This window comes from Balearica regulorum, chromosome 6 (assembly GCF_011004875.1).
Source record: "Balearica regulorum gibbericeps isolate bBalReg1 chromosome 6, bBalReg1.pri, whole genome shotgun sequence".
NCBI classification, from domain to species: domain Eukaryota; kingdom Metazoa; phylum Chordata; class Aves; order Gruiformes; family Gruidae; genus Balearica; species Balearica regulorum.
In genome coordinates, this window is record NC_046189.1 from 41,534,862 (window position 1) to 41,820,322 (window position 285,461).

Here is a 285,461-nt window from a genome sequence, read left to right on the forward strand (position 1 = left end):
GAAAACGAGCCCACGGATGCATTTTTTGGTCAAATCCTTCGTCTCTGTCCTTAAGAGAGGGGGCTTCAGCTTCGGTGGAGCAGGGGTCCAGGTCTGCCGCTCACGTTGGCTGCAGAGACCCGCGGGAGCGATGCGACAGGGGCTGGCTGGGGGAAGGAGGGAGCGTTGTCTCCCCCACCCTCCGAAAAAGCCTTCAAGTGCTTTACCAATTCTGCAGCTGGCTGATCTAGACACACTCTTTTTAATTCTGAGTTTCATTGAATTACAAATAATAGTAATAGAGCTTGTCTGCTGGTGAATGGTGATTTGAGGTCTTTCCCGCTCCAGCCCCTCGGAAAGGGCCGGCAGGGTCCCGCCCGGCAGCCGCGCCACGGAAGGGCACGCGCGGTGACGGAGCTCGGCGCTGTCTGACCTCGCGGCGTGGGCTGCGTTCTCTGGCCACGCTTACGGTCTGGGGTTTCAGCTGGAAAAGAGATTAAGATTTAAAAGACAGGAGGGCCAAAGGGCCAGCTGGCTTTCTGTCTCTGGGAATGGCCAGGAGAAGATACCTTGAGAAATGTACAGAAAAGACAGCGATTCTTCCCCTGGTGATTTGCCACCTCCAGCATCCTGCAGTCCAGGGATGGGACCTTCTCCCTCTGAGGTCGCACCTGCACTGCTCCATTGAATAAACCTTCTCCTCCACGAATTAAGCCAGTTTTGAGTCTTAACAACTTAATCATTTTTGAGAATTAGTGAGCAAACTCCCATGATTGTACAGACTTCTATCAGACGCCCTCTTCGTTGCCTACCCAGGCGGAGACGTCCCACCTTTTACAATCTGCCCGCCCGAGGCTTTCGCCATCCCTCCCGTCTCTCTGCCTCCATCTCTCGCGTGCTGGTCTCCCTGACACGCGGCCAAGGGGTCCCCTGCAGCCCACGGAGAGACGAAGGCGGCCGACACGGATCCAGGAAAGCCACCTGCCCAGCCAACAGCAGCCCGGGTTGGGCAAGAGAAAACAAGGAGGGCAAGATCTGACTTTAACCCTTCTCCAGGGTTTACACGCCTAAAGCCGGAGTGCCGAGCGCTGGTGGGATTCACAGCCCTGAACGTTCTGCTGGAATTGAGCGCACCGAGGAGAGAGCCGAGTTTCGCGCGCTGCAGTAAGGGATCTGCTACTGAGACCCTGGATAAAATACCCTGTACGTGTCTCCCCCGGCTGTTTCTGGAGGGGACCAGACCCAATGACTGCGAAGATCGTGCAGATTGTAATTTTGTACAGGGTTAAAAAAATTCTCGGCCCTACCCACGTATGAAGTCGCAACCGGAGATAAACCCACCTGATTCTGGGTGGATTTGTACCAAACTGTGACTACTCTGCACACCGAGGACAAGTTGCTTTCAGCGAGCGGCATTGCACCACCCTGCCATCCCGCTTCATCTGCCACTTGCCGGGGCAAAATAACACTTTATATGACACCGCTATTTTTAAAAGATTTAAATTAATGATGGGGCAGGGACTGCAGAGTTTCAATCTGGGCGCAGCATCGAAGGGGTTATGCCGATAATCCAGCAGCTCCACGTGGAACAAAGCTGGCATTTCAGGGAGAAGACAATGGATTGTATTTTCTGTGTTCATTTTAGTCATCCATTTGGCATTGAGACTGAGGTCACCCACCCAATCGTGCACTGCAGCATCTCTGTTCTAGCTAGCAAGGAGAAGCAAAACAAAGAGGAGCTGAGTCGGCAGGAATCGGATAGCAATCATGTATGGAAAAGCGCTCCGTTAAATGGCTTTTAGATAACGTTATTACAGTCCATTTCAGGACACTGTGTAAAATCCTTCTGAATAAGCATTTTCTGTGACACACATCTTGGCACTTTGCATGGCCACTGGTCACACTCAATTCCCGTTTCACATCCCAAACAATAATTACTAGCTTGGCCTGGTTTTGTGGCTGAATGGTATGATTTGCAATGCAAGCATTCAAACACCAGCCGAAAGGATGTAGCGACTGCTATCCATCTGTAAATATTTTCTCTAGCAACAGCTTCATTTCCTTTGAAACATGGAAAAGGTTGTCGTTCTAACATGCATGCGTATGCAGGCACGTGTCTTAGAAAATAAACAGGCCCGCACATGGTTTAGCCTGAGTTTTGTGCCATGCAAAGAAGAGGCACAAGTTGTGACCCCGTCCCGTTTTCTGGGAAACGTGCTTTCATTATGTTACCGACAATGCGGAAACCTGCGCTGTCTTATGGCTTTGTCCCCGGGGAAGCGGCGCTGCAAGCTCCTCCGCCTCACAGCCGAAAGTGCAGACGGTCAAGGACGAGGTGCAATCCTTCTGGTTGTGCAACTGCTGCTGGTAAGCAGAGGGGAGCGTGCGATGGGCTCCAAAGCAGCGCTTTAGCATTTGTTCCTTGCTTTATTCTGCAACAAATTGGGTGGGAGCCGGTATGGGACTACTCCAACGCCATCCCTTTCGAAGCCCACCGCAGCGGGTATCTCGGTGCGGGCTGGATGCGGCTGCACGCATGGAGAAGTGCCCTGAGGTAGGGGATGCCTCGAGACTTTCCATGAACCCCGGCCAACCAACACCACAGGCATCCCTCCGGGGGCAGGAGGGGTTGGGATGCGCCTTTCCGAGGCTGCGCTGGTACCCACGGCGGGGCTGCCGCACACGCGCGGCCGTAACCATCAGACGTAGCTGTCCATCGGCTGGTATCTCCAAACCCTCGCAGCAGGTTTCTTAAAAAAGCTATTAAAGATGCAGCGAATCTTCTTCACGCTCCCTGCATCTAACATCATTTCCCTCTTGTCTGGGTTCAGCCAAAGCGAGCCGGTCTGCCTTCAGTCCCCTGTTTCACTGAGGCAGTAAATAATTCAGCGTGAACTTCTGTTATCCTTGTCTTGTAACAGAAGCGGAGATGTTTAGAGTTGGTTGGAAAGGGGACGTTTCTCTTTTACGGGCAAACCTGACCTTTTGTTTAGTTTAGCATCGGAACAAAACCTTGTGCTGTGGGACCTGGAGGGAAACGGACCCGTCCAGGTTCCAGCTTGCCGTGCCCTGGCCACGGGTCAGGAGCGAGGCAGCTACTAGTCCAAGCGTCCAGCTCGCAGCAAGCTCACCGGGCAGCTGAGGAACTCCAGCTTCGTGTACCCGAGCAGAGCTTTTTGCTCCCCTGAAGAGCTATCAGCTGAGGCTGAGTCATCTCAGAGCAGTATCCCCTACAAATAGGCCCGTAGAGCTGAGGACAGTCACCCCAGTTTGGTGAAAACCAGACCTGGGAAGCCTGTGACACCGCTCATCCCCCTAAGGACCCTACACGCACCACGGGACCAGGTGGGACCTCGCGGGCTACAGCCACCCGCAGACATCCCGTCTTCACAGGAGGTAGCGCGCAATGCGAAGCATTACCAGCACGGCCCGCGGCCCACGCTTCGCCAGCGCTCGGGGACACGCGCGGGGATGCAGGCAGCTCTTTCACCGGGGAAATGAAGAAGAGTCCCCGAATTTAAAGGAAAAGCAAGGAGATGGCCGCGGCGCGGCCCGCCCTGCCGTGCCGTGCCCTCGCGCCTGCGGAGTGCCCTGGGTGCAGCGGCTAGGTGGGAAGGGAAGGAGGGGGCTGAGGCGGGGGCCATGCCCAGCGCGGCCCCGGCAAGGGCAGCTCAGCGCTGCTGGGAGCTTCGATAAAGAGAGAGCTGGTGAGATGAGAAAACGTGCTTTAGAACGCAAGGTCTGGAAAAGGTGGGTTTTCCAGTGACTGCACAACTCCCCCTCCCCCTGCCTTGCTGGGAGACAAATGTTATTAATCAGTCCTGTAAATTGAAATCCATATTTTTCTCATGAGTTCTGAAACCCATTTAAGGCCTCTAAACAGCTTCTATCAGCTGAAAAAATTAAATTAATTTTATTCCTCTTGCCTAACCATCCTCGGGAGTTCATTGTCAAGAGCTTTTGGTGGAAAAACAATGGAAACTTGTGCGGCGTTTCTGTCCGAAGCCTGCGTGGAAGCACACCGCGCTTTTCTCCTGCCGTGGGTACAAAGGCCGGCATTGTCCCACGGCTGTCATTCGGAGCGACGAGCCAGCTGAGGGCCGAGGAGCCGACTGAACTACAGCCCCTCCATTCCACGCACTGATAACTGCTCCAGGGGAAAAAAAAAAAAAAAAAGAGAGAAATGTCTTTTTGCAATTAAGATCAACAGTCCACAAAGATTAGAAAATGTCCCCCTCGTAAGAATTCTGATGCTTCTGTCCTAGCTGTGGTTTTTACAGCCAGCTTGAAGCTGGCAGCCAGGCACACAGATCCACACCTAGTCTGGCCTCTGTCTCCATCGGAGTTGAGAAAGTCCTGCTTTACACTCTGCTATAAGCTTTATTAAATATTGACTCATTCCCTACCATTATTTTCTGCTCCATTATCTCAGTTTCATTAGCATTTACAATCCTTTGCCTTTCTGGGAATTCAGAAGTTGTGTTTTGTCTGCTTGCCTTCCTGCCAATAAATCATGGACGAGCTCCCGGCCAGGGTGCATCGCACCAGAAAATAACACTCGTGTTACATTTGCTCGCGAGTGAGATGGTACGGGACTGATCACAGACATCCCACGTCTCGCTCGGGAGTGTCACCGTCGCGGGCTCTTCTCACCACCCCGGTCTGAAGGAACGTGCCGGGGGCTGCTCCGGTGAGCGCTGCCTGCGGGCTGGAGGCTCCCGGCGCTGGCAAGGGCCCCGGGGCGAGCGGGGTGCGCTGCGCTCTCCAGCCCCGGGTGTTACGTCTTGGCCGTCCAGCGCTCTTCTGGGGGATTTCTGTTTTAAAGTAGGATGCCCAAAGGATTTACAACGCTTTGGGAGGAGGTGGGAGGCAGGGGTATGGAGGAGACGGGGTGTGTGCCGCCCGGGGTCCTTTCCTGGGGGGATCCCCCACGTCCCGTTAGCTCAGTTTGTTGGCTTGCCATTTGCTTCTCTGGTGCGCACGGATGCAGGCTGAGTGAGGATCACAAAGCTGTGTCCTCTCGTTTTCAGCGCACGCAAAATTTGAACCACAAATTGCATTAATTTCTCGAAGAAGTGCGACAGATGAGCGAGCACCCTGCCTCTCTCGGGGACGTGTTTTAAAAGCAGACACTCTCTGTACTCCATCCCACAGAACAAATGCTCGTGCTGTTCTCTGTAACTGATTTTTTTTCTCCAAACTGTAGCAAATCATTCAGACTAGCTGTCCGGAGAAGAAGAATAATCTGAGCTTTGCTAAAAATAAATTGGACTGGGTCCTCAGCAGCCCGTGGTGCCAGGCAGGTTTGCACTCAACTGAGGAGAACAATGGTGGTTTTGCTGAACCAGCGCGGCTTCACCTTTAAAAATGAGCAGGGTCCCGCAGTGCCGAGATCCGGGGGTCGTGGTCCCGCAGGGTGGAGCGGGGTGGCCTGCAGCACCCCTCCTCTGCTGCTCGCTCGGAGGCAGAGGGAGCCCGGCTTGCCGGAGGTGTTTTCCCAGGAGCCATCCCAGCGCCGACCTGGGGCCGGAGTGCTGCTGCTCTGTGCCGGAATATAGGCGGGGAAGGTGGGGGTCCCGTGCGCATCCTTCCCCGAGGCCCACCCCAACCGTACGGTGCCACCGAGGGCCACCCGCGTCTGCAGGCAAGAGGCATGCTCCCTCAAATGCAGCTCTCAACCTCTGCAGCCACAGGGTGTTTGCAAAGGAGGAAGGTGCGGTGAGACCCAGAGTCCAGGCAGGGCTGCTGAAAAAGCTGCTGCAAAAATCAGATCTCCATCGTGTGATCCTGCACCCGCTCTTCCTACCAGGCTTCCCTTTGCAGGAGAGGGAAAGGGGGGAGGCTGCACCGCAGACCACTCACCCCTTCCCTTGCACAGGGGAAAAAGAAGGGAAAAGGAGAAGGAAAAAAAAAAGACACCACTCTGCCATGGGCTGCCCACCAGCCTCCGTGCTGGTTTTAACAGGTGGCAGCAGCACGGACCAGGACCGAGTGTTTCAGGACAGGATCGGGCTCTGGGTCCCCACCTTCGGCCACCAGGTAACGCCCGGGGTCCCGGCCCTGCCTGGAGGCAGCCAGGGTGAGGGGCTGACTCCCCGGCTCTGCCCTCAGCCTAGTTCGGGGGCAGAAAACCAGGCGTGGGCCCCACGGAGAATGAGTCTGGGGGCCCCGCTTCGCCTCTCAGAAATCCAGGTCAGTAAACCAACGGTGGCAGAAACAGGGCTGTTTGCATCGCTGCAGCTTTTCTGCTAAATGCATCTGCTCAGGCTTCCTCTGAAGATCACGCTCTCTGCCCTAGCAAGAGCTCTTACTGCTGAGCCCTGACCCGCTCTCCAGGGGCCATGCTGCCCTCGCTTATCGATTAAGCCTACATATTTTTAAGGAACACATCAAAACTCAGAAGAAAGATGCAAAAATCATTGTGCTAAATATTTCCACATGGTACTTCCCAAAGCAGAGAAAAAGCAATATCACGTAGGTACCATCGGGGCTGCGCTTAACGCTCTTGCTCATTGCTGTGTGTCATCCCACGCTCGGTGCCGGGCTCGCACGCAGCCTGGCTTCAGGCTCGTCAGTCCAGCGCCGCGGGCTGGGAGGCGTCCCCAGGCGTCGGAAAGAAGCAGCGAGTCTAAAAGGATCGATTGGTCTTGGATTAAGCGGGTGTAACTCCGTGCACCCTCCTGTAAGAGAACTGGGTGTGATACTTAGTGCTTGCTGCTGGTAGAGGAGTGGTCCTGAGCAGAAACTGGGGGCTGATCTCATCGCTACTGACATCACAGTTTGCTTTGATGAAGCTGCATCTGATCTACATAAACAAGTGTTGGAAGTAAAGGCAAGGACGTCAGCACAGTTAAACCAGAGCATAGCTGTTGCAAGTAAATCAAATTCAAAGTTAATAATTTAATTTCTAGCAGACAGAGAAAAATCAGAGGGCTAATAAGATATGAACCTAATAACTCGGTGTACTGGGACTGTGAGCGTTTCCATCTGTTATGACAAGCTCAGATCTCACCACAAGATGCAGAAACAGCAATCGCGCAATGAGGATGTGGACACGGGCGTGAACAGAGGTAGCAGCCATGCCTACCTGCGTGGCAGAAGGTGGGATCAAAGCCGAGGAGGCTTAACGTGCTGCCGTGGAAAAGGTGTCGGCACGGCAATCGGTCAGGTCCTTCGGAACGACTGTGAACTTTTCAGGTTCCAGGTGGTTTTTAGATTTGTATTTAATTCATTCTCAAACAAAATCCGTACTGTTCTAAGATAACCTACAATAACGCTAAGGCTAACAGGCCTGACCATTATTTTGCAACTTATTTCTACAATCTGTTGAGGCTAGATAAGGCAGGTTTCTGGTACTTGTAGGAAATCGCTATGAATAAAAGACTAACAGGCACCGAAGGAGATATAGCAGATACATTGCACTAGGTAAAACATGATAAACCAAAATGAAACCGCCTCTTCTTTAACTGTGGATGTGCATGAGGATAAAGACTATCAAGTTTTTATTTCCCACCATCAGGAAATCCCTGCAGAAACTGATTTTCCTTGAGAAGACTGTTCTCAGAAAGCAGCCTGGTCTTTTTTATTTTTGTATTTATTAAAGTCCTCTGTAGTCTTCTAGGCAAGGTCAGCTGTTCATGTGCTGCAATCAATAATCTCTTCTTAAGTGTACGCCGCTCAGCTCTCGCAATGGAGTTTATGGTTGCACTACATCTTTATTATGAATATTACCTTCGCCACTGCTGAGCTAGGATTTAGCTATTTATTAAAGCCTAACGCTGACCCTCCAGCTTCAAGACTGTTAAATCAGATCACCTGGAACTTCACTGAAATGTCAGCTCAGGATCCGGCTGGAAATGCTGAGCATTGGGAGAAAATGAGGGTTCATCAAACAATCTTCTTTCTCCCCTTCAGAGTTTCTTCCGTAGATAAATAGACAGTGGTTCAGGGGAATTTAAGAAAGGCTTGGCCCTGAACTTCCAGCTTTGTTTTAATGTGGAGATTTTGGTGGCAAACAGAGCTACCAGTTAGCTTCAGCAGAGGCTGACAAGTATTTGTCTCATTCTCCAGTGAAATTCCACACGAACTCACGGCACGGAGCCCTTGCAGAGCTGGTACGGCCATTAACCCCGGTGCAGACAATGACTTCCCTGGTGGCATCACCCAGTGTGAATTGCCTGGGTGCCTGGGATGAGCTCTGTAAATTACACATCGTGTAGCTGATTATTTATTTTAAATAAATAAATGTAAAAGCAGAGGTCTTGTTTATTAATTTTTATCCCAGAATAATTTCTTTAGCTTAAGCGTGAGCCAGTTACGTAGCTTTTTTATTTAGCAGTGCTGCCGCGCTAATTTTGACATTTACAAATGTCGACATCCCGGTTACAGACTACAACAAATTGCTCAAAAATCATCTTGTTCTCTTAAAAGAATTTGTTTCCTTTGCACTACTGCATTGATGTTAAACAGTCGCCGTACGTACAGATGGTTAGTTTCATTAAAAGTTTTGCAAGTCTGGTTTTGAACTGACTATGCCTTATAGCATGATTTAGAGCTGCCTTTGGCTTCTTGCCTAAATGTAAGCCAAAGAATCCAGTTTGCCCTGCAATTATCCTAACCTCTCCCAGGTATGTGTGGCTAGCAGCGGCTCCCGGTCCCTGAACGTCTCCCTTTGTCCAGGGGGACTTAAAGACGCTGAGATGATTTCCCCTTGATTCAGAAAACTAAGGCTCCTGAGTGCTACCATGGTGGGAAGCTATTGACTGGGCAAATCCTGGGACCTCTCATATTGGAGCAAGTCTGTCGCAGGCAATCGACAGCGACACGCGCGTTTATTTGTAAAGCTGTGCCATGCCTCTCACTTTCCCATGTGCAACGTATGGCAAGTAACACTTTCCTTTACACGGTTTTCTGCTGGGTTTGAAAGGGAGCTGAGGGTACAGATGGGTGATTTCTGACCTGCGGTGCTCAGCTTCGGGCACCTGGGACCCCTTTGGGGTGTCACTAAGGTCCTGCCCCGCAGCACGAGCCTGGGGAGCGGCAAGCGCTCAGCACAGCTGGCAATCGCTGCGGGGAGGGTGAAGGCTCCATGGCTAGAGACCGTCTGCAGCGCCTTGTACCCTGAGCCTCATCTGTTATCAGTGATAGTCTAATGCTCCCTTATCTCACAGCAGTGCTGTGAAGCTTAATTAACTAATTAATCTTTCAAAGAACTGTGATAGATAAAAGACATCAGGCAAAGTATCTACTACTATTTCCTTCACTATCGACAATAACATTGTTATTAACTCCCAAGAACTGTCTAGGGGTTTAAAACTTTGTTTATTAAGGATATTGCAAGAATTTTAGGCTTTTCACAAAGCAGTTGTATGTAATTCTGACCTGTCCCTGGGGTAACACCCTCTGCGGTGCCCGTGGAGCGGGATCCCACACCTTCAGCATTGCTCAGGGTCCCGGGCCAAGCCCTGCACTGGCTGACGCTCCGTGGGCAAGGTGCAAGCCAGGACAGAGTGTGTCGCTCACCGTCCCAGTTGTGAATGTATTATGTCTTTTTTTTTTTTTTTTTTAATTAGAATGAGCCCATTTAATTAGTAGCGGGTTTAGAGCATGTAGAGAAAAGCTCACTGTCGCTTCCTTGGGTTTCGACTGCAGGATTGCGTGTGTTGCAGCGCGTCTCCCAACGCATTGCTTTTGTGGCAGCTTCATAAGCTGTGCCTCTAGCACAACTGTCATCCTAGATAACGTAAACTAAGAAATGGTCATTTTCTAAACAATAATGCTTATCTTCTTGCTTTTTTCCCCCCAAATTAATCTCCATGTGGATAGTTACCATCTCCTACCAAGCAAAGCCAAAAACACTCCTGTATCACAGTAGACATTTATGGATCCAGCCAAATCCCATTGCAGAGCGCGCCGGTGTGTTTACTGCCGGCCGCCAGCTAACAGCGCTAGGAAATCACCATGCAGCTGTATTCTGGAGAGTTACTGAATTTCCTGAACTAGCTGGCAGCAAAAGGCAGAACTTCACTGATACTCACCGAAAGCCTTTAATGACGTTTGTAATTTTATCCATAATTGTGAGCTGGCACAATGCTGAGCACCACAGCGGTGCACGTGCGCAGCAGTCCTGCGCTGGGATGCCGAAGCGGGGACAGACTGAAGGTGGCGATGACCAGGAGAAGCAGCAGTAGGTGAGCCATCGTGAAGGTGAAAGCTGAGTGAAAATCGTCCTTCCCTGGAAGGATAATCGAATGTTAATATAAAGCAGTGGGATATGGGTTGGTGGGGGGTGACAGGAAGGGAATTAGGTGTCAGACTGGAGAATAAACCAGATGTAAGTGCAATACAGCACAGTCACCAAATGGGTCAATACCAGCTCAAGGTGAGCTGCAGAGCTTTCTTCGACCCGGAGGGAGGTACCGTGCCTGGTGTTTCTAACACTGCCCCTGCACAACGGCCTAGATTAAAACATTAATGGGGTCTGGGTTTGACCACCACAACGCTTAAACTTGTGGGGAACGATAAAGAAATGGAAAATAACATCTGAAGAGCAGGCCAGCTTTGACATGCTTGGGAGAAGGATGATCCTCTCGATTATGCTGAGGTGGCGTTGTCTCAATTACGGATTTGTTTGGGTGGTGTCACCCTGAACCTACGGAGATTTATCACCCCCTTGTTCTGATTTCAGTACACCAAGCTGCGGGGGCGGTGAGCGGGACCACGGCTCCTTGGAAGCCCCTCAGTGTGGTTGCAAGCTTCCTTGCTATTCGAAGCCAACAGGCCCCCGAGCTGCAGAGGCAGCGTGACCGCCGGCCCGCCTGCTGCCGCCACTTCAGGTGATGTCCGGAGGTACAACCCCGGGCCCTACCGCCCCGGCACCACAGACCCCAGGCGGGGCAGGGCCGGGGGCGCAGGCAGCAACCTGGGCGGGGAAGGCCGCAGGGGCCGCCGTAGCCCGGTGAGGTAAAATGGACGCCGAGGAGTCGCCCCGAGGCCCCCGCCGGTCCGCAGCCGGCCCCTTCCCCCGCCGGCCCTCCCCCGGACGGCGGCGGGACTACGAGTCCCAGCGCACCCCTGGGCCGGGGGCGGAGCGGGGCTTTGTGCGGGCCGTGCCGGCCGCGGGGCGGCATGCGGGGGAGCCGCTGCCGAGCCGCAGCCGGAGCTGGAGCCGGAGCCGTAGCGAGCCCGCCCCGGGGGGAGGGCGAGGGCGGCGAGCCATGACGGGCGGCGGCGCGGCGTTCCGCCGTCGGTGCTAGAGGGCGACCGCGGGGCGCGGAGCCCGCCTGGCTCGCCGGCGCGGAGCGCGGAGGCAGCGCGGAGGGGCCGCCGCCGCCGCCGCCGCCATGGGCAACGCGGGGAGCGTGGACTCGCAGCAGACGGAGTTCAGGGCGCACAGCGTGCCCCTCAAGCTGCCCATGCCCGAGCCCGGCGAGCTGGAGGAGCGCTTCGCCGTCGTCCTGGTGAGTGCCGGCCCCATTGTCTGTGGGGAGCGGGTCGGGCCGCCGGGGAGGGGGCGCCGCGCTCCACCGCCCGCCCGCCGGCCTCCGTGGAGGGGCCGACGAGGAGTTGCGGGGCCCCGCGCCTGGCCCGGGGGCGTGGGTGGGGGGCGGCCGGTGCGCGGCTGGGAATCGGGGAAAAGTTGGAGACCGGGGCGGGAGCTGCCCCGCCGCGCTCTCCCCTCAGCGGCGGCGGGCCGCCCCAGCCCCGCCGGGGGCCGGCGGCACAGGTGGGCTCGGCGGGGCGGTGCCGCCCGCACCTCGCAGCCCGGCCGGAGGCGGCGGGACGGGGCCGCGGCGCGGGGGGGGGGAAACGGGAGGGGAGCGGAGCGGGGGCAAGGCGTGTGCCGGCTGCGGCTCTTTGTCTCGGGATCCCCCAAAGAGCCGCCTTCCCCCGAGCCGAGGCGGTTCCCCCACGCCGGGGTCTGCCCTTCCTCGCGGGCGAGCCTGTGAGGAACCGCCGGGAGAGAGAAGCCCGCGGCGGCTTGCTGGCGGTGCCGGCCCCGGCCGTCGGCGGGGAGGAGCGGGCGGACCGGTGCGGGAGCCGGCGGCCACCGGGAGCCTCGGTGCGGCCTCGCCTCGGCCTGGCGGCTTCCCGGAGCCCGGGCTGGAAGGGGGCCCGGCCCTTCGGCCGGCTGCGAGGCCGTGGGTCCCCCCCCGGGACACGCCGGTCCTGCCGTCCCCACGTCCCTGGCACGTGTGTGCGGTTCACCCGGGGCTGGTTCCAGGCTGCCGGCGTTTCTGTCGGGCTCTGGTTTTTGTTTTGCTCTTTTCCCCGCACCTGAGTAGCAGGATGGACTTGGTGTTTGAGATCACCTTCTCGGGAGAACTTCCCCAGGAAGGGCAGTGCTTCCCTTGGTGCTGCATGGGAACGTTTTGGGCAAATGTCGTGTTTTCTTTCAGGTATCTAAGTTGTGCAGGTAGATTATTACGACCCATCTCTTCTTCCATGTCCTCCTTACTTTTGAGCAACGTTTACGTGAAAAACAGAAGCTGGGAGAACGAATAAAACCCACGTGCATGCTATGCCCTGCGTTCCTTGTAATGCCATGTGAAACCCAGCAAGGCGAGCTGTTGCAAGAGTAATTCCCATAGCAGATACTAGAGCAACCCCCCGGTATTTGAAATGCTCCTGGTGCTGAGCAAGGTTTCACAAACTGGTGTGTGTTAGGGATTATTTCTGGTTAGACCCAATTAGATTATCATGTCTAAGAAAAGAATAAGCCTATTCAGTCAGGAACCCCCACTGATGAGCCAAATGGCGAGTGAGATGTTACGATTATTAGGCACAGTGGAAAAAGCCTGATCTCGCATTGCTCTTGTCGGGGAAAGCCGTGGTCGTTTTACAGATGGGAGATGCCCCCACAAGCCATGTATGGCTCAGAATCAAGTCGTGATTCATCTTAACCTACCAAAGGAGTGCCTGGCTTAATTTGTGTGCGTGGTCTGTGGGAGAAAATTAGTGATTTAGAGTTGGGACCAATTGATTAGATCAGTAAAAGGAAGAGACATCCTTTGGGAAAGCAGAGTGCGTTAGATACGTATAACGTAAATACGGGAGATAAGAGGACCACGCCTCTAGTAATTTCTTGAGGTACTTGAAAGAGGTAGATGGCATCTGTTTTTAGAAGATGGCCTTAAATTACGGGTCAGAGGACGAGTGCTGTTGTAGCTTTGCTGGAGGGAGCGTCAGGCTGTGCAGATGTCTGTACACATGGGGTGTTGCATGGTCTGCTCCCATCGGGAGGAGCTGCAAGATGGGGCCCAAACACCACTGCTAGAACGGCCAGAAATCACCTTCAGCCTGTTCTTGAAGCCAGCTGGGGATGGCTGGTGTTTGCTGCAGCTTCCAGGAAATATCTGGCCAGTTTATGAAAGATTAAACTCCTAGGCTGTTATTATTTTCTTTTCTCTGTGGCTCTGAGGAGAAGATGACTGTGCCACTGGTCAAACCCCAGAACAGGGTAGGCAGTACAACAGCAGGGATTAATGAGAAAGGAATGGCAGTCGGAGGAAAAAAAAGATGAGGAATATTTTCTGTAGGGAGAGAGGGTTAGTCAGGAGATGAGAGTATGAAGTAGGAGATGCTGAAGGTTATAGGACTAAATCTCACCTTCTTTGCACGCTGTCTTAAGAAATTAGCCTGGCACAAGCATTGCTCGCACACTCGGAGAGCCTTGGTGAGTTCCCAAAGGGCTTTGCTGACAATAGCAATTTTCGTACTGCTAATGAAGTTTCCAAGGCTGTTTTTGACGTTGATGAACATGCAGCTTGGTTGAGTTGCAGCTGCGTGCAGGTGTACAGTCATCGCGCTGACCGTTTCCCTTTCTCTATGTAAAGAGTGGGGCCGTGTGGGAAAGATTCCGCCTGTGCAGCCTCACGAAAGTATTTTGAAGTTTTTTTCAGCTCTCCTTCTGCAGAAGTAGCACAGTGAGCCACAGCCCTCTAAAACATGTTTGTGTCCATGACAATAGCGCAGGCTGGCCACATTTTTACCGCCAAGTGCCGTGACATTGACTGTTGTTTTATTTTTTCCACTTTGAACATACTCTGCTGATCTTCAGGAGCTCTGTGGCCTCTTCAGCAAGGGGATGGATGAGCAGCGGTGCGCCTGGAGGTGATGCACATGTGCGCTAGCTTGCGTTTGCTGGGCTGTTAGCAGACTTAGTCTTGAGGAAGGTCTCTGACGAAGTAGTTTGTTCACTTCAAACATACGGAATCACCTTCCTGCCTCGTGGTTAGCCTTGCTCTTTGAGGTTTGAGGTGCATAAATTGCAGGAGATGATGGGAAGTGCTCCAGGTCACGCTTTTTTGGTGAAGCTCTCAAATCTAGCTGTGCTAATACGTTCCTCCAGTCTCTGACGGTGCCATCGACGTTACTGAGGGCGTGCTCAGCACGCATGTGGCAGTGCTTGACCCAGGTGGAGGGCAGCGATGCTGGGTCTGGTTGTGTCACGCCTCTTGGTCTGCTGGGCAAGTAACGTGAGAGGATTTTCCCTGTAGGGCTGTGTCTACCGGTGCTGTTATTGGGACTGGTGTAGTAAATGTGCTTCTCTGGCTTGTTTGTTGCATTGAGATTTGTAGTCAGTGAGGACCAGGGTCTGTCTGTGTGTTTCAGGAAGATATCATATTTGATGGGATGTACTTTGAGGAGAACAATGTGCAGGATAAGCCAAAAGAGATGCAGGTTTCTGTAAGCGAAGCGTTGTTTTTTCGATCCCCTCAAACTGATGTGAATTCTCCCCTTTTGGTAGGACACGTGAAATAATTCCCTTAGCTTCAAGTTTACACAAGGGTGTAAAGTCCAGGGAAGTGGTGGCATGTTATTGCCACCAAGTTCCCGATTTCCCCGTGAGGAATCCTGGATAAACTGAGAGCCAGCTCCCAGCTCTGGCGCTGGCTTTGAGCTTGAACGGCACTGGCTTTGAGCTTGCCGGCGCCGGCACAGCCCCTTGGGCACACATCTGCGGGAACCTCCCACCGTTGTCCCTTTCCCAACATGCTCACTTTTCCTCCTCAGCTGTGTTGGGTTTTTTTTCTTGGCTTTATCATGTGGACACATGGGGCAAGTGTGTGTGAAATCATGAATTCTGGTAAGCAACCCCAGTTTATTGCATAGGAAGCCGTTCAGCGTGCGCGAGCGCCATTGCACACAAAGTGTGCTGAACGCGTCTGTAGACATTATGGCACTGCCATCCGATGCAGTGGGTTGTGAGTTTGGAGATGCGGGGATAAAAGCCAGGTTTCCAGCTCCTGCAGCGGGGTGGTCTTTCTCTGAACCGGTAACGGGGTTGCACGTTTGCAAATGACACGTGGTTTGGAGGAAGCAGCCAGGACAGAGTTGGCAGGGTAAATTGTTGCCTAATGAGCTGTGATTGACATAATTTGACTGCTGGATTACAAATCTGCGGTGAGGTTAACAGGAAATATCCTCTTACCCCCACCAAGTGGTGTTTCATTTTACAAAGGAGTCTTCTGTGCCTGGTCCTGTAGGATGGAGGAAAGTGTCTGAAGGGTGAGGGGAGCGTGGAGGGAGGAGATGTTTCTGCCGTCCTGTTCCCGGCCCTGCTGTGCTCTGTCCTCAGTTTAACGTGATAGTACCTACCTGGAGGCAGGGCATCCGTTCTGCTTCCGCTGAACGTGTGCGAGGCTTTGCCGATACGAACTTCTTTGTTCTGGTAGAATTGCCTTCTTCACAGTGGATTTTGTCTGAGCATCGTTTTTCATACCAATCAAGGGAGTTTTAGTGTCTATTGCTAAAGAATTTGAAAGCTCAGTGTGAAAACTGTAACATTTCCCAGCTGTTTTCCATTCTTCTTTCTAATACTCTAATATATTACGCATTGTTTTATAATATATGCGATTTAGAGTCTGCAGATCATTAAGGAGCATGACAGGGTTGCAGGAGATATCTGCAAGGTAGTAGTGGTAATTCCCTTGCTTTGGTGGGGCACTGAATTCCTTGTTGTAATTCCTAAATTTCACAGAACTCTCTTGGGATGAATTTCAGTTGAGATCCTGTGCTCTCATATCGGGTGTCACTTGTATTGTTTTTGTGGAATTTGAAAGCAATACTACAGAAGTTGAGAGACGGTAAACTAGATTTAGGAACAACTTTCAGGAAAAGATTTCTAAAATTCAGATATTGAAAAGACCTGTTGTGTTTTCTTGTTTAGGCTTTGTCTCTGACGGGCTTCTGCCACGTGGGCTCTTTCCTCAAGGTCTCGTTTAAATGATTTCAGCAATGACACCTTTTGCTTGAAGAAACAATCTAATAAATCATATTGTTAAATATATGTATTTCTGAAGGGTTAAATTCACAAGGTGAAGTAGTACTTGGTGGTGACACATCTGTCAAGCTGCCTTGTAAATCAGAAGACGGCATTTGTAAGTTTTTCCACCTAGACATGAGAGGAGAATGTTTTTGTAAAACTATTTTTTTTTTTAAAGTGTCTGGAATACAAGGATACTGTGGTGGGTATTTAGCTACTAGCAAATTAGTCACATTCCTAAAATTAATTTCAGGTCCTGCAAACTGGAAGACTTAAAAAATAGCTAAGCTGATGTAGATGTGTATATTTTTCTGTATACCATTTTTCCATACAAAATAATCTCCTTAATTTATTGGGCTATAATGATAGAGGTATGAACCCATTCTGTCAAACTGCGTGTGTCACTTGTTCATGAGCTCCAAATAGCCTGAGAGAAAGTAGTAGGGTTTTTGTCGAAAGACCCAGGTGAAAGGGATGGCTGTTTGAAGCCAAAAGGGCCCGGGCTGTCCCGGGGGGGCACTGCTTCTGGGGGTGCTCGCAGGGGTATCTCGGGTGGGTGTGACAGCCTGCATCTGCAAACCCAGTTATGAGGATGATAGCAGAGAGGTTTTCTAATCCTTTTTGTGCTGTGTGCTGTATAAACCCATCATCATGTCATATTTCCTTGCAAATTGTTCTGTGCTTTTGTCTAAGGTGAGTAACAACAGGTCAATCAACTTCTTAAGGCAGAAAACAAAATGGGGTGTGAAACATGCGCATCTATGAACTTGGCAGGATTGTTCCTTTTTTTCCTTTAGGTGTGCATAGGCTTTATTTGCAGTGCAGACCCTGCTCTCCATCTGCGGCCCCCATGCTGTGCAGGGCTCTGGGGGAGGACCCCGCAGCCGCTGCGTGTGGTGGCCGAAGTCCCATGTTTCATCTGGGGAGGGGACAGGCCTCTGCGCAGCGCTGGTGACGGCAGGGTAAGGTCCTTACCCTGGCTGCGTCCGTGTCTGGGACTGCTTGTGTGCAGTGACCCCAGGGCTCACGGGATGATTGCTGCTGCGGGCGCTGAATTCCTCCTGCGGAGCACAGAGCCCCTGCCTTCACCCTTAACCTGCACCATCATCTTTCCTCCAGTGTGTTGAAGCTTTATCAAGCATCTCTCTAAACTTCTTTAACCCTGCGTGCAAGATAAAGGTTTTTTTATTTTGTCTTCACAAGCAAGGCCGTGCAAAACTTGGCCCCGAGGTGTTAAATGGTCTCTTCTGCAGTGCTGTATGTAGTGGGTGATGCTTGGGAAAGAATTTGAGAGACACAAAATGAAATTTAGAGTTTACGAGATGATCTTAACTAAAACAGTAGCTGTCGAATTGTTTTCAATTGACGATTGAATGACTTAGAGCCGCTGGAGTCTGCCTTTAGTCTTTAATTTAAAAAAAAAAAATCACTTTAGCTTTTCATGCTGTGTGAAAAGGATTAAAGTCTTCAGAAAGTTTTTCCTCCTCCGAATAGCAAAACCCAGCAGAAGCACAAAACCAAACAAAAATGTTAGCTTCCCCCCATGTGTTTGTACAAAAGAACCCCAGATAATTCAGATTTGGTGGTACTTGCTATTTTTATTGTATTTTTGCAGCATTCAGCAAAGATTGTAAATTATTCAAGCAACTTTTTTTTAAAGAGTCCGAAAACTTTTAAAAATAAACCAGCTGCCTGAAGGTATGCATGCTAATTATCAACCCATGTCCTGTGCTTGTACGGCTGTTTAAGAGAAGGGGAGTGTTTTTTCCTGCTGAGGTTTGGGTCCTGGGTGCTGCTCACAGTTGCAAAAGGGACCGGTCGGTCCGGTGCTTCATCTTGGGTCAACACTGCCTCTGTTTTTAACAGGGTCTGGGCAATCTTTTGCTCTCGTTTCGAAGCTTGCACCTGCTGAATTAAATATTTTTTTTTTCCAGTCGGTTTAAAAAGGTGTTTTAAATCCATCATCTTGGTCTGTCAGTTCTTAGCTAAGGGAGGGAAACACCCTACAGGAGTAGCTGGGTTTTTCCTCGTTATTTGTAGCTTGAATACATCCTAAAGTGAAATGAAGCTTTGACGTTCACTTTATGATCTTTTGTTTGGTCATTGGGGTGTTAATAAAAGGCAAACCTAGTGCCAGTTCCTGCCTTTTCCCCCAAATACATTTCTTTAGTCTTGAGCTTTCAGCATTTCTGCTCATTTCTCAGTGTTGTTGCTGTTCTTCTTCCAACTCGGTAACAGAGAAGTGAGAATGAATACAGCCTACTGTTCGTTTTAGGAGTGGAAAATCCCTGTGATTGATTTCAGTTTTGCTTTTGCTTTTCTTTGCTGACCCAACTAGTGGTCTTTCTGCAACGTGTGACACTCGCTTTTGATCAGCGGCTTCCTGGGTGGGTGTGAGCAGGAGGTGGCCGGGAAGGGTCTCACGGGGCAGGTTTGTGCTCCAGTGGCACCATCACTACTTGCATCCAGATGAAATGGTCCCACGTCAACACTGATGTTCAATGCTGACTTGTAGCATGGGAAATTAAATCGACCTCTTCATTTTTGCTGCAGATTCTGCTGTACAAGTTGTCGTCAGCAGTCAGTGATGTCCCTGGGTAGAGTTTAGTGCTGTTTACGCCACGGCTCGCTGATGCGCTTTGGCGTGCGAGGGGACGTGTCTGGCAGATGTCTGTGAGCTGACTTGTGCCTCACCAAATGTGAAGCTTCTTGTGAAAGGGTGTCATCAACTTAACTCTTTTTGAGCTCCTTTTAACTCAAGGTGCTGACAGGGTACTCCTAAACAGACTGTTCTTAGGTAACAGAAACTGAAAATTTAAAATTGTTTAAAAAATGGCCAAGGTCTTTGTCCTGCTTATAGTTTTCAAGAGTGGTCTTCCAGGAGAGATGGCGAAACAGGCCTGGAGTCACACCAGCATCCCTGCAGCCGGCCCTGCCTCGCTTGCAGACCTCCTTCTCGGCGTGGTTCCGCCAGGCAGGAAAGGCTGACGCCCGGCTCTGCCCGCAGGGTGCCGTGGAGGAGCACGTGCGCGTGCTGCCATCGTGACCTCGCACGGAGTGGGAACTGAAGAGCTCTCCACAGCACGATGAAATGAATTATGCAAAACATGCTAATGCAGCAACGCTCTTCGGCTGCAGTTTATTTTTAAGCATCTGGGCTGCCTCTTGAGTTTGAATTAAGTACATTATGATCAGGATCAAAATACTTTGCAGTGCAGGAAGCCATAAAGAAAACTGCAAGAGAAGCAGTTGTTTTTCCTGGTGCCTTTTGGGTGCTGTGCCCTCGGGAGGTGTGTGTGACAGCAGAAAGCACGGCTATTTCGGCAGAGTGGTGGTTGGTTTCCCCGGAGCATTTGCAGATGGAGGGTGCCTCGCTCCGGAGGGTTTTCTCACTGCTGAGGAAAATTCAGTAATAGAGGTAAATGTGATTTTCTTTGGAAACCAGAAGATGAGACCTTAAAACTAGCTGAGGAGGAAAACCATGGGTTGCCTGTTCAGAGAGGAGCAGTTTGAAATGCGCTCCCAGGCAGCGGCAGCGAAGCAGCCGTTCCAGCCGCCGGAAGACTTCCGCAGCGAGCAGTGTGCAGCCACTTTTCAGACAAACTGAGCTGAATTGTTGTTTATTTTCTTCTTTGTTTGTAAGAGTCCATTTGGGAATTTGGTATGGGAAATAAGTGACACCAACTCATTCAATTTGATTTATAATTGCATTAAAAACATCTAGCCTGAGCCTCCAGCTCTTACAAGCTGCAGCATCACTGTAGCCAAAGGCCTCAGCCTGCGAGTCAGGTAAAAGCACTTTCAGCCGCTGTTGCTTAAAAAGCACTAATTTCCCATTTATCCCATCCTGCCAATTTCAATTCTGCAGGGTCAGTGTAGTAAAACGAGCCGGTTTTTAGCACTTGGACTGCATACGATGGAAACTGAAGGGCTGTGCTCTTACCCGCATAGCAGTGTCGCTGGGAAATGCCGCGTTCCCAAATGCTTCTGCAAAGGGCTCCCAGATCCGTAGGTGGCGGAAGGTATGCGATGTGCACCCCTGTTTTAACTGGGTATTGTCTCACTTGCACTGATTGTTTTGACCTTGATCATCTGCTTTGTAGTTTTAATAACTCAAGATGCACATTATTATATATGGATATATTGGAAAATAGAAGCATTAATTTGTCCCAGGCTTTGTCTCTTCCTAAAATAGTGTCTTACTGCCTTTCACAAGTGTTTCACTGCATAAAGACTTGGATAATGTATAACTTGCCCATACTCTGTTATAACTAACATACTGGAGAAATTCAGCATGCATTGGTTTTCAATTTACCATGGGATCTCTAACAAAACAAGCGTTTGTCTTCTGTAACTGTGCATCGTTAAACATATATTTGGGGAGGATATTCGTAAAGCAACATAATAGTCGTATTGTATTGGAAATGAATGGTCTTCAGATGAGCGCTGCGTGATGCATGGACCTCCAGGACTCTGCATTGCAACTCTTGAGAGCAACTGTGTGTACTTGATCATGAGCTGGAAACGTGCCCAACCGCTTCCCGGCTGAAGGTCTGGAGAGGCAAGTGGGGACACGTCCCTCTGCACGGGCACCCTGCGGCCGTTTGCACTGGGAATTGTCCTGAGATGTGCTGGGACTGCTGGGGTGACGGCAGTCAGTGCAGCCTGGTCTGTGCCCCGGAGGAAACTCCCATGTCAGAAGGATCCTCAGGAAAACCCCTGGCAGATGTGACTTTTCATGTTGCGTTGCCTGGAGAGTGCAGAGGGAGCAGTATTTATTAACCGTGGCCTCCTGCCCTTTCAGAGGTCCTGTCCTGGTCCAGAAGTGCTTGGTGATGGCAGCAGGAGCACCCAGAGGTGCCCTTGCCTTCTCTGATGTTCGTGTCCTGTTCTGGCCGCTCTCCATGCGGATGTTGGCCAAGGGCAGAAGTTGCTCCTGTACAGGAGATCCTTGAGGCCTCCAGGAGCAGATGAAGTCTCAGGTTTTTTTAGTATGTGTTTGGGTGCTGTGGGAGATACCTTAAAATATAAGAATTAGTGGGGTGGGTTTTGTGTTTGGATTTGTGTTTGGGTTTTTTTTTTTTGTTGGGGGTTTTTTTGTTTGTTTTGTTTTGGGGTGGTTTTTTTAATATACGTTATTTGGCCAGAAGTCATTTTACTATAAAAGGACTTGGGGTGAATATAGATTCTACAGCTGTTATTTGTTTGTCTGCAAAATGACTGTATAGTTGAGGCCAAAAGTGAAGAATAGAGAGTTGCACAAATTGGCAAAGTTTCTGAAGTCTTTCAGAAGCTGGTAATTAAAATGAAGGAGCAAATTGTTCAATCCAGAAATTCTGGTTGTTTATCCATCTAATACTCTGGCATGTCCTTTTACTGACTCCTTTCATTCTGCTTTCCATCTCCTACGAGAGGCAAAGGAATAACGCACGTCTACCTCCAGCCGTTTCAAAGCCAGCTGTTCTGGCAGAGGTAGGTGCCACCGTTTATCGAAAGGGTCTGTGAAGCGGCAGAGGTAGCTTGGTGGAGTTTATACAGCAGTTTTCTGACAAAGGTTTCCAATAATTTAGTGTGTTTGGGAGTCCTTCAAAGGGCTTTTTGCCCAGCTCTGAGCCTTGCAAATGCAGAAGATCAAATAAATTAACTGTCACAAATATTTAACTTAAAGTTTGCTCACATAGGAGCTTTGATGTTGCATGCGTATATGAGAGCCTCTGTGTATCTGTATGCTCTCACAGATATGTTAGGTCAGTGTTGTATTTGTCTCTTCTCTCAGACACAGTAAGCCTAAAACTGCAAATCTAAATAATTGCGCTCCACCTTTGTAGGCAGGTGTGTTACCTGGCGTCACAATGAAGTGAGGTGTACGGCGTTTTACTGGGGAGCTGATGGTAAGCAACTGATTGCACAGTGTCGTCATGCTTTTGAGGGTTGTGGAGTTTGTTGGCATGCCGCCCCTACACAAGGCATCGGCTTGTGGGTTATCTTTCATTGCGTTTCCATAAGATGTTGCTTGATGGTCAACAGTGCTCTTCAGGTAAACTGAATAAGTCAATTTGACGTAGTGATTGTTATTAAAGCGCACCATCGATTGAGCCAGGAAGCGTTTGGTGGTAATTTCGATCCTTTTGTGATAGCATCTAGCTTACAGGTAACTTTGAATTGTTGTGAATCTTGTTCTCTAAAAATTGGAGCTCCTTAAAATAGCCAAGGAGTTGTCACGTCTTCTCGGCGATCCTCTCCCAGCACACAGGGAAGTGGCAGCACGTCTGCGAAAACACAGTTCTACTCCGTGTCAGAGCTTCAAGTACAAGTGCCTGTTCTCTTGATCACGTAAATGAATATCTAAGTGTGGCAAATGTACAATATTCGTTTTGGTAAATAAAACAAAAACTTTTGTGCTTTACAGCATTTTTTTATCCATGAATCTTTCACAAGCCTCACAGTGCTGCGGGGGAAGATGAAGAGTGATTACTCATTACCTTTTGGAAAAGAGAATTGCTGAATTGCTGTGGGCCCCCCAAAACTGAGCAACAGGGCAGGGATTAGAAATAATGTCTCCCAGCTTCCCAGCACTTGCCGTAACCCCTGGGAAAAGAAAATGGGCCTGCTGACTGCCTCCCCCATGCAGATGTTTGACACGTTGGGAAGCCCGCTGTGCCTCTCCAGCTACCCTGGGGATCTGGGACCTGGCAGCTGGCCTTTGGCTCTTTGAAGTCACCTTTGCAGATCCATGTCAGCTTGCCTTCAAAGTCTTTCATTTGTCTAGCTTCAGAAGCTGAAGAGCAGCATTTTAGTTTGTTTATTTTCTGGTGTTTCAGGGCATCTTTTCTCTTTGATGTATTTGAAAAAAAAAAAGCTCATTTTGTACTGGTTTTGGCTGGGACAGAGTTAATGGTTTTGTTTGCTTCACACCTTCTCTTCCAGTTTTTAGTTTTCTGTTGTATTCTGGAAGTGAGATGAGATTTTTGTCCTTCTTTCCGTATGCACATGTGTATGAAATGAAACTACTTTTTTGATGACCGCAAGGCTTATTTCCAAAGATGATTGGCCTGTGAGTCCAAATGAAGGTAGGAGAGATTATATTCATCCGGCTTCAGTCTGAATAAGCTGGTTGGTGCTGCAGTCTGTTCAGCACACCCTGCGAAGTGCTGTGGCACCAGTGCCATGCAGAAGACCTCTCTCTTGGAGAAGTAAAGGCAGTATCAGAGCTGTGGTGCAGCTTGTTTCAGGAGAGAAAACATGATGAAAGGGAGGCGTGAGGGTCTGAAGAATCATCTGGACTTGGAAATTAATTCTGTGTTTTCTATCAGGAGAAGACAGACAAATGTCTTCTTTAATGTAGAGATGTGTGAGCAGATGAATGATGTACACAAAACACTTAAAACACTTTTTTTAAAATAAAAAAAATCCTTGTATACGAGAACCTGTAATGCCTGGGATAGTCAACAGTGATTTCCTTGTGCTTGTTTACCGTGCTGAGTGCATTCATGAAAAGAGATTCAGCTGACTCGGATCAAATGGCAAAAGAACAGGAGAAGAGGAATTTCAGAAGCTAAGCCTCAGTCTTTGTACAGGTTAAAATGCAATGACCTTTCAGATCGGCACACATGAAGGTTTACATGTTCAGGTATGTGACTGATGACCTTTTCTTCTAAGTGAGGCATCTCTCTCGCACAGAGTGAGTCTGCAAAAGCTTTGTACGGCACATCGTTGGTACTGTACCCCATCGCTACCGCAGTGGTCCAGCGCTCTGTTTGTAGGCCATCGCTTGGTACGTGAGCAACAGAGATGCTTTCCAGAAATAAAGCTGTGCATACACCTGCAAATCCAGACTGTTGCTCAGACCAGAAGGCAGGTGGGCTTTCTCTGTACTAGAGAAGGATTTTGGCAGAAGATTAAGTGCTTCAATTAGAATGGAAAAGAAATTGTGCGAGAGTTTACATGAGCTGAGTCCTTCCCTGCTCAGCAGCAGCAGCAGCAGGATCCTTCATCAGCAAGTATGATGCAAATGAATTCGTCGTTTCACAGAGCAGGGCAGGAAAAACAGCTCGCAGTTTTCACATGCTGATACTGCTCCTGCATCCTCAGATACGGCGGTAATTACAGAGGGCACTCAGTGCATCGTGAGCACGCTGGTTTTTCAGTTAAGATGAGGAACTCAGATACTACAAATGTGAGTGAGGCAAAAATTGATTAAGCATGAAATTCTTCCCTGGCAGTGAATTCTTGGTTGGCTCAGAGACAAAAGGTGGCAAAACTGAAAGGGAAAAGGACTTTTACTTAGCGCAAAGCTATTTGTTTGGTTTTGCTAATGTTTATTTTATGACTGATGGCAAATCTTTGTTAAAGGTGACTTATCCCTGCTGTTTAGCAAGTGGAGTGAAAACTACCCAGATCCACTTGTAAGGCATTCAGTGAATTCTTAAAACTTTTTTAAGTTCTTTGAGGAAGGGGTGATCCTTGAGGTCTGTGTAAACCAGGGTATTACTTGTGTTTCTAGTACAGAGCACAGTTCTTGGACTGGAACAACCCAGGCAGTATACATAAATAAGCATAAAGATGCATTGAAACCAAAAGCGTTGAAACAGGAAAAAGAATCCCTCTTGTAATATTTTTAAGGCTAATCTGCAAGCTTATTTGGGTACGTTCTCCCAATTGCTACTGCTATACCAAAACATATTCCATAGAAAAGACATAAGGAGAAAACCACCTCTTCTCTAACACTGACAAAATTCCCGTTTGGATTTATTTCGTCTTCAGAAATGGTGGGTTTGGGAATCACTTGTTAAGAAGATATGCCTCGTGTGACAGCTCTGCATCGGTGGTGCGTGCGTAGCATCTGCCCAAGTGCCGCCCTTCCCAGCAGGGCTGGTGGCTGGCTGGAGAGCCGTGTGTTAACGCTTTGGTGAACCGTGAGCACCGCGGTGTACTGCAGCGAGAACTGTTCTCACAAAGATACTAGTGAAAAACAGGGAGTCTTTACTGAACTGTAAAGCAGTGTAGGCAAAACACTGATTAAGGCCTTGAATGTGGCTGCTCTTATCCTGCTGAGCTTTTAGAGTGGCTGACCTTGTGTGGTGTGATACCACGGCCATGGACGTGTCTGCCGTTCCTCTGTGGAAGCTGTATGTGCTGACTCTCCGAGCCTCGGTAATGACCTAATTTTGGTTTCCAAGTTGCTGCTACTTACTCAAGGTGCCGGGGGCCTGGCTGTGGGCTGCTTCCTCCTCTTTCAATTAGCAGAGAAGTTTTAGTTTTCTGCTTATTCCCTTGATTAGCAATTTTTGGGTTGAAACTTTCACTTTCTTCACAGGAATCAGCAGCTATTGCAGCATCTCAGTGCACGATGATAATAACAATAAAGCCTTTAGAGAGTGGATAAAAGAGAGCAGATCAGTAGTTCTATGGATTTTTCTGCCCAGACTCCATCCTTGGAGATGTCCGTGCCTGTCCCTCCCACAGGGACGCCTTCTCAGAAGTTGCGCACAGCTGGGAGTGGAGTTTGGTCCTCAGCAAAGGTGGTGTTTGTATCGCTGTTACTGCCTCTCGTTAACTGCCAGTGCAGGACAGAGACTTTTTAAAATGATGGAGATTTTAAAGTCTTTGCGTTTGCATCTTGCACTCCAGGAGTTTTACCAGGTGGCATCTTCTAGCTACCAAGCAGTGCTTTCTGGTGGGTGGCCTTTGCTCCTGTTGAACTGCCAGGCTTGTGGAGCAGGAGAGACCCAACAGGGCTCTTGGAGGCGTTGCAAGCGTTATTTATTACCCGTGTGGGAACCTTGAAGGCATTTGAGTACTTTTGTGAGCACTGGCCTAAATACAGACTTGGTTTTGGGTTGCTATGCTTTGTTTGTGGAACCATGCAGTGATGTGGGAAGTGTTGTGGTCTTGCATGGAAAAGTTAGGAGGAGCCGGGTGGCAAGTTGGCACATCCAGTATGTTTATTAGAAAAGCAAAAGGCACCCTGGCTTTGTTGCAGGCATAGATTTTACATTAACAGGACACTTTGAACGCAGCTGAGGGACTAACTTAGAGAGCAGCCTGCTCTGTCTCCCCTCAGTTATCTTGAAGGCATTTCTAACTTTGTGGGAGGGAATGTGGCTGGAGAAATATCAACATGCCATGAGCAAGTACCGTTTGTTAGGGTCACAGTTTAAATTTTTTTGCATTAGTAGGAGGCTGAACTGTGTTGTTTCTGTCTTGTTTGTGTACGTGGTGGTGGATGGAGGGAGGGATCTCGCATACCGTGCGTTTGAGCAATTTGACAATATATAATAAAAATGCAACATAATGAGAGCGTCCCACAGCCACGCCAGCTCCTGACTTGCCGGAGCAGCTCTCCCGCACAGGGCACCGGGAGTTGCACAGGAGGCTGGTGTGGCTGAGGGAAGCACTGCTCCTCTTCAGGGGATGCTGCAATTTAAAGCAGTGGCATTTAACCACATCCTCACTGATGCAGTTATCTTGTCTGTCAACTGAGGATGCCTGCCCTAAGTGATGCAGTCTGTGATGCCACATTCTTACCATGTTAGGATTACTTTTACACTCTTCGTTCTCTTTATTTTTGATTGAAGCAGCCTGTAGTTTACAACACCACTAGGCTTTTTGAGCACCGTCCCTGTGTTTTTGTCGTGAGAACCTGGTGGTGTTTGCACATTGTCTTCATAGCGTGTGTTAGTGCAGCATGTTTTTGCAAATCTCGTGTAACTGTGATGCCATTTTTTGTACTTTTATGTCACATTATGATTTCTGGAAAGTGTCACCAAGTGTTTCAGCTGAATAAGAAATCAGAAGACAAGCCCTTTCTTTTTAGGATAATTGCCTGCCGTTGCTGCTCCCTCCCCAGAGAGTAGAAGCATTTGTACTGCTGTGGGCTCTGCCTGGTGCAGATCTGTATCCCACAGGCTTATCCAGGTGTTCAAATCATAGAATTGTTTAGATTGGAAAAGACCTTTAAGATCATTGAGTCCAACCATAAACCTAACACTGCCAAGCCCACCACTAAACCACGTCCCTAAGTGCCACATCAACCACTTCCCTGGGCAGCCTGATCCAGTACTTGACAACCCTTTTGGTGAAGAAATCTTTCCTAATATCCAACCTAAGGCTCCTCTGGCACAACTTGAGGCCATTTCTTCTTGTCCTGTTGCTTCTTACTTGGGAGAAGAGACCGACCCCCACCTGGCTACCACCTCCTTTCAGGTAGTTGTAGACTGCGGTAAGGTGCAGGTCTGAGCGGAGGTTGAGCAGGACTGGGTGGCTGGTTATCAGGCTGCACTGTGGTGGAACAGTGAGCAGATGCAGCCTGGAGTGCAGGAGACAGCGGCAGGGAGAGGGGGCAACCTTGACCCCCGGCGGTGAGGACACCCTTACTTTCCTGGGCTGGCATGGCCATGGATGGGGTCAACTCGATCAAAGATGATGTACATCAAAAAATTAGCCTTGTACAGGTGCCCTGATGCACTAATGAGTTGGGTTTTTTTCATGACAGGGAGGCTGTATGTATCTGAGCACTCCACACCTAAGCAAAAAGGTCAGCCGAAGCAAATGTCGTTCCCCTGACACGATGGTATTCGCCATCTGAAACCTGTGGCTTGTTTGTAACATCTGGTGGGTATTGCCTTTAATGTGAATGCCGTTGCTGTTTCTGAAAGACACTTCAGTACATTCACGGGGCCTGATTTCGCTGGCATTAAAGGCTCTTCCACTTCTAGAGGGATGCATGGGTGTGTTGGGGGGATAAGAGTTGGGCTCTTAGTTTATTTAAAATTATGCCGTCTGGTTGTGCTGGGGGTGAGGAGCAGCAGCAGCAAAAGGTACCAACTTGCAAGAAATGTTTGTATGTAGGTTGACGAAGACTCTTGGCAGTTGTGTGTTTGTAGGTGGACATATAATCTTTTTGTCCTAATCTGACAAATCTAGGAGGAGTTCATGGGCTCCGGAGATGGTCTCTGCTCCTCCTTCTCGGTCAAAAGTACTATCTTCCTCACAAGTGTGGTAATTCTCTGCATTACCAGATGGGACAAATGGGTTTTGTTCTTTTGTCTGGATGCGTAAGGTGAAATTAATACCCACAGTTCTCTCTGAGAGCTTTATTGACGCAGCTGAGGGCTGAATTTGGCCTGTATTTTCTTAGTTTTAATCTACAACAGTCCTAAATTAGAGAAGATTTGCTCTAGAAATATACACACATTTTGAAATACCCTGAGCTGAGCAGGGAGCAGGGGATGTCACGGGCTGGCTGGTGGCTGGCAAAAGTCCCTCCATCCCACGTGGAAAGTTCTGGTGGCCAGTGTTAACGCCCTCCTTGTCCAGTAGCGTCATGTAATGTGTCAGGTAAAGTTCCCTGATTTTTCTCTTTCCTCCTACCATCGAGTTTCGTCTCAAGGGATTTGGGTCAGGGCTGTCCTGTTTGCCATCCCCAAAGCACTTCTAACATGGGTAAAACTCATTTTTCCTCACCTGGCTCTTAAACGGAAAGGTCTTGGGTTGAATATTCAGCCTGAGACAGACCCGACGTAGAGACTTCAATGAACTAGTCAGCGCTTGGCACAGTCAAAAGCATCTGGAGATAGACTGGCAAGAAAGACAGAGATAAATCCTGTTGTTAGCCTAGCAAGATGGACTTTCGTCTAACTGTAAATGCAAATTTAATTGGAAATTTAGGAGTGAAACTAACTCCTGGCTGTTTACAGTGTTACCTCCTTCCATAACAGGAATAGCATATATTTATTTCTGAATATAACCTATTATATATGAACTCCTGTAACATGAAAAGGTTTTATTTTATTTTAGATAAAACAATAACTGTACTTACAAACATCTATGAGTAGACTTTGGATAGTGTTTTACACTGGGTTCTTTACTTCCTTCTTTCTGTTAAGTGCTCAAACCCCCAGATTACATGAAAATATAAAACTTTCATTTTAATATACAACATCTTTTCCAAAGATTTCCCATGCTTGTGGTAGCACCATGTTGTGCAGAGGTTATGTTACATGAATAACCATTTCACTTGTAATCTTAGTCATATACGATTTAGGATCTATAGAGTTTTTTTGCTATTCTTTTTCTTAATAGTAAAATCATCTGGAAAACATATTTAAGTTGTTGCATCGTATATTTTTTCTGATGTTAAACCAGTCTAAAAGTCGGCATAAGTTTTTCTCAGCGTGCAGCCCTGAGCACTCAGGAACGATGTCCCACCTCAGCAGAGCGTCTGTGGTCAGCGTGGGATACGTCAGAAACAGCTTAATAGTTTTTAAAATCTGGTGCGCAAGTTCCAGATGAGAAATTCTCTTTACCCGGTAAGCTCTCAGACTGCCTCGCCTGAGTGTAGTTGCTTTAAGCTTCCTTTCTGAAGACTATAATGTTATAATAATCCAAAGAGTAAGCCCGCAGCACAGTGGTTTTGTTTTTTTTTTTCTTTCTTTCTAAAGAAATATTGTAACTGAGAACCAGGTACAAGTTATTGCAGGGGCATGGAAATAAAAAAATCCCAGCCTCTTATTTTAAAGCTCATGCACCAGGGAGCAGTGATTTTACACGAGGATACAGAAGCGCTGTTTCAGTGTGACATGTCCCCTGGCACTCGGCTCTGCCTCCGCAGCCAACCTGCCCTGCTCATGGATAATGGCACGTGGGGTTTCGCCCCTGCCTGTCCTTTGCTGTCCTGGAAGATGGGCAGGGAGTTAGCTGGGTGGTGTGAACAGAAGATGCTAAAAGGCTGCCGGGATGCAGTGACCTTGGTACCAGAGAGTGTTCAGGGTCTGTTTCAGTACTGGTCTGGTAACTGTGAACGCAGTTTTTCAGGCTGGGTGTCCTGCCTGTGCAAGCAGTGACAAAGCAGAAACCATGTGCTGAGGTCGTGCAAGCGCTCTTACTGCTGCAGCCTGAGCGGTCGTCCTCCTGCATGCCATAGTCTGTGCTGCATCACGAGTCATTGAGGCTTCACCGTGACTCGGTGCCTGTGACTCTTGGGTCAAGAACGTTTGTTGATTCACACAAGGGCTTGCGGTTTTGGTAAATTGCAGCGTGGGGTTTTTTTTTCCCCCCTCTGTTAGTTCAAATTGTTAGTGAAATCAGTATTGTATTGCTGGGGAGGGTTATGAGACTGGGCAGGCGTACGCATAGGAGAGGCACTGATGGGCCTGGGAATGGCTGACCTGGCCTCTGTTGCTGGAGCAGTTTCTGTTGGAAATAAGGATTTGTAGTGTCCGTGCTCTCTGTGCATCCCTAACAGCCTCCTCTCTGCTCATGCTTCTGTTTTGATGACATACGGTATAAATGTCACTGCTTGCGTGTTGTTAGCAAGGGCCAGCAGTGACTTGGGATGGAGATACTTGGGATGGAGATGACAGACTTACCGTTTTAGCTTCTCTTTAAATTATACTGCTGTGATTCTGACACTGAAAGCAAAACCGAAGGTCTTTGGTACAAGGGTTTTAACTCCAGAAGCAAATTGACAGGTACTATAGCAAGTCCATTGCTGCTCCATCGTAGGTATTACTGAAATATTGTGTATGGTGGTCACACTCCTGGTACCATTTTATAGTTGCAAAAAAGCAAGAGAGAATTCCGCAGAAGAGCGGTCTGGATGCATGGTCCAAGGGCATTTAATACTCAGAAGCAGTTACCAGTAGAATATTCTAAATAATAGTGTAACCATTTACTTCTATAGGAATTTTAGTTTGAATTGCTTAGAATCAGAGTTTCTGGCCATCTTGTTAGAAAAGTTGATGTACTGGCCTATCCAGAGTTCAATGTAATCGGGGCAGTAACTTGGTTTTGCTGTCAATGGATTGATTACACACGTTGCAGATTGGTGCCGTATCCCTTTGTGAACTGCACCTTTCCTTAGAACTGCGCTACAGCCAAAGATATGTTGTTATCGAGTTTTGTACGCCGAATCCTCAAAAGCTGTTGTTTTAAACATCAAGTAATTTTTGTTAATTTATGAATCAGGAAGCCAGAAAACCTCAAATGAGATTTAATAAACTATTACCAGTATTTATGCATAAAATGAATTGAATAATAGAAAAAAAACAGAGCTTTGTTCATGTATTCCCTTTCTTCTTAGTATCCTGAAAATGAGTTTGTCGGGTCAAGTGCAATGGAGAAAGTGCTTCCAACAGAAGAATTTATGTTAATTGGCAGCTAATGGTTCAGCTACTTTCCAAATAAAGCCTGAGAGCAGGCAGTCTTACTTCTGCTAGGTCAAGTTTAATAATCCTTTGAAGTAGAAATCCAGAGAGAGGCAAAACACTGTCCCATTCAAATGTAGCATTAGCGTGCTAAAAAATGCAAGAAGCTTGTAGGTCTTGGTAATTTAACAGTAATGTGTGAGCCATTTGGGATGGTCAGAAAAAGGTACAGCCCCAAGTCAGTCACGTTTCTCACCAGACCAAATGAAATTTTTGTCTCTGAAAATGTATAATTTAAAGAGTGACTTCCAGCTCTAAGTAGAGTGTTATTTTCATCTTAACATATGAATATTAGAGCTGGAAATCCACCAAAGGTGCAGCCATTTGTTTAGATTAATGAGGGACAGATGCCTGGAAAAAATGCTGGGTATTAAATGAAAAGGCTTTATATTAAATGTTGGTATTTAGGGGAGGGTTCTGCAGTCAATTTTCTAGGAGGTAATCCAGGAAAAGGGAAGGAGCTGGGTGTGAAACCAGGCTGTCTTGATAAGGGAATCTAATGGGAGCTAGGGGAGAGCAAGTCTCTTCATCACGTGCTTTTTGCCAGGTTTTGTGCACTGGAGAGCTGCAAAATGCAGGTGAGAGTAACTGCAGACTGGGTGTAAGCGTTACCTGTTGCTCTAGGAAGGACTGAAAAGGTGGCTGCTAAATACAGATATAGCCAGATGGCTCTGCATTTTTCATGTGCTTTTTTAATTTAATGGGGTTATTAATTTTTGTTAGGATTTTAACATTTATCCCAGAGAACAAATCAGCTGTCTCAGCCTACGCTCTGCACAGGAGCTGCACTGCAGGTAACCCCACCTTAACGGGACAAAACCTACATGTGGGATTTGATTTCGGGCTTTCCAGATGGAGAGCAAGCGTGCCACCAGCTGAACCACTGGCACAGTACGCTACCCCCGCCAGTGTGCAAGAACTCACCAGTCTGCTTCTGGAGCAGGAGTACGTCATATTCCGTGGCTGCAAGGAGAGGAGCTGCCAGCAGCCTGCCCCACGAAAGCAGGATGCTGAAAACTTCAAGACACTGCTGGGTAGATCCCAGCCCGGTTCTGGTCTCTGGCCTGAAGCACTAGCTCTCTTGGTAAGCATCAGTGCAACGACAGAGAAAATCATAGAATTGTTTTGGTTGGAGAAGACCTTGAAGATCATCAGGTCCAACCATTAACGTAGCACTGCTCATGGGAACAAGCCCGGAGCATCGTTTGCCCTTTGCTATGGGAGCTGGTCGATGGGGGCTGAGGGACAGCCCTGTGGTGGCCCTTTCCTGGTACAACCTCCATGGAGGAGCCTTGCTCCAGTCCCCAGCTGTGGGCTTATCCCCAGCTCTTGCACTGGAGAAATGAATCTGTTCCCCAGCCTGGGGGCAGGGGAGCATTGAGGAACACTGTGGTATGTGTGATGGAGAAACTGTTTAATTACATAGCACATTTCTCCATGAAATGATCCAGTAGTGATTATCGTTACCAGTATGAGTGTGCATCAGCAGGGCTATTTTTTTTTTCTCCTTAACTGCTTCTCAGGATATTCTAAAGCTCTTAAAAACAAGAAAGAAAAAGCAATCCAATTGTTTCCAAACAGTAAATAACCTGTGAGTAAGTGAATCTATTGTGTGTTATTGAATACTCATGTTGTTTATCACTTGCAGCAACAACTCTAGCAGTTTATTTTAAGGTTTGAGAAGTCTAGGAAAACATTTGCTTTTGTCTGTTCCTTTTGTTTGAATTTCTCAGGTATAGTGGTCTTGGATACCTCCTTTTCTTGCTGTTTCTTTGGAGACTGTGAAAGGGGATCTGGTCTCCCTTCATCCCCATTTGGAGCTGAGTGTGTCGAAGTCCGTCCCTCCTCGCCTCTCCCCTGCCAGGAGAATGCAATTTTTTGTAACCTTTTAAAATGAGTAGGACTCCTGAACCATGATTATTTTGATGCCACCTGCCATCTCTAGCTTTGTAAAATCCTTCCTGATGATGAACTAGCTTGGTTTTACTATTGCGCGTGGCATCTCTCGTCTCTTCATTTTCTACATCCCAACAGTTCAGACTTTTGTTCTTCCTTTATGCTTTGCTCAAACCTTCATCTGAAGATTGGGGAGTTTAATACATCAAATCTCAGTCTCATTTGATCTAAGGTCGTTGGTAAGCCCAACATGGTTTCTGAAAATGGTCCTTTATTTTGTATGTTCTCTTGCCTTGCCCGACTGGCCTTCCAGTGGTCCTCTCCCCCTCCACCCCAGGCTAGTTCTCCTGCAGTTGCCGATGCTCGTGCCCAGCTGTGAGGCTCACAGCTTGTTATTCCTTCTGCAGGTTTTTATGTTGTATCTGACTCCTTTCGTCTGGGCTGAGCTACAAGAGCTACTTTTCCATATCTTAATCCTCATCTTTCTAAATCAATCCATTTTTTTTTTCTCACAGATAATACTATCTGCTGGTTGTCCCTGTTGGATAGTCCGCAGGTTTACTTGCATGTCCCTTGAGCAGAAAAATGAGGATAATTTCCTGGGTTACCCAATTAAAATTTAGTTGTTCCAGTAATTCAGTGCAAGGGTTATTTATAGCATAATCAATCCTGGAGTCTCGGGGTAGCCTGGGGCGCTCACACTGACTTTGCTCCATGACAGCCTGGCCGGGGAAGGAGTGACCACATGCACCCAGGAGGAACATGCTGCCCATGAAGGGACAGTCGTGACTTGGCTTCTTGCAAGTGCGTCTGGGCGAACGGGCAGGAAATGCAATGTCTTTTCTCCGTGTATAGAAATGCCTTAGCCTGTATTTTCATAGCGGGGCGCGCTGCAGAAAGGCATTAGTGGGCTGCAGCGCGGCGGGCAATGTGTTGGGAGGGAGCAAGGAACAATGCAGCGAGGCAAACTGTTCTCAGCTGTGCCGTTCCCGCTGGATGAAGCGACGGGGCTGGCTGTCGTTCCCCTTTTGCCAAGAGACCTGGTTGGAAACCAACTTAAAACACAGCTTAATGTAAAGAAGTGTGGCTCTGGCCCACAGATGTTTAAAATGAATCATGCTGCTTGTCTTTGTTTCTCAGCTGGGGTTAACTCCTGGACTATGGAAAATAAAAATGGTCTTTTTATTGCTTTGGAGGCTGCATTGTTGAGCTAATGCCATGGATGCTTGGTGATGAATACTGTAGCACCAAACAGCTGTCTGTGAGAGCAATACAATTGGGAGGCAATATGCAGTTTACCCGTCCAGCGAGATGATGTGAATCGCAAATAGATAAACAGAGCTTTGTGTTTTCTCCATGTATTTTCTGAATAGGGGCTTCTCTTGGTCATGATTTCCAAAAGATTAGAACTCATAGAAATGAGTAATATTTTAGCTCAGCAGTACAACGCTCCCAGCAATACTCTTCCCTGCTAGATTTCTTATGATAAATCTCCATAAATTTCTTCGAAGGCAGTAGCATTAATGACATATGAAAGCTCCAAAGCAGCAATAATAATCTTTCTGATCATTAATTTAGGGCACGGATTGGAAAAGCTTAGGAGTGCTAAAAGCTGGAAAGTTTCTAGGCTCTGTCAGCCCTCCTGTTTGCCTGATGCTTTTGGCTCTCACCCAGGTGTCTAACAATGCCCAGCCTTTAAGGTAGTGTGCTTTGACAGACCTTGCCTGATGTAGGAATAGCTGCATAAATATAAGCACACATAAGTCAGAGTTGATTGACTGATACTTCTATTATGGCATTAGTTGGGAATACTAGTAGAGGCAGATGGTTGATACAATTGAAGGGATGTTCTTATAAAAATTGTTATAGCAAATGTTTCTAACGTAGGCTAAAAAATATTAAAATACCTGAAATTAATTTTAACTTTTCAATTTCCTAACTTTCTCGACAGCAACCTCAAACCTAGGCTTATCAGTGCAAAATGGTCCTTACTGAGGGCTGTTTGCACCATAAGAAATCTTTCTTTGTAGTTTTTGGCAATCACTGCCTGGACTCAGCTGTACAGCATGGAGTTAGCACCGCAGTCTTGTTTCAGAAACCAGTTGTTGGGGAAGATGGGACCCAAGTGGTTAAGGGCAACTTAAGAAAAATGAAGGATTGCAGGTGGATGAGATGCACTGAAAAAAGATGACACTATTTTAAATACTGCCCATGCTTTCACCAGTACGAAGCTTTATCTGGTTTGGCCTGTTTGTAAAATTGCCCAGTGCAGCAGTCTGAGAGAGACTACGGAAAGATGCTTTGTGTTGAACGTGGAAGGTGTTAATCAGGAAAATGGGACATTCTCGTAAAGTAAATTAATTTAATTGCAGTTCAGATTTTCTGTGCGATGAGGGAGTAATCAAAGTAATTTCACTCAGCTGGAGTATGACATGGATAGACCTCTCTTTTTGGTAGGCAATGTATTACTGATAGTACCATGAGAGCACCCGAGTTCAAAGAGTTTTTGTAGTCTGGTGCATATTTTGCTGTGCTTCAGCCTTTAACACTTTGGGACAAAATTTCACCCTAATTAGGCCTTATTTCTCAACTGGCCATCTGGTCGCTGCACCCTCTCTAAATCTTCCTCTGCTGCAAACCCTGCTCTGGCAGCATTGGGATCCTGGCTGTCTCTCAGCCGCTTCTGTAAAGCGAAACAAACTGGGCTGAAACAAGGAGATGTTGAGTCTCCGTACCCGAACCTGTGAGCAGCTTGCACTGCAGAACTGGTTTTGGATGGACTTAATAAATGAGTCTATCTGGACAAGAAAAGACCCAAAAGACACACATGACAGCAAGTTAACAAACAGCTATTGAAGACAATGGCCTTTTTCCCAGCCTCAGACTGCATGTCTCTCTGGTTCCCTTTTTTCTTTCTGTGAAATGCCAGGGTTCTTTTCTCTCCCTCTGCTCCCCTTTTACACTGTTTTTTCTCTCCAAAACCTTCATTTAACTCTCATAAGACTCGTGCTTTTAGGGTGTCTGCTGCAATATTTTTGCAGGCGGTGCGTGCACTAGAGATTAGTCCAGCTGATCAGCTTTCCCTAAGCGCGGTGGGAAATCTCTTTGCTGTTATTGCTTAACAAAGAGAAACTAGAAATCTGGGAAGGTTTCACCTTCCTAATCTGTGTTTTATGTGACAGCCCCCTAAGCCGTGCTCTGTTTAGGTGGATAGCCTGCGGTTATACACCGAGTTACGAGTACACCTTCTGCAAATTCCCTGCCTGACCAGGTCTCAGCAACCTTCCTGCCTAGCTAGCATATTAGATCTAAATATGCCTGCAATCTTCTGGCCTCAGGGGGCTTGAGATGCATTTAATAACAACATATATATATGTGTGTTTTAATCTGTATAGTTCCCTTTGCCATTGAATGTTTTACAGTGCTAGTGTTACAACATCTTAAGGAGTGAATCTTCCCTGCAAAGGCAGCCCGGGCAGATGGGTATGGTGCTGAGTCCAGCTCTACTACTTTAGGGATGAATTTTGCTGTGAGTACTCCTCCCCCTGTCTTTAAGGGAATTCTCACAACTTGGAGGCTAATACCAAATTTGCAGTGTTTCCCCCCCCCCCCCTTCTTTTTCCTAGCATCTCTTCAGTTTCTTTCATAATCACTGCAGATACAAAAGGAAATGAAAGAACGAAATGAAATAGCTGAGTACCAGAAGGTTTGCAGGTCATTAAGACATAGTGATAGTAACAGCTGGTGTTAGCTTCTCTCATAAAATAGAAAAGAGAGAGGAAATATGGATCTGACAAAGACACAAAACCCTGAATAAAGCTTTTTTGACACTAGATTAGAAGGCACATTTCTATCTAGTAATGTTTGTTTTACATAATACTTGTTCAGTTGAGACAACCCTAGTGCACGTAGTGAGCGGCATCATTCCCATGCCCAGAACAGAGCACCGTCCTCTCTCCTCACGCTCTCACCATGCCCTGTGCGATGCTGCTGTGTAGTGTTCCAGGCTGAGCACGGCGGCCCCTCTCTTTTTCTCGTTTTCACAGAAGCAGACACTAATGTTTCAGGGAGTCCACGCCACCCCCGTGCTGTCCGTCCACCTCCGTGCACCAGTGTGGCACATCTTTTCTTGTCGTAGCATCCTTGGGGGCAACCCGTGGATCGTGACCCGGAAGGGCCCACCTGGGCTGTGCACCCCCTCTTTGGGAACAGCTCGGGCTGGCGGCTGTGCCAGCCCTCCGACTTTCAAAATTCACATGAGGCGGAAAGACTCTCGGGGTCAGTGGCCGAGCCGTCGTCCTGCTCGGTTGGTAGTGGCACCAGCTGGAGCAGCCACCTGCGCCTACCTCGCGGCCAGTTCTGTAGCCATCGGCCGCCTCCGCAGGCGCGTTCCTGGGGGTCCCTGCTCGGTGCGCTGGGTCCTGCCGGCGCTGCCAAGGGACGGGCTCAGAAGCAACCCCAGAGCATAAGCAAGCAGCGAAAGAATGAGTTATTTCCAGTTTTCGGTAGTAGTGGGGTTTGGTGTCAGTAGGTAATAAAAGCACTTACCCTAAATGAGTTATCTCTGAAAATGTTAGTAATATCAGTTTGGGCTATTGGGGAGTTTTCTCCTTGCTCAGCAAGAGCGAGCAAAAGGCGTTTGCCACTTCTGTGAAGTGAATGGGAGCCTGGGCTTGGCGATCCTTGGTTTGGAGAAGTTTTGCAGTGGCCTGAGCCGCGCTTTGGTCAGGTTTGTCACCTTTTGTTTGTGACCATCAGGGCGTAAGTTAACACTGCTCAGGGGATCCAGGCACACTTTATTATTATTATTATTATTATTTTCTTTTTTCTTTTTAGTCTCTCTCAGCAATGATTTGAGGTTAGCCTCAGGCTGCTGCAACATGCTATCCCATTCTTTAGATGTGAAAGATGATGGCATAGCATAATACTTTTTTCATAATATCATTGTGTGTCTTATAACTATAGATGTATATAATAAGAAGTTTAAGGGTACATATGAAAACTTTCTATTTTCTAGCCATTGCATAAGAGTTAGGTTTCTGTATATGCAATTTATGATTTATTTTCAGGAAGGATGGAAATTTTGTCCCTGTGGTGGCTTCTCTTGAGTAATCAGTTTCAGCCTTCATATTTCCTGTGTTTTCTTTTTTAGCAGAATACAGTCTCTTTAGAAGAGTTCAATTTACATTTAATTCGTGTTCAGTTCTGTATATATTCATGGTCAAATTCTGGTTTTAGTTAACTTATAGACAACTTCACTGACGTCAAGAGAAGCTGGATGCATGTAACAGTATGGCTCTCCATGATTTTGTGCATTTATTGCTTTCGTTTTGGCTCACAGATCCAGATCTCTGGTGTCTGCCATTACAAAGAACAGATGCCCCTCATTTCAGACCCAAATTTATTCCTATCCCACACAGATCTGGTTAGTGTTCTTGCCCTGTTATTGTTGTATGCTGCACAAATGCATGTGAAGTGGGAGGTCAAAGAATCAAGAGTACAAACAGTGCTATATGTTTAAATTTTGCAATCTCATGATTTTAACAGTTTTTTACTTTGCCCTTTCCACATTCTTCGTTTAGGGTGGTTCTGCTTGGGAGAAAGCTGGAAACTTGATTCACATTTGTGTGTTTGTATGCGTTTGTATTTGTTGTCCTGTCCTTAGTGACATATTTTTGGGTGCTGGGATACATGTTTGGCACTTTCAAATGAAGTGGCTTTAAAAGCACGGCCTAAATCCTGTTCCCTGGCTAGGTATGGATTTGTGGACTTGAACAGATGAAAGTGAATCTGGAATTGCACCTTTTAGCTTTGAAGCTGTCCTGCTTCTTTTATCCCTTATTTCTGAGGTGCAGTGAGCTGTGAGCGCTGCCCGTATGCCCCGTAGGTATTGCACGTGCCCTGGACAGGGCCAGGAGCAGCGGGACCCTTCTTGTCTTGCAGACGTGCAGTCTCCGAACCTGCTGGCACCTGGCGTGGGTGCAAACTGAAAACGGGCTGTTGGCCCTTCTGGTGGGATGCTCTGAACCGTGAAGGGGAAACCCAAAAGGAATAGCTCTTTAGTTGCATGAGTTTCACATCTTCTGAACCAAGTTTGACTGGACTAAGCATCAGCTCTCCAAAAAAAAAAAAACCAACCCCCAAACCCCCCACCTTTTAAACACTCAGATGCAAAGTATTATCTCTTTTTTGGGCTCCTGGAGAAGAGCAGGAGCGGGCTTCCAGCAGTTGTGACCTTGTTCCTGTTTGACCAGTGAAAAGCTGTCCAAGCTGCTGGGCTTTGTCCCGACTCGACCCTCACCTGCATGGGCCGTGCCTGACGGACGCGGTGGGCCTTTCGATTCTTGGCAGCTGCCGAGGCTGCTGGCACAGATGGCACTAGTGCCGTCTGTTGTGCCGATTTCAACACAAACGCGTGCGGGCTGTGGCGCTGGAGCACGCTACGTGAGCCCTCCCAGCAGTGTGTTGCTGGCACGGGGCTCTTCGCCAGTCTCGCCGCTTCGTGCCCTTGAAGCATCTCTGCTTTTGCCTTGAGAAAAGTAAAAGGGGGGTCTCGGAGAAAGCAGCAGCAATCTCTCCTTGGGAAATGAAAGATAAAATGAGACGTTAGGGTGGATGCAGTGGCTTCAGGCAGTCTTGCATCCCCTTAGCATGATGGAGGTGAACATTTGACAAGAGATGGGCTGGGGGCTGGGGAAATGGTCAGAGCTGCAGGGCCATGGTGCCGTGGAGTGGCCGCAGGACAGCCCGGGCTGCCTGCAGCCGCCTTGTGCCTGCAAAGCCTGTTCCGGTCCAGGCATGCGTGCTTGTGAAGGGACCCCGGGAATGGGGGGGATGGCTGGAGCAAGGCAGAAATCGGCTGTCTCCTTCCCTTCTTCTCTTTATTGCTTGGGGTAATTTATAGATGCTGATACAAAAGCTCCCTGTTGAAGCCTCATTGACTTTAATGAAGTGAGTTTGCCGTGCTTGGAAATGAAATAAAATCCCTAACAAGTCAGTAACCTTCGAGTGAACGAGCGATTAAAATGCTTTATTTTGAACTGCCTGGGATTCTGAGCCATTTACCAGATCAAATAGAGTCCTAACTAAAAGTTAAGGATGAACAAAAGAAGATGGTATTAAAAAAATGATAAAAAAAGATACTGATACCAGGTGAGTAACATCTTTCCTGAACCACTTTTCCAGAATCACACCATAAACACGTTGGTGCTTCCACGTCAGGCCACATGTCTGAACATATACTTTTTGCATTTTTTGTGCTGGGATAACTGTAAATACCTGCCTGCATTCACAGAAAGGTGTTTCACAGGAGCTTCTTCCTTCTGTGAAATTACAGCTTCAGCACTGGACTTGCCCAAACATATTCTTGTCCCCAGAGCCGCTCGCATCTCGCTGTGCCGCTGGCAGGGCAGCCTTGGGAGGGGGGATGCTGTGTGGCTGGGGGCGGCCGTGGGGCGGCCGAAGGGCTTGGCCAAAACGCAGAGGGGTGGGTTGGAAATCCGGGCTCTGCATCTGAACCTTTAAAAAGTCTGGAGCATTAATGTATTAATAAATCTCAGCTGTAAAGATTAAACAAATCTAGTTTTCCTCAAATTCAGAAAATACTGCAATGCACATATCCATCTTAATAGAGATCTGAGGATGAAAATTAAAATATGAGTGCAAAATCATGACTATAAAGCAAAATCTGAGTGCACACCCTTCCTACTGTAAGGTAGGTGTAGTCCTTTAAAAAAATAATGTATTTTGTGGCGCCATTAACAGTGATCTCAGGAATGTTAATTTCTGTATGATTGTCATAGACGAGGGATATTATCTGTAATAATTATGTGGATTGCACATCCAAACATGCTAGCAAAGAGCAGAAATTAATATTAGCCCAAATTCAGCCAAGCACACTCTAATTTAACTTGATGAGAATGACATAGTTTTAAAGTCTGAAATCAGGCCTTTGCGAAATGGGCAGCTGGGCTCTTGTTCAAGTCTCCGCCTGCATCAGAGCTTCCGTAGAGATGGCTAATTCTGGTTTTATTTAAGCAGTGTCAAAATGCATCAGAGCTGGGGGTGTTTTTGAAAAGAGGCAGCGAATTCTGACTCGGGTGTTTGGCTGAAGCATGAGCCACTTTTAAAGATGCATTGTAAGAGAATGAAGGACCTCTAAGTGACTTGAAGAAATGTAAGCCACTTTGAATTTGAGTGACTTGAAAACAGTTTTGTGAATTCTTCTGTTTCTCCAAAGGATTTTGCGTTGCTGGATTTTTGGATGTTTTTAGATGCAAACTGCTCTGCTCCACTGCCGAGAGGCTGAGGCTCTGACGGGCTTTGATGTGGTTGCATGAACACGTGTTCTCGTGTTCGGTTGCATAGGTGTTTGCTTTTCTAGCAGATGAAGTGAAAGGAGGAAAGTGAGCCTGGACTTCTTCAACCTCTAACATTTAGAGGAGACATGTAGTCAGTTCAGTTGTATTTCCTACTGGACATCTGGAAAAACCCTTTTAAATGCTTTTCTGATGTGTCACTAAATGTCCCCTTTGTGGAGGGGAGCCTGTAGATTACCTGGCGTGGGGCTGGCCCGGTGGTGGAGGCTCCAGGAGATGTATCTTTGGCTCCTGGCCCAAGGCAGGTGATGCATAAGCTCTTGATCCAAAACCAGTAGGGAGATTGCAGTGCCAGGCTGGGAAACTAAGAGTGAAAGAAAACCACCAGCCCTTCTGGTCTATAGACAAAATTCCCCTCTGTGGGGATCAGGGCAGAGAGGAGTTGGCTGGTGAGGGGGCCGCAGGGGCTGCAGGTGAGGAGGATCTCCTGGGCTTTTGGGGTGCTTGTGAGCACTTGGAAAGACCTTGGCCACAGGGCAGCGTGTTGCTGAATGCTTGCCTCGGAAAGACGGTGTATACCAGCCTCATGTTTTCCCTCCTTTCCTCTGCATGGTTATCTGAGGGAGCTGGAGTTCGAGGGAGGACTTTTTCCTGTGCTCAGCCCCTGTCCCCTGTGAGATCGGGTGGGAGCAGGCTCTGCCTGCCGGGGAGCACCGGAGCTGCCTCCTGTGCCGCCCTCCCACCAGTACACCCATGGTCCTCTCCCCGGGGCTCAGCCGGTGACAGGCACAGGGTGGCCAAAAGAAACTAAGGAAGAGGGGGAGAGCTCATGAATCTTCAACATCACCATTTCCCCCCTACGCTTTTGAGATCTCTGTCTTCCAGGTATCTCTGGACAGGAGTAATTTTCACACCAGCACAGTCGTGTTGGGAGCCTGCTGATGTCTGATGTTCCCAGGTGGGAAGATGTGCTTACACTATCGGGGAGGGATTTGAGCTGGGCGAGAAGGTTACTTCCTTGGTGGAAATCTGTTGGTGTCTAGAGGGTGCTGCAGTGACAAGGTCCCCCGTGCTGCCTGGAATGACCAGTAGTGAGTGACTAAATTACCTTGCTTCCAGGTGTCAGGAAACTCTTCAATGCAGTCGTTACCTGTGTCTTTGCAGCTCCTGGTAAACTGGGCTCCCAAGGGAGGGTGGGTGCTCCAGTGAATGTGGAGTGGATTTGCCACATTATACAATAATTGCGGGTCAGAATCACTAATTATTCCTTAATTAGCTATACAGCCAGGGAAACTTTGTTACCTTTAAATTTACCATTTACGCTGCTGTTGGTGGCAGCGACATGACTCCTTCCCAGTTGTTCCCTCTTGTACCTTCCAGTCCCAGGTGATGCGGCTCTGGGTTTTGATTTCCCCTTGTCTGGAGGCAGGGCAGAGAGACCGCGAAGTGGAAGGTGGTCTCGCAGCGCGTGCTGAACCGTGAATTGCCGCACCAGCTGCGTGTTACATTTCAAACAACACGATGGGCCAAACCCTGAGTACCTGCACCCTCTCTAGAGCCGGCAGGAGATGGTGGGTGGATATCTGGCATCCTGAGCTGACCCGAGGAAGAGGCCAGGGTGGGAGCCCTGTTGGGTTGCCGTGTTGGTGCTCACCAGAAGCGCTGCAGGTGTGCAGCGAGCACTCGTCTTTGGAGCTGCTGAGACTGTTTCCCTGCATGTCTCTGGATAAGATGGAGACAAGGGAAGAGACACAGCATGAACTTTCTCCCCCAGATTTTTTGTAAGGCTTCAGTAATCCTTTAAAGTCAACCCAGAGCTGCAGTCGGTAGGTGTGACTCTGGTGGCTTCAGGAGAGCTTCCCAGGGATAGCAGAAAGGAGGTTTTAAGGGGTGACTGAGGGGTGCGGGCTTTGTGCACATTTCAGACACCCCTACTCAATCACACTGTGAAACGTTGGACCAGCCAAGTACGAAACGGCAGAAGCACGCCTGGATTTTCTTGTTGTTTTAGAGATTATGCTAAGTGTTGCTTAAATGAAAAGGCTTTATTTTCTTACACCCACGTGTGTGTTTACTTCCTTGTCATACCTTCGGGAGTTGAAAGGGCTCTTTCATTAAAAAAAATTCCCCTGCAAACCAGCACTTTTGTTGTGGTTTTGTATGATGCTGGACCAGTGAGTGTGCGTCTGTGTTTCCAGTAAGAGCTTGGTGGATCCCGGGGTCTGTGAGCTCCTTTCTGTCCTTGTGCCATTGAGTCAACGTGTGCCGTTCCCATGGGAACGAGTTATGGATCCTCCTAACGAGGGGAGGAGGAGTGGGCAGAGGGACGAGGGCTTTTGCTGAAACGTGGCCAGGATTTCAAGGAAAACATGATGGCATGAGTACTTGAGGACTTGTTTGTGCTCTGTTGAGCATCGCTGCTCCTGGTTTTGTATGGGTTAGCGCTAATATTGCTGGTTTTAAGATGAGAGGGAGGACAGGCTGACGGGGCAGTGATGCCAGCTCCTTGCTCGGTCTGATGCAGGCTATAAAATGAGGTCAAATTCACCTTACAGCTTGGTTTCCAGAAGCAGTGCGTAACGTGGGAACAGCATTTTGCATTGTCTGTCAAACCTGTCCTCCCGGGAACCCGTGCCGGGTTGGGGCTGTGTACAAATGCCTCATTACAACCTGACAATAAATGCTGCTGTCACCCCCAGGGGACTTTGCGAGCAGGCACTACATCTGTCGGGCTGCTCCTGGCAAGGTGTCCTGATTAAATTTTTATCCCTTCCTTCCTTCCTAAGTGCCCGAGGAAACACAGGGACGGCGTCCACTGCAGACACAGAGCTCGGGTGTGCTTGGCACCTCGTGCACCTCGGCATTGCTACGGGATCTGTTAGGGTTTTGTTGGACCACCTCGGGTCTGCCTTGTCGGGGGACACCTCTCGGTGTCTTCATCGGTCAGCCAGCATCTTGGCAAGTGCTTTGGTCTGTTTCAGAAATACAAGACCCTTCCTGATAGTGCTTGAATGTTTGTTTCTATATCATTGCAGAGAAATTAAAAATAAACTCTGGCCAGCTTGGAGGGTTTGCAGTGAAAGGCCGGTGTCTGTAAGATTTGCTCCTGGAATTTGTCATCATAAAATGCAAGAAGAAATGAAAGGCCTAAAGCATGCATGTGTGCTTGTGATGTAAATAAATTACTGTAAGAAACTAAGAGAGAAAGCAGGTTAGTGTTGATACTATTTTTGAGACAGTTTTGTCATTGTATATGTGAGTGTATTTGGTTTTATTATGAACAAGTCTCCCATTTTAAGGATTATGTCAGCAAGTGAAGGGAAATGTCATTGCCTCAGGTGGATGAAGACCAAGTACCCAAACCTCGCTAACACCCTGCACCTCACTCAGTAGTCAGTGAGGACTGCAACGCAATAATCAAATTTAGGATGGGAGCTGCACAGTTAGGACCCGTACCCGACATCTCTCTTGGATCGGACAGGTAAGTTAAGCTCCAGTGATGCCGTGAACCCCTTGTGTCCTTGTGCCGCTGGTTCTGGTGATGTGTAGAAGGATGGGAATCCCAGCCTGCGACATTTGCTGTGTGTTAGGAGACAGTGGAGCCTTGGGGACTCGCAGTGGCACTGGGGCTGGAAGGGACCAGAGGATGTCCCTCGTCCTCCTGCTCAAAGGGAGGTGAGGACTAAAATCAAACCACGAGATACTATCGAGCACGAGAAGAACACTGCCTTTCTGCTGCTGCTGTGTTTGATGATATTGAGGAAAGAATGCAAACAGGGGCAGCTTTTCTTTATTTTCCCCTTTGGCCCAGCTGCACATACAGCTTTTGGGGCTTGGTGGTGCTCGTTCTCCTGGAGTTGTGACTGGGTGGTTTATGCTGCTGCAGAGTGTCACTTGTATGAAAACCTTTATTGAAAATGAGCCAGCAAGCACATTTCCTTTTAAACATTAAAAATGTGTGAGGCTAAACAACTTTGGAATATGGCTGCAGCGGACAGAAACATTTTCCCCCCCCGTCTTCTGGTTTTGTTGCAGGAGTGCCTTTCCCAGAACACAGGAGCGTTAGCCAGCACAGCCTCTCCATTCATCTTTTGGTTTTACCTGCGGGAGCACCTTACGTGTTCCTTTAAAAGGTCTGGTGTCACTGGAGGTGCTTCTCTCGTGTCAGCACTGGGGCTGCACGTGCGGCTGCCCGCAGTTAGTGTGTTACTGGGTTAGTGGCACACCTGTACCCTCGGCTGGCACCACACAGACTTTTAAGATTGTTTTGGACGAGCTGCATTGCATCATGCTGTGCTTTTTCCAGCCTCACCATTGCTCAGTGTCAGGAACCCTTTCTGGGCACTAGTGACTTCCTGCAGTATGTGCAGAAGGACCGGGGAGGCGTTGGTGGTGTGGGTGGGATGGGGACGCTTCCCTGGGTTCACCTGTGCTCATCCCTTGATACGCCTGCGGACATCGCAGCTGCAAATGCAGTACGTGGGCATGACGGAGTCCTGCAGCAGGCAGGTGTGCTGGAGGTGGCAGGGAGGGCAGAGCAAAAGGCTCCGCCAGCACAAACATCCGAAGAGGGCAAGCTATCAGCCGTCTTGCAGAAAGCTGGAAGAATGGACCATTAATGGTCCTGCCATTAAGCGTTGCTCAGCGTACCTGGGGAGAAAATTTCAGCCTAGCACTTCCACAAAGTGAGCGACGTCTTTGTTCGGCTACCTCCGTGCCCCGACAGCCTTCTGGGGTTTCTTTGTAGAGGGTTTCTAGATGTCTGCCTGGGAAATGCTCGGCCCTCGAGGGTATAACAGAAAAATTAAGGGTTTTCATTTGAGCTGTACACCTCTCATCCTTGCTTGTAAATTGCTGGCGATGCGCTTTCTTAGGGCTTTTAAGCCTTTGGGATAAAACAGGAAACAATCAGAGGTCAAGTGAAAAAAACAAATAGTTTTGCTGAAGAAGTAAAGAATGAGGCCGGGATGTAGGTCAGATGCACACAGCACAGGACTTTCAGAGCTATTTTCTACAGCTAAATTGTACTTAGAGGCTTTTTGAAGTTCACATCTGGTGAGCAGATTTAAGGTACAAGCCTCCAGTGTTTGCATAGTACTTTCTTTGCTTGCTTTCTAAAAATATGACCTGGAGACCTCCCTTTTGGTGAAAACATTGAGAATCTTGCTGGGCTTCTCTCCTTTGCACATTGCAGAAGTGACTGTGGAGGCTCCAGAAATGCAGCAGGCAGATTAAGGCTTCCTATTTTTTGGATTACCGACCACCTGCTGCTCGCGTTTTGCAAGTCCAGCCCCGGACAGGGGACCGAAGAGCCTCCGGGAGCATCCTCAGAGACCTTTAGCATGTGGGATGGTGCAGCGTTATCTCCCCATGACCCAGCCACCCGGGAGGGCTGTGGGGCTGCCCACAGGCAGCCTGGTGAGACAGGCAGAGTGATTTGGGTGAAGTCTTTGGGAGGAGAGGAGTGGTAGGCGATCGTACGCATGGGTTATGCCCGATTCCTCCCTCGCTCCGGTGTTGCTCCCGTGTTTGATCTCGCTGGAGTCACTCCAGGCTTGTGTCAGAGTCAGCCCCAAGCTCTCCTTCCCTCCGACAGAAATCTGGAAGAGCTCTGTTTAAGGCAGCAGAGCAGCAGAAAAATATTTATAGACAGGAAGGGAATCTGGTCTCCCCCCACCCTTTGGCAGAATAACTATCAGTTTCCTTAAGATATATGCTTGGCAGCAGTGAAACGTAATTCATCCCAGTGAGTATACTTCTCAGCATTCATCAGATGTAAAATGTCATGGGTTTGTCATGTAATTTAATTTCTTCCATTTGGATATATGTTAGGAATGAAGTCAGCTGAGGGGATGACAAAAGGAGTATTGATGCTGTGGTCCCCGCACATATTTCGATGGGAGGAATGAAATGCCAGTCCGCTGGCAGTGCACGCTGCGCCGCAGCCCAGGGACCGCCTGCTGTCTCTGCCTGTCCCCACCGCCTGGGACTAGCGAGTTGGGCCATTGATGCGATGTGGGCACCCCAAGAAATTGGGAGGTGGGTGTGTTTGTTCAGCGCCTGTGCAGGGCTGCGTGCGGGCTTTCTCCAGGGAGAGTTGCACGGAAGCCCCTCACCGTCCCAGACAAGCACCCCTGCTTGTAGCCTGCGAATGCTGGTTTAAAAATGTTTGAAAGAATCAATAAAAGCATTTTCTGGGTTTATTGGGCAGTTTGGAAACTGTCACATTCCTCCTATAAACCGTAGCTGTGGGTTCATGTTTTATTCTGCCTTTGCATTTAAGACAAGACAGGCTACGACTTGATGGTGGTTCTGTCACCACTTGTAACATTTGAGGAAAAACCCTGCATTGTTTCTTCACCTTTAATAGGAATATTATTCACCTTGAAGCAATGGCAATAATCACTCCTTTCGAAATAGATGAGAACTGAAGTGACTTTACGGGAAGAATTAGAGCAGTGAAAATACTGTTTTATATGTAACAAGGATCTGGTTTGCGAAGGGGGATGCTGTTGCCTTCATGCATAGAAATTCTTGGCCAGATCTGCGGTGCCATCAAGCCTGCGAGGAGCTGGGTGCGGTGCCTTCCATCAGCTGAGATCTGTACGGCGCCAGAGGCAAGTTTATCTTTTGGCTGCTAGGGTTGGGAAGGAGGCTTAGTCCCTGCTCCTCCTCCGGCTTGTCTCAGCCTCAGCAAGTGCGTGGAGTACCAGCTCTGCTGCACGGGAGAGCAGCGAGGTTTCTGAGCTGCCTGGTGCGAGCCCTTGGGGCTGGGTACTGCTTCAGAGAATGAGATTTGAGGCATAAGCATCCTGGGGAGGAAGGCACAGAGGAGCAAAGCAGAACACAGAGCAATGATTTGGGCATATGGCTTGTGGGGAGACCCGTCCTGCACCACCACTGTGGGTGCCAGTACCTGCCATGGGTGCTGGGTTGGCCCTGAGCTGGCGGTGGCAAACCAGACCTCAGCGGGCACTGCGGGCTTCCATGTTGCGTGGGGCTAATGCCAAGCAGATGTGGAGGCCGCAGAAGCAGCAGCAGCGGGCTGCTCCCCTGCGTTGGTTGCACTTGGTGGGGGCGGCTTTGTGGGACCCTGCCCGGGGCAGTGCCGCACATTCCCGGCGTTCCTGCGGAGAATGGCTGCCCTGCGCCGGGGCTGGCTGATGCCCTGGAAGTGCCTGTGCCAAACAGGAGTTACTCCCCGTGAAATGCTCCACTGATGCTTGTCCGAACCCGCTGCGGCTGGCCGAGCAGCGTGTTATTGCTCTATTCGGGAGCCTGGCAGCAGGGGCGGGTTGAGCAGAGCGGGGTCGGTCCTGGAGGTGTGCGCCCGCCCCAGAGCACCCTGCCTGGCTGCGGGTCAGAAAATCCACCGTTAAGAGGATGAGTATGGGTTAATGTGGACATGCGAGGATGCACTAAGTACTTAGTCATAGCAGGAACAAGCAGTATCTCAGGGAGGGATCAACAAGTGTGCAGCGTTCTGTGGAAGATTCAGAGGAAGTTATTTGCTTTCCTGACTCACAGGGAACAAAAAGATGGGGACCCACGCTGGCTGAGGCATGGGGCAGCCTTGACAGGCTGGTGGCTGCCAGCCACAAGGCAGAGGATGAGCCAAGGATTTATATCTTTTTATTTATGTTTGTAATGCAATTCAACGTTTGGCTTAAAGTTTTTGTGTTTTTATATAAATAGCTTTAGTGGGCTTTGTGTGAAGGTAGAATCCACTTAATCGCTGCAGTCTCCTCCGTGCCTGCTTGCCGCTCAGCTTTCTTATTTTCTGGAGTTGCTGCTCTGTTGAGTGGGGCTTGGGCACCCCCCAGGGCAGGTGTCTGAAGATGGGAGTGGGCTGCAAAGCTGCACAGTAGATCCCTGACGGTGCTTTGTATTTGCTTAGGCAAAACAGGGGTTACCCTTCTGGGACAGATCGGCGTTTGGTGGGAATCGGGGTAGCTCCGTTCATTCCATTGCTGCCAGGGCAGCAGCGGGGATGTGTGATCGGGGTCAGCTTCTGCAGCCGGAGAAGCTCCCGTGCCCGAGGAGCTGCTCAGCGCCCGGAGGAGGGTACGGTACTTACGGTAAGAAAAGGGTGACAGGAGATACCTACGGTTTACGAGAACACCCAGCTGTGGGAGTCTTGCAACAGGAACCTCTGCAGAGGGCTGCCGGCGCAGCCCATCTCGGGGGAAAGTGATTTCAGTGCTGCGGCTCCTGCCAAGTGGATGTGGTCACTGCTGACAACAACGGCCACACTCTTCCCCCAGACAAGTGCACAGCCTTCAGTCACAGGCACTTTTCCACATGCTGGTAGGCTAGGGGGGGGTGTGTGTGTGTGTGTGTATGTGTTTGTTTATCGTTTCTTCTTTTTCTAGTTCAAATATGTAGCGATTTTTATGCCTGAGAAAGCGAAAGACTGCGAGCGTTGGTGCAGGCAACCTTGCACGACTGCGGTGCGGGATCCAGGGCTAACCGGTCTCCCCAGCCCCTCCTCCCTCCTCCATCCCTGCCTTTTCCTGCGTGGCTCTTCTTGGGAAGAGATTTTCATCTGTGCCAGAACGTGCAGGGATTTTGTGTTTGGGATGCATATTCCCCCTGGGATTAATTTAAAGCTTGTTTTATTAGTGACCTAATCCATATCTGCTTCCATTTCCCTGGCTGGCGGAGGCACTACCCAGGCCTCCTAACTCGGCTGTGGTTTGTCCTCCCTGCGGCTCTGCTGTGGGAGCTGCCTGTGACCACCACCGGCGGGTACACGCATACCTTCTCCTGCTCCCCGTCTGTCGGGTGCGATGAGGAGTTGAGGGAATGTCACAGGGATGAGGAGCATCGTACTCTGCCGCCTACGGTCTTACTGTGCAATGGCCACGAAACAAGAAGAGTCCCGTAGACAGAGCGATGTGGGGTATGCCCCTTGGCTTTCTTCTCGGGGAGCGTGCATTTGTGAGCAATGCCACTGTGCGTATCACTGAAGGTAATACTTGCACAATCCTTCCCAGGAAGGGAAACTGAGTGGAGTTTGCCTGCTGGAGCCCCGGTGGAGGAGTTTTATATATTAAATACCTTTTAATTAAAGGTGAGGAAACCAAGATGTGGAGAGATTAAGGACCAGTTTTCTAAAGAAGCTCAGTGGCTAGTCAGGACTAGATTTTCAAAAGAGCTCAGCTCCTATTGAAGTAGTAAATGAACAACCGGATTTTCAAAGCATCCGATCATGGTAGCTGCTGAGCCCTTCCAGCTGGGCTGTAATTGCTGGTGGGAACTGCCCACCCCGGGCAACGGGAGGGCGTTCCTCTCCCGCTGTAGTCATAATGGGGTTGTTTACATCTGAACCAGCCCCTTGTAGCGTGAGGAGAAACAGGCGCTCGGGGCTGCGAGAGGTTTGACTGTATTAGTTTTGCATGGGGGAGGTGGATGCTGGACATGCTCGTTTCTCCGTGTTGGCCAAAAAGGACCGTGACCTCAGAGGCGTACGTCTGTTATGGGGAGGGCAAGTCTATAGGGGAGGTGAACCCCCATCCTCTCTGTTGCACTCTGTCAGCTTCAGCATCATCTGCGTTGAAGTTCAACATCATCTGCGTTGAAGCTCCCGAGTGCTTTGTGAGAAGGCTGTCTGGGTAGTCATAAGCAGATGTTTAAACCAAGCATCTGCGAAAGAAGACGTTAAAATTATTGAAGACGCTGTAATCTAGTTTGATGCCTTTATTGAATTAGTACTGGAAATGTTTTCTGTTTTCCCTGAAAGCTATTGAATTCTATGAAAAATAAAAGGACATAAAATAGTCTGTAAGTGGTATGGTGGATTGTTGCTGTTAAAATTACTGAATCTGAAGAACAGAAAGCAACCGAGACTTCATGGAAGCTTTTCTTCTCCAGTAATTACCTAGTTTTCAGTGGAGACCCCAGTGTGGCAGAACTGCTCAAGGAAGGAAGGAGGAACGTGGTGTGTATTGTCCCTTTATATTCTAGAAAAAAAAAAAAGTGTAGGAAATTAAAGAAAAAGTATTTTCCTGCAGAGGTGCTTAAACCCATGCTGTTTATGCATGAAAGGCTGCTGCAGGAAGCTCCGTGTCAAAGGGGAATGACAAAAATAAGGAAAATTTTGCCATTATGCTCAGAACCTGCATCCATATCCTGCGTTCACTGCAGGGGCGGGGGGCACGTGGGTGTCCCTGCCTCTCCTCATGTCCATCGTCTGGAGCAGCCGCGTGGCACGTGGCCGCTCTGCGTGAGGTTGGGCTGCTGGTCACGGCGTGGCTCAGGTAACTCCATCATGGGATGAGAAGTTCCCTGTCTCAATTCTTCTGGCCCTTGTCCGTGGCTCTGCTGTGGACTCTGCCAGCTGCAGCCGTCCTCGCTTGATGTGGTTGCCTTCAGATGGCTTCCATCAGCTCTGCTAACGAGCGGTGCAGCTTTTTTATTAAAAAACACATGAAAGATGCCCGCGGAAGTTGCTGATTTCCCTCCCTGGCCTTTGCTAAAATCATAAAATGAAATCTTGGGTTGTCTGTCGTGGCACAGATGTCAGCAGCGGTTCTGCTGTGCAGCTCCAGTGCAGGCACGCACCCAGGGCTTTTGAGAGAGTGCTTTTTTTTTTCTTTTTTCCTTTTTCTTTTTTTCTCTTTTCCTTTTTTCTTCTTTTTTCCCTTTTTCCTTCCCCTTTTTTTATTTTTCTGCTTTTCCTCTTTGTTTTTTCTTTTTCTGGATTTTTTTCTCCCCCCCCCCCCCTGTTTATACTTCCTAAATAATAACAAATTATGGAAAATGTAGTAGGGAGGAAACCTGTGTTATTTTCCTAGTTTCCATCCCGAGGGACATCTTGCGCCATATTTTACACCCATGGAGCAGAGTCCGTGGCCCCTAGCCCCGTGGCATGCAAGTCATCACCAGCCCGAGCGCAGCAAAGCTTCTCCTGCTCCGAAAATTGGACGCGGGCGGGACTGTCTCCGCTGGCTGCTCGTCCTTTGACCGGGCCATGGTGCAGCGCTCTGTGCTGACGTCATTAATGAGGCAAACTAAAAAACAGAGCTGCCTTGTTTCATCCAGGCCCCTCTCGCTGTCACTTTGCGTGGTGGGGCGTCGTACCTGTGAGCAAACGGCATCGTTGCCCCTTGATTTTTTTAACCAAGAGGGAAAAGTACATGGTACTTGTGGAGTGGTAGTTTTTGGGGTCGGACAGGACCACGGTGGGGGGGTTTGGGTGAAGCGGTGTCTGGGTGAGCTGAGCTCCTCCGGTGGAGAGCGTGGCCATCATGTGCTGCTGAAGGAGAGCTGCCGTGCTCGGCCATCCGTAGCCCGCTTAAGGCCAGGGGAGCCGCGTTAAGCTGCCGTATGTTTCCAATCACTATTTTTTTGGCCGCCTCTGAGAATTAGCTGGTCTGACCTCACTGCGACGCGAGGGCTGCGAGGAACAGCGCTGCCTTCGCCCCGCAGTGGGGGGACCTGTGCCCTGTATTGCAAGATGCACAAAAAACTTCACTGAAGAAATTATGATTCTTTTTTAAATTTCTGTTTTACTACCTGGAGATGTCTTTCCTAAGGCCATACGTTAACCGCAGTGAGCGTTGCTGTATGGCATGGTATGTGGTATGGCTGCTGCTGAATGGGCTGGATTGCTCCCAACCCGGCATAACCCACTTCTCTGGGGAAGTGACAGAGCGAGCTAGATGGTGGTCTCAGGAAATCCTCCAAAAAGGGGAGAGCGTAAGGGAAAGAGGGAAAACTCAAACAAATTAGGAGTTAATAACAAGTTACTGTAAATTTGTCAGAAGGAAGATCAGGACCTTTTTCATGCATTTTTTTTTCCCCTCTCCTAAACTCATGGATGCCAATCTTTTATTTTACGCAGGTGCACAACCAGCAGGAGCCCAGCACAAAGGGGCAGGAGGGATCCGAACCCCCAAAATGGAGCTGGGTTAAAGAAAACACCAATATGACAATAGTTCCCAGCAGAGACCAGCTTTTTCTGCAGGGTAGCTCTTACACTGACTTGCACGGTGACTCGAGCAGGTTCAGCAGTGCAGTACCGTTTCCATCAGTTGGGTTAGAGCTGGGGAAGCAGAGGACCCCAGTTAGCCCGTTCAGGGTGAGATGCCAGCCCGCCTTGGCACTCGGCCACCCGAACGGCTGTGGCCAAGCGGCCGGTGGAGCACGGTGCGTGCCGGCGGGACGAGGCTTGCCGTGGGAGAACGGAGGATGCTGGAGACCACAGGGAGTCTGCCTCCTTCGGGGAAAGAAACCGGGTCAGACCTGCGATGGGCTTGTGCCACCCCCAGATCCATTCCAGCCAGGTTTTTAGCTGGGAGAATATTTGAACGTGCACGTAGGGACTCTTAGATGAAAGTGAAAGCAATGTTATAATGAAACTATGAACTCCTCTTCCTTGTACCTCGTCCCGGATAGGCTTGTTGTTAGATACGTTGGGTTCACAGGTGCAGGCAACAATCCTGTTTCCCACTGAGGACGGCATTGCATTTTTATATTATAGCTTCTAAATGTCACAGCAATGAGAGTTTAAACAATTAATATGTAAGAGAAATCAATAGGAACTGTTTTCATCAGTCTGGATTAGGAGATGAGGGAAACGGGGAACCCGAGGGAGGGCAGGACAGCTGCTGTTTGGTTGTTGGCAGCAGTGCTGGGGAAGGGTGGCCTGATGCACAGCTGCAAGGTGCTTTACAAGTAGATCCAGCACGCAGGATCTGGCCTTTCTGAGGGTGGGTGCAAGCCCCGCCGCAGCCAGCAGCTGCCCAGCGCCACGGCCGGGCTGCAGCACGTAATTCATTTCTGCTTACAGTACCTGCAGCCAGAGTGGTACGTCTGGAAAACGCTCAGAGCGTCAGCGGGAAGCGGTGAAAACCTCTTCACTACTGCTTGCTCTTACCTTTACGTGGGGAGGGGGACGGTGACTTGCTGCTCGTCGGGAGCGTCAGCTTCGGTGTCACTGCCGAAAGCTCGTCTCCCGCCAGGTCACCCCCCTGCGCAGGCTGCGGCCGCGGGTGCTGCTGCTGGAGCAGAGCTGCTCGGGGACGGTTTCACGCCAGACACATTAGCGTGGGCCCAAACCAGTCCGACTGGCTGCGGTGCGTAAAGACAGGTCCTGCTCCTGCTCTGTCCCCTTTGCTCTGATTTAGACTGGTCCCTCCAGTCCGTGGCGCGGGGACTGGCACCCTCGAAACGAAGTAGGTGGCCACCGCAGCCTTGTTAACCTCTGCTCTGGCTGCCACAGCTTGCGCTGTCTCTGCAGCATCCCCAGGTCTCCAGCAGCGCGCCGGCTTCTGCGTGCCTCATCTTGCCTTCCTCCGCTGCGCCGGGAGCCGAAGGGGAGCCGCGTACAGCTCTCTTGCGTTTTTAAAAGTGCTTTTTAGCGTGAAACATTTACTGTTCTCTTGTTCTCCTACAGCACACGGTCCTCGCCTGCGTGATCGCTGCAGTTACGGAAAGGGTTCTCGGGCTGAACTCATGACCCAAAGCTCTTGTGGGTGTAGGACGGGCTTGTGTGAATTGGAGCGCGCGGCAGTGGCAGCGGCCAGCTCCCTGCTCTCCAGAGGTTATTTGTCTTTGCTTTATACGCAATCGCTGGCTGAACGCTCTATTTTAGGTTTTACATCGGAGGAGGATTTCTGAAGGTAGCGTGTGTTTTGAAGGCAGAGCTGACACATCCAAGAGTTAAATGATGACCGGAGTATTGGAGTACTGAGAATTTTCCATAGATAATAAAGGAGAATTTATTGCAAGAATAGCTGTTATTAAAAACAGTCCCAAAACAAACTGCGGGGAGAACTTTTTTGTATCTGATAAGGAAAGTAAGAAGATAAAAAGGCTATGAAATCTTAGCTTAACTAAGATTCAGAGGGCTTTTTGCTGTTTTCTTCTCAACGGCCAGGATTTTAGTTCTCTACTCAGACTTTTTACAAATTTCCAGGCTTGGTTATAATTTAAGGGCCGCTTCCCATCTTGCATAAGACCAGTCATAACTTCACGGAGCAGTTCCTGCATCTGTGTGAGCTGGACGGCGTCTTGCAGGAAAAGGTCCCTTAGCGACGAGCCGGACTTGCAATCCCACGCAGGGAAAATTCCCAGTGACATCAAAAGGAAGTATACGGAGAGCAGAGAGCACAGCATCAAACCCAAGAAATTGTAATTTTTTATGTAAATCTATTCTGATGAGCCACTGAAACACCTAAAAGCAATAAGCTGGCTAAATAATCTTTTTGCATATTGCATTTGTTTATGTTGTAAGTGGCTCGCCAGTTTGGAAGGAGGTCTGTGTTTCAAATTAATTTGTGTAAGAGCCTAAGGTTGCTCCAGTTGCTCCCTACCCTCTCCTCACCTTTTGTCATCTTAGATGACAGTTTAATTGGGTCAGGAGCAATATTTTTCTCTTAGCTGGGGAAACAATGAGCTCAAGCAGCAACAGCAGCCATAATAAAAAGCCAAATTAATTCCTGATGAATTTGCATCATTTTGCATCGGTTGTGGTTCTGGCAGTTTGGTTCTCGCAGAGCACAAATGACACGTATGGATGAGTAAAGCTGCTCAGCTGCAAGTTGCTTTGGAGGTTTTCCAGCCTTGAGCTCCTGGGAGCACGAGCATCGCCTGCCCTGCTCCCGGGGTGCTGGCCCCTCTGCACTGAAAGCGCACAGAGAGATTGGAGTTCCCTAGATGAAAAATCCTCACGTGAGCGCCGTGCGTTGTGATAGACGCTGACAGAGCAGCACAGCACCTGGAGCAAGATTCGGTGGAGCCAAGGCAGCACGGAAAAGTAAACAGTGTCTCGCCGAGAGCTCGGTCTTGTGTCGTGCGTTGAGGAGTTTTGCTGGGAAAGGCGTGACCGAACGCTCGGCATCGGCGTGACCGAACGCCCGGCATCAGGCCTGCTGTCTGCTGCAGCCGGCAGAAAGTCACCGCAGGGTGACCACCGCAGGGTACTCGCTTTCTTTAAATAACAGTACCAGGGCAGGATTTTAGGGTTACGTTCATAAAGGCTATGACCACCGCAGCCTAGCTGGGCGTCTTCGGGTGGTACTGGAGACGTACAGTACCTTGCCACTGAAGGCACAAGCGTGTGGTGGGCAGAGCTCGGTATCCTTATGCAATATTCTTAATATTGCAAGAATGGGTTTACTTGAAAAAGCTTTTATTACCTTTTCTGCACTCGGTTTTCACTTCCACAGTAATTTTTTAGCCACGGATTTCTATTGTTGCTGCATGAATAGCTAAATAAAAGGATGCCAAAAGCCTAACTTAAACTTGTTATTCTGATTTCTGTCCAAAAAGTAATTGTTTACTTTACCATTGCAAATATGTACACATGGCACCAGCAGCTAGCTGAAATCATTTGGGGCCAGATTCTGCTTCCGTTGAAAGTGGTGTAAGTTCAAAATAGTCCCTTTGTCTGGATTCTCACTGAGCAAAGGCTCTGAACCCGGCAGGGATGTGGGTATGCGTGGTGTGCGCGTACAGACAGACTGTTTGGGTTAGTATATGGTAAACCAGCAAAATATTTTGTTCCCACTTTAAAATGGGTTTGTCATCATTTTTCTGATATTTTATTGAAAAACAGAACCAAATAAAAGCCCTGTAGTCAGACACAAAAAACCCCCCTCTGTCTTCTCTTTGACCCAAATGCCTGGATCAAACGGGTTTGCTTTTCGGGCTGCCGAGGAAGGTCAGAAAGTTTGCAGGATTTATCTGCTGGAGCACCTGGGACACAGCACACCTACTGTGTGTACTCCGCGCACACAGCATACGGGGAGTAACTGCGTGAAAATGGGAATGCTTTTCTTGCACTTCTCTTTAACAGGGTAGAAACCAAATGATTGGGATTTGTTGTGATGGGAATGAGGAAATGCATTCTGTGAGGGAAAGGTGATGTTGGATCTGGAGTACTTCTGAATAGCAGTTTTGCTTTTTTACGGCTTATTGGGAATGCTTTTCTGCTGAGCCTGTTTGGGAGCCTGCCGGGCGTTACTCTTACGATTCAGGTGGATTCCTGTTACTTGGATAAACGGTGCCGTCGTAGCACACGAGGCAAACTCTGTGTGCTGGTCCCATTGCTCTATCCTCTGTTTTCATAGCGTTCGGTGTAAACTGAGGACTTTTTGAAACATCCTGTAGAACTTTCGGTGATCCTGAATAACTAAATAATCTTCAAAGGAATATTAGTGTGTCTCCTCTCAAACTCAGTTTGGCAGAAGGCTCTGCTTGAAGAAATATTAATAAAATGGTGTGTGATTCACATAGGCTTTGTGAAGCTTAATTGATTCAGGTTTATAAAGAACTTTGATCCAAGAATGAAAGGCATTCAACAGATGTGAACAATTTCAAGTGACAATTATCCTTTATTTGGAGGTACTCCCTTGTTTTGCTGTAATTAATCTGTATTCTTCATACACAGGCGGCGATGGGGATTTTTCCTAGTTCCCGAATGGCTCCTGTTGAGCGCAGGCTCTCGGGGTGAGTCTGGAACGAGCGTCTGCCCTGGCTGCACCTCTCCCCTACACCCACACTGTCTGCTCGCCTGGGCTCACCGAGCACGTTAAAGCTTGACATCACCGTTCAGTCCCATCCTGATTTTGCAATAACAAAAAGCAGAATTTGAAGAGCGAGCTGCCAGTTTTAATAAGCACTAAACCACACCCAGCCAAGTTTACTTTATTATTCTTGGGATACACAAAAAAAAAAAAAATTGTTTGTACGATAGCATATTTTGGAGGGTTTGGCTGACTCCAGCCTTTCCTGCCTCTTCCTTTGTTTTCCGGATGCATCAGCAGATGTCCATGAAAGTGCTAAATCTGCACCCTGCCTGACCTTTACCACTGAGGAAGGTAAATCACTTCTGGCAGGAGGCTTCCCAGAATATCTCCAGAACGATACTATTGCTATTGTAAACAAATCTAATTAAAGAGGAGGAATCTTAAGAAGGGTGTTTGGTTTTTATTTTTTTTCTCTGCTAATGTTTTAATTAGTAACCTACATCATTGCAGTACCTACGTGGAGTTTTACACTTTGGTGCTTTCTCAAGAGGTGAAAAATTTGCTAATGATTTGAATTTTAGGGGTTTTGGCTGTTGTTTCTTTTAAAGATGTTTTTTGGAGGCAGAGAATAATGTAGGGATTAGGCCACCAAGCTGAGAAATAGTGTTAGAATTAGGACTAGGAGCAAGATGCGTAAGGTCTGTGTTTGGAACGTGCGGTAGTTCTGGACTTCCCTGGGCTCTCCTAACCTGGGCCCCAGAGCTTTGGGGCTAAGAGGAACTTTGGCTGGAAGGAGTAGAGGGCAGGAGGAGTTACCCGAGCACTCAGCCTCGAAGCAGTGGATGGCGAGTCTCTGGATACATCTCGTCAGATGGATCTTCCGCTCTTGCTCTATGTCCACGGGTCGTTCTTCTTACTAACAACTTGGCCACTACTTTATCAGTAATTAAGAAAACTTTCTGGGATCTAAAGATAGGTTCCTAAATCTATATGTGATCACCTAAATAAGCATATTCCTTTCCCAAGGGAGAGTCTTTCGGTTCTTAAGTGCAGATCTGGTCAGCGGCCGGCTTTGAAAGCCGGGCTCAGCCCTCCTTTGACAATGTCCTCGTCCTGGAGCACGTTCAAGTGAGTTTGCAAAGTTCCCCTCAGCAGGAAGAGAGGGGGAGCCCCATGACCCCAGGTCCCATCTTCTGCAGGTGGGACCCTGGGACCAGCTGTGTGGATCTCCAAAAGGGTTCATCTGGAAGATCTTACAAGTCAAATTTTCCAACGTATGTGTGAATGTGGGTTTATGAAGTGAATTACGGGGAAGTGAGTTGTTATGTGTGAGGGAAGGGAATGGTATTCATCTGAAGTGCTGGTGGGGAAAATGACCGGTTCTGCTGACTTCCGTGGGAGTATTTGGAACATACTGATTGCCAGGTAGCTCTTGACCCTAAGAATGTAATGAAATTACTGATTTTTTTTTTTAAATAAAATAACCTCACTATTTGTAAATTGTGGCACGTACATATTAGCAACATGAACCTCAGCATAACTATGAGACTTTGACTTAAAACAACTCAGGCAGGAAGCTAATACCAACGCCCATTTCAACAGATGTCGTGTGCCAGGAAATCGATATAATACATTTCCAAATAAAAGCCACGTTCTGCATGAGAATTGAGTAATGAAGTCATGACTTAACACACAGATAGAGTCCGAGCCCTTCAAAAGCATGAATTATTTGCCATGGGAAGAGCAGCCCATGCAGGTACATGTGCTGAGGTGTTGAGGGATCTAGTGTCTGGAGAGGAGCGTGGAAGGTGACGGGCTCCGCGTTTGGTCCCCACCTCCCCTCACCGCGGTGTCACATCGCTCCCACGGCTGGCGTTTCCTCTGAACAGGCAATTCCCTGCCCCGGCCTGGGGAGAAGAGTCCTGGGAGCTGTGCCTGGAGGAGCGTTGGTTGTGCCTTCTCCTGTGGATCATCTGGGGCAGAGATCCGTCTTACCGTTGGTCAGAGAAATCCCATTTCAGTGTCCCCAGGGTATTTTCTTGATCCAGGACCGTTTGCCGACTGCCAGGATTTCCCGGGCTGTGCCACTGCAGTAACACATTTTTCTGGATGTGAACTCCTGCTTTGAGTTCCCATTAAAGAGCAAAAATGGTCCCACTGGATTTTGGGGCTGCAGTGGGGGTTTTGGTGCGAGGAATGTCCGCTCCCCCTCTGTGTTTGTAGATGTTCTAACTCCATAGGTACGGGACCGAGAAGGAAGGGTCTATAGGCACACGGGTGCTTTGCATCTCCCTCCTCCTGGGTGAGCTTGGCAGTGGCTCTGGGAAGCGGGGATTCTTGGAGCAATGTCATAATCGCTTCTGAGGGCTTTGGGGGAAAGCAAGCGAAAGCTTTGAAATGCAAACTGAAGGTGATAAAGTTGTCAGGGAGCGAGCGGTATGGTGGTTGGAAATTCAGGGTGCGATAGGTGCCTGGTCGGGTTGGAGGGCAGTAAGGGGAGCGCTTCCCGGGCACGTCGAGGCGTCTGTGCGGTTTTGGCTCCGGATCCACTCTCCTGGAGCGGCCCAGATGAGGGAGATACGATCGAAGTGCTGCACTTTTTTTTAGTTGGTAAGCCTGGCCAAGTTTATTAAGATAAATATACATGAAATTTGCATAACTGGCAGAGGAAGAATGTTTACTGAATCCTGAGAAAACTGCCTGTCGTTTTATTAGTAATGCCTGAGAACAACTGAATGCACAGCCGGAGCTCCCTCGGGTTATTTTGGTGTACAGGATGGGTCCCTGGGATGTGGTCCCTCCCCATGCTGAGTCCTGCCTCGGGAACCCTCTGGGCACCCTCCTTGTGTTGCCCTTCTTCCGGATGCTGAGCATCACCGAGCCTAGCTGCAAAACTCGGGGCAGCAGATTAAAATGTTACAGATGAGAATTACGGAGTTTGTTTGACTGCTGTGTTTCGAGGAGGCGTTTGCACCCTATTGCTGCTGCTGTGCCTCCGCGTTGGAGCTGCGCTGATGTCTGTCTGTGTAGCTTGGATCGAGAAATTAGGAGGAACATGCCAAAACGGATTCCTGTCTTTAAAATACTTTGGATTTGAGGTGGCATGAGCGGCTGTCCCATCTGTATGTACCAATAATGAGGCTAAAAGTTCAGTAAGACTGTCAGACTTCAGTAAGAACAAAAGTAAGCTCAATACTGATAAATATCTTTCTCTCAAGACTGTGTTGAAATCAGGTGACAATAAAGACAATATAAATTAGTTTTAGAATCTGCTTGGTAATGCCATTAGGAATGTCTTCTGACTTTGGAAGAAATCAGAGTCCCGTTGTGTCCTGACCTCATTTATATGCTGCATGCCCAAGGACTTTTGCCATTTTAGTAATTTTTACTGAGGTACTATCAGAAATGGTCCCCAGCATGCCTGAGATGTGGAAGCAAGGAGCATCCTGTGCTCTGACACATTTACACGTGGAATAACTGCAGTCGTTCCTTGTACGGGGCAGAAACAGCCGTGGCTGCCAGCGTGGAGTCAAGCTCCGTGAACTTGTGTTTGATTGAATAGCACTGGGTGGGAAGGAGTTTTGTTTTAATAATGGGCAGCATGGTTCCCATTTTCTGCTAAACGAAATCATAACAGGCTTTGATCAGGGCTAATATCTCTGCATCATTCATAATTCCCTGATATTCCTCCTTCAGCAGCCTTTGCCCAGCACCCACAGAGGCGTTTGGTGCAGAAGCCAGCCACCTCCCTCCCTGGGCAGCGCGGGGGACCCAGAGGCTCTTAGACCTCTCGGAGCAGGAAATGGCCATGGCAGAGCCTGTGTGTGGAAAGCTGCAAGGCAACAAAATCTCAGGGTGAAATAGAGTAAGGAAGTTTTAAACACAGCTAAATGGGGAAACGGCATGACTCGGATAACAAGGGGCTATAATTAATTAAACCCACTTGGGCTGACTTCAAGGGGTTCTGATGACAGTGTTGCAGGACTCACGGCTTGAGATGGTATCTGTAAAACCCCGGTACGTGTGTGCTGTCTTGTGTTGGATGTTTTGATGGATATCACGAGGTCCTAATTGGTAAAACATGTTTTATTAAAATAGTCCTCTGCCCTCATGCTTGGCTTTCTGCAGAGACAGTGTTTGTCAGGGAAGATGGGAAGCGCAGGAACGCCGAAATCCCTGCAGGGCTACGCCCGGATTTCACTGGCGTGAGGTTTGCATGGGTGTATCTGCGAGGAGCTCAGGTCCAGCTGGACTCTGGGCTGCAGTCCCAGCCGGCCGCTGCGCAGCTCGCTCCGCTTCGTTTGCAAGCCACAGGCTGTCTTAGCTAATAGGCTGTGAAAGCTCCACCGGGTTTTTCTCACAATTGCAAAGTCACGTCCTTCGTGGCAGGGCTGGCAGTGCCGGGAGGTGCAGCAGGTACCTTGGCAGAGGCCGGAGCCTTGGCGTTCGGCTACGCTGGGAGCTGCCAGGGAGCTGCCGTAGCCCTCGAACGCAGTAATGACCTCGTGTCTGCCTGGTCCTGCTGGACTGGCAGCATAAACGTCTTCCCGGGTACCTGGTGTAGCGGCGCAGGCTGGGGCTTTCTTTGCTCTTTGTGTTTTTGTAGCATGTTCTGGAGGTCCTCAGCCTCTTGCCCTTCAGAGGTCCCATCATCACGGCTTACGTGTGTCAGCAGTCGTGCTGGCTCCTGGTGGGCTGTGGTGGGGAAGAGAAGACAGTGTCAGATTTAGAGATTCAGGTGCAATTCCATCATTTATGTTATTTCTCGTAAAAGTATGTTTTCTAGTGCAGCAGTTGTCTTTATCCTTATAGACGTAAGTACTCATGATCCTATTTTTGGAGTGGTTTGTAGCAGTAAGTGTCACGGTTGGGTTGTAGTGGGTGCTTTTTAGCATAAAGGTGGTTTATCTGTTTTATCTTTCCATGGAAGGTATCGGGGGTAGCTTAACTCCTACTGTCAGCTCAGCCCCTGCTTGTTGTGGAACTATGTCTTGCTGGAATAAATATTGTCAAACTGCGGAAAACATGGCATAAATCCCTCTCGTGGCTTTTTCATTCATTAGTTTTCAGGCATCTCAGACTGCTGCTGATGAAGATGTCCATCCCTGTCTTCCGCTGCTTGCTTACCCTTTCTCTTTTTAAAGTAGTTGAGTGATGTTCAATTTTGGGTGGTTCTGTTTTTCTTCTGACAAATGCTTTTGGACAAAGGCGTGTGTTTCTCAGGGTGGTGGAGAACTCGATTGCACAAGCTGATTAATCACCACCAGCAGCAGGGGCCCAAAGAGCCAGATCAGGGTGCGGGGCTGCGGTTTCTCGGGGCTGATGTCTGCTGGCTCAGGCACTGCCCGATTCCTGCTTCCAGTTACACTGAGTAGTGGTCTGGAGGGTGTCCCTTGCTCCGTGTTCCCAGAAATGATCCCATCGCTTGTTTTCTGGGATCAGTAATAAGGATTGCCTTTCATCTGGAAACTTGGAGCACTTGCTAAAAATGTATTAATGAAACACTATGAGAGGTGTTTTCACAGCCCAGGCACAAAGGGAGATGCAAGAAATACATTACAGAACAGCATTGTATTGTTCTCCTCTTTCTCAGATGGGTATTTTTTTGTCCAGGGTGACCTTTTGTGTCTGATCCTGCATGTGGTCTGATATTTCTTTGTCATTTTGGGGAACGCAGGCTCTTCTTTTGCATGTAATGTCCTTCCTCAGCTGCAAGCACAGCATTTAGACTGCGGGGTGAAAGACTGGAAACTGTTGTTTCTCACTGTACCTTCTCTGATTTGCTATGCTACAGCTCTAGCAGAAGGAATTTGCAAGTGCAAATGAGTATAGCCACATCTCTGACAATATTAAGAATGCCCTCAGGAAACTGGAGGTTCCCCTGCTCAGGGGAGCGCTGCTCGGGGGTCCCTGCCACTGCTCTGGAAGTTGTTTGCTGCAGACTGTTGACCATTAGCTCCCCGATGTCTTGGGAGTGAATGTGTCTGCCTGGAAGAAGCATTAATTATGATGGTTTGAGTTATGTGATTTGGGACTTGATCATCTTTTCTAATCCTGTAGCGCCATAACGTCTCTGGTTGCTTTGTGTTTGGCTTGGCAAAGCGTTAGGATGGGCATTACCCAGCCAGATCCTGCATTTGCTCCTGCGGAGAGGAATTAAGATGGATGTGGTGCGCGGAGGGTTTCACACTGGCTTTATAATGCTCTCTTTCTGTCTCATTTTAAACCAACAGCCCATAATTTAAGCTGGTATTAATTGTCTGACTGAGCAGTAAACCTACCCATTTTAATAGTATGAATTGCAGCTAATGGGAGATACTGGCTGTGAAATCACGGCGTTTACCTCCAAACGTGTACATTCGTTTTTCCTAACGACCTGGCTAGCGGGCATTTTGGGGAAAACGATAGCCGGCAATTCCTTCTTGCCTGGCCCAAGGACATTCAGGGTTAGCTGCAATCAGGAAACGGCTTGAAATCGATGCTCCTTCAGGCGAAGCAGTCGTAAGGTATCATTTGCTTGCAGGGGACGCGTTATATTCTTGTTTAGCTGCTTGGTACTCGGTGTCTCCGCAGCCTGGTAGCAAGGACCTGGTTTTGCAAGGGAGCCGCTGCAGCCAGCGCAGAGGTGAGCGTACCCTGTAGCTCCAGCTCCACCGGGAAATCAAGCCAAGAAATTGAGAAAAGCGATAGTTTTCATGGCACTGCCAGGTCTGGTGTCACGAGGGCACTGAAGCAGCAACAGTGTTGGTTGTTTTGGAGGAACTACCGAGGCAGGAGGGTGTCCTGTGCCCCACTGGTGTTTTTAAGGACTGGTGGAGGATTGCCACTTCACCTCGGGGGTCCGAGCTTTGCCCCTGGTCATAGCTTTGCTGATGATACCAGTTCATTTAAGAAACTCTGAACCAGGAGAAGCTGACCCTGGTGCCTGTGAAGAAGTGTGTGTTTGTCCATGGCCAGTAGTGGTGGGTGCTGAACGAGTGTTGGGTACTTAGTAGAGCGCACGAATTGGCCTGAAAGTGGGGTAAACCTCATTGGTGCTGGTGTCTCGCTCTTCCCATCCTCTTTTCCTGCAGGGCGGCTTGAAGGACAACCCAACTCATGCGCCTATTTTATGTGTCGGCGAGTGGACAGCATGGCAGCCGGTGGCACCGGTCTCTTGGTTTGCCGGCATCCTCTGACTGCCCTGGATGCGGTGCCCGAGCACTGCTGTCACATCCATGCGGCCTCCTGCTCCGTGATGGTCCGTCGGAGCCGTGTGTCCATCTGGGGTGAGGGTGTTCCCATCTGCCTCGCAAAGGGTGTGCTACAGCCAAGCACAACAGCGCTCCAGCCACCCACCTGCCTCTGAGCGGCACAGCGGTTTCGCCGCTCCTTTTTCTCGGTCCTAATTTTTTCTTTTATCTGTGCTTGTTTTCCTGTCTGTGTTTGGACAGAGGAGCTGGTTCAGCGTCCGCTTCTTGCTTTTAACTTGTTTATGGAGGGTTTGCATTTCAGCGCAGGGTGCGGGCGATGCTCTGGTTGTTTGGGTTTCAAGTGCTGCAAGGAAACCATTAGCAACGGTTTCGATTGCCACTTGCTACAAGGAAACAAAATGTTTTGAATATTTCCGTTGTTAATTAGGCTTTGCAAATATTTATAAAAATAACATTTTGGCCTCCATCTTCCCTGCAGTTCAACCTCCAAATCTGTTAGCCTGAAGCAGGGAGCGTTCCCCGGGACCTGTCCCAGGAGGGATGCAGTTTTCCTTCCCGAAGCGTGAGCTGGGGAGGAGGATGGGGAAGCCGAGAGGCAGGTGAGGAGGCAGAGCGGAGCCTTGGTATGCCTGGACTGCCGGAGGAGGGCTGGGGCACCAAAGGGTGGCCACCTAGGAGCAAAAGAGAAACATTTTTCTCTAAATACCAGATTTGTTTTAGTTATTTTGCTGGCTTAAATAAAGAAGTGGCCAGTCATTTAGGCCCCAGACACTCTGTCTTGATTACATTCTAGTCTTATAGGCAAAACGGAAAGATTAGAGAGACCTGCAAAATGAAGGCTGCATTAGCTGACGGGAGCGCAGGTACTCTACATCGAACGCACAGGTGCTGCAGTACGGATCAGCCTGGATGTGTGCTAAGCCCCTAGAACACGCAGTATTTTATCTTTTATCCATGCAAAATTTTGTCCCTTCCCATTAAAAACAGCCTCCTTCCTAAGTTGGCATGGCATAGAAGTGAATGCATGTGCCAGCTGCAGGGAGAAATTCCTGTGCTGGGGAATGCTGGGGTCGGTGCTCAGGCTCCTGCTGCTCCTGCGAGCTGGTATTTCTTTCAGGGGATGTAAATCTTGTTTCAAGGCTTGTGCCAAACTCCTGACTAATGACTGCGAGTCGTAAACATTGCCAGTGGGCAAAGGCTCCTGCCTGCCTTCTGCAAAGGGCCACACACCCTCCTTTGTGGCCCTGGTGCTGGTGGGTGTCGGAGGCAGGACCTCCAGCACCCAGAGCTCCTGGGGCCGTGAAGGTGTTTGCTGATCTTCGAGGTGGCTGGGTCCCATCAGCAACACCCCTGCCAAATTATTTTCTGATTGCAGACGTGAGTTTTGCTCCTCTTTTGCCTTGCTGGCAGGAAAGGTGGCTGCTCTGCAGCTTGATGCTGCTGCTGGTGGTTTCTGCCCTTCTGAGGAGACTAATTAGTCTCCTATGCAGTGTTTTAATCGTGAACGAAGTCCTGTTTCGGTGACCCATTTCCCGGCTGGAGCAGTCCCAGCCACTCTTCTCGTTCCTCTGTGGATCCTTTGTAGACTGACAGCGCTTGTGTGAAGTGAGCATGGGTTTGTACGCGTCACCGTTTCACTTCTGGGCTTGGATAAAAACTTGCTTTTTAAGCATTTGTGTCCTTTGCGTTGCTGGTTCACTGGCATTCCCTGCGCTCAGCCTGGGAGCGTGAGCAGAGTCGGTGTCAGAAAATCGCATATTCTGGTGAGGGTGACATTTGGGAAGATGGGCCTGTGGTGTAAATTTTAGGACTTTAGCTCAACCACTTCCTTGATGTTGATCATGTTTAAATCACAGCATTTTAGTTGGTTAGAGAAACAGAAGATGACTACTTTGCTTGGAGATGCAGCTCAACTTCCCCAGCATTTAGGTGACTTTGGGTCTGAGGGTTTGGGTTGAATTCTTTGAATTCTGTGTAGATTTGAAAGGCAGGGAATTCTGACCATCCCTTGTTGGAATGTGCTGTGAAGGTGGTTAGAGCTGCTGCCTGGTGTCCCCCCTTCTTGATACACCTGCATCCTCAGCAGCAGCATCCATCCATCCCACCAAACTCAGCTGTCAATACATATTTTTACTGGAGTCTGATGTGCTCATCGGCTTCCACTGTTTTGCTCAAATTTAAGGATTTGTTCTCACTTCGAACTGTGAGGAGTTCATGTCATAAATCCTTGTCCATCAAATCAGCCTTGTTCCTTAGCAATATAAAATAAACTGCTGTTTAAGTCCAGTGTATCAGCTCAGATCCCCCAAGTAGTTGCTGAAAGTACAGGAAAAGTCCGTGTCCTGGTCCTGTCCGAATTTGACAATCATTATTCGGGCAAAGTTGGTGTTGATGCCACATAATTTTCAAAGGAGGTTCAAAGAAAGCCTGTGGAAACCAGGCGTTGTCCTTGCTGCCTTTCCTTTCACCGGTCCATCCTGGGTTCTTACTTCTCTAATGTCTTTTGTGGGTGACATTTGAAATCGCAGTGTCCCAGGGCTGCCGTGCGCTCCCCTGGTTGGTCTGGCGAAGGGTGTCCACCTGCAAAGCAGCTGTGTGCTCGTACAGACCGGCATGAGCTCCTTTGAAATGCAGACATTTCAGAGGGATTAAAGGTGTCCCTTTATCTTATATTATTTAGAAGGCTCAAATACAATCGGAGAAACATGGAAATAAAATGGATTATGCAAAAGCATATTAGGATGGAGCCATTGGCCTTTTGAAGCTAGCAGAGACTTCACCGACCAAGGCAAACACGAAGATGCGTGTTCTAAAATTGACTGCCGTTTTTGTGTCAGGTTTGGTTGGCGAGCTTTGGTTTGGCTGGGGTAGAGTTAATTTTCTCCACAGCAGCCGGTACGGGGCTGTGTTTTGGCTTTGTGCTGAAACCAGGCTGACAGCACAGGGCTGTGTTCGTTCCTGCTGAGCAGAGCTTGCCCAGAGCCAGGGGCTGTTCTGCTCCTCACACCCCACCAGCGAGTGGGCTGGGGGTGCACAAGGAGCTGGGGGGACACAGCCGGGACAGCTGACCCCAGTGACCCCATTCCATACCATAGGACGTCATGCTCAGCGTGTAAAGCTGGGGGAAGAGGGAGGAAGGGGAGGACGTTTGGAGTGATGGCGTTTGTCTCCCCAAGTCACCGTCAGGCGTGATGGAGCCCGGCTTTCCTGGGGATGGCTGAGCACCTGCCTGCCATGGGAAGTGGGGATGAATTCCTTGGTTTGCTTTGCTTGTGCGCGGCTTTTGCTTTACCTGTTAAACTGTCTTTATCTCAGCCCGTGAGTTCTCCCACTTTTACTCTTCCGATTCTCTCCTCCATCCCAAGTGGGGAGGAGCGAGCAAGCGGCTGCGTGGGGCTCAGCTGCCGGCCAGGATCAAACCACAACGCTGTGTTTAATAGATTTCCTCACTGGTAGCCCCAAATGCTCTCACTGTGCACCAGCTCAGTCGGGGCAAAAATCATCTCGATTGGGCATCCATCCATGCATGATTAAGAAAGGATGTCTCTGATTCAGGACTTTTCATCGCTGCTGGGGTTAAGCGATCCTCTCTATATATAAGGGCAGCATGTTGAATTGCTTTTCACTACTGTCATCCTTTGAAACATGGAGAGAGAAGTTTGATTGTCTCCCACGCCAGCCCATGGAGGTGCGAGAAACTGTCTCCTCTTGCTGTGAAGAAGATTATCCTGGTCCTTTACTCAGCTGAGGAAAACTTTCACATCAGCCCTCCTGAAATACAGACATCACAGTGACAGTGCAGTGCTCATTTCCCACCCTCATTAGCTTAGCAGAAAAGGAAGACTAATTAGCCCGTGCAGCGCTCAGTGTGGGTCTGCTGTGTGCTGTTCCTAGGAGCGGAGCCAGCCTCCGTCGTCGGCATTGCCCTCTGCTGCAGGGCTGTCTGGGGATGCTCAGGCAGGCTGCCCGGTGCTGCCTGCGCACCCATCCTGCACGGGTGTGGTGCTGCAGCGCCTGCTGAGTGTGCTCCCTCTGCTCTGTGGCAGTTCCACGTGTGTCCCCCCCGATTTCACGCTGCAGGCAGTCCCTGTGCACTTGCGGAGGGGCTGGCATAGGTGCTTTCCTGAGCAGGGAATCACCAGCCCAGCGCAGCGCAGCAGTCCTGGGGCTGCAGGCACTCGAAGGCTCTCTCTGCACTTGGGAATTTCAAGCAGTGTCTGTCGAGCACGAAGGAAGGGCTGCACTGGGGGTAAGAAGGAGTTTTCCTTTACACCTGCCTGTATGACCTACTCCCATCCCCTCCTTGCAATGTTAATGAAAATAGTCAAAATACTGAGCGATCTGGTAGGTCACGCTGCTCCTCGTGAGGACCAGGAGTTGTTATCTTTTATAAAAATACACGGTTATTATTTGAAACATACTTTATGATGCTTGCTGGAGTTTCCAGTGCCATGCATGACATGGAAAGTAACTTGACTGTGGGAAGACTGCAATTCACGTTAGCAACGTACAGCCCAATCTCATTCTTGTAATGTATGAATTCCAGCTGATGCCTAAAGACATACCCAGGGGGTGGGCTGGAGTCTGCACGATCAGAAAAGCTGAAGTTCCTTTTGTAGCCATTTCCCCCAACGTGTCAGCCTCAGCTTCATTCTCCACTGATGTTATTTTTGAATACGTGGTCAATTAAATCTAAAGAGAGGTGAGACAAATCCCATCTGAATGTTCAAAGTCAGGCATTTGGTCACAGCTCTCCATACGTCCGTCTGTGGTCAGTGTAGCAGGACAGTCGTGAATTACCCATGCTGTTGCACCTCTGACAGTGCAGGCCACTCAAATCTGAATTGAGGTGCTTTATTTTAAGTAGGTAAGTTTTTGAAAACCTTCACCCCAGTCTTTCTGTGCTTACTTTGTACTTTCTGTACAGAGGTGTGAGGATGTGGATGTCCCGAGGATGCTGTGGTGTACAGCTGTGCGGCACCCTCGGCGCCTCTGATCAAACGGCGTGTTTCCCTTTGGGAGTGTGAAATCCTGTTTGTGGGACTGCTGCTGGTCCTGTTCTGCTTCATCTGCTTTCAAGGCCTACGTGGTGTTCAATGACAGAAGGCTGAGCATCTGTTCAGAAGCAGCGTTATTAGGAGCAATTGGTTGCAACCTTGGTAATACTGGGATTTACAGTCTTCCAGTAATCTCTGGTGCCCATTGGCGTTGAGATGATGCTCCTGAAGGTGGCTGAGGAGTTGAAGGCTTCTGAAAGGTTGTGTCTGGCTGATGCCCGGCCGTCTCTGATTGGGGATGGGCTGCTGGTGACACCCCCTGCGCGTTCAGTATCGTCCTGAAATGCCATCCAAGAGAGCCATCGCTGTCCGTGATTGCGTTTGCATTCATTAGGAAGGCAGCCGCTACGCAGGCTGCGCCGTCACTCCCCCGGCCCCGCGGGATGCCGGTGCTGCTGCCCCAAAGCAGTGTCAGTGCGGGCTGGTGGGTGCTGGCCAGACCCACGGCTCTGTGTTTGTTTCTGGTGCTTTTTTTTTCCCCTGTGACTTTGTGCTGCAAAAATTAACCCAGAAATCACGCTGGCCATCCCGCAGAGGTTCCCAAAGAGCTGGAAGGGCAGGTGGGGGAGGCTGGCGAGGAGGGAAGCACCAGGGAGAGATTTCCCAAAGCTCTCCGGGTGCATGCCACGCTGCATCGCGTGGGGCCCAAAATTCAGGTCCTTTAGGAATGCTTCAAACAAGGCTTCCGGACACCGTCACTTGGTTTTAAGAGCTGCAGAAGTCATGGGCTGGTCTTGCGTTTAAGCACCGGAGCTGCCACATCGCCCCGATGGAAGCGCAGCCGGTTCCAGGGAGTGCACGGCTCCCAGGCAGGAACCGTCGCTTTTGTTGGCAGTGGGACCTGTGCCGAGGCCTGGAAAGAGAGCTGTCTCGGCTGCTTTCAAATATGCCGTATAAAGCGAGTATATCTGAAATCGTACATGGGAATTTGACTTTTTTTTTCGACATTTCTTCCTTGAGGCATCGTCAGCCACAGAAGTGCGTAGTAGGGACCTGGCCGATAGCATCTTTGAGTTTTTGCAGATAAGGATAATGAAGTGTGAGTATGATAAGGATGTACAATTGCTGGGAAGAACATGTTTTTCCTTGCCAACTCCAGCTAAGGGTAAAGGCTGTTTGTGATCTGGAGCATGAAACTTCCTCTGGGTCTGTCTGTCAGAGAAAACGTGCTTTGCTCTGGGGTCGGTGCTGCTTCTCCCGTCGCCGGCAGATCCTGTGAGTTTTCCTGTGGTGACCGAGTCGAGCGGATGATGGGCTGAGGTGGTCTCAGCCCCGACACAGGGCAGGTTGCTCAGGGCTGGGTCCAGTTTGGCCTCTGAGGACGGAGGCTGCACTACGGCTCTGGGTATGCCATATATTACCGTATAAAAGAGTTTTTTTATTGTTGTTTTGGTTTTTTGTGTTTAAGTGGAATTTGAGGTGTTTCAACCTGTGCCCATTGCTTCTTGTCCTGACGCCAGGTTGGGGGCAGATTGCTGGCGATGCCAGTGTGGGATTAATTCTGCTGGTCATCTCGGTCGTACGCCGGCTGAGAGCTTTTGCTCGCACGCAGGCTCGTTTTCATTCAGTGCCATGCTCTGCTTCCGTGTGAGCCCATGAGCTGTTTAACCTAATTACCATCCCAGGGACGGGCTGAGCTCCCGGCGTGGGAAGCTGAAGAAAGCCAGAGCTTGATTTAACAAAGATATCTTCATTTCAGCACTTCTGAAGAGCTCTGACTGCGGTGCGTGCCCAAGTGACGTAGACATTAAAAAGCCAGACTTTTCCCTCGTGCGTGGTGATGCCCTTGCGCGTAGGTGCCACTGGGGTGTGTAGCAGGCTGTACAGGTAGGAAATAAATGTGCCTCCAGGTGAAGGATTTCTGCAGCGTGCAACAGAGGCTAAAATACGCTTGTTTCCAGAAAGAGTCTCCTTATAAATAGCTGTTTTCAGCTGTGTCTCTCTTGGGGTGTTTTTAAGCTCAAATCTATTCAGTTTACTGATTTTGCTGACAGCTCCTTCTGCCTGGGATCTGCAAGTCAAGGTCCTTGGTTATTTAGTCAAAGACTGTGAAGCATAATTGAATCCAGCTTCCTCCTCCATAACTGTCCTGACTAACTAATTAAGAGGCAGTTTATCATCAGCAATTAAGGACAGCAGCTCTGGCCTGAAGAAGCCGAGGAAGAGCAGGTATGCGGAGTAGGTTTCCCGTTTTGGTGCCATGGGCTGGAGCTTCCTGCTCAGGCTTCTGTGTGACAATGCCGTCCCTGCTCCCTCCGGTCTTTCAGTGGAAGTTAGGAACTGTGCTCGAGCTGTTTTAAAACTGGGGTTCTCCATTCAGTAGCTGGATTCACAGGCCGATGGACACAAACCCATGCAACCCATGCGCAGCTTTTTAATTGCTTGTGGAGCGCCTGGAGGCTTGTTTGCTGCTCCCTAAGAACTGGGCTGTTGAATGGTGACAGCTAGCTTGGCTTGAGGTCTCTCCGCTGGTAGACCTCACCCCTGCAGTGCTGTACCGGATAACTGATTTTAGGGATGATTTAGATAGGAAATGCTGGTTACGTGTTGGAGATAAAGACAGGAGAGGCATTAGCCTGGGTTTGCCTGCCTTGTTTGAAGTGGGCTACTGCTGCGTAATGATGGCAGCTGTGTGAATGCTGCACAGAAGCGGCAGGTGAGGAGATCTGCTAAAAAGATGGAAGTTGTTTTTCTAGGAGTAAAGGTTTTGTTGAGTCTGTGTGCGGGGCCGTGTATTGCATAGGGGATGGGGGAGAACCTGCAGCTCCCCAGATCCCTTTTGCAAAAAGCAGTAATGCAGATACCTTGGCAGTAAAATCGAAGCCCGTTTGCACAGCGTGCAGGTCTGTGACCCCTCTCTGATGAGGGGCACTGCTGAACTAAGGCCCAGTCCTAAAGGAGAAGTCTGAATTAGGCAAGGTAACGGGGTGTTACTTGCTGTCAAGCAGCATCTGAAGATGTTGCCCATGAAGATCTGTGCCCGTACACATCAGTAAAACCCCACAGGCGTTCTGCTTTGCCCTGCTCTGGCAGCTCCTGCTGCACCCCGTTGAAGTTGCGAGGGTTCACCTATTGGTATGGTCACTGCTTGAATAAATCCAAACCCTCGTATAAAGGAAACGGGCAGTGCTTTTGGTTTTCCGGCAGTTTCCTGAGCCAGCCTAGCAGGGCGGCACTTCAGCAAGTGGTCAGGAGGCAGCTGCCCTCCCTGGGCTGGGGAGCAGCGAGGGTGGGCAGGCATGGAGCAGCCCGTCGCCCTCCTCCTTCCTTCCTTCCCGTCCTCAGGTTTAGAGACACCTAAAAACCTCTGCCAACGGCCTTCTCTTGTTAATGGGGCTAATCAGAAGAGCATTATCGCTTAATTTGGGGCTCTTAAAGAGCAGCAGAGCCTTCTGGAAAGGCATTAGATAACTTAGCCTCCTTTTTTTTCCTTCTCCCCTCTTCCTTTGTTGATATTTACAGTGTCAAGGTCATCAAAAGAGAATTATAGGAGGGGCCTGGGAGAGCTGTGTGCTTTGAGCTTTCTTACATAGAGGTGAGATATTCGCTGTTTGCATGAGAGTATTTCCCAGGAAACCCAGTCTGGTTCTCCCAGGATGTCCTGTCTGGATGGTTGTGCAACCGCCTCCTGCTCGCTGTTAACCTGATTTAGTTTTTCACCGCAATGACAAAGCATGAAGGGCTTACAATGCAGTGGGTCGGATTTTGAGCCGGTGTGAACTGATGCTCTCCTGTTGCCGGAGCCGGTGCCTGGAGGAGCAGAGCTGTGGTGCTTGCTGGAGCTTGCAGGGAAAGAGCTTTTCCAGGTGACGTCGGGAGCTGGTAACGTTGCCACGTGCTGTAGGGAGCCCAGACAAGGCTCACCTATGGCTCCCATCCTCGCGAAGGGAAGGTGGTTAGTTTGTACCACGGCTCGGGTGGTAGGTGCTGGCCTTCGCCGAGCGCTGAGCTCTGCACCGAGGGCTTGCACCAGCTGGGCTGCCGCCCTGTGCTCCTGCGCTGCAGCAGCGGGAAGGATTGCTGAGTCCGTGTGCTTTGGATCGGAGCGTAGGCTTTACAGCTTCTTCCCTGGTTAAATGGGAAGTATTGTGATTAACTCAGGGAGAGATGTTCATGGTCAAGTAGGAGGCAGCTTGCAGAGCATAAGCTAGACAATGCTAAAATGGGTATGTATTCTAATGTCAGTATGACCTGAATTTTGTGAACACCTGTGGATTTTCTCCATCTCTTTGGCAGTGAGGGAGGGGTTTTAGGACAATTCAGAGGTTTGGTCATCTAAATGTCTTTTTAAGCACTGTGGGTAACCTGCTTGGCTTCCGGCTCCTGCTCCACGGGTGCACAGGGAGTCTGTTTCCCGCCTGCCGACCCTGTGCTGGGGAACTCCAGGATGTCCCTAACAGGCATTGCCAGAGACACACCGGTAGTTAGGCAATTGAATCCTGCCCTTGGCAGCATCCTTGGTGTGCTCCGGGCAGGACATGTAAGCGTGCAGCGTTGCAGTTCTGTCCCGTTTCTGGTTGCTCTATAGTTTATAAACATTAATCAAAGGGATTTTTGATGAAATAAAAGTTTCCTCTGTTTACAGTCTTCATGCACAGGGAAAATCACGAGGTGGATATCTTGGAGGGTGAGCAGGTGAAGTATCTCTGAGATGAAAAGATTAAATTAGAAACATATTTGTGGATAAACAGAGGCCATTGTGTGTGATGATAACACGTGTTGTCATCAGGTGAGGAATCCTGTGGGAATCGGTAATAAAGACGACCCTGGGAGCATGACTGGAGCTAGAGAGGAATCCGCCAGCCGGCGCGGTGGAGCAGCCCGTGGGGCAGTGACTTTTCTCCTTGTGTCCTGGCACACCGTATCGATGAGGAATCGGATGATAACATTTGTCCTGCAGTAAGGAGCGCAGCTAAGAACAGAAAAACAAAAAAAGAAAACTATCCATTGCAGTGGGTGTGCCGTGGATTTAATATGTGTACAGCACCTGCACAGAGTTAAGCCCTGGCTGAATACACAAAGCACTTTTAGCTATTTGTACCTAGCTCTGTATTTCTGCGTATAGGTATCCATGTTGTGGTGCAGACGAGAAGTTTCCAGAAATTTGGTATTAATCTTCTTACAGAGATTAAAAATAGCATCCAGAATTGCCTCATCATTTTCCAACATACGCGTTTTAAACGAGTTAACTGTAGCGCACAAGTCTCTGCATTAACAACACGTTATTCGGGTCATGTCTGAGCATGGCATTAGGTAATGTGTATCATAGACGACTTGATGACTTACTGTGAAAGTTTATTAGAAGTGAATTAGAAACCATGCAAGGAAAGCTGAGGTTCATGAAGTGTCAGTGACTCTGGTGCGCGCTGGAAACTTCAGCGTGCTGATCATAAGCAGGAGCCCAGAAAATGTGGTTAGGGCTTTATTTGGAAAAAGTAACCTAGTAGAAGCTTTTATGGGACTGTTCAAACATTTATTGGTCTAGCATCTACCTTTAGGATCAGTTTTGGGATGGCTGCAGTTAAAACGCTTTAAAGAATAACCAAAGGATGTTTCCCAAAGCGGAGCTTTTCTGAGGGGGGGTTTGTCCCGCACCTGGGAGCTCAGCAGGGTTTCCGTAAGGCTGCGACCCTCTCGGTACAGTACGGCCAGCTCAGCGTGCCACACTGCCCGTCTTTGGTCCCAGATTTCAGGAAGGAGAACAAATGAGCACTGCTGGGGTGGGGTGGGGGGGCAGCTGTGTCCACACTGGTCCTTAACGCTGCTGACACTGAGAAGAGCAGAGCTGAGCATCCTGAGGCTTCGGGTTAAAACCCACGCGGGATGAGCGAGGCAAGTTTACGCTTGTGAAAATTCACTTACGTAACCAAAGAGCCGGTGGCTTCGTGGCATCTTGGGTCACTATGTGAACTCTGCTTGCCTGCTACGGGAGCTGTTAGTGTGGCAAAAAATACTTGTAGAAAAAATGATGTAATGCACGTGTCTGAGTTCCCAGTGCACCTTCGGTCGGTTTAGTACAAAACAACGTGCTGTGACTGGGTCACGACAGTGAATTCTGGTTCTGCGAGAGGCAGGGGAATATTTTTGCAGGACACGTGCAGTGTTATGGTTGCATTAGGACAGCGTTGCCTGTGCCCTCGTGCAAGGAGCCGCACGCAGCAGGTCGGTGTTTCGGCAAACCTGTGCGCAGCGCTTGAGGCCATTTCCCCGCTTGCAGCAACTCTTCATTTATATTTCATGCCAAGTTGTCTGGCAGGGCCTGCGCTACGTAAACACTAATGTGTTGTTCAGTTTGGCATCTGTAGTGCTGTAAAATGTCCGTCTCGAGCAGGGAGGATGAGGAGGAGGCAGCGGGAGCTCGCCGGCTAGGGCTGCCCAGGCGAGACACGTGGGCACGTTCGGGATTAGGACACGGCAAGGGCAGGCGGTGCCCACCACGGATGGGTTTTCTAGGAGGGGAACAAAGGGAGGGAGCAAAGACAGAGGTGTTTGCTCAGCGGCCAGGTGTGATTGTTCTGTCAAATCCCCACGCCTCATACTTGGCAAATACTCGGAGCCTGACACTTGAACACCGAATGGCAATGGAAAAAAAAAAACTTCACGAAGGTTACATGAAGATGTGACTGGTGGAACAGCAAATATCAGGGCTGGTAGTTTGAAGACGCCTAACTTTTAGGCACTTCAAATTAGTCATGTAACGTGCATGCGTATATGTGCGTGCTTGCGTGCCGTGCATCGCTACTGACTCTGTTACTGTCAGCCCAAGCAGACATAGTGTAAGGGAGCCTTGGGGTCAGGTATAACGGAGGAAAAGACAAAGCAGTCTTGCTGTAAGAAGTAGTTCTCATTATGGCTAGAAAGTCACACGTTTGTGGTTTATTTTGGCTTCCCGTGCACCTCTCCTCTTGGGTTGCGGCGGTGCCTGCAGCAGTTAGACCTGTACGTAGTTCCAATATAAACCAAAGTTTGTAACTTGCCTTTAAAAATTCCCTTGGGATTGAAGCTTGGCGTATGAGAGCCCTTTTTTGTGTTTACATTTCTGCCTGTAACAAACTTTCAGGTAAATTCCTTTCATTGTTCATCAGGTACCTGAGCGCAGAAGAGAGGGATGTAAATAATTTGCAGTTTTTAAGAAGTGCTTGTCACTTCTCTACTCCCTTCTGGGCAGTGTGAAGCCGCAGAGCCCCACACTCGCTGGCAGTACGGGAGGACTCCGGGGCAGGAGGAGAGCTCAGCTCTTACAGGGAAGATGAAAAATAGGCACTGAAGGCTTCTTTTGCCGAAGTGACCTCGGAGCACCTGGTCAGTGAGTTCACGTCTGCTTCAGAAGCAGAGAAGTTTTGTCTGAGATGTGGTTTTGCAAGGAGGGCTCGTGCTGACATCCGTCGGAGACGTAAAACTTGGGACCGGGACGGAGGCCAGGCTTTTTATCCCTGAGTTCATTTATTTTTCTTGGTTTATTCGGGCCCTTAATATTATTCAAATGAAGATTTTGTTTCTAGACCAACATCAATCAGGGCAGCTGCCAGCCTACACACTTTCCTCTGTGTCCTAGGACTGTGTCCACACGCGGTGGCCGTGTGGGTTTTATTTGCTTTTATTATTCATTGTCTGTTTTAAGTGTTTATCAACTTAAGCAGGAGCAGAAGGATGCGCTGGGACAGGCAAACAGCCTCTCTGTTGCACTCTGAATAAAATTACACGTATTTTTATGCATGTGTGTATGCGGGGAAAAGCAGTTATATATATGACACTGTTTGAGCTTTCACTGAATTCAGGCTCTGTTAGTTGTGCTACCGTGCGAATCTGGCCGTGCAATTACGATCTTCAGTGTGATACGTATTCTTAAAATGGTAGGGTGAGAAAGAGTGCTTTCTTTTTCACTTAATGTACACTAATGTGAAAAATAAAAGCTCTTTTGTGTTTTAGAAACATTCTTGTGGATTCCTGGCAGAAATATCTATGTTTTTCCTTCCTGTATGGGCGTTCAGTAGAGTGATATTACAAGAGCAATAGAGGGAAAAGAAAGTTCACGTGATAACACAAACCCCACTTTTTCTTAGTTTTGTCATCTAACTCCAAAGTGCAACTTCCACTGTATTTTTTCCGGGAAGAATCTTCAGTGATGCTGGAGTGTATTTTTGCCAGATGTCTTTAGTGCAGGCCCAGTACTAAGTTGAGGAGTTTCTGGGCAGCAGCTTGCCTTGGAACGTGTGGGGACAGTGTTCCCCCCCGCCGGGCAGCGTGGGGTTTGCCGTTGAACCCATCTCCGCTGAAAAAAGCAGGACTGCTGCTTTCCCGGGCTTTCACGGGGGAGATTTTCCACTTTTCCCCAAGAAGGTTGGCTTTGGAGCCTGTGAGAGAGCAGGTCATTGCCGTAGGTGGTGGGGAAGGCAGGAGGCCTGCGTGCAGGAGGGGAGGTCGGTATTGCCTTACACCCACCCTCTGCAAACCACTTCTCTCGTCCTCAGGGATGTAATATAAACCGGTGCTCCAGAGTGTGCAGGATGCGTGCGGGTAGCATCCTGCATCCTTCTCGCTTTGTTGCCTTGCTGGCCGGTCATGGGGGTTGGCTCCTGCCCCAAGGCATCCCCTCGCCCCCGCAGCTTTTCCTGCGGGGTGCTCGGGGCTGACTCCACCTCTGGAAGCCAAGGGGCCGTTACGTAGCAGCACTTTATTTCGCAGATGAGATTTACACCTTTGGAAAGAACGTGGTCTTTGAACAGACTGTTCTTTGCAGCTGCTTTTATGCCGAGATTCCGCAGTCGCCTTGCGTGCACAGATGGCAGATGGGTTTTGGCAGCCGCTGATAGGTGCCGCTGCCCTTTATTCTAATTTTTCTGTTCAACGGTGATTGATGAACAGCAGTTCAGTTACACAGGTAGCTCTGCAACATTTGCTCTTATTTCCATAGGGCTTGTAGTGAACCATGTCACAAGGGGATGGGATCCTCTGATTTACAGTAAAGCTTTTTTCCCAACAAGATCTGGATAAAAGTTTAAGAGAATAACTGAAACCCATCGGCATATTTGGGATAATCGTTGGGATGCTCAGCCTCCGCCCTTCTGTCTGTACTGCTGCATGCCAGCGCAGGATTGGACAAGATGTAAAAATCGCTGAAAACCCTTGTCTGTATGTCTTCCCTCGTTTCCCTGTCCTGCAGTGTCCTGCAGCCGGGTGAGTGCCTGGTGCCATGGTCGGCTGCCCTGCGGCGAGGGCACCTCTCTCCCTGAGCGGCTGGATCGTGCAGAGTGACCACGATCTGTGCCAGTCCAAGCACAGCCTTTGGCATATGTATTTTGGTTCTTTGGAAGACACTTTCTCAGGCATTTCACTAAAATGGCTTAAATTTTGGATTTTGTGGTTTGCCTTATCAGTAGCAAGTGCCTTTGAATTATTTAGTAAAGCCGCGGGGCTTGCTTGGAGCAATCTTCCAGGCCGGGTGAGTCAGTGGTGAGTTGGGCTTTGAAGCTTTTGTAGCATGAAACTATTTTTCAGTGGTGAATTAATGAGGTTTCAGCTTTTCCAAAATGTGAGACGTATTAGGCTGAGTCTGAATTTTTGAAAGGAACAAACAGCTCTGTGGTAGCAGCAGCCGTCCTTGGCCACCAAAACCTTGGAGAGATTTCCCAGATGAAATTTCAGCAGCGGTGTCAGGCACGTTGTGACAGCCCAGCGACACCCCGCTCGTGGGGTGCTCCCACGCGGAGGCGGAGGGGGTTTGACCCAGGACATGGCTGTGGCTGTGTCTGCGTGGGGACGAGCCCGGAGTGGCGGGGGGAAATGCCAGGATTCCCGCTGGCACCTGCAGCGTCACGCACAGCAGTTTTAAACGTCTCTGAGTTGGTGCTTTCATCGGTACAATGCCCGTGCCAGTATTTATATGTGTGGGGATTAACCTCTGTGAAGAGCTTTGAAGTTAAATGCTAATTTATTATAAACCTGTGAACGATAATGCTGATAAAGCAGAGAAGCGAAGCGAAGAGCGGGAGCATGTGGAAGCTCAGAGGAGGGGTGATGAGTGCGGCCAGACATGGAGGGGCTCAGGGAAGTCGTGGAGAACCGCGATCTTGGTAAAACAGCGGCATTGAAATAAGCTTCGTGGCGTCTGAGTGTCAGCCTGGCACGCAGATGTTGTCCACCACTGCGTGGGGCAGGGACCCCTCAGCTCTGTCGCTGGGACCATCTCCGGGCCGTGCTCCGTCAGCATTCAGGGCTGATGTGCTGCCAGCAGAACTGCTGCTAGCGGGGCCGCTGGTCTGTAAACACCCAGGAGGTGACGGACCTCCCAAGAAGTATTTACCCTTCCCAGCCGCTGGATTTCTGGATGGTTTAGTCCTTTCTTGTCTGCTGGGGAACTGCAGGTTCTCATAGCACTTTTCCAGATCCCAGCTTTCCCCTTCAATGTGTAAAGTAGACGTTACTGGACGACCTCGTCAGGCCCACTGAGACGTACCTGGGGAATCACGGACCCAGAGCTAAAGAATTTGCCTTGGTTTTTTCCAGTCCTGTTTCTGAGGATGAGCTCCAGGCAAGTGTCCCCACCACAGCCCCGGGCCGTGATGCCCACCGTGTCCTCTGAGCAGGGACGCTGCAGCCCTCGGCAAGTCACCTCGTGCTGGCAAGTCTGATCCTGCTCCCTGCAGAGCCAGGGTGTGTTTAGAAGGAGAAAGGACTCGTGCAGTGAGAGCATCGGTATTTTTAGATCAAAGACCAGCTTAATAAAAAAAAAAAAAAAGAAGAAAAAAGAAAAAAAGGATTAGAACAATAAGTACATTTAATTTTAGCTTAGCTTGGATTCCTCATAAAGTCAACGAACTTTGAGATTGCTTCACTTGCCTCTAGCTTTCCTAAATAAACACACCATAGCAGGACTGAGAAGTTAAGTAGCACAGAAAATTGCAAAGAAGAATATTAAGGGCTCTTTTATGGGCCAGGTCCTGGAATTAAATTTTAATACTGTACCAAAATATTGAGGGTTGTTTTAGTAGGCAGCTATAGAAGTTAGCAGTAGACTTTCTTCTTTCTTTCTTATGCAGAAAAGGTCAGGGTTAGGGGCAAAGTGAGGGGTGGGGTGAGGGGGTTGTTTTCCTCCTGGGCAACGTGGTGCGGCAGTGCTGCGAGTTGCCCTTCTCCAGCGACAGCAAGCGAGGTGAGTTTGGGGCTGGGGTCTAGTTCTTAACGGAGATTTACCCCAGGCTAAACAGACCCGATTGCCACCAGCCTCCTGCATTGCAGTGTTGGGTGGTCTGTGTTTGTTTGAGAAGTGTTTTGAGATGAAAAATGCCACACTGAGGCTTTAGATGTTGTAGACCTTTAGTAGACCTCAGATTAGAAGTAACTTAAGTGAGTGGGATGAGTAAGGAGGTCTCGCTTGTGACGACCTCATGTCCCCGAGTCAACATGGAGCAGCTGGTGTCTCCTCTGGAGTTGGTTATCCCAGCAGAGGATGAGAGCTGCATGGGCACAAGCCATCCTTCATCGCTCAAGCCTTGAAGGATGTGTACAAAACCCTGGCTTGCTGCTGCTGCCTGTGCATCCTCTGTTCAGTAAAGAGTTTGTCTCTTTGTACCATTATAAACTGGTTTCTTCTCACACTGACTAAATTTAGAAAATGTGAAGGAACATTTTCAAACTCAGGAATCATATGTATCTGACAACGGAGGGTGACAATGTCAATATCTTCATGAATATACATGAACAGATCTGAACTGTGTGTATGTTGCTTCCCGTTCTTTTTATTATTTTTGGAATTTGGTTACTTTTGGATCCTGGTTTCTGGGAAGATGTAGGCACCTCAGAGTGCCAAGAAGTAAACCTGGATCCACTCAGGACCCGGCGTTTCCTTCTCAGGCCTGCTCTAGCCAGGGAAGGGGGCTGCTCTTTCTCAGTTTTACAAAGGTGGGAGGTATGGACTTGACTTATGAACCAATTTTGGATTTACTTTGTAAGAACTCACTAGATATTAATAAAAACTTAAAATAGTTCAGGCTGTGCCTTAAACCAGCCCTGACTGTAATGCAGAAAAAATGAAGATTGCAGCTCATCACGGTGGAGACAGTGGAGATAAACCCAGGAGAGCTGGAGGCCAAATGCAATAGATGTGGCTGTTACGAAACTCTGCGAGGAATTGAGAAGTTTAACTGATGAGCCAGAGAATAAGCTCAGATTGGGAAATTCCAGGTGAGCATAGGGGGTCCTTGGAGTTTGCAATTTCTGGAGTAATGAGCAGAGCTTTGATGTCGGTATGTAAATCTGAATCTAATTTACAAGGGCCAAGAATATTATATTATTGTTAAAGCCCTATTCTTTTTCATCAATGCTGTTTTGAAGCCAAAATCTACCCAGGTTTGTTTTTCTGTCTCTCTGGAGGTAGTGCACATCAGGAATAATCCCAATCAGAGGAAGCACAGGAGGAGAAAGCGAGCTGGGAATTAAGATTTGGGTATACAAGCTACTCTGCCACATCTTAGATTTTACATTTTGCCTTCCTCCAGCTCTGAAGTTTGAAGCATTGGCTGACTCGCCTCATCTTGCCTTGCCGGCTGAGCTGTGCTGCCGTACTGACGCCTGGAGTGATGCAGGGCTGGCTTTTCCCATCCCCATCCAGCTGATAGCAGTAGGCTGGGGGAAACATCTCATGGTTTAGGCGTACACGTGCTCCACTTGTGGTACTAACGCATGCAGGGCCGTGCACAGGAACAAATGGATCAGGAGGACTCTGCTGTATTTGTTGCTAGCACATTAATGTCGTGATTCATAAATAAAAGGGGTTTAGACTTAAAGATGATAAGATTAATAAGAAAGAGCAATAGCTTAATGCTATTAATTAGCAATGCTTATGCTTTTGAGTCAGTCAAGTGGCTGCTACACTTGTTTTCCAAAACATTGAGGCTATTAATTCTCAGTAAAATGAGGAATAAGTTAGGAAAAATACAGCTCAGTCATCCCACCACCAGCTTCTCGCATGCTGTGCTGATGCAGTTGGTGACCTGGTCTGCAGTTCAGACCTGTAGTGATGTGCCTGTCCTTTCCTTAGCGAAACCACAAATGCTGCTGAACGTTTTGATATTTCTGTAACATGAATAAACTCAGCCAGCTAGGGGCTTTATCCCTGTGCAGCACGTGGGCTACTATTATATTCTCTGGATAATGCTGATAACACGTGGTGCTGCGGGAGCGCTCTGCCCCGTGGCCACCCGCGACGCTGTGGGTTGAGCTGGTGCCCCCCTTTTCCTTGGAAGAGGATGGCGTGTGGATCCCCAAGGGCCAGGGTCAAGGCCAAGGGCAAAGCTGAGCACCGTCATGGTGGTGCCCAACTTTTGCAAATCAGTCTACAAAAAGAGACTTTAATGCCGAAAAAATGGAAATGGAAGCTACACAGTTTCTGTAGTGAAGTCAGATGCTCTGTTGCCTCAAAACCTAATTTGAATCTGCTTTTCTGTGGAGACTTCTGGAGGACAGAGGTAGGAAGGTTACAATAAGCCAGCCGGTCGTAGCAGACTGCACAAAATTTGGTTGGTTTTGAACAGTACAGCTAAGCGCAACCCACAGCTTTTACCTTGAGTTACGGAGGAGTTCGGCTCTCAGCGACAAAGCTGTGTTTACCATCACTCTTCTCTTTTTGGGGGGTAGTATGTGAAGTGCAAAGCTGAGATACCTGCACTAGCGTCCTGCTTTCCAATGGCTGCTTGCAGCCAGAAGATAACACTGCTGCGTGGGAAACGATGTTTTCCTGCCCTGTGCTGGACCGCTGCTCTCGCTGTCACACTGAGACGGGTGAAGTCATCTCCTCGGGATGAGGCTAAATCTCGATGCGTCCTGGTACACGGTGCTGTTACCGAGTCATCTGGCCCCGTGCTTCGGAGACGCTGTCGGGGCTGCCAGTTTGGACAGAGCTGGACTTTGTTTCATAGGTTAAAAATACATATATTTCCTTGATGTGCTGTTGGTTTTATTTTTAACTCTTAGGCAATTTAATATTTTGTAGGTCTGCTAGTATTTCCCCCAGTTTTCCATCTGCTACTGTGATTAATTTAAGTTCTAGCTTTATAATGCCAACCCAGAGCAAACGGAATGGAAACCTTACCTATATTGTTTGGCACGTAGCAGTAGACATGAATAACTTTGGAATTTGTGGGGAAAAAGAGAAGTTATGTGTTTCTGGAGCCAAAATATGATTGGAAACGGGCCCTTGCAGACAGCACGATGCCGTGTAGGGTCTAGCTGCAGTTACTTTTGAGTGCAGTGCTCCAGATTTGTGTTTTTAGGTGTTTCTGAGGAGTCGGAAACCTCACTGGGAGGCTGTAAAGCAGCAGTGTGCACTGATTTCCTGTTGCCTCGCAGACATTCAGGCAGGATGACGTGCTACAGGCTTGCTTTTTTTTCCTCTCTTCAGTCCTAGAAGTGGTGTGACGTAGTGGAAACGTGCGGTATGGTGAGGCAGGTGGGACTAATTTCCTAAGGCAGTGAATCTGCGGAAGGAGGGAGTGGAGCAGCGCTGCAGAGCTCACCTGGGCGCAGGTGCTCGGCCAGGACCGATGTGACCCAGGGTGGTGACAGCGTGCGAGAGGCAAAGTCCCAAGCACAGGGAGGTTGTACCATGGCTACTACACGGACCGGCACGGGAGATGTGGCATGGCCCCGTCAGCCTCCCAGCTTGTGCCACCATGCAGCTTGTCAGACTCAGGGCACTGACTTGAATTAAAACCAGCTTGACCAGAAATGATTATTTTTAATCCGAATTGCGTTCAGTATGAGCCGTGCAGGCCTGTGCGCGGGGCCAGCCAGGGATGGGGATGAGGATGAGGATGCAGAGCAGTGGGGTACAAGACAGGGGGCTGCTTCAACTGCTGTTGCCACTAAAAGAAATGGTCTTTTATGACCCAAGGTGGGATCCTAACGGAAGATGGGTATCCGGTATAAAGGTGCAGTTCTTCCTGAGCTGATGGAAGTCTGCTCTGCTGGCAAAGGGCTTCCAGCTGCGTAAGTGCTGGTGGATGGTAAGGGACAACCTGGGTGGGGACACAGGCAGGAGAGGAGAGAGAGAGTGGGACCATCCCTTCTGGGATTTAGATTGTCTCAGGAGTGGAATAGCTGTGCTATCAAAAGCCTTCAGAGCATGAGCTCTAATTAGGGTGAAGATGGAAAGAAAAAACCACAGGTCATAGACCTGTAGTTAACTAAAAAATACTGGTATGTGTGAAGCCCATAGTCATAAGGGCTGGAAGTGGCCAGGAGACATTTGTGAGTCATTTCACAGATCCACAGAGAACGAGAAATCCAGACTACTGCATCTGGTTAGTTATGACTAGAGTCAAAACTATTGCAACCAGGAAGATCAAGCCAGCCAATTCAGTAGCTGCCTTTGCCACAGTTACTGATGCAACAGCTAAAGGTTATGCAATTAGATATAGCACACTTGGATTTCAGAAAGCCAATTGGTATAGTGCCATGCATAAACATAAAGAAAATATATTGCTTCCCATTTAAATAAAAATATAACGGTTTAGAAACTAGTTTTCCAGCAGGGATCAGTTGTTAACAGTAGGACCAGCTGAAGAACACCGTTAGCCGAGGCATTAGGGAAGGTATGATCTACACTTGCATTATTTTGTACAAAGAAGCAAGGGTTGGTTGGTACAGCCACTGACAGCCTTGGTGAAGGTGTACGTTGAGGGTCAGGCCTGCTGCGGCACCGGCCTGGAGGCGGCAGGAGAGCCAAGCCGAAGGATGGGGAGCTCCAGGGCACCAGGACACCTGATTCAGCAGATGTCTCATGGATTGGGAGAGGGGACTAAACCTGCACGACAAGCAGAGAGCTCAGGTTGTGAGTGAGAGCGTCTTGCGGTAGTTTTCAGTAAATGAGTGCAATTTGATCCAGTTGCTAAGAAAGCCATTCTGATTTATGTATACAACATAAAGTTAACGTCAAATTGACCCTGCCAGCGTGACAAGCCCTGGTCCAAGAGCATTCCCTCCTGGTCCAAGTGCATTCTCTCCTGGTCCAAGTGCATTCTCTCCTTACCGCGTGGGTGATGAGGCCAGAGGGGCAGCAGACGGCAGTAGTAGTTTTCTTCCCAGTTTGCTCCAGCAGAGACAAAGGAATGGGCTAGAGGGGCTGCTGGGGTGACCCGCCAGGGTTTGCCTTGGCAGAGGGTCCCGTCCATAACATGGCAATGGACTTGCACACAAGCAGATTTCAAAACTGCTTTAGATCTCTTCTTGAGAAGTGAGTAGGTGCAAATCGTCCACTGCTTACATGGAGGGATTTGAATCTGGTTGCACACAAAGTATTCATAAATAATTGTACCTGTTGGACCAGGACAGGGGGTATCAAGTAAATTGCAGTAATTGTTGAAATACATGAAATGGTTGTGTGCAGCAAAACGATGTGGAGTGGAGTTCATGTTGCAGAATGAGATCAGATTTAATTCATTGCAAAATGAGATCACCAGAACCTGCTGCCTGGGTCTTGTTTTCCCTGTTTCAGGCTTTCATCCGTGCTGAACTCTTGCCATGACTGAACTCTGCAAAGGGTTCCAGGCAGGTTTCTTGTCCAAGCACCAGCCTGGTTGGGTAAGCTGATTAGCTATAAGAAGATCAGAGTTTGACAGGGAGTGTATTGCAGGTAAACAGTGAAGCTTTTCCTACACCTGAGATTTAGCGTAGCGATGAAATATGTTTGCATCCTCAGAGGTGAGGAATGGTGCTTGAAGAAGCCCCAGGAAAAATACCAAGAAGTGCATTAAAATGATAAGTAGAACTGATAAGGTACACGGTGAGAGACTGAGAGGAGAATCAAGTGCAGATATGATCACAGCCTATAAATACTGTCAACATGACAGCACAGATGAGCAAAAGGAAGAGTATTTGTTATCTGATGGAAAACAAGCTTTAGGAAGAGCAGTCATCACAGCAGCAGGGTGGTGGAGGGGATCCCCAGGTGAGGGTGACACTCTTCAGCCAGGATGGGGAGAGAGAAGGTCTTGTGGGGGGATTGCAAATACATCTGCAGTGTGCAGATGGGGAGATTGACCGAAGACCCACGCTGTCCTGGCCTCCCTCGGTGGTTCTGCGTGGACCAGGAGGTACAAGTGCACCAGAGGGGTCCCTTGGGGTCCGTGGTATTCCTGGTAAGGAGAGCATTTGCTGTCACACTGAAGACGTGGAAGGACGGTGTTTGGGGCATGCATCACTGTTCCTGCCTGTGCCCCCATGTTTCAGGCAGGGAGGTGGCAGGGCACGGCGGCAGAGGGGAGGTGGTGGGTGAATCGCACCAGCACGGCAGGGATGCCCTCAGGCGAGGGGGACCCCTGCACCGAGCCTCATGCGGGGCTGCTCCCTCCAGGCGCGGGGAAGGCAGATGGCTGCAGCAGCCTCTGCTCTTCTGCCCTGGCTCCCCGCAGCTATCGCTGCCTACGGGCAGGAATGCCACATCTGCTCCTGGATCACACCCGAGCCCTCCTGGTTTCCAGCCCGGGCTGCACGAGTAAACCCAGGGAGACGGAAATCTGAAACTGTGGCCATGAGGGAGCTGGGACAGGAGCAGCCCCGGCCCTGCGCCTGCCTCCCCCAGGCCTGGGCTGAGCGGGGCTGGGCTGGGAGCAGGCCGACAGTCAGCCTGGCCTGTGCCTTAGCAAGGCAACCAAGGCACGAAAACCCTGGGGAGCTGTAGGGGAAGGTAATCCTGCGTCATATCCAAGCGCTGGAATACAAGAAAGGAAAGCCTTGTCTTTGTTACAGGGATGTAGCGCTCAGCCAGCCAGGAATGGTGCTGGAGAGCTTTGCCATGGGTGCCCAGCCGCTGCCAGTTAACTTCTCGGCTCTCCTTCAAAGCCCCTCATCCCCCAAAGCTCGCCCGGTTGTTGCGGTGCCCGTCAGCATGGTCAGTGCTGTACGTGCCATCCCCGTGGCACGGGGATTGCCCTTGGCACCCACGGTCCCTGTCCGGGAACTTACTTAAATCTTGATTTTATAGTGTGCTGTTCAGGACGAGCAGACTGGGGAATCAGCAGGCCGGGCTGATTCTAACAGCTGCTCCTCTGGTGTCTGTGGCAGCTTGGGCTATGGGCATCCCTCCTCCTCCCTTCCCTGGGACAGGGTTTGTGTGAGGAAATGGAGGAGGTCTGGGCCCCAGGCTGTGCGGGCCCGGTGTGGCAGAGTACAGGCCCAGGGGTGTTCCTGAGGACACCCTGCTTTAATAAATCTGTAAAACTGCCTGTTGCACGGGTGGGGAAGATGCGTGCTTCTAGAGCGGAGTGCTTCGGTACCTGAATGCCAGTTCATTGATTTCTGCTTGCTGCGGGATTATTTAACAGCCTTTGGTTCTGGCCTCTCTTTGTGCCTCCCGCAGCCTTTGTAAAATCAGACGCGGAAGGGCAGTGCCTGCGGCATGGGAGGTGTGCAGTGCTGTAGGGCCCGGCCGTGCTTCGCTCCCATCCCAGTCGTGCTGCGGGATGGGCTGCCAGAGGCTCGTGCTCCTGACGGGGTAACTGGGGATAATTCTGCCGGTCCGGGAACTGGAGCTGAGACCAAGAGGTGCTTGGTGGGATTTTCATTCCGCCACTTCACCTTGCTGCATGCTGCTGGGCTGATAGGGAGGCTCTCCAGACGCGGTGTTTGCCAGACTCTCGAGGCGTTCCTGGGTTCTCCGGGAGCGCGAGCACGACAGTTATGTTGCACGCGTAGAGACACAACTCTTGGGAAGACTGCCTGGGGAGTGAGTAGCCAGCCTGTGCTGCCCTACCCCAGCCAACTGCCCGTGGAAAGATACCTGAACTGACATCAAAGGAGGCAGCAACGAGAGGCATCACCTACTTGCTGCCTCACCCCTGCCTTCTGGCTCGGGACTGCAGGTTGTCCTTCACTCTCGGGATCGTTATCTTTACGTGTGAGAGTAGCACGACGTCACTGGGCAGCAGCAATCCTCCCTCAGGATCTGTATTATCCAGATAAGGTTGCATGCAGTGACGTTTAAAAGCCTGAATAGTGTCCTGCTGTCAAAATAAAATGAAATGGCATTTCAAGGTCTTGTTTGGAGAGAACTGTACTTCTGCAGCCCCCAGCCCACAACCGGAGTACGTGTGTCCCTTCTGAGTGTGCCCGGGGGGGCAGGCGACGGGAGGAGGGGATGGGGTGTCCCACAGGGACCCATCTGGGGCGGGAGGTGGCTGCATGCCGTGGTGGCACTGGGAAGCCCCAGCCGCTCCTACGGACGGAGGTGGCTGGTCCTGAGCGTCAGTCACTCACCTCCTCCTGCATCCCAGCGTGGCCCAGCACCGAGCCCAGCCCTTTGGCGCTTTTGGGGCCAAAGACGGCATTTGGAGGGAATGTTTCTGAATAACCCTGTCAACGGGAATTCACACGAAACAATTAAAGCAACTGCAGCCACGTTGCCTTGGTTTGCTTATGTCTGACTCCGCCTGAGCCCGAGCCCTCTGTGGTCCCTCACGTTTGCTTTCTCTTTCTCCGCAGAATGCGATGAACTTGCCGCCTGACAAAGCCCGGCTGCTGCGGCAGTATGACAACGAGAAGAAGTGGGAGCTCATCTGTGACCAGGTAAGGGAGGTCTGAAGGGCTTTTGGCAGACATCGCATTGAGAGCACCAACTGCCTTGCATCAGCAGCATCCCTGGGCTTAGACAGGGACCTTGCAGGGGACAAGTATTGAATAGTTTCAAACACTCATCTCTTTGGCCTTATGCTCCATTATCGGCAACGACTCATAGAAGCCTTGCAGTAATAATTCCCTTTTTTGCCACAGAGCGGTATTTCTTTCCTGAAAATGTTACCATCACCCCTGTGCCCTGGGCGGTGAAGATGCTGCCCATTTTGCGTGGCACAGACTTGAAGGACCGACCTGCAGTCACCTCTCAGCAAGTGCTTTGAGTTTGGTCTGTCTTGACCTCTGTACTAGGAACAAATGGTCTTAATCCAGTGACTATTTGGCTTTCCACATCACGAGCACTTAGCGCAGTTGGCGGTAGCTGTCGCCTTCAGGGAGAGGCGAATGGTGATGCAGCCTCAACTCCGCTTCGTCTCCAGAGGCTGAACAACAACCCCAGATTAAGCAGCACCATATGCTGAGGCATCTTTTGTGTTCGAGCTCTGCTACGGCGTGCAGACTTGGCAGCAATATAGAACAATTAACAGGTTGGCTCTACTGTGACAAACGGACAGAAACTGCATTATTTAGAGAAAGTGAAGCATGCAAGAGGTAGGATGTGCATTTTGCCAACAGCAAAATCAGATTTTACCGTAAACTTCAAAAGTAATTGCTAATGAAAGTAATTGATCCAGGGCTGAGAAAGCAGAATGTTTACTTGAAATGTAAACACAGTGGTACAAGGATGAGAGTTTGGCAGAAGGTACAGTCGGGCTGTGAGGTCAGGAACGTCTTAATAAATAGATTTGTGGGACTTTTCCTATTTAGCTATTTACAGTGGTGGACCCTCTGATAAAATCCAATACCTTAAAGTAAAGCTGAATAAATGATTACTTGCTTTTTACCATGAGTTTTCTATATGGAAAACCTAAAGCACTGAGCTATTTAAAGTTTCAGTTTAGTGAGACACTGAACAAATTGCTTAATCTACTGTAAGTGATTTGTTTCATGGATGTTTGCTTAGAGCATGCACGCTCAGAGCGTGCACATGGAAGGGTGAGCTTTGTGCTGGGGTCTGCGTGCTCTCTTTGCACCGCGTTGGCAGCGGGGCAGGCAGAAGCAGTTAGATCACAGCCTCCATGTGCAAACTCCCACCTCGGAGCGGATCCACCCTTTGCAATGTGCAGCTGCTGCTGATTCACTCCCAAACTCTACAGCAAGACAGGAGGGATGAGCAGATGGAAACGCAGTAAAGGAAATTTGCAATCTGGAGTAATCAAGTATCTTAATAGCTCCTTGCACAACTCCGAGTCCACCCCCGGGTTGGGATGAGTCTGCTCCCCATCGCTTGGAGAGGGCAGGCAGAGCAGCAGCGCAGGACTGTTGTAACCAGCACTGTGGAGCCCGACACTGTGAGGATCCCGAAGGGGACGGGAGGTGACGGTGTGCCACCCTTCCAGAGTCTGGCCCTCCGAGGGGACGTGCAGGACAGTGAGGGACTGCGGATCTGTGATCTGTGGCAGGTCCCCGGCTGCCCTGGCAGCCCAGGCGGGTGCTTGCCAGCCGCTCCGAATCACAGCGGCGTGAAGCAGGTGTCTGAAAAAGCACCACAGCACAGCAGATGGGGTGCGAAATATTTATGTCTGTCCACGTAATTATGGTGCGTGGCTAAAAGTACTTCCAGGAATAGATTTTGTGCAGAATGTATGTTTTTTAGTGTGGATGCAAATTTTGACTGCTGTTTTCTATTGGTATCACTCGTTACGCCCTTTTCGCCTGTTTTTGCTTAGTGAAGGACTGAGGATGTAAACTAATGTAACGGCGTGAGGATATTAATTCTTCTGACCTTCCTGTGCTGGTTTTCAACTTATGTCTGAAAGGAAAAAGGGCCCAGAGGTTGCTCTGAAAGGATATTTTCTAAATAGTCTGTAAAGCAGACCCTGGTCTGTGAAATATGTCGAGAATATTAGGGGAGAGAGTTCAACCCCAGAAAGGATTTTCACTTTTGCAGAAGTGAGATTAACGAAAGTGGGAAGCTACCAGTCTAATAACAACAACATAAATACAGAAATAAGAGATCTCCTGTGAGTAGGACTGTGCCCATTCTAGCGAGTCGTTGTGAGGGTTGCTGGGCTGGCTGTGGGGGACTTATCCCACGTGCCATTTTCTGTTCCTTTGTCTGTGACTCTCGCAAGTCACCCAGGCGTTACAGCTGTCCTGAGAGATTGCTCCCTACCTCTAGCTTAGCGTGCAAGGAGGAGAAAAAGAGCAAAACCAATTTTCCTGTTGCTCGTCCTGGAGAGGGCCAAGCGGGGTTGAGGCAGGAGCCAGGCAGGGAAGAGGATGCCATTCCCTGGCAGGGCTAGCCACCCTCTTGGCGTGTACTCCAGGCCTCTTTGTCCAGCTGCGTGCCATGAGGGGTTGTGGAGGGGACAGGCATGTTGAGGGAAGAGGTTGGGGACATCTTGCAAAGTTCTTCGTTGCCCTCTAATGGCTAATTGTGGCAGGGGCATTGCCGTGTCCTCACCTTTGGAGACACTGGAGGTGTGATGGAGACCTAAGATGAAAGTCATGAGATTTACATCCAAAATATCCTCACTGAGATATTTGTAGAATCCTCCAGCTCTGCGGGTGAAACCCCGGCTCTGCTGAAGAGCAGGGTGGGCTTCCCCTGGGAGGAGAGGGCTACCTGGGCTCGCTGCCTGGCCGAGCACCATGGTGGAGGAGGAGCCCGAGCACAGAAACCTGGTGATGTGAGATGAAGCTATCAAAAATAGACAGCCTTCAAGATAGCCTGGAGAAGGGTAATGTCTGAGAGTCAGGGCTTGGCGAGGATGCCATGCTGTTTGTTGTTTGACACAAGTATCTCAGGTGAGCCCCAAACCTCTCCTCAGAAATGTGATGAAGGGGCGGTACTGGAAAGCGGCACCTCACTCTGTGTGTCACCATCTGGTGCCATTAACCCTTTCGCAGCAGAGATCTGGATTTTCTGACAATGTTCAAACAAGCATTTTCCGTATCTTTGCACATGCTGCAGTAGCCATTTACAGCTCTCTTTTGAGAGCCTTTGCATAAAAGGTTTTGCATAGCATTGAATCTCCCCTGTTGCGGGTAAAATAAAGGCTAGAAAATCCAGTGTTTTATTGAACTCAGGGACATTTGGGCGGTAGAGACGCCCACAGCTTCATTTATCCGCGTGGCTGGCCCCGAGAGAGGCAGCTCACTGAAAATCAGACAGTTGGGGCAGGGGCTGAGCTGCCCTCCATGTCTGTGTGGGATGGGGTACGGTGTGGAAATGTACACCACATTTACGATGTGGTTGTGCATCTGGAGGGAGGAGATGCTGGTCTCCAGCCCTGCTTGTCCACCTCCTTTCACCAGCGTTCTCCATCCGAGTGCTTTATGTGCCCCGGCAGCTGCTGCCTGCCTGCTGGGGTTTCCGACAAGCCTGGGTACCCAGTCGGATGCACTGCGTGCTTACCTAAGGTATGTGAATCCTAAGAATGAAACACGTTAGCAAGGGTAATAATAATAATAATAACAACAACAACAACAACAACATATGTCATTAATGCAGAGATGTCCTGAATATTTTTGGAAGCAAAAGATCTCTGGAAAAAACACAATTTCCTGGTTACAGAATTAATACGTTTTCCAGATTTGGGTGAACAAGAGATGTGTTGAGTTCTTCGTAGGATCACGTGAAAGAGGAAATGCAGAAATCCGGCAGCTGAAGGAAAGCTCCCCAGCCCCCTTTTTGTGGTATCCATCAGGAAAAGAAAGTGCTAGTTCTGGAGATTGCAGGTCAAAGCAGCACAGGAATGGTGTTGTGCTCCCCCGTTCAACCTTTTCCCCTGATTCCTCATCATTTCGTACCCTGAAGGGAGGTGCTGGGGACCAGGTCATCTCACTGCTCCCCGATCCGGTGCTGCTGGCGTCTTGCACGTGCTTCTCTCTGCTTGTCTGTTGTTCTGGCTTATAGCCTCAGCAATTTTCCAAGTAAGAAAGGGCCTTTTATCCTTGGGAAATTAAGTTAGTTTGCTTTCTAGGTGGCTGACAAAGGCAGGGTCGAGTTATTGCTGGTCTGCGCCTTTCTCCTTTCAGGGCTGGAGATAGTGGTGGTGCTTACGTGAGTCACGTAGTGGAGATAAAATAGGTTTCATTGGGATTTATTAACTTTGTTGTGTCTGAACAGCCCAATCCTGGGGCGACTGGGAGGGGAGGCCACCACGTCCCAGTTGTGATGTCACCCACTGGTTTACGCTCTTTGCTCAGCGAAGTTTGGAGACTTGTAGGGATTTTAAACTTTCTATGTGTGTGGTAAAAAATCCCTGACCTCCTCGTTCAAGTAGTGTTAAACCCCTTACCGTATAAATGCTTATTTTGAAAGCAGATTTGGCCAGTGAGCGATTGCAAGTTGTCGACAGTGGAGAGAAGGAACAGACAGGCAAAAGCAACAATTTTTAACTCATTATTTACAGTATCTAAGGCAAGTGGATTACGTGTGAACAGCAGTGCCTGGGTGTTAGCCGGGCAGCATGGTTGTCCCTGCAGGGAAGTGAAGAAGAAGGACCAGAAGGACCTTGAGAGGACCGCGGCTGGCCAACCCCCACAGTCATGTGCCGCATTTCATGGCAAGCAAAATACCAGACTGCAGTCACACTGGTCCGACGAGCGCCGTGCCTTCCTACCTCGCTGAGTTCTGGCAGAGCATCCGTTTTTTGGGAGGACGATAGCTGCAAGCAGATGTTCAGGGTGTCCCGGAGGCGTCGGGAGACTCGGGCTGCCGTCGCTGCACAGCACTGAGCCCTGGTTCTTGCAGCTTGCGATGGATCAACCTCTAATGTAAAACAGTCAAAGCTGGATCAACTGAGACAGTAATCATAGCCAGGAAAGGGCAATTTTAAAGGCTAATCCCTCGGGGCTTTCCAAAGCAGAAAAACCACTTTAAGGGACTATAAAAATGTTTCCAGGAGTAGTAGAAGTTTACCACAAGTGGTTCTTGGTCACTAGTTAGAGAAGAGCATTGCTGGTATCTGCTGTTGATGGATAATGTCTTTAAAATCCTTCAACCCAAATAATTCCATTATCCAGTAATGAGCAGCATCTTTTTTAATGAAGTCACTGTAGAGATTATTACAAAAATACATAATTACAGCTAGGTTTTAAGAAAACAAACAAAACCGTATAGTATCTGCACCGCAGACTACTAAATGTGCTTGCTGAGTCTCTCCAAGCGTTTCATTTTGAAGACTCCAGATATTGAAACTGGCAGTTAGGAAAAGCTCCTGTCACTTTACCAGATGATGGCTGATTAGTTGGTAAGAGAAATAAATCTGTAAGAGTAAAACAGCTTCTCTGGAGGCTTAGACTAAACACAGAAGAGCTACATCGGCATGAGAGAACCCCCCGAAAGGGGAGGAATAAATACGAGAGCTAACGCGGAGCCTCGTTAGTCTGGGACTCTGCCTTGCCTGCTGCTCGCTGGTGCTCTCACGTCGCCCACCACTCTTCAGGAGCGGACCTTCGGCTTGGTGCTCCACTGCTTGCTCCATTACTCGCAGGTGCAAATAATAATATTTGGGCATGGTTATTAAGTGGCACAGTGAAAACTTCTACCTTCGTAGAGAAGGACGTGGTTATTCAAATGCTGTAATGTCTCTTGAGGGGGGAAATAAGAAACGGTGATGGTCTCCAGGGTCCAGACACCTCTGTGACTCTTTACTGGTCTACAATAGACCAGATTCTCGGTTACAGCAAAGTGGGGGTTTTGTCTGTCTGCCAGTGTGAAGAAGTTTTAAAATGGGTTAATGGATGGAAATTCCTTCTAAGTAATTTATATTTATGCCCGCTGTAAAGCCAAAGTCCACAGTATCCTGAGGGGCCTGTAGGTCTAACTGAGAAACTGGCCTAACAGTGTCCTATAAAAAGTGCATCAATTCAGCTAGCAATTTAGGTACTTTGAATATTAACATCTTATTCATTTAAGAGATTTATTTTATGTGCTTTTCAAAATTTTTTTTCTATTTCCTTTGAAGTCCTTGTCAACATCTGGGGGTGTTCCTGGTCCCATTTTCCAGAGAGGTGGATGCTAGGGCTGACCATTGCACGCCTCTCGGGATGTGGCAGGTGATTTCTGCTTGCGCTGGCGGAGCTGGGTGACGCAGCCTTGGCACACCGATTCCAAACCTGACTGTAACTCCATGCGTCTCTCCCTTGGTGTCACTTTGGCCAGAGAGGAGCTGGCAACAAAGAACTTTGCATTTTCTGAACTGTTTTTTAGCTAAAAAGGAACTGCCAGCTCCAGGGCTGTGTTTGGCCCATCCATGTGAAGGTGCATGAAAAAAAAAATCCGGTTGTAAAAGAGGAAAGAAGTGTCTGCTCTCTGGGTGGACCACAGGGCAGACTTTTGGGTTCATTTTTTCCTTCTGACCGTGATGAATTACTTTTTTTACAGCAAGCAGCAAGATAATAACAGGAACAACTTTTGGTGTTCAGACAGTACGTTCTGGTAACTGGGCAGCAGTGTCCTATTCATTATGAAATAACTTTCAGATAATGTAGTCAAAATTGCATCCTGACCTAATAAAGGGAGGTTTCAGATATCAGTTATAAAATGCGAAATTTCAGGAGGAAATTGTTATGAGATCTTTCCTCAAGGGAAAGGGCAGAATAGTTTAAAATTCTTCCAAGATACAAATAGTATCAGAGCTTTTGGAAATGCTCTTAACAGGTTTGGACACAGCATACTCCTTGCAGAACAACTCGTGTTTCACAGCAGTTTTGTAGGATAAATTTCAAGCTGGCCGTGCAACTGGTAAAAAAGCAAGCAAAAATCAAGCAGCTCTCAGAATACAAACCTTGCAGACCTTGTATTTGTCCTTAAAATCTTTAATTCTGAATGTGGCTGATGCTGGATTGCAGATCAGGTGCCCCCCTGTAAGGTTAGGCGCTGGGAAACCTTCAGGGAGAAACCAGTGGCAAAGGCGGGTGGGAATGTCGTGGCACTGGACTAGCAGCAGGTGAGTGAGATGGGGAGGGGAAGTCGGGCGTGCTGCCGGTGTACGCCAGAAAGCAGGAAAGCAGGCACGGATAATGAGATGTTTTACACGGGTACAACCCACTATCACAGGAACCTGCCTTCCTCTGTGTCCTGAGGTTGGTAAGACTCCATCCTCAGTGGGGGGGCAGAGGCACGTGGTGGTTCCTGGGCTTTCCCAGGGGGACGGGGATAGGCATCTGGTCCATGATTTCCCAGGTAAGTCTAACGGTGGTCTCGGTAGCACTTGCTGGCTTGCTTCCCACCGCGCTGGAGATCCCTTGGCTCTGCCCTCGTGTGCCACAGGCGCCGAAGGAAACCTTCCGCATCGCCGGGAACTGTGGGTGGCTGGGACGAGCTCAACCACCAGTGCTGTCCCCACACAAGCGGGGCTGGCAGAAAAATGGTGCAGGGAGCTGATCCCAAGGCACGACGAGCGTGTTGGTGCTCAAGCCTTGTGTTGATGTAGGAAGAGGGATGCTGCTGTGATCAGGCATATCTACGTAGAATAAACAAGCCTTTGGCGGTGGCTGGGTAGGGCTGGTAACGAAAGTTGCATCGTTACTGCCAGAGAGCTGGCCAGCCACATTTCTGCTTTGGAATGGAAATAAAGCCTGAGCGCAGGTCATCGTTCACGTACGGGGCTCCACCAGGACGAGCTGAACTCACTGTGGCCCAAATACTGCGTGGCCACTTCGTGCCCGTGGCACTACCCTCGCCAGCCCGGTGCCCCTGCAAATGGGACCCTGCGGTGAGGGCTGGCCTGGGAGCTGGTCGGCCACTTACAAAGGCAATCCAGTTCAATACCGTGGAGTTAAAATATTACTGGTTTATTGCTAGCATGCTACTCTTGCGTTCATTTTTCTGGGCTCCAAACTATGAAATGATGAGACTTCTCCCACGACTAGACCATGTAGTGTCTGTTTTAGGCTTGTTCCAAGGGAAAAAAACGTGCCTTGGCTTTTGCGGTGATGGCTTTCAATCAAACACGGACACACGTCCACTCTTCTAACGCTTCTCTTTTCTCTCGGTACTCCTAGCAGAAACCCTCTTATTTCAGATGTGTGTGTTTGTGTAACTATAATTCAAAATTGTGACTGAATATGTAAGGTATATTTTTATGCATCCTATATAAATATGACATTTCAGAATATCAAGATACATGTAAATATATTTTATTTGCATGCCTATTGTATATGCATAGATGGTACATTTATGAATATAAGGTATGTACATATACAACTATATTATAAATATATATTGTTTAAATATACATGCGTATGCATGCATTTTTTATATATAGTAAGTAAATATAGAAGATGTTATAAAATGGCTGATGTTTGTTCTTCCATCCTTTGCAGGAAAGATTTCAAGTGAAGAATCCTCCGCATACATACATCCAGAAGTTGAAGGGCTATCTGGACCCAGCTGTAACCAGGAAGGTGAGGAGCGTCCTGTTTCCTCTTGCCCGTCCCTCGTTCCTCGGCGAGGATGGGCCAGGGGTCCGGGTTCCTTCCTGCCTTTGTGTGAAAGGCCCTGTAAAAGTCTCGGAGATGGAACAAACTTTGCAGAGAGAAGCAAAGAGAAATGGGAAAGACGCTGTGGTTTTTGCAGCTCAGAAAGGAGAACAGATGTTGCAAAGAAAAGGACCATCTGACACATGAAACAACTTGTTTTAATAACTTTAGCTTCAATATATAGCCTGACAAATTATCGCTGAGCTATACTCTAGGTCTGACTTCCCATGTGGGCAGTGCTGGTGGTGAATAAACCTCTGTGGGATGGCACTTTTCTCACCCGTGTGAAGGGGATGTTGAAGTTTTGAGCCCTTGTCTCTGGGCATTTGTGTGACAGCAGTTCAGTACAGCTGGCACAGTTCACCTCTCGCTTGCGGTCTCATCCGAGGTTTCAGGGTTGTGAAGTAAGGACGTAACCTGGCGTGTATTTACATGGCAGAGCCTCGTCCATCCTTCTGCATGTTATTTTGTCCAGAATAGTTTGTTAATCACTCATGAAAGACTCAGGCGTTTCACTTGGCCTTCCACGTTATTTATCCCTGAATGTGGCTTCTGTACCGGGATGTGTTTGTGGCTGGGTCTGATGTTTCTGCACTGCTCCGTAATAGCCTCCAGGATTGTGGAATAACAGCAAACCTACATCCCATTTAGAGGACCATCGCTGAACCTTTGGTATTTAACCACTTTGGATATCAGCTCATATCCTGTGTTGATAGTTATAATAGCCTTTTTAAAAAAAACAACAAAAAAAGGCAGCAAGAGCATAGCAGATCCTGCCATTGACTGGCTCTGCCTGGTCCTCAACAATCGCTGCTTTGTGTCCCCGTACAATTAGCTGAGGTTGGTGCCCTGCAGTAAAATACGTATCCTGACACGGCTTCCAGGCCAGGGCCGGCTCCAGCCGCAGCGGAGGTACACCTCCGTCCCTGCGACAGGCGAGGGGCCGACACTGGGGACCCTCTGCTTCAGCGCGCCGTCGCTAGCTCGTGTCTTGGAGGCTGCGGTAATGTCTTCTGACAGTGCTTCTCTTGTTGGAAGCTCTGACAAGGAGTAGGAAACCATTTAGTAGGAAACCTTTAAATTTGCCTGTAGCTGATTATAGTTTTTTTTTTTTAAAAAAAGGGTGAACGGGGGTCTTTGTGTTTTTCTCCTGCAGGGTTTTTGAAATTCGTTTAGTGTTTGGCTTTGCTCTGTGGTTACTCCGTGGGCACACATTGAAGCCTTTCTTATCCTAATACCACTGTAAGAGTCCCATGACAAATGACAAAACCCAAAGAGCCTAAAAATAACTCCATTGAGTTCCTCTCTTTTGTTGCGTTATTCTGTATCACCAGCAGCCTTTCCTCAGCCGGGGCTGCGAGGCGGAAAGATTTACAAATGGGTTTCTGGGCGGACGCGTGATATTGTGGGGAGAGCTCGTCTTAGCGGGGTTGTTGCTGTAACTGAGGTGGTGTCAGCGTTTTTGCTGCTCATCCCCAGCGTGGCCAAGAGAAGGTGGCTCCAAACGGTGCCGCAAAATGTACGTTTCGGCTTGTAATCGGGATCATAACGGCTCTGCCCAGGAAAACAGTTGCTTTTTGTCTGAGCTGAATTTTGAGACAGGAAAATGAAAGTGTTGAAATTCCATGTTTTTAAAGAAACTGCAGTTTAGTGAGTCCTAGAGCCCATTAAAGCACAGAGCCGGTTCACTGCTCTCTGCCGTGGTCGCAAAGAGCAGCCTGGCCTCGCTGGGGGTCACGGTCCCACGTGGGACCGTGCTGCCTGTTTCTGCCATGCCCTCCCACCCCAGTCTCCTGTCTGCCTCTTGCTACATCAATGTTTTACCTTTACTTCTAGAGAGGTAAAGCTTTACACTGCTTGCAGTTATATTGTGCAAACTCCCTCGGGAGGTGAGGCACGGTGGTTTTGTACTCTGAGCTAATTAACTGAGGTCCAGAGAAGCTGTATGTCTGATCTCAACTAGGTATTTCAAAGTAAAAAATTAATAGTGCCTTGCATCTACTAGGACTTTACAGTGAGACATCTATTTCAGTCTGCCACTGGCTTTCTGAGCTGGGGTTTCGTCCTACCTCAGGTAAGCCCGTGGTGCTAACTAGCATGTGGTAAAACCCTGGTGAAAAGGCAGCTGACTCTTTTCACGTCGGTCAGCAAGGCAAGGTAAATCCTGTCCTTTCATCATCTTCACCTCAGTAAATGAACTCATGAGAATTACTAACTGCCGCATAGTCCCCTTGATTTTATTGTGGGTTTATTGTGGTGCGCTGAGAACAAACCCTTTTTCCCCGAGTATTCAGAGCACAGTCCTACTTGCGGCAGCATCGCTTGCAGCCTAAGCGTTTATAAGCCCTTCCCAAACACATCAAGTCTGCGCGTGTGGTAACTGATGATCGAGTCGCTGGCTAAGTACTGCAATTCCAAAACGATTATCATTGTCCATCCACTTCTCCTCTCATTTAGCTTGTTCACGAATAAGAATTTACCAAAACAACAGCTCCAGAATACTTTATCCAGCTGTTTTAGTGCAGTTCCGTGGGCAGGGAGTGCCAGGCGGGAGAGAAGATGAGTCTTTCTCCAGCTGGGAGGGGAGGAGGCATCTCTCCCTCTCTGCACACCGAAGGTAGTCCTGCTGTGACTTGGCTTTGCAGAGGACCGAGAGGAGCTGCCTGACTCGACTCAAGACGAGTCGGCGTGCCTTTAGAGGTCTTCTGCCATGACCGGTGCCTGCTTTGAGCCGCGAAGTGGGGCTCTCGCTGCGTCCCAGGGAGGTTCTTCTCCTCCCGTACGGAGGTGAGGTGGAACCTCATCTCCTTTCTGCAGTGGTTTCCTTCTGCCATTTTAAGGCCTTTTCCCAGTGTCTAATTTTGCAGATACAATATAGCATGCACAAATTATTAAAGCATGCAGAAGGCAGCACATGTGTGTTTCATTACTGGCTCGCACCCACAGATTTGGCAATTATACAGAAATCACGGCAGGTTTTTTGGTGTAAAGTGGCGAAAGCGAGATTACAGCACCAGGCTGAGAATGAAGCCCAAGCACTGTAGTTCTCAACAGAGAGTTTGATACTAAAACACAGCTTGTATTGTAAGGAAATGTTTGTTTATCTACAGGCTTTTAATTTTCTTAATCCTGGAAACTCAAAAACATGGATAGGAACAGAAGTTACTTTTCTGCACGTTTGTGTTGCCTGCTGGACTATTGTTGTGGCATTCCTCAGAACGTAGAGGGGTTCTCAGTTTACCTTAATGTTTTATTTATTCTATCTGCACTGCCTGAGATGTTGATGTTTTTAATAGCATTACGTGAGTCTAATTGTTTTTTTTGTCTGCTCACTCAATTACAGAAATTCAGAAGACGAGTCCAAGAGTCTACTCAAGTACTCCGAGAACTGGAAATTTCTTTAAGAACAAATCACATCGGGTAAGAATTTTTGATGACCTCTGGTCTAAGATTTTTTTTCCACATCTGCTGATGGATGCCTTTGAGAAAATACCTCTTTGCATGCCAAGCAGTGATACCACTTGATTGATCGTTAAAGCCTGAAGGGCTCAGTTAAGGGATAGCTGGGCATCTCAGCAGAATAATTCAGCTTTAATCCTTTCATGATGGGGTTCAGCCACATCTCTGTGAAGGCTGCGGAAAGACTGCAGTCAACTTCTGCTCACCCCAAGTCAGTCAGAGCATCAGTGAGCATGATGTGTCTAGAATAGTAATAGTACTGCAGCTATAAAGATGTATATATAAAAAACCCCCATGTTGTTTTATAGCTTTAACATGATGCGGTTCATGAAGCCTGGCTGTGAGCAATGTTACCAGGATTTTACTTCCACAAAGCAGACAACTCCTCTCAAATAGCAAAAGGTTTCTTCAGCGTTCTGTTTCATGACCGCACTTTGTGTCCAGCTCAATTACATTGATTTTACGGGATACTGCTCTTATTTCGAGGAAACGAGGGTGTTTTAAACCGCAGGAGGAGGAGCCGTTCTCTCTCCGTGGGAGCTGGCTCCCTAGCGCAAGGTGCACGGATGGTGTGCGTGGTGGGGAGGGACCCTCCTGCAAGCCACACCGTCACAAATGCTTACAACAAACTTCTCCCCCAGTCCTGCTCTGGCTCCTGCTATGTTTTCCCTCATTTTCCAGCACAAAAGATTCCCCACCAGAGACTTAGGGCATCCAAAGCATGGCACTCTGCAGATTTATGCGGCTCATGGGTGCGCGCAGAAGGAACCGTGATGGTGCACCAGATAAATAAAGGAGGCTGACAAGATCGATGTTTATTTATTTTGTTCACCTGGCTGAAAGATGTGTTTCAAAATACGCTTTATAAAAATGCCAGGTTGTTTATTTTAGCAGTTAAATAGCCAAAGATTTAAAGCCTGAAGACTATAATAACTCAGAGGTAATGAATTCCCTCTCTGCTGAGAGCAGGGGATGCATAGCTGCAAGGCCCCGGACACGGAGTGAGCCCGGAGCCCCCGTTCCCTCCCTGGCTCCCCGCTCCTTCCAGTGGCACCTAACCCGCTCCTGGTGGGGTTTCGGCCGCCCCAGCTGGGGTTCAGGGGAGAGCCAACCTGGGGCTGTGCTGAGGCTCCTTGCTCACCTGGGTTTGCCCCCAGATGTACGCATTTTCAAATTGTACTTGGCATTTTTGAGTTTTTGAAAGCTTTAGTGGGTAACAGACTTGAAGATTATTTTGCATAATTCTCAGGGACCAAAATTCACAGTAAGAGGTTAACACCTTTTATAAAAAAGAAGGCAAAATTACTGTTAAATGTACGTCCAGGATGTCAGATCTCACCCTTGGTGCTATTACTCTTTTGCTGGTGTGCTGTCCGTACGCTTTTGAAAGACTGCTGGAGATCAGGATGTGGAAAAAAAATAAACCAAGTCCCTGCGGCTCATGCGTTGGAAGGCGGCTGTAACCGCTGCTCGGCCGTTTGCGCAGCGGCGGGTGCCAGGGAGGAGATGAGCCTGGGTTTGGAGCGTCCCCAGCACGTCCATGGCCCTCTTGCAGCAATGCCGCTGTGGTGGGAAAGGCACTTACCAACTCCGGAGCTTGGTACTCAGAAGAGCAAACATTCAGCTTCTGAGCAATGCAGAATGTGCACAGGAGTTTCTATGGGATTTTCTGGGTGGAATGTTTTTCCCATCATAGTGCCACAAAAAAGCTTGTTGCAGTACATTTGTCAAGCCCTCTAAAGGACTATTTTAAAGTCCTGTAAACAATAGATGGCATTTTTTTAAAAGTCCTCTTTTCCTGAGTGAGAAAGCAAAGTTTTACTCAGCTGTGCTGCCTTTCCCGCGATGGATCTGTCTCTAGTTTATCTGACAAGAATTCCAGTAAGGGTACAAAGCCTGTGAAACGCTCTGATGTCTAATGATTTTTCTAACAGATGGGTCAGGGAGTTCCTGAATGAAGAAAACAAAGGCCTGGATGTTCTGGTGGAGTACTTGTCCTTTGCACAGTATGCAGTCACGTGAGTAAGACGTACCTGGTACTCTCCGGGCTCGCAAGGCAAAGCCCGAATCCTGCCGTATGCAGAGCAAAGGAGGGAAGTGCCCGGGCAGATGCTCAGCTTTCCCTGCGGCACAGCTTTCTGCTTGGTGCAACACCGTGTACGTAGAGCAGAGAAAGTAGTAACTTTAGTCCAAAACCATTGGATCACAACGTGTTGCAGAGGAAAAAAAAAAAAAAAAAAGCCCTAAGTTTAAGCCTGGAGATTATTTATCTCTAAGACTGTACTGACGTATTTTTTTAGCTTTGGCCTCTGACCGTCTTAGGGGTACGGCACAAAACCATTCAACAAGTGTGCGGAAGCATGCAGGCTTCTTAGAAATAGTGCCCGACCCCCAGGAATTACGATACTGCCTGCCGTGGTCAAAGCAACCGAACCACTGGTCACGAGGCTCCCGGCAAGCAAAGCTGTCGGCATCATGTGCAGTAGATGCTGTGCAAGACGAGGGTAGGAATTTCAAGGTGATCATTAAATTATTAATGATTATTAAATCCGATGAAATTAATAACTATTAAAATGGGAAACAAATCAGCTTTCATTAGTCGTTATATCACACACTTTGAAACAGTTGTTCAGCTGAGGATCCGGTTTTGTATATTCATAGGCTTTCATGTCAAGGTATTGTAGCAGTAGATTTTTGTATAAAATCATATGAAAAGAAGAGGTGGGTTAAAGATACTGTTGTAGTTAAGAACTCAAGCTGAGTAGCATTGATATTTTATTTTTAGAAAAGACGCCATCAGATGTATATATATCATTGCACAGAAAAGAGATTTTTGGTGGGGTTGCAATAAAATTAATGAAGGAAAATTATACGTTTTAAAATGTTACTAACACTGGAAAAAACTGTGCACAGCAAAAAGAAGTGTTTGCATAAAGACTTTCTTCCTAAAATTATACAAATGTACGCAAGTTAGCTTGCTGGGTTTTTCCCCTCTCTAACGTGGTAAACATGAGTAATAACCTCAAAAGCTGTAAGGGGAACAAGCAATTTTTGCCTGAAATAGCAGTACAATGGGCAACAAAATCAAAGAAATTCTGTAATGATTATGGTAATATATTGCACATGCTGGGAGATTCGTGAGGGCCAGCAAGCCAGTGTAAATGCTCGGTCACATATTGATGGAGGAAGCTGCATTAATACTTGAGCACAACTTATTGACGTATTGAAATAAAATGGAGACAGCTTTAAGGATTCTCCCTCTTTCCTCAAGGCAGGGCTGCTCATCAGCAGAGCGGCCAATCTTGTATTTATTTTATATTGAAGTAGAATAATCCGTAGCTGTTCGATCCTTCTGAGATTGTATGCTTGTGTGGTTAGCTGCTCCCTTTGTCAAGGTCCAGATTTGCTGCGCGACGCGTTTGAAGCTCACACTGAATTGCAGCCGAGGGGAGGTCAGCCCACATTGCCTTCTTCCTTTCTTTCTGTAATCATCTGGGACCTGCTAAAATCTGCAGATGTTGAAGAGGAAGGAAAACGCTGTGTGCATCTTTTCTGTCTAACCCGGTGTTGGAATTTCTATTTCCTCTCAGGTTTGACTTTGAAAGTTTGGAGAACAATGTGGAAAACTCGATGGACAAGTCCAAACCGTGGAGCCGATCTATTGAGGACCTGCACAGAGGCAGTAATTTACCCTCGCCGGTTGGCAACAGCGTTTCCCGCTCCGGCAGACACTCGACTTTACGGTAAGGAGTTAAGTCAGGCAGTGGGTGACCTACAAACAGTGAGTGCCCGAGTGAGAAGAGTCAGGATGGTTTTCCAATTAGAATATTTTTCATCTTCCCTCTATTCACAGTATAGGCTTGGCACATATAGGAGATGTGTCATTGTACTGACGGTTTTGAGGTGGAAAGAAGCGCTAAGCTCATAACACGGGGCAGCATTACACAGCGATTGAGGAAGAGACAGGAATAACTCTGTGTCCCTTTCTGGTGGCAGAATGATCTAAGGAGGCACGATGCGTTTCCGTCAGGTACAATGTGGCTTGCACAGAGGAAGCAATTCCTCTTCTCCAAAGAGCGTCTCAAGATTTCCGTGGACCCAGCCAGTCTGGAGCTCCCATCTGGTGTCTCGTCCAAAACGGTCTCTTCTAGCAGCACATTCCTTCCGTGCTGCTATGAACAAGACCTTTTTTTATTTAAAAAGGCCACTTCCATCCCTCAAACCTGCTGTAAATTCTAGAACCACCAGGCTTTACGGTGAGGTCTCTCTTTTCAAACACTGGGGTTGTTTTCCAGTTTGTGGAAAAGGCAGGATCGATCACTTCCCCAGACTGAATGGCAGTCAACTCTGTTACATCCTTCGATGCTTCACCGGTATAAAACATACTGAGCAGCACCTCTAGGCTAGCAGCACTGTTACCTAGGGGTGCAGCTCAGAGTGCTGAATGGCGTTTACTCGTACGCTTTTTGTCTTTTTTTGGCTTTTGTGGAGTTTTCCTACATAGTACTGCAAGCATAAAGGAGTCCAAAAAAGATGGAGCCGGTGAGGACTTGCAGCTTTTTCCTACACCTTCCATTCGAGGTTCAGTTTTGGTCTGTCAGTCGGGGGGTAACGTTGGCTCTTTAGCTGATGTGAAGTGAGAGCCCGGGCGGTAGCGGATGCGGTACCTGGAAGATGCGGTTCACAGCCCCCGGGCAGTGGAGAGGAGGAGACGGACACACAGTTCTGGTAAAGAGATACAGGCTGTGGGGTGCAGCAAAATCACTTCACCAGTTGATTACTTTTTTTTAAATATTGCAAAGGTGTTCTTAGTGGTTTTTGTTTTCTTTGATCTTTAATTACTATGACAGAGAAATGGTAGAATCTTGTGCTTGCAGGAGGATGTCTCATTCCGCTCTCTGTCTTTGGGAGGCGTGCTTGTGATTAGTTACACTAGAAATGCATAAGTCAGGTGTACGTTACATGTCTCTTACATTTTTTTCTCTTAATTTCCTTCCATCCTTTTTCCTTTTTCACATCCCCTTTATTCTGTACCCTTTTTATTTTCCATTTCGATGTCTCCTTCCTCGCATCCTTCATTCCCCTCCCTCTTTCAAATGCTCTTCTCCAATTCTCTCTCTCTCTCATCCTTCCCTCCTCTGCTCTCATCCGCCTTTCACATACCATCAGATCGGTTTCTCTGCCTGAGCACCTTCAGTTCAAACGCCGCCAGAGCTGCTTTTCAGCCAACTGCCTCTGGAGCGGCTTCACTTTTCGCTCTGCAGATGAGGCTTCGAGCCGGAAAATCTCGTAAGTCCCAGGTGGAAGGTTCCACGCAACACGGGCAGTGCGGGGCATGGGAGCCGCGTGGCTAGCACTGCTCCCCATGCCGTATAATCTGGTAATCGCACGCCTTGGGAAAGCCACCGCCTGAGCATCGGGGGGAGTTTTCAGCCTCCAAAACGTGTGGTTATCACATTATAACTTCAAAGTGTAGTTCGCGTCTGTAGAGTGGGATTTTCTAAAAGAAAACAAAATGTGTTTTACTTTGAAACAAGATCCTAGTTTTCTTTATCATATTGCAAATAGTATTACTAGTTTCATACCTAAGACACAGAGCCCTTAGTCATTGTCCATGTTGTTTCATCGTGTACGAGTAGATGTCACTCATATCCACAACTGGCACAGAAACGTAACCCAGTGCAGTGTTTTTCAGCCGAGGGCCCCCTCCTGCCTGCAGAGCCAGCTTTGCACCGAGGAGACCTGGGCAGAAACTGTCTGACAGTTATGTGGAATTGGCATCTTTGATTGTGTTTCATTAGAAAAAATAAATTTCTGTGTTTTAAAATGTGTAGTTTTTCAATAGCTGGAGACCATGTGTATTAAAAAAAAAAGTAGAAGCTAAAAGTAGGTGGGAAGTTTTTAAGACGGGTTTTTTTGTATAATTAGTAAATACTGGTTAACTGAAACAGAATCTTTTCCTGGGAACAAGCTAGGTGCTCGCCAAGTACGGAGGGTGTGCAGGATGGCGTTTCTGGTCAAGCCCAGGAGGTTCCTGCCCCATCGCTGGGTAAAGAATGTGTCTGGGACATGTGGAGACCCAGGCCGTAGGTTCTTCTGTCTTTGTTATAAAAACCATTAAAATGGAGAGAAAGGAAGAAGCGGTCCTCCCTCTTGGATGAAAAAGGAGAAGGCTGACAGTCTTAACAGGGTAATTTAAAATTCAGGAGCTGGACTCATCCCTGCTCTGCCATAGCAGTATGAAAAATGAGAACAGATTTGGCCTGGATTCCTTTTTATTAAAACAGCAAGAAGAATCGGGGAGACAGTGTTTCCTGCCAGCTTTAACACCATTTTTTCTCATTTTTGGTGCCTGTATGGCAGTGTCGTGGCACTTGCTCTCCTGCCCGTCCTCGGTTCCGTAGCAGCAAACCTGCACGGTCCCAGCTGGTGTGCAGTGCACACGTTTAAACACAGCACGAGGAAGGGGAGATGAGCAGAAAGCAACACGAGGACGTACTGGCGGGGTTATACCCCTTACACGCTTGCAAACAATGCGGCTCCATCGAAGTGAGCAGTTCCCTTGCAGCCGGCCGGGGCGAGCTTGCTGCGGGGCGAACGTGCCCGGCGGTGACGCGGGCACGCAGGCTTTCTGTCTGTTCCTTTGCGTGGCTGAGGCTATCCGTTCTGATTGTGACTTTAACTGGCTTCCCCTAGCTCTTTTTAGTAGTGCTAAACCCTGCCAATTCCCTGCTCACTGGGTTTCCTTGGCAACTCAGGGGTTTGGTGGCTTTTTTTTTTTTTAAGAGGAGGCACAGGGATTTGGGAAGCAAACGCCAAAATAAGGCAGAAGGATAAAAATGGGGATGAACCTTTGGGGATTTTATTGCTGCTTTTTTTTTGGAGAGAACATTACTTTCACATAAGAGTCATACTCTCCTGTCAGATAAATATTAATGCAGACTTTGTAATGTCCCAGCCCATTAGAAATTCCCTTTCTTCCGAGTCAAATACTTCAATTTTTATGTGAATTGAACTGAGAAACTTCATTTCTTTCTTCAAAATCTGTGGAGTCCGTAATGAGAGAGTGATCCAGGCAGACGTATCCATAAATGGGCTTTGAATGCATTCAGTAATTGGTCTAAAATCCGGCACTGCTTCTTACGCTACGATGAACCGGGCTTCGCCATTAACACTCGCACTGCTTGGGACCAGCTGACTTTGTCGTCATCCTTTTGGCCAGAAACTCACACCGGAGCATATTTTCGAGCAGTCGGTTGTCAGTCTTGTGATTCTTCTGGTTTCTTTACCTGAAGACCACGATTTTTACAGCCCGTGGCCAGGTGTTAGTCAGGCAGCGGTAGCTCCATCGCGGCGTGCACCCCTTTGCGCCTCGCCTGCTTGGCGGCGTGGGGTGTTTGTAGGTAATGCCTTGGCCTGGGGAGGATCCCCCGCGGTACCCATCTGCGTTTGCCTCCGGAGGTGAACAAACACGCTCGTTCCCTCGCTGGAGGTTACCTGGGATGCACGTGACGTGGCAGAGCTGAGCACCACCTGCGAGGGCAGTTACGTCTGTGGTCACTGGCTGCGTAGCCTGCGAGGAGGGAGGGAGACCAAACCTCACCTTGATTTCTTTTCTCACCTTTCTGAAACAGCAAAGGTCTCCTCAGCTTTACGGATTAATAATTTTCCCAGATTCTGTTAGATGAGGACAAAACCGGCAGGCTCACAGTCATTTATTTTCTTTACATTAGTGGCACAAACCAGCTTTGTCACCCCTGTGCAAAGTGGCAAAAGGAGACATTTTTGGGCAGCGCGGCTACCTGCTCTGGCTTCCCCGGCACGCGCGGAGGGACAGATTGCACCTGCCTGGTTTTAGTGCTTGTGAAGGCACCGCTGAGCGCAGGCTTGTGGTCGTCCCCTCTCCGGGGCTCGTCCCATGCAGAGGGCTGCTAGTTCAGGTCCCCACGTCCATCAGTCCCAGCTTGTAACTTGCTTTGAGAAGAGATCAGAGAAATGCAGAGTTAGTGGGGAGCACCAAGACCTTCCTCTTCCAAAGTCCCTTTCTGTTGTCAGAAGGACATTCATAATACAAACACCACCATCTCCAAACCAACAAGAAAATTGCAGAAGGGCAATCCAAACCCCACCAAACCCCAGTGAAAAGCAGAAGTCCCAGCCCAGGCAGAGCTGGGCGAGCAGCCAGGGGAGCGGTGAGGTCCACCCTGGGCTGTCCTCTGCTCTCATTGCTCCTACGGTGAGGGAGCCAGCGTAGACAAATCAGGGCATGATATTCTTTAGCAGATAATAAAGTAAAAATGATAGGAGAAACCAGCTGTAACTTGTATTCGGTATTCATGTGGTGCATTAGAAGACGGTCTGCACCGTTGGACTGGGCACATGTCCTCATTTTAAGCATGAAAGTTCTTCCACTGAAGGTGGTGAGGATGACAGGAGTTTGTACTGAGATTTGTGCTCACTTACCGTGGTGGAAAGGGCTTTTATTTACTTTGAATATCATCATTTGCTGCGTTGGTGTTTTAATTATCCATCTGTGGGTCTTCAGCATCAGTGTGAGCTGTTTTGCACCAGAAGACGCCCTTGTGTGATGTGTTTTCTAGGTCTCGGTTGTACGAAGCTGGATGAGTCCAGGACACACTGGCCGTTCTCAGCAGTTCTGGCTGAGCACGTTTAACGTGGACATGGAGGCAGGAGTAGTTTAGGAAAATTAATTTCTTCAAGCTGACTGGGCTGGACGGCCCTTCTCACCTTTCTCTAGGAGGCTTGTGGGTGAAAGAGCAGCCTGGTCTGCAGAGGTGTCACGGTGGCACCTTTGCCAGCACTGAATTAAGTAAATCGTTAATAAATGGAATAAAACTGGTGAATGAGTTATTCTTGAACAGCAATGTACAAGATCTGGGTGAGGAAAAGAACCTTAAATCGTATCAGCACAGGTTTAGCCTCAGTCTTAACGGTCCCCTTCACACACGGGTGCGATGTCCCGGCTGTGGCAGCACCGGGTCCTGCCTGCTTCCCCCCAGCCTCCAGCAGCCGGGGCACCAAGCTGGGGAGGAGCCCCCTCCCACGCGTGACATCCCCTACCCACCGCTGGTGGCTGCAGGAGGAAAGCATTACGCGCTGCAGGAGCTTGCACGTGGTCAGGTTTTCTGTTTCTGCTTTTTTCAGAAGTGAGGTTTTATAGTTCTTCTTTAAAGGAGGGGCAGAGGAAATAAAAGAGGAACCATCTGAATTTAATTACCAGGATAAATATACTCTTGGTGACATAATCTTTGACCTGCAGCAGACAGGAAATCAAAACCAACAATTCACCCAGATGCTCGGATCAGCCTAGTGTTTGGTAGCAAGAAATGAAAGCAAAAGAACATCATCCACCCTAGTTTGGCTCATGTCGTGTAAAGGGAGGTGTTGGAGCTACCACCAGTCTGCCCTGCCTTCAGGAAGGATGCAGATAACATCAGGGGTCGTTGCAATTGCCACTAATATGGAGAAAGCATCTTGGACCTTAGTTCCAGTGTGCAGAGTCGTCGTAAAAGAGTTTTTGTACAAAGAATCCTCATTAATTCTTGGCATTCATGTCTGTGTGAAGAAATTTGCATCTGTTGAAGGGAAGCGATCTAAATCTAGGGCAGAATCCCATCTGTGCTAGAGATATTTTCTCTGCACTGCAGCTCTCGATTGCATATTCTGCACCCGTTTCTCAGCCTAATCGTAAGGTAACGCGGGTGGAGCCGAAGGGTGCGGGCTCTGAGTATCGCCGATGATGTCGCTGGACAGCACACCACCGACTGAGGACGTGCGGGATGGTGGGGACGGCGGGAGGGCTGCCGCAGAGACGGCGCAGAGCAGGGTGTGCAGCCTGGGGCTGTGTACCTGCCCTGGGACAGGGTCCCCGGAGGGGAGGGTCACCTTGGGTTTTGGGAAGAGGAGAACAGCTACCTCTGATTTGCCTGTTTGGCTGGTCACTGGTATGAGCATCCTCCAAGTGAGCACCTCCAGGCTCCAACGCAGCGGTTTTCCCGGCTGCGGGCAGGTAGTGCCGTACGGGATGTCTGCAGCCCACGTATTCCTTTAAGGAGACTTGGTCCCGTTTGTAACAGCTGAGAAAACTCTTGTCAGATGTTTAAAGGCATTCTGAAATGTAAGGAGTTGATACATCAGGCACTGAGGAAGATTTTTTTTCCTTCTATCAGTGGCATGATAAAGATCTAATTACTCTGCTTATTTAAAATTTAAAGGAAAATAATGTATGCAGTCTTTAGCAGTTTAAAACTGAGATAAGTCATTGTAGGAATGATCTCTGTATGTCTAGAAATGACTTTTAAATCTTTTTATTGCAGTGTTTTTCGTATTTAGTGAAATGAATGTATGGAAATACACTAGTGCGATGTGGTTACACATTCTCCAGCCAACACTGGCAGCACTTCCACACTTCCCAGTTCAGACTTAACGTAGGGCTCCCAGTTAAAGGTTGCGCTGCTGCTCTTTTGTCTCAGGAGGGGAGATTGGGAAGACGAATGAGTCCCTGAGCACAGGGTCTGTGTGTGGGCACTCAGTCTGTCCGCGGGGATGCAGGCAGGACAGCGGGACGGCCCCGGCCGGAGCTCCACATGGGACGGGAGCACCCTATCCGAAGGGCTCGTGGTGGCTCGGGGCCAGCCCCGCAGCGCCTAGTCCTGTCCTGCTCCTCCGAGGCACGGCCTGCGCCCTCCTCGGGGTCTGCTCCCCAAACCCCCCCAGCTCCCGTGCTTCAACCGCTCGCTCTTCTCAGGCAAAACTAGGTCACGTTTCCCGCAAACCTGAAATCCGTCTGGAGTGCCCTGAGCTGATTTATGCATTCATATATATGGGGGGGGGAGCAGTTTGACTGAATTCTGCTTTGAATTTTGGGGTTTCTTTCATCTCAGTGCTCCTGGAAAATGAAAGCAAAGGGAAGTAATTGCTGAAGCCCGAGAGTCACCAGCTCTCCGTGGGCAGGGTGGTTTTGCACCGTGCTCCGGTGCTCGCCACGCGTTCTGCTCTCGTCCTGCGCTGGAGCTGCAGAGCGGAGAAGGCTCCCGCAGCCGCACAGGCAGCCGCAGCAAGGGTGCTGCTGAGCGGTGGTGGCTGCCCCGCACACGGAGCACCCAGACCCTCGTTTCGTTTTGTAGGTTTAACGTGAGAAAATTAGCAAGTATGTTCTTTGTGTGGGAGAGTGAGCTAGGGAGCCAGAATAAAGCAAGTCTGTTAATACTTGTTCATGTATTTATTATTAACCTTTACTATTATTATTATTAATAATGATGTTAATCACTGATTAAAAACGCTATACCTCTTTGTTAAACAAAATGAGTAGCATGGGTCAGACAAGTAACTCGCACGATAGCGTTGGCGATAAACAGGGTGGCCCCTCAAATGCACTCAAAACATGCAGAGGAAAGGAAGAGGAGCCAGTGGAGTGCGGTAACTCGGAAGCCGTATCTCACACCCTCGCTGACGCTGCCCAGGAGCAGACGCGTAGTGCAGGAGATGTTTGGAGCACTTAGTGTGAGCAGAGCAGGTATCCAGTGATGCTTCTCCCGGTACCTACTCCTGCTTCCAGCAGTCTGTAGATTTAAGCCTCCTGATCTAAGGATTGCATCTCGTGTTTAATCATTCTTGATGGATTTTTTTTCTCTGTGAATTGGTGTAAGTGCTCTTGGAAGCCGTGCCAGGCTCTGGGCTCCGGGGCAGTCATGCTGAAGAGCTTCCGCTCTCCCGAGCACTGTGTGGAGGAGTGCCTCAAAAATCACCAGGTTTGCTTTCATCTGATAATTAGATGTGATGCCACAGAGTTCCCATATTAATGAGAAATAATGACAGATCGTTCCCTGCTGACTCCCTCCATGCCACTCGTACTTTCTTGGAGCGTTGGGATAGTTCTCAGATGGAAAGGCCTGGCTGTGGTGTCCCCTGGAAGCTCTCCCGTTCTCCAGCTTGCTTTCTCACCCTGCCTCGGTGTGTGTTTGCAGTTGGGCTTTGAGTCATTGCTGGGTCCCAGCGCGGGTACCTTGAACTCCTGGGTAGGGGCTGTGGGGAGAGCTAGGGGTGCTGTAATCCCGAAGCTTTCCCCACTGCAGTTGTTCTCCCCAGTCACGGAGAAGAAAAGCCTTCCCGTGTGTGTTCTCCAGGCTCCAGAGGTGGCATTGGCAAGTGTGAGGCCAGGCGCAGTTGTCTGAAGCAGCCCTGTTTTCACTGGGGGTTGTATTTACCCCGCCAGTCAAACTTCATCTACGAATTTCTCTTTCCTCCCGCCCCGTGGAGTTGCTCTCTGCATAACAAACGTCAGAATTTGCACATCACTGCATGTGCATCACGTTAGGTTTTTTTCTCTCTTCCTATCAGCAGATATTTATTCTTTCTTCCTCTGTTTTCAGGCCCGAGTGCGATAGTTGGAACTGCAGAAGGATTACTGTGCCTGCCTAGAGGTTTCGTTAGCCTTGGAGCAGGCGACCCGATGCCCTTCTGGTCTCTGCTCTCACCTACATAGGTGTAAATCAGGAGCAAGTCTCCAGCTGCTGCCGCACTGTGACTAACTGAGGACCTGCCTGGATCTTTTCTCCAGGCTGTTTTTACACTGTAAATTGGAGGAGCGGGCTAAAGAACGTGTTTTTCCAAGCCCAAACACCATTCTTCACCCTGGCATCGCCCGCGGTGCCGCCGGCTGGGGCTGCTCGAGGTGACCTGCACAGCTCTGCAGAGAACCTTCGTGTCCTGGCAGAGCCGGGGACCCCGCAGACCCCCCGCGGTTTGGGGGCTCGTCCTGCGCGCTGTGCTGGTCCTGGGGCTCGCCAGGCAGCGCGGCAGCACCACGGACACCATGGGCCGATGGCAGCAGTTAGGGCATCGCCGTCAGAAGAGTTTCTTGACCGTAATCAGAACCCTCTCGTTGCTTATTCTCTTTGACAAATACATACACATATTTCATGTGTCTCCTTGTCTCCAGTTTCCTGTGCTCAGCTCGTGAAGCGTGTTTTTTCTTAACGAAGAAAAGCGGTGTCTCAGGAAGAGCTGAAGCGTGGTTTTCATTTACTGTGCCTTAGAAATGACAGACTTAAAGATTTCCCTTTGCATTTATTCCATGTACTTCTTTAATTGAATTCAAGGTTGATTTACCAGTTAGGGGTTACAATTAAAATAATTAATGTCTCTGTTCTGAGGGAAGTTCCTAAGGGCTGTGTTTTCCTCAAATAATTTGGAGGGCTTTCAGAAAGCTCAGCTGCAGAATAGAAGAGAGGCACCATTCTTAAATGAAATGCAGCAGGAATTAATACATTTGCTGATGCCTAGAAATGTTCAGTTCCGTTAAAAGGCTGTGCCGGTGCTCGTGCGGAGTAAAGCACATGCAAAAAAATGCGAAATACCTCTGCTTGCGGGTGGATGGTTCTTGCCCCGTCGCACGCCACAAGAGATGGAGGTACCTGGCTTTGGATAGGACACTGCCAGTGGAAACAGCCCGTGACCTTTTTTTCTGCTTTATTTGCATGTGCGTTGTCCGATGGTCGTACGTTCTGCAGAACTGAAAGATGTCTGCATTTTCAGCCACTGGAGGAGTATTTCCGTTCCTTTATTCTTACCACCTACAACTAGGCTTGTGATTGATGAGAGCTGTTTTTGTTTGCAGGTATAACACCTTGCCAAGCCGAAGAACGCTAAAAAATTCCAGATTAGTGAGTAAAAAGGATGATGTTCATGTCTGCATCATGTGTTTACGGGCCATAATGAATTACCAGGTATTTCCCTTTTTGTTCTTTTGGGCCACATAACTATTTTGTCGTTGGGAGGGGACAGGAAAAGGTTAGTGGTGAATCATTAAATAAAACTGATGCAAAGGTTTAAATTCTTACTCATTCTTAGGCAGCGTAGCTGGGGAGCAATACAGGCCAGTCCTCGTGTACCCACACGGACGGTGTAGTACAGATGTGAAGAGCATCTGCGTGTTGGGCCAGCGATGGGCTCAGTTTGCACCAATGGGTTGGACGTGCAGCTACACAACTGAAGTTGTAACTTGTCTCAGAATTTAGTGTTAGCTTGTTAGAAGAGCTATACGCTGATGGAAAATCCAGGCTTTCACTCTTGTTACGTGTTTATGGCAAGGCAGTGGCAATAACTGCAAGGCAAAGAATAAACTAGAGCAAAGCTGATGTTGTTTTTCGGAGTTTCTTTTCAGTGGGATGCTGCGATCATGTGGCGTGCCCAGGTAGCTTCAGGGACTTGGGATTTTGTGCTAAATCAGTAACAGCTAAAAGTTACGTGCTTCAAAGAAAAGACAGTGGTCAACACCTTTATTATGAGTCGTATGGTCGTACGAGGTATTTCTAACGCGGCTGCGTATGTGAACTCTGCCCTTGGGAATACCAGCTCCCTGGGATTACAGGGTGTCTTACCTCTGATGGGAAGGGTGCAAGCAACAGTCTTGTGCTAATAACCCATACAGCATTTGCAAAGCAATTCTTCTTTCATTTTTGGAGAGCAAAGCCAGCAGTCCTTGTGCAGGAGGTGCACGCTGCAGTGGCTCTGTGGCAGCGTGCGTGCTGGAAAAGGAGTGATTTTGGCAGCTGAATTGCAAATTGCTCGTTAGAGAGTAAATGACACACTCGACTGTCAGAATTAAAAAGGGGTTGGAGGGAGGAAATGATGAGCAGAGGGGTTGGCAGCGGTGTAGGAGCAGCTCTTGGAGCCCTGTTTGTTGGCTGACGTGGCCAAACCAAGTACTTTGGACACTGTTAGTGGCAGAGAAGTTGTTAGGCACGGCGGTAGGTGGAGATGGTGGGGCTGACTCGGTAAACTCGACAACGTTTTGTTTGCCTTACAACATTGTGAAAGGCTGCTGCCAGATCTGGTCAGAGATATATAATTTGTTGGATTTAAAACATAATGATTTCAGTCTCAAAGCTGAAACAATATTTTCCCCTTCTCTTTCAGTATGGGTTCAATATGGTCATGTCGCATCCACATGCCGTTAATGAAATTGCACTAAGCTTGAACAACAAGAATCCCAGGTAGGCTGCACTTGCTTTTAGAGAGTTTAAGAAGTAGGTAAGTAAAGAGTAACTTGGAAAGGGGTTTTCAGGCGTATGTTTATGCACAAACCTGTAGCAAAAATCAGATTAAATGTGTGTAATGGTGGAAATAGATGAGCAATTGCCATCTAGTGCTGTTGGTTTCAAAAGCAATTGACTCTTCAGCTCAAAGTTTGCTGCTTAAGCACTCCAACTCTATCGCAGTGCAGAGAAGACTCTGCTGATCATGAGCAGCTTAGCACGGGATTTTCCTGAAGAGTAAGAAAATCTTCTTTACAGAATTTTGTCTAAAGGGTCCTTAGGTTTGAATTTCTTTGAGTGAGGGTTTAATTCTTGTTCTGTGTCGGGTTGCTGTTCAGCCACAGCAGCAGTTCTGTAAGCGGGCAGTGGAAGCGACGCTGCGAGGCCATGTCCCCTCCGCTCCCCGCACACACTCGTGACCCTGGCAGCCGCTTCCAGCAAAGCCTGGAGCTCCAGACCTCTTGCATGTCTAACGAAACCAAAGCTGACATACTGGTGTTTGCGAGGAAAGGTAAAACCAGGGGGTGAGACAAAGCTAAATGGCACTATATATGTATGTATTTATGTAGCCTTTGCTTAGGCTGTCCGCTTGCCTTACAGTGTGCTGCCTGAAATCTTGTCCTGATGGAAGTAGGTCCTTCCTTCCTTCCTTCCTTCCTTCCTTCCTTCCTTCCTTCCTTCCTTCCTTCCTTCCTTCCTTCCTTCCTTCCTTCCTCCCTTCCTCCCTTCCTCCCTTCCTCCCTTCCTCCCTTCCTCCCTCCCTCCCTCCCTCCCTCCCTCCCTTCCTTCCTTCCTTCCTTCCTTCCTTCCTCCCTCCCTCCCTCCCTCCCTCCCTCCCTCCCTCCCTCCCTCCCTCCCTCCCTCCCTTCCTTCCTTCCTTCCTTCCTTCCTTCCTTCCTTCCTTCCTTCCTTCCTTCCTTCCTTCCTTCCTTTTATTGAGCCCTAAGTCAGCAAGCGTCAGCACAGGATAAATGGGAAGGATATGGGAAGTTTATTGTTTTTATCATTTTTGGTGTCCTCTGCCTGGAAATGGGGTGATCAAGAGAGAGCCTAAGTTTTCATTTTTGAAAGAAGTGGGTTATTTAGATTTCCGTTTATAAAAAAATTACTTTCAAATGTGGCTAAAATAATCTGAAGACAAAACTTAATGTTAGTGCTGTTCAAAACCTAATGTCTTTTTGGTTTAGCCCCATGATAATTTCTGAAGAAACCAGAGGTTTGGTGCGTAGGGTTGGCTGAGATGTGCAAAAAGGGAAGCAGCAGCAGCTCTGAGATGCCGCAGAGCTGACCCCGTCCCCAGACGTGGGGAGCTCGGTGCCGCCGGAGCAGGCAGGCCAGGTGGAGGGTGTCTGTAGGGACTCCGGCCCCTCCGGTTGTGCCCAAACAGATGCCATGGACGCAGCCTCGTCCTCTCCCTGTGCCCACCCCAGACGTGTGGGCAGCCTGGGTGAGCGCTCCGGCCAGCATGGGAGACGCAGGCATCGCCCAGGGCTCTGCGCTCCCAGCGATCGCCCTCCCCTCTCTCGCACGCATGGCTCAGAGCCCACCCTGGAGGGGATAGTCCTGAAGATCCGTAGTAAGAGCTCCTTGGTCAGAGCTTGGATTCTCTTCTTGTGGCAGGAAAAAACATGGATGAGTAAGAATTGAAAATGATACATTTAAAATTTCCTAGGAAAGTGAACATTTTATCTGGTTTCCAAAGATAACCTTGACACTTTGAAAGCCAAAAGGTATTTCTTTTTCTGTAACATCTGGTTTGAGTCAATGCTTTAGCATGAGACTAATTTCCTATGTGTCTGCATGATTTTACTATCTGCTCAGAGCTCATCTGGCCATAAAGTCCGGTTGGTGCTTTTTGCCTTGTGTGAACCCTGTAAGGAAGTATTGGGGATTATTTATATTAGAGTTACACTGAGTCTGCTGCATGCTTTTCTTTCAGTAATCTGTTGTCTTCTCTCATTAATATGCCTGTGTTAGTGCTGCTGTCAATCAGTTGCCCAGATTTCTGATTCAAGAGGGGAAAGACATCCTAAGGCATCCTATATTTACTGCAGCGAACCACGTCTTTTTCTTTGTTTTTTTTGGCTATGAATAACACAAACTATCATAGAAAATAATTCAGATTTGTATCAGGAAAAATACAGATTTGAATTATAATAACATCCATTAAAACCTGGGCTCAGAGGAAATGGGCTGCGCTGTGGTGAAGACAGCTGACTAATGGCTGATGTGCGGTGATCCTGGTGTGTGTGAGACTGCCTCCTCTCCGGGTTTGGGCAGGTGAACTCTCCGGGAGTACCAGCTGTCGAAGGCTGACGTGCTCTGCCTTTACCAGAGTTATGCAGCTGCCATCGGTTTGCTTGAATTTCCACAAGTATAATTTGCGATTTAAATTTTTGCATGTTTGGAGGAGCATTAAAATGGGGGAAAACTGCATGATCCTGGGGAGTCAAAATGCCCCGGATCAGGCGATGCTCAGCATTATGCATCTTGCAGGCGTACTAGTTTCAAGGGATTAAAAATATGCGGGATGCAAACTACGTCTCCCAGTATCTCTGCATCCGTTTTGCAAGCAGGTAGAAAGAAGGTGGTCGGCACGTGGTGGTCATTGACTGTCGCCGTTTCTTTTCTTCGCAGGACAAAGGCCCTTGTCTTAGAACTTCTGGCAGCTGTGTGCCTCGTCAGAGGAGGGCATGAAATCATTTTGTCTGCGTTCGATAACTTTAAGGAGGTACGTTATTCTGCTTTATCAGAATTTGGTGCGCGTGTCGCTAGTTCTCTTACTGTTGGCTGGAGCTTTCTCATTCAGCTAAATTTCCTAGAGTGAGGATTTTCCATAAACTGCAGATTTTCCGTAAGTCACTTTGAGCTGCAAAGAAGTAGACAGTGGTGTCGATGTCATCATTTTGTTCGTGTTTGCGTAAAAGAGCCATAATCCCAGCAAGATGAATCCAGACTGAATTGTTCCCTTTACCTTTTGGTCAGTCAAGCTGTGTCCCTGAAGTGGAAAACTAAGGGAGATCTTGAGAGCTTTCCTCCAGTTCTTCTGTCTCTCAAACAACCAGGAACGCTGTATTAGACCGCCCGTTTTCAGAGCCATTTACACAAGCCCTTGAAACACAAAACTCCTGGTTTTGCTATCAGTAGGAATTTTGTTTGTGAAGAAATTACAGAATCAAGTCTCTGTGATGGAACACTGCTGAAATGAATACAGGTATTCCATAGGTGTATACGTTCGAGCATTTGGCATGTTTGTACTCAGTGGTTAATGGGATTTGAGAAGATTGTGTGAAGGTTCAGAAGCACTAGTGGGGGAATCGAGTCCTAGAAAGCTGCTGTTCTAGTTTATTTTCAATCTTGGATATATGTGTGAATTTATTATTAAAGAAAAACATGAATCTAGACTTTCCAGCTCAAAAATTAATAGACTTGATGAGTCCCCAGCTGGACTGTGTATAAACACGTAGCATGTTTTTCCTTAATGCTGCTGTTCCTGTAAGTGGGCTAATGCAGATGATCAACAAGCCAAGTTGTTAATTTTTTTACTTTTTGTGTAATTATTCTGGTGGGGAGATACCAATCTCTGATTTACATCCACTGTAAATATTTGCATGTCGTAGACAAATAACTGTACTTCTGAGATGCTCATCATTATACGGAGCCAGAGCAAAAGGTTTGAAGCGATCTCCAGTGTGGGCGTGTTGTAGAAACCTCAGCTTTGCAAGACCAGACCTGTCCTAGGTGTGAGCTGCGTGGTGTACGCAGAGCTACCCAAGGGCAGAGGCGGTGGGAACGGCACGGCTGCTGGCGAGGCTTCGCCAGCTGTGGAGTGGGAGCTGAGTTGGAAGTACTGTGTAACCGTGGAGAAAGCCTGGCGCCTGGGTTACACCAGCGGAGGGGATGGCCAGAACACAGAAATAAGACATTCTGCTTCCAGCTGAACGGGGAGGGGTCTGCAGTCCTTTACTGCAGGCACAGAACTGGAAATTGTGGTTTGGTTCTTTCATTTATTCACCTGTAGCCTCGGGCAAGCTGCCGGTGTCTGTGTCTTTGTTGGCACCTTTGTGAAATGAAGGAATGATTGTCTTGTGAAATGAAGCAAATGCAGATGAGATTGTTAAGAAGAACAATCGGGTAATAAGAGAGAAGCACTTTAAATAGGAAAAGTACTGTAAACATGCAAAGTGCAATGTTACTATTCCAGTCTTAAATTCCTCTGGCTTATTACTGCTGTATTATAGAAGAAATAGGAGTCATTGGGGAGGATGGCGTGAGGGTTAATGATAAACTGGGAGCTGACTGCAGCCAAACTGGTGCCATTAAACAGGCCCTTTGCCCGTCACAGGGAAGGGCCCGCGAAGTCCCACGTGCTTTCTTACCTTCCTGCCATCTTTAGCCGAGGCTTTGCTCCTTCGCTTTCTTCCAAGGGCCCTATCACCTCTCTTTTCTCCTGCTGACGTTCCAGATTTCCTTTGTAACACGTGCAGTTTGTCTGCCATTATTTAGTTATTCCATTCCTGTTCGTGTTCCATCATTTGCTGTAGTGGAACTGTCGGCTGTTGCAGGTGGAGTGAGCGCGCACGGAGGGGATTTTACCTTTCTCAATTCTGTATTTAGCTGTTCTTCCCTTTATGCAATTATGCTGCTTATTTCTTGCTCTCTGCTGTTGTTTTCCAGTTTCCTCCTGGGCAAGTTTTCAGTAATGGTTTCAAGTTTCCATGTTTATAACTCATTCAGCTAGTATATTAAAAATCTCTGAGTTGCTGACATGTAAAGTACCCAGGGTTAGATTTCTAGCAGTATACTTCCAATTTAAATTGCCGTAAGCTCAGTAATATTTGTGTGGCTTCTGTAACTATGCGTTGCAGGGCTGCCACAGCTTCTCTGTGGTTCTTTCATCAGACGCTGCGTGCATATTTAGGATAGATCAGACCCGTCGAACTAGATCTCTGCCACTCTATCTCCTTGCCATAATATAACTTCAAAAGAAACAGGAACTCCTGCCTAACACTCACCCTGTAATAAAGTCAGTAGGGAAAACAGGATATTTCGGACCAAATTCTGCTCTCATTTACATCGAGGTGAACATCAAATATTTCATTAGGCTTTGAGCTTTGCTCTGATGTAAATGAGAACAGAATTTGGTTCTCAGGGTCTGACTGAGCTGGAAAACCGCAGTTGATCTGAATCTTGTTGAGAATTCTCTTTGAAAATGACTTTTCATTTGAAAAGGATTTTACACGCAATCTTCTGCCTGGGCTTTGGATGTTCCAATGGAGGACGGTTTGTTTGGTTAAGCTGTCTCTTGAAAATTATTCTTGTCCAGTTACTTCAGCCCAAATCATTGATTGTTGTGCGCAGGTTGTTTCTCTCTGCAGGGGACTCGGCTCTGTGCGTTCCAGACGTAGCCCAGTGCTCGCTTTTCTGTACAGGGTCGGGTGATGTTGAACGGGTCACTTCTGAAAACACCAAGCCACCAAGAAGGTACAACGAACGAGGAGCTTGAGATGGAACTGAATAAAGCTGAACTCAACAGGGAAAAAAATATCTGGAGCCATTGTTACTGATGGGGAATGGAGACCAGCAGAGGGAAGGTTGGGATGGATGGATGGACAGATGGATGGAAGGAGGGAAGGAAGGAAGGAAGGAGGGAAGGAGGGAAGGAGGGAAGGAAGGAAGGAGGGAAGGAAGGAAGGAGGGAAGGAAGGAAGGAGGGAAGAAAGGAAGGAAGGAGGGAAGGAAGGGCAGGAATTTTATGTAAATACCATTGCAGCTGAGTATTATGTAAATACCACGCAGTAACACTGGTGGTAGGAAACACGAGCCCCCTGTTTCAGAGCAGTGAGTGGCAGAGCTGTAGAACACATTTTTTATTTTAATTTTGCCAAAAGACAGGAAGCGGTTGCAATGAAATTCTCATCTGTATTGTACAGAACAGTATTAGTTTCTCATCTGTATTTCTCCTTTGTGTTCTCTGTGATGTTGAAGGAGTTTGCATGTTGAGTATGAGCAGGGGATGGTTTAGGTCAGTCCCTTTCTGCTTTCTGCAGCCTAGCCTCTGTTTCGGGAACTATTCGGCATTGGCAGAACAGCAACTTCGAGCTCTCTGAGAGGGAAATGCCCCAAATGTACACACATCTGGGTTTGGTTGTTCCTTCCAGGCCAGTGCAGACGTTGGGTGAATCGTCCCCAGTTTTCAGCCTAAATTCAGCTCATCCATTTTCAGGAGGTCTTGATCTGGGCTAAATGGGAAGGAAAGTTCAGATTAAACTGCGAAGACCCTGCTTGTTCCTGAGCAAGGTGGATTTTTACACCACCCTGTGTTTCTCTTTTCAAAGACGTTACTTTCATAACTCTCATCGGTTTTGAAGTCCAGGTGCTCTTAGCCCCTACACCAAGGTAGGCCTCAGCTGCTCGGCTAAGTTTGTACTTGCAGGACGATCGGATCTTGGTCATGAGAAGCTCCGTTAGCCAGGAAGGCTAGCAGACGTTTTGGGCTGGCTGCAGCCATTCTGGTGTCATCAGGCCTCAACCAGCTTCTGAACGGTCCCAGAGCAGAAGGGCGAGGAGGTCGGGGTGGTGCTCCCTTTTTGGGGGCTTTGCCTTTGCCTACAGCCCGCGACTCCAGGTGTGCTCTGGCCACCCGCACTCTGCAGCTGGAAATGTCCTTCTTCTGAGCGATGCTTGACTGAATTCTGCTGTATTTGTGGGCAATAGTTTGGACTTACTGTGCCACAGGTAACGAATAGCCGGGGTGTTTGGCTATTATCTTTTTGATACTTTCTGGCCTGCTGCCGGTTCTGTTTGCAGCCACCTCTTATTCCCAGCACCACTTGAATGGGATATCGCGGCCTTGGCTGGGCGAGCTCTTCGGCACCGCCGCGACCCCTGCCTTTAGCCGCTTGCCATGGGCTTCCTTAGCAGTGTTCCTGGCCCTTTGTGCTGGTTTCCATGGATTTGTGAGAACTGGCTACGCGGTTTTATCTGAGTTGCCTGGGATTTGTGTTGCAGGACGAGCAAATGCACTTCAGCAGAATGCCAGGGGAAGAAAGGGAGAGTGGGGTTAGCCACAAGACAGCCTTGGGGGAGCTCCGAGGGTCACAGACCAGATGCTGAGAGCTTGTGCCCCCTTTAAATTAAAGCAGAATGAGTGCACTGTTGGAAAACAAGATAGTTTCCTAATGCTTATTCAGAGAAATTAATTCATTTTAATAGTGTGATTGCATGTGTGGGTATACAGAGAATCAAGCTGCTGTCTTTTACTGCCAATAATAAAACTTTGTTTTATTATTATTTCGTTGCTTACTCCCCTTACTGTTTCCTGGAAATGCTGCTTTGAATTTGCAAAGGCGCGTTGGTGTCCTGGTGAATCTGCCTGTGGCCGTCAGAAATTGTGAGAGCCAGCACCGTGCAAGTGTGTGGCTTCTCAGACACTTCTGCTCACTTCACATAGATGCGGCGTGGAGACCATGCTGCGTAAACCACGGCATGGGCACGCGGTGGTAACTCAGGACCCCAAACGAGCATCGTTCCAAAGCTGCCCTTGCTCTCTTGTCGTGTTAACTGACATCTTGCCATAATCGAAATGCTTTCATTCATTGCTGCCTTGTCAAGGAAGGATGTTTGCATGTTGATGAGATTCCACAGATTGAGAAGATCTTTTAATCATCGCTGCCGTTGACTGGACACTTCTTGTATACTTGTATGCTGAGAGTGAGTTGCGTAGGAGATGTTTTGCTGCAGTTGATACTGGTTTGAAGATGAAGAAGGTTTTCCAGAGCTGAGAAAAAGAATATGAGGATAAGCAAACCTGCTGTTCTCGTGTCAGGACTTCCCTGGTGAGATAAAGGTGTCTTCAGGAGGCTGAAAGCCCAGGCACTTTCCATCCGAGAGGACAGCTGTAATTTGAGTCAACTGAACCCAAGACCTGGCCCAGGAGGCGTGAAACAGCATGTGGGAAAGTTTGGCTTTCCACGTGGCTGGCGTTTTCAGCTGAGGGCAAATGAGTTTTGAATGTAGCAAAATACTGAAGGGGGACATTTCAGTGCACTGAGCTCTGCTCCCGTGTGTGACCCGACTTCCCTTCTTCAGCGGGATCACGAGTGGCTGATCACTGCCTGTCCCTGTCTGCAGGGCAGGGGACAAAGGCCCAGGCTGGACCGCAGTGGCGAGGCGCCTGCCCGTGTGGTCACACGTGTCGGGCTCCGGCTCCCACCTTGGCAGAGCCATCCCTCGCGTACAAGAGCGCTTTTTAACTCGGGGCGCGTTTTCCTCTCTCTTTTCTGATCTGAGTGCCGAAACCCCCGCGTGGCTCGCGTTCCTCTTGGAAGCGCAGCTCATAAAGAAGTTTGTGCTCGCCCGGCTGACCTGCGTCACGTTCTGCTGAAGGCCAGTGTGGCGTTCAGCTGGGGCCAGCTCTTCCTTGCAGCCCCGTCCCAGGGACCCTGGGTGTGCTGCCCTGATGGAGACCGTGGCTCGGACTCCTCAGGGGCCAGCTCCGAGCTCTGCTATGGGTTAGGGCTGCTTCACGGTCAAGTTTCTTACGGTTGTCTGTTCCTAGTAAAAATTATGTAATGCTTTGCCTATTATATATCCATATTTATATATATACATATATGTGTATATACACACACCTTTGACTCTTGGGTTACTTTTAAGGAACTTTACTTACGGTCAGAGCCAGAGCCTCTCAGCCCATTTCTCTTCAGTTGTAGAAAACATCAGTGACGGAGCCTGGAGGCAAAGGTTTCAGTGCACCGTATGTCCCCAGAAATACCTGAATTGGCCCAATTGCATGCGGGGCTCGGGCGGCATCGCAGGGCGTCCCTGGGGAGCAGGCGGCGAGACCCCCCGTGGCACCGCCACCCGAGACAGGCTCCTTCCCTGGCTCCACGACTGCGCGTTTGGTCACAGGCTGTCGCCAAGCCGAAACGAGGATTTCGCAGAGCTAAGGAGCAGAAATAACGTGGGCGGGCGAATTGTGGGTAAGGTTGTGAAATCTGGTGAGAACACCCAGAAACAGAATTAACACAAAAGTTCGAGTTCAACAGAATTAAAGCTTGTTGAGACTACAAGTACAGAAAACTGTTTTCCAGCTCACTTATGGCCTTGCTTCAAAATTGAAGTTTTTTGTGGCATTTCTAGTTAGCTGTTTTATTTACTTGGTTTACGTGTTTTTCATTTACTGAAAGCATAGCAGCCAGTAAACAAATAGCTTCAGTAAGTTTACAGATATCTTGGAAAAAAAAAGACAACCCAATAGCACTAATGTGATTGCATAATGAAAACAGTTACAAAGAAATTTTGGGTTTTTTTGCAAATAATAATTTCCTCAGCTTTAGTGAAGATCTGAAAATGGCAGTTTGTGAGTATACTTCACAGCACTCAGAACTAACATTTTAAGGAGCACCATCTTAGATCCTGATGCAGCTTTTCATTAATCTCCATTTTGAACATAGGAGAATTGACTTTAATAACAACTAAATATTTCTGGGAAAAGACCAGAGGACTCTACCACTTTTTTTTTTAATTATTATTTTTTTTTTATTTTATAAGCACAATAGTAGTTTTAAAATGGATCCAAACTGAGGAGGCAAAAGAATTGAGTGGGATCTGTAGAGAGACAGAAAGCCAGCCAGAAATAATCCTGGCTCTCTGCAGGGAACACCACTTCCTGACTTTGGCTCTCATCCAGCAAAGCAGTTAAATTGCTTATTATACAAGCATGTGCCAGAATAATTGAATTCGGGAAGGTGAGTGTATGTTTGTGTGCTTCCCTGCATTGGAAATAATTTCAGTGTTTAAAAATAAAAACAGAATTGAGGTGCCTTTCCTAAGATGAGCCATACCTTTCAAGAAACCATCTTGTTTTGCTCCAAGACAAGAAGAAATGCCAAAAATTAAATTGGAATTCAGATGATCCAGAAAACTTTTGGGAAGCTCATCGTCCAGTGGTTATTCCAGCATCTGACCTTCCCCACGTGCAGGGGAGTGAAGAGCTGGCCTAACTTGTTGGACACCTGGGGATGGGAGAGGAGCGGGGTCCAGCACGCCGGCGCTCCCTCTTGTTTTAACATCGGTTTCATTGACTTCTGCGTTTGCTGCTCTGAAATATCCGGCAGGTGAGAAGCCTTGCAATCCCCTCGCGCATCGCCTGGTTCTGACGGTCGGTGCTGAGCTTACGGAGGCTGGGTTCATCTGAATTGCTGGGCAGCGAGCTGAAAGGTGGAGGCATGGCCAATGAACCTCATTGTTCACCTCCATCAACGAAGTGAGGCTATATTGTTCAGCCCTCGGTTTTCACAATGCTTAATTCAGAGTCAGATTTCTCTATTTGAATAATGAACGGCGGCGCTGAAAACAGCAGTTCTGAATTATTCTTACGGGCCGCTATAATAACTCAGTGCTAGGAGAAACCGTTCGCAAGTGCTGGAAAATGTAAATACGTTTGTTGTCTTTTGCACTGCAGCAGTGTTTTGAGAGCGCCTTAACCCTGCTGGTGGAGAAGTAAAAGGTATTTTAACCTAGTAAGTATTAAATAACTGTTTACTTAACCAGTAACTTATGGGAAAACTGATTTTTTGTTCTTCAGCAAACTGCAAAAATGTCAGCACGATCAGTCCAAACAAAGTGTTCCTGTGGAGCGCTGCTTGCCGGTGGTGGGATCTGCTGGTCACAGTGGGCTGTTGTGGGGGAGAGAAAGCCAGCATTGTGCCGCCGGACAAAGGAGCACAGACAGGAGAAGAGGTTCACAAAGGGTCCCAGGAATTTTTGGGTTGCATATACATCAGGCTATTTATAACACCACATCCAGTACGGGCTGCCTTCATGTACACAGGGCATATTTGCTGTGAAATTGTGCTACTCGCTCTTACAAAACTCTAAAGGTTATTGAAGGAGGGGGGAGCGGCTTGAAACAACCTTGGGGCAGCACGTGGTAGATGCTCATTTTAACGTTTGCACTGACAGAACACGCCCTGTACTGCAAAACCTTTGCCAAGGTTTAGGTGGTTTTGATCTGGTCCTTCAGAGAACCGTTTTCCCTGCCTTGAGGTCACCGTTAGCTGCCTTTGCCATGTCAGACCAAGTGCAGATGCAGCCAAACTGATTTCATTTTCCGTATGGAGTTTGGGATCACCAGACGTTACCTCCTTCCTGGCACAGGGGCGTTTTGTGAGTTGGTGAGCTTACTGACGTCTTTCCTACGAACATGTGTTCTAGCTCAGCGCTGTCACTCTCTCCCCCCTTTGCTGACAGACCGACACGCGCGTGGAGGCGGTTGCAGTAGGCAGTTCCTGTGTCTGGATGGGGCGCAGCATCTCGGCCGTAGGAGCATCAGTCCTCCAGATGTGGAGGAGGTAGCGGTCTGGCAGCTGTGTCTCGTAGTGTGCCTTCCGTACTGTTGGCCAACGAGCTGCAGCTCCAAAGCCTGAAACGCTGCCTGTGTTCGCTGCCATCTCCGCGTGGAGCACGCTGTGTTTGCTTGCCGTGAGGTTTAGTTACGAGCTCCGTTCTCCAGCGAAATGAGGTGGTGCTTCGTGTCGTTAGGTAACTGTCTGAGGTAGGAGGACGATGCACGTGCTTCGATCAGTCCGGATTTTCACTTTCTGTCTGACAGCGCACGTGAAAACATCTTCAGTTTTTCAAAACAGCCTTGTTGGCTTTTGCTGTCCGCCCAGGTTGCCTTTCGGGAGCATCTGACAGTAATCCGGCCGTGTGAGCAGGAGCAACGCGAGGGTCGTTGTAGCTGATCTTTGCTCTTGGGTGGTCTGGATGTGAACTGTATGGCCTGAGAGCATTGCCAGGTGGATACGGATATAATCGTCACAAAATTTTTCATAATGGATCCTTTTGCTTCCTCATAGGATCGTATTGTACCTTTGTAACGGATCTGTGACGGATTTACTTCGTTAGCGCCCAAAGCCTTTCCAGAGAAAGGACCCTTCGTGGGTGGTTTTCATAAAGCCACATTGTTCTTCTAGAATGACGTGGGCTTAATGCAACCTACAAAGTTTTTTTTTTTCACAGCATAAGTAGACACAGAGGTTTTTTATAGCTGTGGTAACCCGTTTAATCTTGCTTCTTACGCAGAATAATGCTAATAAAAGAAAGATCAGCCTTTCTTAGTCCCAGCCATACTTTCAAATGACAGACCTTGGAAATTTATTCAAATATAAATGGCAACATATGGTTTTATGTGGTGGGATTTGATTTCAGCATTCGTCTTGGATTTTGGCCAATCTTCAGGCTGTAGGCTTCATCTACAGTTTCACTCTCTTTAATCTTCCAGGATAAATTATATCATTTCATGAAAGTCAGCTCACTGTCTCTTGAAACGCACATGTTCCCAGCACTGACTCATCTGATCGTAGTGTGAAATATCTGCGCGCAGCCACCGAAAGCCGCAGGTTGTTGCTGCTTTCCCTCTTGCTATCAGCTGCTGTATCCCAGCCAGGGCCGCTCACGTCCCGGGATCGGCAGTTCTCTGCCGGGGCTGTATCACTTCGGGTTGCTCCCTAATTCAATTAGTCAGCCATAAATGGCTTGTAGTTGTTTATGTCAGCTTTTCTCATCCATGTGGAACGGTTTACATTAGATTTCCCAGAAACCAGTCCTTCTGGCTTTTATTGTTGAGTGATTGTATGCACCATTGTTACGTTTGTTTCCACAATACATGATTTTGTTTAAATCGGCTCCATTTTTTCTGAAGTGGGTACAAGAGAGACGCGATTGTTTAGAGCTCAGAGTTGTAGACGAACCTACTTTTTACTTGTGTTATGTTCCCTCTGAACTGTTCTGTGGGGAGGGGAGCGTACGGAGACCGCTGGAAGAATTTGCAGTTGGTTGATCTGAAACACCATCCCATTTACTAGAGTAGGAAAAAAATGGCTGGGACAATACCGTGGGGATGAGTGTATCCCAGCAGCCGGTGGTGCCAGTGAAGAAGAGGGTTCCTCGGGTTTGCTTTGAGCAGGAGTTGGATCAGGCCCAGCATACGCCTCCAAAATCAAATTACACTGGCGGGCAGCTGCTGCCTTTGATCCTTACAGTGCCAGTAGGTTCCTGAAACTTGGCCAGATACTGGTTTTCTCTTTGCCTCTTCCTGATGGAGGTCAGCCTCTTCGCAGTGTTTCGTCTCTTTTCCTCCTGAAGGACGAGTCGCTCCTGCACAGAGGTGTGTGCGTCCCGGGATGGGCGTACGCCGCAGCAGAGCTGCACACTGCCAGGAGCTTTTGGTGGGCCCTCGGTAAGAGCGTGCCCGGTAGGGCGTTCGCGGTAAGCGCCCAGAGTAGGTCGTATCGCTGCATGTTCGAGGAACTTGAGCTTCTTCACGATGAAACCATTCCTGATCCTGCGTGCAGAGAGCGAGGGAGCCAGACGGGATGCTGGCGGGTGCTGGTGCTGTCGTCTGCTGCGGAGATGCTCTGGTCCCCGCCGGAGTGCGCTCATCCCACCTCTCGCTTTTAAACGCACGCTTGTGAAACCAGGATAGTCGTGCCAGAATGCACACGACCGTCTCCCTGTTTTCCCAGGGGCGCTCCTGGCCATTTTGGATTTGAGTTTGGCCATTTGGTGGCTTTGCAGAGCCTAAGGCTCTTCTCCAGTAGCGCCAGCTCTCGAGCCACCCGCTGCAGAGCACGGTGCACTGGGAGGCTGGGGCATTTGCTCGCTTGCCCTCAGTTTTCGTTGGAACTGCTCCGACCACCGGCAGTGTGTGCGTGGTGCTTGGGCTTTGGTCTCCCAGCAAAGCGATTCCTGACTCTGTAGGGAGGCTTTACGAAGATTACTCCTGAAGAAAAACCTGAGATTAGAGTGAAGATTTACAACCTGAAGCCAAATGGCATTGACTCTCCAAACTCACCCATCCATTCCGTGTCCTAGGGACCCCATCTCTGCTAAGCAGAGAGACAGGTCACATGCGCTTTGCCCCTTACACGACTGCAGGCAATACCAAGGAGACTTACTCCATCCAAGAGTGGGTTTGTCTCCGCTGCTTTACTCTATCTTAGACCTTAATGTGTGTTTTATGGGCCTAGAGGAGCAGCCCATGGAAAGGGATTTAATGCTTCAAAACCACATTCATGGCATAGGCTGTAGAAAGAGCCGAGTCCTTTGGGTTTAAGATCATGATAATTTGCTTGACCAACAAGTGTAACCTGTTTCATGAGGGTGCATGCTTTGTTGTTTAAGTGCGTTTATTCTACTTTGTGAGTCTTTAAGGTTCAGCTGGAAACATTTAAATCCAGCTTTAGTAGGTGTCTGTGTGCACCTTCAGCGCCTTGCCTACCAGAGGCTGTGCGAGCGGGGGTGCTGAGCCTGCACGGAGCCCATTAGCTGCAACTCGTGGGATTGTGGCCGTGGATATTGGTGGTAGTGTTATCAAATAGTTCATCGTAACCAGCGTCCCCTTCCTCTCACAGAGATCCAGTGGCAGAATTCCCATTGACGTCAGGTACTGACCACAAATATCTGAATAATAACCCAGTTGTGGCAATTCTGCTTAGGAATGACAGAAGATGTATCACATACACCACAAGTATGTTTTATTCGGTCATAACAGACAGCAGAAAGCGTGGCGAGAGGTCGCCCAGCAGGCCACTGCTCCCAGTGTTTTGTAGATCTCGTGGTCAGCTCAGTTTAGGTCCCGCTAAACTGTGCGACTTCAGTGAGTTCAGAAAAAATCTGCTCGGTGCCTTAATCCTTGTGTAGGTACATGCTATAAGACAGACACGGTTAGAAAGAAGAAGCTGAGAAGGGAATAGTAATAATAAGGCATACTTTGTGAAGAACTTGCTGTTTGGGAGTATCTAGAAACCCCAGCTGGGGATTTGGTCTCCTTGTGGGAGAGACAAATGTAGAAATACGTACAAAGAACCGGCCTCTGCCCCTGAGAGGTTAGTTGTAAAGAAGAAGTAGGCAGTGCTCCCGCCAACCCTTAATTACCGTTCCATGGGTAATTTCACATAACTACTGTGCCAGGAGCTGGCTCTTAGGGAAACAGCAGCTGACATCTCAGGGGTGTGCTGCTTGGAAGCTGGCGGACCCTAACCGGGCAGCCTGGGTGGGAGGTCCCGCTGCTGTCCCCCCTGCTCTGGATCAGGAGCACCCTGCGCTCCTGGGACATTTGGCTAAAATCTGGTTAAGGAAGGAAGGAGCCTCTTGGGCTCCGCGGGTTTTGTTCCTCAGCTGAAGGGAACTTTCAGTCCTCCAGATGACCAGACTCTGCTTTTCAGGACCTTTAAGAGCAAAGCAGCTTCTTTCAGAGGTTCTCCTGTCCCTCTGCAAACAGCAGGCATCTGAGGAGGGGGAAGCTGGGAACAGCGTTGAACACTTCGTGCATGGATGAGCCTACCCAGGCACTTACCGCTTTGTTCAGAGGAGCATGCTTCTGCTCTTCCTGAATTCACTGCTCAGTTTGATGCCAAAATCCAGCAAGCGAGAAGTCAACTCATGGTGCAGGGTATGAGGAGACTCCCAGTGGACTCGCAAACGTGCCAGACCCTCTGCGCTGCCCCCATCACCTCCCATCTGACCGTGCTGGGACGGCTGGGCTCGCTGGGATGACTGGGCTCACTGGGATGACTGGGCTCACTGGGATGACTGGGCTCGCTGGAACAGCTGGGCTCACTGGGACGGCTGGGCTCGGGGCAGCTCCCGTGCACCGGCTCCTGCCCCTACGGGTTAGGTGTTCGGTGTAGTCTGTTCATGCAGGGATAGAAAAAATTAACCCCAAAGGATGCACCACAGGGAGGAGATGCAGTTGCTAAATAGGGAGGACAGGGAAATGGGTGCACCTCCTGGTGCTCACCTCTGCTCCCTTCATCTTCTAACTTACTGTTTTGTGATTTTGGTGTGGATTGCTCTAGATTGTTTGTGTACTGAGAAAAGTAGGACTGAGCCAGAGAAGCTACTAGGAAGTAATAGGATTTAAACAATATCCTGAGACCTGCTTTATCTTAGATCTTATTTCTCCCTCAAGTTGCGTGTGTTTCCTGCCAACACCCCTGTATTACAGCTCTGTAATTCTGACCAGCTGATAGTTACGCCAATGTATTTCACTCCTCATTTAGCCGGTGATAATTTTCTTTTTTTTTTCCTTCCCTGTAATTTGGTCTTCTTCCTAATTACATTAGATTACAGTGGAAAACCAGTCCTGAACTGTGAGAGCGGCCAAGTCTTCCTGTGGCCTAGCCCGGTGCAAGTCTGTCGCTTACGTTTGTACCATCAGTGGGCGTGATTAAATTTTTAGGAGGAAAAGAGATATGAAGAATTATGTGGTAATTGTACCTGACCCCATAGACTTGCACTGCAGGTTCACATATGATTATTCAGCTGAATTTGTCATGAGGAATAATATTTTTAACAAGAGAGGAAACCTGGACGGAGAGGTTTTGAGCAAGCTTTTAAAATGTTTTTAATACTCTCTCTTTCAAGCTGTAGTTTAACAAACACGTGGTGATTCTTTTGTAGGTGTGTGGAGAGAAACAGCGCTTTGAGAAGCTGATGGAGCACTTCCGAAATGAAGACAACAATATAGACTTTATGGTGAGTGCTATTTATCATCAGCGAACTTTGGGTTCAGTATTTACCGTGTCTGGTCCTGCTGTCGTAGCCAGAGATGTATCTGCCTTCTGATCCTTGGCCTAAAATTACCACCATACAATTTTTTTGTATTCCAAACTACATAATATGCGTTTCATTTTTAGCTTCCATTCAATTCCGTTACCTTCAAGAAATGCCTTGTGCCCTAGTGAAGGTAAGAGGAAAGTGGCCTTTTGGTCGCGTGTGCTATTTGGCTGCGGCGCAGCAGCGGCTTCTGCAATATCAAGATGCGCATTCTGTCCGTGTGCCAACATCCTCGGCGTCGCAGACAGGGAAGTGTGGGGGAGACTGGCTGCAGCTGCTGTCTGTCCTTATCTGCTGATAAATATAGCAGTAGTCTGCACCACGTTTGAGTCCTCAATGTGCATATGCATGATTGTTCACCAAAACCACTTCCCCTGGAGCACAACAGAGACGGGCGAGAGAGGAAGCTCTGGCTGGCACCCACAGACACCAGCCCCAGCTTGCACGTTGGCAGTACGTGAAAGGCAGAGGTCGTGACAGTAAGGATGAGCTAGCCCGTTGTCTGTCCAATATCAAAAATACTTCTGCATCCATTTCTTTAAAAACTGCGGCAAGTGAGTGCTTGTGTCAGAAGTCTGAGAAATTTTTAATTACAAACCGACACGGTCAGCGCAGTCTCCTTGCACTGCCTGTGCCCAGTGCCGTGGATCTGAGGCCAGAGCAGAGCAGGAGGGCTTCCCGCCTGGTCGCACCGGCCCTTCTGCTGAGGCCTCTGCTGAGCGTCTGTGACACTTTATGCTGTTTCAGTGCTGAGCTTTGGGTTAAAGATCTCCTCCTGCCAGGAATGAGGTGTTAAGCACCCGGTGTGCTGTTTCTTACAGGCTGGGAGCACGCGGGTGTCAGTGGCTTGCAGCCCTGATGGCCAGGCCAGGCTCGCACCCATGAGTGGGCAGCAGAATAGGAAGGAGGTGGTGTTTGTGAGATAGGATGGCCTCTTTCTTCTATTTAAAAAGAAAAAAAAAACCCCACCTTACAGCGATTCCTGCAATTTTACTCAAGTTAGCAAGCTGCTCTCGGTGACTCTCTGACATGTTACAGTTGGTTTTGTTCCTTATTACTGCAGTCCCAGTAAGGACATGGTGGCGGTCACAGTATACATTAAGTATTCTCAGATGTACATACAGTTTAGTCTGTAATTTAACAGAAAGATTTGTCAGTTCTCAACACCCGACTCTTAGTTAATTTTTCCCCTGCTCACAGGGAGTGGTATTTGTATTTGGGGAGCAGGAGAGTAGCACAGCTTAGCACAGCCTGGAAGAAAGACGGTGCTTGCTGCGAGCTGCGGGATTTGTCCACTGTTTTAAAAACGATAATCATTCCTCATCTTTATTTAAGATATGAAATGGTGTATTGTAAGGATGTAAGAGGGAATATGCATGTGTGCGTCCGTACACGCCTGGTGAGCTGCGAATATTCAGCATCCATCTGGATGGCCTGTAAGAAACTCCCTGGATCTGTCAGGCCGTAGGTTGAAGGTAGTGGTGAAATTTACTTGAAAAAGGATAAATACTTTTTTTTTTTCAGGACTTGCCCAAATACTAATAAAATCTGCATCTTTGGGGTGCTTCCACCAGCTAAGGGCTTGACTTTGTGACAAGCCTACACCTAGAAGAGAGAGCTCATGATGAACGATTTGGCAGATCCACTCGTTGTTGTCACCGCCTGGCCCTAACGAGCTCCGCGTGCTGCTGCGAGCGCTGGCCGATGAGCGGGGAGCACCGCCGGCCTCTGCCCGCCGGCATCGCTGCGGTACCGGCGCTGCCGCAGCCTGCGGGTTGCACTAGGGTTTGCCCAGGGCAGCCATCGCTCCTTTCCGCAGGACGGGATAAAAAGGGTGCCGGAGGCTCCAGGACGTAACGTTACAGCTCGAGTAATTGAAGGAGTTGCAACGACTGAACATAAACAAAGAGCTATTCCTGCAGGACCTGGCTTTCACGCTGCCCTAAATGGAGAAGGCGAGAGCTGTCTGGGAAGCTGGAGCTGGAAGGGGCCGCGGTTAATGGCATGGATCAACAGGGAGGAAAAAGCTACAAAAAGGCAAAAATATTTTAGAGAAGGTTCCTGCTGTTGACATTGACTTACTTCATTTTAAAAGCAACTTTCTTAGATTAGCTTTATTTGACTTGATGAATTCCTTAGTTGTGTATGTAAGGATCTGAGAAAGGAAATGAGAATTTGGCCCTAACGTTGCGAGAGCCAGTGCAAGTATAACAAAAGCGCTTTTGAAATAGGTGAGTTGGGCTCTGGGTCATATGTCAGGACAGCAGGGTTCAGCTGGCGAGGGCCAGTACCGGCACAAGGAGGAACCAGGGTTCGCGACAGGAGCTGGAAAGCGTCCTGCAAAGTCTCGAAACCTGAAGTTAGGTTTCCAACTGCATGGACTGGGTTGTTCATGTAAGAGACGAGTACACACTGAGAGGTGGGGGTGAGGAGCCATCCCAGGAGCTCCTAACCAAGTCTTTAGACCATCTTCCTTCTTCCCTTCCTTGGGGCTATCCCTGTTACCAGTCTCACAACTTTGCATGATGAGGGTTAAAGTCATTTTGGAAACAGAGTGGTTAAAGCCGGTCAGGGTCTACATGGGAAGATGCAGCTGAAAGGTTTTGGCTGACCTTTGTTGTGTCCCTGTGGTCCTGGTTCCTCCAAAGCTGGGCAGTACTGGGCTGTTCAGCTGGGAAAGTTTTTACGGCAGCTTTGCGGCTGCTGGGAGCTCCGGCTGGAAGGAACAGCCTGGGGCATCCCAGCCAGACCTGTGGTCAAAGGCCACCACCGTGCAGCAGATGCCTGCCCATGAGTTTATCCTCTGGGCCCTATAACAGATCACAGAGAATCGGCCCAATTCCCTGGGGCAAACTGGTGACCCAAACAAAATGACCCAGAGACGTGGGTCTCCTGGAGGCTTTTCCTGCAGGTAAAATCAGGTTGCTTCGATTGTTTCTTCCCAGGTTCATTCTAGAAATCGGGAAGTCTCTCAGTAGATGTCGAGAAGCTGGTGTTACCCCTGCTGCAGTGTGGCCAGCAGGATAGGGTTGTGCCCTTGAGAAGCCCGGCAAGGACTAGGCAAACCCTCTCTTAAAGCAGCTCAGAGGGTGACAGCCATGATCATCTGGGAGCTGAAGGAGGGCTGGGGATACTTGTGCAGAGCAGGATTTGGCCGTGCCTTACATTCAAATAAAGGGCAAGCATTTTGGGGTCTGCAGCCCGATTCCTGCCGCTCTGCAGGAGGTTTCCCTCCTTCCACTCACAACCCGCTTTGCTCAAGAGCCTTTTCCTTTTCTTCACTGTGCTTGGACGCATTTGGGTGCCAACCCGTGTGATCTGGTCCCTTGTTCAGTTACCAAACCACAGCTTTGGAAATATGCTTTCTGCAAACAACAAGGCGCCTTTTGTGAAAGTCCCATTTCCTAAGCTAGGGGTTCCAGTTGCAAAATTAATCTCACTTTTACAGGCCGTTTCAGAAACAGCATTGTTTTCTTAAGAGCTTGTGTGCTTGTATGATGTCTGGCCGTGCGAGCTGGCATGGAAAGCATTCACCGGCACGCAGTAAAGGTAGACTCTGCAGACATGACTTAATTTCTGGAACCCGCGTTTGCCTTTATCGCAGCAGACAAACACCCCGTAAGCCCAAATCCAGCACCGGCTTGGAAAAAAGCTGCGGAGTAGAGGATCGCACTTTCCCCTCGTATTAACCGCAAGGAAATGTGGTCATTCGCCATGTCTGACCCCCGAGGCCCCAGGAGAGCCCGCTCCGACCCTGGGGCTTTCGAGGGGCAGCCGGGGCCACGCCATGGCCTGCCACCTCTGATGTGCAGCTCTTCTCCTTCCAGGTGGCCTGCATGCAGTTCATCAACATCGTTGTCCACTCAGTGGAGGACATGAACTTCAGGGTCCACCTGCAGTACGAATTTACCAAGCTTGGCCTGGACGAGTACCTGGACGTGAGTACTGCCCGGGTCTCCTCCGCCCCGCAGCGGGGGTCTGCACTCCCGACAGGGCTGAGCTCGGCGTGGAGCTGCGGGCTGGGCCCACCTGCGGCCGTGGAGGGTCCGCGCCACATTCCCCAGTGCCACCGCTGCCCAGCCCAGCCTGAAACCTCCTCAAACCCCCTCCCCGAGAGCTTTCGGCAGGGCAGAGCAGGGTTGTCTCATGGTCTCCGCTAAAAATGCAGTGCCGTGGCCGCTGGCTGGGGGCCGTGGCCTGGAGCCACCCCTGCAGAAGGAAAATCAGCTGCAACTAACTGCAATTACAGGCTGGGAGCTAAATTTGTAGCTTTGCATTATAACAAAGGGAGGATGAACCGCAGTCGTCCTCGCCCACGCCACGTCCCTGACCTCTGGCCACGGGCTGCAGGCCTCGTGTCAGCCCCAGCTCAGGTGCCGCCATGGCCCCCTCCACCTCTGTGTGAAAAATCCTCCTTTGAGTTTTCTCCTGACAGCCAGGCGTTTTCTGGCATCCTGTGGGAAATGCTCTCTCTCAGAAGAAAGCTGCTTTTATATTTCCCCTTTTGTCTTTTTCTCTCTCTCCCTGTCCCCGCCCTTGGGAGCACACACACAGAACACTGCTTGTGTTGATGAGGGGTTGATTTGTCCCTGCTGACTTCTGCAGAGAGGTTTTTTGCTGTCTGCGAGAAGTATTTGTACATGGCGACACCGAGCACGGGTCTGTTTGGGGTCCCAGGGTGGCACAAACCCTGCAGTACCCAGGAACAGGCAGGGCAGTTCAAAGCGTGCTCTGATGTTATCTCTGGAGATAAAGCACGCTCGTTTTGAACACGGCAAACCCGGCGTGAGGTCAGCGAGAGCAAGCAGAGGGTTTGCTCCGCACCACGCAGCTGCTTCGAACCCAAACGCAAGCGATGGCCTCACCTCTGCCTGCCGGCCACCGAGCGGGCAGCCACCGTGGGCAGCAGCAGGGCCAGTGCCGGCCGCCCGCCTCGCTGGGCTCGCACCGTCCCAGGGCTGGTGGTGGATTCAGAGCTTGCCACGGTCAAGGAGCAAGCACGGAGGAAAGCAGTAATATTCTCTGTAGTAACAGAAAATAAGATGCTGCTTAGCTTTGAAAGCTCTGGAGGTTTAGTCTTCCAAAATGACTGTTTATCGCTCCTGACCCCAGCTAACGTTAAAGTGCGCAGTGTTTTCCCACCGCTCTCCCCACCCCGCTTCCTACCTGCGGCCCCCTTGCTGCGAAGGGCCGGCGGTGCTGAGTGACACCCTTCTCTTCTTGGGTTTGCAGAAACTGAAACACACGGAGAGCGACAAACTGCAGGTGCAAATTCAAGCTTACCTGGATAACGTTTTCGATGTGGGGGCTTTACTGGAGGATGCCGAAACCAAGAATGCAGCCCTGGAAAGAGTTGAAGAACTGGAAGAAAACATTTCCCATGTTAGTACCATGCTTTGTCACCTTTGTCTCTGAAGTAGTTCAGAGCCCACTCTGCGCAGGGGCTTCACTACTGCCCATTTTGGAGGTGGAAGCGCAGGCGCAGTGGGGCTACAGCCTTTGGGGTGAGGGTCACTTAGAAAAAGCCTTGGGACTACTGTGCTTTGGGATTGGGGGAATGATCAGATATTTGGCAAATGAAGGAATTTGGGAGATCTCAGGCAGGTGAACTTCCTGGGTGCTTTCGTGCTATATTTTGAACCTCATATTCTCCATGTTTTAGTTAACGGGTGCTCCACTTACTACAAAGGTTTATTCATAAGCTGTTTATTGACCTGATGAGAAAATATCTTATTCTGTCGTTTTAGTTACTCTCCTATCTGACACAACCTCCAGCTCCTTACAAAGGAGTTGCATTGCTTTGGTAATGTGGGGCTTGACATTAAAGAGAGGTAAGGGACTGAAAATTAGTGCTGTGCAGACATTTAGGGTTTGCTCACGGCTTTTCTGCCCCGTACCTTGGTGTCAGGTACTTTAGTCCGGAAAACTTGGCTTGGCTGTTGTAAATTTAAAGTGTTTTCCATACTTAAAAAAAAAATCACAAAAGGGTCATTCTGTCACCATTCCTATATGGCCATCACTTAGAATAAATACATTCTTAAACCAACTTGCTGTGTAGTATTTGTGCCCCCAAGGTTGTCTTCTGCTAGAGAAAAGTGATTCAGTCGAAATGGCATTTTTTGCTTTATAGATCTACTCCTTTTAGCTGTTTGGAAACTTAATGGTTTACTCTGGTGGCAAATTTTTAACAGCTTGCTTCTGATCTCGTTACATAAACTAGACTCATCCCAGGAGTCCGGACATTATTTTCTGTCATGTGTTGACAGAAATATTAATAATAGAATTGCAGAAGTTTTATCTCAAAAACACAGCAACCGGTGCCACCTCACCACCTCTGCAGCCTTGCTTGAGTTGGCGTCAGTGGTGGTGGTGGTGGTGGAAAAAGCCAACAAGAACAGTGTGGCTTTCAGATCCCAGGTTTGTGGGGCTGGCAAAAGATAAAAATAAATCAAAAGACAATGGAGGAAAAAAGAAAAAAACCTCTTTTATTCATTACGCATCAAATTAGCCTCATTGTGAGAGGTGATATTTATAGGTTCCACCACTAGAGCATCCATTGGTTTTGCAACAGTGCTGTTGTGGTGCTCTGTGGGGTGTTTGGGTTTCAGATCAGACTTAGCGTGTATGAGAATAATTGCGTTTCAAGTGCTTTATTGTAGAGTAGGCTCTCTTAGCTGGACAGGTTCATAGCTACAGTCCGGCCAGGTTACCTGCTGGTCATAGCTGAGGGATAACACTCATCATCAGAGGGACCTTCAGTGGGGCACTTGGTGCCCCCCCCGATCACACGCAGGAACCCTCTCTCTTTCCAAAGAAAGACTTCAGGGTTGGGTGGAATATCAGTAATTTATCATGTACCACTGCTCCAACAAGTGTTCCTGGCATTTTGGTTGAGAACACTACTTTTATCCAATTTTATAATCTACTACTCTCTTCAATAATAGTTATCAGAAAAACTCCAAGATACGGAGAACGAAGCCATGGCAAAGATTGTGGAACTGGAAAAACAACTTATGCAAAGAAACAAAGAACTGGATGTGATTCGGGTAAGTGGGATGGGAAGCTCTGGCTGGGTGCTACGCTTCAGGGGAGCAATCTCCTGTGCGCTTTGTGTTTGGGAGGTAATGAGTTCTGTTACCTTCCTAACTGACTTCTGTTAGCTTCCTCATTTTGAACCTAGGACAGATTTCAAGTAGAATTACTAGTCTGTGTGCTAAAAGATGGACACAAAACTCTCTGTGCCAGCAAGTCAGTGAGTGAGGCAGGTACCTCTTATTGCTCAGGTCTGTAGCATTTCTGTTGGGAGTTTTGCACATGTGGCTGGCTGCGGAGAGGTGTTGGAGGTGGACCTGGAGTCCTTCAGGAGTAAGTGCCCTGTGTCTGTGCTGTCAAGTGCAGCCAGCTTCCTGTGCACAATCCAGACTTCTTATGTCTTGGTGTACAAACTTAGTAACAAAAATTATTAATATAATATTAACTAACTACAGCCTGAATGTCATCCCAAAGCGTGGTGTTTCTAGGGTTGCTTCTGTGGGTCTGTGCTTGCAGGTACAATCTCCCCTCTAGATCAGGAGCTTTGTTCCTCCTTCCCTTTATGAGCCAATGTCTGCTCATAGGTGGAACAACGAGCAAGGTGTCAGATGATCTGTTGAAGTCGAATTCGAGGTAGCATACCTACACTACGTATTTAAGACTAGCAAAAGAAATGAGAGGCATCACGACAAAGTGATGGAGAGAAATTGTGCACCCCCGGGTGTTGGCGCCCATAGGTGAGATTTCTCCCAGGACTCAGTACTATGCACAGCCTTGCTGCTGCCTTGGGAAAAACACAAAATCATAAAATCTTAGAAGCATAGAATGGTTTGGTTTGGAAGGGACCTCAAAGATCATCTCGTTTCAACCCCCTGCCATGGGCGGGGACACACTCCACTAGCCCACATTGCCCAAATGAGTTCTTCCTCACTAATGCAGACGTACGGTTTGCATCAGAGCTCGTTGTTAGTGCCTGGCGCGGTGACCATCCTGTGTCAGGCTGTTCTTCTGTTTCTGGTATTGGTATTCTGTCAATACAAATGCAAATTTCTCATTTGTGCGGCACTCTCAGGAAATCTACAAAGATGCAAATACCCAAGTCCACACCCTGAGAAAAATGGTGAAAGAAAAAGAAGAAGCCATCCAGCGACAGTCAACGCTGGAGAAAAAGATCCATGAACTGGAGAAGCAGGGAACCATTAAGATCCAGAAGAAAGGTGATGGGGACATCTCTATTCTTCCTGTTGCTCTGGCCTCTGGGATGGTGCCGGCAGGGTCAGAGGCTGCGGCTGGCACATGTGTCGCACCGGTTGCTGGAGCTGCATCTTCAGTACCATTGCCACCACCTCCACCGCCATTACCCGCCTTAGCTGTGGCATCTGAGGCAGGTAAGAAGCATTCTGTCCCAGGAGGTGGGCTGGCCAGGAGCCAGAGGTGCAGTTTGTTGTGCTGGGGACGGGCACAGCAGCCTGACGCTGACAAAACCACCTTCAGTGGTGACGAGGCTGCAGGTCATGGCACCTTGGAGCAGCCGAGGATGCTGAGGTCCCCCAGCCATGTTTGCATTCTCACTCCCTGGGTGGTTCCCGTGTTTGTCTCATCCCTTTCTGAGCCCTTTGGTTGATAGGAAGTAATACTAGCATCTTTCATTAGAGTAGTTTCCTCCTGTGTTAATACACTGAAGTACTCTGATGAAGGGTCCAACAAATGCTTGGGCCGGTATAGTGGTGGAAAAGAGATGTATAGTGGGGGACAAGGTGGATATTGTGTTGTTTTCTGTGGGTGCTTGTGATATTTCAACCCGTGTTCATGGTAGTACTTTGTTTTTCCTTCATTTCATAGTGCAAAATGGTCCTGTGTCAGTGTCAATGCCGCCTCCACCGCCGCCTCCACCACCACCTCCACCTCCGCCGCCGCCACCTCCTCTCCCAGGTCCAGCTTTGGAGACGGCTCCTGCGGCTCCGCTGCCCCCACCACCTCCACCATCAGCACCCCCTCTGCCTGGGACGGCCTCTCCCACCGTGGTGTTCAACTCAGGGCTTGCAGGTAAGCCGCCCGTGTGTCTCCCCAGCATGCTGTGGGTTGCTGGCAAAGTAAGCAAGGGCAGGGGCAGGGCACATCGGCTAGAGTGTACAGGGTACCGAGATGGGACTTTGTAAATCACCTAAATAATACCCGTTACCTCTTACTGGTATGATACTTAGAGGGGTTAATAAAAGGAAAGAGCATTTATGAACCGAACGGTTTTGGTTTTGTCTGGAAGAGATGGCTTCTCCAGTGAAACTAAAGCTATTGCCAAAAATATTTTTCAAATATGATCATTTTTGGCTTTAAGCAAACAAAATACGGTTTTGAAAGAAACACAAAGCTTCATGGTTTTGATTTCTGAGGACTTGAAGAAATATCTGTGCAAAAAAATGGCAAACTTTTTGTAAATTTTTTGGAAGGAATAGAAATTTACTGACAGTCTTTAATCATGTTTTTATGCACTCTGACATATGCCAAGCAAGTAAATGCTAACTGGTATCACACTGCTCCCCCCCAGGAAATCTCAAGAGCACGATATGAGTCTAGAAAGAGAAACCGAGGAGCTCTGATTAATAACTTTTCTTTTGAAAACTGATTAAGTATTCCAGCCTTCTTCTGAAAGCGAAGAGCATCATGGAACTAGAGGGTCCCAGGGCGTATTAAAAAAAACAAAAAAAAAGCACAAAAGGCGCGACACAGCTGAGGTTGGGGCTGCTCCCTCCGCGGTGGGTTCTGCAGAGCAGAGCGGCAGGGTGCTGTGCTGGATGCGGCCGCGGCGGTGCTCAGGGGGCTGCCGGGGGCTGTGCCGCCAGGTGCCCAGACACCGCGCCATAGCCTGGCATCCTTGCGGTGTGGTTTGGGGACAGGAGGAGCGGAGCGGAGCAAGCACTGCTTCCACGCGTGGTTCCTCTGAGCTGCACTGACAGCAGGGGCAAGCCCCCGCAGCCGAGCACCCGTAGGTGCTGGGGTGAGATGCCCGAAGGCAGGTGGGATGGATATTTTCTTCTTCAGTGGGTTAAGAGAGGGAAGGAGAGGGAGAGTGCCTTTTCTTGATACAGTGGCTGCACAGAAAGGAGCGTTTGTCAGGGCAGGAGCCTTCTGGGTCAGAGAGGAGTCGGTGAAATAACGAATTTTGCTTTTCTGACCATTGCTAACATTTTTTTCTCTGTTCTTTCTGCTTCCTGATAAGACGGGCCAATCAAGCTCTTCTGTAGGTTGCTTTCTGCTAAGTATTTACCCACCTCCCCACATTTCCCTCTGTGCTGTGCCTGTGTGTGTGCCCGTGGGGAGGCGGTGGGGACGGGGGAGGCTCCGGTTGCTGGCCGGAGCCGGAGCGGGAGCATGCAGTAGCTTGGGGGATGCTGCCGACCATCAGGATTCGGCACCCGGGAGGCCCTGATTCAGCAAAGCACTTCAGCAAGTAATTAAGACATGTGGTTTCTTTTGAGCTGTCCTCGAGCCATGCTCTCGGCACTGGTCACGTCGAGGACAGGCTTGTCCTAAAGGGGCCAAGCGTTGAGCTGCAGCGGCTTTCGCCGGCTGCGAGTACCCTCGGTGGGCTCTGGTTCCCAGCCATGACCGCGTCCCCGCTGCGCTGCTGGCAGCGGCACGAGGCCCGGGGACGTCACCTTGCCAGGGCTCTGTAATGGAGGAGGAAGGGAAATGTTAAGAGATTTTGATTAGCTACATCAGGAACTGGCCCATGAGGCAGTTAGCTTCCTCTCCTGTCCTGAAATAACCCAGGAGCACTTGATAATCTATTCTAATGTATGCGCATGTGGTTTTTTCATGGGTGTTTCAGATGGAAAAAGCTCTTTCTTTTTTTTTATTTTAGGAATTATTTTGAAGTAACCACATGAATTAAGCAGAGAGTAAAACCATTTAGTTTAGATGAGCAGAAGTTGATCATGTGTGTTCATGTCTTCCAGTTGGATAAATATAATTCTCAGAATACACAGCTGAATATTGTGTATGTTCCCTGTTATTCACTTTACGGTTCTTTGTTGCATGCAACTGCTCTTGCCAGTAATTTATTCTTTGTGATGTCCCTGCAAAATGAGCACGACAGTGAAAGGGACGTGGATGCACAACTCGACTCTTGTTTTAAAAATGGAATGACAAAGCGAGAGAAATGTTTTCAGCATTCCCCCAGCTCCGGTGCACAACAGGACTGTCCCCTGAAACAGGTCGTCTCTATCCTGGCAAAAACATACATACAGAATTGTTAGGGGGAAATAAAATAATTATTTGCTAAGTGCTTTGTGACCTGGGAACCCGGCTATCTTCTGAAACCGAGGGGAAAACATCTAGCCTCTCTACAGAGCATCGAATATTTAGCAAGATTGCTGCTGCTACGCATGCAGGGCAGGCAGGAGTCAGGAGCAAACACTGGACAGAACTAAACCGCGCGTGACCCATCCTCGGCTGGGGGGAGCGGTGAATCTGCATGGGTGTGCTGTGGGGCCGAGCGTCCTGGAGCGGGGGCTGAGCCCTGCATGCCTCTGCCAGTGGCCCCCACTGCGGGCTGAATGGCTTTTCTCCAGCACTGGAGAGGAAGGACCAGGGTTTCTGTTTCATGTTTGCAGCTTGGAAAGAAACCGTTTATTTTCTAAGTAATTCGGGAGCCAGACGTTGATTGATCACTTTAATGAACATCCTGATTTTGTAGCAGCTAACAACTTCATGTTTACATCAAGATACAAAGAAATGAGATCTGAATTACAGAAATTACTTATGTACCTTCCAGACCTGTTAGGAATAGGAATAGAAAAGTGCTGTTTCCCTTGCTGCAGCATTGCTTCTTCGTGCTGTGTTCACGGATTAACGAGAGTAGTCAGTCTTCATTTTCATAGCCTCTCTGTGTAAGTTACTAAATCCTTTCCTGGTTCTGCACAGTGCAAGAAGATAAAACCTGTTATTTCAGCCATGTTACAGCTCACGTGTGCTGCAGCCCACCCCTTTGCTTTAAAAGAGAAGCCTGGTGCGAAGCAGCACTGCCCCATCGCAGCAGGCAGTGGGAGAGGCCACTCCTATACCAAAACCCTGGGAAAGGGCCTTTTTTGCTTCTTGTCACCTATTCAGCATGGAGTTTTGTGACACCGATCACAGACCAGCTGTGCACCAGCTCACACCAGGGTGGGCTCCGCAGCCAGCAGGACAGAGTTAAATTCGACCACTCTGTCCATTTAAAAATTTAAGAATAGCCTGGGCTTTTAAATCAATCCAGACAACATGCGGTAATAAAGTAAGAATACATTTCCTTAATGAAGTTTTCACAGCCTCTGGCGTTCATTCGGGTTCTGCAGAGGCTGGGCCTGACAGAGCTGAGGGATGGATGAAAACCTCTCAGCACCGTTTGCCTGCCGAGGCAGCGAGATCTTTCCAGGCTTTCCAGTGTGATAATTTAGCTCTGGCCAGTTCTTCCTCCAGTGCTGAAATGCCGACTTGAAAGCTGCAGTCTGGGCACGCGGGGTGTTTTTCAGCAGTTGGGGAATTTGTCATTTCTTCTCCTCTGCTGTCTTTAGCTGTGAAAATCAAGAAGCCGATCAAGACCAAGTTCCGCATGCCGGTCTTCAACTGGGTCGCCCTCAAACCCAACCAGATCAATGGGACGGTCTTCAACGAAATAGATGACGAGAGGATCCTGGAGGTACGAGTGCTGCTTGCTGCCTTCCGCCTCCCACTTCTGTCCCTGACACAAGTGAAACTGGTCTTTGCAGGGATAGCTTGCAGCAGTTATTTTGGCAAACAGCTCATCCAGTGGCCCCTGGTAGCCGGTAAGGTCACCGTGAGCGCCTTGGTTGAGAATTAGGGATGGTAGCTGGTAGTATCGATTATAAAGTGTGCATACTTGGTGTGTGCGTTTGTTTAAAGCAGATCAGCCGAGCTGAGGAAGATGCATTTCTCCCAGCCTAAAATTGCTGGGCGGGTCTGTAGGAGTCAGGCTTGGGTGGGTGCCAGGGGAGGAAGCGTAAAGCAGCAGAGCTGAGCCGAGTACGCAGCTCTTGCGTGCTCCCCACGCCCTGAAGAGGCGCGTGGCTGGGTAAAGCCTGAGCGCTAGCGTGGATATTTTCCTGAACTCGTGAACGTGTATGGGGCTGTCGGGGGTGGAGGCCACGTTTCCCCGTCACTAACTCAGGAGCGCACATTTGTTACCTCCTGCAGCCCCTGATCAAAGTGCTCTGACGTAGTCCCAGCATCACGGGGCTTGGACTGCAGTTCTGGCACGGTATTAGGCAGCGTGGGTTTTAGTGTTTGCTGCGGGGAGGGATAAATCATTTTCTTTCCTTTTTAGGATTTAAATGTGGATGAATTTGAAGAAATATTCAAAACAAAAGCCCAAGGTCCAGCCATTGATCTTACTTCAAGCAAGCAAAAGATAACTCAGAAAGGGCCAAACAAAGTCACATTACTGGATGCCAACAGGGCCAAAAATCTTGCCATTACTTTAAGAAAAGCTGGAAAGACGGCAGATGAAATATGCAAAGCTATTCACGTGTAAGTAAAACACTTGTCAGCAAAGAAATCATGTTTAAGATTTACTGTGATTTTTGTTAAGTGGAATAGTTTTGAAGGGGCAGTTGATGTAAATGTTTTTGCATCTGGAAAAAATCCAGGAGTAAGGATGGAACCTTTCTGAATTCCCAGAAATCAGATTCCCTTGAACTAAAATAAAAAACTTGCAGTTGTATGTCGCTCTATCACTATTTAGGCTTGATAAATTAACACTTCTTTTATTAAAGAAGCTAATTCATGTATATCCACAGTACGCCATTGCATGCTGCACCTCTCATTCTGTTTGCATAGTACTTTCTGCTATAATGAACGCTCAAAAGCCAGAGTGTCAGCAAGAGGCAGCTATTTTAGTGTGCTCCATAAAGCACGACGTCAGTCCAAGCGCACTGGAAGGGTTTGGCATAGAATTAGGTTTATGTAAGGGCCCCGGCAGCGCCAAGCCCAGCGTGATGCAGACGTACCCGAGGTACGCGGCAGACCCCTGCCGCAGGAGTGCAGCGAGGGGCTCGGCTGTGCCCGTCCCGCACCGATACGGACCCTCGCCTGCCGACTCCAGCAGCTCCTGGAGAAGGAGCGCAGGTCTTCCTGCTCCGTGGGGCTGATCCTGAATCCATGCAGAGGCACTTAGCACTCGTGGCCATGACAAACCTCTGCCATTTCTCTGTTAAGGAATATCTTCACAATTTGGATGTCACAGGCGTCACCTTTGGGCTGGTGAGGAGTGTGACCCAAACCTGCTGCAGACTGAGGCAGGTTCAAGCAGTTGGGGGTTACAGGGCTCTGGCCTAATTAAATAAAACTGCTGCTTGCTGCTCCCTGCCTGTCTGCTCTGATAAAGATGAGGTGTGGCCATGGAGGGCTGGGGGCAACAGCCACGGCTTTGGGAGCAGAAACAGGGTGCCCTGCAGCAGCGTTCACAGCAGCACCGTACCCTTGTTCACATCTTCTTGTGCAGAGAGCTCCCCTTGCAGGACCGTGCCCCCCACCGCAGCCAGGGCAACACGAGCAGGAGTGACTTCACAGCTTCCTTACAGCTTCTCATCGCTTTCCTGGCTCAGGCTCGCGCGCAGCTGAGCAGCGGAGGAGGCAGAGCTGCCTTGGGCAGCTCTCTCACTTCCTTCACTTTTCCATCATTTTGTGTAGAGCCTTGTCGTAACACCGCTTCTTCTGGTTTGTTATCACGCAGGTTTGACCTGAAAACGTTGCCGGTGGATTTTGTTGAATGCCTCATGCGGTTCCTGCCCACTGAAAACGAAGTGAAAGTTCTGCGGCTCTACGAGCGGGAAAGGAAACCCATCGAGAACCTGTCCGACGAAGACCGGTTCATGATGCAGTTCAGCAAGATTGAGAGGCTGATGCAGAAGATGACCATCATGGCGTTTATAGGCAACTTTGCAGAAAGCATCCAGATGCTGACGCCGGTGAGTGAGGGACAGCCCCTGGGGACACCGGGGCGCTGCACTGGCTGTGTGGGGATCGGGGCTTCCTGGGGGTTCAGCTTGCGGGGAGCATTGCAGCCACGCGTTGGTGGGGGGCAGCCGGTGAAGCTTCTAGAGATTCTAATTTTTCTAAGACAGAGAGATGGTTTGAGTGTTGTGGGGTGATTGTGAGTTCTCATGGGGACAGGACAAGAAACACTGAAAAAGTGGTTTTTTATATTTCTCTATATTTTCATACATCAGTGACTCCGATGTCCCAGGTGCTGTGTGTATGGCCTGGACTGCTCCATACCGTCCTGTTCCTTTACCCTGTAGAAGTTTAGAACCAGTTTAAATGAAAATCTGGTTGTTTGTATCATCAGGGAAAGGTATTATCAGTGCTGGTCCGTGGGCTCTTTGAAGTGTGTCCCATTCAGCCCGATGCGTCTTTCGCAGCCATAAGGATTGAAATGTAAATACATTTTTACGCGACCACATCTGAGTGTGGTAAATCAGCGGTGCAAATGAATTGTTTGAAATCCTGATGTGTCAGGGCAGGATTAACGTACATGCGAGGGCCCATGGTATGGATGAAAACCAAGAGGAGTTTTTTCAGCATGTGAGTGTTTAGATTTTAATTTTACTCTTGGGTTGGACATGTATTAACCAAAGCTCTTCCTGTGTTTACCTGCAGCAACTTCATGCAATAATAGCTGCATCTGTCTCAATAAAGTCATCCCAAAAGCTCAAGAAAATACTGGAGGTGGGTCTGATTTTAGATATGTTCGATAGCTCGGCCACTCACTGGTGCATCCCCTTATGTGTATGGAAACTGTACCTGGATGCTGACGTACCAGCTCTCCTTCCAGAAGTTTCTAAAGCATCCTGCATTTGTCCTCCATTCATGCTCTGCTCTGTTTCATCCTGGCAGATAATCTTGGCTCTTGGAAACTACATGAACAGCAGTAAGCGAGGGGCCGTATATGGATTTAAACTACAGAGCTTAGACCTGGTAAGTAAACCGGAGGTGCCGAGGGCAGTGCCTTGTAGGGACGCAGGGGAAAATGCATTTCATGAAGATGGTGAGTGGTTGCTGGTGGAGTTTGCTTTGCTTATCATCGTTTTGGGGGGGCCCCTTAGAAGGCCACACATCTTCAGAGGCTTCACAAACCACAGCTTGAAAACCACCTGCTAAACACTTAAATGAGTTTTTACGGCCGTCCCTATCTGATGGAGAAGCACTGGTGGAGTCACTTTGCTTCGAGCCTGCTGCATCTCCACCCAGCGATCTCTTTGCCTTTTCTCCCCAGCTCCTAGAAACAAAGTCAACAGACCGAAAGCAGACCCTGCTGCACTATATTTCAAACGTGGTCAAGGAGAAGTACCAGCACGTATCCCTCTTTTACAACGAACTTCATTACGTGGAAAAGGCTGCTGCAGGTACGGTTACGCTCCTGCGCCTGGCCAGCGGTGGTGGCACGCATGGCATGCAAGAGACTTACAGCACACCATGCATGGGCTGTGGGGGCTCTTGCGGTGGGGAATTGTTCAAGCTGCAGGTTCAGGCATTTGCACAGCAGGAGCGATGCAGCATTTTTGTTTTATTTCCTAGTGTCTCTTGAAAACGTCCTCTTGGACGTGAAGGAGCTGCAGAGGGGCCTGGATCTGACGAAGCGCGAGTACACCATGCATGACCACAACACGATGCTGAAGGAGTTCATTCAGAACAACGAAGGGAAGCTAAAGAAACTGCAGGATGATGCCAAAATAGCCCAGGTATTTCTTTATTCTCAGGTGTGAGTGGCACATGTCACTGCGAAGGGCGTGCTTTATAGACACAGTGGGGAGGAGAAGGTGCAGCAGTGTTGTGTATTTGTTCGCGAATTCAAGAGCTCCATGTAGACCTGCTGGTCTGAGCCAAGGGTTTCACACGCAGATGAAATCTAGAGCCTTTACCCCGAATACTGCAGTAATGGACGGTGAGTTTATCTTGAAATATGTGCAATGCAGTAAATCTGGGCTTTTTGTAGGATGCCTTTGATGATGCTGTGAAGTACTTCGGGGAGAATCCCAAGACGACACCCCCCTCGGTCTTTTTCCCAGTGTTTGTCCGGTTTGTGAAGGCCTACAAGGTAAGCAGGGGCATCGTCCTCTTCTCTTCTGCCCATCTGAACCCAGTGCGGTACTGGGGTGGCTTGAGGCTCCCACCAAAACACCTCGGGGCTCCCTCTAGCTTTGGCACGATGTGAGCCATCCTCAACAGTACGGCAACACCAGCCCGGGGCAGCACAAATAGCTCTTTTGGGATTATTTTCAGGGCTGAAAGACAGCACGGCTGTCTGAGATGCTGGAGGGATCCTCAGAAATTGAATGTCTGGGCAGCGGCAGCTCACACCTTTCACCCTGAATACGTGGCTTTGGGGACTGGGAGAGGACGGTTGGGGCCACCCAGGAAGGTCTCTCCCAACCCAGTTTTTCAGACTGTGTTCAGAGGCGGCTGAACTGCTACACCTCATCTTGCTTCCTTGGAAAGCCCCTTGGTGGCAAGTGATAGCGTTACTCACTTGTAATATTTAGGTTCCCTGTAGCAATTGGAAGCTATAACTTGTGCTTTTTTTGTGATAAATAGCAAGCGGAAGAAGAGAATGAGTTGAGAAAAAAGCAGGAACAAGCCTTAATGGAAAAACTTATGGAGCAAGAAGCTTTGATGGAGCAACAGGACCAAAAGGTACGAAACACATACATCTCATGGGCAGGAGCTATCATGTTCCTGGGTTCTCCATGGCAGTTCAGAAACCTCAGCTCTGTGTAAGAACTTCAGTTGTCCAACTCAGAGTTGCCTCTCAGTAGAGTTGCTGGTAGTTTTGTCCTTATGGGGAGAGAACCAAAATAAGCTAAAACAATACGAGTGTATGGTTCTGCTACTGTGAGGTCTGCAAAATTAAGAAAAACAGCAGAGACAGAAAGTCATCTTGCCCACATTGCCATCAGCTAAACTTTGTCCTGCTCTGGCCTTGTATCTGTTAAAAGCTCCTGGGCGTTCAGCGTGCAGAGCCTCCCATCGCTGAGGGACAAAGAACGATTGTCCCCAGACCCTTCTGTGTCGGAGCATGCAGCAGGACTGAGCCCCACATTACTGTTCTATAGGAATTTTCCTGACCCGTTTTTTTTTTTTTTTTCTGAGGTAACAGTTCAGATTTGCTGGAGAAAGTTTCCCATGGCTCTAAACCAGCCACTCTGTGGGCTGGTGCCACTTCCCACAGCTGCTGTTGGGATCTTTAATCCCAGCCAAGCTTTTTCCCTCGGAAGGAAAGCCTGGTCTTGTTCCCCTAATGCTTTTCAGAAGTAAGAGCTTGGAGCTCCAGTTCCGAGTGATGAGAAGGCTTGGAAGGAGATTACAAACCTGAGAAGGAAAAGCAACCTGGCAGCCAGGTGAACTTGTGACTCTGCCCGTCGTCTCCATGGAACGCGAGCTAACCGCACATGTGTGTTTGCCTGGTCTTGCAAAATTGGGCAGAAAACGGACAGTTACTGTTTGCTGCTTGCTACCGGTGGGATCCGCCCGGTGTTTCAGGCAGGAGGAGGGAAGCAGGGTAGCTGGAGGTCAGTCCTTACGAGTCCTCTCTTTGCTTTCAGTCTCCTTCACATAAAACAAAGAGACAGCAGCAAGAGCTGATTGCAGAGCTCAGACGGCGGCAAGTCAAGGATAACAGGCATGTGTACGAAGGGAAGGATGGTGCTATCGAAGATATTATAACAGGTAAACACCTCTTGTTCCATAATCGGAGGCCCTTTCACAGAGGATAAAAATGTTTATCTGCCTAGTAGCTATTGTCAGTGCTTCGTGTACTTCTTAAAAAAGTGTTACTCGAGCTCAGCTTAGGACGTTGTTCATGTGATGGGAATCCAGTATAGAAACTTTTGCTGATGTTCTGTAACAAACAAACCCCGGTAACCTGCCTTTACGTGTCCGCTGCTGATGCTGCCCGCGCAGACCTCGGACACGCTCTGTTTCTTAGTTCTTCTCTTTCAGCATGTGGGGACGTACTCGCCCTCTGATCTTTAGAGTAGCCAGTTCAGTGCCTGATCTCAGCAGATGCTCCGGTGGGGAGATGCATGCCGTGCAGATCTTTCCCAGAAACCTTTTTTCCCCATAAATGGAATGAGTGACGGATGTTTAACATTATTAAGAGCCTGCATTTTCATTAAAATGTACTAACAGTAATTGTACCACATTATTGCACAGTTACAGCAAATCACTTAGACCTGAATGATTTATGGCCCTACGCTGCTTCTCAGTTTGGTAGGCAGAGTGTGCACTGATCCCAGCCTGGGGCGGCAGGGAGAGGGGCAGAACCCGCCGTCGTGGCAGAGACAGTCAGGACTTTGGTGCAAATATTTGCTGAGGAAAAGAGCTGCCCTCTAAACTGCATTTTGCTCAGGAGTCAAATAGTTTTTAATCTGTACAGCTGCTCTGATTCCAGTACTTGGATTTTACCTGCACGTTCTTCACCCATGGTGTGAAAGGACCGTGATTTTAACACTTCGATAGCTTTACAGTACTTTGCATTGCACAGTAGCTCAAGAAAAGGTCTTTGGGCAGGATTTCCTTGGCTACTGCTCCTGAATGTTTTTCACATGAGTTTTTCCTGCAGGAGGGGAGGAGAGCTGTTTCACCACTCACTAAGGAAAGCCAGGGAGTTTTTGCCCAACTAGGTCTGAAATGCTCGAAGCTTTCACAACTCTTTTTAACCTTGATTAATAGCTTCCTAAGATAATATTCTTTATTTAAAGGGCAGAGTTGCTATAATAGCTAATCTGTTACTGCTTCTACAACTCCTTCAGACTCCTGGAAGCTTGTTTAATTGGTAAAGTGGTTCTCCTGCTCCGTGGGAGAAACAGATTGTGTGGCAGAAGACGGTCCACGTGCAAAAGACAGTCCAGTGGAGGGAGTGCCAGACTCTAATTAAACATTTCCTATGGTCTTGTGCCTAGTATTACCCATTATGGGGGTGTCTCTGGGGCCCTCAAGCTGTGTAATAATAAAGGTTAGGCCCAGAAGGTCAGGTAGGACCGAGATCACTTGAATATGGCCCGCGAGATCTCTGGCAGTGGTATGGAAATGATCGAAAGTGTCGGTTTCAATTGGATCGCGCCTCAGCAGATGCACAGCAAAGCTGTGCTGATCCGGAGCAGAGCACTGTGGAACACCACAGCTTTTTCTGGGGGACGTTTAGCAGTAGTCCCCTAAACCCATTGAAAACGATGTCATATAAGAAATACTTACTCAAAGACTCGCGACTGCCTTGTTGCCAAAGCCTACTGCAGCGCAGTGCGATTAGCCAGCTGCTTGGAACCTGTAAAGCGTCCCTGGGTGTCCGTAACCGAGCACTAACACTGTACTAATGCGATAGATCCGCTTCTCACGGCTCTTTGTCTGTTTGGCTGTTATTCCCATGCAGTGCTGAAGACTGTGCCCTTTACCGCTCGAACCGCCAAGCGGGGCTCTCGGTTTTTCTGCGAACCTGTTCTCACTGAGGAATTCCATTACTAAACTATTCCTCTTTCACATCTGATGCTCTTAGAAAAAAGAAAGGTTGCTGTAGATTTTCGATACTTCTCCATTTGTACGGATCTCAGCCAGGATCATGTGAATGTTGAGTGTATAGTAATGTCCGGCGTCCACCTGAAGTTGTATTTATGTCACCTCTGTTGCATGTTCTTGTGTTTCAGTAACTTTTTATTCCATCCCATCGACTTTGCGCGTGATGCTTTTGGCCATCCTTGCGTTCCAAAGGCATCGCTCGCCCTCATGCCAGATGCCATAGAACAGCGCGTGGTGGAGGTCACGGTAGAGTTGGTGCAGGTTTCCTGCAGTTCACGAGACCGAGGGGATCAAACGCAGTCAAGAAGTGACAGTCCACTTGGCTTTTCTATGGCATCTCTTCCGGCCTACGGATCTTTCTCTGTATGCCGAGCTGTGTAAAATGCATGGGCCACGTCAGCTGTATGCCAAAGCAAAGTTACGGGCTGCATGAACCGGGGGGCACTTCCTCGGGGTTCGCTTTCTGGCTTGGGAAGGGTTGTCTGGGATAACGTACGTCCTCTGCGAGGAGCGGTTTGGTTTAGACTTTCTAACCAGCACCTGCATGTTTGTCTGCATGTGAGATACGGGATAAAGTGAGCGGCATAAAATCTTTTCTCATTCGGTCACATCCGTCTTTAACTTTTTTCAGTTCCATGCCAACTTTAGCTAAACCAAATCAGAAGGTTACGGAGCACTAACCAATTCCAATTCGCTTGGACTTTGTGCAGTGCTGGGGTTGGGCTCGGTAGCGGCACCGGTGCGTGATCCAGGTGGAGAGGGAAGGAGCAGAGCTGGGGGAACACTCGGCTGCATGCCAGAACCGCAGAAACTGTGACAGTGAAAAGCTTGACATGGAACTGAGCACCTTAATTTACATCGTGTGGTGTAAAGCGTAAGAAGGGTGTGTTTAACCCAGCATGTCTGTTAACACTGTTGTCTTGATTTAAGGACTCAGCGGCTTAAGAAGACAACAGTGTTTCACTTTTGCAATATGTATTTTTATGAATGCTTCTAATAAAATTGCAAACTATAATCAGCTGAACGGTTATTTGCTCTTTTGAGTTAATTGCTGTAGTATCTTCCTGGAGCCAATCTTCAAAGCAGCTTGGAGTTTGGTTAGTGAGAGGCGAGGGTGGCCCTCCCGTCCTTTCTCCGCGTGTCTAACCTCCTCTCGTAGCCTTGGCCTTACCCCCTTCGCTCTGTGGGCTAACGTGCCTGGGAGTTTTGAACGCTGAGTTGACTTGCTTTTCATTTTCCATCCCATTTTTTACTTAACCATCATTTTGTGTTTTGTTTTGTTTTGTTTTGTTTTTTTTCTGTTTAGCCCTAAAGAAGAATAATATCACTAAATTTCCAAATGTTCACTCGAGGGTAAGGATTTCTTCTAGCACACCGGTGGTGGAGGATACACAGAGCTGGCAAGCATCACTTTTTACTTAGCTTCCTCCTCTCTCTGTATGCCAGGCAGCCTCTTGGTAGATGTGGCTAAGCGTAATACTGGTGAGAGCCTCAGGGCCAGTGGAGACCGAGCCCGTTTACTTTCACCCTCTGTGGTGTAGGGGATCCACAGGCCGTGGGCTGGTGACCGTCATCATACTCTCTCCGTTTTGGCCCTTTCTCTTCCAAGTTCAGCCCCAGATAGGCAGGCTTGTTTCAACCCCGTAGTTCCCTGGATATGCCGCTGCTCCCGTGTCGGTCCTGCCACCGCACGGGACGTGAGAGGGACAGCCAGCAGCTCAAAGCACGGCGGTGGGAGAGGGCAGCCTCACGCGAAGGTGCCTTCTGCCGGGGTACACCGAGAGCCGAGAAGTCTGGGAGTCGTGTTTGAACCAAGAGATACGTCACCCAGGAACTGGAGGGAGGGTTTGCCCAGTCCAATGCAAATTTGTTTTTTCCAGGAGAGAAATATTTTATCTCGAATTAGTCTTCAGGTGTACCAAGTGTGCTCAGTATATCATAGCTGCACATGTCACGGCACGTGTAACAGCACATGTCACAGCACACGTAACAGGCTTTCACCAACACGTCCATCTCCAGCTCTCGCCACTGTCCGCTCCATTGCTTGCTCAGCATTCCCTCCTCTTCCCTCCCGAGCTCTCGCCTCCCCAGCAGCCGCAGGGCGGGTTGGGCCGGGCTTTGCTGCCGGCGAGGAGGAGGAGGGAGGGGGTTGGCTGCCCCGCTGCCCTCGGCTAACGACGCATCTCTGCAGATGGTGGCAGCGGGGCAGGGTGGCAGCTGGAGCTTTGCAAGCCGGCTGCAGCGTGCCAGCTGCTTCTGCTCAGGGCACCCGCTTTTAAATAAACGGGTACGTAGGGCCTGGGGACCCGCCCTTGTGGGGCTGAACACTCGCACCATTGTACCCTGGGTCATGCATCTCCAGCGAGCTCCATCCTGCCTTAGAAAACCCCCTTCAGCTCACACCAGTGTTTGAGGGGCTGCGTGAAGGACCGAGGCATACGTCAAGCAGCCTGACGGCAGTCGGCGTTGCCTTTCTGACGTTAGCGAAGGCTAGCAGCCCGTGGGTGGGGAGGTGGCCACACTAACTTGACGGCATAACTCCATTTAGTTTCACCAGCATTTTGGCGCATTTCACCAGTATTACCTGCTGCTTGGGTGCGTAGTAAAAGGGCACGTCAGTATTTGCTCCCTTCTGCTCTCGTTGGGGTGAAGTCCCTTCTCCTGTTCCTACACAAGCTGCTTTGATTGGCTTCCAGCAGGACTTTTCCTTGGCTAGACTGCGTGTGCGTGCGTGCGTGTGCGTGTGTGCGTGCACGCGGCCCAGCCGTGCGTGTTTACGAACGCCGCTTTCCTCTCCGCAGATCTTAGAAACCAGCCGTACCGACGGGCCGACGCGGTGAGGAGAAGCGTCCGGCGGCGCTTTGATGATCAGAACTTGCGCTCTGCAAACGGTGCCGAGATAACCATGTGAGCCGGCGACTGCAGGGGTCAAGGGAAGGGGGAGCTTGAGGGCTACCCTGTCCGTGTGAACTCTGTGTTCTGCCGCCCATTGACAGCCTTGGGAACGGGACCATTTACCTTCTGAAGGGCTCAGAGACCTAGAAAACGCATAGGACCGGCAGCGATGGGCTCTCCACTCAACCGTAGCTAACAAGTGCCTAAAATTGAAGTACCTGCTCAAATTAATCAAAGCAATAGGACTTGATTTGATTGGGTATCTTTTTACACCAATACATTATCCAGTATTTTTAACCAAAATGTAAAATATGTGTTGTTTTTGGGTGTTTAGTTTGGTTTGATTATATAAAAGTTTAGTGACTGGTCTCCTGCGGACCTGACCTGCATCCCGACTGGTTGTGAACAGGTAATACCGGGACGTGCTCTGCTTGGAAACACATTCCTGTGCTGTCTGCCGGGGGAGTTCCCTGGGCTTCAGCTGCACTTACTGGCTTTGCTTTGGGTTTTTTTGTTTCAAAAAGGAAGCCATTTAAGGGCTTTCCATATGTAATATGGAAATAACCCCACGAAGAGCCCCCTACCTTTTCCCACCATGCACAGACTCCACACCCCCGTAGCTAGGACGCGGTACCACGTACGTCAGCGACCGCGCGACGCGTCGCAAGCGAACACGAGCCTCCACCTCGCGGTTGTGCTGTCTGTGGTGCGCAGGGCCGGGGCGCGGGGTGCTGGGGACAACGCGTTGCAAATGCACAAAACGAGAAGGGTGGCTAAGGCATGTTGATGTTCTTCAGCTGGAGGCAGCTTTTGAATAACAGTGTATTTATTAATTAGCACTAAGGGATTAACATCTCAATAATCAGTATTAGGATTCTGAGGACCACTGCAGTTCAGTTACTCGTGCGGAGAATCATCCCGTGCCCTGCTCTGGCAGATCGACACCCCGCTCCAAGTTCCTTGGACAATCCAGTTCGAGTTCCCCGCTCGGGACCAGGCGGTCAGCGAAGGGAAGCCCAGGCCGAGCGTCCCGCTGGGCAGAGGGCACACGGTGCGTTTCTAAAGCTCACAAAGGGGCACGAGAGCCGCTGTGGCACCCGTGGGACCCCCGCTGCCGGTTTGCACCAGCGACCCAGGGCAGCAGGACGAAGCCGGCAGGGTACGTGATCTTCTCTGAAGAACTGGACCGAAGAGAAATCTGTACTTTCCGAGATACATTTTGCTTACAGCTTACCTTTCCTGGTCTCACTGCATCGATATGTTAATTGTAAAGTTTATTGTATAGTATTTAACCACTGAATTTCTTTTTCTTTTATCTTGTGCTTATGTGAACCACTGGTGAAGGTCCCTTTTTTTTTTTTTTCCTTGGATAATGTGTAGTTATATGATAATCTGTTTTTAAATGTACAGATATTTTGCTACAAAACTGGTGCAGTTTTTTATGGTTTTTACACTTCTCTTTTATTCCCACCTTAGCCTCTGGGTAATATTGTAAATATTGTTTAAAAAAAAATAATGCATCAGCCTGTGCTATACAATCTGAATGTTATTTTAACTTATAGTTTTTGTTTTTATATTTAACTAAATGGACAGTTTGGGGCTCAACGTTACCACATTGACCTCTGCTTACCTATTTACAGGAAGTTTACTTTAGAAACTGCCACCTTCTTGCATTTACAGCAACGTGTACTTGACATGCTAAAGAGAACATGCCAACTCGCCTTCCTTCACTGACAGTGACAGAGAGGTAGTTTAATCTGCGTAAGAAAATTTGACAATTAATTTAATAAATTCTTAGGCAAATGGTTAAAAGCACTAGCACTCACATTGTTAAGCTCAAAGGTATTTTTTTTTTTAATTGGAGACAAAAATTACAGTACCACTAGAACATAATGCTGGCATGTTCTCTTTAATATTTTTCTAGTAATAGACCTGCTTCTTAGCAATATTAGAAGTGTTTTATAAAAGCAGTTCATGTTACTTTCCTGGTCTGTTCCTGGCATAAGATCAAATAAACTATTTACACTACTAGGCAGTCAGCCCAGGGGGGTTTGTCACGTTTGGGGTGGTGCTGGACAGGTGAACAGCCGGAGCTTTCAGCAGGGGCAGAGGGAGAGCCTGCCCGCTGCCCGGGGGTTTTAGTTAAAGCACTCACTCCTTCACTCCACTCCTTCACTCCTCGGTTCCGACCTCCGGGCGCTCGCTGGGTCGCTGGTCCTGCACCGGGCAGGGAGGTGCCTGGCGCAGGGACACGGGGCTGCAGCAGATGCCAGAACCCCTCGGGGAAAGTGAGTGGTGGTTCGTCTGTTCCCATAAATACGTGAAAAACAACAGCACAACTAGTTAAGGCCTAAACCTGAAGAACTTCATGCTTTAGCCAAAATTCAACTTGAGTTTTTAGAAGGGTTTAACAAAATAAACGGCCCATGGGGTGAGAGCAGGTGCTGACAGCCCCGCGGGAGCTGCGAGGGGACAGGGAGCTGCGCAGAACAGCACAACTCACGCAAATTTAAAGGCTGCGATAGATACCAGCAACGTTGTAAAATCACAGCTCTTGCTAAAAGTCCTCTCGATTTCAAGGCAGAAATTCAGTTGGAGCTCAGAGCCTCACTGGGCTGGCCGGGCAGGAGAGTCGCCATGTAAAACAACAACAGGGCTACGCAGGCACCGCGTTTCTACCAGACCAGCGACAGGCCACCCCCAAAAGGTGAGGCAGCAAAACAGGAAAGAGGGGTAAAAAAAAAAAAGCAAAGCAAAAAACTGCAAAAACCTGCAAAAAAGGTTGAACTCATTTTAGAAACTAAAAGATGCCTTTGGATTGGTTTGAAAGCAGCCTCCTTTTAAGACGCAGTTCTTTTGGATGATCCAATTAAGACATACAAACAAAACTATTAATTTACATTTACAGATTTTTTATTTTTAATGGAAAAATAAAGGCAAACCTTTTAATAGTATTTATTTAGAAACACTTTTTCCTTAAGCAAGTTCTGGAAATGCAAACCAGTTACAAAATAGCGTACATCAGTTCTAAAGCGTTTGCAAACCATTGTGCCCTGTCAAAGGCTGGATTAGCCCAGGGCTCTGCCGCTGCGCCCAGCTCTGCAGCGACATAAAACCAACACCGAGCTAAGCCTCAGCTTCGCTAAACCCCGTTTTCCACCAGGGCATCGCTACCTGCTACGCTGCCTATGCATTTCCACGGTAAGATGTAAATCCGGGACAGTGACCTCACAAGGTTTGCAAAATCTCTAAGTGAATTCAGGGCCGATCGCAAATGGTCCCAACTCCCCGCCCCGCCCGGGCGAGCTGCAGGCTGCAGGGAACCCAGCCCCCAGCACCCCAACTGCCCGGCCGTGACATTGAACAAACACCTGGCTACAAAGAATTACCCACCTCCCTTTTGCCCAAACTTGGGTGGTTTTGCCCTAAGTGAGAGGCAGCGAGTGGGCAATGAGCAGCTGCTGCGGGCTGTGCAGGACAACACCCATGTCACAGGGTGCTCAGCCCCGAGCATCCGGCCAGTGCCACGGCCTGGGAAAAACACCATCAGGCCCCGCAAGGAAAGCGGAGCAGCTGCAGCCAGCACTTTCCCTTTCAACCGACTCATTTCACTCTCCAAGGGTATTTATAAGAATTTTCTAGCAAGAAATTACACTGCGTGAATCAGACCTTTTGGGGTTGGATGTGCTAGGAACTGCGAGCAAAGATGAGGAAAAAATGCCCTGAAAAGGAAGCAGAACTCTACCAACTCTTGCAACAGTTACTGTGAGCACAACAATCAGTAATTGTTTAAAACTAGAAATAAATACTAGTACACACTAGAAGACAATGTTTAATAGTTGATAAAAATGTACAAAAATACTCCCATGGGAGAGGTGTGGGGGTCCCGCAGCCACCGCTCGGCCCCGGCGGGGCTGGCACAACCTCCGGGCAAGACAAGGAGGAGACGGGGCTCCCGCTGCTTCCTCCTCCCTTGCAGAGGGACCCTCTGGACACAGGCGGCTGCCCTCGGAATGCAGCGGTACATTCTTCAGCAGGTTCTTAAGGCAACACATTGAAATTCATTTACAATTTGTTTTTTAACGTGAAGCTAAACGCTGAAGTAACAGCCGTCGCTGTTCCGGAGGGGAGTTCAGGGAACAGAGGCAGCTGTGACAGGCAGCACCCTCTGCTGGCACTGCCACAGGGGGCCGGCCGCCTTCCCATCAGCTCCAGCTTTGAAAATAGACCGTAAGAATTCCCTCCGAGACCACACTGAGACACGAATCTCAGCCAGGAAGTCACGTCTTTGTGTAAGAGCTCAACAGGGTTTGGCCCGTGACACAGTTCACAAAGAGCAATTCTACCATCTGATTTCTTTTTGCAGTACAGATCAAGAAACAGATTCATTACTCCCCTTCCATCGCCTTCCCCTTTCCAAAATAAAAACAAATTCATAAAACAAATTAAACCACAAGAAACTATATTAAGAATCTCTTTCTAAAAACAAAGTTTTATCTGCCTACCCTGGCCAGGCAAAGCAGCGTCACTGCCTTTCTAGGAAAGGCCCGTACTCGGAGACGCTTTGCTAGAAAGGTGCCACAACGGGGGGGCTGTGCTCCCCCCAGGGCTCTCTCTGCCCGGAGCAGAGCACCCGTCCTGCCTGGCAGCGCCAGGACGGACACTCAGCTTCCCACGCACAATTTCATTCGTTTTTCTAGATTTGATGCCAGGCCCATAATAATAGTACTTGAAAGTATTGATGTGGTAAAGCCACCCCACTGTTACTTCAACAATGGAACTCAGGATATCAGAACCCACGTCCCAAATTAGACATCGGTTTCTTTTATTATGCCACAATGTAAACATATTTGGTATAAATAATGTTCTCATTGATCTTCATCCAGTTGTTCCAAAAGAGTCCTCCTCTGTTTTTCCAACTCCCCTTCACTCAGCTCACTGCCAGAAGTATCCCAGTTCCCCTGCGGAGAGAAGCAACGTTAGCGGTCAGGAGGATTCGCTGCCCAGAGGTACGTACAGCCCGCACCCCGCCGCTCCCCTACGGCAGGAGCGGGCTGCCAGGGAGCACAGGGCGTGATGGCTCCCTCCCAGCCAAAGCCCTGGCATGCGCTTCCGATGTCATCAGATGCTTTTCACTGTCTAAAACCATTTCTGCACGGTACCAGCGTTGTGCTCGGCAAGCCTGAGAGTGGCGGCAGCCACGAGAATGGGGGGGGGGCAAGGGGAAAACGGCAGCTCAGCTGTAGTCCAGCAGACTGTGCCAGCTTAATCATACCCGAGTTCACACTCTCCATAGAAGATACCCCGTAACTGGGTTTTTCAAAGGCATCTGGAGGCCAAAGCAGCTTATTTTAAGAAGCTAATATTAAAAGCGGACACGTGCCCTCCCATCTCCTCTCAAAGGTGTAACATACAGGGCGCTACGTGAAAGGACACCAGCACCATCTAACTAACAAACAGCTGCCCCCTGAAGAGACCCCAAAGATGCTGAACCCAAAGAAGTTTAGATTTTTCATTCACACCCTTTTACGTGTTGAGAACACTGTTCAAAGCCCCTTCCAAACAAGTTAACGCAGAAGCACCACAGCCAAGAGCAGGGCTGCAGCCACAAGCACACTCCCACAGGACTTGCCCGCTTGGAGAGGGCAAGAACTGCAGAAGTTCGTTCCATAAAGATTTCCTTCCCATGTCCGCCCAGCACGGCAACTACTACAATTCCAGACTGCAGCCCCTCGGCTGTTTAACCAGCCGTGCTGCTCATCTCTTCTGAGATCAATCCGGCCAATTGGACGGAAAAGAGAACAGCAGTTCACTCATAAATACTACTTTGTCACAGTACGGACCAAGCTTCCGTACTGTCTATAAAATAACGTCCCTCCCTCACACTTTATGTCAACGAGCAACATTAAATAGCACCTTAATCAAACAGTAATTTCACACATCGATTAAAAAAACCACACTACATGAGGGAATAGGATCTCTATGATTAAGCTCTGCTTCAACATTTGGTCCCTCATCTATAAACGGAACATTAATAAAACTTCAGCACCTTAAAGCAAACCGATAAAGCTGGCGTACTACACTACAGCATCCCGCTGATACATAAAGCCCAAAGCATCAGATAAAAGGGAAACAAGAAAACTTACAGAATCTTTTCCAGGTCGTTTTTTAGTAGGAGATTTATGTTTTGATTCAGATCTTTGTCTAGCTCTATCCTTTTCACTCTCTCTCTCTCTTTCTTTTTTGTCCTTTTCTCGTTCAACATCTGATTCTGGTGAATCCTGTGTAAATAAAGGGGGAATATTAAATATAGGAAATAGTAATTTATAGAATAACCACACCTCAGAAAAGTCTGACTTCATTTCAATATAGACGATCTTAGAAAAATTGCTTGAAGTGGTTACTAATGAAGCACATCCCATTAACCGTGGGAGAATTAAGTAATGCAAAAACATTACTAAAGCGGTTTGAAAAGAAGAGGGCAAGAGATTTGTTGAATGCAGAACAACTTTCCCCATTCCCAGTGCGTGCAAGGACGGGGCATGCTGGATGCCATACCATAAATCTCTTCTGTGCACAAGCATCATTGATTCAGTAAGATCTCTAGAAAGGTGAAACCCGGGAAATATTTTTCTGCTACATGGCTGCCTGGCCATACCTGAATGCTTTAAAGCTGCTGGGTTTTCACTGGACTATTAACCATTCTGAGGAATTCGGTGGCACGACTCTGGTTTTATTCCACGTTGCATCCCAACGTTGCTAAGCTTACATGACCTGTTTGTGTCGCAACCCTTTAGCACTAGCATCTTACTCAATGGCTAACAATTTCCCCCTCCTTGTGAACACTGTCCACTGGAGAGCACAGCTAACTGCTCAGAAATTACAGAAACAAAAGAATACATCAGTTTTGAAGAGTTTTACAGCCAACAGGAGATATATATGTGTGTATATATATATTAAAAAACAAAGTTACTATGCTAGCAATACCCTCCTCCAGCCTGATGTCACACAGTCCCTATTATGACGACAGCTGGATGATTACAGATATATAAAGAGGATTATTGAAACCATAAAGTGTCAAGTTGTCCATTAACCAACTCAAAGTTAACTGCACTTACAGACTTGTGTCGTCTCTTCTTGCTCTTTTTCTTGTGTTTTTTTGACTTCTTGTAACTTCTCTCTGCAGACACATGGAGAAACAAAAAATGCATCAATAAAATGGTAAAGACCCAGCAATAAAACACTAACACTAATTTAAAAACAAACAAATCTCATACCAGATTCTGCACTGGAAGAACGCTCAGAAACTGATCTCGATTCTGAACGCTGCCTCTTCTTCTTTGAATGGCTATCGTCATCTTCAGACTCCGAGCCCTTGAAATACAAACCCAACGTGATCAGCAAAACGACAGCATTACAAATAGCAACAGAAGCAGATTTTAAGACATCACGAAACACCTTACCGAACGAGAACGTGATCGTTTCCTGTGGTGTTTTTTAGATTTTTTCGAGTGTTTCTTGTTCTTTGAATGATGATGCTGACACTCGTGCTAGAGTATGAAAGAAGGTAAGTGTTATAATCTGTCTGTAGGACACAGCAAGAAACTGTAATGATGTTTCTCATTATCCACAAGACATCTACAGCTAGCAGCAGTAAAAATAGTAAAATAAAATCAAGCATTTACTGTGTCAAAACCCATAAACAGCTACCAGTATTGCCACGTTAACATTTTAATAAGAAGCATTTAGAAGCACACAACTTTACAGCTTCTATTACCCAGGTCCCTGGTTTAGTGCTTCCAATTAAAGCCCCTGCACAAGATGGCCTAGAAAACACTGCACACCTGGCTTTGCCAAATTCTGAAATTAAGCCATTTTAAAATCTCTTACAAACTCCAGAAAATGAAACAAAAACCCCAAAGAGCATATGCTGCAAATCAAATCTCACATTATCTAGAAAAAAATCAGCACCTTACTCAACAAGAATGACTTGTCAAAACTTCTGCAGCTTAACTCTTACTGCAGCCCATCCACAAGTTAAGAGCAAAACTAAAATATATCATCCCCTTTATACATCAGCAAAAAATGGGCTGCAGTAATAATAATTTTAAAAAGCTACATCTGCAGAGCTTAGTATGCTCTTGAAGTTCCAGGCTTGTAGTGAATAAAATACTGCAGAAGTTTCATCACGTTTTGTATGAAATTGCAGCAAGAAACAATTTTTCTGAAATAAACCAGGAAATTTTGATGCTAAATTAACTTCAGAAAATTCTGCTAAGGAAGCAGATTAAAAGTACCACCGTGTATCAAACTGTAATATGTTCTTTAGTTCCTTACTTTCAAGATGAGGTTTTATTATCTGTTACTTTTATTTAACGCACAATGTCCGCTGTAGCAGAAATCAGTAGAATTGTATTAAATTCCTCTCCCTTCCCAAACAATTTAAGACCCTATCAACTAAGATTATTTTTGTATATTCTCTAATCAGGAAAAATATGAAGTAATTATTACCTCTAGTATATGAATGAAATCTTTAAATATTCTTTTTCTTTCAGACTCCAGAGTGATGTCTTCAAATGCTGGCTCCTTTACAAATCTATCTCTGATCTGTAAGAAAAACAGCAATGAAATTCTAATATGAAATACAGCCATTCAGAAATATAAGTAATAATAAAAAAAAGACATGATTTCACCAGTTGAAAAAGTCATTGTACTGTCACAAGGCTAAACTTTTTTTATGCCAGCTTCACAACCAAAACGGTCTTCAGTAAAACTGTAACAGATAGAGGCATGCCGAATCAGACCCATTTTTCCTGCAGATGCCATTTAAACCATGCAAGCTTGTTAAAGCATGCATTTTATACAAAGCATACTTTGAGAGGAAAGGTTATCTTACCAGAACAAAGTTATAGACTTTATCTCCATTTAAATTAAGTTTGTGGGCTTTGTGTGGTTATTTTTTTGGGAGGTGTTTTTGTTTGGTTGGGTTTAGGGGTTTTGTTTTTGTTTTCAATTGCATTCAAACGAAACTATCAATAGATTGAAGTTACTCAAACTTTGGATTTTACTGAAGTGACAGGATAATTTTTATGGGTCCAAGTTATATAAACAGAAGCATTAAGAGCTTAGAGAATCTCTGTTTACTCGAAAGTATAAGCATGCAGCAGCCTGTGAAATATATTTGGAAAGACTTTTCTAATTAAGTAACGATACATACATCTTCCCAGACAGCGTCCAATTCAATCGGAGGAGTCGCTTGCTTCAACATACTCTTGAAGGCAGACTCTTTCCGCTTCATTTTGCGAGCCTCCTCTTTTTCCCTTTCTCTTTCACGGGCTTCTGCCTTTTCTAGCAGCTATATCAAATAAAAGTTGTAAGATCATTTGAAAGATATCAAAAAGGAAGACTAATAATTCACTTTAACGCAATTTTTGGAAAGCTCAGCAACAGTTCACCTTTAGGAATTTTCTATTAGTCACTTCAGCTTACAGGAAAATTAACTCATTACTTATTTTTAAAGCATGCAACTGCTGTTTCTCAAACAGAACCTAAAATAGAGTTAATACATCATGCATGCCAGAACTACAGAAACACACACAAAAATCCCTCATGAGAAAAGCTACTTGTGAGAGAACATTACTTAATTCCTACCCCAGAATTTCTCAAGTTGAAATGTTTATGTTTTGAATAAAGATATACCTCTGCAATCTTTATTTTGGGAACTGCATAAGCAACTCTAAAGCACAGCATCTCTCTCAAGTATCACAAAAGGAGTCATAGCAATACAGGGAAAATAAGTGTCAATTCTTGTTTTTGCAACAGATTTCATATAAGTTTTCAAACATTCCTACATATTAATACTTACGCTGTTGAAAGCCAGCTTGATATTTCCTGCATCTAAAGTAGTAGCTCTTTTAGTTGAACTGATGACCGTAACAAAATCTTCAAAAGAAGTATTCACTTCGACCACAAATCCTTTATCCTGTAAGAAAATTGCTTCTTTGGCATCAGGCAAGTCAGGAACTCTCACTTCAGTGCTAACGCACATGATGTTAACGCAATGTGAAATCCCATCTCCCAGCAGCAAAGAGTTCACTTGAATGATATATTTGGCATTAAAAGAAGAAACCATGTAACGGGGCATTTTCCCCTCTCACCTTTAAGATATCTTTTATTATCTTCTTTTCATCATGGTAACGTGCTTTCAAGTCTTCAACATAGAACTTGAAAAGATCAAGTGCTGTTGATCCTGATGAAAAAACTAGATAAGTCAAAAGCTAGCTCTAATAAAAGAGCTGCACTTTTTTTAGACATTTAGAAAATATACAAATAACCCTGCTGTATTCTGCCCCAAATCCAAGCCCTTTATCTCACTTTCTACAGGGTTGGAAGAGACAGTATTCTTACCAGGCTGACCAAGCATATTTGTGAATCTCATGTCAGAGCTTATGGCTGGGTACAACTCCATCCAAGAGGACATCGAATGTAATTGTCCATGCTCATGCAGTTCATCTAAAAATAGCTAAAAAAAAAAAATACAAGTGAAATGGAAATTTGTAGTCACTTCTCGTACTTTTACTTGGCTAACAGATGGAATGGATACTCTTGATAACTGGAATTCCATTTTTGTTAAAATGTGATTGAAAAAATAGCATTTTTTTCACATCATAATTTCCTCCTGCCTTCCTCCACCATTTACCATGTTTCAACTGCATTTCCTTTCCATTCAAATCTATTTCCTCTTACTTTCCCCTACTCTTGCAGCTTTCTGGCAAACAGATGTATTACACAGCAGACAAAACGCCAGAACGCCAATAACTGATGCATTACATGCACTCGTTGGCCTACCCTAAGAAATAAAAAAACCTGCACAGAATAGCTAATCACATGACACGTCTAGGACGGAAAAAGAAAGTGCACCAACCTGAAAAGATTCTCTATTTTTACGCTGCCGCCTTCTTTCTCTAAGTAAACTTTTCTGTTTTTCTTCTTCCTCCTCTTTTTCCAATGCCCTGATATGTTCCTCAAAACAAATCAGTGCGTCCTCCTTATCCATGTCTAGCAACAGATAACAGAATGGTAAGAGTAAAAATTAGGTATTTCTTCCCACTAACTGCAGAAAGTTCTTAGTACGAGATAACAGTTGCCAATTGTTGCTGCGAGTGGAAGTTTCACTGAGTGCTGAAATAGACAAAGACCGGGGCAGCAGCAAAACCCAACCGCCCCCAACCTGGATAAATGATCACTGCCGATACAGAGCACAGAAGCCTTTATGAGGGAAGTATTGTGGATGAGCACTTGTGCATCTCCCTGTATCACCACAGATATCAAACACACAGCAGAAGCAAGAACAGAGTATCTTTGTCAAATGCTTTAGCAGTTGTGTAAATGCACATGTTGCTCTTAAAGGATTGACTCATTTATAAGAAAAACATGCTCATAATGGAAAAGCTCCCTTCTTACTCTAGAAGAGTAAAACCAATTACTTTTTCTAGGAAAGCAAACACAGCAGGACCTCACTCAGTCTAGCAGAAGGTAGCTAAAGTATTTGCAATGCAGATTAGGTTGTCAACTACTACTTCAAATTCCAAAGGCTAACAACTACTAAGGCAGTTCAATCCCCACAAAAAAAGAATCCTTTGCTTTATCATTAAGATTAATCAGGAATGATTTTTGAAGCCGACATCTGCTTCCTAGGAAGCAAACAAAACCGAGTCCTTGACACAGTCTGCTCAGCAGCTGTCATAACAGCCCTGGACTGGGCAAGCCATGCCCAGTCAGGAGTCCTCCCTGCTAAAGACAAATCCATTCCCTCTTCCCAAAGAGATGCTTAGACTTTTTACGTACTCTGAAGTTCCTCATCTTCTGCAAATGTAGGATTGTCCATCAGATACTGCTGAGCCTCTGACCAAGTAGTACAGTAAGTGACATTAGCCATGTTATCTAGTATGTTCTTCAAAGCTTCCCAATTCCTCTTTCGTAACTGTTTGGCTTGTTCCTGAGGAGAAAATACATATTTTTTTTTAAATTTGAGGTTGTATAAACAAAACCATGTGACCCCTCAAGTTTATTCTCCAAGAAAACACAAAATTAACCTTTCATTTACATGTAGAGCAACGTAATACAATTTGGACCTACATACAACTTTTCCATACTATTACTGCTTGCATCCACAGATAAAGCATTTCAGTACTATTATCTCTGTTCCTGACAGATGGGAAAAGCTCATGAAACAGTGCTCCTCTGTTAGAGATACTGCTAGGACACTGCTGGTACATTCAGTAAACAGTCAGTGCTGCAACAAGGCACTGTGGCCTGCCGTGCTGACGAAGAGCAGATCTAAAGCAGACCCGCTCATCACAGGCAATTCCATAAGCAGTGCTGTTTGGAGAGCTAGCCTCTTTCTGTTTGTCTTGCTTTTTGAGCAAGTGTGGACCTTAACACTAGTCTCACATCAATTTCAGAAAGTGCCTTGCTACGTGATTTGTTTCTAAGTGTCTGTTTTCTGTCTACCCAAGGATGTTGGTGAGCACTGGCATCACTAGCACTGAACGTGAACTAGCCCATGATAGTTTCACAGTCTGATTCAGAGCAGTTCAGAGTAAAAGCCATCATTATTTTTTAGTAGAATTTTAATAAATTATAACACATTGCAAAATTAGCAGCAACACATCTCAATAAAAACAAAGACCTTTCAAAGAAACAGCTGTTTTATCTGCCATACAGAATGAAATCAGGGGTTCACCTTGTCCAGCAGCAGACTGCCATGAACTAGGAAAGATAACAAGAGCGATCTACTCCTGGCATGCTTGCCCTGTTTCAGACAGAAACGGAACTGCCCATAGTTTGTTCAGGTAAGGATTCATCACTTTATGCCTCCTAACTCTACTGAATACCCCTTATGTACTGTATAACAAGAAATAAGGAACAACTGTCTCCAAATTCAGATCTACAAAATCTGTCATAGTTTTGAAGAGTCCCACCAATGCTTTTTTGCCTTGTCCCATCGCATCTTGCTAAACTGGAGCTCCCTCTCTGTAGGGTTTCATAGTTGATAAACCTTGCTTCCCTTCTGTTCTTTTTCTCTCCCTGCTTTGGAGACGGGGTAACCTGTACCCTCTAAGCAGTATACGGTTCACACTAACGCAGCAACATTCTCATTTGGTTCTCCGTGCGTTTCCTACAGATTCCTCCCCTGCCGTTAGTATTTTGATTGTCCCTGAACAACACTCAGAATTGCACAGCTTGGAATACTTCTTCAGAAAGAGGTATACACTAATTTACAGATAACAAGTGAAAAGATGTTTGAAAGAAAGTTACCTTCTCTTTCTTAGACAGAAAAAACAAGACATCTTCATAAATTTCAAGACGATCACGCTCAGATATCGCATTCCAGACTTCCATCTCCCCAAACATTTGTTCAGCTTTTCTGTACGAAACGAAGAAAAAGCACACAATCATTTACTGGAGAACACCAACTTGAATTGTCCCATCAGCTTACAATAACATTAAAGAAACTCTGTTGTAAGTAGTAATACTTTTGTATGACACTTCCCTAATTTCCTCTTGGGCAACTTTTTCTGTGACACCTTTCTATCTCTTATAAAGGAAACAGTTAAAAATTAAAGCAGATGTCACTATGCACTCCTCTCCACAGGAGTGGAAGTTCACCTGCAGTGCATTACATTAGTGTTTTTATCTGAGGGCTAGTACATGTTCTGGCCACTCTTCTAGCAAACATATGAAATCAGATATATGGAATTTTCAATGACAGGCTTATCAATCAAATATACCTCTCTTTGGGTACGAACAAACTATCACAACTACTTTGTTCTTAATGGCAGATGTAAAAGAAAACTCCTCTCAGTGTTATATTTCTACTTATTAGAAGCCCAAACCATTATCATCATCAGCACATCACTCATTTAAGTTGGTTTTTGCCTGGGTCTTAAACACATTCTCTGAAAATATTTGTGTTCCTATAAAAATTTTAGTTACAGGCTTTTCCAGACTGAGCACATACAAAGGTTACCGTTCACCAAGAGCAAGCCAGCAAGATTTGATTATTAGTGTGGCAAGCTAGTGAAGGTAAGAACTTCATTTAACATTGGTCTTACTTGTATCTTGTTGTGGATGTCATCTTTTCATGGTTTTCAAGAAAACGCTGGAAAGATTCTTTAGCTTCTTTGTATTTTGATCTTGCTTCTTCTTTCTCTTCTTTCTCTGTTTGAACTTTGTAAGCATTAAAGGCTTGCTTTTTTTCACTTAATTTTGCCAAAGCGCTTCACGTCAAAGAAGAAGAAAATTATGCAAAAAGGAATTAAATTAGAAAAACAAAACTGAAGAGCCAAAAGAAAGTGGAAGATAATTTTTTTTTTTTAAAAAAAGGCAATAAAACTTACTAATAAAAGCAGTAAATAATAAAACACAAGCTACTATCATGCTTTCAGGTTGCATTTATACAGTTGACATTACAATACTATTTTTATCATGGATATCAACCACTTTTCTGCCACTCATTTCAAAAAGTAACCTAGAAAGTCTTCAGCTCCATCATTGTAAACGCATGCTTTTATTCCCAAGAAAATAATATAAATAGCATAAAATGCAACCAACAACTGCCACATCTTTTCCAAATGAAGAATTAAGCCTAGGACTTTCATTTCCTACGTAAAGAAATGAAGTTCCCTGATGATGGTACATGTTCACAAATACATGAATATCTATTAAAACAATCAAAACTTATGTCAGTAAAGTAAAACTACCTAAAATAGTATTTGTGTAGAAAAGTAATGAGGAAAGAATCAAGCAGTACCTGTATCTAGGATCATTAATGATCATTTTCATAGCTTGCTCCCAAGAAGCATTGGATGGGACTCGCTGTGAAGACATTAAATCATTAAGTAATTAGACTTGGAACCAACATCCAACAACGACCAATTCCTTAAAAAATAGCCCTCAGAAAAAGTACTACACTTTTGAGGTTAAGACAACATTGTCACATTTTTATTTTTTTATTTTATTTTATTAACAGTCAACATAGAAAATGGAACAAGGTACTTGTGGGATTATTGCCATTTCTACAATAAATTCTTTGGGAGGTTTGTCTGCTATACCACTACGTTGACTCACTATATAAAATACAAACAGATCCCACATACTCTGAGGGAAAACCAAAGCCAGTCTCATTTTACTCCCACTTCATCTCCACCTTTAAAACAAAGATAAAAAATTGAAAGCTAAGATGATAAGGCAACATTTTAGTAGAAATCTACCTCACTGTCAGACAAAAATATTGGTGACTCTAATTTCCACAACACTTAAGTACAGTTTTAAGAATTACTACTTCATAGGGAAAAAACCCATGTCTTTAAATCAGACCAGCCTATGGAAACACTGCATACTGCATACTAAATCTCAGTTTGTCCATTTTCCATATGGACCTCTGTACTGTCTGTCTCTGAAGCATCTAGTGAGCTGTCGGTCAAATCACTCAGAGTTCCAGTTTGAATTTGGGACAAAGACCAGATTACAAGTTTGTGTTAGTGTGCGGATTATGTAAAAGGAAGAAAATTAAGAAAAAACTGAACTGAGAGCACTGATGAAAATTCAACACCTCCCTACTCACCCAAAGAGCTGACAAAAGGTTTAAACTGTGCATTGTTTTCACTGTAGCGTTCTTTTCCCTCATTTCTTGTCTAGTACAAAAGTCCTGTTCCACAACAGTGAGAAATTCTTCACAAAAAAAAGTCTAGCAATTTCTGGCAAACGCAGTTTTTGTAGTTCAATAAAGCATTAAGAATAGTTGACCAAAATACCTTTTCTTTCAACAGTTCTTTAAAAGCTTGCTTTGCTTCTTCCTTTGTATTCCATGTATAGGTTTTTTTAACTGGTTGGGAATCGTCATCCTCTTTCTTCAAAGCAGCACTATATACAAAATTCAATAGTTTTACTATTTAAGCTTTTTTTTTTCCCCCTAAGTTAGTGCCATTGAAGAGTCATAAACCACCATAATCAGATAGAATTGAGGTTTTTAAATAGCAACTCAAAGAAAAATAATAATGCTACACATGATAAACGTCACAATTTGTACCAGACTTTTCCTTACAGACACCATACACAACGGATCAAAAAAAAGCACACTATTTCAGAAAAGTATTATCACTTATGCAATTCACTACCTGCTCAAGTTATCTAGAAATTATTCACAAAAATGTAATGCTGAAATTTACCAGGAATATTTATATATTATATAAAAATATAAAGGGGAGTTCCTATAAATATGGCTCTTACCCTTAATTACCTCCTGCTGGCTATAATCCCCTCCCAGCACATTTCTTTTTTGTTTGAACAAAAAACCTAAGCTACAATTCTCTGAATAATCAATCCTTTGTTATTAAAAACCAAAGGATCTCATTTCTGGTGGAAAAGATAAAGCTATATTTATTATTGCATTTTCTTCTAACAGCAGCCAATTGGAGAGATCTATGGAAGAGGACACATACGAGGTAAGCATATAATGTTACCCCAGGAAACTCTTACAGCTATAGAAAATTTACGCAATGTTCACGCCCCTGATGTTCTCTGTAGGGTTTAAGAGCTTTGGGAGAGAGCTGGGAAAGGGGAGGAGTTTAATTTTTCTAAAAATAGGTTTCATACTTCTTCCTCTTTCTTACTCATTCTTCCCTGCTGCCATTCCTTCACGCTCACATTTCACTGAGGAAAGAGTTAACTGCCAAAGAAGCCTGTCCACCTACAACTGAAGATAAACCAGATCCTAGAAGAAATACAAAACTGCAGCAAAACCACATGCTTTGTGATTTCACTTACTCTGCTGAGGCATCCTGCTTGGAAGAGTCATCTGCCGCGTTAGCTGCAGTTTCTGCACTCTGTTCCTGCGCAGCAGGTGCAGAAGTTGCTTGTCCCTGTTCCTCAGCTGCAGCCGTGCCAGTACTCTCATTTTCTACCACGGAAGAAGCTGTAGCAGTTTCTGCTTCAGGGGCCGCTGTTGCTGCAGAAGTAGCAGTGGTGGTAGTAACAGCCGCGGCAGATTCGGCAGCAGTCGTGGCTGTGGTGGTTGTGTTTGTTGCTTCCGCTGCAGCAGCTGGAGCAGATGTCGTTGGAGTTGATTCTTCGGGCTTTGTGCTATAGGTGTCAAAAAACAGGAACAGTCACATACAAGCAGGGGACAACTTAATGGTTTAGGGAAACCTGTAGCTTAAATGAGTTAATAAAGTACGAAGTGAGAGGTTTAGGTGTAGTTACAAAGACAAAACCAATCTTAGCTCAGAGATAGTAAATACTTTTCTGAAACTGTGTATCTATGCAGATCAATCACTTCAGTTAAAAAGAGACCTAGAATACACTGCTTGAGTTTTATATATTAAGCCACTATTTGGAATGAAAAGCTGCAAGGAGAAAGTTTTAAGATTCAAGGACTAGATTCCATTTTTAAGAAGTAAGCAGCTTAAATGTAAAAAATGTGAGTGTACCAATAAAAACATACCTGTTTTCTTCAGCTTTAATCATTGCTAGAGGAGAAAGGGGAAAAACAATCAAAATATAGCTTCAAAAATAGTTTATATATGCATGGTAAAATGGTACCATTAACATGATTTAATAAAAGGATAGCTTTAAATATTTTTGTTACTATCAATAATTTTAATATTGGTACCCTTTAAAGACCAAAATCAATTCAGATTAAAACAAAATTTAGAAATGCCATTAAAGAAATATTAGGGTATATAAAGAACAACAACTTGTTTTAAAATAATTATTTCAACTTTAAAAGACTAGTTTAAAGACCAGAAACAGATCTTTTCTTCTGTTTTATTGTAACAGCCACTGATGCTTATTCTTTGTAGCAGTTTTTTTAAATACTCATTTCTTACCCCAGCTATTTTGTAGATTTTTCATCAAGATCTTATCTCCCTTACAAGACCAAACAAAACCACGCTAAAAGCAAAAAAGAGGAGCACAGCATCATACGACGCTTGTACAAAAGAGGACACTGCCTTTCTAATACAAGAAGGCAATTAAAAGTTACTAATATTTTTGCCACATCATACTTTCTCAAAATATTTTTTGTCAGAAATTAAAAGCAAATCGGTACCTACTAAATCAAAGCCTTACACACAATTTTGGCTCTCAGCAGACAGCCAGTACTATTGCTTTGAGTATAAAATACATCACTGTTTTCAAAATTCTTCCAAGACACCAAACCAAAATGTAATTCTTACTCAATTATAAACTATGCTGTATTACAGAAATCGGGCACCCTTTTAAGCTGGTTTCCCAAGTGAATGAGGATTAGCACAGCCGTGCCTCTGCCTCTCATCTTCCCCCATCAATCTGAACCCCTTGACAAATCCTACTAAATTCCTACAAGTTTCCAAAGGATTGGTGGCTAAGGAAGAGTCAAATCCTACAAGAGCCCTAAAACGAAGGAAGACTTGAAGCATTACATACTGCTAACACAGAGAGGACCACACAGCCCTGAACAACCCACAGCATGTCACATCCTAATCCAGTTCCTGTTTTGGGACACGAGGGGGAGCTGGTGCTGCTGCCACAGAAACAGGGACGAAATAAGGGTGTAATGGAAAAAGGGACAGTGATGAGGTGGTGGGGACACAGGAGACAAGCCCGCTCCACCGAAATCTCAGACTGCATTAACTCTACTACATACAACTTATTTCAGTAGATTTCATTTCTAACAGAAGTTTGACTACTACGCTTTGACATCAAATTTTTGCCAGAAGTTATGCACCTGCACAGCTTGCAACTCACTGCAACCCTTCCTACTCATTTTTGTTAATGTTACCTTCAAGATCCTCAAGCTCTTTGGGTTTCGCCCAGCGCGATTCCTTTGTTTGGGAATTATAATAGTAGGGCTTTCCAGAATCAGATTTATACTCTTTCCAGGGACATTTAGACAACAATTGCTAATGGACAGAAAACAAAAACAAAATCAAACTTACAATGGTGTTTTAAAATTAAAAGGATAGCTAGAAGTGAGCCACAAACTACACCAAGAAATAACTTAAGGTTCAATGAATACAAGGCATATACTTTCCCAGGAAAAGCCTCTCTAGTGATAAACACGCACATTACTTATCTAAATACTAAAGAAAGTTATCTTTCTAATACAGAAAATTTATCTAAATTGATGAAAACTGTTGAGAATTTTGTCCACGTTGCAGCCTCAAGTTCCAACAACATAAGGAATGTGATATAAACGTTTTTTGCAACATTTCTTATTTTAAGTTTGCTCCCACTGGAAAAAAAAAATCTATTGGCATAGCAATTCTCCTGCATAAGAGCCACGCGATTAAGTTCTTGCGTTCACACAAACTCACACAGTACAGCAATCTTCATCTGAATTTGGTTTACCTCAGCAGGTGTTTTGAGATCATCTGGCTTCTCCCATGTAGACTGCTTTGTTTCAGTATTATAGTAATATGTTCTTCCATCAGGTGATTTGTGTTCTGTCCATGTAGATTTCTAGGAAAAATAAAATGTACCATTAACGATGAACAAAAATTATTGACTGAGATGCTATCAAAAACACACTAAAAAAAGTTAAATACAAGTGGAAAGCAGATAAACCTGTTTAGAGTGCTCTTCGTTAACAGAACTGTTGGATGTGGTGGTTTGCTGGGCTGCGCAAACTACAGGATGTGTTGTCTGAGGGCGAAACAAAACAGAGCTCTGAAAAGACATTCTGGTTAATATTTGTTTTTCATTTGAATGCATATATTAAATACACTAAGTAATTCAGTAGCAGAGGAAAGGCAGAAAGTCAAAATCTAAACACATTTAAGTCAGTATTGTTTTCAAGAAACTACTTCTTTGTGACAAGAGTTATTAAGAGTCTTTTAATGCCCCCTCCCATTCAGCAATCCAAAGAGGCCAGTTACCATCAGAAAAGAAAGCAGAAGTGAATAGGATCTGACCCTAACATCTTCAAGTGAGAGTCCCAGAAGCCCACTATGTTTTCAAAACTAAGAAAAATTTGCTTCAAGAAGATTCTGACTTCCAGAGTTTAGTGTGAACTGAGGAGCATCTTCCTACTGCTTGTCATCAACAGTTTAATATAAACTCTCTGGAATTCAGGCTGATGGAATACAGCTTTAACCATCTACTCTTTTTCACTTACTGCCAAGGGCTGAGGAGAAACAACTTCAGTATAGGTTCAATTGCCTTATTCAGTTACACATTATTATTTAATAATGAAGCTAGGTACAGAGTCCCCAAATTTCAAAGCAACAACCAAAGACTTACAATGGGGTTATGTTTGAGGCCACACAAATATTTTTACAGATTCCGCCTCTTGTTATCTAGCCAAATCATTTTCTTCATCATCTTAAGAACTACAGGTAAATGTCTGGGATCTTCTACAGAAGTAATTTAATAGTTACAAAATTTTAACTAGAAACCTGATAGTGACTGAAAGTTATTCATAGTCATTCAAGGTGCCAGAAAAGACAAATTTAAAATTTGACGTTACTTCCAGATGGCCTGCCTACCTCAATACAAAGTTAAGATATCCAGCACCAGTTCTGTTCCGCCAGCGATCTCCCATCTGACGGAAATGGGGAAGACTACTGCAAATCACTTAAGGAGTAAGTTTGGCCTGCAAGCCACCATCCTGTTTACAAGCTCAACCTACATTAAATCACCTTCCATGCAACCTACCCAATATTTATTCCTACTTAAACTACTGAAGTACGCTATGTTCCCACAAACATGGAAAGAGACACCAACAAAAGCAAATTCCAAGTAATGCCAAGATGGCCGGGGCAGGGGGAAGTTAAGGTAAATTATTAGCGAGCAGCAAAATTGATGCAGTTGTGATAATCTTTCTTTTGAGGTTAGTACTTCACATTTTTCAAAAACCAGAGTGATGTTTTCAAAATTATTATGGGTAACTACATAGGCTATTCTCTTTTTATTGTTAAAGTGTTTGGTAATAAAACTCTCAGTAAGCTGACAATGCTAACAACAGTTTCAATAAATCACAGCAGACTAAACAATACCAGAACTGCCTTCTGCTTAAGTACAGCTGCATTAAGGTACAGCAAGGAAGACTTAATCATGGTCTATCGAACTCTGCTATACACATTCAAACTGCCAAAGTAAAATATTCATTAATACATAACAGGCAAAATGTTACCCAGACATAAATAAAATAAAGATCTGCTTATAAACTGGTCACTGATATGGAAAGGAGAGGAAAAAAAAAAAAAAAGAGGAAAAACATAGAAAGAGGAACAACCTTCAGTCTTCTTCAGTGCAAATAAAACTCCAATTCTACACTGAGTAACTTTCTAGCCCAACACTTGCGAAGATTTAAATCTGTAAACAGTCAACTTTAAAGTAACATGGGTATCTAGGCTACAATTCACTTGCTGCTCAGGTAGGGCAAAAAGATGTAAAACACCACAAGAAGTATCTCGTATTGCTGTCCTGCATACTAGAAGAACTAGAAACAAATAAGACTTCAGTGCTCAGAAATTAGTGTAACAGAAAACACACTAACTACTAACGTTAATTACAGACTGGCAGTTAAATAAGCAAAGAAACTCCATATGAGAAGAAAAATAAGATGCAAGGTTTTCTTTTAAACCTGCAAAGCCATGTATGCACAATACCACACAACCAAAATTCTAGCAGATTGTAATGGCATTCACATACCTGAGTTCCAGGAGGTGTTACACCTAAAAAATAAAATTTAAAAAAATAATAATTTAAAAAGGGTTTGGTTTCTTTATTTTTCTATATAAAGATATAGATTAATTTCTAATTAATCAACGTTTGAAAGAAAATATTTTTTCTGGGAATCGATGATGTCGGTTACTGAAATGCTAAATCACATTTTACAGAAAAGTCTGTTGGGTTTTGGTTTGTTTGGTTGTTTTTTTTTTTAAAATACTTCACCATTTTTGGTGAAATATTTTGAAATGGTAACAAATTGGTTTTACTTACCTACTTGCGCATCCATACTGTTCACCCCTGGCTGTAGAAACAATCAACAGACATTTAAGTACTGAGGCAATTGTAATTAAATCATCAATAAATACAGAACATACCCAAACAAGTGCTTTCAGCAACAAAATGCTCTACTGCCTTAAATATGGATTCCTAGCTTCCCATCGCCCACTTAATTATTACTGCTCCTTAAACAAGTAATTAAGAACATCAAGCTACTTTTCAGAAAGGCAATATATACAATAGGCTACACCAGGGGGTCCCCTGCCATCATTCCAGCATCCATTTTTATCTCCCAAGTTAGTAGGCTGGGAGGAAAAAAAAAAAAAAAAAGATTCTGAATTTCTGCTGGAGTAGTTTAGTAGGTCTCTGTTATAATTATGTGGCATAAACCTTTCAGTGTATTAGTGTTGCACTCATAAAACTGCTCGCAAATAACCAAAGCTCTTACAGATACCCCTTTTGAAATTCTTTCAAACTAAGGAAAAAAGATTAACAGAATTCAAACAGAGTTTTCTCAATTTCTTTCATTTTCTGTAGGCAAAAATATAGCCTGCAGGTTTACCTTTTGCTAGGGTTTATCTTTCAGGTCTCTTCTACCAACTTTGTTAAAAAACAGCTCCTCAAGTGAAACAGCAAAATTTGTTAAAAGGAGAAAAGAAATCATATTGGATCTATCACATTTGATATTATCCAATAGGACTAAACCAGGTGAATCGTCAACGAACTTTAGGCCTTTGAAGTGCATTCTGTATATTAACTATTTCAGCTACTCTGTGTGTGTGCGTATGTCTATGAGTGTAAGTACTGTCAGTTAAGCAAGGTTGTAGTTAAATTTGTGTCTCCAGCAAGTAACCCTTCAGACATGCTTCTTTTCTTGTGTCTATGTTTAACTTCCAAACTCCACTCTAATTTGCTGTGTACTGTAAGACCCCTAATATGACTGAAATAATAATAATTTTTAGGAATTACGCTGGCTCTAATCAGCCTTCTGGAAATACAGACTTCTGTAGATCACAGGACAGATAGTGAACCTGCACAGGAGCGGTTTGAAAGACCACATTTGGGTGAAACAGCCAAGACCAAAGAGCCCTGACATCAGTACAAATCACCCAGATGGCCTCAGTGAGATTTAGATCACATTTTACACTTGGAGAAAGTATCTTCTATCAGACAGCCAAAACAAGTCAATAATGTCATGAAGTTTACCAAGCTAATCATCAGGGCTACAAAGAAAGTCATGATGTTTTTACTCTTGGACAAATTATTTTAAAGTATGAAATGGTAAAATCATTCTTTTAGTTCTAAAAAAACACTTTCCAGGCTGTGGTAGACATGCAATAGCAGAGGTACAAGAATACTGCCCTGACAGACAAATGTCTTCTCATACACATGTACAAAGATGTGAGCTCCTGCTATTGCTGCCAAGAGAGTTAAGGGCAAAATTAAAAGCTGGAGCCCTCTGTCATGCTACTTTGCCTCCTAAGTACCATATATCCACAGACGTAATTCAAGCCAAATTTATTCCTAATCCAGTATTAGAAAACCAGGTGAGCTGCCTTCTTGCAGAATATGTAAAAATATCCAGCAAAATTCAAAATTAGACTGATTTTAGCAATGATCCCTCCCTTTTAAGTCTCTTTTGGCCATCGCATCTTTAAGATTTTTTTTCTGAAGGTCTGAAATCCTTTCAAAATTTTCTATGAGCATCACTTGTCAGAAATTCGCAACAACTTCCATATAGGAAACGGAGAAAAATCACTAACATCCTTCCTACCCGGTAGCTTCTAAAATATTTGGTGCATGAGAAAGCAGCTACATGTGCACAAGAACTAACGAAGCATGGTTCCCAAGAATTTGCCTCAGGATTTCCTGGCTTTTACTTAAATTACACTAAGGCTCTAACATACACTCACATCTCATTAAACAGACACTAGCAGCAAGAAACAAACATGTAACTAGCAAACAGATTCTCTAGTGTCTGACAAAGCCCAAGCACTAAACTTGTTTTTCCCCACTGTTAAGATAACTAACATCCCCTCTCTGGTATGAATTCTCAGTCACCTAGCAGACCTCAAGGTGACATACATCCTTTTCCTACCAGTTTCTTCTCTACTTATTTTGCAAAAATTTTCTTTGCAATCTTTCTCTCATTACTGCAGAGAGCAGATGGACTGCTTAATGCAATACATCTTGTTACACACAGCATATTTAGTAAATTAATTAAAGATCTCTTTAAACAAACCATTAATGAAAAAAACAAGTGCAGTATTAACCAACTTATTTTTTAAAATTATCAACAAAAGCATTAGCAAAATTTTTCTATAGTGCCAAGCACAAAACCATAGAGTTCTACAAGGATGAAGTCTGACTTGTGGATGTAGTATCTGCATGGTAAGTAAATAAAAAATAATTTAATTCTAAATTTAAAGTGGATAGAACTGTTTTTAAGTGGATCTCTTACAGCTACTTTAAATCTCTGAAAAGCTTATGTTAATACATAAGAAATTTAGCCTCTTCCACTTCAGAGAGAGACTTCATCTGTAATATCTGTTAACTCTTCTCTCTCCATTTCCACCCTAGTAACTTCTTTCTTCGTACCTTTACTGATTTCAGCAAGCTTTACTCAAGATCTCAAACACACTAAATTTCAGAAACTTTTAGAAAAAATGGGATATATAGTGGTCAGACAATTAGCCTTCCCTCCAAGCAGCCAGAGTTCACACTGGTCCCTGCCCAGGTACAAGCAGGTGAGGGACAAGGGAGCAGGCCAGGGGTGCAGGAAGCATTATGGGAAGCAGAATCCAGACAGAAGAAAGAAGGGAAAAGCAGACGCAGAGATGAATGTAAAGACTGATGAAAAGCCACAGGACACCAAGTATCACTAGCTCTATGTCTCTCAGAAATCTTATTTTTTTACAATAATTCAAGAGCTAGTTACAACTTCATTGCAATTAGCAGTATCTTTTTCATAACCCAACTGAAGAAAACAAAGGCATACCCGTACTGAAGTAACGACAGCAACTGACACAAAGACCTTTTAAAAACCAGAAAAGTTAAGTTAAACTCACCGGAACTGTAGGCTGCATAGCAGCTTGAGACATGTGAGACATCATCATTCCAGGCATTACTGACTGCATCATTCCAGGCATCTATAATTACATAGTATTTTTCAGATATATATTTTATGAGGATTCTTTCATTTTTATTTAAAAGCAATTATCTGGTACTAGTTTTTAATCAAAAAAAACCAACCCTTTTAAGCACTTGGCAAAAGAAAGAGAGGATCGTAGAATTCTGAATCCCTTCATCAGACTCCTACAAAATTGACATTAGGAATAACATGTCTACAGTATTCCAAAGTTTGAAATGAAATATTAATAAAGACCACCACCAACAGCAAATGATGTGTGATCTGTTAATAAGCTGTTACTGAAATCCTAAGTTAAAGCAGGAAAAATAAAAGTCAGGAAAGATTTCTGCAAAATTCCCAGGCCACACATAACAAACTAAACAAAGGAAAGGTAAACTCAGAGTTCAAGATTAATTCTGCTCACATTTTTTGACAACTTTCAACCCATCTCCCTTTCCTTTTACCTCACAAATAGGAAGAAACACTTCACAGGGACACTAGAAGAATGAATTTCTGCAAACAGCTTCAAGATGAAGAGTTAAATTCATGTTAAATTAATGTTAAATTAAAATCATGTTAAATTAATGTTAAATTTAAACATCAAAGCTCTAAAACAATTTTGAACTCTTTTTTTAAAGGTCTGGAAAAACACCCTTAATATAGACATACAATATTAAATCATTTAACAGTGTGAACTTGGTAACGGGCACGTACCACACTGCAGAAATGAAAAGTTTGAGTCTAGACTTGTATTCGAGTTTGTTGGGTGGAGTGATGACCATGGAACTGCTACTCAGATAAGCTAGCTTTTGCTCAAATATTTATGCTTGTAGTCTCAAAGGGATAGTTATGCAGAAGTTATGCGTCACTGAAACAATGCACTGAACACTACTGAAAAAGCTTTTATACTTCGCATGTTTCCCATTATTTTTGCTGATCCTGGCTTTTAAGAACTAACAAGCCATAAAAAGTGGCCAAATGAACAAAGTATATAATTTAGGCCACTACGAACGTGAACTTTTGGCCACTCATCCCAAACAGGTCTCGAGAAGTCAACCCCCTTCAACCTTTCAGTTATGCCCCTTTACCTTTATCGTCCTTGGCAGGCTGGCCAAGTGACCCCCATCCCCCCTGTATCTTCAGGGAGCACCAGGTTACCACTCTCCTCATCTTGCATCTCATGTGGAGAGAGGGATAGGGTAGCTACTGCTCCACCCTCAAATCCACAAGGTTTTCTTGGGAGAGGGAGGAAGGAAAGACTTGAAGATGGCCCCTCCCATTCCTCGCCACCCTGTAGAAGCAGGAGAAGAAAGCACTCTTGCCCCACCGCTACTTGCAACTAAGGGGGCTCTGAGTGTGTGAAACTTCTTAAAAGCCCTGGCTCAGGTCCTGAAGAAACCTGTGCACTGCTCTGTTTCTGCATAACACCAACCCAAAGTCAGCAAAGGAAAAAAAAAAGTGGGAAGGAGAGCAAATTCTCTTCCAAAAGACCTTCCTCTGAATGATGCCGACAGGAAGCCATTGCTATTATCTATGCAAAGTACCTGTCCCCTACAGGGGTTCACCTCAGAAAGGCAAAAAACAAGCTACAAAACATCCCATCCTGCAAAGCCTCACAAATAAACCGCTGATATCTGCTGGAAGAAAGAATTTGTCATTCAAGGAAAGAAGCCATTAGGGTCTGATACTTCCAGCACAATAGTTCCATCCTGGCCCATCCCTATGGCTGTAGGGTAACTGAGCCTCTGATCTCCTCTCTGCCGTGCCATTTATACTTAGCTTTTTACTCTACAACTACCAAAAAGTCCTGAGCTCTCTATATTGCTCACAAAAATATTAAAGACCAAAATACTTGATATGTAACAGTGAGAACAGTGGAACAGACGCTACAAAAGAACTGTTAAGTAGAGGAATAAAATATAATTGCTATTTAAGTTTAATGAACACACATAAAAGTTCACGCTATTAACTATCTTGTTAATGGTCAAATCCTCCTCATCTTTAAAAACTGAATTATTTTTACACCAGAAGCTGTAATAGGCTGCAAAACCACACTGAAGAGATTCCTACCAAGCCTTTATACACCAGTTAAAAAAAGAAAAAAAAAAAAAAAGAGACACACTCCATCCCGGTACTGCAAAGGAAGATGCTGAGTGGCCAGCATAACCTTGCAGGCTTTTCTCAAAGGGTTAATCTTTCTTGCCATCCTCTGTCTGTTCTGGTCTACTCTATCCTTGTGGTCTAGTCAATGACACTCAGCTTCTACTTATGCAAAGCATCATCACAAGTAGTCTCACTAGAGCATTTATTATATTGTTTTGGGGTTGAATGGCAAGGTTTTGGCAGCAGGAGGGCTACAGGGCTGGCTTCTGTGAGAAGCTGCTGGAAGCTTCCCCCATGTCTGACAGGGCGACTGCCAGACAGCTCCAAGATGGACCCGCCGCTGGCCACGGCTGAGCCCATCAGTGACAGTGGTAGCACCTCTGTGATACTAGAGTTAAGAAGGGAAAAAAGAAAAAAAGAAAAAAAAAAAGAGAAGCCAGAGAGAAGAGTAAGAAGATGTGAGAAACTTTGTAGACACCAAGGTCAGTGAAGGAGGGGGAGGAGGTGCTCCAGGCACCAGAGCAGAGATTCCCCTGCAGCCCATGATGAAGACCACGGTGAGGCAGGCTGTCCCACTGCAGCCCATGGAGGATGATGGTAGAGCAGAGATTCCACCTGCAGCCTGTGCAGCTGGAGCAGGTGGATGCATCCGAAGGAGGCTCTGATCCTGTGGGAAGCCCACGCTGGAGCAGGCTCCTGGCAGGACCTGTGGCCCCACAGAGAGAGGAGCCCATGCTGGAGATGGTTTGCTGGCAGGACTTGTGACCCCATGGGGGACCAGCGCTGGAGCATTTCGTGAAGAACTGCAGCCTGTGGGAAGGACTCACGTTGGAGAAGTTGGTGGAGGACTCTCTCCCATGGGAGGGACACCACACTGGAGCAGGGGCAGAGCGTGAGGAGCCCTCCCCCTGAGGAGGAAGGAGCGGCAGAAACAACGTGTGATGAACTGATCGCAACCCTCATTCCCCATGCCCCTGTGCCGCTGTGGCGGGAGGAGGGAGAGAATTTAGGAGCGAAGTTGAGCCTGGGAAGAAGGGAGGGGTGGGCCTCCAGCCAGGGTCAACCCACCACATATATCCAGGAAGAGAACTGCTTCTTTCAGAAGTTCAGAATTTAATCAGAAACGAGACAGGAAAGGATCTTAGATCATTTAAAGGAAAAGCTTTAATTTTGCAAAAAGCCTGGATACGATTCTGGCTACTCTGTCAATCCAGGTTCACACCTGTCAATCTGAATGGTCAAGTTTCTTTTTCAATCACATGACACTAGCAACAACAGTGTATTCCACAGTACTATAAACCACTCCCTAGGATTCAAGAAGGAATTCTGCAAAAATTCAAAACATACTTATTTCTTCCCTTGCACCTCCCTATGATTTTCATCTGTGCAGAAGTAAGAGTTAGCCAAGAATTAAAGAAACGTGAAGCTCTCTACCATTACCACCTCTGAAAAGAACCACTATATGATTCTAGTATGTCTTAGCAGGACAACCTTACTTCTTCAAATTATAAAGAAAAATACCAAAAAAGCCTTAATAAAAAATAAATTATGGATTTGTACCTAAAGCCATTTACAATTAAAGTGCAGCAATTACCTGTTCCAAACAAGAAGTTTCTGCATGGATAGGAACTGTGGCACAAAATACCCTGAATTATTAACCTTACCGCATGCGAGCTACTGTATGAGACTTACCTACCTCAGGGGTTACTTGACAGCATTATGGGAAGAAAGAAAGAAAGAAAAAAAATCCTGTACAACTGCCTTACCTGCCCCATTGGTGGTCCTCCCATGGGGGGCATCATCTGAGGCATCATACCGTGTGGAACTGGTGGCATATTTGGTGGCCTCTGACCCATCGGGTGCATTCCCATGGGAGGATAATGCGGCATGCCTGGGTGTCCCATCTGAAAGACAGAAACAAATCAGAAAAATCAGGACGAAGTCAACAACTCCAAACCCCACAAAAGCGTTAATAACAAAGAGATGCTCAACACTGAGCTGAAAGTGATTTGGGCAATACTGCCAAACAGCTAGCAAGATCATTCAGTTTTCTAGGTCCTCCAGAGCCAAAGTTAATGATAATTAACAAATCCATATAAAATTTCAAAACCAACACCCAAATGAAAAAAGCCCTCCATAATCTTTCATCTTATGGTTTGTCACAAAAAAACATATTAAATTTGGGAACGTGACTATTTCTGCATGCTCTTAAGTACAATTACGATTAATGCAAGGAACTCTGTGGCACATAAGTCAAAGAAACAAGATGTCTTCTACTCCTGATGTCCAAGTCTGAAACAGCTTCTACACTGACTACCATCCCCATACTCTCCTAAAAACCTGAATCCTGTTGCTGTTCTAATGCTTGGTATAGTCACATTGCCAGTACAAAAAAGAACAGGGATATTTTCTCCCCATTTTTTTAGTTACCAAAATGTATTAAGAGCTTTCCATTCTAGTCAGCAGCAACAGCTCTAAGATAAACTCTGGAAAGCATTTCACTTTGAAGAATATACATATACAGAAATATGTTTATAAAGAATATACATATACAGAAATATGTTTATAAAAGTGCACTGGTTTATTAACATGAAAACTATTCTTAACTATCATTTTTGAAGGGTTCTTAGCAGGAAAAAAAAGTAGCATTTCTTTTTGATGTGTTTAAAACCAATTTCCCTTACAGTTTTTGTACCAGAAGACTCTCTGAAGCTGGGAGTGGCTGGTTCACATAAAGAAAACACAAACAACTAGAAAGGTTTGAAACTTCTGAACCTAACACTCAAGCCCCTCCCTCCCATCCTTTACTCCCAGTGACAGCCTGTTTGCAGACTCTCAGATGCTGTTCTAATTACTCCAGGTAGAACCCCACCACGCTTCCTCAAAACCTCCTCAGCCCTCCCTCCGAGTGTAACCACGTTTTCTCTCACTTTCCGAGGGACCTGCCGACCGGGTGCCGCTTGTCACCGACCAGCCTCTCCCTGCCGGTCGCTGCGGCAGGAGACTCGTACGGCGGGAACGGCACCGGCCGAGCGCTAACGCCACTCCCCTCAAGCCGCACACCCTTTTCGCGGGGCTCCACAGCAACGCGCCGCCTCCGGAGGCGGAAGCTCGCCAGGGCCGAGCGCCCTCGCAGCTCTCCCCCGTTCACACCACAAAGCAGGTCGCGCCACAAAGGGCCCCGACCCCAGGCACGGCCGAGTACCGCTAACCGCGGCGGGGCCGAGCAGGCGCGGAGGCGCCCACCCGGCGTCCCCCGTCCCGTCCCCCCCCCACCGGCGCCCCCCACTCACCATGAGGGAACCGCGGTCGACGCCACCGGGCCGCATCGAGGGGCTCAGCAGGCTGCCCCCGCTGCACCTGCCAAGAAGCCGCCCTCTGAGTGGCTGCCGCGACGAGGGGCCAAAGGGCATGAGCGGCTCGGGCTCCCCGCGGGGCGGGAGCAGCGGGGCCAGCAGGCTGACTGGCTTCCCGGCCGGCCAATCCGGGCGGCCCGCCAGTCGGGTGCTCTTCGGCGATTGGTCCGCGGCGGAGGCGACGGGGCGGACGGCGTCCCCCGGCGTCAGCTGCATGAGGGGAGGGGGCTTCGGCAAGGAGAACGGGAGCGGCTGCGGGGAGGCGGTCGCCGCCGCCGCCGCCGAGTCCCCACCTGACATCCTGGCTGCCGGCCCAGCCGCAAGGAGCTCTTCTCCGCCTCTCTTAGCGTTGGCGGCGGAAAGGACTAGGCGGATGGAGAGAGGCCCCGCACCGAGAGAGGTGGCGGGGGAGCCGCAGAGAAAAGGCGGCTCGCCGGACCGGGAACGCGGCAGGCAGAGCAGAGGCTCCTCCCGGCGAGAGCGGGCCGCTGCCGGTGGGGGACGAGACGCAGGCCCGAGGGGCCGCGGAGCTCGCGCGGGGGAAGTAGCTGCGGAGGGGACGCTGGGAAATGGCTCACGTGGGCCGGGGGCGGGGCGCTAGGAGCCAGACGGTACCAAGAGCGTCTGAAGGAGAGGGGGCGAAGCGCCTGGCGCGTTCTTCACCACCCGCTCAAACAAGCCGGGAACTGGCAGCCGCTCTCCCCTCCGCCATGAGGCAGGTGGTACGCGCCGGCTCGGAGGCTCGGTCTTATTGCCCGCCTCCCTCGGCTGGTCTGTATTGGTATGTGCCGAGCGGGCGGGAGCGCGTCTTCCTCCCCGCTCTGGGTGCGCGGTGGTAGGTGCCTCCTGAGGAGGAGGAGGAAGCGGGACGCCCTCGGGGGCCGGCAGCCGCCTCCTCCCGCCCTGAGGGGCCGATCGGCCCCTCAGGGCGGGAGGAGGCGGCTGCCGGCCCCTCAGAGGCGGGAGGAGGTTCCCAGCCCGGCCGTTCCCCTGCCCTCCGCCGCCGAACCGTAGCTGAGGGCGGGCGGCCTGGGGTTGCTCGGCTGAGGTAGGCCCTCAGTGCCGCTCTGGGCCTAGGGCCGCTGGGCTAGCTGTGGTGTTAGGCCGAGGTCAGCCCGCTGGGGACCGGTGTGGGCAGAGGGGAGGGTAGCGGTGCCCTCGGGATGGGGGTCCCAACGGTGCGTGGGGGGGTTTGTTACCCTGTGAAACTCCTGTGTTGATAGCTCTGTAAGTCTTCTTTTAGTTCAAGGAAGGAAAGGGTCCTGCCTGAAGTTACAATTGCTTCAGGGCAGTTCAAGATGCTGATGTTCAGGTAGGCAGCCATTGAAAAATTTTGCTGAATTTCAGTTGGGGCTTCTTCAGGTGCTGAAGCCTTTGACCTTTTCTAAGGAGACTTGTGGAAAAAGCCTGAGAGGTTTTATTGTTTCTAGGAATCCTGTTCTGCTGACTCAAAGGAGGATTGAGTAAGAGAGGCCTGGTCCGGCAAGCTGTAAAGTTGCAAATGTGTTGATGCTTTTACGGGTTCTGTGCTGCATTTGTCTTAAATCTGTATTTTATGAATAAGAAGTTTTGGAAAATACTGTTATAAGTAATACGATGGACATGGATAGGGATTCAAAGTAGTCTTAATTAAAAACCCCTATTACTTGCCTTTTTATTTAGGTATTATAAACTGGGTTTGGTGGAGCTTGGCTTGAACCAACAGGCTATGTTAAACATCAGTTTCACACTGTTTCCTTGTGTCATCTCTCTCCTACCCTCTGCCCTAATTCAGATCAGAATGTGCTTTTCTACTTCGGTCCTGGTCCCTCTACCCCTTCCTGGTCTGTGATCAGATTTGGAAATGGTGAGAGAAGGGGGGGAAACCATGAAAGGAGAGCTGAAACTTGGCCCAATGTTAAAACTCGCTGTAACTTCAACTGAAATTGAGTAGAACATGTAACTCTTGGTTTTCAATAAAATGGTAAAAAATGGCAGTGTTTTGGGTGGTTTTTTGCATATGGTATGTAGCTAGCTTTTTATAAGAATATATACATCTACTGAAAAGTGTTCCATGTGGAGGAAGGAATTAATTTATTATATGAAGATAAAAATTGCACAGTATGTGTAAACCTTTTTATTTGTTTTATGTATATACACACATAGTGTGACTCAATGTTTTACATCTTGGTATCTGTAATTTATAATAGGAGGTGAGCACAACTTACACATTTTTGTAGGTTTTCAAAGCCAGTTGTGAATGTGGCCCTGTAGATGTAGTAGTCCATGGAGGATTTTTTTGTTTAGGTTTTTTGGTGCTGCAGGCAAGTGTGCTAGATTCTAAATGGGAAGCGTTTTGTACAGGTGTCCAACTCCTGTCGCTTAACAGGGCTCTTTAATAATAATCTGAAGTTCCGTATGATGATTAACAGGAGTTGTGTAAGATGCGAGCCTACAAAGATCCAGAGTTAAGATCTGTGTGACCCTGCAACAGGATCATCCTACTGTAGTGATATGCTTGTGGTGGAACTTGGAATTTGTTGATAAAAGCTGTTTCTAGTTCTGCTGCTGGTTTTCCTCTCTACCCAATATACCTGCCAAGTCAATTTGTTATCCCTTAATAAGGAGCATCAGTTACATATATATTGAAGCTTAATTTATTTTGTGTGAAATGCACAGATTATTTTAAAACTCTGTTTACATGAAATGTTATATCCAGGCTGAAAGAATACATGGCTAATTTCACTGGGCTTAGGTGAGAGTCTCTAATTAAGAGTTCTTATCTGAATAAGGTATTCTCAACTAGTTGTCCAATGAGAGCTGAGCACAGTTCTCAGCACTACGTGTGAAGAGAGCAGAATAGTGTGTGCAGCTCTGTCAAATGACTGTAGGTAAGTATTATCTTCGTGCTTTCAGCTGGCTTTTATAGGCATATTATAAAAAAGTTAATCATATTAAGCAAATTTCCAGATTTATGTTTTCAAGGAGACAAAAGCATTAGGCAAATGATATTTGAACCACGTACCTTGCTTTTAACTTCCAGCAGCTTTTTGATTGAGTCTTAGTTATCCTGTTATGAAGAAACACACTGAATTTGCTTAGGTTGATATTAACTTTTGCCAAAACCAAAAATGGAAATCAAAAGCAGGAATAATAATGCAGGAAGATTGACTTGTTGATTTGTATCAGTGCTTTTGCTTTAATATGTGTTTTTACACATGGTTTATCACATGGAGATACCTGTACAAAACAGGGCAGCTCGTGGACAGGGTATTAAAACTTGATTTCTGTTGCACCAAACAACTGGTATATCTTCATCAGTTCTGAAGATCAGCATCCTTTCCTAGCAGCTTGGCGTGTCCTGCTGCAGAGTTTAAGACTTGGTTCTTAGGCTTGAATGTGTTTTTAAATGCAAAATTATGTATTTCAATTACTGCCACTTCAGCACACTTAATTGTAAATTTTAAGTGATTATTTTGGGAACTGCTTGTAGTCTGCAAACTGACTGACTGACTTACGCTTTTCTAGCCAGGGTTCAAGCATAAACAAAAAGGCTGCAGCCTGTGTCAGAAAAGCATTGGAAACTTAGCTTCATAACTATTTATAACTTGTATTCTCTTAAAGATGTGGTCCAAGCAACTGTGAAGATGCAGGCGCTGGCAGCGAGGCGTGTCTGTACGCGTGGCAAGTGTCTGGGCTCTGCTGGGGGCTGGCTGGGCTCCTTGTTGCCCCTGAGGCAGTGGCTATCAAAAGACAGGACACCATCCCCTGTCCACTCTGTTAATGCACTATCATCTGCTTCAGTAAAGAAGATGTTTGGGTTTAAAGTTCTGGAAAAACAGTTTCAGACATGGTTTCATGGGGTTTGTTTGTTTTTAAAGGGAGGAAGCAAGTAGTGCTGTGAACACTGGAAACTAAGTTTAAGTTTTACAGACTTGTTTGTGAATGAATTCCTGGGTGATTGCTCTATTTTCTAGGGAGGGTTGAACTCATGCTGTGCCCTTAGTGAAGGCAACAGGTGTCTGTTCTTGATAGCTTTGTGAAAATTACAGGAACTCACTGTAAAAAAACCAACCAGACAAAACCCAAACACCTACCAGTTTGTACTCAAAATGTAGAAGAGGGATGGATGTATGTGAGAGATGTGAACAATATCCTAGAGACAACAGAGGTAAGAAGTTCTTCATTTCTAGCAGAACTATCTAACCTCTTGTTTAAAAACATCTTGCAAAGTTGAGCAGTTTGTTGGGACAGACCCAGCTGTGTTCCAGCTGTTCTGTGTTCTCATTATTAGTCTCTTCAGAGGGCCTGTGGGCAGATTTCTTCATTTGCTGATTGCACTGGTACAATATATTCACCAGACAGCTTGATTAGCAAACCACTGAGAAGGGGTCTGTGAAGAAACCAGATGTGTTGTTTTGCCATGTCCTAGTGTCCATGTGGGCTGCCAGAACAGCTGGAAGCCTTTCAAATGGTTTTGAGAGTTGTTACTTTTGATTTTGTTTTTTGAGAGGAGTGGAAGGAACTACTGTTGATCTGTATTACGGCGGCAGTAACTGCAATGTGTATGTGTGTGTAAGCTAGGGAGTCGATAATCGTTAAAGCCCTGCAGTTAATATGTATGGCTGTTATAATTATGGTATCACAGACTTAGGTGCTGTAATTAGTGCTGAAATGTGCATTATTTAAAATATGATGCACTCATTAAACTGAGACAAAAATCTTCTGGTTTTAGAGGAAACAAAGGAGTCTAATGTGAATGTACAGCTGAAAGTGCATATCTAATAAATGATTTCCTGTGACCTTTATACTGAAATTACTGCCTGTGAATTCACCCAGTGGGATGGATCCTTCAATAAAGTGGGAGAATGGCTGGAGGAATGGTAAAGGAGGAGGAATTCTAAAGAAGGTATGGTTTTTTGTTTTGTGCCATTTGATTGCAACACCAAATTTAGCTGTGGTGCAGGTTGATTGCTGAGGTGCAGCTGAGGCAGCAGCGGGGTAGGAAAGGACTGAGGATGCTGAGCGCAACGTAAGCTGAACTGGAGTTAACAGTGTCATGGTGAGAGCGAGGATTTATTTAGAATTGAGAAACTGGTGCTATTTTCTTGGCGCTTCACGCATAAAGACTTGTTTTCTTAAAAAATTTTCACTGAGATAATGTACTGCTAAAATGAGTTAAAATTCAACAACTGTAGTCAAGGACTTGTGGAACTAACTTCTGCAGGGTCTAAAGAAAAACAGGGAGCTGCTCCCCTAGTTGGCACTGGTTTATCTGTTAGAGTGATGTCATGTTTATCTGTCGGTACCATGTAACTATTGTAACTGGAGTGTACTTCCTATAATTGCAAAACTTGTGAGGTGTTTTTCTTTCACTCAGGTTACACTGCATATCATGTTACTTGTCTTTCCATTTGAGTAGATATTTTGGGAAGCTTTATTTTTGCACCTGTATAATATGATCAGATTTCCACCAACCTCCATTCTTACTATTATCAAGCACTATTAGTGTTGCACTTTGAGGGTACATTTAAACCAATTTTCCTGCAGGCAGACCTGAGCTGGTTTAGCTAAGATGCTGAAGTGGTGAGCTCTGAGCCACCCCAAATGGGGAGCTGTGCTGGCTCGTTAGCACTAATAAGAGGCAGGGTGCAGCAGCACCCAACTGGAACCAGTCTCTCCCCAGTTTGGGGACCGCACAAGTCCAGGTTGCTTAGAGTGCGGGCAGGGTGAGCCCGTACAGACTGATGTTCTGCATGGATGTTATTTTAAGTGTCTTACAATGTTTTGATGATGGAAGTGGGCGAGTACCCCTTGCGTTTTTCTTCTAATCTTTCTTGGATTGTGGGATCAAGGAAAATTTCTTTGTCAATATCCACTGTAGTTCTTAGGTTGCAGATAAGAGATTGAAAATGCAATCAGTTTGTATAATTATATTTCAACTCTGTGTGTGTTTGTGCATGCATACGTGTATCGGAGGAATGCATCATATGTCGTGATTTTATGTTGTTCGGTAAAGGAAATAAAGGTATTCTGATGAGGAATTTATTTGATATCTCTCATGTGTGTGTTAATGTTTTCTGTTGAGTTGGGTATTTCTCCTTAGTGCTAGAGAACAAAGCCAGTGTCACCCTGTTTGTAGACATTGCTTCTCAAGTGCTTAAGGTTTGGTACAAGCAGGGTAGAATTCAGCTGAATGTTGTAACAGTATTAAAAGAACAGGCAGTGATTTTCCTGTTTCCACTTCAGGATGGAGATACTGACCTGTGTGAAATACTCCTCGATCACTATATTACAAAATTCATACATATCTTGAAATGAGAGTTAAAACTATAAACCATAATCCTTGCACCTCTGGCAGAGTCCAAATTAAGTCTCTAAATACATAAACGTTAAAAGGTCTTTACTTCATCAGGTTTTTCTGCCATGGTGGGATTAAATTTTTAAATCTCGTATTTGCTGTCTAGAATTAATGGTGCTACTAAAGCATCCCATTTAATCTGAAACTTCTTCCCGCCCAAACAAGATCTGCTCACCTCCTACAAGAAGACTGGGGTCTCCTTTAGAGCCTGAAAGCAGTTGCCTGGTCTCCTCCTGACTCTGCCCAGCCTTCCCTGGCTTTTTCTCTTCAGCCTTGTGATCTGTGATGGATTTATGTGCTGGTTACTATAAGCTGTAGGTGTGGTTCCTCATTTCTTGGGCATGTCTTCCCAAACCAGGCCTCCTGGAAGACGTTCTTGCCCTCTTGAGTCAGCACTTCACCCTCCTTTGGCGTGGTTTTGCCTCTTCTCCCTGTGGCTCCCGCACCCCTTCATGCTCTGGCGCTGCCCTTCCCCGCCTGCCAGGCGGTGGGACAACCCCAGCCGGCCACAGGACCCCCTGCGCTGGTTCCAAACCACAAGTTGTCCTAAGGAGCAACTGGGTTTGCCTTTGTGTTCCGGAGAGCGAATAGGACTGCTTTTGATTTCGTACAGGGACACAGCTTCAACAGGGGTTAAAGTTGCTTTTGTTATCCCAAGGTACAAGTTTTCTATTTATAGTCTCCTTTTTTGTTGTTTTTTTGGTTACACATTGCTGCCTAAAATAAAGTCTAAATCAAGTGATTTTTTTTTTCCCTGAAGTGTTTAACTTTTGGCATTTGTTTTTCATACATTTTGATAGAGTATGTATCATTCACCCTTCCTTCCTGGTCCCGTAGGAAAGTCTCCTGCCAGTACATCTGTATTTTGCAATACAGAATTGGTAGGAAACTCGGGGGAGGACGAGTGCCTAAGTTTCTTTTACAATGGGATGATAGCACTACTAGTATGGTGATATTTAAAGACACACTGGTCTTTTAGTTTTGCTCTTAGAAATGCACTTACGCTTTTATGTATAAACAAAATAATAAATTACTCTCAAAAGTTCCTTGGACACCTGTGGCTTTTGGTGTAGATGGTTAATTTTTAGAAGCACGGCAGTTTCCAAGACAGTCTGTGGTGTGGCCAGCAGGGTGAGGGCTTGTACGCAGAATATGCTGTAAGACTCTGAATCTAAAAGGAAATATAAGTGAAGCTTCCAGCTTGTCTGTCTTCGGATTCAGCTAATATACCAGGAGCAGCTTGTTAAGGAGAAAACATCTGTAAGATTTTTACTATTTTTTTTTAAATTTCGGAGTGCCATTTAGGAGTCTGTCCTACTTCATCTGCACTGGTAAAATCTTTCAAATGTTGGCGTATGAAGCAAAGAGCAAGTGCATCTAAAAGGCAGTGTTGCCTTAGCAACTATGGTCACCGTTTCTAACATTCTGAGTTAAGGAAATCTCTCTGGACACTAAAAAAAAAATAATTCCAAGACAGGTGAAATCACATTCTACGTGAAGCTGGTTATGGGTTTGGTTTCCTGGTGTTTCTGATTATTTCACAACAGATGTGCTTGAAGTTACACAGAAGGATTCCCCCCCCCCCCCCCCCCCCATTAGAGCTTCGTAAGTTATTCAAGAATTTACTTGGTTTTGTTTTTCAAAAACACAGTTTTGATGTTGTGGTAAGGGTGGTTTTGGTTTTTTCTTCTTCCTTGCAAGGAGCCCCAGGAGGTCTGATATATTCTAGATAGATATGTTCAGCACATAACCCTCGTCTCTTTTGAAGAGAGCTGTAGGGAGCTTTTTCCCATGTTCCAAACATATTCTTTGCAGCTTATTTCTTCCTCTGAATAACTTCACTTAATTTTCACTCTGTGAAAATGTATTCAAATTTTCCCGTAGTGTATTTTGCTTTATAAACTGTGGGGTTGTATTTTACGCTGGGTGCTGTATTATCATGGCACATTATCATGATTGTGTTCCACTTCCACTTGCGCTGCCATCATGGAAAACGTCAGACCCAGAGCAGGGCAAGGTAGGGAAAAGTGACGAGAACTGTTTTTCCTGAAAAAAGTCCAAAGCTGAGAGTGAATACAGTGTTATTTCTAGGGAGCGCTTCGTGTGATAGATGTCAGAAGAAACAGAACGGGAATGCCTCTGGAAAAGAGGTGTCATCTTGGGGGGGTCTGAAGTGTCCTTTGAGCATCTTGATGTTGGAGGTGTTGGTTTCCTGAGATCCTTTGGGGGAATTTGGGGATTCCTGGGGAAACCAGCTGAATATCTACTTCTCTGTCAGCTCAGGAAGGGAAGAGTTGGGATGTCAGGCGCCGAGAGACGCAGCGCGTCCCAAACCCACTGCCGAATGAAGGATGCGAGGCAGTTGTACCAAAGTTAAGGCAAAATGCGAAGCAGAAGTATGTGATGTTTGAAAAAAAAAAAAAAGTGATATTCACCTTGGGGAGCTGACAGCTCTGTGTTGTGTGTGCCCAGGGGAATTTGCACTCCCAGGTGGATAATTTGTGTGTCTGCAGGTCTTGTATGGCAGATGTTGGACTTTTTTCCACCTGATTTCCTTTTTAGTGGAATCCTAGTTAAAATTTGATGCAAGTGACTAATTTGTGAGTCTGATAAAGCTAATAAGGGATTTTTAGGTTAAATAATTGTGTATCTCACTTTATTGTGTTCATATGATGGTTTGTTTCATAAAAATCATGCAATGAAACATAGATCAGTAATGCTTGTTGCTTGATCCTACTGCTGTATAGCTGATGAATTCATGGATTTAAGACAAATAATCCGTATTTCATTACTAGCAAGTGCTAGAAATAAAAATGTACTCTGGACTATTGGTTGAAAAACAAATCCTGAAGTCATAAGAGAGGATTAAAGTTGGAAAAAAAAAAATCTCTCAAGAGAAATGTTAAAAAACGAAGAGAGTAATGACATCTGCTTAATAGCATCCAGCCCTCTCAACCAACAGTTATGAACCTTTGAAGTCCTTAGATATAAAAGCAGGGGGGGAAAAAAAAGTGAGAAAAATCAGAATAAAATAGCAGTCCAGGTTATCTGAAAATTTTATTTTCTGTGTGGAAAGCTTTGAAGCCTGTCTGAAATGTGTTCTAAAGAGACTAATGAAGCTAAAGATAAAAGCATAGGGATAAAGCTTTAAAGGGCAATAGAGCTACATTTAATTCACAAACAACGCTAGCAGTGGGAAGATAAATCTTATAATGCCTGGACATTCTCCCTGTTTCTGAAGGAGGTTTCTTTCACTTCAGGGCACCTATCAGCAGGAAGGGTTTTTAGCTGAGAGAAAAACAATGACAGCCTTTCAAGTTAATGTCAAGTGTGATGGAAAAGTCAGAACAAAAACCCAAAAGGGTATATTTGGAAATCGTGGAAATGCAGCTTGCTCCGTACCCAAGTGTGGCCTTTCCTTCAGGAAGGCAAATTAATTTTTTTAAAATTGTCCTGAATGCCTTTTTTATTTTCTTCTTTTTTTTTTTTTCCTTCTCCCAAATGTTCTGTCTTAAGCACCTTATTTCACTTCTGGAGTTCATTTCTTAGGGAAACTTCTTTTAATGCATCAAGAAAGGAATCAATGTGTCGTGATCTGGGAAGCTGTCTCTGTAGGTAATGGTTTGCTGTGAATTTAAGCTTGAAAATCAGGGTAAGCGGAGCTTCGCCATGCGGAGGAATGTTGTTCTTCAGGCATCTGACAAAAAGGTATTTCTTTGTTTCTGATGGTCCTGATTTGAACTTACATGGCTAAACATGGAATGAGTATTATTGGTATAAGAGAATCAAGGGTATTACAAATAGTTAAATTTTGGTCTAATGGGTCATGGAAAGTAGGCTTTGCAATCCATACTACTGTTGCATAAAAATGAGCTTAATCTTATTGTTAGTTTTATTCCCTTCCTAGGATGGTGTTTTACCATGACAGTCAATCTGAAAGTCACTGGTTGTCGCAGAGACTTTTACAGAAGTTCAGTGAATCCATTAAAGATGTAAAGTCAGAGGATCGGTGTTTCATAAATGGAGTATCACCATGCTTGGGTTGCGTTAGCTAAACCTTCTGGTGTTACCTTGAGTCCAGGCTTACCTTGCGGGGGGGGGGGGGAAGTCACCGAGACTACGGATGATTAAATCTTTAAAAGAAGCCATCCTATTTACTGGTGCGTGCTTTCTAATCTGCTACTTAATCCTGCAAAGAATAGTACGGGAGGAACCAAAGAACGACAATGAAGATGTTAACCTGATGTTGAGCGTGAGAAATAAGCTGGACGCAGGCAGAGGTATAGGTGCCCAAGGAAAGCAGGTTCCTTCTCTGATCGAAGAGAAGAGTCCTGTCCCAGAGGCGTTAGGAGTGCCACCTCCAAAGTGATGTTCTCCACAGTCACTCAAAAACCTTTTTGGTTACATCGGCATATGCCTGCTGAACGAAATAATGGGGAATTTGAAAATGTCTTTTTCGGTAATCCATTTGAAACAAGCCAACGCTTCCCGGTTGGTCATCCCGCCGCGTTTCTATTCAGCTTAAAACAGCCCTTACGACGACTAACTTTGTGCAGTGTTTCGTTTGACTTTGACTTAAAGGTTTGCTACCCCTGCCCCTTGCTATGGAGGACTTTCTATAAAAAGAAAATTTCAGCCTGCATTGTTATAAAGTGGTTTTGCTTATTTCTCCATCATATTGAAATGTTCTGCCAATCTGTGTGGCGTGTGATGGAAAATGAAATCAGTTTGACAGTACCAAATGTTATCTGTACACCTGCTTGCTTCTGGCACCGCTCGGCAGCTTTACTGTTCTTCCTAACGCATGATGGAAAAGTCTGGTAGAGGCAACTTTTTTCATGGTGTCAACAATTAAAAATTTTAGTCAAATTTTCACATTTTCCTGCTGGTATGCCAGGTGTGCTCGCAGCCTGGACAGTGTGGAGAAAGCAACCCATCCCACGGCCAACACTTTCTGCTGACTGTGCATTTTTGTGGGGAGCAGAAACCTGCGGGGCTGTCAGCCTGTCCAAAATCTGGGTTTGGAGAAGAGTTTAAGGGTGGCCCTAGAGGAGAGGGATTTCCTGGTGACTGGCTGGTCCTGCAGATGGGCAAGCCTGCTGTCATTGTTAAGAAATGTAATTAAGCATTTTCTTATGCTCATGGTGCTAGCCATGATTATGGGAGAGTTCTTGGAGACTTTTTCAATTTTTATATGTTTAAAGATGTTGGATATAATCCAATTTTTTGAATTTGTATGCAGGGTGCAAATAAAATATGTTGTATTTTAATTTGGGCAGTGCCTACTCTATTGAGCGGGGCCCAAGTTCTGCACCAATGTGGTCCGTTTTCGTTATTTCCTTCTCAGTCTCAATTTCAGAGAGTCCTTACATATTTTCAGACAGCAATCATAGGATCGGTTGTGTTCATGAGCGCCCCTGAATCCATTTTTCAGCGAGGAAGGGGTCCCTGGAGGCCACCCTGGAGCAGGACCAGCTCTGCGGTGGGTTTGTCCTTGAAGATCAGCTCGCTGTGGACCTCATCCAGCTGGGTTCCAGCACCTCTCAGGGCGGAGGTCCCACAGTGGGACAATTAGCCGGCTTCCTCCAAGCAAATACTGGGCAGGGAACTAATGATGTGTTAATTAATACTTCCTACAGGAACAGGGGTTTGGGGATAGAGCTATTTCATCACTAGTGGACAGCAAAGGTGGCAATGATCTTTCCCCCCCCCCCCAGTATTTTAGAGTGTTAAAACAGCTGGTTTAGATCAGAGCAAAGCTGCCAGCAGCTGTAGCAGTGATCTGATCGCTATGTGTAAAGTCAGAGGCTTTTTGTTGTCCTTAATTGGGTTCTGGTTTCAGGACACCTTGTTTTGCATTAGTGAAGTTTTTTTTTTTAAAAAAAAAACCAAAAAGTTTTCCCAATCAGAACTTCTCCCTGAATCCCACAGTGAAGAGTTTGTGGCTTAAATGTGTTTTCTGCAAAGATTACTTCTGAATTATTGTCATCATCGCACAGCACCATCGGGGCAGCGCTGATTGCGTATCAGAGCTATTGTTTCTGCCGCGGGCTGGGAAGAAGCAGAGAGTGCAAGTACGCTGCAGGACCTCGAAGATAACGCGTTATAAATAAACATCTAAAATTCATCTGAAGTCGCAGCATACGATGGCGTGGGAGATTGGATCCTGACCACGTTCTCTAAAGATCGCTGCTAGCGGCTCTGGGCGATGCGCTCTTGGAATGGGAAAGCTGAAACGGCTGCAAATTGTTTCAGTGTGGGTCCTCAGCTGGCTGGAGGGAGGTGGGAGGAGAGTTTAATTAATGCTTGTTCTTTGTCAGTGAACCGATGGGGTTTTCATGCAAGGTTCTCTTGTGCTTTTTTGGTCAAATTTTGGTTTAAATTTATCTGCTGTGCTGAACAGTAACTCCAGTGCAAACGCAAGCATCTGCCAACGAGGAGCTTAAATTTAGGGCATGGTGTTAGAAATCTGAGAATGGGTTTTTTTTAATCTGGATAACAATGTTTTCTGTGTTTTCCTTTGCTGCTGCTGCTATGGGATGCTGTAACACAATAACCCAAGATGTTTGCTTTCCCAAGTGTCTCCGTGCCCGTTCGATCCTTCGTTGGTACTCCTGTGCCGGGCTGCACGGTGGGCAGCGATCACGCTTTGGTGGCCGCAGCCAGCAAGTCCCCGTAAGCCGGAGCAACCGAGCTGCTTTCTGAACTCTCCAGCCCGCAGAGCCTGCAGAGGACGGTTATTTTACCTCCGATGCTGACAAAATGGGGCTTGCGAGATGAGGGCATTTGCACCGTACGTTTGCAGTGACTGATGAAACGCCTTACCTGCTGCTTCTGGTACGTCTTGCCCCGTTGCACGGGTGAGAGAGGCTAAACGTGAGCTCTGGTAAAGCCTGTAACTCTCCGAACCCGTATCTGAGACCCCCAAAGCATGCAGCGAGCGTGGCGGTTGCCTCAAATGCTCGTCCGAGCGCAGCGGAGGCTTCTGCCCGTGCCCGGCTGGTTGGACGCGGTGCAGGCAGCTCAGCTCTGCTGGGGTCCTGCTCTCCGCGGTGTTTCACGCGGAACAGGCGGGACGTGCGCCCTTTGCCAGTCAGGCTCTTTTCTGGTCTTGTGAAAAGTCCAGAAGGAAGCGAGATCTCTATGTAATATATTTATGTTTGTTTTCCTCTTGCACCATCCACGTCCTCCTGGTGTCACCTGGAAAAGGCGCCATCCTTCCCTCTGCGCCTCTCTGCACTCTCGGATTCCCGTTGTCGCTGTCCGGTGACGTGCGGTTCCTTCGAGGGACAAAGGGTTGCCAAGTTTTGGTCGGCAGAGACAGCGTTAGCCCAAAGCGCTCGAGTCTCTTGTAGACCAAGCCCTTACACGTTTGCCCCTCGCTGCATGCTGCTTTATTGCAGTTCAAGAAAGAAAAATAAAAAGTGCACAGGTGAAGCGGACTTTATCAGTATCACTGTGTGATGAGGTGGCTGATCTGGAAACGGAGCTCTGTTTAAAAGCAGCAGCGTGGGAGGGTAAATTGCCCTGCTATCCAAAGGGTATGCTGGATTTTCTGCTTTTATTAAAGTGCCTGGGCATGGATCGCAGTTGTAGTGAGTGCCAGCTCACTGAAGAGGTACATTGCTTTGAATTAGGCTGGTGGTCAGATAGCGGGACCTTTCCCTTGCGCCGGATCCCCCCGAGAAAGGTGTTGCAATTATTTATCCTGCCTGCCCCTGCCTGCCTGCAGGCTTTGCCGTTCTGCTTGTCATCCGAGTTACGCTTTGTGCTTTACAGGGTAACCGTGAAAATGTGTCCATCAAAGAATGGTTCTTCAAAGATGTGAATAAAAAGCAGCCATAATCACAGCGGGTATTTTATGACTGACAGCTTAAATTAAAAAGGTATAAAAATACATTTTTATTAATACACATGATGTCTGTGAAATCTTATGCTGAGTTTTTATACTTGTTATACAAAGCAGTCAAACAAGGTCTGCCCTGTTCCTCCTCCAGCTGTCGATGTCGTGGGTGGGAAAACAAACCGCTGCTCCCCTTTCAAGTCTCTCTTAACCATCGCTAATTTGAAGAACGAGAAATAAATACGTTTTTAAAGTCGATATGATTTTGCAGAGCCCGGTCCAATTGTTTCAGAAAAAGTTTCTATTCAATAAAACGCATTTTGAAGAGTAACAGGGCTGTTGCTGGAGCAGAGTCCTGCCCTGTTTCGCGGTGTTCCCACGAGGGAGGGATGGAGACAGCCCTCCTCCCCGCGAGGGCTGCAAGGCCAGGTACGGCTCGCCGGGGAGAGCAGCCTGCGCGGTACGTTCCCGTCCGCTCGTCTTGAAGTCCGCAAGGAGTAGCGCGCTTGGACCCTTCTGCAGCGCGACTCTGAGGGTGCCGTATGGCCGTGGCAGCCGGTCGCTGGCGCCGACCCTCGCGCCCTTCCTTCGGAGCGGAGTCACGTCCGCGCTCTGGCTCTGAGAGTTTTCTCACCGCCCAGCTTTCTCAAAGCCCGCGATGAAGGAAGTCGGTGCGGTCCAACTCCGTGTCGCTGAAAGAGCGTCAGAGGGGTCGTGCAACCGTGCTCGGGTGGCGTTATCCCTTCCAGCTTCTTTTTTACTCGTTTGTGGATCAAAACGTGATCTTTCAGCCCCGGCCACTCCACACAGTGTCGTCCCCCTGGACGCGTCCGAAACGTCTTCAGCATTTGTAGATGAGTCATATTTCTTTATTATACAGTGTGTGAAATCGTTCTCTGCGCTTCCTAGAGCACGCATAACATCCACTGGGGATTTTTAAAGTTTATTTTTAGCTTTTCCAAATAATTCACAGATTTGGATTAAATTTCACTCTATGTAGCAATTTAAAACAGTTGGTGTACGCTAAACGTCTGTCGCTGCAAACCGTGACCTACAAAAACTGTGTTATAATATCCTAAGCAATGAATTATTCAGATGCTCGCACATACTGTAGATGCCAGAGTGGCTTCGGAAATCCAGACTGAGCTTTTGATCCCACCAGTCCTCCCCTTCTGGCACTCGGCCTGCACTACAGCGGGGAAAGGGCTACGGGAGGCCAAAACCGGCCCTGAGGAGTAAACTGCGGAGAGAGGATGGAGAAGAGGCAGAAGAGGTGAAACGGTTACCATACGGAGTCTCTGCTCGCCACCTCGGGTTATAACGGGCACGGGAAAGAGGTTTTTGAGAAGGAATAAATAACAGCAACTGGAAAAGCAGTTGATGCCGCGGCATTTGTACGTGCAGATTTCCAGCCGCTGCTGCCATGGGTACACGAACCGGGACCAAACTTCACACCTGAGGACCAGTTCTTTACTGGTGAACTATTGATATATGCTGCAAAATTGTCAGTCAGAAGTACGCATCTCAGAGTTAGCGAGCTGCTCTGATTTTGAGGGAGAACGGTTCAGTCTGAGGACACCAGATGAGCGTCTGCGTTGGCTTGATGTGAGGAAAGAATTGACATTTCATAGCACTGTTGTCCCTGAGGAGTTGGGTTATGGATCTCACCACAGAAGTGAGCGAGAAAAACTCTTGCTCTAGCTTCTTTCGTGAATTTAAAGGAAAAAACGGATTAGGAAGGGGAGCAAAGGTTGGCGAGGTGTTTCAGCAGCATCTAGCTACAACAAGACACCTGGACAAAGCCCACCATTAAGAAAGGTGGAGCGTCTGTGGGAATCCCGTCCCACCAGCCGCCCCGGGCAGCCTCGGCTCCTAATGCGGGGCTGCAGATCTTCCCAAGCCCCCCCGGAGCGCGGGGGGAAGCGGGGGCCACTTGTGCTCTCCGTCACCAGCCGGCGGCCATGCCGGCGTTTCCAAAGCATCGCTCCCTGTAGCCCTTCCTCGTCTGCATTTTCCTGGAGATACCGACTCGGTACAGGAATTTATATGGGCGGTGGGAACGGGGAGCTCAGCTGCGGGGAAATCAGCTCACCTCCAAACTGCGGACTTGGCGCGTTGGCAGTCGGTCTGCTAGTGGAGCCCTTGCAAAGAACCGAGCAGAGAAGTAAAGCAAATTACTTTCTAGTAAAATATTTCTTTAAATAGGCTGTTACCTGTAATGTACTGTTTGGTTTTGTTTCGTAGGACTTCTAAATGTTACCTGTTGGGGTTTTTTTTTTTCCTTCTTTTGGAAACTGAACCTGTTACTCGTTTTGATTTTGCATTTTTGTAATTGATTGCACTGCGTGAGAACAAGCAAATTGTCCTCAAAAGCTGCAGGTAAAACAAGCGATGCTATTTTAGCTAATTTATTCATCAATATAGCTCTCTGCAAGTTTACTGCAAACTAGATGAGAATTTCTTGTTCTTTCAGCCATTCGAAACAGGTCTTTGCTGTCCTGCTTTGTCAGCGGTGAAATATTGTGCACGTCTATTTTGAGATGCTTGCCGATTTATTTTTTAAGCAATAAAAATGCATTACAAAAATACCCGGTGCGTCTAGTGAAAATCTTGAGAACAAAGCAAGAACGTAGCTCTTGACAGGAGAAGGCAGCGGTGGTGGTGGACGGGAAGAGGCCCTGCCCTGCTCCCGACGGGGCGATGTGGCGACGGCCAAATGTTATCGTGTCAGCTATAGACTGTCAGGCCAACTTCGTGCACACGTATATTATCGAATAGCCTTTCGCCAGGGCTGGCTTCGGTCGCATCAGGACCTGGAGACAGTCTCTGTGTTGCAAAGTTAATTTTTCTGCCCTTTTACTTACTTTTGGGGCAGTAGTGCGGAAAACTGTGTAAAGGAAGCACGCGCCGTCCCCCACAGCCTGCCACGGCACTCGGTTTGTGGTTTTGGGTTTATCAAAGGCAAGGTCTGAAATCGCGAGTGCAGAGAAGTTTAAAAAGCCCTATTAACGTATTTTCCTCTCTTTTAAATGACAGCTAAGACAGAATTCTATTATTAATCTGAAATAATTTAAAAACTATCTATCTCAGTGGTTGAAAAGCATTTTGCTGAGTCTCTGATGGTTTTGATGTAAATAAATAGAAACCTCTGTTGTTCTGGGCTTTCATCTAAATATATTACCATTTTAAATGTGACAAAGCGATTCATCCCTGCCGTTGGCATTTAATAAATTCTTGCACTGATGCTTGTAAAATAGCATTAAGCAGTACTTTGTGTTGAAATTATATATAGTTATTAAATAATTTCCCAAAGGCTGCTCTTCACACAATAATATCTTCAAAGCTCTCTGCAAATACGGTGTCATCAGTGGTCACCACCGGGCTGTGCAGTAGCTGGTAAGTGCCGTAGCTGTTACGGCTCAGAAGAGCCTGGGTGGGAGCAACAATCAAGGCTATGGTGCCACCCAGGTGACTAGCAGTTTTCTTGGGAAATAATTAAGAAAAAAAAAGTTTTGTTCGGTTCCTCTTTCGTCCTGAATGCAGTAACAGAAATAGATTTTGTAACTGAGATGAAGAGCGTTGTTTTACGGTGAAACCAAGCCTCCCGCATCCCTTGGCGTGCCAATGCAAAGAGGTTTTCTTCTTTGGGAATCTGTAAAAGGGGAACGAGAGGGAGCGGTGCGTCTGATTGTTGTGGCTATAATATGATTTCCTAGGAACCTTTTAGAACTTCAGTTTGGGGAGGTCTGGGCAGCATCTTTTTCCATTGAAAGGTACCCAGTTTGCAGGAGAAGCATGAGAAGCAGGAGGTGAAGCAAAATATGAAAACACCCTTTCCTCTCCCTCTCCTCCTCCCTCTCGTTCCCCGATAAACTGAGCTGCCCGGAGCAGCGACCCTTTGGCCGGGCTCGGCGGCGGGTTTGTGGGCCGGCCGGCTCCTGGGGGCCACGGCACACGCAGACCTCAGGAGAGCGACGGAGCAATATTTTCATTTCAAGAGCAGACAGCAACCACTCTCCAGCGCTGAGCTTCAGTTCAAGCACCGAGCCCATGGTAATATTGCTAAATACGCCTCGTGGCTTCTCCCCCCGGCTCTTACCCGCTGCTCCTCAGCCCCGATTTGTGGGCTGGTGCCAGAGCCTGGTGAAACGAGAGGGCTGGCTCGTCCCGGCCGCCACTGCCGTGGGGCGAAGGAGGGGGGTGACCCCCCATGCACCGTGCTCGCCTGCTCATCGCAGCTCCCTTTCCCTTCCCTGCAGCAGCGTTTGCTGGTTGAGCAGCTGAAGTATTACGAAAAGGCTTGCAAGTGATATAAATGATTGTGTTTTGCTTTTGTCCGGTTGCAAAGTGGTTGAGTCTCATCTGGCAGCTAACTGCTCATTTTTTTCTGAATTCCAGCGGCACTTCCACTCGTATCGTCCAAAAAACCATTGAAATAGATTAAAAAAATAGAACCTAGAGATCTGCATACCTTAGCGGCATCCATGGCAACAAGTTTCCAGTTGCAATTAGGTAGGCTCAGGAGAGAGTAAGAGTGTTTATCATGCTAAAGGGGACAAATAAAGACTAATAGCCACCTTTTTAATAATGCTTCCCCCTAAGTTTTCCATTTTTGCTGGATTAATATTCATGATTTATATTTAGGAATATGTTATCTTGCAGATTGGCGTTTTATGTTCAGATAGTCATCTTTTACATCTTTTGGCATCTGGTCAGTGTTTATTTCCTAAGCAGAATTTCATAAGATGTAGACCAAATCCACTTCGTCTGCTGGAGTGATAAAGCACGCGCCTGTTTTCAAAACGTGCAGGCGTGAAATGAAGTCATCAGCGTATACCTATAGTAACGGTCATTGCTCTCGATCATTGCAAAGACGACTGTGCCTTACCCGCTGAGCTGGACAGATGTGACTGTCGCAATCGCTCTACCTGTGAATTGAGCCAAAACCCCTGAAAAAGATCCAAGTGGTGTGACAGTAAAGGTTGCCGCGACCCCGCTGCCCTCGTCCCCCGCTCCGTGCATCAGTGCCCCCCCCTGCCGCCACGCCGGCACCCCGTCCCCTGGCACAGCCCTCGCGGGGCTGAGCCAGGAGCTGGCCGGGAGGCTGCCCTGGCCAGCCGGCAGAGCTGGCGAGCGCGGGGCTGAGCTGCCATCCCACCGACCGGGGCTAACGGGGCTTTGCCAAAGACATTTTCCTTTTCTATCCCTTTTTTTCTTTTTCTTTTGGAAAGCAGAGAGGGCAGGGAGCGCCGATTCGCTGGGGTCTCGGCAGCTCTTTTTTCCACATCCATTGTTCAGTGCCACAAAATTCCCTTTCTTTGCTAAGTGCATCTTCGTCCGGGATAGTCCGTTTTCCCGGACTGGAGAGTTTTCTGCTCCGAGATCACTAGCAGTGTGCTGAGCTGCTCGCTCTGCCTCCGGGGCAGGGGTGCAGAGTGAGGGGCTGAGTTAGGGGCTCCCACGGGGCGACTCCAAAGCTAAGAAATGATAATAGGGCAGGAAAAGCAAGAGATTCTCTGTTTTCACTAGCGCTGTACATGCTGCAGCACACAGGACATGAGGATGATCTATTTTTAAATAACGTGCCCCACAGTTAACAGTGCCTCGAACTTTCTGAAGATCACCCTTTTTGAAATAGCTCCTCTGTTAATGCCAGGGTGTTCATTTCATTAAGTCTTCTTAACAGAAATATTGCAGAAACTGTCTGATATTTTTTGGCAATGGACTGTTTATAACAGATAACCAACGCTGCGGTCCTTGCAAACTGTGATGCTTGATTAAAAGGCTCAGTGTCATCGAAATGATGGAAGTGGGTGTTCTCAGGGTTGTTCAGTCCTATGGAGGACAATCAAAAAGTCAAGTTATGATCCCTCAGTTAGCTGCAAGGTTAACTTCACCCAAAATGCCTCAAACTGCGTTTGACAGGGCTCTCTACAACAAATTGCTCAGTGCTTTTGCGCTCTAGCGGCATTCTTGGTTTGCTAAGCTGCAGAGATGGTACCTGTTATGCTGGATCAGAGAATACGGGTTCTGGTTTTTGCCTCCGCTATTGTATCACAAGGAGTCTAGAATATCCTTGTTCAATACCAAGTACTCGTTGCGGACAATAACAACTATCATTTCTGTCACAGCTCTCGAGGTGGGGACAGCGGGCCGGCAGGGCTGGCTGCGCTCTCAGGCTGGCTGCGTATCCCAAGCAGGGCTCGCTCCATCCGGAGACCGGCCCCCGAGACACACAGCTGGGGTCTCGTCACTCGGAGCTGCGGAAAAGATGCCGTACCGATCCCGCGGAGCGAAGGAGGACAAGGGGTAAATATAGAAGGCACAAACAGTCCGAGCAGCCTGAGGGAGGGCGGAGGTGAGAAGCTGTGGGCAGGGGAGCTGCCGAAGGACACTGCGGCGCTTGTCTCAGGCCTCATTTCCCCTAGTGATGTGCCCAGGAGCATCTTCAATATTTGCATCGTGTTTACACCCGGTTTAAGCCACAGCATCAGAGTTTAGGCTCGGCTAAAACATGGGCATTACGCTTAGTGTATCTCCACAAAACGCACCAGCGATAGCGTAACACTACCGAGCTGGCGCTGCCAAAGGCAAGGCGTGACAGCAGGAGATCCCTGCAAGATAATTACGCTGTGTCTTACTAAACTGGCCGTACGAGGAATCATGAATTTCTGGCTTGGATGGCTGTGTCGAACGTGGGAATCCAAACGTGCCCGAGCAAACGACTCTGCGCGTGGCCAGGATTGCTCGCCCCTCTGTACTACTGAGAGCAGCTCCAGCCTAACCCACCGGAGAGTCATGAATCCCTTGGGAAAAACCAACCTCAGAAATTACTGGAAATAGAAAAAAAAGTGTTACAGCTGTTGAAATGTCTGGGAATTTTGCCGTTTATTTAAATGGTGTGAGGGTGTTGCCCATGGTTCTGTACGAATACTTGCAAGTCTCTCACAGGGTTTGCTAAGTGGGACTGTAGTTATTTTTAATTGCATGACTGCTGCTCATGCACAATGCTTGCATTTTAAAACAAGTTCCAAAAAGTTTCCCGTTAATAGCCCTAGGACTTACTTAGTATGTACAGCAAGTTTTGGGGCCGTGGAGAACATAAAGGATCCAAAATAAATCTCTCTTTACGGGTAGATGATGCACATCTTAATGCCTCCATAATTCACTGTAATGATGTCAAATGACTAGAGCAAACCCAATCACTTATTCCCGGGAAAAACTATTCATAGGAGAGATCGCCATCAAAAGTTGTTTATTCCTTTGCTTCACATAGACAATAACATAAGGTAACACAATAATAACTAGATTTTTTCACTTATTCCCTGTTCCTGTTGCTGTAAATACCAGGAGGAAACAATGAAGATTTATTATTGAGAAACTTCATAATCAGGCTTGGCTACAGTCCCTGGCAAAAGAAAACTACAGCTGTGTCTTTTAATTTTATCTATCTCAGTTACAAAGACCTTAAAATTTAATTCTTCTTATAAAATTTGCTGTTAATCTTCATGGAATTTCTTCAGTAGTATCTAAACAAAAAGAAATTAAAAAGCCACAAGTAAAACCCCATCAGTATATCCAATGGTACAGTAAAACATGAAATACATTTGTAGGTAACAGAAGAAAACCAAAGGCAGAAAATCAGAGAAGTGAAAAGATTTGTGGCAAAGTTTGATGTGCTGTCCACCTCGAATGCAGTTTCTTTAAAAGAAATGGTGAGTCATTCGCAAAAGCAGAGCTTTGACTTTATCTAAGTATTACTGAATTTTATGTTTCCAAATTAGCAAAAAAAAACCCTTTAACAATTGGAGTGAGTTACTTGGAGATGGGGATCATCCTCCCATCACTGTGGGCATCTCCTGCCCTTCTCATGCTGTCCAATTTAATCACCTGGGCTGATATTAGAATGGTGTCTGAAACATTGGTGAAGGTGGAGGAAAGTGGCTCTGTTTAATTAGACGTCAGCAGCAGACTGCATCAGAGTTTTTGACAGGAAAAGTAAGGACTTTCCTGGGGCAAACGCTGCCGATGTTTTTTTCACACCTAGATGGCTCAGTGACAATTACTTGCTGGGTTTCAGTTGTCTCAGAATTCAACACATAAATGGAATTTATGGTGGAAATGAATAATTTTTAAATGAGAATGGATTTTAAAGTTCCTTGTAGACTTGTTTTCTAACAAATAAAGTGTAACTGTTGTTTACAATTGCATAAGGCACAAAGTTGACAGCATTTTGAAACTTCTTAGGTGCTTCCCAGTGCCTCTTACGCTCCTGGTGCTTGAGGACGACGTCTGCAGAGGTTGGGACCTGGACTGAGAATCTGGAGCATGTCCATCGGAGCAGGCCACAGACCATCTGTAAAGACAACTGACAGCAACGGGAAGATCCATCCTGGCAGCAGTCAGGAGGACCAGGGTGGAGATTCCCAAATCGTGACTTGTGGTAGATGGAAATGCAGGAATTCCCACGTCCCAGAGAATTTGGTGGCATTGTGTCTGTCTTTCCTTGTCGGGATTGTTTCAGCTGATTTGACTCATAAAGAGCAACGTGCAGCCTGGAGGTGACGGGTGCTGGGAGAGCTGGGCTCGAATCTCTGCGTAATAGTTATTTCTGTGGAGTACAACTGTATGAGAAGCAGCAGCTGGGAGAAGGTCCCCCAGGTTCCTCTGCAGCCTGATGTTTAGGGCACCTTGCTGGGATGAAAACAGCTCCACTTACATCCCTGCAGAATGGGGCTGAGAAATGGGGGCTGTGGGGTGTAAGTTGGTGCTCAGGCAATGCGGCAGGGACTTGGGTCCGTGTTTCCCCTTTTCTGCCATCCTTGCTTGTTGGAGTAGCTCAGCATACACCGGTGAGTAAGGATTTGGATGTAGGGTCCTGGCAGAAGAACTCAGCCCATCACCTTTCTTACAAAACATTTTTCATGGAGAGATTTATTTTGCCTTCCCCCCTTTCATATTTTTCGTTTTCTTCCAAGCTGGCAGAAAGACCCTCTGTGTGATATTCATGGGAGAAGGCAGATGAATAGCATCCTGTCATCTCCCTTATTACAATGGATGGGCTGGAGATTTTTTGCTCACACTGTTCTTAAACCTGTTGGTGATTCAGTTAGAACTGCAAATGGTTATAGGGACAAATGTACAGATAATCCGTTTGCTGATGAATATCCCCTAGAAAGTGGTTTATCTGCAAATTAGGAGCCTATCCTACAAAGTGAGAGCACTCTTTCAGTCAAATCTGGGCTTTATTTGAAGATTATCTAAAGAATAAAACAGATTCTCCATCGCCTGTGTTTAACAGTTCACATCTGGAGCAGCTGAGTTGTCTGAAGAGCGGTGCTGTGGTTCACAGCATTCACTGCTGGGCGTCATCTATCAGTGAATTGTGCCCTAATTTAAACCAGTAACGGCAATTCACATCTTCAAGGGCAATTGTGATGTTGTCACTTTGCTAGTTTTCGTGTCAAAGTGTTCAGAAGACACAGCGAGTGAACCGGCAGAGCATCTGGTGCACCACGAGTTGCGGCTTCCTCTGCTCTTGCTGCGTATTCAGCTTCAGTTCTCACCCACAGTCTGGTACGAACACACATTTAGAGCCACACTCCAGGTTTGTGTCAGCCATGCTGTCAGCTTTACGAGCAAGGAAATTAATTGAAGTGGTGCCAGGCGCCAGTTTTATTAGGTGGGACTTGTGCACCGTGTAGATACGCAGGTGTGTGAGACCAAAGCCGCAGACCCTGGGCTCACTGCAGCCCTGCGTGGTACCCAGGACCGGCGGGGCTGGGCGCATGGCCACTGTCCTCCGGCTGGTCCATCACCAACAAATCTTTCGGGGGATATAAAATACTGTATCTGGAGAACCCATTTATGGGAAAGCTTTAATGCTGCTTTTTGTTACAATGGCAAGAAAGCAAAAAACCACCAGTGATGTCACCTCTTTGGCTCTTCCACAATGAGTTTAAATTCTTGACTGATTGGAAACTCTTGGAATGAGATCCAGAAGGTGCAGTTTGGCTGGATTCACACTCAGCTGAATTCAAGAGTGTGATCCAAGAAACCTGGCTGATGGTGTGTAGGTGCCATAAGCAAGTGTCTGAGAAGCGTGTCGTTGGGCACCTCCAGGTTCTGCTGTTGGACATATCCAGACTGCTCTGAGCAGTTAGGCTCATATTTTCCCTGATGGTGCCTGACATTCAGAAAACCAGTGGACCCAGTTCACAAGGTGTGATTTGATCATGCCGACACATACTGCCTGTGCTGAATTCTGCTTCAAGTGATGCTGGTCGTAACGGCCGTTTGTCCATCACCAGCTTAGAAGATGTAAGGGTCAAAGCCAACAACGTTGCCCACTGTGGGGCCAGATCCTGGGCATGGAGCGGGCTATGGGCCCACTGCCCTCTGGCCATCCTGGCCCCAAACAGCATTGCCTGGGGAGCGGGTGGCAAAGCCGGGGTTCTTTGTTAGTCCTCAGGAGGGTGTTTCCCCAATGAAGGTCTTTGCTGGTGTCCCACTGGTCACTTTTTGTCTCCTTGGTCCTTGTCCCTCTCTATGGCAGGGTTGTATGTGCTCCCCTCGTCCCATGTTCCCTGTGCGTGTTCCTAGGGCGGCAGAACGAATTCTCACCAGATGTGCAGCATCTGCGGTGGCCGAGGACTCGCTTTGCCCAGGCAGAGATTTCAGCTCCTGCCAGATGTTGATGCCACCACACACGAGAGAGAAACGAGTGCGGTGCTGTCAGCTGCCTCCCCTTAGACGAGGTGAGGATCAAGGTCTGGGGGCCGTGTCCGGCAGAAGGGGGTTTGGGGCTCTTTGTCTACGCCCCGACTTTGGAGGAGGACAAAGGCAAATAACATCCTGGGCAATACTCGCTCTCTGATTAGCGCCGGGAGATTAATTGCCAGTGAAGCGTTCAGGGCTGAGCACACACCGCAGTGCTGCGCTCAGGAGTCAGGAGGAGGGATTTGAAGGGGAAGGATGGGCTCATGCAGCCCCCAAGCCCACCCCAGCACCAAGACTTTGTGCCGAAACACCTGCCTGCAAGAGGTGACAGCTTGCACGAGTGTTGCCCCAGCCTGCCTTTCCAAGCATGCTAACTTGCCTTTTCCCAAACCCCGGTGAAAACACGGCTAAAGATCTTGTGCACGTAACAAAACTGCCTCTCAACTGCTTTAGCACCAAAATCGCTGAACCTCGCAGGGCAGGAGAGCCCCGGTCGGGGGCAGCGGGGCTGGGGGAGAGGCTGGGCTCTCTGCGCCCGCTGCGGAGCCCGGGGCCCGGCATTGGGCTTGAACAGAGCTAGCTCTGCTGATGGAAAATGAAGGAACTGGGGCCGGGATGGCTACGCTGGGATTTCCTTCCCCACAACTTCTTCCTGCAGTCCGACAGCCCGAGGAACGCTCTGTGCACGTTTTCTGCAAGCACGCTGCTGGGATGTCTGTGTGCTACGAAGCAGCAGCAGCAGAGAAGCCCTTCGGTGACAGCAAAACCTTCGTTTCACTCCGAGTGGACCCCCCCTCCACCCAACATTGCTCTTCTTGGGGTGGGGGTAAGCTTATCTCCTGTCGGGAGAGGGAGGACCACATCCCACTCAGACAAAGCACAAATCCAAGCATTTAAACACAGAAAAGAAACTGCTCCTTGTGCCGTGACTGACCTGCCTGAAAATGCAAATTGTTTGATAACAGCATTTTCTTTCATCTATTCCCGGAGCATTTAATGCATGTCTTCAGCCATCTCCCAGAAGCCGTGGTGTGCCATACCTGCCTTTCCAGGACAAAAAGAAACAAAGAAATAAAAAAAAACGATGGGGAAAAGTGTAATTCCCGCGGCGGGTGAAGCCCAGCTGGCCGTGCCACCTTCCTGGCTGGCGTTTGCTCCCTGCTTTCTGAGCCACTTTCAGCCTCCTGCTTTTCTCCTCCTGCCATTCCTCGCTGCCTGCAGAACTGCAGGATCCTGCTCTGTCCCGTGTTTGGATCTGAGGAGCTGTAGCAAAAAGCAGAAACTTTAAAACCTGGCAGAAGAAATATTTTAGGCCGCTCTGTGTTGGCTGACTGATTCAATTAGTATTTGGCTGTGAAAATGTCTTATTGTAGGCAGGCTATTTGTCTGGCATGAAATTATCTAAGTGCTTGCCCTGGTTTCACAGTCATTTCCATTCAGAGCACCATTACCGTTGTGTTTTATTATTTGTGTGACTAATGTGTTCCCGTGTGCCTTTATACGGCCTGGTTCTTGCTTACATTGCCAGCTGACTTAATGGCGAAAGCAAATGCTTCAGTTAATTTTAGGCATGTGTTTGTACTTTTAAAAACTTCCAACTTTGTAATGAATGATTTAATACACAGTTACACGAACATGCATTTATATGAGAGTGCAATGTATACACGGTCTATGTAAATATTATAGTATATGATAGACAATAGCTGCATTAGTATGACAGTTTGGGTTACGTTCTCCACGAAGGTGTGAAAATTTCAATCTCGTTGCAATCAACGGGTGTCTAACAACGCTGATAAACTTGCCCCCTGCCTGGATCGTGCTCTCGTGCAGCTCTCATAAACAGCAGACCCATCCCGCGGCACCCCAACCCGGCACCGCACCGGGTGTGTGTCCCCATCCCGGGGCCCGGTTCCCAGGGATGGGGGAGTTCCCAGTAGCCAAACTGGCGGACTGGGATGCCGTGCCTGAAGCCTGCTGCGATGGGGACATCAGCCACAGGGTCTATGTCGGGAGCCATGCGGGAAGAAGGCGAATGTTTGGTTTGGGTTCAGCAGTTCGTGCAAAAAAAGTGAGTAAAACAATTTGCTGAACAAATCCTGCAAAAATTATGTAAGAATATCCACGATCCCGGAAAGTAGCTTTATGGGTTGGATCAGCTTATGACTGCTTATTTTCCATCTGTAGTCTTCTTCACTGCTGGCTTTTAACAAGCTATTTGGTTTGGGTTTCATTTTGACTTCTTTCACACCCAACTGGAAAGCCTTGAATGTATTGACATCACCACAAAAAAGCTATTATTTTCAATTAGGTATTAAAGATGTCGGGATTTGACGCTGCCTTGTAGTTCCGCCTGCCCGTGTTTCTTGAGGACTGTCTCTGCAGGCTTTGGGCTATCAAATACACATTACTAGTCTTGATCAAAGTCCAAACCAGTTCTTAATGAATTAATGAGTTCTTGGGAAAGCTGTGCACCACTGGCAGGCACAGGGAACTGGAAATCTAAGACAAAACTTAACACAAGGGCATGAAATGACTTACAGGCTTGGTATTCTGAATATTCCAATTTCTCGTTGTAATAGCGGAGAGCAAAGCTTCGGATTATTGATTCAATTTTTTTCCTCTTTCTTGCAGCTCTCATACTAAATTGAAAGAATAAAATCTGGAGAGCTGTCTTGGCATCTAGCAGAGATCTGAATGCTGAAGAAACTGTTTGAATAATGTATTGCTGCTTTCCTGACTGATGTCCTTAATATCAACTTCCTTACTCTCAAGCACTTTGGAGCGACTCTTTTTAAACATTACATTGCACGACCAAGTATATTAGGGCACAATATCCTGGCTGGGAGTCAGCAGATCCTTTCAGCTGCCCCGTTGAGTCACTGCAGCATCTTGGCACGGCTGCCTGGCCTCTCTCCTGCATCCCTGCCATTTGGGACCCTGAGATGAGAAGTGTTACGTGTCGGTATTAACCTTTCAATACCCGGTGCTATTCAACGTTTTTCTTGTATACAGGGCAGAATTTTCTAAGAACTGAACTTTTTTTTGAATCGTATGCCACGGCGTCGGCAGTTATCAGAGTGCCCGTGAGCTGATTTAGGGAGGTTTGCTTTTTGCAGCACGCAGGACCAGGGCTGGACTTGCTGCTGCACCACGTGCGCGTATCCCACTGCAACCAGAGTTCTCGCTACTCGTCTTTTAACACTTCACAAGTTTCACTACGCTTTACTAACAAGCCTTCCTTCTAGAGGAGGAGCCTTCCTTCTAGAGGTTGTATTTTACTACAACGTGGGAGTCATCTCTGCTTAATTTGTTTCCGCATGTTCCCGATAATACGACACGTATCAATACTCAGTGCTCTTCAACTCTGTAGACAGACACGTGTCTTTACGGTGACAGGCAGCTGTTACCGCTCAGTTATTCACACCTCCTTCTAAATGTCTTCACATATAAATAAATCTAACAAAGTAAACAATAAAGATGTAAAATAACCTAGCAGAAAATATTAAGATATAAAATAATCCAGGCCCTAAACCCCTCTAGATCTGGATCTGGCCAGTGCAGAGCAACATATCCTGTGTAACTTGTATGGCCGTTGGTTGGTGGAAAGGCATGCTGATTTACACCAGCTGGGGATACCCTCTTGGGAAAGTAACTCTGGGTCAAAGGCTTTTTTACTTCCAGGACTTCCAAGTCTGGGATTGATTATATTAATGGTTGAGTCTAAATCATTTTGACATCTGCTCAGGCATGAGTTGAGCTTCTTGTGGGTGACGATGATGCTAAGCAAAGGCATTGGTGACGTATTGTGGCAGAATAGAGACAAAAATGGTTAATCACTGCAAGGGCCACATTATCTGAACAACTGGAAGTAGATTATGATTTTACAGAAATTAAAATGTTAAAAAAGAAGACAAACCACAGCTGTTACTCCCTTTTCAGCTGCCGTTGTTCTTATCTTTTCTGAGCCGTTAACTTCCTACCAGCAAGAAAAATCTGCTCCAATTTAGTTTTTCTAGATGCCCCTTTAAAAATCCGATGTCACTAAAAATGATGAAAATTTCATCAAGTCCTTGGGTAACATTTTCTCTTTTCACTGATTGTCAACCTGCGTGCCGGAGCCGAGTCAGCCGCTGGCTCCTGCCGGAGGTGAGATTACTGCGCGGATCACTCGGGGATCTCCGTGATTACCCTCGTTTGGTGCTGATTAGTTTGCTCTGGCTTCTGCGGCTCCTGCCCGAGCAGGGTGCTACAGTCCCGCTCTGCTCAACAAAGTAAGTTTTTGCGTGGCTTTTCTCTTGGGCTTCCACCTTCGGCTCCTGCCTCTTAGCCTGGTTCAGCAAATTGAGCCCTGCTCCGAAAGGCAAATTTCCGTGTGGATTATACAGCTGGGGCGGGTGTCACGTCTTGTCACCGGGAACTGCCGTCGGGACGAGCGCTGTGCCCCGGCTGCAGCCAGCCCTCCCCAGCGGCTCTGACCGTACGTGCTCATCTCTTCCCTGGTGCTCTGGACTGTCCTCAGCCCCTGAGCTCAGCTTTATTAATCCGTGCTTGGGTACTCTCACGTGAGCTGCAGGTACTCGATTCGGTACAGAATAGGCAAAGTGTATCAACCCAAAGCTTCCAAAGAGCAGGTGGGCAAGGTGCTATTAAAGAGTGATTTTTAACAACCTTTCTGTTGGTTTTTTTGCAAACTTACTATTTCAGTGAGGCTTATCCTAACTTTTAGATCCTAACTCTACCAAAAATGTCCAATATTTTTAATTCTCAGTGTGCCTCACCACAATATCTTATAGCCAGCTTCCACAGGAGACCAGCCTGTTCATTCTGCCATTCATTCCTCAAACCCTACTAACACACAATTACTTGCAGATCACAAGGAGTTTAAATCCACCACCTTTTTTATGAGAAATTGTATATAAAGTTCTGTGGGTGTGGAGAACTTTCTAAAACCAGGTCATGCTTCACCTTAAAAAGTGGACAGCCCGTGGGTCTAACTTTATGAGTTCTTCATGCATGTACGTAGCTCCTCAGTAAACAGTGCAAAGTCAGTGTGACCTGCACTTAAATAACCGCATTGTGCCTCGTATAACGAGCCCTCAAAAGACAAACTGTGATTCTTCATCCCCTCTGGCAAGCTTAACTCTCACGACTGGTGGAACAAGTACAGCCATGCACTTAGTGTCAATAATTTATTTGTTTATTAGTGCATGCAAATTTGGTCCTGGGTCTCATTTAGAATGATGCTTAATTAAGTGACAGCCTTCTTCTGAGGAGCAGGCGTTGCAAATGCTTCTGCCAGTGCGTTGCAACTTCCGTTACCAGTAATTCCTGCTCCTCCAGTACGTGGCCTTTCGTAAAGGCCAAACTCGGCGAAATCCCATTGATTTTTGACTGAAATCCCACTTCACTGACTGCAGGACTGGGCACTTCAGCCTGTGGTGTTCTCCAAGGACTTGAGGGTGAGAGTTTTTCTTCCCTTGGCAGTCATTTCTTTCGCTGGTGGGTGACCAGCCTGGTACAGCAACTCAGCTTTGCCGTTCGTGTACCTGTCTTTGAAGGTTATGTTTACATTTTGCCTTTGCACAAGCAAGAATGCTGTCATCCTAAGAGAGATTTAGTGCCATGAATACCGTGCCGTTTACAACTTCTGATACCACACGTGCTAGAGTTAGCTCTGCATGGATATGTGCCAAGGGGAATATGCCCCAAAAGAAAAGAAATTCAGAGGAAAGTCACAAACTGAGCTGACCCATTGGATTTAGGGATATTCAGCGATTTAACAGCCTTTAGCACGCACAGATTTCAACGTTCGGGTTGTCAAGCAAAAAGAAACCTTCCAGAGGTGAAAGCCTCGCACGGACGATAGTCCCCTGGTCGCAGCCTCCCACCTTCTTGCTTGCACGGACCGTTTCCCTTCCTCCCGACGCAGCAATGGCCAAGTACAGCAAGGGGCTCCAGGGGAAATCAGTGCCCAGGCCTCTCTCAGAGCACCCTGAGCCGCCTCCGAACGGGGTTCAGCATCTGGGTGCTGGGAAGGGATGCGCCAGAGGACCAGCCAGCTATTTCCAGACCATTGCCAGTTGCTCTGCAGCTAAGTTTGGATGAGGGATTTAGGCCAGCAGCCAGGAGCAATGGAGACAAGTAGTCAGAAAGGAATAAAGAGAGAAAGGCTGCTCTTCTTAATGAGTGCAATAAAGCAATAAAAGCGCAATTATGCAGTAAAAGTATTGTCATTTTGGGTTTAGAAGATAATGTACTAGGCAATAGTACTCATTTCAGCCTGTGTTTTCAGACGTCTTTTAGCCTCTGACATAATTACGTACTAGTATCTCATTCCTGCATCTCTTCATTTTTATGGGTACTGAAGCATCGCGTCAGAACAATGTCAGATCCCAAAATTCTGTACGCTCACGCGGGTCCTTAACTTTGTTTTGCTTTGCCAGTTTGTGAACACGCCTTGCAATGCGGTCTCTCTGTCCATCACATTTGTCAAGTGATATGATAGCACAGAGAGAAATAATTCCAGCCAAAGCGCAAGCTGTATTCCCAGTGCTGAACTCAGTGTATCTATTTCTCTTGCGTATGAAATCTGGAAATTGTGCATGAAATATTTTTTATCAGCTTCCTCCATGCCTCATATTAATAGCATAATTTTATAGACATTATAAATTATGGTTTCTGTTTGATTTTGAAAAATGCCCTGATTCCTGTGGTTAAATTTTGACTTAATATCTAGAAATACTGTCAAACGCAGAATAGCCTGCCTTATTGGTGCTTTGGGGTTTTTTCGGAAATATTATTTGCCCTCCCCCTGGTTTCCATCAGTTATTTTGGGAATCAGTTTGATGGTGGACTGTTAGAACAAAAGGATGAAAATGTACCTGTGCTGTTTGTGCGCGTTTGTACGTAACTCAATTTAATACGATCTCCTGGCTTGTAGGCAGCTGTTTCTTATGTACTGTTACATCTTACCGCTGTGAAGTTTTTCAGCTGTTAGGTGAGTGAAGGGATTTCTGCTTTGGGGTGCTCTAAAACGATCACCTGGGGGTTTGACCAAACTGCTTCCCTCTGTGCTAAAACCAAATGTAACTCTTTAGATTGATAATTTTGACTTGAAGTTATATCTGCATGACAATATAACAGCAGAGGAAAATCCTACTTCAACTGTAGCTTTAGGATTGTTCTTGCAACGGTATAATAATAATAATCTTCTGTCCTTTAGCAAAGCACCATCCTTCAATTTTTAATTGACTCAGGTCTTATTCTTAATAGTGGCTCATCTCAAACGTGGGGATGTAGTCACTGCTTTTCTAAAGGTTAATATAAATCTGTAATGAATGGTACAGATTAAACACTGGTGACATTCTGTTTTCCCAACTTGTATAGATAAAATATTTACACTTTAACAGAGATCAATTTAGAAAGCAGGTGCAGCTTTGATGTTTACATCTTTTAATCAGCAACATTAATTAACAAGTTGTTTGCTAATGATTAATCACCTGCACAAATACCATGTGGATTTGTCAATTTTGAAGTTAGAGGCATCTTGGATGTTGAGATTTTTCACCTGAAGATGAAAAATGACATAAGATGATGATATGACCGTGTCCTTTCGAGTGCTTGAGCTGGGAAGGTTCAGGAGCAGGACAAGGCATTTCCCAAACACGACGTAGGAAAGCCAGCCCTGGGCTAAGTGGGGAAAAGTATCTTCTGCAGAAACACAGATGTTCTCTATGAGGCTTTGGTAATTGCTGTGAGGCTTTTAATAGCATCCTTCCCAGATGGGGCTTCTCAGGGAGGAGGCTGGGGGTGATCATTGCCTCCACCTGTTAGTAGCTCCTCTCCATATAAGTCAGGCTGGTGATGGGGTGAGGTGTTTGCTGGGCACGGAGGGGACTGGCCTGGCTGCTGCTTCTGGTGGTGGCTTTCCAAATCAGCACTGCTGCAGGTACGGCTTTGGTTTGCTTCTGTCTTTGTGGGGCTTGGAGGTTGAGGATGTCTAGGTAAGGAAATGGCTGAGTTAAGGTTTCATCTGGATTACAGGAAAAAAGTTGGAAAACAGGATGGGAAGAAGGTATTAAGAGTTTAAGGGGGGGGATGTGTGGAATGTGGGTGAGTACTTAAACTTTTGGGGTATGCCCACTTCATTCTGTTATTGGATGCTGTTTCCCCAAGTAATGCCATCCTGTGGCTCCCTCTCTTTGTTTCTGGATTTTTTTAACTCTGTGGATGAAGGTATGATAGCAGTTTGAATTGCCGGATGATGATTATAGTTTGAGGTAGGCTGTTATTGTTATTCTGACTAGTTCCATATGAATTTGGTGACCTTTTCTGGCTCTGGGGGTTTCTTCTGCCCTCAGTATTAGTGTGTTTTTGTTGTACAGAACTAAGCCTTTTCTTTGTATGAAACAAGATTGCCTTGGTGACTTGAAATCTGCTAAAAGTAGCAAAATCAAGATAGTTTTACCACAAAACCAGGGGTTTATTTACTTTTCTGCAGCATCCCTGGTGGGCAATGGGGGCCTCTCTTTCACAGAGCAAAACCTGCAAATTTTCCTGCCAACAACAAATTTCTGGGCAGGCTCATTAAAGATAAACTCTCTGCTGTACAGCTTGTAACGATTCACTTTTGTTACGCAACATCCTGCGCTCTGGTACCGAAGGCAGAGGTTGGAAACTGTCCCTGCTACGGTGGTGTCATTAAGTTTTAATTCACTACCTCGTGTTATGAGGGACTTTGTGGCTTCATTTAGTGACAGGAAGGTTTTGACAGTGATAAAGGTGGAGAAGCCTGCGTCCTCCTAGGTAGGCATCATGGATGCTCCATGTAAAGCTCCCTCGCTGTTAATGACCAGATTTTTTGCAGCAGTCTGTTAACTCATCTTATTACTGGATGGTGACTCTTACTGCTGACCTCCTGAGTGATGAGGAGGTGTTGAGATGATTTGTATCTGTTCTGCTGCTTTATATTATTGTGCTGCCTGTGGAATGAATTATAATGCCGAATCGTTGAGGAAATAAGATTTAAGGGAGGTTTTGTGAAATGAGTGCAATATTTCAGAAAAAGTAATTAGGAAATATTAAGAAGGACAAGACACCTTAATAACTGTCTTCAGCAGAAGTGAGAGTATCTGAATCCCCGTGAAGGTGAGGAATTGATTGCTCTGCGGTACGGTTCTCCTATTGATCAGTAGCCCATCTCTGTGGAGACAAGAGCTTGGCATTTACCCTCGCACAGGAGAGGCACGGAGTCGGAACCTGGCGTGCGAGGAGCTCGCTGTGCTCTGCTGCAACTGTTCTCAAATGCCAGAGTAGGAGCCTCTGCTCCTTAAACCAGACTTTCATTTGCTTGCTTGACAGACTGACAGCAGCTCAATTTAAGAGCAACTTAAGGATTACTGGGAATGTAGAATTCAAGAATGTACCCTCCACTGGAGACAAAATGCTGAACTGGCACTGCTGAGGGTGGTGGGAAGGAGGGACCGGGAGCTGCTGTTGACTTTTTTCATTATTCGGTTACCAATATGTGCTTTGGCTAACTGCAGCTATTCCTGTATTTCCAGACTCATGAAAAATAATGATCTACTGTGCTCCTGCACTATAGGTTAGGGAATTAACAATGCTGTCTACCCAACCCTGGAACTACTAGGTGTTATTTCCAGCATGTAACTACAAACTTATACTTAAGAAATGCAGTTTGCCGCCTGGTACTGGTTTCCTGTGCTAGGTGCAGGAGTCTGTGGATTACAAAAAGTCTTAAACTCAAAGTTGTTGCAAATATTTTTCCTTCATGCCACAGCAAGGAATGGTTCTGTCTGTCAGTGGAGATGAATGATCTCCACAGAGATATATGCTTGACCAAATAATTCTGCTAACCTAAACTTAGGTGTTTAGGAGGTAACTTTCTGCAGTAAGCAAGGGATTTGGGCACTTGGCAGAGCTACAAGTGGATAACGTCAGCCAGCTGGGTCACACTCCTATCTGCAAATACTGCTTGGTGTGTCCTCCTCCTAGGAAGGTGTGGGTGAAAAAGTTGTATTTTCTGTTGTGCAAGCTCAGTCTAGTGAGAAGAGCGACTGCACACCCAAACCATAGTGGTCTTTTTTTTTTTGCCTAGTATTGTGGCTGATGGGAAGCTGTTTAAAAATGTTTCAAATTAGAGCAACCACAGAGAGGTTCTTAGTTATGGTGTGATGAGAAGGTGGAAGATGGTTCTGAACAGGGGAACACGTGCAGAGCAGACATAAAGGCACATCTGTGCCATCATCCTTCCTGCACATCTGCTCCCAAAGTGCCCCCTCCAAAGCAAAGCTTTTTCTTGCTCCATCACGGAGATGGTCACAACCTGCACTCCTTTATTCTAGGTAAAGAAAAGGGATGTGGCACAGTGACACAAACAACATCAGAATAAAAACCAGAAAATGCCTTGATGCCGTAGATCTGTTCATTGTGAGCCTGTGCTGTAAGCCCCCGTCGGAAAGGACAAACCCACTGCCAAAGCGAGTGAGCAGAGTGCTAATCCTGCGATCGAAGGCTGGGGTTTAACCAGCCTGGCTCCATTGTCCAAGCTGAGATGCAGCCCCCTGATAACCAATGCTGCAGTCCCTCAATCCGAGCTATCTGCAGGGGAAGGGATTGGGTTTGGAGCATTTTCTTAGCTGAATTTAAACAGTCTGATAGCTTTGTGGCTGAGATGGTCAGGTGCACAAAAGGCATAAAGCCTTTATGGAACCTACGATTCCAGCATTTAACAGCTATTGTGAGGGGTATTATTCCATGCTGGTGCTGTGATTTCTGTGCAGGAGGATTTGGCCTGTTTTAACAGGTCACACGTGAGTATTAATTGTCTTTACAGCAAAGACACGCATGTAGTTACAATGTGCTCCTTAGTTTCCACGTATGTTTATTCTACTCATTTGCAGTAGTCTAAAGATTGATGTCTAGCAATTAAGTGTAACTTATAATGAGGCAAGGCTTTTTAAAAGACCTGTTAAAGTCTTCAGGGAAAGTACACTTAGAGGTGGATCCCTTGATACAGAATTTCTCTATTTCTGCTGTTTAACTGGCAATGGCATATCACTTTGTTTTTCTGTTGCTGACTTTCTTCATGAACTGTTACACCTCTGTAATGGACTGAGTCTGTAAAACAAGAGTTGATGTTCCAAAAAAACCACCTGGAGGCCAATTTAGTATGCATTTCTCCAAAACGGAGTGTCCTCATGCAAAAGTTCACTATAAAGTAATTTTTAGAAAATGCACTTGAAAAATAGAAAACTTATAGCTTCTATAGTGTGCTGTCAATTTACATTTATAGAAGTGTTATTTAAATAATAGCATGTCCAAGTAATAAGTTTTTAGTATGTTTTATTAGGTACCAATTTAACTGTACGGGCTAGATGCATTTCTGGCTGGTAAAAATGATTTTTTCCATTGCATAAGACTTGTCAAAACTTTCATGTCTCTTCCTCCTTCCTAGTTGGAAGAGATTGAGGTCTGTCAAAGGTTCCTACCCCAGAAATGCAGATGTAGCAGATGTTTTGGCTGGTGGTGAGAACACTTGCTTCAATTAGCAACTTGATCTTCCAGTCAAACTCACTTCTGCAAGGACTTGTGCAGTATTCTGATTTTCTCTAACCAAAAACATGGATGTTTTTATCACTTCTGACCTATTACATTCTCATTTAACAAGCTATAACCCTCCAGTGCCCTGCCTGGGCAACAGGTATACATGTAAATAAGTGGTGTTGTTTGTAATGAGTAAGCAACAAAACTTTTCTGTCAATAAGAGTTTATAAAAGTGTGTTTCCCTTTGGCTCTTTGTGCGGGCAGCAAAACCTGCTTGATTGTAACAGGATTTTCCCCTGGGAGACCTGAGGATGCAGAAATGGCAGTGCTGCATTGCTGCTCCTCTAGGCAGAGCAAAAGGTTGTCTGACATTTCCTTGTGTTCGTCTTGAATTCTGACAAAACATAGATGCTCCTCTGACATCATTTGTGAGTCATCTGCAAGGTTGCTAACAACCTGTGAAGTCTGCTCCACAAATGTGGTATCTGAATTTGCCCCATTTCAGTTGATGAGTTCTTCCTGCCTACAACAGTAATATTTACAGGGTTATACTTTGATTTCTATCCAGGGAGGAGGACTTGAAGTCTCCAATGCTTCCTTTTTTATGGTGAGGAAAGACTAATTTTAATTGTATGAGATTCCCTGGACCTCCACACATTGCCAGCCTTTAGATTAAATGCTACTTGCATGACTGATCTTAAGCTCCCACTGCTCTTGGATGCTTCCCATCAGTCTACTGGAAGTTCAGTGCCTGGGGCACAGAATTAATTTCTGTAGTAACTGGTGTGATATCGCAGGGAGCTGTGACTTCAGATGGAGAAGGAACAGATCAAGGCTTTAAGTGGAACCTGGGTTTCATGCAAATGCCCCTTAGAACAAAGGACTTTTGAATCTTTGTTTATGATATAGAAGAAACTTTGGACATCTCCAGGCTTGATGATAGGAAGCTGTGGAGAACTACTGGCTCATCACTGCTTCCTTGCTGGAGATGTGGAATTTGTATTAGCTTCCAATTTAAAAATTCTGTGATCACTTCAATCTGTGATGCTCCTTACAGTCCAGACACAAGTGTCAAGTTAGCATGTACTGACAGAGCCATTTGAAAATAAGCTCAAGAGGGGATGCTTGTGTTGGTCTCGGTGGAAAGTGTGTAAAACCTGCCAGGATCTTAAAAGGCAGAGAGCTCTTGAACTGCCTTTTCCCCTGAATAAATTTGTGATTTCAGGCCTGCAGATGATGAGCTGATGGACGTACAACTGTGCCTGATGTTCTGCTGTTGATGTAAACCCTGCAGCTTGATGGCCAGTGGTGCTAGGGGTCTGTCTCTCCCTGCCGCTCTTCTCGGGTCGTGCACAACTCCTGCAGACAGTGTCATCCATCCCTTAGACTGCTTTCCAGGATGAATGTCCCAGAAGTAACGTGGTGGTGTGAAATGGCAGTGGCTGGAAGCATGAAAAGGTTATGTGACCTGTGCCAAACAGCACAGCTGATCTGTACGATGCTCTTTCCTAGGCTAGGAAAATGAAAACATTCTGGGCAGTCCATTGCAGGGAGGAATGGTTAATTGTTCTCTGCTCTGGCCAAATCTCTAACTTCTAGTCACTTTCCTTCTTTCTATCCAAGGAAAGGTGCTATTGCTATCATTTGAGCCACTTGCACAGACATCACACTTGACCCTAAGTTAAAATACTCTCTTAGGGTGTGCTAACCCTGGTGGGGTATGTGACTACACCCCTTTTGATCTAGGGGAAACTGGGACAGACTAAGACTGAGCTGTTTGATCAGAGTTGTGAATCAAGGCGGTGGCTGTAAAAAAAATTGCCCAGTTGTGTTTTAGTCATTGAATTGTATGACTTCTGAGTTTCTGAAGACATATGCCAGCCCGGTTTCTGCAGCACAGAAGTCACTTCTTGATGTTATCTTTCATTATCTCCCCTGGAAAATGAATTTGCAGCATTGCTCCTTGCTATGCCTATAACATAAGGCAACCATATTTCCAAAACAAGAAATAGAAGGAAAGACTGAATGGTGGGAGCTGTTAGGTGTGTGTTAAAGGGTCTGTAAGAGTGGTTTGTGCCCACAGGTAAGGGTAAAACCTGGCTTTGGCTGAAGGACAATGATGCAGGTTCACAGGGACTACATAGGTATTAAAATCATCATTCCTTCCATGTAAGAATGAAAACAAACCTTTGAAGCACCTTAAAAAGAAGATAAAAATTGTGTAAAAAAAAAAGTAATTCTTGCTCAAAGATTGGGTTTATCTTTAGAACAGGGCTGCTCATAAAGTATACCTGAGACATCAGGAATATCCCTATCAGAATCTATAAGAGACCTACAAATGTCCCACTTGTGGCAAAAGCAGCATCAAAAATGGGTAATTTCCAAGGGAAGCGGAGAGAATGCTGGCAGATTGATTGCCTGCTGTGTGTCTGTGTGTGTGCTGAGGCTAGAGGCTGGCCAGGATCCTGCTGGAGGATAATGGTGTGGACAGAAGTGCTGGTGAGCTGTGGGATGCTTTGCACGACCCACTGTGAGCTCAGTAACTGCACAATTCCTGCTGACCCCGTTGGTGGTTTATTGCTTATTTCTAGTGCTGCTGCTCTGCTACCCAAGGTATTTCAATAACTTTGGGAGGGTTTTGTAGTTTCTTTGGTACTTCGGCTGGTGGCTCAGCAAAGCGAGCACTTTGACTCCTCCAAAACTGCTGCTTCAGTGCTGGCAAAGATCACTGCAACCACCCCCGGGAAGTGCTTTGGCTTAACACGCAGGTTGCCTCTCCGAAGGAGACAACACGGCGAAGCAGATGAACAGAGGGCACAAAAGACAAAATCCATCTGAGAAATGTCAGGCACATGACAAAGGGGAGGGAAAGCTGGAGAGCGGTGTTATTTCTGAAACACAGCTATAAGTGACCTTTAAAGGTTTGTAGCAGTCCTAAGAAAAGCAAGACAAAGGTGTAAAAGATTTTCTTTGTTTATTTAACTTTAGGTCACAGAGGACAGCAGAAATGATGGAATTGTGTAAAATAAAAGATCTTCCTTATAGGCAAAAGTCCAAAATAAAAATTGGTCACAGGGGTTTTGCACTGTAACATTTCATTTAGTTCAATATATTACAGGTTGTTGCTTGGTTGCAAGCAGAAGGAGGAACTAAGTACATCACAGAAAATATCAGTTCCTGAGGATGAGTTTCTGTTTGGTAAAACCTGTGTATGCCCCGTATCGCTGTATTTCACCTTACTTGGCTTAACTAATTTCTTTATCACTCTGGTATGTAGGCAATGAAGCCTCTGCCTTCACTTGCTTTAATTTCAAGCATTAGCTCTCACCTGCTGTGAGCTAAATTGTTTTAAGGCATGAAAATAAAATTTTCAGTGTGACTCAATTCACATGTTCAGTTTAACTCATATCCTTAATTATATCTTAAGTGAATTTACAGTCATTTTTGAGGGCTAAGTGACTTGCTCAGAGTCTTTTTGTGCTAATTCTGGCTGACTTGGGCCAAAGTGAAGGGTTTGGGATCCCTTGCTTCCAGGTTCACTGCAAAGCAGTGGGCTTTGCTTTCAGCCAGGGTTAGTGTGAGTGCTTCTCCCTCTGGTTAGCCAGGAAACCAGAGAGCCTGCCATTAGAGAACCAGAAGGTAAGACAACCCTGATATACTGCAGGGTCACCCAACCCCTGCCTAGAAAAAGCTAATGAAGTAGTAAATACTGATTGCTGCATGAAAATGGTTATTTAGGCAGTAATAACAGAAATATTAAGACCCTGGTGCTCCCTGCACAGCTTTCCTTGGTGCAAGCCACAGGGAGATGGTGACTAGGTTCAACATCAGGTGTGTTGATAAAAAGGCATTAGAAATTGCTCATCTTGCTCACCTAAATCTTTTCCTGCTGCACTGTCAACTACTGCATCCCAGAAGAGCCAGGAATTGGAGAAACTTGTGTGAACATCTTGGCCTCAGCAGTTAGTCAGTAGAAATGTCTTTCATTACTCAGAATACATTTCTCTCCAGAGAGATACGTACAAGTGTTTACAGCAGTGTGGTCCTTGACAATGAAGTATGTGGAGAGAAAAATCTTTCCTTTTCCAGGGATTTGGTGAAATGACTCCAAAGCAGTGACAGTTCATGTGCTGCTCTGGCAAAACATCGTGCCGATGATGAGACTCCCTTCCTCTGCATCGCGCTTGTGGTGTGTGCTGTTGTGGGTGGCGTCTATTAGCTTGATGGGCACAAGTGGACTCATCTAGTAACATCATCCCAGAGACATTCCAGGGTGCCTCTACAGCCTCTGTTTTTAGCAACCCCCACTCATTACACTTCATGTTATCTTGTTTACAGTACTACTGTTAAATAAAATATGCCTCTTAATCTTTGAGACTAATATTTGCTTGGGAAAAAATCATTAGGTTTCACTTGTAAAGATGAATGTGTAGTTTTGAGGAACTGTATCTGTGTCCCAGAATAGTTGGCAGTTGCTGTAATAATTCTTCTGAGGTTATAAGGCAAGTGACAGGCTTTCTGGGGTTTGTTTTGGTAGGAATCCAAAAAGGAAGAAAATTGGGTTTCAGACATCATATTCATCACTGGGGCTGGAAATGAAGGAAAGTCAGTGCAGCCCTGAAGCTTTGCTCTATGTAGCAGTAGGAGAAAGTCTTGCACCTGCCAGTCCAGAGGAGAAGAATTTGTGGCTGCAGTTGGTTGTAGGTCAGAGAAACACCCTGGGCTGGTCACATCATTAAAGATACTGTTTTGGAATAGCTGCATAGGATTGTAGAATTGTATAGGTTCAAAAAGACCTTTAAGATTGAGTCCAGCTGTAAACTTAACATGGCTGAGTCCACCACTAAACCATGTCCCTAAGCACCATGTCTATGTCTCTTAAATATCTTTGGGGATGGTGACTCAACTACTTCCTTGGGCAGCCTGTTCCAATGCTTGACAACACTTTTGGTGAAGAAATCTTTTCTAATATCCAACCTAAGCCTACCCTGTCACAACTTGAGGCCATTTCCTCTTCTGTTATGTGGGAGAAGAGGCCAACACCCATCTGGCTACAACCTTCTTTCAGGTAGTTGTAGAAAGAGATGAGGTCTCCCCTCAGCCTCCTTTTCTCCAGACTAAACAACCCTGGTTCCCTCAGCCACTCTTCATAAGACTTGTGCTCCAGACCCTTCACCACTTTGTTACCCTTTGAATGTGCTCCAGCACCTCAATGTCCTTCTTGTAGTGAGGGGCCCAAAACTGAACACAGTATTCAAGGTGTGGCCTCACCAGTGCTGAGTACAGGGGGATGATCACTGCACTGGTCCTGCTGACCATGCTATTCCTGATACAAGCTAGGATGCTGTTGGCTTTCTTGGCCACCTGGGCACACTGCTGGCTCATATTCACCAGCACCTCCAGGTTCTTTTCCGTCAGGCAGCTTTCCAGCCACTCTGCCCCAAGCCTGTAGCCTTGCCTGGGGCTGTTGTGACCCAAGTGCAGGACCCAGCACTGAGCCTTGTTGAACCTCATACCATTGGCCTTGGCCCATCAATCCAGCCTGTCCAGATCCCTCTGCAGAGCCTTCCTAAACTCCAGCAGATCAACACTCCTGCCCAACTTGGTGTCATCTGTGAACTTACTGAGGGAGCACTCAATCCCCTTGTCTAGATCAATTGATGAAGATATTAGAGAGAACTGGCTCCAGTACTGAGCCCTGGGGAACACCACTTGTGGTGGGCTGCCAACTGGATTTCACTCCATTCACTACAACTCTTTGAGCCTGGCCATCCAGCCAGTTTTTTTACTGAGCAAAGAGTATGCCATGAGCAGCTAGTTTCTCCAGGAGGATGCTGTGGAAAATGGTGTCAAAGGCTTTACTAAAGTCCAGGTAGACAACATCCACAACTTTTTCCCTCATTGACTAAGTGGGTTACCTTGTCATAGAAGGAGATCAGATTGGTCAAGCAGGACCTGCCTTTCATGAACCCATACTGGCTGGACCGGGTAACCTTGTCCTGTATGTGCTGCATGATGGCACTCAAGATGATCTGCTCTATAACCTTCCCTGGCTCTGAAGTCAGGCTGACAGGCTTGTAGTTCCCCAGATCCTCCTTCTTGACCCTTCTTGTGGATGGGTGTCACATTGGCTGACCTCCCTGGTCAGCCAGGACTTCTCATAAATGATGGAAAGTGGCTTGGTGAGCACCTCTGCCAGCTCCCTCAATACACTTGGCTGGATCCCATCTGACCCCATAGACTTGTGTGTGTCCAAGTGGTGTAGCAGGTTGCTAACCATTTGCCCTTGGATTATGGGGGCTTCATTCTGCTCCCTATCTTCCAGCTCAGGGACCTGGGTACCTGGTACAGATCGAAGCATGCTTCTCCATGTTGGTTCACATAAGTCTTGCTTTTCCACGCTCTTTCTCCTGAAATCATAAGGTAGAAGATCCCTGTTCTTAGAGTGAAACAGGGAGTGAGAATGATTCTAGCCTATATAAACTTGTTCTGCCTACAGGGCTGATGTTCCTTGTGCTGGATTAGTGTTCCTATTCTTCAGATTTCATGGTTGTCCATCACTGTAGAGCAATACATAAATGTCTCCCATACCTGAACAAAATAAATTACTTTTTTCACCTAGAAATAGCCTAACTGGAAGAAATGGACCATAAAATATTGCACAGCAGGTGGCAATGGTGAAATAATAAAAAAGAAACAGAAAATAACTGCATAGTTGTTTTAGTTGCTTCTTTTCTTTTTTTTCTTCCCCAGAAGGGAAAATGATTCACAAAGTAATTTGAGATGGATGCTTTGAGCCTTAGCAGTGTCAATTTTCCATGACTGAGGGGACATAGTGCTTAATCTACCTACTTGGTCTATGTGGGTAACAAGCGTATTTTATTTTTATATTTTAATGAGCGCATGTAAGTCATACCAGGTTTCTAGACAAGCCTAAATCATAAGACTACTCCCAGAAGCTTTGTTTTCATCTCTAAACTCTCTGCTCAAAACTAGAGAGGGAAAGCAGTGAAGCTGGCAAACTGTCAGTGGATGTGTCTGTGCAGGAGTCTGAATTCATGCTCTGCACTTGGGAATGCCTGCACCCCAGCTGGCACCAAAATGGGGTAGGGGAGAAGCTGTGGGTACCCTCTATCTTTATAATCAAATAAATCTTGTCATCAGTCATCTCTCTATGATGTGTCCTGCCCCCTGTCGTGTCCCTTTGAGAAGCGTGGGGATGCACACAATGAACATCTGGATGTAGGTGAGGAAGGAGGTTACTTTTACAACAAAAACTTTGAGGATGGAGTACAAATGTTGGGAAGCTAGTTGATCTTTGCATAAATTAATGTGAACACATAGGCTCTACCCGATGTAATTTGGCTTTGACTCTGAATTTTGTGGACCAACTGCTTCACCCAAAACCTGCTGAGCTTTCAGATTTGGGTAACGGCGTGTGACTTCTTTAGGATTCCCCTGAGGTCCTGGGTATTAACAACTGTAAGGAAGATGTTACTAGACGAGAGAAACTACTGCTTTTTACTGTTGTGCTCTCTTGTAATAACCCAAGTTTTGTGTAATGTCAAAAGCTGTGAAATTAATTGATCGGAGTTGAGCTATCCTTCATAGTGTCTGCTGGAACTTTTGTACCTGGAAAGGCCCAAGGATGAACGGTCCATGGACACAAACTATGGACTGAATGCAGCTTTCTCCATTAAAAACTTGGAGGAAAGCTGCATTTTTAAAATTTCCTCTGCATGTTTCTGCTCCAGGACTAGTAGCACTCTTGCATCTTCTCAGGAATGCATCTGGTGCTTCTTGTGAGCAATAAAATCAAATCTGAATCAAAGGAAAAAATAAACATGGACAAGAACAGCCTGTTGTTTTGATGTCAGACCAGAACTAGTCATAAGAATTCTGGCTGAAACAGGTTTTTATTAGAATTTGGCCAGTCAGCATAAAAAAAGATGCTGCAGGAGTGTCTTGGTTTTGAAGTCCCTGTTGAAAGCAGCAATATTTGGGTGGAAGGGACCCTGGTCATAGAGTACCTGGGGCATTATGGGCTTGGGTTGTGTAGGCTGGCAGAGAAAACTTCTCTGGAAAATACCAGAAACAAGAATACTTATGTAAATCTGCTTTGGCACCATGTACGTGTGCATTATGACAGCTACAGGATGATGTATTGCATGCTTAATGCACTTTGAGAAGGTTTTTCTTAGTCATATCACTATATATGTGTTTATTTGAATCTTTTCACAGTTTTATATTTGATCATCTCTAATGACAGTAAGTTTCACAAATTAATTGAGTTCTTGGGTGGTTTCACTTTGTGTTTTTCCCAGAAGAAACATCTGATCTTGTGCATTCCCTTGAAGATGCAAAGCTTTGAAATGTATTTGAGTCTAACGTGGAATTTATTTTATGACAAAAGAGAAGTTACCTGCAGATGAAAAATAAATACCAAGAATAAGTCATGCATTTTTCATTTTGAGTCTGAGGGCAGAGAGCTGAGTAGTCTAAATATTTCAGATAAGCCCTCTGGTACCCAGAAGAGCACAGTATGAGTGGGTGCATGTGTGCTGGGTGATGGCTGAAACCTCACAATGCTGTAGGGATCTGTGCTGGTTTACAAGCTAGCTTTGAGGCAGAGGGTCCTGCGAGGATGGAGCTCTTCTGCTCTGGGGACGTGCCTCGTTTGCCACGCAGAGCATGCGGGGATCGCCTGAGTCCCAGCTGGGATGGCTGCTTACGGGGATGGGAAGAACCCCAGCTGGATGGTGTATATTGTGCTGGACCCCCAAAGTACCTTATTTACCTACATAGTAAATAGCATAAGGTGAAATTCTCATTGCAAAGGCTATTTTGACTATCTACTGTTGTCACTAAAAATTAAGTGGAATTTTTTTTGGAGGGGGGGTAGGATCTAAGTGGTACAAGCCTGTAAACCAATGCAGGGGAAGAGGTGGGGGACAAGGTAAACCACCGATCCTCAGGTAATTCCTCTGTAAGACAGTCCTTAGAGTTTGCATCTTTTTAACATCCCCAATTAAAGAATTTCTCCTACTTATATATGGGAAACCTCAAATGTGTTTCTTAAATTTTGCAGCAACTGAACTTTCTCAGCATTACGATCGAGATTATTTACTCTCCATTGGGAGATGATCAACTTCATGTGATTCTCCAAAAAACATATATTGCTCTTGAAGAAAATCATGCAATATGTTAACATACACAAGATGTATATCAGGCAGCACATCGCTGAACTGTCCTTATTGCTCTTTATATTATCTCAGATCATCACCTCTGAATTTGTTGTCTTGCTTCTGGGTCACTGCATGGGCATCGTTTATATGGGTGTCTGTCTGTTGGCAAGTGGAACTGATATCAACAGCTCTGAATTGGTGAAAAAATAAACTATATAGCAGGAATAGCACTTTTTTCCCCCAGAGATTAATAAGAACAATGTGGTTTTCAGTGTAGTGAATTTGCATTTTGTCTTCACCTGTTTCCAGATGCAGTTTTTTTCACTACTCTCTTCCTTTGCTTTTATTGAGCTTGCTTGCTTTGACCAATAACATTCAGTCTATTGAACAGCCTACAGGTTACCAGACTTCATTATCACACTTTTCCTTACTTCCCCCTCTTGTAAAAACCTTGCCATTTTACAAATTGGTCTTCATCAGAGATAATGTGTCTGTCTGAAATGGAAGCACTTTTCCCTTTACTTGTTCCCAGAAAGTGGCCAAAACACCTGCAGATGCTGATGGGTTTTAAAAAAGGAAAATCAAATGTTGTCTCAGCCAGAAGGCTGTTCAATTAACTTTTCCTGCTGGGAATTATTAGACCTGAGCCTGTGCTGTTGGGAGGGATCACTTCTTAGCATCAATGCTAAATGAATTAGGACTTTGTTGATAACAGAAGAACTTACCAGAACATGAGAAGCAACAGCAAAGCATTGAAAGTTTAAATAAATAAATATCAGACAGAGTTCGCTTTTGGAGCACCATGATTTATGCTGTGGAAAACACATTTAAATGAGAAGGTCTAAAATGCAGAAATCGTTATCAGAGATAAATTGGAGATTTGCTGTAAGAATGACAACTTAAACATGGTATTAAGTGCAGAAATTTTTGATGTTTGCTTATTTTATTAACGCTTAGCCCTTCCTTAATGCAAAACCTCTGAACCCTTCCCTTACATTGCTCAGCTCAGCCTGCCCCTGGATAACAGGCAAGTGGCTCCTGGTAGGCCAGAGTGACCTGCCAGGGTGTTTGCATCCTATCTGAAGGGCTCTGGGGACCAAACCCAGAGCCAGCCGCACCTGAGCACTCATTGGTATCTCGGTGTTCAGGTGAACGCTCTAACTCAGACCAGTGACCAAACTCCGACATTTGAAATGCAAAATGCTTGGAGAACATTAAAAATAAATTCAGTGGGTTGTATTTCAAAAGGTAAATTTTCCATCCATGGAAAATTTTTGAAAGCATTACTGTGGGCTGAACCCCAAACTCTTCTCTTGGGAAACCACTAAACCTCATCAAACTCTTGCACATCTTTTTATTTGAATCTTTGACAAAATCACGAGCAAACTGTTTATTGGAACCTAGTTGTGTTTTTAAACCCAACGTTATTTGCTTACTCGCTTTTTTTAACCAACACTACCAATCAACTCTTCTGCAAGGCCAGGGTGCATGTATTTTCACCAGTTTTAGCTAAGGGATGTATCCGGCATCGTTTGAACACAACGTGTGACCGAACGTTGGCCTCGTTTCATGCATGCTTGTCACAGCCGTGATCAGCTTCTCAGAATAAATAACAGGGGCTGCCCGGCACCTTCTCTTCCTTTGACCCCTTTGCTTCAGAAGTTGTGGACTGGCAGAGCTGATCACGAGGAGGAGGAGGAGGAGGCAGCAGCTGTGTGTTGTTCAGGAATCTCCCTCTCTCCAGCGCGGTGCTGTTAAGGAAGAGGTTTGGAGCGATGCCGGCACGGTGAACAGCACGTCCTCCCTGCGGGTATGCTTGCACGTGGGGCTGGCGCGGCTTTCCCATCACGCTCTAACAGAAGTTAAAAGCAGCAAAATTTGTGCAGTTCTCAAAATGCACACGAGGAATACATTGTAATCTGTTGCGCATTGCCTAACGGTTCTTTCAATTTAATGTTTCTTTTCTGCTTTAATAGACCACTTGCTCTTACGCAGGGCTTTCCTTCTTGACACATGACTTTAACTCTTCTTTCCTTCAGACCCATTCCAATTTCAGTATTTCATTGCTTGCCAGCTCTTCCTTGCTTCAGTTTTGTTTGATTGTGATTTGATTTTCCTGAAGCCATTTTCTGGTACTCCCAAAGCCAAGTTCAGCAGCAGTGTCTAGAACCGAGCACGAGATCCCAAGGCCAGCGGCACACATGACATTTAACAGAGGAGGAGCTGGAGCCTGTTTGCAGGGAAGCTGATGGGGTCTTGGGAGTCCAACCCATCCTTCCTGCCTCCCTCACCTTCGGTAACTCGCCTCTTTGAAAGGGGATTCTTGTGTGTTAATGCTCTCCACTAATCAGCAGCTTAGTGTGGTGACGCCCAATTAGTAATTCCCTCATGAAGAGCAATGGTTTTCACTCCTCTCGCTTCAGAGTGAAGAACCGAGTTTCCATGAGTGGTTTTGGAGCTGGTTTTGAGGCGTGCCTGTGGCTCGGGGGACTTCAGTTTCTAGGGAAAACACAGTCTGGGCTTAGCAAGTACAAAATGGCAAATTGCAGAACTCCCGTCTGCGTTGGGCACGACGTAACATCTCAGCATCCATCATCTGGGACAAAACTAACAGCGCGTCGCTGGAGCGAGCCCATTGCAGTAATCGCACGGTCTTTGGAGGAACTGGGGGCTGGTATAACAAAAAATGCAATTGTTACCTTGTGGTGTCAAATGATGAGCTGAATAATTACTGGGTGAGTGTGACCTTTTGCTTGGGGCTCCGGGGGCCCGTTGTGCTGCCCAGAGGTGGCTTGTGCAGATTGCACTGCTGGAGAAGAGGGGTATTTTTGTGGATTTTTGTGGGGTCGCAGTATTCATGTGCTTTGATTATATACATAAGTATTCTAATGAACCAAAATTGTGCACTTTAAAATGATAACTCTGATCTAAAGTTCTTCTGTGCTTTGCTTAACTTCCTGAAACTGGCTCTCTTACTACTCCTTCAAAATATGGCTCAGAAAAGGAAGGGGGTGATGTACTTCACCGTTCTCGTTTCAGTCCAGCCTTGTTAAACAGCTCCTGACAAAGTCTCAGCTGCTCTGCCTTGCTGTTTTGGGAGAGGTTTGGGCAAATTGCTTTAGGGACTGCTCCCAGGTAATTAAAACGTCCTTTGCCTCTCACCCTGCCAAGCTGATTTGAATTTTTACTGAGAGTTACAGGGAGTAGTTAATGGGATTTTCTTACAGGAACTTCTTCTCTGGGGGCCAAGCAATGTTAAAATTTGTCAAGAAGTAGGCAGAATCAGTAAACCTATGCTGTTGGGGTTGGAGTGGCTACGTGTGGTCAGGTCACAGGGAACCTCAGTCCTGAAGCACTTGGCTGGCAGGAGCTTGCAGACACTTGGGTGATTAGCTGGGAACCAGCCACAGGCCCAGCTATTAAAAAAAAACACAAAACCAAACCAAAAAAACCCCAAAAGTACCAGTGGCTGGCACGTGGGCTTTTAGCTAATGAGCATCCCAGGGAGTGGATGCAGCTCATGGCAGCGCTGCCAGAAAGGAGAGGGAGGATCGCAGCATCTGAGCAGCAGTGGTAATGGAAAGTGCAATTAAGGCATGTATGTCAGCTTCCTCTCTAATTGAATCTGCGGGCTACACACAGAGACGTGTGCATGCAAGTCGAACGCGCGTGCCTCTGAGCTGGACATGTATCTGCTAAGCTCAAGGTGCCAAAAAAAGAGACCTTCAGTTTGAGCTGTCCTTACTCGCAACACTTCAAGCACATCTGTAGGAATCTCTCTGATTTCTGAGGATTTTTCTCTCATTTGGGAAGGAGATACCCCTTACCTTACACGTGGGTGTGTGCTAAGTGCTTGGTGAGAGTGTGTTTGTGGAAGCGCAGCCCTGCCCTGAGGGAGCTGGTCCTGACCGTGGTACAGGGATGTGGGACGAGGGCTGGCGGGGTCCCAGCACCTGCGGGCTGCACCCATCAGTGCTGATGCTCGAACTGCTGGGTCTGTTCACAAGAAACTCCTCTTCCACTGGTGAAATAAGCAGTAGTCCTTATAAATCAGCAGTAGACTAAGTTTGTGTGTTGTCTTTTAATTACTGGAAAATCCCTGGAATCAGAAGATGGCATCATAAGTTTTATAGCTCAGCTTTAGTTTGGATTCAGATGCCTTACTTGGTCAAAATTTGCTCTGAAATTCAAAAGAATTTGTCTGAATAAGGCACACGGGATGCAGTTTATCATCACCGTGTGCCGTGGGTAATTGTACTTACTCAGCTCTCTTAGCTGCATACAGCCTGATAAAACAGAGCCAGACGCATTACAGACTAAACCAAATAGATAAATCCTTACTTTCAAAATTAACTAGGCAGTAAAGCATGTTGTTTTTCACTAAACATCTATAAGTTGTAGCTGAATAAGGTATTTGTTCTCTCTGAATGGAGCAAGGGCTATAAATAATGTATGGCACAGTCTGGATTTACTCTCTGTGACGTCTCGTAATGATAGTAGAGTTACAGGGAGTTAAGAGAGAAGCAGCTCCCTGTAGCAGAGTAAGAACAAAACGCGTATTGGCGTGACGTCCGCAGCTACGATGTGGTGATGGCTGTTTCTATGGGATGTGGGCAGAGCCGCGTGATGTGCAGCCAGACCAGGGTGTACATAACAGTTAAATATAGTGACACGATTCCCTCCCAAAATGTACAGACCTGTTATGGCTTTAGTCATAGTTAAGAATATATTAAACGTGGTGCTATTAACCTAACTGGCATAAAGACCTGACTGAGGCCTGGGAGGGGACACATACTCAAGCTGAGATGAGGCTTTAAATGAGAGAAAATGGTCTGAGAAACTTTCTTTTATGTACAATGAACAAAACAGAGCTCTGAAAGGAGCACTAGCCTCTGACAACCTGCTTGAAAGGCGCGTGTGGCTCTACCTAGTTCTAATTCCAGTGAAGCATAATTGTAATAAAAATTGGAAAATGTTCAGCTACTTAACGAAGCATGAGAGAAACTCTTAACATTGGTTTTCTGTGAGCACCAAGAAAGACTAATCCAGCATTACGTATCCATGCCGAAGCGATAAAAAGCCCTGCTGCCTTCAGTGTGTTCCTGGAGGTAGGACTGGCGTAAAAAGTCGCTCGTATGACTGCCTCGGAAATCCTGGGGCTCAGGCTGTGCTGCGCGTGGATGCCGAGGAGATGTTGGCTCTGCGGTCTGACCATCGCCGCTGCGGGGCTGTGCTACGCGTTCAGCCTGACCCCACTGAACCAGCAACAGGATGGTGCCTTCAATTTATTATAGAGTTGTTTCAATTTATTATAGGTCTTGAAGGCTTCTGGGCATATTACAGTGAGCTGATGCTTTGCTGCTAGGTCGCCGTTTTCCAATCTTATCTAACTTATGTTTTCAAATGCATGTTAAACCACTTACTGCGTCTAAACAAGACAGAAGCAGCTCGGGTGATGCCAACGGCGCACCCCGTGTTTAGGTGGCTGCCGCAATGCTAGCGCTCGGGGTGACCGGCTGAACTCATCACCAAAAGGCATCGCATCAGCATCTGCACAAACTAGCTTGGTGGGGCTGGGGGGAGTGGATTGAAGTACGTTTTACTGTGATTTGTGATTCATGTTTCTCTTTCTTTCTCTTCTTGTGTTTTTTTTGTTTTGGTTTGGTTTGGTTTTTTGGGGTTTTTTTTGGAAAAAGAACAAATACTAACAGGTTGCTGATTTAACAGAACCTAATAGACTAGGAGCAATAGGCAGAGGGGTTTGGCAAGACATGCAGCTGTACAGGACAGTGTTGTTGGCCTCTTTTATAACAATAAAAACATGGGCTGAGGAATTTATTCTTCTACACTTGAGATTTGTTGGGAAACATGGGATCGGCTCCACTGCAGAGGGAATAAAGACATTTAAGTTGGGTTGTTGCCTTGGCGGATAAGAGAAAGATCAGCAAAGATGAGTCCTCAGTGAAATTTTATATGCAATGGTAGAGTGGCTTTTTTCTTTATTTATGTAAATACTGTGAGCCCACCAATCCTCTGTAAACTTGTGGGAAACTGTAAACAGGACTTCAGCCTTTAGCATAAAGGTTTCCTTGGATAGGCATAACAAATGCCAATAAAATAAAATTTTCTTCAGGCTTTTTCCTTTTGCAAATGACCCTCTCAGCCTCCATAAACTGTGATGGATTCTGTTGCCATGGCTCTGCTGAAGCTGGGAGTGAAGTTTCTGCCGGTTATGGCGAGGGCAGGTTTTTGCGGTGTGTAATCAGGTAGCTAAGCTATTTCCATCCAAAATGCAAAGTTTCCTCATTATATGTTTCAAGAGATAAATAGCTTTGTTGAACAACTCTAATGACATAATGGCAATGGCTCATTTCAAGGCAATGTTCTGCTGTTGCAGGTTTGGTTTTGTATTGAGAAATAAAAGCAGAATGGTCTTATCAAAGGTTAGAGGATACAATTCACTAAACTACAGAATTCTCATTTTCACCAGTGTTTGATAACTACTCGTTAGGAAGAATTTCAGACTCTCCAGTAGTTGTTTCTAGAAAGTTTTTATTTTGGACTACTGATGTTCACAATATTTATTTGTGGTTTGGGTATATTTATTTATTTATTTCCACATCCTTTCAGCCTCCAGATTAAACAAATCTGCTGGTCTAATTGAATTCGGGTAATGAAGTACCACAAGCAGGAAGGACGGGTGTGATTGAGCAGGCTGGGCAGGTGGGGGCTCCTTGACCTTCCTTTTGGCAGGACTGGGACTCCTTAACTTCTGCAACTACTCTTCTCTACTGCCCTTGGGCCGGGTCAGTTGGCCGTGGTCTATTTTGCCCTTATTTCTCCTTGCCCTTACTGGGGAAACCAACCAGTTGCCAATACGACCTTTTCCCAAGTGCAGCTTTTATACCCTATATCTTTCACAAAACCTTCTTAAACTGGTTGTCCTGCCTCTGCAGGTGAGATTGAGCCTAAACGACTTAAACCTGTTAGGTTGAGACAACTCTAAAAAACCTCTTTAGCTTTGGGACATCTGCGCTCCAGACCCAGATATCGAGTTTTGGGACCACATCTGCGTATTCCCACGACAGCTTATCCATCGACTGTTCCTTCGCTTTGGTCTGTAGCTGATTATAATTAAAGGTCTGGGTATAGAGTTACTTTCAGAGGTAATGAAATACAGCTTGCATTGCAATGAACTTTTACAGTGTCAGAATTTGGCATTTTATTTGTTGTTTTTATTCTGATAAGGCTCTCTTGAAAGATGTGACATTTTGTATGGTTACTAAAATGGAAAATTTCCCCTGCAAATGAGTCTTACGGAACTGATTAGAAATGAGCATTTTGAGTGATCTCCCGCTGCTGCTGCTCATCTCTCTGATGAGACCTGAGATACGGCGAGCTCGGTTTGCGCCAGCTTTGCACAGGCAATGACTTTTCAATTTTGCGAATTCTTTAATAATGTCTTCAACTTAATTGACAATCTCGGAGACACGCATGAAGCTGTTTGTTGCTCACCAAAAGAAATGTCCTGACTGTAAAGCTAATCCCCCATCAGTCTTCCTAGCTGTTCTTTTCAGACTCGATAGAAACGGAGAATAAGGCAATCTGTATGCAGAAATGGAAACCTTTCAAGATGGTGACTTTTACATAGATCTGCTCTCGTATTTTCTTGAGGCAGTGCAGAGATTGTCACCAGCTTCAAGGGAGTTTTCTGTCTAATCATCCTAATCAAACCTCTGGGAACTAACTAAATTTGCACTGAAAACTCCCAGGTTGGTAAAGGGGAAAATATAGCTGCCTTTTAAGCCTTAAAAATTTAGCATTTGATACTCCTGGCTATCTGAATGCTTCAGGGATATGTCTGTGTGTATATATTTGTTTCTTTTCCCCTTTCTGTCACCTAAACGATAAAAACGTGGGGGCGAGCCCCAGCTCTCATAGCTCCACACTTAAAACCCCAGACTGTTGTATCAATAACTCACCTATAGCCACCTCTAATTAACTAACTGGGGAGACGCACTTCCCTATCCAGGTAAGATTTTTTGACTTAAGCTTTATTTTTACTTTTTAAAATTAAAGATAAGTTCCTTGAAGATTTTATGCCCTTTGTTTTTCAGCTCATAGTTGGTTAGTATTTCTGAAGGGCTGCCAGATGTTGTTCTGGTAAGTAAAACTCTGGTGGGTCGTTTTTATCTCATCCCACCCAGTCTTTCCTCAATCTGGGTTAAGAAAATTTATGATCGGTGTATTTGGCTCCAGTGTAAAAGGGTTTTTTCCCTTCCCCTCACAGAACAAATTACCCAGGGATGCATCACTGCGCGTTCAGTTTAGTTGTTTATTTTGACATTGCCTAGATCTCAACTGATTCTTAGAGAATAAAATAAAATCTGAGCAGTGATGGGAAGGAGCGAGGCAGAATTTTGATGCTATACCTTGATTAAAAAGAACTTTTCTTCCAAGCAATCTAGAAAAATATTTGCCTTCCTGAGAAGACATTTTTACAGAGCATCGAATGAGCTGGCTGCTAGTTGACAAGACTGAGAAACAAACACGTACAGGTCGGGATCTCTTGGTTGCTGTGTCACTCGTGACATCGCTGCAGCTGAAAACATTTTTTGATGGACAACTTGTCAAATAGGAATTTCATTATAAGAGAGCTCTGAATAAATATGGTTTCAAGACATAAATTGCAATATGGTCTCTGAAATGAAAATACGGGAAGTGATAATTTCTAGGTGCTCTAAATAAAATGGCAGGGTATAGTGGTAGGTTTATGAATCTTCACTTCTCTAAATAAAATGTCCATTTGACTGAAATTAGAACATTAATTGGATAAATTACAGTTTTTGAGTGTGAGATTATAAAATGATACAATAGTTTGTGTTGTGCTGCACAGGCACTGCTGTCCTCGAAACTCAAAAGCAACGCAGGTGGGACAAAACGCATAGTAAGAGAGGAGGAGAAGTACTGGTATTGAATTCGCTGAGGAGAAGTAACACAGTCCCAGGCCGTCCCTGTGCGTGCCGTGGTGGCAAGTTGGCTTTTCCCGCTGGGAGCAGCAAGCCCCGCTGCCTGGAGGGTCCGTCCCTTCGGCGGCACGCGGTCCCTCTGCGCACCCGAGCCCTCCCCGCCGCCGCCTCCGATACCTGGTGCTGCTCCTCCCGGGTGCTGTAACAACCGTTGCCTGGGCTCCTCTGCTTTTGTGGCCTCTGTGTCCTCTCTGGGTGCGATTCCCTGTTGATGGTCCCCATTCGGCATAAGGTTAATGTTTGTATTCGGGAATGTGTTATGATTTTCAGGGCAGCGGTGATATATTCAGCTCATCTTGTAGCACGCGGGGGTTTGCTTCCCCGGAAGCTCAGCACAGAAAGTGTTTCCTAATCCGAAGCCTCTTTCTTTCCTCTCCAACCCACCGATTTTCTTTGATGCTTTTTTACAAGCTTTTTGTGACAGCTGATTTCCCTTGTCTTTCCCCTTCCATACTGGCAGATTATATTGACTTCGTGTCATCTGCATGTCGTGTTTCTCTCGAGCCACGCTTGCAGGAGGGGAGGTGGGCGAGGGGTAGAAGCCAGGAGCAGTAAGCATGCCCTGGAGCTGGCCCTTCAGAGCTCTGATGGTTCATCTGCAGCTTTGGAGAGGAGAAAGGATTTCCTTCCTTTTTTTTTTTTAGTCTAGGTTCTTTGTTTTGCAAAGCGCATTTCAAAAGAGCGGGCATTTTGTTATGTTTACGTTCATTAAATATATCTTTCGGTGGAGTTGTTACGCAGGTCTGCTGCAAAATAACATCATTTTTTTGTGTCCCTATAAGTGGTAACCAAAGGGCAGTGCCACATCTCGGATCCCTCGTACATGTCTCATCGGTGGAGTGGGTGTCCCAGCAGTGCCTGTCTGTCGGGCACCCAAAGGGACACATCTGGGGTACAGTGTGACCCCCCACATCGCTTGCAACAAAAACCTACGGGAGGGGCAGTCACTGCGGGGCCCAAAATGTGGGTGATGAACCCAAAATGTGGGTTCCTGGCAAGGGAAAGGCTTTCTCTGTGGTGAAGGCTATCAAAGGTGCGGCTGCTGCCTGGGTCTGTCGGCTTTGCACTTCATCTTAGGGCTGCGCTGTTTGGAGTTGTAATGTACCAACCATTAATGAAATTCCCCCTTGCAAAGGACCCCAAAGCCATTAACCAGCATCATCGATTGTGTACGAGCATCGATCGATGCCTTCTGCTGGCGAGTGTGGATGCAGTCAGACCATGTCCCTGCACAGCAACGCCCATCCTCTCGACTCGCCCGTTTATCGGTGCTAAACCCTCTGCTCCTCTGCGGCTCCATCACGGGCACGGAGGAGCAGAAAGGTTCAGGAAGGACCAGCAGGCAGGTGCTTTTAAAACATACAATATATTTAAGACTTCCGATTGCTGTTTTCCTTGTGCGCCTTCATTATTTTGCTTTTTTCCTCCTTTAACGTTGAATTATAACAAATCGCAGCAGCATCAGTGCTCGCTAATTGCTTGATATTGGCATTTCTGTGGAGGGCAACGCATGCAGCTGTGGGTTCAGCAGATGCATTTGCAGAATGTGGGGAGAAAAAGGAAGTAAAAAAAAAAGGCAGATGACTAGTGCTGTTGTTAGGAAGCCCTTGCCTCCTCCCTTTCTCGATAATGAATAAATCAGGCACTTGATGAAGATGTAGAACTTGGATCAGGTTTTGTGTAGCTCTTCTTTTATAAGCCAGGTTTGCTTATATAGTGATTTGAAATGCTAGTCCCTTGATTTGGGGTTGTTTTGTTCCTTTTGTTTTGGCTTTGCGCTTCGTGTACCCTGTGCGGTGCCTCAGCCAGACTTCTCTGAGCATCTCGGTTGGGATGAACAGCGAAACCCACCTCAGCAGCTCAGGAGTTTGCTCCAAACTCATCTACTAATTTCCACAGCTGTAAATCACTGCAATCTTCTCTTGCTTTGGCTGAATACTGCCAAAATCCCACTTTAATCCAGAGAGTCTTGTTCTGCCTCTGCCCCCTTTAAAATGTGATTTGGATGTGCCAAGGCTGCTCTGGTGTGAGATGAGTGTCACTGTCCTCAGCTCTGACCGTGCAGGGGCAAGGACAACAGCTGGGGCAGGTTTCCTCCATCCTTCCTGATGGCTAATTGGGCATTAATGATTAGAAACTCTCAAACAGAATCATTTTACTCTAAGTTTCTGGTCCTAATCCTGTGATTTTATTCCCAGGTGTCTGGGGACATTAAGGGGCAGAGGGGAGGCACTGAGGAAAGAGAAGACTCTCTCAAGGCATCAGGAATTTGTCTGAAATTCTTTAATGGTTCAAATTACCCAAGAATCTCAAGAAACACCGAGGGATGAAGAAATAGTAGTGTTGAATGGCTTATCATTGACAAGGAGGGAGCAGACCCTGTCCCGGTCTGCCTTTAAAGCAGGGTTTTCTGTTCTGTTAATATTAACTTGAAATATTCTCTTACAAGTGCCTTTCCAAAACAACAAGCTTTCCTACGTGCAAGTGTCCTTGTAGGAAAGGACTTCAAGGCATGGACTTTTGCATTATTTCCTTCTTTTCTCCTTAGGGATACATGTTAATAGACTGGAATAATACAGGTTAAGCAGATTATTTTTTAAAATAATTTCTGATAATAGCAAAAGTTTCCCCAAGGCCTCTGCTGCATGGAGAAGTGATATCTCAAGCCACAAACAAAATTATCAAACATGACTAAGATCTTCAGAGGAAAATGAGACCAAACCGACGCCACATGCTCCTGCTCCTCCTTTCAGGTGGTTGCAACTGCCGCGGGGCTGGGTGGCACGTACGGGGCCACGGTCCCTGTGCTGGGATGGTGGCACTCAGGGATGCTCCGCACGGCAGCGTCCGTCGCACAGAGCATCCCCCAGCCCCGGGCAAGCCGTGTGCCAGCCCCGCGCCGTGTCGATAAATGGCTTCGGGGATGATGACCCGTTGGTGCGATGCTATCAGGAGAAGGCACGGTGATGATCAGTTGAGGATGACTTTGCTGTTAAATATGCGAGGCTGGGGAAGGACCAGCTGGTTGGGTGAGGGAGGACCTAAAAATGACTCGGTGGGTCCCGCTGCTGCCTGTGCTGCAGAGGGCTGGCCGGGGTCCCGTGGGGCCATCAGCAGTTGTTGGTAACACGCGATGACTGAGCCAGTTCAAAAGACCGCTGGTGTGTTATGCTGAACCCAGCGGGGATTTAAAGTGCTCTGTGAAACTAAAAATAGCCAAATGAGTGCAGCCCTGTCTGAGCATGCTGATTTGCATTTTTATGCTCACCCTATCCAGCTCTCCGTACGCTTGTGCCTGAAGACCACGCAGTGCTCCAGCGAAGAACGAGAGGCTGCTTCCAGGCAAGGGGGAGGAGGCAGGAGGCTCCAGGGCTCTTTGCTAACCACAAAGATGAGATGCCCTCCCTCCCTCTTCACATCACACCTGCGTAGGGCCCCTGTGCTGCTGTGTGTGATGCAAAATTACTCATGTCATAAAAACAAGTCAGGATTGATCATCACTTTAATGCTACGTTTGCAGTAAGTGGGAAACTTCGCAGGAGTAGCTTCCATAAAATCCCATGGCAGATTGGTTCGCAAACTGCTGCTTGCTGTAGGAGTTAAAAGTTTTCAATAATTAAAGGAGTTATTTCCAGGTTACCTGTTGTGTGCACTGGCCCACAGCAAATTACTGGGCTCCAGGCTTGTCCTGGCAATGATGGAAACCGGGTACATCACCCAGCTGCAGGGACCGCTCCTGGTTTTAGGCTGTGCCGTCGGCAAATGTGACTCTTACCAAAGCCGAGCTTCGGCACGTCGTGCAGACGCCCAACAGTCTGAAGGCTGCGCTGCTCACGCTGCGGGATCTCGGGCTCCTTTCCCACCTCGGAGGTCCTGCTGCGCCTGGGCCCCCTTCACCCCCCGCCCCGCTGATGGTGGCGATTCCTGGGGCATCTCTCTTTCCAACACGTACCGCGTACGTGTGCTCCTGGGTATTTTCTTATCCTTGGAAAAGCTGGGCTGCACGTATTCCCAAGTTACTCCCCTTTCCCCTCCCGTTTAGACTTTCCACAAAGCCTGTAAAAACCCCGACGTTGTTAAATAGACAGTATCTCGCGACACCAAAAAGTTGATCTCACAGTTGCTCTGTACGTCTAACTAAACCCTGATATGATTCACCCCATGAAATGTTTTTATTTTCAATTATAGCTTCCTCACGGTAAGTTTGTGTTGATGTATTTGTACAGCACCTAGCGCGCTGGAGCACACCTTTTGGATCTGAGTCCTTAGGCGCTGACACAATGTAATTAGTAATTTTCTACTATTGCAGCTTCTTTTATATAGCACCTAGCATCTTGCTGTTGCATTGGCTTTGCAAAAAGCTCTTGGCCTTCATTAAAATGATAAAGGGCAATTTTGTAACTATTTGAAATACTTCTGGTACTACAAAAAATAGACTGTAAAAAAAATGCCATTATTAAAATGACTGGAAGCCCTTTTTCCACATAATCTTGGCAATGAAGATATGATCCTATCAGATAAAAATAATTCAATTTTTTAAATAACTTTCGTCATCTTTATGTTCTGTAGGTCAGATTTCTGCAAGGGCTCCCATTGTACAAAGCCAGCCCTTCTGTTCATTGAGCTACAGCGCAGGAACCACCTAGCTGGCAACTCTTCAGACTCAAATCTGGAACTGCAGTAACGATCGGTCATTTGCAAGGTAAGACCAAAGAGCTTAATTACATGCACGAAATGACTTGGGCTCCGAACAATTCTCGTTTTAATTAAACTGTGAAAATGAGTCAATAGCTCTCTCTCCCTTTCTTTTCCCCTCCATCTTCTACTAAAAAGTCAGTCGGCTCCAGCATCGCCCCTCGGGCATCCTCTCTGGTCCCCATGGCTCCCAGCCTGCCAGCACAGACCCGCCTGGAGCAGCTGCTAAAACCTGCGCCGTATTTATAAAACAGTCTCTGCCGTTTAATCTCTGCTCTCCAGGCCGCTCTTCCCAGCAGCGATGCCTCCCGGGCGCCGAGCTGGGTCCCCTCTGCCAGCTTTGCTCCCCAGGAGAGGGGCACTGGGGGCTCCTGTCCATGGCTCCTGTCCATGAGACTGAGGTGAAGCTGGAAACGTTTCGCTGCTTTTGCCACCTTGTTGTGTGCCCAGGTAGTCGCTATGACCCTGGGGCCCTGTTAGCTGGTTGTGTGGGACACGACACAGCCTCGATGGATGGCGGGTTAGTTCACGCAGCCGTGTTTGCCGAGCTTGGGCAAGGTTTCACCGCGCTTTCTTCTACCGGGCAATATTTTTACTTTATGAGCATCACCCTTGATTTCAGAGCTAAAAGGCCACTTAAAGACTAATGTATTACTCTCCATAAATAAAAGTAAAGCCTTACGCAAAGCGTCCTAACGAGTCCCGGTGAGCTACAGGGAGGGATTTCTTTACTCTGCGCCTTTTCTGTGGCTTTTGCTTCCCCAGCAAACATTGTCACTGTGATGAGCAACCAAGGGATGCGCACGGGTGCGCGCGTCAGACTTACATGTGGAGAGAGCAACTCCTGTTTGCTAACGTGATGTTGGATACTTAATGGATGTTAATTAACTGAGTTGTTTAAAGTAGCTTTGAAAACTGCCGTGACCTTTCAGGGCTTCCTTGAAGTTAGAAGGTGTGTTTGGATCATCTAAGAGGTGGGCGCTCAAGTGCCATAAGGAGCTGGATTTTTGACCGAGGAATAGGCTGAATGTGTTATAAGCTATTTCACATCAGGAGGAAAAAATGCCCACACACTCTTACACCTTGTCTAATTTTGATTTGCTGCAAAATAACTGATTTAAGTCTCTGTGCCAAGCAAGCCTTGTGCACACCTAATGGGTGCTGGGAGACTGCGAGGCACTGGGAGAAGGGCTGGGGTGCCTGAATCAGCGCACCCGTGCTGGCTGAAGGGGCTGTTTGTTCCTTTAACCCAGTCACCCAGGGTCAGCAATGGTCCTTTAACCTCGGGATGAAATAAACACTAAGAATGAGGTACTGTAAAAATGTCACTTTAGGAAAAGGAGCCTATTATAGAAGAATATATGGATTTTCTTTTCCTCCCTTCATTTTGGGTAACAATTAGAGTTCCATTGTTGTTACTTGGCTGACAGTGGCTGTTACCACCTGTGATTTAATAGGTCACTTGTGTTGCCAAGCAGATGCTTTAATTCTGTTTTAATATGAGTGGTGGTGCTGAGAAAATGCTATGTGTACACAGTGAAAGTAGCTTTTCCCATGAAAAATTATAATCTCTGAACTGCAGAGTAAATTCCTGCCTTTTATAAATAGGGACCCTCGGACATGAGCACAAAGGCAGCCTTTATCTCTTGGAAACACTAAATATTTGGGTTTGGATGAAGGCAGTGATTGTTGGGGGCTGCTTGAGTCTTCCCCATTGCCTGGCGGGGGGGGGGGGGTGTAAAGGGGAATTTTGGCAGTGCCGTGGGTCCCCCACCCTCGCCCCACACCTCTTCATCAGTTCCCAGCAGGGCGGGTGCTGCGCGCTCTGTCGGCTTTTGTCCACCGACATTTGGGACCACACACCAGCTCTGCATCGTGCCTGAAGATACAGGGCACACCTTTCCAAAGGTTAAAGATGAAAGGTACAATGCAAAGCAGACAGTTTAAAAGCTTAAAATGAAAGGAAGACAGCTAATAGCTGTACACATGACAGGGCTGACAGACCGTGATCTTGTGCAGAAAATACTCTTGACAGTAGCGATCCAGGTTTTAAAAATCTGATTTACCCAGCTAAAAGTTATGTACAAAAAAAGGGCTCTCCCCTATTTTATGCTGTAATAGAACTGCCTTCTAAACTCTAGTTTTAGTGTTAGTCTCTAAGCATTCCACTAAGAGGTTGCAGGTAAATTGATGGCCTCTGGTGCTCTCTGCAAACGCGTCGCAGCTCTGTTGGCCTGCGTTTGGTGGCTGGAAGCCTTCCTGCTCCTGCCACCGTGGTTACAGCACTTTCCCTTCTCTGTGCCTTGCTGCAAGGCGCTTCTGCCTGAAGCGGTAGCTGTATGTGGCTGGACAACTGGCTTAGAAAAAGTATTTTAGGCCCGTTACAACTCCTGTCCTTGTGCAAAAGGACGAGCTTGAGAGTGTCCAAGATGCTGATGTTGACCCCAGCTGCCAGCCTGTTTCACCCAACGGAGTGCGTGCGTACCTGTGTGTGTACGTAGCCAGTATAACAGGCTGTTCCTCACTTGCTCCCTTTGTCAGCCTGAGAACAGCTGATATGAGGGGCTTTATCAGATTTTAGGAGCTAGAGCTGCGTTACAGAGTTGCATCAGTTGGAACACTTTTATTTTTGTTTTGTTTTATTTTATTATTTTTTTTTAAGAACTCTCATTCTAGAGCAGAAGACGTCCCTTTTTAGATTGCCCGGGGATTGCTCAGCTCTGCTCAGCGTGACGCTTTGCAGTGACAGCAACTGAAATAAATACTGGGAAACTCTGACGTGGCAGAGGATAGACGAAACACATCAGAGGACGTGGTAGTGTTTAGCCTTGGTCCAAACGAAGCGTGCTTTGGTAGGCTTGCATCTCTGCTTCTAACGGGTTGGCAATTTGTAATGTAAAACAGGCTGTAAATGCTCCATCAACGCTTCCCATCGCTGCCAGCCCTGTGGGACTTCTCACGGTCTCCGTTGCGTGAGCTGCCAGCTCTCCCTAGAAGCCCAGCTCTGCGGACGGCTCGGTGTACCCGGGTAGTTACAAAGAACCGGGGTTTTTTTCCCCGCTCTGACAGTGCTGACTGCCAGGTGCTGCATCTACAAGCACGACAGCTATTTTCTTCTCCATCAGCTGGGCTGAGTACAAAAGCTTCAACTGATGTGTCTATATCTGGAGGAAATGTGAATGTGGAGAAGTCAGGTTATGTCAATAAGAGTAAATGTAATGAGTCTTTCTAATGAGCGTCTTTAAAGTTATAAATTGGGCTCCCAAGCATGAGCTGGGTTGGATGGTTCATGTTGGATGGTATCTGTGAGATGTTGAGCAGTAACGTGTTGCTGGGTGGGATGCACACGCAGCTCTTCCTGGGTGCCTCCGGCCCCTGGTCGTCTTGCGCTTGTGGCCTGGCAGCTCTCAGGATGCCTCGCTGCTTGTTGTAGGTGTGTGGTAACAGTATATCAATCTTACATTAATTAATGATGTAATAAAATTAGTTATTTCAGAACGTGGTTACTGCTCTTTGAGTGTGTGACTCTTAAATGACACCAAACCCCTGTGCAAAATCCCATGGTGAAGTCCCAGCCACGCAAGGTGGGTTTGGGGAACGCATCAATAATTATATAGTTGGCAATTTTTTTGTCAAAGTGTAGTACTTCAATGTGTCTTAATCTGCGTATACCTCTCACTTTGGATTTCTTGTATTTATTTCACCATTTTGTGACTGAAAGTAAAATACAGATGCAAACTTGAGAGCTCTAGTCTACTAAAAAATGTGACTTTTGAGGTAACCTGTTGCCTTGACTCTCAGCTTCTATCAAAGGGTGTAGATGTCTAGTCATTATGACCTGTTTTCTCCTAACTTTTGAATTCTCCCCAAATGTATTATATTTATTTGACGTGTCTGTTTCTTATGACTGAAAACATTATGTATCCAGAGGAAATATTTAAATTAAACTCAAGTGGCTCCTAACAAAGTTCTTGAGCAAGGTTTTCATCATTCCTAGGCTAAAAGCCCTCTGGACCTAGCGGCAGAAAAAATATGAATTGATTTGCTTAATAAGCCAAAATATGTTAATTTTGTGGGTGTTAAGGTGGCCTTTGAGCAAGTGAACTGGAGTTCTAGGGACACTTTGTATGGATGAGTGACACTGCTTCACGTGTAAAACTGGGACACTGTATTTCACCTGAACTCTGCTGTAGTTGTACAGGTTTTTCTGATTTATGCTTTGGGAAATGGCCTGTAGCCGATGGCAGCAGTGACGTAATGCTGTGGCTGTGACTTCAGTAGCTCGGTTAGCAAGGCTGGGGTTTGCCAAGCTGAGAAGCAGCAGAACTTCTGTGGCAGAAGTTCTTAGATAATTGGGGTTATCTAAAACTAACTCCAAAAGTGTTACAAACGTGGAATGCAGAAAGTATTTGCAGGGAGATAACTGGGGGGGAAGCCTGAAGGATATATAATTTTGTCATTAGAAGTGGTTTTATAAGAAGGCGAGTGCTGGTCTGTGAGATTCGTCCTCTCCGAACCTCATTTTCAGTGTATTCTCACAGAAGATGAGCCTAACGTTTGTGATGCCTTATTCATCAGAAATGGCCGATGGCGCTGAAAAAGGTGGTCGTCCTGTTTGGTGTCGCTGTCTGCTTGTAACGACCTTGTCTCAAAGCCCTTCCCAGCAGTCATGCTGTGGAAGTGGAGTGTTGTTCCTAGTCCCTGGATGCTCTTAACATCTTCTGGAGCCAGGTAACAGGGAAAATGTACAAAACCCGAGTGAAAGGAGGAACCAGCACCCAAATGTCTCTTGGTCAGCTCTCCCCAGCCCCGATCCAGGCTGACAAAGCTGCCTGGGGAGAGGGAGCTGGGGGGGGGATGCTGGAACCCCCTTGCCCCATCACACCCACCCACTGTGAACAGTTACTCTGCACTGCCTCCGCTGCCTGGGGAGTCTGTTAACACCTCTTTGGGCAATACTCTTCATGGTGTTCTTACTGTCAGCTAACTGCTGTGAAAAACCTAGCTGAGGTGACACCAAGGGATTTTGAAGGGCTGGGAGAGTTTTGACTGGAAGAAAATATCCCTGTGAGGGACTCAGGATGGAGACTGCTTGCTTTGAGGGTGCCTCAGAAGGGTCAGTCCAGACTTGTGTTTGGGTTTAAATATATCGACTGATGTTTGACTTCCCTTGATTTCCAAAAACCCTGAAAAGTAATGTTCCGTAGAGGTGCAAGAAGGAGCCCGTAGTAACAGCGCACTACTTGATCTGGTATTTATTGTTGATTTGCTAAACTTGAAGAGCACAGACCGAAGATAACCTTGCCATTTAAACCGAACACTGGGAACATTACCACGCTGTGTTCCTGCAGCCAGTCATGACAGTAATGTTTGCGAATGCTGTTAAAAGGAAAATCGCTGTTGGAGGGGAATAGCTCTTAGGTGTATCTACTGATTTGAAATATTTCATTTATTTTTTTTAGCAAAGAAAAAGTCAATTTATAATACAGTAAAACCAGAGAACCATGTTTTCTTTTTTCACCTCTAAAGGTAATAGTCAGAACAAAATGCTGGTTTATTACAATTTCTTCTATTTTGCTTTTTTGTTCCCAAGATGTAATTTATATAGTGACAGAAATAAATATCAATCTTTAAATTACTCTCAGTGGTGCAATACCAACATGTATTGCAGCTCTGATAATGTGCTTGATTTCTTTTTCTTGCTCAGTTTTGCAGTGCAATACTCAGTTATACTTACACGTATTTCTGAGCAATGCGCATGATAAAGCTGCAATATAAATCAAATCCTGTGAGTGCAATGAAAGCCTACTACTCTGCTGCTGATTTTGTAATTCCTATTTCAGACTCCTGTCCTAGAGTTTGTGGAAAAAGATTCTTTTCAAATGCAATCTGGTTTCTGTTAGCTCTGCTTCAGCCTGATTTTATAGAGTTGGAAAGGAGAAATACGTTTATCCTGAATACAGGTCTCCTCGCAGGTAGTCAGAGCGACCGCGTGCAGCGCACGGTGCTCTGCAGACCTCTTGCAAAATGCACGGGGCTCGGCTGTGGGGTCCGCTTTGCCGGAGGTGGGGGTTCAGGGCAGAAACTGGGTCCTTTGAGATGGGAAACGAGAAGCGTTGGAAGTGTGCTCTGCCCTGGTCCCGGCTGCTGGTACCTCCGTGCTCACAAGAACATCTGAACAAGGGTCGAGGCTGCGCTCATTCGGTTAAAATGCCCGCTCAGGAGATGTGCTGGGGCGGTCAGAGACCGGTGGGCTGAAGGCTGGTGTCCGTTTCTGACCTCAGTCTCTCTGGGCAGCTTTCATGAAGCTGTGCACGTTTTGTTAGCGGGGTGCTCAAAGTCATTCATCTTGCATTAGAGCTGTGATTTCTGAAATTTGCTTTTGAACCCACTCCTAAATGTGAAATTATGTGAATAAACATGACACACGTTATTTTCTGTGGCAGTGAACGTGGCTGAGGCTGTTTCTGGGAAATCAGTCCTGTCCCCTCGCCCCGGTTTGATCACTTTGCTTCCCACGGTTTACAACAGCTTTGTAACCGCGGGGCACGGTGGTGCGCAGCGAAGAGGAGCATCTTGTTCTGTCCCTGGAATCGGTCATTCCCTTCCTTATTTTTATGATTACTCTGGATCCGGATCACTTTAGCAACCTGATTTATGGTGTGGTCATGTCAGTAAAGGCATAGGTATATAAAATGAGTAAATAATAATAAAAATTTGTAGTGAGCGGCATAAGAGGAGTGAGATAAATGGCAAAAGCTTTCAGTTGTTGCTGTTCGGGAGATGTGATGTGCAGCTCCACGCTGAAAGGTGATTCCTCCTTTCTCTGAAAGACAAACACTGCCAATTCTTTCACCTTTAATTACGTAAACTTGCTACACAGGGCATCCAATCCGCCCCACGGAGGTGATGGTGACGGATTCTGCGCTGCGGTGAAAATGGAAACGCCTTGTGTTCAAGGCATCAGGTGAGCAGCGTTTTCACACATGCTTTATTTTTGCATCGTGTTTAATTAAAATCTAACACGACATTGAGTTCAACTTGAAAATAATTAACCTATGTGGGAAACTATAGTGCAACATTTTTGAGAAACAGTGAACCTAGCCCAGTTGTATTTTGTATTATGTATTTTGTGTCTTGCAAATTCACAACTCTTTTAAGATTAATTTTCAGCAGGAAATTATTGTATCAGCTCTTCATTCTAATTCATTCCTCTAATTTGGACACATAGTCCAATTTTAGACCCATTTGAAAGAGGTGTGTACTTCTCAAAGATAATTGTTTCCATTAAACATCATGAAAACTGGGTATTGCCGGGGGAAGAAGCCTAAATTAGGGGGTTTGCTGAATAACGAGCTACTCCGTGTGCTGGAGTTACGCATGCTAACCTTCGCTCACTTACTGCCCTAAACTTCTCATACTATTATTTGTGTGTGTTGACCCTTGTGGTGTGGTTTTTCTCTGGGGAAGCTCTGTGTGGCTCTGCATACGGACGTGGGGGCAGTGCTGAATTTAGGGGGGTGTCTGGGGGTGGTCCGGCTCGGTCTCTTACTCCACATCGGGCTTTTGCTCAGAGCACTAAGTATCCCTGGACGGATATGGATCAGCAAGACTGATGCTTGTATTGCTATTGCTCTTAATTAAGACCGGGCTGATTGCCCTGCTGTTTGCAGAATACCCTGCACAGTTCCTGGGACTCTGCCCGCAGCGCCGGGCTTTGCGTTTTCATCGTGTCCCAGGCTGTGCTGATCACTCCTTCCCATCTCAGCCAGCTGCTACAAAATCATTCTTACAAAGGACTGATCCACTGGAGGCTGGGGGATTTTTTTTATGTCTTTGGTCTGGTCTCCTGCAAAAGAAACCCATCGTAATCCACGTATGAACTTTTAAGCCTTAACAACTTAATTTGTCTGGCTTTTCCTGCTGATCTGCATGGTGGCGTCAAAACACTGAGAGTCTGCTCAAGGATGTTCAAAGTTGCACATCTCAAAGCTGGTTAAGGTTAATTCTGAAAAAAGCCCGGCCACAGACAGTGCTGCACGTCTGCTGCCCTTGAGGTGTCATTTTCTCTTTAATAGAGATCAATTCAAGAAAGCTATTTTTTCTAGTTAGCATCTTAGCCATCTTCCTATCTACCCCTCTCTGCCCTCTGAGACTTGACTGACAATTTTTGAAGAATTTATTTTTATACCTGGGAACGTCGCCAGATTTGAGCAGTTTTTTCTGTGGGCAGATGCTTAGCACTGTCCATGTGTTCGTGCAATCTCATGCTGGTTATGGCAGGTTCCTAAATTTTCCGTGGATTATATATTTAAAGGAAAAGGGACAGGGGAAAAAAAAAAAAAAAAGACTTGAAATACATTTGAAAAGACAACTCAGTCCTTGCTCCATGTAGACTTAGAGTAACATATGGCTGGTGTCATGGTTCCTTTTTTAGTCTTGGTTTACTGCACTTTTTCCTCATAAAACCGGATGGACCTTATCTCTTAAATCTTATTTGTACAGTGCCTTGGGATGTGAGACAGGAAAAGTACTTTACAGAGTTTATTGTATTTTATTATTGTATTGTAAGCTACCCAAGGCTACGGCGTTGTATAACCCTCTAATAAGGCAATGAATAATAGACAGGTGTAGGAGCTGCCTACATGGCTTTCCATCTTGCCCCGTTATTGGGTTGTAACGAAGAAGGATGGGGGGAGAGGTGGGTTAGACTGTCTGTGGGTGCCACCTGCACCCCAACCCCCTCGGGGCTCCACCACTCCAGGGTCTCCAAAACTTGGGGGCTCTTACATCATCCTGCATCATTTCAGCTCGGCATCCACCATGGAAACAAAATTAAAAGCTCATCCCCAAAAAAGCCTGCAGGCTGCCAGGAGCTGCAAGTGGAGGGGGAAGATGGGATTTTGGCACGTTTCTGCCCCAGGAGGAAGTGATAGCTGGGGGGGGTAGACGGTCTTTGTCTGCAAAGAGTGGAGAGATGCTCTTCTTTCTGCCCCCGGTCCTTGATTTTCACGCGCCGCAAACCCACAGCAAAAAAGAAAACCACATTTTTCACGCACTGGATGTGCAGCTGGGTGGGAACGCCCCAATGCTGCCATAGCAAGCGTGAACAGGAGGGTGTGGAAAGGTAAAGGTGCGCTTGTGAACGGGGCGCGTCGCGCCCGCAGCCAACGGTGGGTTTGGGGTTTGGGTACAGGTCTTGCTGCAGTTGCAGAGGCTGTTTAGCTCCGCTTGGCATGGTTCTGAGAGCTTTACGATGGTCAAACCCATTGGTAGCTGTTCTTACAGGGGTGAAGGTCACCCTTGGTGCGGTGGTTGTCTTTTTTACAAAAATATGTTGGCCAAAAAAAAAAATGTGCTTTGATGAAAAGCTTTAGCAACTGTGCTTTGTGCTTTAATACTGGGCAAGCATTAAATGCATTACATTTCCTCATGGAAAATTGGATCCATTGACCAGAGAATTTTGGTTTAGTCATGGGATTAAATATAAATTCACCAAAAATAGAATTGAAGCTATTCTGTTCATTTTGACAAATACTGGATTGATTTAAAGAATAAAAAATAGCATTTCAGAAGGCTCATCATATTGACAAATTTTGGCCAGATAAGCAGTAGCAGTTAGTTCCTAAGGATAGACAGTACAAACAGTTAAAGTCTGAACTCAAATGTTTATTTTCCAAACAAAATATATTCAGATCAAAACAAAACAGATCAAAAAATTAATCTGTGCGGGGATAAAAACAGTTTTTACAGTGGTCTGCTTCCTCTTGCTCCTCAACTGAAATGTAAATTATTCACTAAGTCCGACAATACCACGTATGATTTTGTGCTTATCAATTTAAATAATATTTGTACCTCTGATCTCTCAGTGGTTTCATTATTCTCGTTATGCAGAGGTGGGTGATGCTATTCTTTGTTCTGTTGTACAAGTGGAAACTGAGGCAGGGCCCCCACCGGTAATAAAACGAGTTTTCCTCAGCAGTCGTTATCGGGGAGGCGGCGTACGGTGCGGCACGGGGATCTGCTCTTGGTTCAGCCGCGGTTTAGCGCGTCAGTGCGGAGAGCTGGATGTCCGATTCACTCCCGTTCAGCTAATTGTTATGACTATTTAAATTAAGTCTTCAAAACAAACACAGTTGGCTTCCAATTAGACTAGAATGGAAACTGGTAGAATCATCCAACTATTTCTCAAAACCTTCATGAAGTATGATAAGACTTTGACCTTATTATAAAACTAAATTATGCCTTAACTGCAGCGCAGAGCGCTGATCTTAAAATAGTGCAATTTGTTTTCTCCTGCTTGTTCCTTTTACAAGCCGCTAAACTGCTGCTTAGTGGCCCAATTATTTCCATTAAAGAAATATTCATTTAACTTTATCTTGCTTTAAATGCAAATATTTTCCTTAAGGAAAAACCTCAGGTAAAATGAGAAGATACTGGTATAAAGAAAAGGGCTTTGAGTGTGCAGAAGGCAATTCTGTTTGGAAATGATGGGAAATGGAAAATGAAAATTCAGTGGTAAAAGCAGTGCCAGCATTTAGGGGTGAGTATAATCAGCCACTGCCAAGTGATGGATTACGCAAACCTTCAAGTCTCTAAGCGAGGACTGGATAACCCTCCATAAGATGCTTGAGCTCTAATCCAAACCGTGGTCCTGCCGGGGCAGAGTTATGCGGTGTCAGTTAGCAAGAAGCATCATAACGTTATTGTAGTGATTACTACAGACCTTAAACGGAACCATTCTCAGAAGAAACAAGCTTATCTGAACATTTAATTTGCCATCTTCAACTCCGCCAACAATAGCCGCTGCCGAATAAAAGAGAGGCGAGGACGTTACTTTTAGCTTATTAAAACAATTGTGGAAAGGGATGTTAAACTTTATTTCTGCTTCTGAGTCTAGTGACGGGTTTCTCAGTTTTATTATTATGCTCAGCTATCTTATTAACAAACAAAAAACTAACCCCAAACCAAATAAAAATTTAACCATCCCCCCCCCCCCCGAACCCACAGCTACCCCCATATCCAACAGCTCAGAAACTTACTGGGTGTATACAAATACATCTCTACCAAATTCTGTAGAAACAACTGAAGACAATGCCTCATATTTATTTATTCAGATATCTGTTGAAGCTGAAAGCAACCACTTTTGAAGTTTTTTCAGTAATACCGTATTATTGTACTACGGAAATGTAAAGCCTTTCTAAAAATCCATTTTATTTTTAAGGTACTGGGGTTTTTTAATGTCATGTAAACAGGTTCTCGTTTGCTCTGCTTCCAATATTCTTCCAAGCACCTGTGTTTGGAGATGACCACTCGAAGGACCCGTGGTATCTCCACAGATAACAACATTGAACTAGGGGGACAGGACATTGGGTGTAAAAGACCCACCCTGCTAACGTTGGTGCCATGGCGTTGGCATCAGTGGGGCAGCGGTTGGTCCCGGTGCTCTTATCCTCTGCTTTCAGCGGTTTTAAATTCTTGTGCCTGCACGGTCTGTTTTGCAACAGTTCATCTATAGTCATACAGCTGTCTAAAACTGAGTTTGGTTCTGGAGTTCTCCGGTCCCTTCGTTGGCAATAGAAGCTCCAGCTCCATCACCGACGAGGGCTGTCAGTCCACTTGAGTAATGAGCGTAGCTGCCTCCGCCACCTCCTGCACGAACGAGGGGCCGGGATAGACCCGACTCATCTCTGCCTTTGCCCTGGGTATAATTCCAGGGATGAATTTGGCACTCTTCCTGTATTTTCACCTGGGGGAAAAAAACCCAAATGCTTCTCTGTTCCAGCAACCATTTCTAATTTTAGTTTGCTAGAGGATAAGCATGATAAATAATTCTGTTTTCACACAAGAGTTTTTCTGCATAACTGTTGACATTTTTTTTTTCCCTAGGGCAAACACTTTGAGCAGAACATTTTTAAAAATTATTTTTGTTGAAATTCTCCTTAGGAAAATCTAATGATGACTTGTCACAATCTGATCTCTCCAGTCTAACTCTTACAGTCCACAAACTCTAAAAGAAGCTACACACTTCTTGATTTATATTCTTAAATTAATCACCATTTAGGTCCAGTTTACCAAAGGATTTAACAAAGCAGTTAGAAAGCTTGTGACTGACCCGAAATGTCTTTGCGCTTACCCCTTTGTACACCCCTAGCCCCCTCCCCATTTACGTACGGCATATAAAGATGTGGGAGCGGTGGATAAGCGCATCCCAGCTGTCAGAAATGTCTTTCCATCCGCTCTTGGCCATGGAGGTGTTGAATGCTGCGGGCACTTTCAGTCGCTCCATCGAGCGGGTTTCGTGTGAGGAAGCTTGGGAGTGTGACGCTTCGCTAGGGCGGCACAGAAAGTAAACAGTGATTTTATCGGGTGAAGGTAAGAGTTGAAGTATCTTCACATCTCTGCAGTAGGAATTTGAACATGTTATGAAGAAGAAAAATGCTGCAAAGGGGGTGAGGTGGGAGGATGACCTCAGCATCTTGGCATTAAATTTTTTCAAACAAAAGTAACATTTTTATGGTTTGTGATTTAAACTGCTTCTAGGGCACTTCTCAAGCAAAGCCCAACTGAGGAATTTGGCCTCCAGGTGTTGCCCTGTTTAACCCAGCGTGGTGGAACATCCCGTTTTCTTAGTAGCCTCAAATGAGAGAAGAATGAAGCTATTGCATCTAGATTTTGGATGCACAAATTTTCACAGAAAAGAACTATTATATGAAAGATAAAACCAATTTCACCTTATGGCCTCTCCTGACGATTCTTAAACAGCACTTTGGGGTTCTGAACATGCCACTGGAGCAGCAGAGGTCTGCTTTGTGTTCTCCTCAAACCTTACACCTGCTCAAATGCGCATCGTTCCTGTGAATTTACTCAGAAAATTTGACCCTGGCTCACACAACTATGAGGACGAGATCAAGAACTGCAGTGCTGCTCTTCATTCTTTTTTCTTTTTTCTTTCTTTTTCTTTTTTCTTTCTTTTTCTTTTTTCTTTCTTTTTCTTTTTTCTTTCTTTTTCTTTTTTCTTTTTTCTTTTTTCTTTTTTCTTTTTTCTTTTTTCTTTTTTCTTTTTTCTTTTTTCTTTTTTCTTTTTTCTTTTTTCTTTTTTCTTTTTTCTTTTTTCTTTTTTCTTTTTTCTTTTTTCTTTTTTCTTTTTTCTTTTTTCTTTTTTCTTTTTTCTTCCTTCTTTTTTCTTCCTTCTTTTTTCTTCCTTCTTCCTTTCTTCCTTCTTCCTTCTTCCTTTCTTCCTTCTTCCTTCTTCCTTTCTTCCTTCTTCCTTCTTCCTTTCTTCCTTCTTCCTTCTTCCTTTCTTTTTTCTTCCTTCTTCCTTTCTTTTTTCTTCCTTCTTCCTTTCTTTTTTCTTCCTTCTTCCTTTCTTTTTTCTTCCTTCTTCCTTTCTTTTTTCTTCCTTCTTCCTTTCTTTTTTCTTTCTTCTTCCTTTCTTTTTTCTTTCTTCTTCCTTTCTTTTTTCTTCCTTCTTCCTTTCTTTTTTCTTCCTTCTTCCTTTCTTTTTTCTTCCTTCTTCCTTTCTTTTTTCTTCCTTCTTCCTTCCTTCTTCCTTCCTTCTTCCTTCCTTCTTCCTTCCTTCTTCCTTCCTTCTTCCTTCCTTCTTCCTTCCTTCTTCCTTCCTTCTTCCTTCCTTCTTCCTTCCTTCTTCCTTCCTTCTTCCTTCCTTCTTCCTTCCTTCTTCCTTCCTTCTTCCTTCCTTCTTCCTTCCTTCTTCCTTCCTTCTTCCTTCCTTCTTCCTTCCTTCTTCCTTCCTTCTTCCTTCCTTCTTCCTTCCTTCTTCCTTCCTTCTTCCTTCCTTCTTCCTTCCTTCTTCCTTCCTTCTTCCTTCCTTCTTCCTTCCTTCTTCCTTCCTTCTTCCTTCCTTCTTCCTTCCTTCTTCCTTCCTTCTTCCTTCCTTCTTCCTTCCTTCTTCCTTCCTTCTTCCTTCCTTCTTCCTTCCTTCTTCCTTCCTTCTTCCTTCCTTCTTCCTTCCTTCTTCCTTCCTTCTTCCTTCCTTCTTCCTTCCTTCTTCCTTCCTTCTTCCTTCCTTCTTCCTTCCTTCTTCCTTCCTTCTTCCTTCCTTCTTCCTTCCTTCTTCCTTCCTTCTTCCTTCCTTCTTCCTTCCTTCTTCCTTCCTTCTTCCTTCCTTCTTCCTTCCTTCTTCCTTCCTTCTTCCTTCCTTCTTCCTTCCTTCTTCCTTCCTTCTTCCTTCCTTCTTCCTTCCTTCTTCCTTCCTTCTTCCTTCCTTCTTCCTTCCTTCTTCCTTCCTTCTTCCTTTCTTTCTTTTTCTTTAAAAATACGTAGAAACTCAGTAACCCCCTTATCTTTCACATTGTTGGATTACTGCCTTTCTTGCAGACAAAGCAGAGGCACCAGGGTGTTCCCCTGTGCTGGGCTGTGGTGTGAGCACTGCTCTGGAAAAACAAGCAAAGCGTGAGGCTCTCCTGGGGCAAACCAGCTAGGTAGAAATTCTTTTCTTTTTTTCCTTTCTTAGACATAGGCTAATTTTGTTAAAAAGCTTGGTGATCGCTTCGCTCTATCCCAGCAACCTCTAGATCCACTCTCAGCAGGTGCTCAGGAGTTGCATGTGTCTGACCAAGAGCTGCAGTGAAAAACGTGCGCTCGCTTTTTCCAGTTTTTCTCCCCAATCTCTGGCTGTTGCTTCCCTCCCAAGTTTGCCCTGCTCAGGCTCATCGCTTTCCCCTTCCCCAGCTCTGGGTGCTGCTTTGAACCTTCAGGCAGTTTATTTTAAATAGCGTTGCATAGATTTTTAAATTTTTTTTTCATTTTTTTAATTGTATATGAAGCCTTGCTTTAGAGCTGGGACAAAGCCACTGGAGAGTTGCGAATTCTCCTCAGCGGCTGCAATCTGGGCAGCAGCAGGCAAGTGTGGCGCAGAAGCCCGATTGCCCACGGCAGGTTATGGTTAACCCAAAGTTCACCTTCACTTTTATCCTTGCAAACTTTTCTTGGGAGAAGCAGAGCAAGCCAGGGCTCCGTGGTAACAGAGCATGTTCCATCACCAGAAATTAGCCTGCACGGAGTGTTCAGCCTCCCTGACGAAGGACGGGGCAGGTTAACGTGCAATCCGCTCATCAACCACCGCTGCCCGTGGGATGGAGACGCTCAGTGCGTGCCTGGGCTGTTTGCTGTTGTGTTACGCTCCGTTTGCTGTTTTGTTCCAAATCCCATGGGCGAGCGGTGAACCTGTCATATCTGGGGGATTTCAAGTTAATTTTGCAGCTCTAATGAGGCTAATATGATGTTCCTATGCTCAACAGAAGACCATTATCTGGGTGTTTTTTGTGTCACCTTCTGATGGAAAATTCATTTCGATATTCAGCAGCTGTCAGAGGTCTCACTGTTTCTGCCCAGGATAACGCCTGTATCCTCACTGGCAGAATAAGCCCCTTTTTGGGTGTCTTTAGATAATTTACATAAATATCTTTTCATTTCCCACAATGCTTTTTTCATGCAATCCTTGAATCAAGGAAGAAGTCAATGTGACCGTGCATCATTTTGAGGTTTCTACTCTCTGGATATCTTTTAAAGACCCATTTATGTGATAAGCGTTCATGCTTCTTATTTTGTGGTTGGGAAGAAAGGTCAGAGATTTTTTCAAAACTAGCGAAGAATCAGTCTTTTCTGCAGGCAAACACTGGGCCAAACGCGTCCGGAACCTCACCCCCGAAATGGGGGAAACAGTTTGCCAGATTGTTGAGGTACCTTGATTTAAGCCTAATTAAATTTATTTTAATAAATTCTTAAAATTGGCAAGGCAAGGGGATAGAAATGATGAAAAGAACCACATCTGTTTTGCTTATTTTTAGCGAATTAGGTTCATTAAGTCTGCTTCAGAACACGTATAGCTGTGAGACTCTTTTTAATGTATTTTATGTAGATGATGTATAGTTATATATTTAAAATGCAGATTTTGTAAGCTTGCTGTGCTTAGAATTTTTTTTCTTTATTGTCTGTCATGAACAAGGAAAGACGTTGGGCAACGGGAGGCTGCCGCTGGCATTACGCATCCCTTTTAAAACAAACCTCTGGCAGTGACAATGAAATCTTTCTTGCGAATTGACCGCTTTTTTTCTGGAACATGAAAATTACTGAATTTGGAGTATTTTCTTTTTTTTTATTAAGCTGTGGTCTTTTCAATATGCTGCGTTTGCTATTGATTTCATTTGCTGCTTTTTGTTGAAGAGTTGCACTTTCAAATTTTAAACCTGTCAAAACAGGAATTCATCATGGAAAAAGCAGTCCGGGAGCATCAGTTGACTAAACCCCACTGGTAACACAAGGGGTGAATAATTGAAAAGATGAAAAAAAAAATGCCAGGTTGCGGATGACACTGTTACGCTCTTCACCGCAAGGCTGACGGCCTTTTTTAATGAAGCCTGTACATCTGAAATGCTGCTGAAGGAAGTATCTTTAGCAGTAACAGAGCCAGGGGCACTTTTTTTAAAAAAAACCTCTCAGGTATCCTCGTGTGGCCTCTCATCCACTAGTCATAATCTTGCTCCTGTGCGTGTCTTTAAAATGCTCGATTGGTCGGTTCAGGAGATGCATCTCGGCCAGGAACGCTTGGCTTTCCCACAGCTGCCCCGTTGGGGTACGAGGAGCCCCCTCGGTTGTCTTTTACAGAAGGAACAGAGGTTGGGCAGTGCTTGGAGACACCCTGACCCATGTGTGGACGTGGCTAAGTCTTAACTTAGATGAGGATGTATCCGAGTCTCAACATGGTCATCTTCAGGCTTTCCCATCAGGGTGCTGGAGCGGCTGGGAAATCCTTACCGAGCTTCCGTATTTTCTTCACATAATTAAGGAAGGAGAAAGTCAGGGGTAGAGAGCTGGATGTGACAAGTGCGAGGTGGTGACACTCTGCTTCCCAAATCAAGCTGGACCCAGGTAGACTGCATATGGGACCCAAACGTCTTGCAGTCAGAAGGTGAAGAACTTGGTTTTCCTCCTGCTGACCCCTATCGCTGTCGTGTCTGGGGGTGGAAATGTGAGTGGGAAGGGAATGTGGGGCAGAGCAGAGGCCATACCGTGACTGGGTGAAAAACGTTACTGGGTAGAGGAACCTGAAATGAGACTTCATGTGAGAGTGATAAAGGCAATTTAATCTGACTACTTAAAAAAAAATTAATCATGGGCTTATCAATAATGTTTAGAGTAATTTTCTTGCCATGTCCAACTTCTGGGCAGCAGCTCAGGAAACGATTCACATCCTGATGGAGCTCGGAAGCTGCAGGTCTCTAGAGGCATTTTTGTCCGCAGCCTCGGTGGTCGGGGGAGGTTTGGTGCACAGACTTGGGGGGGGGGGGGATATGTCACTCTTTGGTAGCTTGGCTTTTTAAAATAGACATCAGCAACTGTGCAATATGTCCAAGTGAAGCAAGGATGTTCCACAGTGACAGGGCATCACCAAAGAGTGCCCTGGAAAAAATAATTGCCCTGCAGCAATATTGAAACCTAATGGATTTTTCTGTGCAACTCCAAGGCAGGCAAGAGAGAAAAATCAGCTTATTTCACTGGGCACAGACTCGTTTTGTATTTCTCCCGTGAGGATGTTGTAGCTACTGCACGGTTATATAAAATGCTTCCATGATAAAGCAAGTTCTTCATCTCTTTTATGCTAAAATTGGTATATAAAAGACCAGAGAAAAATCTGGGATATTTGAATAGTGTCAGAAATGCCATCGTATCCTACTGTTACATAAATTCAGGTTCTCTCCCTCTCTAAAATCAATTGTCCTGGGAAGCAGCATTACATGCTGACACATGGAAGCACTTTGTCACAAGCAATTATGCCATGCTACAGTAAATTGCCATACAATCTATTACGCTATGGGGCACTCGATCTGGGCAACGTTTTTCCTCAAACCGGCCTGCTTAATTACACACTAGCAGAAATGGGATTTGCAAGATTTCCCCAAGACTTTTCTGAAGAAACAGTATTTTAAAAAGGAAATAAACCTCAAGACGCTAAATAGGAAATCTTAATATCTCTTGAAAAGACTGTTCTGCCCTGAAATAGAAGAAACGGATCTTTCAGTAATACCCTCTCACTGTGGAGCCACCTTCTAACACAAGCCACTGACTCGAATTAATCCGGTACGCCTGGGTATGAGAACACATCCCTGCGTGGCTCGTGCGGAATACCGGCCAGCCCTCACACCCACTGGGAGGCAAAGCCGAAACGTTCCCGTATCACGGCTAGCAGGCTGCTGGCCTTCCCTTGCAGGGCGGGAGGACCGCGAACGGAGGCAGGCTCCGTTTAAATCCATACAAGCGATGTAATTTTGTGTCATTTAGATCATAATCACTGTCACCCAGACGTGGTTTGAAAATTTCATAAATACCGTTTGTTTTTTAAACGAGGAGATGTTGCTGACTGCGATTTTAGAAGAGGATGAAAACCAAAGCTGGGCTTGAGGGGACACATGTAATAGGTTTTGTCTTTTCATAATATGTTTTGGAAAATGTAGTCGGCAGGGTAAGTACTGACGGATGGGATGTAGCAGGAGTGCTGACAGGTCCTGGGGACGCAGTTACGGAGTGCTGTTGTCTGGGATCCTGCTCCCACGCACGGCATCCCTGCGCGCGTCGTCCTGCCCGCGGTGCCCGCTGCTCTGCTCCGTGTCCTGCCCCTCTCCTGGACTCGGCTCTGCTCCTTCACTGCCTGGGCCGCCTGCCGCGAAGCGAATGATGCCATTAAATTGGTATTACGGCCCTGCGTAATAACATTTAATAATGCTATCCAAAACCAAATAACTCTGTATTAAGGACTTCTTAATAGAGCTACTTGGAAATCCTCTAGCTGAATCCACTGACCTATCTGTGTACATAAACGTGAAGGTTTTGGTGCCTGTTTTGTACTTTGGCTGGCATGCCTCCCACAGATTTTAAGTAGGTTGTAATGACTAGGGAAAGGTTATAGTTTTTAAGCGAGACATTTGTGTTCCTTTTATTACAGCTGAACGTTTTCAGCTGCAAAAAGTAAGCTGAGATAATAGTTGCCTTTGCATAACGGAGAGTTTGGCTAGTAGTTTTGCTGCTCTCGCGGGAAGGCATTTTATGGCACTTTAACTTCTTGATCAACGTGCGATGTTTACCCCATTTTTTCCCAACTGTAAGTCTTCTCTGTCTGCCAGCACCTCCACGACCAGTTGCGTTTTGTGCGGTCCCATGGTGGGAGCGTGCGAGCAGCTGCTGGCCAGCAGTGGGTGCGGGAGCGGGGCTGTGCCCACGGCAGCCCCTTGCTGCTGCTCCCAGCTAGCGAGAAGGTTATCCTTTGGCACGGGGGCTGGGAACCTGCTGACCTTCCCAGTAACGCCAGCTCTTTGCTCTGAATAGCCGGGCATCATGACAACATCTGTTCTCTGCGCTCGTTTGCAAACTCTTTGGCTAAGTGGAGAATGATGAGGGGGGTTCACCATTTTCCCCTCCACTGTTTATGGATTACTTTTCCTGCATGAAACACTTCATCTATTAAGTGCTGCACTTTTAGCTAGTTTTGTCATCGCTTCTTGTAAACCGTCCTTTCCCTTTTGCCCTTTGCTTTCTTATTACAATTTTGCATGTCAATAACTTTTTTTGGCATAATCCATAAGCTGTGTTCATTATTGCCTGTTCTGACCATCTTGACAAGGACTTTAGAAACCCTCTGGAGAGGCTTGCTCATTTTTGCAGCCTTACTTGGCTTTTTATTTGATTTGGAGGTCTCATTTTAATTCAGTTTCACCTTAGGAACATGCACAATTTTGTAGTGACTTAATTTCTTTGTTCCCTCTGGGAAGCAGAGCAATGCAATTGCACTTAGGTTCCTCCAGCAGCTCCCATCCAGCACTCGGCAGAAAAGTGGTTTTTGTGGCTCCTCTCCAGCCTGGGGAGCGCAGGGGGAGCAGGGTCCGTGTTTAATGAATGGCACATCTTCCCCTTCGGTGCTCTCCCTCCCGCGCGGTCCCTTTGCCGTAAGGACCAGGCAGGGTGTCAGCACGCGCTCCCCATAGCTTGGTCATGGTGGTGGGAACCACCAAATGTCCATCAGCCCTGAGCTAAACTTGACGGCAGCGAAGCAAGCTCCAGCAGACATGCAGGGGGGTCGGGGGGGTCCCGCTGCCCCCGTGCTGCAGCCAGCAAAACGCGGGAGCCGTTCCCAGCGTGGCTGCGGGCTGGGCGGGGGATGAGGGGATGGGGTTCGGGTGACGTCTTGGCACCGCTCTCCTCGGTTTTGGCTGCTCCCAGATGCAAAACAAGGAGGAACCCAGCTTAGATGTTATTTTTGAGCATTCTGATTTTGGGAAATAATAAATTCTGTGCTCTTGTTTCAAACCTGCCACATATATACTTGGTTTTGAGGAACACGACAGCTTTACCTCCCTCTTCACCGAGAGGTCCCCGAGGCAGTAACCATGTTTAATTTAGCAGTTAAATTAGATTGGTTCCAGCAGCTGCATTTCTGATCTTTGGAAACATGACCTCTGGAGATGATCTCCTCTCCCACGGATCTCATCTGCATTGCCGTGGCTTCTGCAGCAGGAACACAGCTTCTCAAACGCTGAAGAGGGCACATCAAAAACTTGCTGACCCTTGTCACTTCCTTGGGCGGGATGTCGGAATAGCATTAACCTGTTATTCCAACCTGTGCTCACTTGAGTATCACTAATTGCGAAGCCGTGCACAGGTACAACTGCAGTCGATGTGGCTGAGGAGTAAAGGGGGTGTGAAAAAATGATGCGAGAAGCGGACGACGTATGCTGCCATCCAAGCCAGCTCCGCGCTGTACTGAGCTTTGCTGCTCTGCCCAGTGATGTCTGGAGATGGCATCCGAGTTATAGGGTAACATCTCATGGGCATTCACCAAACCCCAAACGGTATCTTTGCATGCAGCATATAACCGGCCCGATCCCGGACCAGGAACGTGTCTGAGATGCCAGCAGACGGGGTTCCTGGTGCCGAGCTCCCTTTCTCTCTCCCAGGAGAGATACGGTGAGATTTGACACGCAGATTTTTCTGTCTTCTCCCACAGAATGACGTCATGCCTGTCTCCCCTCTTTCCCTGATTACAGCATGCACCCCACTGAGCGCTTGGCACCTCCCAGGTGTTTTTCCACTGACTCCTTATGGGCGTTACGTGGGGGATCCTGCTGGAATAGGTTACGACAGCAGGAACCAGCAGGTAGCTACCATCCTTCCCAAAGGTACTGACCACAGCGCTCACGCAAAGAAGTGCTGCCCCCCCCGCCTTTTCCTAGGGTACCAGCAGCCAGGTAAACCCACTGGCTTGTCACAACCGCTCCAAGCGTACGCAAGCATCTTGCTCCAACAAGAGGGTTACTCGAGCTCTCGCCCGTGCCCGACGATGGCTGACGGAGCTTCCCCTGGGTGAGGCTGCTGCTTGGGTGGGGATGCTGCAGCAGCCGCTGCCTGCTCCCTGTTTCTGGCAGTTCATTCTGCAGTGTTGTAGCAGGATACTACAGAATCATTAGAAAAATTATATATATATATATGCAAATGGATAGTCGTGACAAAAGGTAAATGTTGCCCGAGCGTTAGTGCTTGTGTAACAGAAATGTGGTACTTTTAAAATAGAGGAAAAATGATTTTAAATAAAATAATTATGTTAATAGCAGCTGATTGGTTCCTAACTTAATTAGAGAAGGGAACAGGGGAGCCTGAGTGACATCTGTTACTTCTGCCTTCCGTACCGCTTTATTTTTTCCGTGGACGTCACTCAAGGAGAACCATATTTCTTATGCATTTGTTGCCAGAGAAATGGTGTTCCAATTGCTTAGTAATTAATAATAGAAATAGCTATTATGTGAAGTGAAGCAAACATTGAAATATTTTATCCTGTACTGGTTTTATGCTCAGTCCACCTACCAAGCAATTTTATTTCCAACTGAGTGTTGCAGTATGTGAAATATAAACCTCTAAGTTTGGTTTAATATTAATAGCTCCGTGCTGACTCTTCTGCATGTGTATAACGCTCCTAAACCAGGTCGGTTGGACAACGTACGCTCACATTTCTTCCGGCACGCTTCCCTGCTGTCGGGAGACAACAGCCTAATCCACAGCCGTGACTCCTAGGAACACCCCGAGATGTGTTTTCCCCTTCTAGGCAAAGACATATTGCATGGCAAGGTGGGTTTAAATCAGAGCGGGAACACCTGGCCAGGCCGGGGAGGAGAGAAATGCTCGGCCACGTCGGCTTTTGCAAGCTGGGGAGATGCTGATCCTCAGGTTAAATTTTATTTTGCCTGTGAGTGGTGGAAGAGCACAGCTTGAAGGGGAGGCTGGTGCCCCCCAGCCTGGAGGGGCTGCTGGGGGGGGGCATTTCCCGGGGACCCCCACCGTGCCAGGACAGCTGGTGTGGGAGAAGGCTTGCAGGGAGCCGGGCAGCATCCCAATATGCCAAAGGGAATGAGAAGGCAAATCTCCAAGTGAGAGCTGTCTGATGGAAGCGGGAAGGTCGAGTTATCTCTGCTTGCTTTCTGGAGCTCTGTGCATCATCAGGCAGCAAATGCTGGCTCCAAACCCGCCCTGCAAAGGAAAACAAAACAAAAACCTGAAAATATTGCTTATACAGAAACATGATAACGCAAAGGAGATGCATATGAGGTCAGTAAATACTGTTCTGCAGCTAAATTAACTGCTTAAAGAATATTCATGCAAAACAAACATTGCATATGCCTGAAATTACCTTGACGCTATCTTTGCACTCCACCTTGTTTCCCACTTTATCCCAGAAACCCTCTCTCTCACTCCTTCATCCTGTGTTTTATTTCATTTTTCAATATGAGCTCTCGCAGATGACATTTATTTACCATAAATCAGCCGCAGCCGACAGCCGGCACCCAGGACGTACTCCAGAAACCGGAGCGTCATTGATCCGCGTTATCGCCCGGAGGCACCAAACCTCCGTCTCCTCCTGTCTGGCCGCGGTCTGCAGGCTCAGCGTGCCCACCCTCCGAGCACTTCTGCAGCCTTAAAACATCCCATTTATTACAGCGGGCCAGACAGAAAGGCTGTTTATAACTCCTCAGTACCGCGGCTGGGATACTGGCTGGGACTGGGGTCTCGTAAGGATCAGGGCAAGGATTTTTCTGCTGTTTCACCCTCCCTGCTTCTGGTTCCCCGTGACGGGGAGCCCCCGGCCCGGGAAATCTCTGCATCCCGTGCTTGGAGCCGGCTCGTGCCGCCCCGGCTTGCCTTTCTCTGTGTAATCCCAGCACAGCTTTTGTAGCCGGCAGAGGAAACCTGAAAGTGGTCCTTGGAGGTGAAAGATGTTTTTAATTTCGTTGCACGGTTTTGAATGGACGGGCAGCTGAGGGGCAGCTGTTATCTCAGCACGGCCAGGTCGATACGGCCGCTGCGACGGGCAGGGCTCAGCGGCGAGGGGGCCTGGTGCAGGGTCAGCAGCGATGTGCCAGGAATTCGCCCTAATTCACCCGTTAAGAAGGGGCACAAGCAAGAGGGAGGGGTCTCCTGGCAGGAGGCACCCGCAGCAGCAGCCCCTCGGTCATCTTGTCCCTGCTAGCTCCAAGTAGCAGCCAGAAAATGTGTCTGGAAGCCCATATCTGCCTAAACCCAAGCCTTACCCTTAGGCTAGGCTCAGCAGCCGCTCCATGCGGTGGAGGGCAGGCTGGCAGCGGGGTCTCCCTGGGATGTGGTTTCCCCTGCTGCCACGATGCCTTTGGGGTTCGCCTACCCCCATGGGACCGGGTTTTCAAAGAGCTGGGTGGTACCCCAACATCTCAGCGTTGTTTTTCTGAAACACTGGTAAGTTAGGATCTCACCTCCAAACGTATAAATCACATTTAACTGCAGAGCCCAGATGTGCAGCACACATTAAACGTGAACGTGCTGTGGAAAAGACAAAAAAACATTAACAGTTGTAATATATAGCAAGTTGCCATTCCCGGTGAGAGATATTAGGCTTCTGCCTTTAAACATACAGGGGGAATATAAAACAATAAAACATCAGAGGAAAGCTGTTACATTTCAGATCAAAGCATAAATATTTAAACTCGATGTGGCTTGAGTTTCATTGCTCACTGTCAAAATAAAAAAAGGTTGAGGGCACGCGGCCGGGCTGGCAGAGGCTCTCCCCGGTGTAGCCGTGCTGGCTTTCAGACCCAAATGCGTCCTCCCGGCGTGGCAGGAGCGTGGTGAGAGGGCTCTGGGCTTGGTTTAGCAGCACCAACCTTCCCCCTGCCGCGACCTGTCCTGATTTCCAGCCGGCGGGGTCCATTTTTCAGGCTGCTCTCTACCGAAAGGTGACGATACGCTGCTGAGGTCTCGTTGGAAAGCTAAATTTTGGCATCTGTAAGATTAGTCCTGTTTGCAAGCTACTTCTAGCGAAATAATTCATCTGGGATTAGCACGGAAGTAAATACTGCTAAGTCGTTATTCTGTAAAAGCCAGACCAACCTGCTCACTCAGCCGCGCCGGCGGTTCGGTTTGCCCCAGGAGCCAGCACCCAGCTTGCCGTGCGCCGCGTCGTTTTACAATACACCAAATTCTTAGCGATCGAGTCGAATATTAAACTCCTTGTTTATGTTGAATACAATTTTGCTGTGCGATTAGTTTGAGTTATCTTCTTGAGCCTCTGAGAACAAAAATATTGTACTGTATATAAACATCTAAAAATGAGCACCACTTCAGCCTTTAACCCGCTTTCTGCTGGAATTAATGAGTTCTCTATAGAGTGGGGCACGTGCATGACAGAGCTTAGGACCTAAGAGAGAAGTAATAAACACCCGTGTTGGGGGGACGTGTGTGTTTGGGAGTGACGAAACCCCTGGGGTCCCCAGCGGCGCTGGCGTCCGTTAAAAGTGCGTTTGAGAAGAGAGCAGCTGGCATCAGTTAGAGGTAAATGGGTTGAAACAGTGTTTTTCCATTTCTCACTTTGCACTGTTTGTTTTGATCATGATATAAAGAGATAGCTTAATAAAGCGCTGAAGTAGAGCTTCTCAAATTAATGCCCAGCTGGCAAAATATGTGATCTGAAGCAAAATTTGTCACATTTTGAATGCCTATATTAAAATCAAGGCTTGCTGGTATGTTTGCATGATGATTAATATTTACAGTGCTGTATTTACAACTCATTGAAAAATGAATATGCACTTACTGTTTTAACATACTTAATTTTACGAAATCCTTCTAGCTTACAAAATGGACTTCATAGCAGCGTGTAACTTCTGTACGGCTGGAACTCTTCTGCGTACCCATAAATTCGGACAGCGTTTCCCCAAATCCCGGTTTCCTTCTAGCATCTTCCAGCAAAGCCCGGCCTCCACCATCTGCGTTGGAGAGACGTAATTGTGTTTTAGTAAACCTTCGCTCGGGGACGTGGTTTACTTTAATAAACCCATCATTTAAAATGAAGCCACCTGCCAGGCAGGGGCCAGGTGCCAGCCTCAGGCTCCTCTCCTCCCGGCGCACGGGGGACCGGCTCTGCGGATGCTGACCACCCCCGCGGCGGGGGAGCTTCTTTGGGCTTTGTTTTGATGGTGAGAGGAGCTCCATGGGTAAAGTCAACCTCCACCTCGTCAGTCGGGTGGCTGAAAAACACGTGTTTTGGGTAAAAGCTAGTTTTACTGAGGGTTTTGAGATCCCATAGACTTTTCCTGCCCTTTACGGCATTGAAGGTTGCCTGGTGTTTTGGCTAGTTGGGAGCACAACGCCAGCGCTAGCGGGACGGTGGTGACTGCGGTTGTCCTGCCTGCAGCAAAAGACGGGGGTTTTTTTAACAATTTGTTTCAAAAGGAGCAAGTCACAGCAAGGCGTCGTTTGAAACATAATTTTTGTTGTAGTGGGCAAGTTCAAGACAGGTAATTCACGCGATCCTAGCTCACCGTGGCACGAAAGAGAAAGGCTGGGGTTTGAACGTGGGGATGAACCGTTCCTGAATAGCTGCTCCAGTCCTCTCATCAACACCCGCTCTTCTTCCCCCACTGTCGCTTTGTATTTCTGGGTTTTGCAGTAAAATTACTAGAAAAGCGGAGCTCGGCCTGAGCCCAGACTTCCATTAGGTGAAACCCCCGGGGAGCCGGGGCAGAGCGGCTCTCGCCAACGCCCAGCGCAGGATAACATCTTCTGAGGAGGGTAAACGCCAGCGTTTAATGGATCTGCAGCAGTCGCCGGAGCTGGACTCTGAAGTGCCTCTGAGGAGCCGAGCCAAGAGGCTGAGGGACGCGCAGCCTTTGCAGAAGTCAGCCCAGGCCAACCGCGCTTGCGCTCGGACCTGGGCTAGCGGTGCTGTGCACAGGCTGGTTTGCTCAGCATCACGGAGCATCATTTAAAACCTGCCGCTCGAGGTGCAGCGGGACCGTTCTCAGGTACCCAAGTGCCTTCTTACAGAAAGAGTCGTGCTGGAAGGTAACAGGGCTGCTTCTGGAAACACCTCCCGGTTTGTCTGATTCCTGGTGCTTCAGCTCTGCTGAGTGGGTGGCTCGAAGTGACGCCCCGCCAAGGGGGGACATTAGGTCCTTAGCACCCACTGCTTCACCCTGGAGAGTGGCAGCCGCCGGCACCGGGCGGTACGTGCCGTGGGTTGGCTGGGGCAGCTCCCCCAGCGTTAACCTCATCTCGGGGGAAGGAAGGATTCACCTGAATTTCATCCTGAAACTTGTAGTTATTTGTAGCTAAGGATATATTCGGGCTGGCTGGCCCGAATCTTTCTTACAGGGAAGCGTGAGTAGGGATGTTAAGGATGCAGGAGCCCTTGCGGTGTTTTCCCGCAGAGGAGCGTTTGCTGGGCAGCCCCAGGCTGCCGTGGAGTTGTGCTGCTGGCAGCTCTGCGGCCCTTGTAAGGAAGCAGGAGTTTATTTCTTAATTGGTTTATAAATCGAAAGAGAAACTTTGCTCGTGGGCCCTATCTGTGACTGTGAGTTGCTCTAAAGCCTGTCCGAAGTTTTCAAATGAGAAGGGACTAAGGGCAGCAGGCAGGTTGGTAACTGGTTATATCCTCTGCGGTTAGGAGCCACAAACAGCATGGGTTCAGCAAGAACCTAATGTCCCCACAAACCAAAACGATAGCCAATTGGAAAAAAAACCTTATTTTTTTAGTTTTTTTTTTAAGAAATTCAATAAAACAGAACTTTCAAAAAGTGAAGCTCTGTAATACCAGGAATCAACTCCAAAATGCTTCCTAGAGAAACTAGTAAATTTAAACTATCCTGACAACCATGGTGATCTTTTCATACTTTAATAAGATGAAGGTCAGTCTTCTCCATTCGTTGTGAAGATTAAACAAAACCTGCTTTTTTTTTTTTAATACTTAGTGTAGCTAAGCATTTCCTTTCTTTTGTCTGCTTGTTCACTTTCTTGTCCAGCTCATGCTAAGTTTATTTTTCATGAGGAAATATTTTTTTTTGAAAAATCTCACTGCTATTTCAAAAGCACCAGCCGCAGGGTGGGAGGACGCTGGTCATCTCGCCCCCAGAGGCAGGAAAACCAGCTCCGCGGGGTGACAACGGGCAGAGCCCCGCGTCGCCGGGGCAGCCGTTGGCTGCACAGGGCAGGATGGTTTCTGCGGTTCGCTCATTCCCTAAGAGAGCATTTAGCACGCTCTCACAGGGCAACATCGATCCATCCCCCTCTCTCATAGGTTTTTGTGCTTTTTTGTCAACATGCAAATCTCCCATCCTTGCTCTTTTTGCTCAGGCTGATTTGGGGGGACTGTAAGAGGGTGAAAACGTTTTGTGCATTTAACCCGGGGCGCAGCGTTAGGCACCCAGCCCCCCGGCTCTGCAGGGTGCCCCGGCTTGGTGGGAAACCGCCCCAGCGAGCTCTCACTTCCCAGACCTGGAGGCACTGGGGTGTTACGGCGAGAGTTACACCTGGGGAAGATACCGGAGCTATGGCTGCCGGCTGCCCGCCTCCCCTCTGCCAGAAGGGCTTCTGCGGGGGCAGCCGCAAGGTGAAGTCAGAGATGGCGGCTGGAGGTCCCTGGGTTATGGCTGACCGCGCACGATGGTGGTTTTCTTCTTCCCGCCGTTCCTCGGCAGGGCTGAGCCGCTCAGTGCTGCCTTCCCCACCGCTGCCGGAGCATCACCGCTTACTGTGAGCAGACGAGCGAGCGGCGGTGCAAGGAGAAGAGCATCTTCTCGAAGGACACGTAAGCTCCCCCGTGAGCTGGGTTTGTCTGGATCTGCAGGAGCTTGTGCCTGGGGGGGGTCCAGCCTCGGCAGGGCCGGGGAGCTGCACGCTCAGCCTCTCCTCTGGCAGGGGGTGGCACTTTGGAGTTCCCCCTGGCCCGGGCATCCAGCTGACCCTGTCCCGCAGCATCGCAGCCGTGCCTCCGGGCCCCTCACCGTAAGCCAGCACTGAGCAAACAGAGACATTCCGGGAAGCAAAGGCAGGCTATGCTGTATTGTACTGCTGAGCCTCGACCCCAGCATAACTTCTGTTGAAATGCTTGCTCGTAATTCCATGTTGAAGTACCTCGATTCTGAGAAGCTAATTAATGCAGAGCAGTGTCATACCGTTTCAGAAAAGTACAAAAAGCAGCATCTTGCTTGGCCCCAGGGGACTTTTCCTTCACAGCAGCGGAGGCCTCGCTTAGGCAGAGCCAGCTCGTGGTTGGCAGGACCGGCCGACTCTGGGCAAGGGTGCTGCTGGTGCCCCCTGCACCCCACGATGTCTGAAAAAAGCAGCCTGATTTACCAAATCCGGGAATTCTCTTGTGTGCAGTGACCAACCCATTTCACCCACAGAGACAGCATGGAAATCAGATCTGACCCAAACTTCTCTATATTAGTGCTTTCTTGCGTAACATGTCAAAATGAAACACTCAGTAACTCATATTTATGGGGAACATAAAATGCATTTTATTTAATCTTATGACATTGAGAAAGAAAATGAAATTAATTCCTGAATTCCATAGATTAAAAAGTTTTGCTTTATTTATAGTAACTTGCCACCTATTACTGTAGAAGATTTCTTAAATTTCATCTCCACTTTATAGAAGGTTCAGCAAAACTTTCAGTAGAGCCAAGGAACTCGATATCTTATGACCAGACCATTTATTCCTCCAAGCAGGTAACATGGGACTCCAGCTCCAACACAAACGCTAGAAGAATCTCGCTTTGAAACTCAGGCTAAACAAGCTCCTGCTTCTCACCGCAGGCATTATTAGTTAAAAGTCAGGAAATATAGGCAGCTTTGAAATTACAGACTAAGGGGCTGTGGCATCTACCCCGTCCCTCCCGTTTATAATGAATTTCAGGCTTTTCATGTGTGTATGGCAATGCCCCAGCCGGGAGTGAACCACCTCACGGGCATGACCTGTGCGTGAAGTTGTTTTCTCTATATATTGAAAAGCCAAGCAGGGACTTCTGCTGCACTTTGGTTTGCACGTATTTCTGCTAGGAGATTTACATTTCCTATTTGCATTGAGTAAGTAGCGTCCCTTCTCTGAAAGGGAGGCTGCTGGACAATAAATACTCTGAATGTGGATATTCTTCCTTAAGACCTAGGGTTTCCATACATGTTAAAATACAAAAGGAAAAAAAGGTAAATGCTAAAGCCTGTGGAAATGCCAGTTGCTGCGGACTGTGATTCCCTGAGCTGCTGCTGGGGAGGAAGGAGGGATGTGCCCCAGCAAGATGTTAATCCAGAGCAAATGGCAGTCCCCACCGTGCATGCCGGTACTGGGACCAGTGGGGCAGTGGGCTGGGGCTTGGCGGGGCGGCACAGCTAACGCTCACCTTTCCCAGACACCCACCCGGGTGTCCAGGGGCTGATGGTGGGTGGATGGAGTGAGGTGCTGAGCCTCATCCCTGCATCCCTGCTTCCCTGTGTCCCTGTATCCCTGCATCCCTGCATCTCCGCACCCCTGCATCCCTTTATCCCTGCATCCCTGCATCCCTGCCTCCCTGTATCCCTGCATCCCTGTGTCCCTACTTCCCTGTATCCCTGCATCTCTGCATCCCTATGTCCCTGCATCTCTGCATCCCTACGTCCCTGCATCCCTGCATCCCTGTATCTCTGCATCCCTGTATCCCTGCATCCCTGCCACAGGATGCTTGGGGGAAACCTGGAAAGTGGATGCTGGAGGCTGCTCTCCCACTGGCAGGAGACAGCCCTCCTTCATCCTCCCGGGAGTTTCGGTGCTAAAGCAGCGTGACGGCAGAAAGCTGGGGGGGGCTGTGTGCAAGCCAGCAGGCTCCCCTTGTTTGTGCCCAGCCGTACAGGTAACAGAACGGAACAATCCCGGGGTGGGGTGCAGGAGGTGAAGCGATACCTTTTTAAGTATGACATGTACCAGCTTCAGGAAAACAGTACAGATTTGGGTCAGGAAGATTTCCTCTCCCATGGCAGTCTCCAGGTCGCAGCGCGGCACTGCAGCTCGTTGTGGGTGAGGGCTGCAGCGGTAACAGAACCGTGGTATCGACGGTGGCACCAGCTCGGTACCCTGGACCGTCCCCACCGCTCCCCAGGTGAGGTGACTACCCAGGAGAAGGGCTGTGCCTTGCTCCCGGTCGTCCCTGGCTCCTTGTTGCTATTGGATATTAATCTCTCTCCATTTTCTAGCCATGCTGTTAGCATAGCTCCTCTATTTAACCTGATACTTATTTCATCGGAAGAGAATATGCAAACTATTTTAAAGCTTGGGGTTTCGTTTATGAACTAGGTAGGCTACCTCTTCCTCCCCCGAGGATACTGCTTAATCTAAATTTTAAAAAAACACAAAACAAAAAAAACCCATTTTGGATATGTAACAAAGAAATAAGAATTAATCTTTTTTACATTAGAGTATTATCAAGGCGCTGCCTTTATTTCGAAGAGTCTCAGAGATGCCTAGGGAACACCAATAAATGCTGACAGTGGTCTAGCTCTATACATGCAAACTCGGTGACAATAACTTCACTTCTTTTTGATTTCCTGGACTAATGTTGAAGAAGGCTTCTCCTGCACGGCATCGCAAGTGTACTGACCCTACGGACGTGCAGCCTGGCTCAGCATCTCCAGGCTGTCCCTCAGCTTCCCACGTCTGAAACGAATGCAAATCACAGCAAAATTGAAAAAGTGGCTTAAAAATCCTAGCTTATCTGGTTGTCTTTACATAGAACTTTTAGGCAAAATTATGCTAACTGTCTTCTATACAATAGAGAATATCCCAAGAGACTGGCCGATCTTGGGCATCAGAGCGCTGCTTGCCTCCTCCTCAGCGTTTGCCCTGCTGACAGCGGTACCCAGTGCACTAGCAGACGGAGGTATGAACTGTGCCGTGCCAAGTGAGCAAGATGCGAGATCTTTACCTGCCCTTCATCTCTCATCTCCTCCCCTTCAGGCAAGGCCTTTAATGGCCGACAGCTGCCTGGACCAGGATGCTCGTGGCGAGCGGTCCGCGGATGCTCTCGGCAGCTCCCTCACGCACGGCTGCTTACTGGGTTCATTTTGTTTTCATGTTAATTTGCAAATTACAAATGACTCTTCCTGCTGTGCATGCCTTTCAGAATTTATATTAATCAATTCAAGGCACAAACAAAACAATTAAAAATCAATAGCTATGTGGCTATTAGAGAACCAAATTTCATTAAGGTTAATAATTGCAGGAATTGGGGAACTAATCAGCCACAGTGATCTCCAGGAGAAGCCACCCTGGGCTCTGCGCCTCATCCAGCCTGCCCACAGACTGCAGCGACTGTGCCAAACACTTAGAGTAAGTTACTTGATATTATTTTGTAACTAATGGTCATGGTAAGGTTTGAAAATCAGACTTGTAGCTAATATCTCACTTGTGGACTTGGCAATAATCTTTCTGTAGGATAAATACGAGCAGCGTGTGGTATAGGGTTGTGCTGAAACTTGTCCTCCGTCTGCTTCTCTGTGCCTAAAGAGATACTTTTGTCCATAAAACCAGCTTTCAGGCACTTACATCTTTGTAAATTCATTTTAGTAGCTTTTGTCTTTGGGTTGGAAACCAGGAGCCGAGTGCCCTAAGGCACCACTTCAGGGTACCGGCACTGCCGCCCGCCCACAGCCCCAGCCTATTCTGGCGTTTCAGCCATCTCCTTCTCCCCGCAGGTCAAATAGGACCTTGGACGCTGCTAAAAGTCTTAGCAAAGCATCCCAATCACCAGAAATTAAGAGGAGTTTTCTGGGTGTGCTACCACTAATCAGTCTGTTTGCTGCAGACACGAATTATTTTATTCCTTAATTCAATCCGGCAGCCGTAAACGCGATTTCTGCCCTATTCCGTGCTGCCATTGTGCCTTTCACGGTGTAACCGGGATGCAAGCCTGGAGCAGTGCCGCATGATGCGCTCCTTGCTGTGCTGAGCTCCTAGAAATTGTTGATTGACGCCCAGCAGCTCACTTCTCAGGTGCCAAAGCAGCAGGCAATGCTGGGGTGCCGCGGGGGACCGGGGCAGCACTGCCCACTGCCAGGCCAGGAGCTGTCGGCGGGAGCCACGGGCTCATAAACCCAAAAAAATGCAAGTAATGAGATCGAGTGAGGAAAAGGAAATTAAGGTCTGGATAGGACGGACAGATTTTTGGTCAAAACCCCGCTGTCAGACTGATGAGAAGGCCAATGGGATGATGTAACAGTATAAAGTCTGTTATTGCTCTGTGTTAATTTATATACAAATATGCTTTTTATTTCTTTTTATGGATCCTGACAAGCTTTCAGGGAGCCCCTGGGATTCAGGCATGCTCCCCGGTGGTGCAATAAATTCCAAGGAGTGTGCTGGGGTGCTGCCGCCGGCAGGGAAAACCCCATTTATCTACGACATCCGATATAACTGATACAAACAGAAATATTGATGAAACCTACAGATCAAAGAAAAAAAAAGGAAAAATAACATGTTAATATAGACTACCTCCTACAGCACTCAGTGAACCTGGCTACTGCCACCCTCTCTGCCCCTGATGGGGATCCTTGGGTGACTGCATAAGTGGACTGAGCGCCAGACGTGGCAAAAGCGTCCGATTCCTCGGAAACATTTGCAGTCGGGATGTGGTGGGAGCAAGCGGTGACGGCAGGTACATCTCCTCCCGCACGGGCTGCCGGGCAGCTCCTGGGGTACGGGGAGCAGCCCCAGTTCCCTGCGTGGGCTGGGGAATGGTGTATGGGTTAATCCTGCATCAGTCATCTTCAGAGCATGCAGTGAGAGGTTATTAATTATATCCAATGACATAGCTGTCAATCAAATCTAGACTGTGGTGGGTTTTTTTCTATTAATTAAAGTTAGCTGGAGACCTCATTTTAAATCATCATGTGGGATGGCTGAAATTTAATACACCCTTCAGAAAAGTAGCAATAATAATAACAATAATAGACTTTGTTTTTACTTTTAAACTGATAGAGGCTCGGAGCTAACCAAACCTCATCCATCTTCCCTATATTAGCAGAACCACGCAAACATTTTGCATGTCGATGAGCTCACGCTGCTCGCCCTGAGCTCCCTCCTCCCCGGGCTGAGGAATCGAAGCAAGGGCTCTCTGCTGGCGGCGGCGTTTGAGGGGCTCTCCCTTCCGTATGGGCAAACGTGGGACAAGCCAGGTTTGACACGGCTGAATGGGACCTATTCTACCCCAAAAGGAGGGGACACCAGGGCCCTTATGCACAGCGTTCATCCACGCTGCCTCCGCCATCGTGAAGCCTCCCCTCTCCTTTGATGTAAGAATAAAATGTGAGGTGGTTCTTCAGTGTTATGAATTAATCTTTATACATCATCTGCTTTTCCCCATTGATTCATAACAAAGGAATGTAAAAGCAATTCACAAGAGTAATTATTTCCAAGTAGCTGGTGTTCTTTAAAAGACAAAACAGGGCTCATACAACTTATTTATAAGAAATAATTATCTCTAATAACCCCAGTCGAGTGTTTGTACGTGCCAATGCACATTTGTGCTTGGGCAATGATCTGCTCCGAACCCCCCTTCCAGGAATACGGAATCCCCGGGCACTGGGGCCAGAACAGGTTTCTGTGGCCTTCAGACAAAATGATCAATCTGTTCTTCTTTGGCATGAGTAACTCTGCTTATGAGCAACTCAAGCAATACATTAGAGCCTGTGACACCAGGCTGTGATTTTAGTATTGAAAACAGAAATGCAAGCAAACAACCCCCCTCCCCTTGCAGCAACAGCCGAGCAAAATGGTTCACGTGTCCCAGACGAGCTTTGGATGTTCTTTCTCTGGAAATGTTCATCTAATTTGGTGGCCAGCGCTGGGGGAAGTTCAACTTTCAAACAGAAACTTCATCAGTTTCTCCCAGTTTGGGTCTATGCAATTCTTCCCAGTTCTGCCCTTGACTCTTTTGGCTTTCCATCTTCCGAATCAATGAAAGCTTGAGAATACATGCAGAGCTGTAAGCAAGGGAATAATCCATCAGGGCCATCGGTTGGTGAAACGCTCGCAGATACGCACATGCTTGTACCGTTTCTCTGGATATGGCCCTATGGTTTCAAATTAATAAAATGGTCTGATTTAGTTGAACTAATCCTTATAGATCAGTTGATAGGCTTAAACATTTGCTTATATTAGGCAGACAGAAGGAAATGAAAGTCTTTTGCATAGTTACAATTGCCAAGGAAACCACTCCGCTGGTATCCACGGTTGGCATTTCGTTTTCTCCTTTGTGTGGCTGTTGGAGAACTGTCTGATTATACACTCGAAATGCTTCCAATGTCTTCATAATTTTCTATCAGTTGATCCAAGAGCTTCTGCCATCCTTCTGAAGTTCGTTGGAGTCGCTGGTTTTCATTTCTAAAAACACATGCAGCTAAATTTAAAAATGCGACACTTGATAGAAAACCATGAATTAAGGAATTGTCTGTATTCAGAATGTTTTCCAGTCATCTCAGATCTTTTCTAAAATAATCTTTTAACTAAATGATTTATTTTAATCTTAATTTTAAAGTAGGTCACTCTGAAGAATTTCTAGTGCTTGAAACATTTTACCAAATCAAACATATTCTCCCAAATACTAATTAGAGTCTATTGAAAAATAAGTATTATTTCTGGAAAAGCAGTTTTCTGAAACTGGGCAGCATGTTTAAATGAGTTGTGATACAAAGCTACACACAACAGCTTTCCAATTGTCCAGGTAAACTTCAGGTTGCTTGGCTGTTTTATTGGATATCTGTTATTTCTATCCATCCTTAACTTTCCAAAATATATTTTTTGTGAAATTTTCCAGACCTAAAGTCTTAGGAAAACCAATGGGATAATAATGTAACCACTCTTTAAAGCAAAGAAACTGGGACCAAGAGTTTGGCTGATGGTCTTTACCACCAAAGCGAGTTTTCTGGCCACGACGGGCACCCTTTTGGGTGAGGAAAAGCCCGAATGTGACCGTTCTGATCATTTCAAAGCGTTTCACACAGGCGCTTTAGCAGCAGGTAGGGCAGCAGTAGGCTGTTGACCCAGCAGAGCAACCTGCCACTAGAAATATCTGGCCTACGGTTTTTCTCTTTCCACGTGAGCACGGCCTTTCTCATCTATTCTTACAAGTCTGGGTATAAAAACTTCCCAGATTGCCATATGCCCATGCTTTTAATTACCTCGCTTTCTGCTAGCACGTGGAGAAGTCCTCCCTAGGCTCTAGGACTTCTGTGGACTTACTCTTTTGTCCTCTGTCAGATGAGGAGGAGGACCCAGGCTTCAGTCCAGAGCTAACTGAAGCCTTAGGGTGCATTTTGGCTGGTCCCAGCAGCCTTTGGGCTGTGTCCCTGATTTGGCAAACCTTTGGGTGTGCATGAGGAGGTCCTTGTCCTTGAGACTGCGACTGGGAGATGATGATGGGTGACTCCAAAGGATCGGATCAGGAAAAGGCTCTTGCTCCTCTGTCATGCCATGTCTGCTGCAATGCAGGAAAGAGAAAAGAGGCTAGGAAAGAGGAGTCAAGGAATACAATATCTGATATACTGTTCATTGCAGCATCTTTTCCAAAGTTGCTTGTGCTGCACCTTCCCTTGCTCAGACGTCTCCTTCATCCTCCTTGTTTGAGCCTCCTGCTCAGCTGTCCCCATCTCGCCAAGGATGAGCAGAGCCACAGCTCAAGTCAGGGCCTGAAATCTCTCCTTTGGAGGGGAGAGAATGCTGCATGCCATGGGTTTTGCTTTTGCACTAGGAGGAAATCCTGGTCTCGTCCAGCATGAGATAGTTTTTAAGAATAAATCTAAATTAGGCTCCCTCATTTCTTTGGTGATTTGCAGGATGCTTGTGACATTTTATGTGAAGACTGAATTGGTGTCCAGCATTTCCAAAAGAGACCTTGGAGACAGCTATGCGGCTGGGAGGGAGGAGCGGGAGGAGAGAGGAGGAGGAGGAGAAGGAGGAGAAGGAGGAGGAAGAGGAGGAGCAAGGCATGGCTGCCACTGCACCATCCCACAGCCTGGGGAGGTGAACCACAGCTGGGTCCGGGGCGTCAGGAGAAATGAGAACACCACCTTTTGCGGGAAATGATAACTAGTGAGCAGATGTGGAGAAGACTGGGTGACCTAAAGTTAAACTAAAGCTAATTTGAGCTTAAAGTTAACCCTAGGTGCAGACAATCCCTCTCTGCCCTGAATAACCAGGTTTGGGTTTTCTAAATCGGAAGTCTCCGGGGGATTTCAGGTGTGTTTCACTCAAGAGACCACAAAATTCAGCCCTAATCCAAGAGGCAGCTTCATGCCCCGTGCTCACGTGGGGACCAGCTGGTCCCTTCTGCGATGAAGCTGAGCCTGAGCTCAGGGAGCGTGCTGGCAGATATAACTTTGATTTCAGCGCTTTTCAAAAATAACTTCTTTTTCATTCCTGCGTCTGTACATGTGCTAATGAGTTGTGGTTTGAATCAGCTTCTCATTTGTGATTTTTAATTCAGCTTATAATAGGCTATCTGTGGGGCTTTGTATTTGAGAATATAATTCAGTGTAATTATTACAGGGAAGTTTTCAGAAAGCTGTGTGAGCAGCCAAGATAGCATCTCCATTCTTCTTTCACTGCTAATGAGTTTATATGAGCCTTTCTTATGCATGGCTTTCTGACCATACTAAATTTTTCTGAAGCAAACACTTCATCCACAGTTATCAGACAGCAACATGCCTGAGAAATTACATTATATTCAGCAAAAAGCCTCAGAAAGCACAGATTGGCCACCTCTCTCCCTCAGAGAGCCGGACAATAGCTGATTTTTGTTATTGTTCATTTTTCTTCTGTCATAAGATCTTCCATCTTTTATTGTTCTCTTCTATATCCTGGACATTTTTTAATCCTTTTCTGAAGACCATACAATAGCAGGTTATTTTTCAGTTTAAAATGAGATACGACTAAGGCCTCCCGTCTGCCCCAAACCTCCTTGTTTTCCTTTATTTTCTATTTTAACTCGATTCACATTGTAGCCACAGAAATCTAATTTGCATGGTCAGAAACTGGAGAAAAATACCTGGCAGGTGCTTGCCTGGCACTGGCTCAAATCAGCATTCCGGCTCCATTTCCCGAGAACGGCACCTCTCTTATTCCAAAACTAAAGAAAAATAAAATAAAATAAAATAAAATAAAATAAAATAAAATAAAATAAAATAAATAAAATAAAATAAAATAAAATAAAATAAAATAAAATAAAGCAAACATGAAAATTATTTAAAAAGAGATGGAAAGAAGCCCCCTGCCAAGGAGGAGTGCACTTTTCCCTGGTGTCAGGATCAAGTGCGTGGATGACAGCAAGAGGAAAATATATTCCCAGTGACCACCCTTGGCACTGGACGGAGAGGTATGGTTACTGAGCTGTATTTGTCATTACCCCAGCTCTTACAGATTACACATCTAGAGAAGAAGTTATTTCCAAAATGGAAATACTGGCATTTGTGCTCAGACGCGGCAGGAAGCTCACTGAAATAGCAGAATAGTTTCTGACGCATTATTATTGCTGCCCTGCACCAAGCTTTGAAAGCAGCACACCTTCCTTGTCCCATGAGGAACCAGCAGTGGGACCCACAGACGATGATATCACCTTATAAAGATGTGGTGATGCGAACGTTTGGCGCCATGGATGCAACGTGCTCGCTGCTAGACCTTGACTTTCTCAGCGCTTAAAAATCAACACGACGCAACGTGCTTGGACAAACAGTTCAGCTCTTAACTTTTGCTGTGGATGTGGTCCATAGCGATTCCAGCTTCTCCAAGCACGAAGGGGCAGAAACCCAACGGCAACAGCCCCGAAGGAGCCCCGTCCCTTCGGTAAGACCAGGGCCCTCCTACTGACACAACTGTAGGAAACTGGGCGACCCTTCGCAGCTGAAGGAGAAGGTCATGTCGTTGTCAAAACCAGCCAATTTATTTGCTCCTACCAAAACTGCTAGAGACCAACCAGATGATGATATA

The 285,461-nt window shown here is 46.9% G+C and overlaps 2 protein-coding genes and 1 long non-coding RNA gene across 11 annotated transcripts; 2 read left to right on the forward strand and 1 right to left on the reverse strand.

The window, feature by feature from the left end:
• The first annotated feature begins 11,172 nt into the window (after nucleotides 1-11,172).
• Nucleotides 11,173-159,220, forward strand: FMNL2 (formin like 2). Of its 5 annotated transcripts, none has more exons than XM_075757369.1 (27): nucleotides 11,173-11,438; nucleotides 89,868-89,951; nucleotides 98,397-98,477; nucleotides 101,896-101,972; nucleotides 103,946-104,029; nucleotides 105,602-105,754; nucleotides 115,651-115,759; nucleotides 116,952-117,028; nucleotides 119,708-119,801; nucleotides 133,541-133,615; nucleotides 137,524-137,634; nucleotides 138,929-139,078; nucleotides 140,641-140,742; nucleotides 141,801-142,116; nucleotides 142,571-142,774; nucleotides 146,281-146,405; nucleotides 147,051-147,253; nucleotides 148,458-148,692; nucleotides 149,384-149,452; nucleotides 149,621-149,701; nucleotides 150,000-150,129; nucleotides 150,302-150,465; nucleotides 150,720-150,821; nucleotides 151,319-151,417; nucleotides 152,326-152,449; nucleotides 154,152-154,285; nucleotides 157,096-159,220. In XM_075757369.1, exons 1-26 carry the CDS (start codon nucleotides 11,322-11,324, stop codon nucleotides 154,241-154,243), a joined length of 3,258 nt encoding a protein of 1,085 aa, XP_075613484.1. In that variant the 5' UTR covers nucleotides 11,173-11,321; the 3' UTR covers nucleotides 154,244-154,285; nucleotides 157,096-159,220. The 5 variants fall into 5 exon arrangements, with proteins under 5 accessions (XP_075613484.1, XP_075613485.1, XP_075613483.1 ...); XM_075757370.1 differs by lacking the exon at nucleotides 154,152-154,285 and adding an exon at nucleotides 155,601-155,647 and having other exon boundaries at nucleotides 157,096-157,279; XM_075757368.1 differs by lacking the exon at nucleotides 154,152-154,285 and adding an exon at nucleotides 155,601-155,694 and having other exon boundaries at nucleotides 157,096-157,235.
• A 2,777-nt stretch (nucleotides 159,221-161,997) lies between these two features.
• Nucleotides 161,998-188,339, reverse strand: PRPF40A (pre-mRNA processing factor 40A). 4 transcript variants are annotated; one of them, XM_075757372.1, is made up of 26 exons: nucleotides 187,709-188,339; nucleotides 186,182-186,319; nucleotides 182,251-182,331; nucleotides 179,177-179,207; nucleotides 178,886-178,908; nucleotides 176,798-176,875; nucleotides 176,582-176,692; nucleotides 176,013-176,133; nucleotides 174,696-174,720; nucleotides 174,020-174,334; nucleotides 173,008-173,116; nucleotides 172,005-172,069; nucleotides 171,307-171,471; nucleotides 170,510-170,618; nucleotides 169,037-169,187; nucleotides 168,114-168,247; nucleotides 167,597-167,711; nucleotides 167,347-167,450; nucleotides 167,055-167,171; nucleotides 166,407-166,544; nucleotides 165,701-165,796; nucleotides 164,653-164,739; nucleotides 164,467-164,563; nucleotides 164,308-164,369; nucleotides 163,336-163,470; nucleotides 161,998-162,150 (listed from the first exon to the last, which is right to left on the reverse strand). In XM_075757372.1, exons 1-26 carry the CDS (start codon nucleotides 188,069-188,071, stop codon nucleotides 162,058-162,060), a joined length of 3,063 nt encoding a protein of 1,020 aa, XP_075613487.1. In that variant the 5' UTR covers nucleotides 188,072-188,339; the 3' UTR covers nucleotides 161,998-162,057. The 4 variants fall into 4 exon arrangements, with proteins under 4 accessions (XP_075613487.1, XP_075613486.1, XP_075613489.1 ...); XM_075757371.1 differs by having other exon boundaries at nucleotides 167,347-167,438; nucleotides 176,798-176,899; XM_075757374.1 differs by having other exon boundaries at nucleotides 176,798-176,899; nucleotides 187,709-188,327.
• A 31,871-nt stretch (nucleotides 188,340-220,210) lies between these two features.
• LOC142602406 (uncharacterized) lies at nucleotides 220,211-280,355 on the forward strand. Of its 2 annotated transcripts, none has more exons than XR_012836211.1 (4): nucleotides 220,211-220,376; nucleotides 247,022-247,154; nucleotides 278,704-278,810; nucleotides 279,775-280,355. It is a non-coding gene; the product is annotated as an uncharacterized LOC142602406 (long non-coding RNA). The 2 variants fall into 2 exon arrangements; XR_012836212.1 differs by having other exon boundaries at nucleotides 279,981-280,355.
• The last annotated feature ends 5,106 nt before the right edge of the window (nucleotides 280,356-285,461 follow it).

Excerpts from the sequence above, each read along its gene's own strand:
- FMNL2 (XM_075757366.1), top strand. The coding sequence starts at position 11,322 with ATGGGCAACGCGGGGAGCGTGGACTCGCAGCAGACGGAGTTCAGGGCG. Across the intron at positions 119,802-133,540 it reads CGTTCGATAACTTTAAGGAG|GTGTGTGGAGAGAAACAGCG; the intron begins GTACGTTATTCT and ends ATTCTTTTGTAG. Across the intron at positions 133,616-137,523 it reads ACAACAATATAGACTTTATG|GTGGCCTGCATGCAGTTCAT; the intron begins GTGAGTGCTATT and ends TTCTCCTTCCAG.
- PRPF40A (XM_075757374.1), bottom strand. The coding sequence starts at position 188,071 with ATGTCAGGTGGGGACTCGGCGGCGGCGGCGGCGACCGCCTCCCCGCAG. Across the intron at positions 167,712-168,113 it reads AAAATAGAGAATCTTTTCAG|CTATTTTTAGATGAACTGCA; the intron begins GTTGGTGCACTT and ends TTTTTTTTTTAG. Across the intron at positions 167,172-167,346 it reads TAATAAAAGATATCTTAAAG|GATAAAGGATTTGTGGTCGA; the intron begins GTGAGAGGGGAA and ends ATTTTCTTACAG.